The following is a 288,358-nucleotide window of genomic DNA, read 5'->3' as shown; positions in this document are numbered from 1 at the left end:
GGCTCAGCATTTGAAATGCATCAGATATTCAACAGGGGCATACACTCTAAAAAATAAGCTGTAAAAAAACCCAACTTTATTTCTTGGGCAGTTATTCCCAGACAGTGGCTTTTAATATTGGTAACAACAGATGACTAAGTGCTTTTTTTTTTTTACAGAGGAATAATGTAAGCATGAATGTCTGGCAGATACTAAATGCCAAGTAATTTTGGTTACAAACTCAGTCAGCTTAAAAATCACACTTGGAAGAGTTTTTTGCTAAGACGGAAGCCAACTCTACTGTAATGTGGGCTTTAACATACCACTCTCTGCTTGCTTACGCGCTTTCACCCCCACTATCTTAATAATATTAATGAAAATTGTCTGGTTTAAAATAAATGCAAACAGTTCAAAGGGCAACTAAAATTGGGATTAATTCATTAGGACTGGTGAAAATCTTTGCATGTAAACTAGAGCTCCAAGAACTAATCGATAAAATCGATAATAATCGATTATGAAATCGTTGTCAACGAATCTTATTATCGATTAGTTGGTCTGTGCGTGGCAATTTACTCACTACGTTACTTCTGTTCTGAAAACACGCATCGGAGAGTAAATAGTAAAGTTGTGTCCCAAATGACGTACTATACACTTACACTATGCGCTGTATACTCTACCATCTAGTGTATGAATTTTAGAAAGGTAATATTATAGTTATATATACATATATACAATAGTTGTGTAAAGTTTTATTATGCAGTTTATATTTGTAACACTCAGTTTGTAGATTTAATTTAAAATAAATGAAAAACAAAAGGAATGGTACTGAAAGGTGGGGGGGGGGGGGGTTGGGGTGTAGGTAATCAACCAACTAATCGATTATGAAAATAATCATTAGTTGCAACCCTACTTTCAACTGCCAATACATCATTGCGTTACAGGCTGCAGTGAGGACACACACTTTTTATTATTTTTTTTCCTCTCTCTCAGATGTGCCAAAGACAAAGCTGACACAAACACACTGCCCCCTCAAACTTGAACCACCAGCTGAGAGTTGTATTTATTTATTTATTTTTGTGTAAACTATGGCCACACAAGCGCTCAAGGGTGAAATAAACAACAGGAGTCCGTCTCCCGAGTCCTGCTTCACACACACACACACACACACACACACACACACACAGTTCTCCAGTGACCAATGATTAGCTAAATTGCAGATGGATGGATAGATGGATCTTTCATTAGTTATGTTTAATTAACATTAGGGCTGCAACCAATGATTGTTTTCATAATCGATTAGTTGGTCGACTATTGATGATTGATTTATTTATTTCCAATTAATCGATCAATCAGATGGGGGGTGGGATGGGGGGTAAACTTTCAGTATAATTTTTTTCATTTATTTAAAATAAAATCCACAAACTGAATGTAACAAATTTAAACTTCAGACTAAAATTTTACACAACTGTTTCTCCAATTATATAAGACTGAAAAGAACCCAATATACACACACACCAGAATATATATTATTCATTTAGGACTGTAGTTTAAGTCTGTGCTTTTTGTGCATCCATAAAAAATTATTGAAAAACACTTACATATATATATATATATATATAAAATATATAAATACTCATGTGTGTTTGTGTCTATATATATATATATATATATATGGGATGTCACAATACCAAAAATCTAGTAGTCGGTACCGATACCACCAAAAGTACACGATACCAAAGTCGGTGTGGTAAAAAAAAAAAAATTTTTTTAAATGATAAAAAATGTTAAATAAAGTTAAAAAGCAATTTTAATTTTAAAGAGGAAGCCTCGTCTTCCTCTGGCTAATACTGCCAAAAAGAGAGAGGGGGCATAATTTAGTTATCAAACACTGTCTGACAATGACTAATAAAACAGTGCTAAGTGCTAATAACAAGTGCTAAGGTGCACTCCTAAACGTGCACACGCACCCCTTATACTCTGAATGCAAGCATTAGTTTAAATTCACTGATATGGTGGCAGGGCAAAAAGATTTACTAAAAGCATTAACATTTGAATAATTATTAGTGAAAATAGGCTTCGATATACTTCGATACCAAGTCGGTACCAAGATTCTTAAAACGTGACGGTACTTGTTTTTCTGCAGTAGCCTAGGTACGTTGGTGATGAAGGTACCGGGGTTGCAGTTCTTCCGGAACTGAAGGGGGCAGAAAATACGCGCAAGTGTTTTAATCGGTCCACAAGTGGTAAAGAAGAAGAAGAACGCCTACAAGCACACAGGAAAAACTACAGAAGATAGTGACAATTTTAGCTCTGCCCCGACTCGTTGAGAGGCAGAGAGAGAAAAGCTTGTTGAGAGGAAAGGTAGCATCTGTTGCCCGTGTGCAACCGATGCTATCGTTCATTTCAAACAAAGTGAGGAAACACCTGGAATTTGGTGAAACACAGGCCCTATATTACGTTTGCTTGAGGCAGCTGGCATTGTGGCCGTGAAACCCGCTAACGTTATGCTCCATGTAATGTTTGCGATAGTCAGTTAACGATGCTAACGCACTGCAATGTTATAAACTACCTCCTAATGGGCCACCATGCATCACCATTCAGCCCATGACCTGTCAGCAAAATGTACCCTAATGTCACTAATAATTATTGAAATGTTAATGCTTTTAATAAATCTTTTTGGCCTGCCACCATATCAGCGAATTTAAACTAATGCTTGCATTCAGGGTATAAGGGGGTGTGTGCGTGTGTGCGTGCGTGCGCACTTAGGAGTGCACCTTAGCACTTGTAGCCTTCACTGTTTTATTAGTCATTGTCAGACAGTGTTTGATAACTAAAATATATATGCTCTTTTTGCCAGTATTAGCCAGAGGATGTCCACCAGGAGTTTAAATTTTTTTATTTAAACCGCACCGTGGTATTGACTTTGGTATCGAGTATCATGTACTTTTGGTGGTATCGGTACCGAGTACTACATTTTTGGTATCATGACATCCCTAGTACACTGTGCCGCACGCAGACCAACTTTCGATTTTCATAATCGATTATTATCGATTAGTTGTTGCAGCTCCAGTTGAAACACCAACCTTAGATGAATTACTTACCAACAAACCATCTCTAACATCAGGGCATGCATGTTACGACATCCAGAATGTAGAAAAAAAAAAAAATTTGATTTTGCAATTCACTGAACAGAGCAATCCAGCAAATTTCCCCATTGATGAAAAACAAAGCTCTACAATCTGATCTCACGTTTTGTGTGAAATCATGCAAGCCGATTTATCATAAGTGCCAAATTTCAACATGGTTTTAATAATTATTGAGATTGAGACACCACAATTATGAAGACAATTAAAAACTCCTAGGATTACTTTGCAAAAGTGGGTTTAGCATATTATGCAAATTATAACAAACTTAAGTGGGTACAGAAAAATGCTAAAGTTTGCGCAAAAGAATCAACCTAAAATGAATTTTCACTGTACGCCTAATTTTCAAGAGATATGCATGTTTGTGTGTGAACAAACACAACTAGTTCCCCAGTGGCTAATTTGAGTGATACTGCTTTAGATAGTAGTGGGTCCCTACATGAACCTACCATTCAGCTTGAGTGAAGATAGCTGAATGTCAAATGCATGCTGAAATGGGTTTTTTTTTTTTTTTTTTTTAAGTAATTACGTTATCAAAAATCTACTTACAGAATAGCACGTATGTACACCATACGAATTTTCAGTTCTATCAGATTTACAGTTCCTAAGAAAGTGTTAGCTGAACTCCACCCCTATGCATGACCATGCCCCAAACTATGCATATTACCTCAGTATCTTGTAATGTACTTGGTGCTGAAGTTTCGTGTGAGTTCATGAAAGCAATCCTTAATTACAGCTGTTTGATTAAATTAGCCTCTGCCTCATTAGAATTGATTGGCACGAGGCAGCCATATTCTTTAGAAATGCCAAGGTGTTTTTGATAATTATTGTATTATAATAATTACAATAATTATAATTATTCATATGCTCCTGAGTAGTTTGTCACCAAATTTGTGGTTCATGAGATACGGACCAAAAAATTAAAACCTTGCACTATAGCACCACCATTAGGCTGACAAGGCAAATCTAACTTGCCCGAGTAGCAGGAGGGAGTACTACCTGTTGACCAAGTTTAATGTCTCTGCGTGGTCTGCATGATCCATTTTAAGGCATAACAATAACAACAAAGCTGCAAGCAGCATTTTGGGGGGAAAAGGACCCAGACTCAGTGAGCTGCACATTCACAGATACAGTTGTTACCTAAGCAATCACAGGAAAGCAGAGACATAACTTTAGGCAAAGGGATTCAAGAATGATTTGTAGTTCCATACATATGCCAGTCCGTTATTTGAGAATGGTTTTGAATATCAGAGTTCCTTTGATAAATTTTTTTTTTTTTTTTTTTTTTAGACGAGTCTCAGGATGATGTAAGCCAAATTTGGTGAAGATTGGACAAAATTGGGAGGAATGGCAAAAATGGCAGTTAGATGTAAGCATTTTTAGTAGAGATGCACCGATGTATCTGCCAATAATCGGTATCGGCCGATAAAGGTGTAAGGCTGGTGACAAGATATCTGAACCTAGAGAGAACTACTCTCTGAGAACAAACCTCTCCCTTGCAGAATTAATACCTCCATCTGAAATAGCACATCAGGCTCAGTGGAGACTAGGAAATATCTGAACCGGGAGAGAACTACTCTCTGAGGACGGGAACGAACACTCGACCTCTCTCTCGCAGAATTAGCATCTCCATTTGAATTAACACATCATGCTGAGTAGAGACTAGGAAATCGTCACTAAACTGTTTCTTCCTTCCTCTCCTCACACCCTTCTCTCTCTCTCTGTGTCAAGATCACCCTAAACACACCCAAAGTCTATATACATTACATAACATGTTTTAATGCGAATAAGATGTCACCTATACATGTTTACTGTATTATACAAAAGCTCTCAGTGTGACTGGAAAATACGGTCTCATTCCCTCAATAGCGGTTTAAATAAAATGTTACATGCCGTTAAAGGCATACCCTCCCAGGGTCCCTCACTCAAATTACCTCCTGTATGTAAATAAGGTACATCCTTCCACAACCATCAAATTATAATCACAAACAACACCATTTGGTGGACCCACAGAACATCTGGATATTTAGGGGAGAGCTGGCCAAAGATTCGGGGAGTCTGTAGACAGATCTCCCACACGATCACTGTGTGTAGATTTTCCTCTACCAGGTATGTAAGTGTTGTCTCTCTTAGGTTGTATTATGTTTTGGATTAGATTGTAATGTAATGTTGAATGTAATTCTTTCTTATTATTATCAATAGTTGTATTGGATTTGGATGTTTTCATACCTGGTTAATAAATTATTAGACTTGAATATATTCTGATTTATTCTGAAATTATTGTCTCTAGTAGATTATGCTAAGTCCTTGTTACAGCAAATCTGCGACCAGGTTAGTACAGGCTAACAATCTGGCATTAAGTTAAGTGTACTTAGAGTGTACAGGCTCGATAGGAAATTTCCGTTTAGGTCAACATAAAGTTGATCGACCTAGTCTAAACAGGATGATGTCTAAACCTCTGATTACTGTAATATTCTTCTAGCTAATGTGTACATAGGAAACTATGGCATGGTTATATAAAGCTAATTTTACTCAGATATTATTGGTCTATCTTCGTAGATTTTAGTGGTCATGACCTCTGGCTAGAAATAATGTTACCGTAAGTAAGTGTTACTAACTAAGGGAACTAAGAGACCAGGTTAATGACTTGGCTCTAGTTAAGTGTACTTAGTGTGTGCAGGCTCGATATGAAATACCTGTTTAGGACAACATACAGTTGATCGACCAAGTCTAAATAGGGGGAAGTCTAAACCTCTGGTTGTTGTAATCTTTCTCTCGTTAAGGTTCACATAGGAAAACTATGGCATGATTATATAAAGCTAATTTTACTTAGATATTATTGGTCTATCTCTGTAGATTTTAGTGGTCATGACTTCTAACTAGAGATAACGTTACTATAACCAAGTGTTACTAACTAAGGGGACCAAATAAAGTACTATTTTGGAAAGGGTAAGCATGGGGCGGTCGTCTAAATAATATTAGTCCATTACCTCTGGCTGATGACCAAGACTGGCGAGTTTGTGACAATGAGATCCTCGTACATGACCGGCGCAAGACTCGACATGGAATCCGAATGTACGAGCACAGTATAAAGTATAGAATAAATTAGAATTAATCCAGTATATAAGATCAAAAGTATCAAAATACAAATAACTAAGAAATAAATACAACATTGAGGTTTTTACAACTGGAGTCAGATTTAATTTCTGAGAGAGTCATGCAGAATTGGAATGACAAATTTAAATGTATTCACATCACTTCAAAAAGACAGGAACATGTGGGAATCCTTCTACCATGTCATTGGATACTGTCGTTGGACCAGTGAGTGGACCCCTACAAAGGCAAATTTTCCCACTATCACCCATTGACTGATAGTATAAAAACATCAGATGATCAGGGTCGATTATGTCCTGTCAATCAAAAGAGGGCGAGAAAACACATCGATTTCATGCTGTGTGTAAAGATGATGTCTCGTGTGGAGTGACGACGAAACGACAGTTTGTAATCTCTACACTGCTAAAATTTTAAACCGGACGCTGCAGCAGTGAAGCGGGAGTTCTGGCGTTGAATCTAAAAAATTTTTTAGCCGCGCTGCTCGCGCTGAATTAAAGCGCCAGTACACCGTTGAAAGATTTAGATGAAGATGAGTGGACGAAAAAGTATATATATATATATATATATATATATATATATATATATATATATATATATATATATATATATATATATATTGCACAGAAAAATATATTTGTAGAGTCGTATATTTCATATCCGGTTAATGTTAATATATAAAAAAAAAGTTTATTGGTATACAGTGCATCTGCAAAGTATTCACAGTGCTTCACTTTTTCCACATTTTGTTATGTTACAGCCTTATTCCAAAATGGATTAAATTCATTATTTTCCTCAAAATTCTACAAACAATACCCCATAATGACAACGTGAAAGAAGTTTTTTGAAATCTTTGCAAATTTATTAAAAATAAAAAACAACAAAAAAAGCACATGTACATAAGTATTCACAGCCTTTGTCATGACACTCAAAATTGAGCTCAGGTGCATCCTGTTTCCACTGATCAACCTTGAGATGTTTCTACAACTTGACTGGAGTCCACCTGTGGTAAATTCAGTTGATTGGACAGGATTGTATTGAGGCACAGATCTGGGAAAGGGTACAGAAACATTTCTGCAGCATTGAAGGTCCCATTGAGCACAGTGGCCTCCATCATCCGTAAATGGAAGAAGTTTGGAACCAGCAGGACTCTTCCTAGAGTTGGCCGCCTGGCCAAACTGAGCGATCGGGGGAGAAGGGCCTTAATCAGGGAGGTAACCAAAAACCCGATGGTCACTCTGACAGAGCTCCAGCGTGTTTCTGTGGAGAGAGGAGAACCTTCCAGAAGAACAACCATCTCTGCAGCACTCCACCAATCAGGCCTGTATGGTAGAGTGGCCAGACGGAAGCCACTCCTCAGTAAAAGGCACATGACAGCCCACCTGGAGTTTGCCAAAAGGCACCTGAAGGACTCTCAGACCATGAGAAACAAAATTATCTGGTCTGATGAAACAAAGATTGAACTCTTTGGCCTGAATGGCAAGCGTCATGTCTGGTGGAAACCAGGCACCATTCATCACCTGGCCGATACAATCCCTACAGTGAAGCATGGTAGTGGAAGCATCAAGCTTGTAGCATTATACTCATAAAGACTTGAGTCTGTAATTGGTGCCAAAGGTGCTTCAACAAAGTATTGAGCAAAGGCGGTGAATACTTATGTACATGTGCTTTTTTTGTTTTTTTATTTTTAATAAATTTGCAAAGATTTCAAACAAACTTCTTTCATGTTGTCATTATGGGGTACTGTTTGTAGAATTTTGAGGAAAATAATGAATTTAATGGCATTTGCATGTTCTCCCCGTGCTGGGGGGGTTTCCTCCGGGTACTCCGGTTTCCTCCTCCAGTCCAAAGACATGCATGGTAGACTGATTGGCGTGTCTAAAGTGTCCGTAGTGTATGAATGTGTGTGAGATTGTGTGCCCTGAGATGGACTGGCACCCTGTCCAGGGTGTACCCCGCCTTGTGCCCGATGCTCCCTGGTATAGGCTCCAGGTTCCCCGTGACCCTGAAAAGGAGTAAGTGGTAGAAGATGGATGGATAATGAATTTAATCCATTTTGGAATAAAGCTGTAACATAACAAAATTTGGAAAAAGTGAAGCGCTGTGAATACTTTCTGGATGCACTGTGTATGTATGTATGTATGTATGTATGTATGTATGTGTGTGTATTTATATATATTTATTATATTACCAGTTTGATGTTCAGTGATGAAGTATGCTTTTGTTTGTGGTGAGTGAATGCAAGACTAACAGGAGGTTTATTAGAATTCAGTCAATGTTAATATGAATTAATGATATTCAATAAGTTAAGAAATCTTTAAATTCTGAAGATTAAATTATGTGTTAATGTTAATTTGAGTAATGTTTTTTTCTCTTTAAGAGACCAGTGATTGTGAAACAACTTGTTGAAATGGAGAGAATAAAGTTTCCATTTGCATTTCTTTCAGAATTGTGGAATTAATTATTATTAATTTAAAAGAAGGCATAAAAGGCAGAACTATCGGTAACGGCCGATATCACTGAGTAAACTTGGTCATCAGTATCAGCTGAAAAATGTAGTATCGGTGCATCTCTAAGTTTTGGCATGTTATTGTATCTTTTGACCAGTAATTGGCACATCACGTGATTTGTTGCATAGCCTCAGGGCATGGTCCTGAAGATGCCTACAAATACACAGTGGTGCTTGAAAGTGAACCGTTCAGAATTTTCTAGATTTCTGCATAAATATGACCTAAAACAACATCAGATTTTAAGTCCTAAAAGTAGATAAAGAGAACCCAATTTTAAAAATGAGCCAAAAAAAATATTATACTTGGTCACTTATTTATTGATAAATGATCCAATATTACATATTTGTGAGTGGCAAAAGTATGTGAACCTTTGCTTTCAGTAGCTGGCGTGACCTCCTTGTGCAGCAATAACTGAAACTAAACGTTTCCAGTAACTGTTGTTCAGTCCTGCATATCAACTTGGAGGAATTTTAGCCCATTCCTCAGTACAGAACAGCTTCAACTCTGGAAGGTACATCAACTCGTTCACAAACATCGATTGGTTCACGAACGAAACACTACTACTTTCCATAGTCGCTTCAATGCCTCACATACACTTCAATGACTACGTTTACATGGACAGCAGTAATCTAATTATTGACCTTAATCTGATTAAGATAATAATGTGATTAAGGTGTTTACATGAGTCACTTTTAGAATACTCCTGTCACGTTCCCGTTTTACATGTTATAGAACACAATTAGATTAACAGCCCGCGTCATTACGTCACCGCTCCACGCCATCCGACGTCCCTCCAGAATTTCACGTGTCAACATACAGTTCGTCTTCGTTATGGTACTGTATACAGTTTTGGGTGTTTTTATTTAATTTTTTTTTTTACGAACGCTTTAAGTGCAGTTAATTATTTGTCATTCTATACGTGCTAAAAGACAACTGATTGAAGCCGTGGCCTGCGTCCCAAACAGTGTACTTACCGTCTATATAGTAGCCGAGACACATGTATTTTTCCTCAGTACAGGCCTATAGTAGGCAAGTATGCGGTTTGGGACGCAGCCGAACTCTCTTGTTCGCCGTCAAACGTAAAACTGCCATGTGTGATCGTGTCCTGTTGCAAAATGCGGTGAAAACTCACACACGACGTTCATAATGTGATTAAGGTGTTTACATGTCTGTAATACTCGTCCATAATGCGACTAAAACAGGAGTACTCCACCTGTCTTAATTCGATTAGTGCTTACTTCGAGTATGACCTTAATTAGATTAAGGTAATTAAAAATTGCTGTTTACATAGTAGTTTCTTAATCAAAGTATGGTCTTAATCGGGTTAAGAGTGGATTATTGTTGTCCATGTAAATGCAGGTAGTGTTTGACAGCGAAACCAAGAAAGGGATAAACTGTTAAGGTGCCATCATCCTCCATGACAGCTTGTTTGCCAAGTAGCTTTTACATAGCCCAAATAATCGTTACAGCACGTGTGACAACTGATATTTGCATTATATTATTATATGTATAATGTCTATTTAAAGTTGTCCATTGATATTAAAAATGTCGTAATTGTATACGGAATACTGTTCTCTTACATTAGATAACGCAAACATGCAACTGAATTTCATCCAAACTCGATTTCAACTCAAAGTACACCCGTATAAGCAATTTCAAGCTCTTACATATGCGAAGGTGTAAAAAGTTCAACTCTCAACTGCCTTAGGATTTCGTAAGTGTATCATTTCAAACAAGTAATCACTATTCACCCGACAGCGATGTCGGGCGAGGGTTGAATGAAAATTAATGCGACAATGAACATTTACGGAATTAAGTCAACCTATTAACCCTCGAGTTAATCTAGCTTTTAACAATAGGGTGAGTTCTTATACTGCTAGGCATTAACTACAGCTAGCATGCTGAAAGGGCTGGCAAGAGGCTATATTGTACGTTATGCTAAGCCTTGGTTTTTATTCTACCAGCTATGTAATACAATCCACAAAACCCAAAGCCCGCATTTCCTCGCCAAAAAGCTGTGAAAACTAATTTTATAAGGTTGTCCTTGTCAACAACTTAGCTAGCTATATGGTGTTAATTACAGCTATTATAATAAAAATAAAATGTACACAGCTCTTTCAAAACTATTGTTATGTATTTATTTATGCCTACATTAAAATGTTACTCTGGGTAACGTGTCCTTTCTTTTCTACGCAGTCTTCCATAACTACAGCGCACAGTAGCTAGAGTCGCTGAAAGCCTCGGCTGAGCGTGAGGCCTAAGCGGAGATAAGCGGTACAAAACACAGGAGTTCAAATAAGGTAGCCGCAGAGTAACTAGCTGTTACTATGCATGTCTTACCCAGCTATGGTCAGTCTGTGTTTATATGTCGTTTTCCACAGTTAAATCCACTATATCCTCGTCTTCCTTACTTCTTCCTTTTTTCATGCCGTTATCTTGTTCTTCTTCTTCCGAAGCGTTTTGGATAATAGTTGTGCATATCGCCACCTATCAGTTACGAAAAATCGCGTGCTGCCAACAGTCTATACAGAGCTAACTTGGAAAATACTACTACTACTACTACTACTACTACTACTACTAATATTAATAATAATAATAATAAAACCCTTTCTTCACTGTACTTTTATACTATATATGATGACACGTTCCACTGTATCTTCTACTCCATATGTATCACATAGACCAGTGGTTTTCAAAGACCAGGGGGCCCCAGGGGCCTCAACAATTTGGTGTGCCCATCCCTCCCACTAGTATGTTTTCTCCTTCTCACTCTCAGACAACCACACACACAATCAATTCCTAATGTAATGTAAAGATGTAATATGTAATTATTAATAAAAAGGGGGATATATTCAGAAGTCTGTATTTTTAATGTGTTTTAAAGACATCTTGCAAAAGGGGGGCCTCGGTCAAATGTTAATGCCATTTGGGGGACCTTGCCCTGGAAAAGTTTGGGAACCTCTGACATAGACCATCTGTGAGTTCATGTATCAGTTCAATTCAATTCAATTCAATTTTATTTGTATAGCGCTTTTTACAATAGACATTGTCTCAAAGCAGCTTTACAGAAATATCAACATGGTATACAGATATTAAAGGTGCGAATTTATCCCAACTGAGCAAGCCACTGAGTGGCGACGGTGGCAAGGAAAAACTCCCTAAGATGTTTTAAGAGGAAGAAACCTTGAGAGGAACCCGACTCAGAAGGGAACCCATCCTCATCTGGGTAACAACAGATAGTGTGAAAAAGTTCATTATGGATTTATATGAAGTCTGTATGGCCTTAGGAGCAGCCGTAGTCCCAGTCTGGAATTAAAGAAGATTTGAGCTCCATCCAGAGGCAGAAAGGATCTGGATCTCTAGTATCTCCATAAATTCATGTGGGGCTCGGCGAAAGGAGAGAGGGAGAAAAAAGATTATTATGACTGCGAAGTAGTAGAACAGAATCTAGTCAGGGTAGGCTTGAGTAAACAAATACGTTTTAAGCCTAGACTTAAACACTGAGACTGTGTCTGAGTCCCGAACACTAATAGGAAGACTGTTCCATAACTGTGGGGCTCTATAAGAGAAAGCTCTTCCCCCTGCTGTAGCCTTCACTATTCGAGGTACCGTCAAATAGCCTGCATCTTTTGATCTAAGTAGGCGTGGCGGATTATATAAAACCAAAAGGTCGCTTAGATATTGTGGCGCGAGACCATTTAGTGCTTTATAGGTTAATAAAAGTATTTTATAGTTAATGCGAGATTTTACTGGGAGCCAATGCAGTATTGATAATATCGGTGTGATATGGTCGTACCTTCTAGTTCTAGTTAGGACTCTAGCAGCTGCATTCTGGACTAACTGGAGCTTATTTATATTCCTACTGGAACATCCAGACAGTAAGGCATTACAGTAATCTAATCTAGAGGTGACGAATGCATGAACTAGTATTTCCGCATCATGTAGTGACAATATGTTTCTTATTTTAGAAATATTTCTGAGATGAAAGAAGGCTATCCTAGTATTATTATCTACATGAACATCAAATGATAGGCTGGAGTCAATAATCACTCCAAGGTCTTTAACTGCTGCACATGATGAAACAGAAAGACCATCCAGAGTAACCATGTGATCAGAAAGATTACTTCTAGCTACACGTGGGCCTAATAAAAGTATTTCTGTTTTATCAGAATTAAGTAGAAGGAAGTTAGTTAACATCCAATGTCTAATGTCCTTTACACAATCCTCAGCTTTACTAAGCTTCTGTCTGTCCTCTGGCTTCGCTGAAACATACAGGTATATCAGGTATAGACATTTACATTCACAAACAGCTATATAACACACTACATGAAAGGTAATCAGGAAAGGAAAAAGCATAATTGGGGCACTTTAAGTCTTCAAAACACATGTATACTGCGATTCCTCCATGGAAGTAAAGGGACAGTATCTCTGGGTAACATAATTCTTTCAGAAGGGCCACATACGTGTATTTTGCCTTAGGCTCCCACATAATCTAGGTTAGCCCTTGCACACAGTACACACATATGCACACACACGCATGCATGCTAACCCACAAACACTCACTCTCTCTCTCTACACCAGTGCTTCTCAAACTTTTTCAGCGTGAGGCCCCCTTTGTGTAGCGTGCATCACTGTATGCCCCCCTAGAGTCTGCACAGTTTAGTTTTTTTTTCACACTAGGCTCACTCATATTAACTTTCTCAGCTAAGAGTCTACATCCTCTATCTAAAAACGTATCCATTTTAAATAGTCTTAGGTTTTATCAGCGTGTGGCTAACAGTGCTGTACACTAGTATATCAACAGATGTCTGTTTGGTGTGTCTTAGTGTGCTGTGTATAATATATATAATTTATTAATATTTCTCATTTTTATGTACATTATAGTTCAAAGGTTGACAATCCTAACTTACATACAGGTAAAATAATTTTTTTTAAAAATGTTCTAAAGTATCTATAGGGCCCCCGGTAGCCTCTGTCAGCCCCCCAGGATGCCACGGCCCCCAGTTTGAGAACCGGTGCTCTACACACACTTTCTCTTCTGTTCTGTTCCATAGTCTATTCTTTTGTTTTCAGTTGTCTTGTTTAAATGCAGATGCTGACAAGTTTGTGTTGTTAACATGTAAAAATAAAGACGGTCAACTGTTGGGAAAATATTTGTGTTTTGGCGTGTGTGTGAAAGATTTTGTGTTGAAAATGAAAGTTTGTGTGTTATTGTACCTATCATAGGACTAGGATATTCTGCTTCATCTTGAACCCAGGTTTTATATCATATAAACAGAACAGAGAGACTTTCAATGAGAGGTGGGACTTACAATTCTCCATGTAGTCTGAGATTCAGGATTTTCCCTTCATTTTAATCAGATCCGAAGTAACTTACTACTTTAGTAGTCTTCTCCTTGTATACTTTATTACTCTTACTCAAGTAATTCTTAACACTACAGTAGACTAGTTTTACTTGTACTTGAGTAAAATCTTTGGCTACTCTACCCACCTCTGTAAATAAGTAAATAAAAAGAAATGCCCCGCGCATGTCATTTAATAACTTCACAGCACATTTTGTGACGTTTTGAAATAATACATACAATGTAAGTAAAAGTATATTAACTGTTAGAAACAGCATCAACTACCAGAATAAATTATTTATTGGCAACTGAAATATTTTATTTATTTATTTTTTTTAAAAAAATCTGAATAATATTGGAATAATAAAGAAAATCGGCACAAACCTGAGGGACGTATATTAGGCAACTACAAAAAAAAAGTCATAACTTCCGGTTCTTCCTGTTTCTGAAATAATACTTCCGGGTTCAGGTCTATGTTATATTAGCAAGAAACCTCTGCGAAAAACGTAAGTTAACAAGAGTGGTTTGACAATTGAGCATGTTAGTATGTTATTATGCGTATTTGTCGCTTAAATAGCGGCGTTAAACCTGAAATTATCTCATGTCATGTGACAATAACAATGGCTCCAGACACCAGTTTAAGTTTAAAAAGGACACCTTAGTCACGTGTAGTTAGCAGTTTTACTTTTAAATACTTATTCTAATACCAGTGAGCATACCTCACCTGTAGGGGTAAAATCTCCTTTATGAGAACCCATAAGACATGTTGTGTTTTTCCGTGCACACCATTTGCTACTTTTATTACCTACTCAAATTCCCCCTCATACAGTTATAAACTGCTGCACTAGGCAGCAGTTAATAGTGCTATAACCAAAGTTTGTAGAGACATTAATCAAAAATGCGCTGTTGACTTTGGGCTATTGGGAATGTTGCACACCCGTTTAATTTCTAAATTGGCACTTTAATCACTGATACGTAACAATAACATTTTCTGTGCATTTACATGGGCCGAAGAGGTAAAATCACCCACAAGAAATGTCCAATGCTTATCTTTTGGCATGTCAATTTCACATATTCTAATTTTGTCCTTTATGTGTATAAAATGCTATAATATTAGCGGACATCCCGCCTCTCTCCTGGAAGTTCAGGTGTTGTGTAGAAATCGGTGGCTAGGGGTCGCTGTTCAGCAAATGTTCGCACGGGAACTTCAGGCCCGTGCACGTGACCGTGAGCCTGCAGACATTGGTGCAGAGAGCAGACTCTGAAGCGGAATGCCGCGTCAGAGGAGCCGAGCGGTTTTGTAAATAAAAGATGTTTCATGTCTTAGAGAAACACGTCCAAGCTAGATATTGTCACGAGCATCGAAATGCTTGTATAGATAAGAAATAAAACATTAATGCTGCTGTTACGTCTGCTGCTAGATTAATGTTTACAACTATTAATGGTTTCGTTATAAGTATGGTTTACAGTAGCGCTTGTTGTTGTGTATAACATATTCTGATTGTCTGATACATGTAGGCTTATCTCTATTCGTATAGCTCTTTACTGTAATTACCCAGTAATGTTGGAGATCATATAGTTTGTTATTTACAAATGCATATTACTCTGAGTCTCCCTTATATTGATAGCGGCTAGTGATGTGTCGTTCATGAACGATTCGTTCATTTTGAACGAATCTTTAATATGACTCGGGAACAACGAGTTGTCTCAGAGTGATACGTTCACTTTTGACCGCGCATGGGCTGCAACATCCCCATAGGTTCTGTACCGAAAACAGAAATGATTAGTTCACCTTTTGGGGTCTTGGGGTTCGATTTGTTCGTTCTTCTGGTGACCGCCCCATAGGCAATGCACCATGCAATACCGGAAACAGAAATGATTAGTTCACCTCTTGAGTCTTCGGGTTCGAGTCGTTCCTTCATCATGTCACAGCCCCACTGCATTCAGCCTATGGGGCGGTCATGGGATGAACAAACGACTCGAACCCGAAGACTCAAGAGGTGAACTAATCATTTCTTTTTCCTGGGAACAGAACGACTTTGATCAGGAGATGAGGTGAACTAAAAGACTGCATAGCCTGAAGACCCAGCTAAGCAATTAATCAATCATTTCTGTTTTCATAATTCAGCCTTGGCTGCATTAGCCTATAGTTTATTTTTTATTCCAAATGTGATCAACGTTTGCGTAAGTACTAGATGTGTTGGGGAATTTCACATGTAACATTTTAATTATATTGTGCTGAAATGAACAAAATTACTCAAAAAAAGATTTGTTCATTTTGCTGATCGAGATTCAAAGATCCGAGTCAGTAAAATATCTGAACTTCCCATCACTAATAGCGGCTTCCTGACGTCTGCAGATTATATACAATATCCCAGAAATCAGTTTTTTTGAGAGCGAGAGAGAGACACCAGAGAATTTCTAATAATAGACGGGCTCTGGAGAGACACAGGCTGGGTCCGAATATCCTTACTGCCCTACTACACAGTAGGTGAAAAACAGTACGCCAAAGGACTAGTATGTGCAAATTCTCAGTATTCATAAAACGGCAGGTGAGAAATCCCCGGATGAGGTACTGCTTCCGCTGAGAATCTGCAGTATGGAACCACTGGACAATGTGGGTGATTCTCATTTCTTATTTGTGCATCCTCGTTTCCTTCCCTCGCTTCCTTCCCTCGCTTCCTTTCCTTGCATCTTAGCTCTACCCCCTTAGGATGCAAGGATGACATGCGAGGAGACAGGGATTGAAGTAAGTCAAATTAAATATCCTCGCTCTCTCAAGCGTCACTTCAAAGCAATGTTAATTAATGATGGGTATGTCTCAACCAGCTCCCTAGTTCAATAGGTAGTGAATCACTATAAAGGGTATGCATTGATATCACTTTCCCATCGGAACACACCCCCCCCCTCGGCCAGACTGAGTGGCAAAACATCCAGCAAAATGGCTGCTTTTAATAGGGGAAGCTGCGAAAATGCTAGTATAAATAACGATTATCAGCTTAAATTAAAGGCAGTTGGACTCGATAGTGACCCTTACAACTTGCCCAAGAACCTGTGGTCCATGGACATTGGCATGTGGCCAGAAATCGGTTTTCCGACATTTATATATACCTGCTTTAGACGCCAAGGAAATACACTAAGCAAAGCCTGAAGGCATGTAAAAACCTTGATGCTTGGTCCTACTTCAAGGCAGAATTTGTTGGAGAAATTAGTGATAAGAACACAAATATACATTCTGGTTGTATCTGGACAGGTATGTACAAATATTTTTATTTTATTATATAATTTTATTTGGTAAATCGTAAGCTAGCTAGTCCTAGTTTTTTGAAGCTAACACTGCTTCCACTTACTAACATTATATATTTCTATAAAAAAACTATTTGTGAAGGTAAAACACAGTCAGTGAATGAATGAGCCCCATTATTCATCAATGGAAATAGGCAGCGTTTAAAAAGAAATATGTAGCAAATTACTCATCAATGTACAACATGAATACCACATGCCAAAAGAACTTAAACTTCTCTATTTAGTTAAAAAGGACTGAATGGTTTTTTGGTACTCTGTAAAAAGATGGCTCTGAATTCTTGTTTAATCTGTTAGCACAATTGATCGCACAATAGCTTTTTCCCATTTTAGATGCGTTTTTTTCTGTGTTTTCTTGGAATTCATGCTGTATTTTAATGCTGCTGCTCAGTCTTTTGGCCACTCAGTGGGCGTGACCACGGCGAGTTCCGGCTACCGTGACGTCACGTGCATACCCTCTATATCGTGTACACGAGTTGGGGCACTGCTAAGGACCCTGTCTCATTACACATTGGCTGCTTCTGAAATCGCATACTGTGACAGTACAGTACGTACTCCAGTCGATGCAGCACCTACTGCATGGCCATTGAAAGAGTACGCACTAATCAGTATGTGTGTGTAGTATTAATGCAATCCCGGATGTTGGCATTGCCATGTGACCTTCATTGTAATTATAAACACAAAAATCTTAGGGATCACCAGATTAAAGCAACCACACTAATGGCAAAATACACATCAGGAAAGTTAACTGAATTAGCTATTTAATGTGGGCAGTGTTAACAGGCTGAGGTAAATTCATTGCTGTTAGCTTGGCCAGCTAATGTATGATGGAGATCACACAGCAGGTTTCAAACGCTGTGACAACTGTTTTCTTGTTTAAACCTTCAACAAGTTAACAGTTAATTTGGGTATTGTTAAACAAGTCCGGTTTAATACTTAAAAAAGCTGGCATGCTGTCTTTGTCAATTTTTTTTTTCTGGGCTCGTCTGCACCAGTCCCGTTGCATTATGGGATTTTTGACTAGTGTAGTGTACATCAGTTGCATACTGCGAAATCTCACCAAAAGCAGTATGCCATCTGGGTATTTCTTGCCTACTGTTTCTGGCCTACTGAGAATTTGGACATACTACCCCTCTGGCATACTGCTTTTCACCTATTGTGTAGTAGGGTAGTATGCGATTTCGGATGCAGCCATTGGGACACAGTTAACTGCATTTCTGGTGACATGATGTAGGTGACATTTTTATAACGTCACCAAAAATGAAAACGATTAAAATATATAATATTTATATGCCGTATTCAGTAGGTATTGAATTGAATGCAGTAGGTACTGTCACAGTATGCAATTTCAGATGCAGCCAGAGAGGGTGAGCAACAAGAAGCGAGAGTCTAAATAGACCCATCAGTTTTCTCTGTATGCGTGCTTTATAGTCGACCTCTCTCAGGCACTGTTTACACTAGTGGGTTTTCGTTTTAAAACGGCGCTAAGCTAATTGGTGCTTGTGCTTTTGTAGATGGCTGCGCGCACACTGCTTCTCCTTCATCTCGTAGGATATGATGTATACAGTATCTCACAAAAGTGAGTACACCCCTCACATTTTTGTAAATATTTGATTATATCTTTTCATGTGACAACACTGAAGAAATGCCACTTTGCTACACTGTAAAGTAGTGAGTGTACAGCTTGTATAACAGTGTAAATTTGCTGTCCCCTCAAAATAACTCTTCACACAGCATTAATGTCTGAACCGCTGGCAACATAAGTGAGTACACCCCTAAGTGAAAATGTCCAAATTGGGCCCAATTAGCCATTTTCCCTCCCTGGTGTCATGTGACTTGTTAGTGTTAAAAGGTCTCAGGTGTGAATGGGGAGCAGGTGTGTTAAATTTGGTGTCATTGCTCTCACACTCCCTCATACTTGTCACTGGAAGTTCAACATGGCACCTCATGGCAAAGAACTCTCTGAGGATCTGAAAAAAAGAATTGTTGCTCTACATAAAGATGGCCTAGGCTATAAGAAGATTGCCAAGACCCTGACACTGAGCTGCAGCACGGTGGCCAAGACCATACAGCGGTTTAACAGGACAGGTTCCACTCAGAACAGGCCTCGCCATGGTCGACCATAGAAGTTGAGTGCATATGCTCAGCGTCTTATCCAGAGGTTGTCTTTGGGAAATAGACGTATGAGTGCTGCCAGCATTGCTGCAGAGGTTGAAGGGGTGGGGGGGTCAGCCTCTCAGTGCTCAGACCATACGCCGCACACTGCATCAAATTGGTCTGAATGGCTGTCGTCCCAGAAGGAAGCCTCTTCTAAAGATGATGCACAAGAAAGCCCACAAACAGTTTGCTGAAGACAAGCAGACTAAGGACATGGATTACTGGAACCATGTCCTGTGGTCTGATGAGACCAAGATAAACTTATTTGGTTCAGATGGTGTCAAGCGTGTGTGGTGGCAACCAGGTGAGGAGTACAAAGACAAGTGTGTCTTGCCTACAGTCAAGCATGGTGGTGGGAGTGTCATGGTCTGGGGCTGCATGAGTGCTGCTGGCACTGAGGGACAGTGCTACAGTTCATTGAGATACAGTTCATGAATGCCAACATGTACTGCGACATACTGAAGCAGAGCATGATCAGTATGCAGTATTCCAGTATGGTAATGACCTCAAACACACCTCCAAGACAACCACTGCATTGCAGAAGTAGAGGGTGAAGGTGATGGACTGGCCAAGCATGTCTCCAGACCTAAACCCTATTGAGCATCTGTGGGACATCCTCAAACGGAAGGTGGAGGAGCACAAGGTCTCTAACATCCACCAGCTCTGTGATGTCATGGAGGAGTGGAAGAGGACTCCAGTGGCAACTTGTAAAGCTCTGGTGAACTCCATGCCCAAGGGGGTTAAGGCAGTGCTGGAAAATAATGGTGGCCACACAAAATATTGACACTTTGGGCCCAATTTGGACATTTTCACTTAGGGGTATACTCACTTTTGTTGCCAGAGGTTTAGACATTAATGGCTGTGTGTTGAGTTATTTTGAGGGGACAGCAAATTTACACTGTTACACAAGCTGTACACTCACTACTTTACATTGTAGCAAAGTGTCATTTCTTCAGTGTTGTCACATGAAAAGATATAATCAAATATTTACAAAAATGTGAGGGGTGTACTCACTTTTGTGAGATACTGTATATACACTGGGGAATTTTATATAAGATCCTCTCCCTCCAGAATGTTTAATTTTAGCAGCACCACCCATGTTACTATGGCAACCGGTAGTAGGAACGCCTATTGGCAACTTCATAGTACAGCGACTGACGACTTGCAGCAGTAAAACCACTGCATGTATGAACACAGCATAATGGTCATATGATAGGGAATTGACGAATCAGGGAAGGATATGCAATGATCCAGAAGGCCCAATCATGGGGCGAATGTGGGCAGCCACGACTTCGTTTTCAAAAGTCTTTGTTTTGGTCTGTTTACACTGAAACGCTAGCCACAAGTTTCACGGCCACAATGCCAGCTGCCTTAAACAAACATAATATAGGGCCTGTGTTTCAGGTGTTTCGCCAAATTCCAGGTGTTTCCTCGCTTTGTTTGAAATGAAGGATAGCATCGGTTGCACACCAGCAATGCAGCGACGCTACCTTTCGTCGTCTTCTGTAGTTTTTCCCGTGTGCTTGTAGGTGTTCTTCTTCTTCTTCTTTACCACTTATGGACTGACTGAAACACTTGTGCGTATTTGCTGCCACCTTCAGTTCCGGAAGAATTGCAACCCCGGTACCTTCATTACCAACAATATCCACGTTACTGCAGAAAAACAAGTTCCGTCACGTTTTAAGAATGTTGGTACCAACTTGGTACCGAAGTATTGGTTCTTGTGACATCCCTACTCGCTGCTGGTGAAGATTTCTCCACACGGACAACCTAAAGAGGCATGAGATTACTTTGGATGGTTCCACTTAAAAACCAAGAAGATGACTTTGGACTGCAATTGATATGAACACTTTGGCTACTGTAAGAAAAAATTATGAAGTCAAATATCTCAAAAATGTAAAATAAGGATAGCATTTAATGTGACCACTTTCTGTTCTGACAGTATTGATGTCGTTACAGGTGTGACCCCCAAATGGTGAGGTGCTAGAATAGATGCCTTTCTGAATGATAATTACGGTCACATACCCCTTTGTTCAGGGATGGTTCTTGATGTCCCACTGCCGCTCCCATGCTATAACTGATTGAATGTCACTTTAGGTGGTATTACACACCTGTTGCTGAGACTGAGGTGAATTGTCCCTTTGATAATTAAGCCTGTTTCAGGGATGGGCTTTTTCCAACAACTACCTTGGAGTGGAATCTGTTTAGAGGCAGTCTGTAATTTGATGGTTTAGGACTACAATTGCTTTGATAGCTTTACAACTGCAATTACCCAGAACAGTTTTACACTCAAGTCTCCATCAGTGAACAGTTGATAACTTCAACAAAATAGATTTCATGTTAAAACTATAATGAATTTCCTATTTACACAATTGCACTTTTTGACCATGTAGTACACAGTTATAGAAGGGAATTATTTAGAATTGCACTATCCGGTGTTACCCACATGAGGATGGGCTGCCTGTTGAGTCTGGTTCCTCTCAAGGTTTCTTTCTCATATCGTCTCAGGGTGTTTTTCCTTGCTACCTTTGCCTCTTGCTTGCACAGTGGGGATCCATTTATAAATTTAAAATTTATATCCTGTATTTATATATTTCTTTAAAGCTGTGACAATGTACATTGTTAAAAGCGCTATAGAAATAAAATTAATTGAAAATAAATTAGAGTTGCAATAAGTAATCGATAAAATCTATAATAATTGATTATGAAAATCGCTGTCAACTAATCTCATTATCGATTAGTTTGTCTGCACACGGCACGGGGTGCATTTACTCATTGCGTTACTTCAGTTCTGAAAACATGCATCGGAGAGTAAATACTAAAGTTGTGTTCCAAATGACATATTATACACTTACACTATGCACTATGTACTCTACCGTCTACTGTATGAATTTTAGAAAGGTAGTATTGTCTCAAATGGAACACGAGCATTTTTTAATAACCGGAACTATAAGCCGTTTCCCAGTCAGTGGCACATGATCTCATATACACGTAATTACAAAACAATTTCACACAATTGCAATTTCGCCAATTCAAGTATTTTTCCACAAAAAACTCAGCATATTGCATCACAAAAAAAACAACAACAATGCAGCAAAATCAAGCATTTTTGATCACAACAATAACAATAAAACTTCTGAAATCCTGTATGAACTGACAAATGCAGTCTTCATAGGCAAAGCCTAGGGCTCAAACCAGGAGTAGACATTCAGAGCTATTAATTATTTAAATAATCATTTTAACAATGCACATCTGGGCAGAAAGAAACACCTAGAAGTTACATGTTGTATTATTTTCGATATTTATATTTATATATATATATATATATATATATATATATATATATATATATATATATATATAATATATATTTTAAATGGTTGTTATAGGGGATAACAACTGTATGTCACTTTGTGATTTTGTTGGAAGGTATTAGCTATAGGGTTTTAACAACTTTGATTGAACTGTCCTCATATTCCACCAAAAATATGTAGGGGGAAACTAGCAGATCAGCTCAGAAGGGGAAATGTTTGCAAACTTAATATTTCAGTAGCTGATCAACTATTTGTCCAGCTATAAGTTGAAATTAGTGTATTTATTAATACTTCATAAGATATTACCTCCGTGTATACTGGCAATAATATCCTAAAAATAGGGGAAACACTACATTAAGCAGAGGTCGACCAATAGTAGATTTTACAAATAACTACGTTGAGGAAGTACCTGCTGATAACTGATTAATCAACCGATAGTTTTTAATATTGATACTGAATAAAAACATAAACAAGGTAAAATATTGCATAACTTTATTACAACAATAAACAGGACTAACTGTACCATGGAAGTGTACTGTACTGTTTAAAATTAAATAAATATATAGACATTAATATGTGCATCCATTTTCTGTACCGCTTATCCTAAGCAGGGTCATGGGGAGCCTGGAGCCTATCTCAGGGGACTCCAGGCACAAGGCGGGAGACACCATGGACAGGTCCCAATCCACTGCAGGGCACAATCGCACACAGACTCACATACCCATTCACACTACGCGGACAATTTGGAAATGCCAATCAGCCTACAATGCATGTCTTTGGACTGGGGGAGGAAACCGGAGAACCCGGAGGAAACCCTCATAGCACAGGGAGAACATGCAAACTCCTCTCACACAGGGCAGAAGCGGGAATCGAACCCTCAACCCTGGAGGTGCAAGGCAAATGGTATAATAAAATAAAATAAAAAACACGTCAAATAAGACAGCAAAATTTGTCAGACAGTTTTTTTAGCCTCTAGAGGCCACTCTCATACTGTATAATGACGCTGAACCCTTCTCAGCCGTTACCGCAATGGACACAACCGGGAAAAGCTATTGATATAGATTTTTGCTGATAACCAATTGCTGGAACTATTGGTTATCAGTGGCGATTAATCAGCAAAACCGATCAGGGGTTAACTGCATTCTCCTCCTCTGACATCAATTAGTATACTGGTCTCTGAGTTATGTGCTTTGCACTGTCCACAAGGTAATGTTAGAACTTTGGTCACAAATGTTGTAACATGGATGTAATAACATTGAACTTTTAGGGAAGTAAATAACTATCACACACATACCAAACATCACACACTTGCTGTTATCAGTACACTCTAGCCATTAGAATGCATGTTAAATGATCAAAAGCATAATAATGAACTGTAACGCATGATACAAACAAAGCATGACATTAATAGACAACAAGTTTAAAAACCAAGATGCATCATTTTAAGAGTCACTGACCTTTTAGGAGATGTAACTTGATGCATTTGTTAAAAGATGGGTTCTGTTGAATGTGTGAGTGGTGGTGAGAAGATGGGGGACTTTGTAATCCCGGGGGAAGGAACAAAGGTCTCATTCCATAAGGAGCCTGGGATGACTACCCATACCCCCCAACCCCCTTTTGTGAATCTTAGGACATCAGATGTACTGGTGAGGGTCTTTGGGTGTTATCTATTGGGTGAGCCAATTGGTCTTGGCCAATGGCCTAAATCAATAGGTTTGACAGGGGTTTCTGTGGCTGAGAGGGTTCATCACTTGGTCATGGGTATTATCTAACAATTGCACTATTGTTCACAGATCAGCAGAAATTAGGCAGGCAAAATAGTCCGTAATTTGTTTCCAGGTAATTGTGTATATATAATGGCCCTTTTGAACAATATATTGCATATAATTTAAGGTTGAATTACAACCTGTGTGTGTGTGTGAGAGAGAGAGAGAGAGAACTTTTGTCATATTTAACCTTAGCGCTTCTACAAAGTGCTTTACACTGTTTCTCATTCACCCATTCTCTCACACACACACACACACCAATGGCAGCAGCGCTACAATGCCTGCCATCGTGAGCAACTTGGAGTTCAGTGTTCTGCCCAAGTACACTTTGGCATGTGGAGGCATGTGGGCTGGGGATCGAACCATCAACCAGGCGATTAGTGGACTACCTGCTTTACCACCTGAGCCACAGCCACCCCATAAAGTGTTCCATATGTGACAAGAGTTTAGTGTTTTCTTGCTTTGTAGTTATCCAAATTCTTATTCTTTCTGCAATTACATAAGGACAAGAGACATACACCAATTGGACCATGTGAGCGGAGCAGAATGCTGATAATTCCACCAGGGCAGATCACACCTTTCTTAAGATTCCTTCTCTGCTCGCTCAGACCACTCACCGCCGCTTGCTAACATCTGTTAAATTAATCAGTTTAAATTGATTACATTTAAATAAATTAATACAATTAATAAAAGGCACAGCCTGTAACAGAATGTCACCCACAAATATCATAATTATTATCTCTACTACTGTAATTGAGGCATTTATTCAAGCAATGTATTACAAACTGAAACTATACTACAGAGAAATATCATGTCAGAGTGGGATTTGAGCAAACTTTGTTTTACTGGTGAGTGGTACATGAGTGGAGCGTTCAATTTGGCTGTGAGCAATTGAGCGGAGCGCACATGCATTTAGCTGTCACACACTGTTCCACTTTGCTTGCAATCTCTGACTGTATTTATAGAAATTTGGATATTTATTTGGATAATTCTGTGGATATTTATGTAGAATTTCAGTCGTTTCTCTTTGTGATATATTGAATGGGATGTACTAAGTGGGATATATTGAATATAGGGGTGCAAAAAGCATTTTCAAATTATTCATGTGCAATAATCAGCAAATAATCTGTTTATGAATAAATAATGTTGCTTATAAAATAATGCTTATAAAAACTGAATTAATCCTATTTTGCTATGTGTAAGGCTTGGCTTATACTTCTGTTTTAATGTGGATTTGTGTGTTTGCAACACAGAGAGGAGGATTACAGGTAAGTGCGGCACATATATGTGAAAGCTTGTATCCCGTCAGAGAGAACTGTGCTTTGTGCATATTTGTGGTGCTCTACATCAACCGGTCCTGAGGTGAAATGTTGTGATGAGACATGGTGATATTTCTTCTGTGGGTTTTATCAAGAGTTTCAGAGAAAACTGCTTGAAATAGATTTTATTATAACACCTCTCTTTTGTTGTTTAAGGAAATGTCTAGTTGAATATGAAATTCCATGACAATCATTTTTCATAATCAACGTTATTGAGTATTCACAATAATTGTTGCAGTCCTTGGTTCCAACCTCTCTGTCCAGAGCTTATAAACAATTAAAAACTTTTTGTCTATAGTCATGATACTTGTTTTTCACTTATGCTGTCCTTGTAAGATTGAAATACAGGCTTGTTATCTTGGACAGGATGACTTCATTTAGCTGGAATAGGAAGATTGGGGAGAAGGTTTCTAAGGCAGCGGTGCAGCAGTTTGAGGCAGAATCAGCAAAGGTGGAAGATAACATGGAGCTGGAAGGAGTAGATTGGCTGCATGCAATCAAGCGCAGGCGTGAGGTACTGCTGGAGAACTGTGCAGCCAAGAGTAAGAGACTGAAGGATGAGGGAGCACTGTTGGCTGAGCAAAGCAGGTATGTTAATGCAGTGCAACTGCCTGTGTTGTGTTAATTGTCCAAAAGGAGGGTTAACCAAAAATTAAATGAAATATTAGGCATTTTAGGATGTAATAATTATTAAAAAGGATGTATTAGCCTTTACAATTTTTGACCACAAGGTGGTGCTGTCCTGAAACATTTTAAGTACCTTCAGGGAATAGTACCAATTTTCATAACATGTCAAGACGTTGGTCAAAAACAGTATTGTACGACTTAATTCAAAATGGCTGACACCCAAAATGGCCAACATAGTAAAATTTCATATCCTTTTACTCAGTATGCCCCACAAAATCTAAAAAGGCCAGTTTCAGGATTTTAGGATAAACCACTCAGAAGTTTTAAGCAAAAATCTTTTTTTCCATATCTTTCATGATCACTAAATGCCGCTGTTCCAAAACTGCAGGTTCCCTCAAGTTATGATGCCTATGACATATACTCATGTTGGATTGAATCTGCTGAAGTGTTATGGAGATATGACCTCATCCATTTCAGTGTGCTTGTCGTCGAATTCGTTTGCACAATATTCGGTAATGGTCTGACGATGATCTGAGTCACATTTTGTGAAGATCCGATGAAGTGTCAAGGAAGAGTTTAAAAAAAGTAGGTTTTCAGAAAATTAAAAATGGCAGAAAAATTTTGTTTCAAGCCCTTACATTTAAAATGTTATTAGCATAAACATGAGTGCAAATTTCACCTGTTGGTGGTGCTATAGGGTTTGTTTTTGTTATACATTGAAGACGTTTGGGTTTGAGATCAAAAGATGAATATGAGATAATAGATCAGAATTTTAGCTTTTATTTCCTGATTATTTAAATCTAGACGTATTACACAATGTAGAACATGGCACCTTTGGTGGTAGACCACACAATTTTTAGGTGAGCAAATGTTGGTCATTCATGTCCGTCAACAATGTGACTATATCAACATGCAATATTGTTGATGAAAAAAGACAGGACTAAAATGTAGTTTAAAAAAACCAACATTTTTTACCAAAATCGCTCTCAATTTTATCCACAAAAAAGAGGAGAAAAAATATTATAGACTGTTTTTTTTCCACCTGAAAGTGAGCTCCGCACATAAATAGTGAGTTCCGCATATAGTATAAGCATAGTGGGGATATTTTGCACAATGACTTTCCTGTTTGGCCATTATACCTACAGGCTGCAGCCAATGTTAGTCTACATGTTTATTACAAATAGAAACTTGGTCAGTAGTTACATAGCGAGTTACATATGCAATGTTTGTAAAGTGTTTTAGCTGTCATTTATGCAGATTCAAAAGTCTGGGCTTTTTTTTATTGCACTTACACAGGCTATCACTCTTAATAGTCAAAAAAGGCAGGAAAGCAAGAGAAGAGTTTGAAGGGGAGAAAGAGACCGTCACTTGGGCAGGATGAAAAAAACTATATTAAATTACTTTGGACTATCAGGTAAAAAAAGCTAGGAGTGAGAGGGCAGTGGTTTGTGATAATGATAAAATAAGGATGAACAAACTGTGTTTATGTGCCACACATTTAGAGGGCTGCATTGGGAATGGTATCCCGTGGGCCCCATGGGACCAAACACAAATCTCTCTGGAGCAGGTGGTTTTACCTTTGCTGTGGTCCTGGGATTTGGCGCGTAACAAGAATAGAGTCAACAAATGAAGTTGAGAAGAAAATTAAAGTGGCTATTTACTTAACAAAAACAAAGCAAGGCAAGTCTGACATTTGGAAACAATTTTCAGTTGTTACTTAAAAAAATAGAAAAGAATTTAACTTTGTAAGTATTCGTTTACAACAGGCACAAATCTGGCACCTCTGGGTTGATACATACCTGCTCCGTTCTCCAGAGTCAAAGTAAACTCTCATTCCACAATAAAGCCCTTCTTCCTGCTCATATTAAGCAAGAAACTGCAAATAAATGTGTTGCACTTTGCTGTAAAGACATTCGTATGACTTTGTTTCCGGGAAAGGCTTTGTTGACATAGTTCAAAAATTTGTTAATGTAGCTGCTAAATATAGCATATTTGATGTAAGAGATGCTCTGCCACATCCAACTACTGTGTCCAGACATCTTGAGGGAAAAGCACAGGCACTGCAGTTGTCTGTGGCAACGAAGTTAAAGCCCATCATTGAAACGTGCCATCACAACAGATTACCATAAACTTCATTCATATCCAGCACCATTCATTACACAAACAATGACTTTGGTCTCATTTCGAGGGTGTTGTTTGCGGCTCTCTTCGAAAATGGCGTGCCAAAAACAGTAGAGAACATTTGGAACCTGCTATTCCAGCAACTCTGTGCATTTGGAATAGACACATCACTGCTAGTTGGCCTTGTTGTGTTTATCACTGACCGTGGAGCCAACATAGTTGCTGTCCTGTGTGGATACACCAGGCTGAACTGCAATGCACACATCCTGAATGTCATCCTGTCCAGCGTATTTGCCCCAGACGTGTTGGCCAAGCTCTCTGAACTGTTGACCAATGCAAAAAAAATCTGGTAAAATATTTCAAACATTCAGTTCTGCAGAACAGCCTTGAAGACATCCCTCAGGCAATTTATCAAGAATTTACCAATGGAATTCAAATTATCATATGCTAGATTCAATACTGAAACAGCATGAGGAAATTTCTACATTACTGATGACCAATAACCAGTACGAAAGAATTGTACAGCTCAATGAAAATAGTGGTTGCATTTCTCAAGTTATTCAAAGATGCTACTAATGACCTCGAGTCAACTCCACTCCAAGCGTATCACTTGCACTGCCGTGGACTGTCAGACTCATTGAACACTGCCAAGCAACATCATCAAGCCTGTGCTCTCCGAAGTCACTAGTGTGTGTGCCTCACGTCTGGAAGAACTGATGGGCACACATCAGCAACTCCCCTTCACATGATCTACAGGATTGCAATGTTCCTGACTCCTAAAATGCGATTGCTACGGATGTTGTGCCCAGATCCAAGAGATGACACCACCAAAGGTGTATAAATTGAATATTTAAAATAGGCTTTATAGTTTTAATATTATGAATATAGGCTATCTTGTTTGTAGACTTATTTTAAAGTGAACTTATAGCCTATTTATATTTGTGAAAAGTCTAGTACTAAAATAATAAGAGGCCTAAACTTTACTAACATTGCACTTTTTGAAAACAACCAAAGTGCTTTGAAGATACAAAAACAGAAAATACACAGTGCAGTTACAAATTAGAATTAGTTTTATGCAGTCAAGAAATAGATAAGAAACAGATAAGACAATTAATAAAAATCTTAAGAATTGCCAAATGAATAAGAGCATAAAACAAAAGAAAACTCTAATTGTAATAAAAAGTAATACATTTAATTTTTTTCAAAATGATCTAATCCAGAGGTACAAAGGAAATTATCCATAAGATAAGGTTTGACCAGGTTCCGGCCACAGCAGAGGATAAGCCACCACCAACCAAAAAGCAAAGTTGCTCTGACCGATTCACAGACTGGGAAGACAATCTTCCCAGCGCTCTCAAAACTTGCACGTTTTATTTTGAGTATCCCTGCATCTAGTGCGCCATCAGAGAGGGCATTTAGTGTGTGTTGGTAGATCTTGGAAGAGAGATGCACAAACCTAGGCCAAGTGATTCATAGTTTCATCCATTCGTTAAGTATGTTTAATGTTTTTTAGTATTTTTTTTTTCGTGCTATATGTTAATTAGCTACATAAACACCTGTGATATCTGAGATTTTTTTTAATTTCCTATTTATTTAATTAAAATTTTTTTTTATATTTAATTTGTTTAATCTTTATATATTTTATTTTAAGTAATTCAATAATATATTGTTCCTTGTTGGGTTACCAGAGTTTAACTGTTATTGTAAGGGGGGGGTGTGTGTGTGTGTGTGTGTGTGTGTGTGTGTGTGTGTGTGTGTGTGTGTGTGTGGTGTTACGTGTACATTTAAATATGTTTTTACGTTCCGCTAGTTGTGATGTTTTAAAAGTTGATAGAGTTTTATAAGGCTAATAAAAAATTGCCTGTGGTGCTTTACTTTAGCATTATTTTATCTTATGGTCAGTTTAATTAAACAGAGTGTTTTATGTCTGTTATTCTGAACGCTTAGCCCTAACATTTGTGTAAATTTTTCACAATCTCTACAAGCCGTGACCGAATGTTTGCAGGTGTGTGCGGGAATGGAGACAAATATTGCAGGTGTAGTCGGGAGTGGAACACACATTGCGGGAGCGGGAGTAAGAAAACAGTCCTGTGCAGGGTTCTACCACACACAATTCATGAATTATGTCTTAATACTCAAGAAAACATATTGTTTGGAGGAGAGATTAAATAAGTATAAAATTATTATATATTATAATAATAGGTATTTATATTCATATGTTTTATATTATATTTACACATATTTACCCCAAACCAAAAAAAAAAAAAAAGACAAAGAAAAACCTCCCCAACTAGAGTTGCCTTGGTGTATCTCGGCAATTTCCACCACTGGCTCGACTAGACTGACTGAAATGTTAATCAATAATAATCTTATGGCTAAAAATGTCTACAGTTTTCGTTGACTAAAACTAGACTAAAATACTTAGGGTTTTCATTGACTAAGATAAGACTAAAATGCCCAGATGTTTAGTCAAGTAAAACTTAACTTTAAAAAGATATCAGGACTAAATAAAAAAAATAAGAACTGTCAAGGACATTTATCACAGGACTAAGACAAAATAAAAAAAATTGCTGACAAATTAACACTAATATGAACAGACAAGTCTTGAAGTAAATTACAGTAAATAACACTTAATATTAGGTTGCATATACCTTGTTTGCTGTATCAAACTGGCGACCCACTGACATCTACAAACTGTTGCATTCTTCTTTTGTGCTGCTTTTTCAGGCTTGTACCACAGCTTATTTCAGTTGTCGTTGTTTTGTGGGGATTCACACAGTCTTCAGTCTATTCATCAGGAGGTGAAATACATGCTCAAGTAGGTTAAGGTCTGTAGAATGACTTGGTCAGTCTAAAACATTAAATTTTTTCCCCCCTGATGAAGTCCTTTGTTGCCTTGGCAGTGTGTCTTGCTGCATGAAGTTCCTTCCCATTAGGTTGGCTGCATTTCTCTGTAAATTGGCAGACAGCATGTTTCTGTACATTTCTGAATTAATTCTGGTGCTGCCATCATGAATTACATTGTTAATAAAGATTGTGAGCCCATTCCAGAAGCAGCTATGCAAGCCCAAACAATGACACTACAGCCACCCTGCTTGTCATGTTTTGGATCATGAGCAGATCATTTCATTCTCTTTCCCTCACTTTGGTTGCCAAGACCCTGACACTGAGCTGCAGCACGGTGGCCAAGACCATACAGCGGTTTAACAGTACAGGTTCCACTCAGAACAGGCCTCGCCATGGTCGACCAAAGAAGTTGAGTGCATGTGCTCAGCGTCATATCCAGAGGTTGTCTTTGGGAAACAGACGTATGAGTACTGCCAGCATTGCTGCAGAGGTTGAAGGGGTGGGGGGTCAGCCTGTCAGTGCTCAGACCATACGCCGCACACTGCATCAAATTGTTCTGCATGGCTGTTGTCCCAGAAGGAAGCCTCTTCTAAAGATGATGCACAAGAAAGCCCACAAACAGTTTGCTGAAGACAAGCAGACTAAGGACATGGATTACTGGAACAATGTCCTGTGGTCTGATGAGACCAAGATAAACTTATTTGGTTCAGATGGTGTCAAGCGTGTGTGGTGGCAACCAGGTGAGGAGTACAAAGACAAGTGTGTCTTGCCTACAGTCAAGCATGGTGGTGGGAGTGTCATGGTCTGGGGCTGCATGAGTGCTGCCGGCACTGGGGAGCTACAGTTCATCGAGGGAACCATGAATGCCAACATGTACTGTGACATACTGAAGCAGAGCATGATCAGTATGCAGTATTCCAGCATGATAATGACCCCAAACACACCTCCAAGACGACCACTGCCTTGATAAAGAAGCTGAGGGTGAAGGTGATGGACTGGCCAAGCATGTCTCCAGACCTAAACCCTATTGAGCATCTGTGGGGCATCCTCAAACAGAAGGTGGAGGAGCACAAGGTCTCTAACATCCACCAGTTCCGTGATGTCATCATGGAGGAGTGGAAGAGGACTCCAGTGGCAACCTGTGAAGCTCTGGTGAACTCCATGCCCAAGAGGGTTAAGGCAGTGCTGGAATATAACGGTGGCCACACAAAATATTGAAACTTTGGGCCCAATTTGGACATTTTGACTTAGGGGTGTACTCACTTTTGTTGCCAGCGGTTTAGACATTAATGGCTGTGTGTTGAGTTATTTTGAGGGGACAGCAAATTTATACTATTATACAAGCTGTACACTCACTACTTTACATTGTAGCAAAGTGTCATTTTGTCACATGAAAAGATATAATCAAATATTTACAAAAATGTGAGGGGTGTACTCACTTTTGTGAGATACTTTAACAACTGACAGAAGATGAAGCAATGGCTAAAAACTTCAGAGGGGTGGGGGTGCACAACCATAAGCTGTGGATTTTTTTTTTTTGGCGCATATATATATATATATATATATATATATATATATATATATATATATATATATATATATATTTATATATTTATTTATATATATAAAAATGCATTAACAATCATTAGAATCTCCTGAACACTACACATAATTTTTTGCAGCAACTCAAGTGGAATTTGACCCCTCCTATTGTCAAAAAGGCCTCAGAGCTCTCTTGATTAATTAAAGCAAAGCTCATCTGATCAAGATAGAAGGAAGCAGAGCCCTTTTTACTGGTTAAATAAACAGAGTTTTTTAAAAAATCATTCTACCCTAAAACCACAACAGTGTGTATTAGTAGTTACAGTATTCAACAGTTAGTTCCGCTTCATAATTTGATTGGAGAAGCGGCATTCCAAGAGTGCTGATATAACAACACATATACTTTTAACTTTTTTGTATTTGTATATTTTTATTTGTATTTTGTCTGTTTTTTCTACATAAAATTCCAATTCTAGCAAGTCTGTTACTCTGAAACTGTTATTATAATCACTTGTCAGTCAGATTGTGCGTTGCATGCAACACTCTATCCAGCTGCGGAGACTTGGAATTGTGCTGTAGTACTGAATAATGACATGGTTGCCATTAACCGGTGGCCTCGTGCCTAAGTCCAAATCACACTCATGCTGATATTCAGTACAACAGCAACCTTACTTGTGCAACATTGCTTAAATGTTATTTAGACCCATGCAAGTTGTGTTTGTCAGTCATTTCCCCCTTGCACGCACAGAGAAACATTGCCAAATAGCTTTGCATTTACAAATTAACAAAACTAATCTGACATCCAGAAAAATAGGATTTATGTAAGTGAGGCACACCAGTATAATTTGTTATGGGTGTGTGAATTATATGTGCTCACAATTGTATTTTTTTCCACACATGAAGCTGTTTAGAGTCCTAATTTAGAGTAAAGTATCATTTGAGTTGGCCAACATGACATGTGGTGTTGAGGTTCAGAACTTAAATTATGAAAATGTGGTTTCCTTCAGATATTGGGAAGCAGTGAAGAAATGGGACGAGGCCATTCAGCTAACTCCAGAAGAAGCTGTCCTATATGAGATGAAATCACAGGTATGGGTCAGTCAAACATACTTTAAGTATTAAATTTGTTTAGCCAATAGTTTACTGTATGTTTAGTGGTGTCAATGGACTTTAAATCATTCAAACAGGGGCATAATGCTTTTCTTTTTTTTCTTTCTATTTTCATTTTTTCACTTGATCCTCTTTGAAACAGTGCCTATTTATAAAGTTGATACACTCTATCAAATGACACATAAAACTGACATTTTGTAGTAATTTTCACAATTTAAATAAAAAAAAAAACCCAGATCAGTCACATGGAAAAAGTAAGTACACCCCTACATTTATCACACCTTCAAATCCATAAAATTAGAATCAGGTGTTGAAGATTGGGTGTCCGTGATTAGAACCTGCTTATGGAGTGCAGGTTGAACCTGTCTCATTTATACCCCTCTCATATCTAGTGTCTGGTGTTCCCTTTGCTACTGAGGTGTGTGTGGGGTGTCATCATGCCAAGATCTAAAGAGTTCTATAAGGCCTTCAGAAAAGAAAGGTTGTGGATACCTATGAGTCTGGCAAGGGATTTAAAAAGATCCCCTAATTATTTGAAATACATAATTCAGTTGTAAGGAAAATCATCTTCAAGTGGTGCAGATTTCAAACGACTTTCAGTTTGTCCAAGACTGGCCGTCCCAGCAAATTCAGCCCAAGAGCAGACCATCTGATGCAAACAGAAGTCTCCAAGAACCCCCAAATTTTATCACAGGTTCTTGTCTTGCAACTGTTGGTGTCAAAGTGCATACATCTACAATCAGAACGAGATTGCACAAATTTGACCTGCATGGGAGGCATGCCAGTAAAAAGCCTTTGCTGTCTAAAAAGAACTTTAAAGCAAAATTACAGTTTGCCAATGAGTAATATAGGCATAAATACCAGGCCTTTTGGAATAATGTGCTCTGGACAGACGAATCAAAGATAGAGTTGTTTGGCCATAGTAATAGCAGACTTGTTTGGCGCAGACCAAAGATTCCTTTTCAGGAGAAGCACCTCATACCAACTGTGAAGTATAGTCGTTTGAAATGTTATGGTTTGGGGTTGCTTTGATGTCTCAGGGACTGGACAGCTTGCATTCATTGATTCAACTATGACTTCTGCATCATATCAAAGAGTGCTTGAAGATAATGTGAGGCCATCTGTCCAAAAGTTGAAATGATAAAGACCTGATAAAACATGATAAAGATCCTGATAATGATTCATCCATATGTTCCATATCATGACACTCTGCCCTCTCACTCCTAGCTTTTTTACCAGGTGGTCCAAAGTAGTTAAATATAGTTTTTTTTCATCCTGCCCAACTGACTGTCTCTCTCCCTTCAAACTTTTCTGAACCTTTTTGACTATCAATAAAAAATAAGAGTGACAGGCTGTGTCAGTGCAATAAAAAAAATTAGAGTGGTACAGTAAAAGCCCATAGTGGCTTGAGAAACTGCATAAATGACACCTAAAACACTTAACAAACATTACATATCTCTCTATGTAACTATTGACCAATTTTCTATTTGTAATAAAAATGTAGCTAACATAACTGTGGATATTATACTTAGTAAGCTATGATAGTGAAAATTATTTTAGACAAATTAAGGTTTTAAAAATAGATAATTTCAGGTATGTACATGCAGCTTTATCCACATCAGAGCTCCTACTATTGCATCAGTTAAAGTAAGTTTCTGTTCTCTCTCTCTCTCTCTAAAGAAAAGCAAAAGAAAAGCAAACAAACTGCATGAAATTAGGGATGGACTTCATATACAGTGCATCCGGAAAGTATTCACAGTGCTTCACTTTTTCCACATTTTGTTATGTTACAGCCTTATTCCAAAATGGATTAAATTCATTACTTTCCTCAAAATTCTACAAACAATACCCCATAATGACAACATGAAAGAAGTTTGTTTGAAATCTTTGCAAATTTATTAAAAATAAAAAACATAAAAGCACATGTACATAAGTATTCACAGCCTTTGCCATGACACTCAAAATTGAGCTCAGGTGCATCCTGTTTCCACTGATCATCCTTGAGATGTTTCTACAACTTGATTGGAGTCCACCTGTGGAAAATTCAGTTGATTGGACATGATTTGGAAAGGCACACACCTGTCTATATAAGGTCCCACAGTTAACAATGCATGTCAGAGCACAAACCAAGCCATGAAGTCCAAGGAATTGTCTGTAGACCTCCGAGACAGGATTGTATCGAGGCACAGATCTGGGAAAGGGTACAGAAACATTTCTGCAGCATTGAAGGCCCCAATGAGCACAGTGGCCTCCATCATCCGTAAATGGAAGAAGTTTGGAACCACCAGGACTCTTCCTAGAGCTGGCCACCTGGCCAAACTGAGCGATCGGGGGAGAAGGGCCTTAATCAGGGAGGTAACCAAAAACCCGATGGTCACTCTGACAGAGCTCCAGCGTGTTTCTGTGGAGAGAGGAGAACCTTCCAGAAGAACAACCATCTCTGCAGCACTTCACCAATCAGGCCTGTAGGGTAGAGTGGCAAGACGGAAGCGACTCCTCAGTAAAAGGCACATGACAGCCCACCTGGAGTTTGCCAAAGGCACCTGAAGGACTCTCAGACCATGAGAAACAAAATTATCTGGTCTGATGAAACAAAGATTGAACTCTTTGGCCTGAATGGCAAGCGTCATATCTGGAGGAAACCAGGCACCACTCATCACCTGGCTAATTCCATCCCTACAGTGAAGCATGGTGGTGGAAGCATTATGCTGTGGGGATGTTTTTCAGCGGCAGGAACTGGGAGACTAGTCAGGATCGATGGAAAGATGAATGCAGCAATGTACAGAGACATCCTTGATGAAAACCTGCTCCAGAGCACTCTGGATCTCAGACTGGGGCAAAGGTTCATCTTCCAACAGGACAACGACCCTAAGCACACAGCCAAGATAAGAAAAGAGTGGCTACAGGACAACTCTGTGAATGTGCTTGAGTGGCCCAGCCAGAGCCCAGACTTGAACCCGATTGAACATCTCTGGAGAGATCTGAAAATGGCTGTGCATTGACGCTCCCCATCCAACCTGATGGAGCTTGAAAGGTCCTGCAAAGAAGAATGGGAGGAACTGTCCAAAAATAGGTGTGCCAAGCTTGTAGCATCATAATCAAAAAGACTTGAGGCTGTAATTGGTGCCAAAGGTGCTTCAATAAAGTATTGAGCAAAGGCTGTGAATACTTATGTAAATGTTCTTTTTTTGTTTTTTATTTTTAATAAATTTGCAAAGATTTCAAACAAATGTCTTTCACGTTGTCATTATGGGGTACTGTTTGTAGAATTTTGAGGAAAATAATTAATTTAATCCATTTTGGAATAAGGCTGTAACATAAAATGTGGAAAAGGTGAAGTGCTGTGAATACTTTCCGGATGCAGTGTGTGTGTGTGTGTGTGTGTATATATATATATATATATATATATATATATATATAAATAATGTATGTGTGTGCGCGTATATACATGTATAGTATCTATACATTACTTTTTATGGATGCACAAAAAGCACAGAATTCTACAGTCCTAGCAATCCCTAGTTGATTGGTAGAACCTGTCATTCCCCAGGGATTCGTTCAAATACCAGGTTCAATTACATTTTATTGTTGGTGTGACATTTAATTTGACTCTCTGAATTATCTTTTGTTTATTTTATCCATCAATGTGACACATGAACTTAATAAATTTTAAATAAATCCATCAATGAACGATCGTCAGCTTAGCTAACGTGATATTTGTGAATGTATGCGAATAACCAAATTGATTCATTTTAAAACATCTCATTTGGATATATTTTGGTACATTTAACAAAATATATATATATATATATATATATATGTTATTTCAACTTTTTAAAAACTTTCCTATGGACCCCCTGCAATTACACCACTGACCACTAGGGGTCCGAAGCATGTTCGTAACAGAAGTAACGTAATGAGTAAATCTCCCCCGTGCCATGCGCAGACCAACTAATCGATAATGAGATTCACTGACAACGATTTTCATAATTGATTATTATCGATTTTATCGATTAGTTGTTGTAGTTCTAGTTCGCCGCTATCCGTGAAGTGACTGTGGATTTTCTAGGCGTGTGCGCGCTTTGCCTCTCTGATGGCCCAGGACAGTTTGGCCCTCGATGTTCTTAGGGCCGCCTTGTCACCTGCCCTGAAGGCGGAGTCTCGGATCCTCAGCAGTGCATGCACCTCTGCAGTCATCCGCGGCTTCTGGTTGGAGCATGTTGTGATGGTCTTTGAGATGGTGACATCATGAATTCACTTGCTGATGTAGCTGGTCACTGATGCCATGTATTCCTCCAAGTTGGTGGAGTTGCTGTCAGTTGCACCATCCCTGAACATGTACCAGTCAGTGTGCTCAAAACAGTCCTGAAGAGCAGAGATGGCTCCTGCTGGCCAGGTTTTCACCTGCTTCAAAACCGGTTTGGAGTGTCTGACGAGCAGTCTGTATGCTGGGATTAGCATAACAGATATGTGGTCTGAGTAGTTGAGGTGGGGGCGGGGCTCTGCCCTGTACACGCCGGGGATGTTTAATGCAGTTCTATACTGCGTTAAAAATGTTTTAAAAATTTTGCATTCAATATGTGAATAATTTTGCAAATTCCATAATATGAAATTTGTACTCTGGATTTGTATTCTGTTATCATTTGAACTGTGATCGTCTAGGTTCTGACCATACTTCAGGAGGTCTTCCATGCAGTACAGGCAGCTGAGATGGCAGTCAAACTTCGTCCTATGTGGTGGGAGGCATGGCAGACTTTAGGTCGTGCCCAACTAAACCTTGGTGAGGTAGAGCTTGTAAGTACCACTTCTTAGATATTATTATGAACCTACAGTTCAAAAAACACATGACAATCTGTTTTCTGTTACACTGAATCCATTGTGATCCATGGTAGTCTTAACTAGAAATATTTAAAAATTTAAAAGGATAGAAGGCCACAAGACTCAGTATCTTACCGAAAAAAAATTTGATTCGTCCACCTTCATGCTAGGAGGGGTGACCTTGAAGAGTACATAAAATTCCCTGTTGGAATAACATTTTACCCACATGCAGGTGAATTGCCACCCTTACTCATCTGATATTCGGAAGATATTGAGATATTAATGATAATAATAGTGATGATAATAATTAATGAGTAGAACATTTCATTATGAATTAATATCCTCTATGGATGTCACGATACCAAAAATCTTGTAGTTGGTACCAATACCACTAAAAGTACACAATACTCGATACCAAAGTCAATACCACGGTGTGGTATAAAAATTCAATTTAAAGAATGTGATTAAAAACTCTCCTGGAGGACATCCTCCTCTGGCAAAAAGAGAGGGAGAGGGGGATATTTTAGTTATCAAACACTGTCTGACAATGACTAATAAAACAGTGGAGGCTACAAGTGCTAAGGTGCACTCCTAAACACGCACGCACACACACACACCCACCCACACACCCCTTATACTCTGAATGCAAGCATTAGTTTAAATTCACTGATATGGTGGCAGGCCTAAAAGATTTATTAAAACCAGTAACATTTGAATAATTATTAGTGACATTAGACTACATTTTGCTGACAGGTCACGGGTTGAATGGCGATGCATGGTGGCCCATTAGGAGGTAGTTTATAACATTGCAATGTGTTCGCATCATTAACAATTAACTGGTTATCGCAAACATTACATGGAGCATAACGTTAGCTGGCCACAATGCCAGCTGCCTCAAACAAACAATAATATAGGACTGTCTTTCAGGTGCTTTGCCAAATTCCAGGCGTTTCCTCGCTTTGTTTGAAATGAACGATAGCGTCGGTTGAAAACCGTAGTTTTTCCCGTGTGCTTGTAGGCGTTCTTCTTCTTCTTTACTACTTGTGGACAGACTAAAACACTTGCAAGAATTGCAACCTCAGTAACTTCATTACCAACGGTAACTACGCTACTGCAGAAAAACAACTAGATCAATTTGTGAAAATGGGCGTCACCTGACCAAATACTTAACTTGTATCTTTGCAACGCTTTGATTAATCAAAATTCTTTTGATAACTTTTTGTCATGAGGATCTCGGGATGATCAGTTCAAAAAAAGTAGGTTTTTTTAAAAAAAATAGAATGGCAGAATTTTAAACTTCTCTGTGGCTGAAAAACTGATAAACTCATTTGTTGTCACTCGGATAGATTACTGTAATGCCGTTTTAGCCAGAGTGTCTAAATCCACAATCAGTAAACTGCAATATGTACAAAACTGTGCTGCCAGGATCCTGACTGGGACCAGGAAATGTGAACATATTACTCCTGTTTTGGAGTCCTTGCACTGGCTCCCGGTCAGGTTCCGTGTCGATTTTAAGATTATGATGTTGACATACAAGGCAATACATGGCTTGGCTCCTCATTACATATCTGCTTTATTAATTCCATACACCCCAAATCGCAGACTGCGCTCCTCACAGTGTTATCTGTTAACTGTTCCACAAACACACTTAAAATCTTCCTCCTGTACTCAGGGAAGCTCAGATCTGTGGCATTTTTAAAGCTCAACTCAAGACATACTTTTTTAAACTTGCATTTGCCTGTTGATGTTTACTTTTATTATTATTCTTATTGTTATTCTTATTAACTTTTATAATGCTTTATTTTTCTGTGTACTGCTTATTTTGTGTACAATGCTTTGAGAAGCTGCTTTTAAAGGCGCTTTATAAAATAAAGTTTATTATTGTTGTTATTATTATTATTATTATTATTATTATTGTAGATAAACATATAAATGAGATTTCAAATTCAAATCAGTTTTATTAGTATAGGGTTTTTAACAATGGACATTGTCCCAAAGCAACTTTACAGAAATATATCAGTTCAGGATATAGATTTAAAATTTATGAATTTATCCCTAATGAGCAAGCCAGAGGCAATGGTGGCGAGGAAAAACTCCCTGAGATGTGATGAGGAAGAAACCTTGAGAGGAACCAAACTCAAAAGGGAACCCATCCTCATCTGGGTGACATCAGATATTGAAATTATAAATAAATAAATCCCTTCTACAAATGTACAAATGGTGAAATAGTGCAGTTGTGTAACCAGGAAAATTCATTACAGTTTTTACGTGGTCTATTTTGTTGAACTTGTCCACTGTTCACTGATGGAGACTTGAGTACAAAACTATTTTTGGCAATTGCAGTCTTAAATCTATCATAGCAGTTGTAGTCCTAGCCATCATAATATAAATGTTCATATGAATTGAGGTTCAAAGCCATCTTTATGGTTTTTAAGTGGTACGATCCTCAGTAATCTCAATTATCTTTAGGCTGCACCATGTGGGACAATCCTCAGCAGCAGCAAGTGACTTCCAATTGGTGAGAACTCCAACCAGAAGTAGGGCGTCAGGATGGGTCAGGCAGGATTTACACTTGTTAGGGCTTAAAGCAAGGATTAAGAAGAAACAAAAATTTTATTCTATCTCACATAGTTGTTAGTTATAGAGTCATTAGCTAAAACATAAAGTTGCTTATTGTAGGGCCACCCTGTGGCCGACAAAAATCTGTAAAAAAAATAAAAAAATAAATAAATAAATGTTTTCATAAGATGTACCAAGATATTCATTTTCGTAATGGTAGGCCAGTCAGATTTGACGTTATTAGACGCTGAAATTTGATTGGCTGCTGGTGGCCATGTTTTTTTTATTTATGCAAGTCATATTAGAGGATATGTTAGAAAGTCCACCAAAGAAGATATACCAATTTCCAACTTCATTGATGATACTATTGCGGAGTTACAGTGATCTTTTAAGTTGTAGCACCCCCTATGGGCACAATTTAATGAAACTTTGTGAAACTTTGTCCTCCGAATGTCCTGTAGTTTATGTATATCAAGCTTTGTTAAGTTTTGATATTGCTTTCGGAATTTTGTAAAAATGGGAATCTATGGGAATTGACCAATTAATTCATTAATATCTTTGCAACGCTTTGACCAATCAAAATTCTTTCAATAACTTTGAGGCTCTGTGGATCATGCACGTCATGTTTCATGCAAATCAGACTAACGGCCTAGGAGGAGTTAAAAAACCCTTGCCCTTACAGTTCCAGAACGCAAAAATGCTTCTTATAGTGCCACTCGTACTGTGTGTCAATGTGCCTGAGTAGTGGGTAGGATTTCTGACCATCCCACCAAATTTGGTGTCTCTACAACTTAGTCTCTGATGCCCAGACACTTTTAGGGGGAGAAAAAGAATAATAATAATAACTAGATAGGTTAATCAGCGACAAAATTTTGTAATTCTGATCACTCTGAAAAGTCATAGCAAGTTGAGTCAGAACAGGCTGAAGGTCAGTGCCGAGTTTGGTGCATGTAGTGTCATGGAAATTAGACAACACGCGCAGACTCGTCCTCTCAGGTGCAAAAGTTTTATTACAGAGAGAGATGAATACAGGATAGAAGATGAGAGCGCTCTGAAGCACTCATCTCTTACATGCACTATACAAGATAAGGAGTGCTGGACATCTGTGAGTCTCGAAAAGGGAGTTCTATGTGGTTTCAAGGTCTTAGCCAATGTGCAGACACTCAAAGACAAAAACATTTTTGTCTCCAACAGAAGAGAGACGAGAAACATTCTGTGCTAATCTACATGGCATGACCTTACATAGTATCTATCTGCTACTGCAAGTACACATAAAACAAAGAAAGAATAACAAATTCTCTCACATTTCCCCCCTTTTATCATATTAAAATGATAAAATAAGGAAAGAAATTATCATGCTGCATAAACATCAGACGTTCAGACTTATTTTATGGTTCAACTGAACTCATCATAATACAGATATAATAGGAAAAGCATCAGCGTTTGGTCATCAGTCACTGCTCTTACCGATTGGGCAAGACAGTGTTGGAGCAGAGAAAGAATACATGGGAAACAAATGAACAGAAGTAATAAGACTACTATCTCGTAGTCTAAGTAATAAGCACCACCATGGTCGCGTATGGGGCCAGCTACCCAAACAGGTTATATAGTGGGCCCCATGACCGTCTTCCAAGCTCATCGGTGTATAGCTGATGGGTAACCTGCTTCATTTGGTCTAGAGCTGTAGGGATATTACCAAAAGCATCATCATTCGCAGGCACCTAGGTGCAACACTGATCTCCTACCTTAGTGTGAACACCTCCTTCCTTAGCTAGAAGTATATCTAGAGCCATATGGTTCTGTACAGTGGTGAGACGAATAGCTGTTAGTTCTTTCTTGATGCTGCTGATGGCCAATGTAGTGGCATTGGCGAATGTAGCCAGCCTATAGTGGATCACTTCAATTTGATTCCAAAGTTGAGTGATTCCATATTGAAGAAAGAACACATCCCAGAACTTAGCCCCTTTGTCGTTTAGCTGATGTTTTGGGGGTGGGAAACTTTCCTCGGATTTCAACGAGCGCCTGCTTCGTGTCACCTGTGTGGCATAGACCAAGGTGAGGGGATTGCGTAACTGTGCAAAAGTGCAAACGCCATTCCAATTAGAAGGAAGGTAGAAATAGGCCTGCAACCCACATATCCAATACCAGTTGGGCATAAATAATGTCCCCAGCCTTCCGGGGTGGAGGAGGGAGCAGGGTGGTGAATAGCATGAGCAGTTACAGTTATATTCATTAAATATGGTTTGACACGATGAGTCCGGGAGAGCTCCCAAGAGCCTTATCCCTGTGCGATTGAGACAAATTGGGTAGGGTTTTTGTGGCTTGCTTACTGTAATATAGGCTAAAGGGGGTCCAACGTAATGGGAACGCGATTCTTCGGTATCATTGGTATATTCCAGTGACATGAAGAAGAACGATGAGTGGTTGGCTGATAAGCCGCAGTTATTTTCAAAATGTCCTGGTCTCCACCTATTGAGGCTGACACATGCCATCTGAGTGAGGGTGATATTAATCATGTGTTCGAGAGGCCCGAGGAAGAAGGGGCTCTCTACTGAGGATAGTAGAATAATGCATACATAACAGTGTTTGGAGACGTTATGCTGGTGGGCAGTGAGGGTAGCGTACCGTCAGAAGGTGTTATGAGAATATAGGTGGATTCCTATGCCCACCTGAAGCAGTGCGAGGGCGGGTAGACAGCATAGAATAACCATTACGGTTTTGTTCAATGAGGGGGCGCATCACGTTATTAGGATAACACTGTTGGCAATGATTCTTATGACCAACGGCAATGCAGAATGGTTTAAGAGGTGGCCAATATCTGGGCATGTGCCAAGGTTTATTGATTTGTATCTAATCTACAACAATAGTCAGTCAGGGAGCTCTGAGGTTGGCTATGTGAAGTAGCAAACTCTCGTCGTCTTAGTCGCCCCTCCCCCTGGCCACATTGCTAGATAATATGCACCGACAAAATTTAATCCATTTAACCACCATATGTTGCTGTCATAAACATCCTCCGTGAAAACCACATGTTCTGGGTTATTTCTTAACACTCTCGGCACCCACTCATAACTCGTGCTAGTCACCCTTATATCCCTCCACTGCTGCGGGTAGAGTAAGGCCTGTTAACTGTCCACTTATATTAGTGATAGGGCAGGCTACCAAATACCACCTGATTCTTTCAGTTGTAATGTCTTGTGAGACTGGTGTGGTAATATGTACCCGAGTGCAGTGTGTCTTGTGTCTATATGCAGGTCGTCGCTCGTGAGCATTGGTCCTCCTAAAGGCCTCTTGATAGAGAATCACTTTCAAGTCATCCTGTCAAAGTCCCATCTTCTCCAGCTCAGTGCTTGGCTCTGGCACTCTCCTACAGTGGCTGGCATGTACCCACGTGGCTCTCTGGCTGACCTTTACCACGGAGTGAGTGACGAAGAGGATCCGGAATGTCCCCGACCACTGTGGCTTGTTCCAGCTGGTTCTGTGGAAATCCTTAATCACGACCCACTGTCAGGTCGTGCAGCGGGTCTGTTGCTGGTGCTGGAAGTGCTGCCTTTGCCTGTTTATGGATAGAGTGCAGAGCAGAGGACAAGGTTGCACAGTAATTTAACACTGCGTCATCACATGCTGCAGCGTCGGTAAGAGGAGCTGTCACAGGCCCAAACAGTATCTCAAAGGGCCATACTTGCATCTTTCCCTCATGCGCATCTTCATCAAAGCTATGGGAAGAAACGTTGTTCATCCTAGGCCTGTTTCAGAACAGCATTCGCTCAATTTGTTTTTTAGTGTCCCATTTTCTCTCTCTACCGCCCCACCACTAGCTGGATGATATGCACAGTGCTGCTTCAAGTCAATACCCAAATATTCACCCACCTGCTTAAGGGCCGCACTAATGAAAGGTGTGCCGTTATCACTGAAGATTTTAGTGGGGATTCCCCATCTAGGAATTTATTTCCGTAAACAGCGCCTTCACTACTGCATCAGAGTCTTGTTGGGAGGTAGGGAACACTTCCACCCATTTAGAAAACATGTCTACCATTACCAAACCAGAATTTCTTCCCTAGGTGTTCGTTCAGTGATATCCAACTATAGATGGTCAAATGGTTTGTCTGGAGCTGGGTGAGCTGCCTGTTCCACCTTCAAACCTTGACCCACGTTGTGAGTGACACATACTACACACCTGGAACAAAAATTTTGAGAGTAATTAGAGAAGCCCTTAGTGAACCAGTGCTTGGTTATCGCTGCTGTCATTCCCGCTTTTGACACGTGATCTCTTCCATGCGTCAACTTTGTATAATATGGGGACATGCATTTTGGGAGACAAGGGCGACCCTGGGGGCACCGCCAACTCAGTCAACAACAGTGCAGCCTGCTTTGCGCCACGCAGCCTTTTCCTCCACTGTAGCTTGTGCTTGGAGGTCTGAAAGCTGTAGAGAAGGAGTGATTATTTTCTCAGAGGATAGTGCACAGTGTTTTGGGACTGTAGATGCAGCTGCTTGCTTTGCGCAATGTCCGCTCAAGCATTTCCTAGGGAAACAGGGTCTAGTTTTTTATTGTGTGCATCACATCTGCATACTACAATACCCTTGGGGAGGAGGACAGCATCCAACAACTCAGACACTAGATTGTGGTGGGCTATGTGTGTTCCTGAGCTCGTCAGGAAGTTCCTGTGTTTCCAAATTGTCCCACAATCATGCACTACACCAAAGGCATACCTACTGTCTGTGTAAATTGATACAGATTGCCCCTTGGCATACTTATATGCTTCTATGAGGGCATGCAATTCAGCTGCCTGGGCTAAAAGGTTTGAGGGGAGACTTCCTGACACAACATTCTTGTGTGCGGGCACTACTGCATTGCCCACTCGATTTTTACCTGACTCTGGGTCACGTGACGCTGACCCCTCCACAAAGAGGATCAGATCTGGGTTTTCCAATGGAACATCCTTCAGGTCGACTCTAGGAGAGCAGAGTTCGTTAGTCAGTACGACACGTGCATGTGGCTCCCCATCTCCCTCTGTTGGAAGATGAGTAGCAAGGTTAAGGACAGTACATGGTTTTCTAATGACATTTGGCATATCTAGTAGTACAGTGTTATAGCGCAACCACCGCTGGCTAGACAGGTGTGAGGTTTTCTGTTCAAGCAGGAGTAATGACACTTCATGTGGAACCAGGGGGGTCAATTCTGAGTAACCTACCAGGTCTCTGGATGCCACTACAGCTTTCTCGGCCACTGCAACTGCACTGCACACAAGGAGGGAACCCTGCTGCTACAGGGTCTAACTTACCAGAGAAATATGTCACAGGTCTCATTTTATCTCTGTGTTTCTGTAACAAGACTGAGGTCATACAGCCAGATTTCTCATACACAGTCTGCACAAAAGGTTTCTTTGGGTCCGGAAGTCCCTAGGGTGGAGTTGTTTGCAGAGCCTGCTTTAGTTCTACAAAGGCTCTCTCTGCTTCTGGCATCCAGCTTACCTGTGAGTGAGCCGTCATCCCCAGTGGGTGTGCAATATCTCTGATGGGTGCCTCAAGAATGAAGTAATTTGGAATAAAAGTTCTACAGTAGGAGCACATGCCTAAAAAAGATAGAACCTGTTTCTTTGTCAAAGGCATGGGAATCTTCTGAATTGCAGATACTCTGTCAGCTGAGTTTCTTTCCCTTTTCAAAAGTGTCATGACCCAAGAATCTCACTTCTCGCTGCACAAACTGTAATTTTGAGAGACTGGCTTTGTGTCCCTCTTTAGCGAGATGTTGCGGTAATTTAATGGTGTCAGTTTCACACTGTGCCCTGGAGGGGGCGCAAATCATCAGATCATCAACGTACAATACCCATGACATAGATGGGTGAAGGTGTAAGGACGACCATCAAACATTAAGGCAAACACAAACTGGCTTTCTTTGTCCAGAAGAATACTGAAGAATGCATTGTCTATATCTACTACTGAAAACCATTCACTATTTGCTGGAACTCGACTTAATATAGTGTAAGGATTTGGCACATCTGGAGCTCTTTGCTTTACTGCTGCATTAACTGCTTGCAAATCTTGTACAAATCTCCATTCATCAGGCTGTGGGGGATTTCTTGCCTGCAAAGGACCGTGACGTGTTCTTTGTCTGACCCAACTGCATGGTCCAGACTCTAAGGACCTCTATGGCATGATGGGAGTTCAGTATTCTCCAGCACAGTATGGCAACAACTATTGGAATGTGACTCTGTGCCTTTCCCACTGCATGCAATCCACAACACCAGTGGAAGACATCTCTGCCACCGGACCGTGCTGAAAGGCTTGTCTTGGCGTTAGGCTTGAGCCCAGTGAGGAGTGCCAAAGCGCCAGCTCTGCCTGGAGTTCACCAGCAGCTGAAACAGGCACATTGAGTGTGAACTTGAAGCGTCCGTTTAAAAAAAAACAAAAAACAAACAAACAAAAAAAAGATAGAAATTTTAAATAATTTAAAAATCAAATTCTCATACCTCAATTCTCTACCTCATACCAGAAGGGAACTTCTGGCAGAGTTCACATTAGTAAGTATTTTAACTGTTCCACACTTCCATTAAAAAAAAAGCATCCTGGGCCTTGTGTTACATTAAACTCTTATACAGTACATTCAAGAATTTGGGAATCATTTAGTCTTTAACTGTGGAATGTAAATATAAGCTTACCAATCCTCTTTCCAGAGACCTTGGCATTAATTTATAATTGCAGTATATGCTTGTCCAATTTGCTTAGATAACATTTATCAGGGGTCAGCTCATAACAAATAATAGTTAGATTGTTTGTTTAATGATAAATAAGCATTTATTGATCAACACCACATCTCTGTTTGACATTGTTAATTTGCAAAACACCCAACTGAACACTGTACTTCCATATTTGGATAAATATGCACACTAGGGATGTCACGAGAACCTATACCTCGGTACCAACATTCTTAAAACGTGATGGTACTTGTTTTTCTGCAGTATCGTAGGTACCGTTGGTGATGAAGGTACCGAGGTTGCAGTTCTTCTGGAACTGATCGGGGCAACAAATACGCGTAAGTGTTTTAGTCGGTCCACAAGTGGTATTAGAAGAAGAAGAACGCCTACAAGCACACAGGAAAAACTACATAAGACGGCGACAAGTTTAGCGCTGCCCCGACTCATTGAGAGGAAAAGAGAGGAAAGCTTGTCGAAAGGAAAGGTAGCATCGGTTGCCGGTGTGCAACTGATGCTATCGTTCATTTCAAACAAAGCGAGGAAACGCCTGGAATTTGGCAAAGCACCTGAAAGACGGGTCCTATATTATGTTTGTTTGAGGCAGCGGGCATTGTTGCAGTGAAACCAGCTAACGTTATGCTCCATGTAATGTTTGCTATAGCCAGATGTAATGTTAGCGATAGCCAGTTATTTGTTAACGATGCTAACACATTGCAATGTTATAAACTACCTCCTAATGAGCCACCATGCATCACCATTCAGCCCGTGACCTGTCAGCAAAATGTAGCCTAATGTCTCAAATAATTATTCAACTGTTAATGCTTTTAATAAATCTTTTTTGCCTGCCACCATATCAGTGAATTTAAACTAATGCTTGCATTCAGAGTATAAGATGTGTGTGCGCGCTTAGGAGTGCCTTAGCACTTGTTATTAGCACTTAGCACTGTTTTATTACTCATTGTCAGACAGTGTTTGATGACTAAAATCTCTCTCTCTCTCTCTCTCTCTCACCAGTATTAGCCAGAGGAGGATGTCCTCCAGGAGAGTTTTTAATTTTTTGTTTTTTTAAAACCACACTGTGGTATCGACTTTGGTATTGAATATCGTGTACTTTGGGTGGTATCGGTACCGACTACTAGATTTTTGGTATCATGACCCCCTTAATGCACACTATACTTACCTAGGTACTCCCTAAAAATTAAGACTGAGAAATAACCCTTCCCATTATAAATTGACCCAAAAAGCGGAATTGTGAGCAATCTTCAGCATTACATTTGGACTTAAGTTCTAAGTCTAAGGAACATGGATGTTTATACTGTGTATATACACCTTGAAATGTGCACTAAAGATCAGTTTTTGTTCCAATGAGCTAGGCCCACTGTGAGCCAAGATACTGAAGTTTCTATAAACAGCTGTATAACAAAAATTTGTTGTGTGCCATGATACAAAGATGGCCATCATTGTTAAACGAAGTAAAATAAAATAAATAAATAAAGTGGTGATTTTGCAATGCCAATACATAGAGGTAACCACTCAAAAAAAAAAAAAAGTTGAGCAACCTACATTGGACCACTTGAGATTGAATGACCCTATGACAGCCTCATGCCAATCACTCTTTTCTGGCCAAAGATAAATGTACATTTGGTCTGTCAGTAACAGAAATATAAAAAAAATAATAATAATAATAATAATAATAATAAAACAAGAATGCTTATTTAATTGTAGATTCTAATTTATGTTTTTAATTTATGTTATCAAAAATAGCAGATACATCATTTAAAAGCAATTTTTCGTGCTTTGTATATTTAAAAAAAATTATCATAAATGAACTAAAACAGAAAAGGTGTCCTTTATCCTGAAAATGGTGGTTGTCATATGTGGGATGCGGAACAATCCAAAAGCAGGACAAAACTACTCAGCACAACCGCACACCTGAGTCAGTTTGCATGAGCTATTAACTGAGCAGTGTGTGGTGGAGCAATTTCGACCAATGCAACCCGAAATCACTAGTCATTTGCCATGCTCATAAAATTGTTATCCTGCATCCTTGCCATTGCCATGCAGAATCAAATGGCCCTATCAGTGACAAGAATTGTTGAATTATAATGGTCTTGTCTTAAGTCTTGTGTTCTGTATTTAAATAGAGCTGTTACATATTTATATTTCTTAAAATAGATGTACAACGGTGCTAAAAAAAAAAAAATCAAAAAACAAAAAAGCACCTTAAAAAACACCTACACACAAACATATCCAATATAGTCAAATGTGCCAAGTCACAGCAATTTTTGTGCACTAAGCACTAAGAGATTTTCTATAGTTAAGGAGTCTCTCCTTCCATGCTGTTAGAAATACTTCCAAGTTAGTTTGATGCCATTTACATTCGAATTTTCAAGTGGTCTGTTTTAAGGTGCATAGGTGATTGTTATACCAGGGCGCTAGCTTTTTCTCTCTAATTATTTTTCTTTTACATGGAGCTAATTTATCTAGCATGTAGTGCAATTTTGAGTCCAATACAAATGTTAGTATTAAATCAAGAGTGTAACCACCATTACGAGTGGGTCCTATTACATTCTGATTGACCCCTACTGAATCTAGAATGGAGACAACCTCTGTTCTCAGAGGGTCTTCCGGGTTATCAACAATTAATTCTTTGTCTAAAAAAAAAAACAACCAGGTTAGAGATAAAATCTGCAAATTCACAAAGGAATTGAGAATATGGCCCTGGGGGTCTGTAAATCAGTTCGGTCTTTAGCAAGCGTTGTATTCATTTCCTAAACACACCAACAACATAAATTTCAATCTGCTCAAATCTTACTTAGGATTTAGGAGGTGAGGGAGCCTTACTTCTATCATGTGTGCCAACAATGTGGAAACTTTACTATTGAATATGTAGTTGTCAACATTGATATCGTGGAAATGTGATTAAAGCAGATATTTGATGGACAAAGTTACCTTCAGGGTTTTTTTTCCACAATATTTTTATTTTTCACTTCATAACACTTTGAAATACAGCCTTTTACATTCATATACAGTATCTCAGAAAAGTGAGTACACCCCTCACATTTTTGTAAATATTTGATTATATCTTTTCATGCGACAACACTGAAGAAATGACACTTTGCTACAATGTAAAGTAGTGAGTGTACAGCTTGTGTAACAGTGTAAATTTGCTGTCCCCTCAAAATACCTCAACACACAGCCATTAATGTCTAAACCGCTGGCAACAAAAGTGAGTACACCCCTAAGTGAAAATGTCCAAATTGGGCCCAATTAGCCATTTTCCCTCCCTGGTGACATGTGACTTGTTAGTGTTACATGGTCTCAGGTGTGAATGGGGAGCAGGTGTGTTAAATTTGGTGTCATCGCTCTCACACTCTACTGTATATACACTGGTGAATTTTATATAAAATCCTCTCCCTCCAGAATGTTTAATTTTAGCAGCACCACCCATGTTACTATGGCAACCAGTAGTAGGAATGCCTACATTCATTCAAATTCAATACATCCACAAAAAACACAAAAATATATAAACAGGAGGAGCATTCCTGTTCTGAGTGTTGTTTGGTTTTTTCTTTCTTTTTTGTTGGTTTATTTGTTTGTTTGATTTATTTATATGTATGTATGTATGTATGTATGTATGTATGTATGTGTGTGTGTGTGTGTGTGTGTGTATGTATGTGTGTGTGTGTGTGTGTGTATATATATATATATATATATATATATATATATATATATATATATATATATATATATATCTCGAACAAACAAATAAACCAACAAAAAAGAAAGAAAAAACCAAACAACACTCAGAACAAGAATGCTCCTCCTGTTTTAGCTAATGTTAATCTATTCACAATTGACTTTTATAATCGTAATGATTACAAAATGAAACAAGAATATGTTGAAGGATATATCAAGTTTTACAAAGTCGGAACCCGCACTGTCCACAAATATTAGTCATCCACTCCCACATCTGTTAAATCCAAATCCTTAATACAATCAGTGAAAGGGCTCCATATATTTTCAAATATTTGCTGTTTAGCTTTCAATATGTAAGTTATCCTTTCCAATGGAAGGCTCGACAACATTTGTCTTATCCATTGAGTAGTACTTGGTCTGTGAGTCTTTGTCCACAACAGTAAGACACATTTTTTGGCATGAAGCAAGCCGAGGTCTATAAATGCTCCCTCATTTCTACTATAATTATGTTTCTCTGGGTATAAGCCCAACAGAAAAAGCTTAGGGTCCAGTAAAATTTGTTTTGAAATGATCTTCTCCATCATGACTCTTACCTCTTCCCAGAATAATTTAGTCCTTCTGCATTGCCAAATACAATGAAACAATGAAAGTTCTTCTAGCTTCCATACATTTTGTACATATGTCTGGTACGTTTTTATTATATCTATTTAATTCCACCGGTGCTACATATGTCTGCATTAAACATTTATACTGTATAAGTCAGCAACCCATAAAATTCAGATATGATACCCTTTCTCAAATTATCCTTTATCATCCTTTTTTCCATAGATGAATGTGGGGGTCTAGTAAGGGCATTAACTTGATTTGCTTTAATAAAGCTTCTAAGCTGAAGGTATTTGAAAAAATGTTTCCTATTAAGGCTGAACTTACGCCTCAACTCCTCAAAAGACATCATAATATCAGAATCTGTCAGATAAAGATCTTGGATTATTTTAAGTCCCTTAGAATCCCACAGTTTGAACGTACTTTTCCGCTCTTCCTGGAACAAAAAAAACGATTACCCCATATTGGACTATATTGCGATAATGAATGTAGGTCCTTTAAATATTTTTGTACGTCATACCATATTTTTAACATGTGTTTTAAAATTAGGTTTTTAGTTTGTTTCCGTAGTCTTTTTGCTGTGTCAGAGGTAGGGTTAGATTATGAGATTCCATTTCTGTCCAATGTTGAGACTCATTTGTTGAGAAGTAGAACATAACAGACCTCATCTGTGCAGCCCAGTAATACCACAATAAGTTTGGACATTTTAAGCCCCCTCTGTCAAATGGTAAATACAACAAAGACAAACGAAGCCTTGCCCTCCTGTTGTTCCATATAAATCTGACAAACATGGTTTTAATTCTTGAAAACAAATCTGAAGGTGGTGGTAGTGGAATATTTTGAAATAAATAAAGTAGTTTGGGTAGTATATTCATTTTTAAAATACTAATTCTCCTAATTATAGATACTGGTAGTGACATCCATCTATCAATTGACTCATTAATTTCCATCATTAAAGGTTCATAGATAAAAAAATAAAAAATAAAGCTTCAACACCGTTTTCCAGTCCCAAATATTTAAACTGTTCTACAACATTAAAGTGAATTACCTCTGAAATCGGTTTCCCTCCCTCATGTGAATTGAGCAGTAACATAGAAGATTTTGTGTTATTTACCTTATATCCCGAGATAGCACCAAATGTCTTAATTAGCTCTATCACAGCTGGAATTGATTTACTTAAATTTGACATAAATAGAATGACATCGTCAGCATACAAAGATATTCTGTGTTCTGTCTGTCCTACCGCTATTCCATAAAATTGCTGATGTGAACGTATTGCAATTGTGAGCGGTTCAATTGCTAATGTGAACAACAAAGGAGAAAGCTTTAAATGCTTCCCACTTTGTACATGCAGAAGTTTGTGTAGTATTAATTTCAAAGAACTCTTCTATCTGTGTATCTATATATTTCACAAATTCTTCATCTTGTAACCATTTATGATGAAAATGCTAGGTCTTTTGTAAAATTTTTATACAGCATGGAGCGTGATCCGAAATCGTGATAATATTATAGAAGCTGTTATGAATTTTGGGCCATAATTCTGAAGAAATTAAAACATAATCAATTCAAGAATATGTCTTGAATATACTTGAGTAACAAGAATAGGCTTTGGTATGCGGTTCCAATTCTCTCCAAATATCTAACAAATTAAATTCATTGATATAACAAAGAATAGCTGCTCTACACCTATTATGTGATTGATCCACTCTTGTGGATCTATCCATACTGGGATTCAATGTACAATTAAAATCCCCTGCTATCACGTATAGTCCTGCTAATGTCGAGAGAGTAATGTAAACAAAAAAAATTAGGATAGTCTATATTGGGGCCATACAAATTTACCAAGTTTAAGTTTTCTGATAATAGAGAATCTTGGACTATTAAATATCTTCCAAACTTATCTTTAAGCACTTGTTTCACTTGAAGTGGGACTGTTTTATGAATGAGGGTCATAACTCCTCTGGCCTGGGATGAGAATGATGTTGTGTATACACTACCCTGCCATCTCCTCCTTATCTTTGTCCTTTTCTAAAAGGTGTGTTTCTTATAGAAACACAATTTTGGAGTCCATTTCCTTTAATTTATTCATGACTTGTTTAACTTTTCTAAGTTGTTGTAGACCTCTGCAGTTCCAAGAAACAAAATTAAGAGTCACTCCTTGAGACATCTCTAATAGATGATAAAAATATATTACCTTGCAATATGAAAATAAGCTTACAGGGGAGCTTGACTAACCTGGATGCTTGAACCCGCATCCAACACACTGAACATGAGCTACTTCCCTTTTCCCACTTCCGTGAGAACCCCCCTAGAAACATGCTGACTCCCAATATTGCTAATGCCCATTCCACACTTAGTGAGGATCAGTCAAACCACTCTTTATTGTCCTCTAACTGAACACTCGCTGCCACTATCTTATGACAACAGTTAACACTCATTTGCAACATGTGAAATACGTTTGCTTTAAATCTATCCCACATAAAGTACCTGAAACTGGCTTCAGTAATGGCTAGTACACTTTCAGAATGCTGGTTAAACCAAACAGGCTATGGAATAGTGATTTAGTGCCATGTTGCTGTGTGTAAATGTTTTACCGTTTATTTTTAACTCCCGCCAGTGTAATCCTGGATTTTCTTGACAAACTCTCGCGCTTTGCTTTGTGTTTTAAAAGTATAGGTTTGTTCTTTATGTGTTACCAACAGTCTGGCAGGGTGAATCACTCCATGTCGGATCCCCAAGGTGCGCAGCTCCTGGCGGATTGTATCGAATTGTTTCCGCAGTTGGTGTACTCCCGTGGCCAAGTCAGCATAAAACCTTATTTGCTGGTTTTTGTACCGAATGTCTTTTTTAGCCTGTGCAGCTGCAATAACTGCCTGCTTATCCTTGTAGTTTAGAAACCTCGTTATTAGTGTTCTCAGCGGTGACTTGGAGCCCCTCATTGGTCCTATTCTATGTGCTCTTTCAATAATACCTGAGGATTGCAGGGCCACAACATCCAGTACCTCTGGAATCCACTTCTCCAAAAAGGAGCATGAATCCCGTCCCTCGGCACCCTCTGGCAGGCCCACCAGTCTCAAGTTATTTAAGCGGGATCTGGTTTCCAAGTCTAGGAGCTTATGCTCCAAAATCTTACTTTTTGACTCCAACTTGTTTACTGTAGCTTGCAAGTGAGCTACGTCATCCTCCGCACTTGATATCCACAATTCCGCCTGCGACACTCGTTCAGTGGAGTCATTTATCTCCTTCCTCATACTTTCTATCGCCGCTATAAACTCAGTTTTCATGGAGTTTATAGCATCCAGTATTGCATCCGCCTTCACTCCTTCCCTTGTCCCCTTTTTGTTGGCCTCATCCTCTGCCATAACTTCGTCACCTTTCTGTGTCTCATCGCGAGCACTGTAGTTAGTTAACTTCGGCTGTTTTGTCGATTTGCTATTTTCTTTACTTAATTTGCCAGATTTCAACATCGTATTATTCACACCAACACTATCCTACCACGTTTTGTTGCAAATGCGAGTGTTTTCAGTAGGAATTGTAGTAGTCAAGGCAGAGCAGCGTGAGGCACGTCTTCTCAGGTGGCCGCCATAACCGGAACCCATCAAGTTACCTTCAGTTTAACTAACTTCTTTCTGAATGCTGGTTTGTATTCAGACACCTGTCTGTGTTTGTTTCAGGCTGTACGTTCCTTCCAGGTGGCACTGCACCTGAACCCATTAGCATGCTCCTTGTGGGAGGAAGATTTGAGATGGGCGCTGCATCTGCGGGAAGAGAAACGCGCTGTGCAGCAGAAAGCCAGGCAAGATGATCAGACGCAAGGACTTATGGACGAAGCCCCAGAGCTGCAACAAGATTACGGGGACTTTGAGTGTGATGAGGTCATAGCTGCCTGCACAGCCATAGCAGACCGCCAGAAGAGATATGAAGAGTTAAAGAGGAATGTCATTGTGGATGTGCAAGATGCAATGGTAGTCAGGAATTCTGACATAAATGCTTCAAAGTATATTTTGGTTAAAGCAAGAATAATATAAGAAGTGACATTTTGTTGAATTATCTTTATTTTTTAGAGAAGTATGCATAGAGGATAATTTTTTCTTTGGAGTTATTATAGTGTACAAACTGTATTGGATCACTAGTCTCTAAGGGCACTGGCTCAGTTTGAGCCTCGCAGCTTAGTTCACATTCACAAAAATGTCATCTGCAACCCTAAATGCTTGTCATGTTTGGTTAACTTCCTGTATTTGGGTCACTTCAGGGTCAAATCACTTACTCACTACAATCAAACTGTGCTACTGAACTACACCATATCATACAGTCTCAGAATATTTTGTTTTGCATCTGAGTGCAACTGTGTTCTCACCTGCCCAAATGAATATACCAAGAGGTAAAACGCAACAGGGTTCAATTCAAACAAACTAAACACTGCACTGCTTAAATCAGCTCATTCTACCCTGATTCATTAGGCATGTTTGTGTAATGTGATGTATGTATGTGTGTATGTGTGTATATATGTATGTATATATATATATATATATATATATATATATATATATATATATATATAAATATACACACACACACACACACACATATATAAATTAACATTTTGTAGCAATTTACACAATTTCAATTAACCAAAAACAGATCAGTCGCATGGAAAAAGTAAGTACACCCCTACATTTATTACACCTTCAAATCCATATAATTTGAATCAGGTGTTTAACATTGGGTGCAAGTTATCAGAACCTGCTTAGTGAGTGCAGGTGGAACTGAGTCTTATTTATACCCCTCTCATATCAGGTGTCTGGTGTTCCCTTTGCTATTGAGGTGTGTGGTGTCATTATGCCAAGATCTAAAGAGTTCTTTAGATCTTCAGAAAAAAGGTTGTGGATGCCTATGAGTCTGGCAGGGATTTAATTATTTGAAATACATCATTCCACTGGAAGGAAAATAATCTACAAATGGCACAGATTTCAAACAACTGCCAATTTGTCCAAGATTGACCGTCCCAGCAAATTCAGCCCAAGAGCAGACCTCCTGATGCAAAAAGAAGTCTTCAAGAACCCCATTTCATCACAGGATCTGCTAGTAAGTAACTGTTGGTGCCAAAGTGCATGCTTCTATATTAAGAAAGAGATTGCACAAATTTTACCTGCATGGGAGGCATGCCAGGAAAAGCATTTGCAAGACTACAGTTTGCCAGTGAGCATATAAGCAAAGACCAGGCCTTTTTTAGAATAATGTGCTCTGGACAGATGATTCAAAGGTCGAGCTGTTTGGCCTTAATAACAGCAGACATGTTTGGTGCAGATCAAAGACAACTTTTCAGGAGAAGCACCCCATTCCAACTGTGAAGTACGGTGGTGGAAATGTTATGGTTTGGAGTCGCTTTGCTTCATCAGGGACTGGACTGCTTGCACTCATTGATTCAACTATGAATTCAGCATCATATCAAAGAGTGCTTGAAGATAATGTGAGACCATCTGTCTGAAAGTTGAAGTTGAACTAAAAGCGGACCTTTCAACAGGATAATGATCCTAAGCAAATCCACCAAGGAATTTGAAACGGGCAGTTCATGCAGGAAAACACTCAAACATCTTGCAACTGAAAACAAAATTGCATGGAATTGTGGTAAAAAAAAATTCCAGCAAGCGTGGTGGGCAATTATGCAAAAGAAGTTATTTCTTCTAAAGGGGGCAATACTAGCTTCTGAGTTCAAAGAGTGTAAATACTTTTTTTTTTCTACAGAAGAATATCACATCTATTGATATTTCTTTTGAATAAATGATTGTTCAACTATATCAACTTTATTTATAGGGACTGTTTCAAAGATGATCAAATGTTTGGATGTCCAAATATGCAAAAAAAGAAAAAGGTAATAATAATTTCCATGGGGTGTACTTATTTTTTCACATGATTGTATGATGTTTTCTGGCATAAAGTAAAGCACAAAAATTACCTTTTCACACCATGGTGTGCATGTGTATAAATAAAAAATATGACTTTAGATACCATGATGTGTATGTGTGAAGAGACCTTTCAAACCAGGTAATCATTTGTGTGCATCTCATTTTGATACTGGTCAGTGTGAGCCCCACAAAAACAGTTCATTACAGAAAACAAGGCAGTTTTAGTGTTTTTCTTTTTTAAATAAATAATGACTTTTTTTTAATTATTATTATTATTTTATTTTTATCAAATTGATACCTTTTTGTGATTTAGTAATCAAGTAAAACAATATCATGATTTCAGTTGGGTTAATTATGCAGTCTCTGATGCACCTTTTCCACTGACAAAGAGCGAGTGCCCAATCTGGAATCTTACAGCAAGTTTCCACAAACGAAAAGGTGGTTCTGGGCTGTAAAAATGAACTCCGGTCCAGCTTCTTAAATTTGCTGGACTCGAGTTAGGAACCGATCATGTGTGATGCTGGGGGACTAATTGTATTTGTTAGAAAGTCAAGAGGACCACAGAAATATATGACAGTTTTGTTTGGGCTTTTAATCCAAAACAGCTTTAACATGTTCATCTACACTTGTTTTCTGCACAAAAGGAATAGGCAAATGGCCCTCACTTGAAGTGCAAAGAAGACTCGACTGACATTCAATTCCAATGATGCTTGATGTTAGCATGATAACATAACAACTTGATACTCTGAAAAGCATAAAAATATGTAGTATATACAAACATTGGGTAAAAATGTATCATTACAGCAGACCATACTACTGCTATTGATATTTTTTAGTATTGAATGATATATATATAAAATGTATAATGTATACTTTTATTTTTTGGGGTGGAAAGCATTATAAATCCAAAGCAATGACAATAGGGCAATGACAATCCGTCACTTCCGCATTCTCCGATTACACCAGAAGTCTATTTATTTGGGAGATCTTATGTTGCAACGAAAAAAAAAAGGGGGGGGGGCGGTGTTTCAGTAATACTTAATTAAACATTTGACCCAGTATAGTTAAGATAATTTGTTTGTTGAATGATAAAATACAGTTATAATTCATATTTCCCCATGTACACAAGTGTAATATACCATGATTCCAAATATATACGAATGTGCTTCTAGTGAATCTACATCTGCTTTACGATTCGTTTTGGTATAGCCAAAGACCAAGATGGCGCTGCGCGGACTGAGTTGCTGTATCCCATTTGTACTTCGTCAGCATAATTCTCCAAGACTAGCATTATTATTTGCAGCAGTGAAATTGAATTGTTTTACATGCGGAATTGAAGGTGCGTTCTTGCTATTTGTCAACATTAGTCTGAACGCATTTGTTTGTAATTTCCAATGGTGTATTCCTAAAAAAAAAAGTGGTTTACTATCACTGACTACGTTTACATTCAGATCAATATTCAGATATTAATCGGAATTTGGCAATATTTTAATTAGTATTAAGTCATGTAAACGTCGCAGTCTGACTGCCCTATTCAGATTAGGACAATATTCTGATTCCCCAAATTCTAATCCCACCAGGGTATATAACTGTTTTTAATTGGAAATTTGTTGTATGTAAACACCTTATTCAGAAGATATATGCGCATGTTCAGTCCGTCAACCATGTATACAGGAATATTTCGATGCCTGTACGCATATAAACATTCGGAATATGGCTGCCTCTTCCGTGAGCACTTAACTAACCTCTAAAATGCCAATCCCTACATTATTAAAAAACAATAACAAAAAAAAAACTTCCTCTGGCTCTTACACCTCTACTCTGCACACTTTGATTCTCTAGAACTCAATTAAAAGTCTTGTATGGTTACTCTGCTTGATATATTGTTTTGCTTATATTTCCTCACTGTAAGTCACTTTGGATAAAACCATTTGCTAAATGAATAAATGTAAATGTAAATATTACAGTGGCCCAGTAGTGCACAACACAACAAACTGTAAAAAGCAAACACAAGTTAACAACACAACGGAATCAAGCTGCCACACAAAACGGAAATGCTCTGTAGGGCCAGTGTCGGGATGGATATTTCTGATGTTATCCACTGCTGGAGAAATTGTTATGGGCAAAATATCTAGTGGAAATGACCATATTAGCCGATGTCTGATGAAGTGTGTTTAACAGTGCCTTTTTAAAAATTACTATTTTTTACTTAGTTTTTTTCCTTGTTAGTTTTTAATACATGTTGTAGTATAATTGTGTGGATTGTGAAAATGTCATTGCAGAGTTCAGAGAGAACTTGTGCCAGTCGCTGCTGCATTAACAATCAGGCTAAGCTAAACCAAAGACTGAAACAGGAGTGTTGTGAACATTAGCACATTTATAGCAGGATCGTATCTGTCAGCGATGAACTCAGTAACTTTTCATCATCTACAGAAAGAGGACGAACATAGCTGAAGAATTTAAACTTAAAGAACTCCAAAAACTAAGTATGTGTGATCATTTCACTTAGTTGCCATGGCCAGGTTACAGGATCACTTGCGAAGAGATGAGTCCTCTAGAGCAGTGGTTCTCAACCAGGGGGTGGCGAGATTGAAAGGGGCGCAAATTGTTTTCAAGAAAAAAGCACAGACAGGGCATCATTTGGGTACTCTGTGTATTTTATTGCTTTTCAAATAGAATGTGTATAAATGAAAAACCCCACGTTCTCTCTCCCTCTGTATTTTCTTTTCGCTGGGGAGAGGTGGAACTTAGCCCGCCTTTTATCTAGCTGTCAGTGCAGACCAGTGTTGCCAACTTAGCGACATTTCAGACCACTTTAGTGACTTTTAAAAAAAGAAAAAAAAAAGCGCCTAGCGACAAATCTAGTGACTTTCCAAATGTCACCAGTACTGTCCTGCAAGCGTGAGATCTTGATTTCCTGCTGCACTCACACCTCTCTCTGCATCTGCTCTGTTCAGTGAGAGGCTGAGAGCCGGAGATTTAACAATGTCTTGGATAACGAGACGTGCCCTTCGTCCCAATTTGCATAATTCATATGCGAATGTTTTTAGAATGCAAGACGAATGGAATGCAACATTTTTACATGTAAAATAGTACACGTTATTACAGCCTAGTTCTCTTGTTCAAAGCAAATATAGTGTTCAGAAACATCTTTGATCATTCATGTTCCATACCTCTCCGTTATATAGTTTTATAAATGTCATAAAAGTTATTTTAAAAAATCATAAACGTTATGAAAAATAATCAAAAACGTTATCTATCTATCTATCTATCTATCAAAAACATATAATAGATTAGGTGTGTGTGTGTATATATATATATATACACACACACACATATATATATCATTATACCTGGTCTCCTCCAATATGGGGGGCTTTACTTACAAAAGGTTGAGAAACTCTGCTCTATAGGTTTAAAGTGATGCTTCTGGAGCTTTCACTGCAAAGAAAAAGGGAATATGTGCAGAATGAATTATTTTGTTTTAGGAATTAAAACACATATTCAGTGTCTTTTACTTATTTACATTATACTCATATTTCCACTGCTATTAAAATAAATTACATACCGTGTGCGTGTGTACTACATACTGATAACATTTACGTTCATTTTAAATGTTGGAAGCAACATATTAAGTGAAGTAGCTAAACATGTTACAGTAGGTTATCTGAGGTCACGTCTTCACTTCATCCTCTCATTCCTCAGTAAATGAAGGCAGGGAGATGATCATCTTATCCAGCCTGAGCTTTTGAAAGATTGTGCTCTCACATAATTTATTTTCCTTAACATCACACGAATAATTTTTAGTTGATCTAAAACCAGTTTCATACATTAACTTATACAAAGAATCTCTTGTGAGATTCTTTTCCATTGTGTTGTGGCTTGATTCCGTTGTGTTGTAATTTATGTTTGCTTTTTAAATTTTGTTGTGTTGTGCACTGCTGGGCCACCATAGAATATAGACCTTAAATGGAATTTGATGTGTATGTAAATGTTGTCATTGTGATATGTCACAATCTAGCATAAAGCATCATAGCCTATTGGGGCGGTTGTGGCTCAGGTGATAAAGCGGTTTGTCCATTAATCGTAGGGTTGGCAGTTCTATTCCTGGCCCGCACGACTCCACATGCCAAAGTGTCCTTGGGCAAGACACTGAACCTCAAGTTGCTTCCGATGACAAGTTAGCATGACATAACATGACAGCTTGCATGACAGCTCTGCTACCATTGGTGTGTGAGTGTGTATGTGTGAACGGGTGAATGAGACACAGTGTAAAGCACTTTTGATAAAAGCGCTATATAAGTGCGCCATTTAGCCTTTTCACATATTACATGAAGACTGTTACTGCTCAACACCAATTATTTTACTGTTTAAATGTTTTATTGTTTAAATGTAATAAAAGTGGAAATTTAATTAAATCACAATGGACACCAATTAAGGAAAAGCATAAGCCAGTAATTATGCCCCAGTATAGTGCAGGAGACACTATACTGTAAAAACAGCACGGTCTTTCGGATGAGACGTTAAACAGAGGTCCTGACTCTCTGTGGTCATTTACAATCCCAGGACACTTATCGTAAAGAGTAGGGGTGTCCTGGTGTCCTGGCGAAATTCCCCCATTAGTCAGGGCCCCCTAATAATCCCCATCTCTGAATTGGCTACATCACTCTCTCCTCTCCACTAATAGCTGGTGTGTGGTGGGCATTCTGGCACACTATGGCTGCCGTCGCCTTATCCAAGTGGATGCTACACACTAGTGTTGGTTGAGGAGACCCCCCCCCATCCTATATAAAGCGCTTTGAGTGTCTAGAAAAGTGCTATATGAATGTAAGGACTTATTATTATTATTATTATTATTATTATTACAATACCAAGTAGTATCACGATACCATGCAATATTGTGTTAATTCATAAATCAAATCTACAAAATGAACGAAATTTACAGAAATACATAGATATATATGAAAACAGACAAACCAGATTTTCCTCTCAGTGCATTATTTATGAGATTGAGCAACTGGCTGTTGGAAAAACTCAAGAACTATCATACAATTGGCAAGCAACTAATTCAGTGGACCACATATTTAATCTATTGTTCACTAGAGCAATGAAATCATTAGGAATAAGTAACTTAATTTGGAAATGAACTCACGATCAAACCCAGCTAATTTTTAGGGTTCGTACACATGCTTCATAATGAAATTCCAGGAATTTTCAAGCACAATTTTTTTCGTTTTCAAGAACTGTACAAGAGATATTGTCATGTTGGCAGACAACGTAATGAGTATGAAATAGTGTGTAAACATGTCCTATTAAGACTGTCAACCAGCAGTCACTTCCCAGCCATTTCCAAGCTGCTGCTCTGTACTGCTAAAATCCTGATTTATAACCACAACATCCTCTGACAAAAGCACCATACACATAAGTTAAAGGCTGTGCTGTGATTTCGGTTATATTTACATGTAAAATTATCACTCAGAGAGAAAATTAGAAGCGAATTAAAGCTGAATGCAGTGATAAATGGGTCCTCACACCTGGGTGCACGCTGGGGCTGTTCTTCCAGGGGAACCCCATTCCATTTCTTTAGCACTTTTTATCACTTGTATGTTGTTAGGAGTATATCGAGATGTAAAACATGTAATTTCCTGTTGGCAGTAGGTGATGCTGTGACTATAACTGAATATTGGCATGTAGATGTCTTCAGGCCAGGATTCGTATCAAATGTCAAGTTTGGCGGAGATTGAACATAAAACAGTTCTTGGTGCCAACAGGTGGCTCTATGACTCTAACTGAATATTGGTATGTAGATGTCTTCAGGGCAGGACTCTTATGAAGCTTGTGAAGTTTGAAGCAGATTGGACATTGTATGTATGAGTTATAACTTCTTTCTGTTTCATGGCGATACATCAAAATTTGTCAGACTGCCACAGCCATGTCATGCAGTGAAAACTCAAAAGCTTCACAATTGACATCAACAGTGCCTTTATATTAGACTGACCGAATATGATGTTAATCGGATGAAATGTCTAGGAGGAGTTTGTTAATGTACGTGGCCTGGAAATGGCAAAATCTGAGCAAGAATCACAGTGAAATATCAAAATGTCTGACTTCCTGTTGGTTTAAGGATAAGGCTCTAAGAGACTTTTTGTATGTTTTAACATATTACACATATGCCTACTGATTTTCTTACGTGTAGGTGAAACGTAGCACGAGGGCTGTGTCATTGAAATTTTGTAGATTGCTCTGTTGAGCCATTTTGCCACACTTAATTCTGAAACCTGTATCAGGTGTAAATATTCGCCACTTTTGAGGAGTGTGCAAAGTTTCATGAGTTTTGGAGTATGTTTTGGCCTCAAAAATGTGATTAGTCTCATATTGAACCTTGCCAGGACACAACAAACACGCCCTTTTAACGAAAACTCAAAAGCTTCGCAATCTAACATCGGTAAAGCCATCAGATTAGATTGACCAAATATGATGTCGATCCAATGACATCTCTAGGAGGAGTTTGTTAAAGTACTGAGCCTGGAATTCGCTGTTGCCTGTAGGTGGTGCTATGACTGTAACTGAATATTGGCATGTACATGTCTTCAGGCCTGGACTTCTTAATTATTGTCCTGATGGTGGAAATGGGCATTTTCAATGCTTGTGCTATTTTCTTGTAGCCATTTCCCATTTTGTGAAGCTCAACAACTTTTTGCCGCACATCAAAGCTATATTCCTTGGTCTTACCCATTGTTATGAATGACTAAGGGAATTTGGCCTATGTGCTATATTTGGCCTATGTGTTACATTTGGCCATGTGTCATATTTATAACCCTGTGAAACAGGAAGTCATGGTTGAACAATTTCCTGTTCCTAGTCACCCAGGTGTACTAAAATAATTTAAATATCAGTGGGAATATACAAATATTTTTCTCATATGAATTCATGGGGGTTCCAATAATTGTTTCACACCTATATCAAACATAATGTTTTTGGATAAACCTGTGTTGTGTTTGCAATTGTTTGATATCCATGAGAGCAGAGTATTTTTGTGAATTTTGTGGATTGTGTTCACTTTCAAAATGATAGACCCAAGCCAATATTGTTGGATTTTGTTGTTGAGGACATCATTATAATTCTTCCAATCAGACCTGACATTATTGCTTTAAGTTGTATATGATAGCACCACAGTTTTATAGTCAAGAGAATCAGAAATTGCTTACCACAAAGTGTCTTTAAAGTGGCAAAAATAGCAAATGTTTAAGTGGAATTGATTATATTTTGGACAAGTATCAAGCTCACTAGAAACACAAAGCCTCTATGAGGCTAGCTAAAGCTGTGACTTGCCCCAAACATCCTGCTGTGTTCCATGTAGCTTCATGATTTAAGAAAGCTAAGTTAATCAGACGTCTTCAGACTACTGGCCTTTTAACAGAATACCTATGACTTTTATGCTTGACCTGTCACTTTTCTATCAGTGTTTCAACTGGTGTGTTTTCTGATTTTTTGATCAATCAGAAGTTTGAGATTGTTCAACTATTGTTTACAACTGGCCAAATATTTCTGGTTCCAGCCAGGCGCTACCTTTTGTCCGAGGATGTTGTGAGACTGGAAGATTTTCAGAAGAAGAAACTTGCTGTGGCCCAACAAGTGTCTGGATCGAAAGGTTGGTGATGTTACTTAAACGAAATCCCGTCCTATCTTTCAGTCATATAATGTATGCTAGCCAGTAGGCTTGTGTGATATTGATGTTTCCCTGATTGTGATTTTCCATGTAAATTTATTGAGATGAACAATTTAATTGTGAAGAACTGTTAGCCTAAAAAAGACAGGAAAACAAGTATTTTCACTATTTCAGGTTTAAGGAGAGTATAGGAGGGGGAATAATAATAATATTATAAGGGTTTTACTGTGCAGTCGGGAACTATGGCAATTGCGGAAACTTAGCTGGATGGTGAATATTTACGTGATTGCAGTAATGCACAGTAAACAGTTTTTAAAAAAATAATAAAAAACTAGAGATGTATCGGCCAGTAAAGGCTATTTTTCCCGACATCCGATGATCAGGGCCGATTATATCCTTTCAATCAAAAGGGTGGGAAAACACGTCGATTTTGTAAAGAAGATGTCTCTTGTGTGGAATGATGACAAAACTGCAGTTTGTAAGCTCTGTAATCTATGCACTGCTAAAATTTTACACCGGAAGTAGAAGCAGTGAAGCAATTCGGCATCGAGTCTAATAGGCCCCCCCACGGTGCTCGCGCTGAATTAAAGGGCCAGTACACCGCTGAAAGATTTAAATAAAGATGTGTTGAAAAAAGCAGTATATATTGCACAGAAAAATATTTGTAGAGTAGTATATTTCATATGAAGTTAATGTTAATGAGTTAATATCCTCAAAAAAAATTTTTATATTAGGCCTATATATTACCAGTTTGATGTTCAATGATAAAGTAGAAATGCTTTTGTCTGTGGTGAGTGAATGTGAAGCCTAAGAGGATTCTGTTAATATGAATTAATAACTTTCAGTAAGTTAAGAAATCTTAATTTAATCTTCAGAATTTAGTTAATGTGTTAATATTAATTTGAGTAATGTGTTTTCTGTGTATGAGACCAGTTACTGTGAAACAACTTGGTGAAATGGAGAGAATAAAGTTTTTATTTGCATTTATTTCAGAATTGTGGAATTAATTATTATTAATTTAAAAGAAGGCATAAAAGGCAGAAATATCGGTATTGGCCGATATCACTCTGAATAATCGGTTATCGTATCGGCTGAGAAATTTAGTATTGCTGCATCTCTAAAAAAAAAAAAAAAAACCCATAACAGCACATTTCAATATAATCCTTACTAGGGATGTCACGAGAACCGATACTTCGGTACCAAGTCGGTACCAACATTCTTAAAATGTGACGGTACTTGTTTCCTGCAGTAGCATTAATACCATTTGTAACGAAAGTACCGAAAGTACCGAGGTTGCGATTCTTCTGGACCTGATGGGGCAGCAAATACGCGCAAGTGTTTTAGTTGGTCCACAAGTGGTAAAGAAGAGGAATGCCTACAAGCACACGGGGAAAACTCCAGAAGTTTAGCTTAGCTTAACAAGTTTAGCTCTGCCCCAACTTGTTGAGAGGAAAGCTAGTATCGGTCTCCGGTGTGCAGCCGATGCTATCATTCATTTCAAACAAAGCAAGGAAACACCTGGAATTTGGCGAAGCACCTGAAAGACGGTCCTATATTATGTTTGTTTGAGGCAGCTGGCATTGTTGCCGTGTAACCAGTTAACGTTATGCTCCATGTAATTTGTTATTTGTTAACGACCCTAACGCATTGCGATGTTATAAACTACCTTGTAATGGTCCACCATGCATCGCCATTCAGCCCGTGTCCTGTCAGCTAAATGTAGCCTAATGTCACTAACAATTATTCAAATGTTCATGCTTTTAATAAATCTTTTTGGCCTGCCACCATATCAGTGAATTTAAACTAATGCTTGCATTCAGAGTATAAGGTGTGTGTGTGTGTGTGTGTGTGTGTGTGTGTGTGTGTGTGTGTGTGTGTTTGTGCGCGCGTTTAGGAGTGCACCTCCGGACACTCATTGTCAGACAGTGTTTGATAACTAAAATACCCTCCCCCCCTCCCTCCCCATCTCTCCCTCTCTCCCCCTCTTGCTCTCTTTGCCAGTATCAGCCAGAGGAGGATGTCCTCCAGGAGAGTTTTTTATTATTTATTTTTTAAATTTTATTTTTATACCACACCGTGGTATCGACTTTGGTATCGAGTACCGTGTACTTTTGGTGGTATCGGTACCGACTACTAGATTTTTGGTATCGTGACATCCCTAATCCTTATACAAATCAGCTATCTAATGTTCACATGACTGACATTTTCCCTGTTCACAGTGATGATCAGTATAAACAGCATATTGAATCACTTTCTGATTATCATCATTATTAACATTATAAAGTTGTTAGATTTGACTCTTAGTTTTAGGCCTATTTAATTTTTTTGGGTGAAAATCTTTTTTTCTCTTTTGGACAAAATTTGTTGGTGATATCCCTAGTAATAATTATAGTAAACTGTTCAGTATGTTTTTGTCAAATGTTAGCCAAGTCAAACATACACTGATCGATATTATTTGACATTAATGAACTCAAAACAAAACTCAAAACATTTTTCATTTACCTTGACAGAAAACGTGGGAACCCACATGAGCTAAGAACATGTGAGATTTGGGACGGGGTTCCAAGGGGTCCCGGCTTCCAAGAAGTGTCTGTTGACATTAGAAAGTTCAAAACAACTGTGCAATTAATTCCAGATTCACATGTTGTTTGGCTCATATCCTGTTTTAGTGGGGAGAAAAAGACTGCTCTTTTGGTGTATTTTGAGTGATAACTTGCACTAGTGTTCTCCAATGTTTTTGCAGAGCGCCTATGCAAAATTCCTAACGATTGGCAGGTCTGGTAATATAATCGGTGATAAATGCCACTGGATGGCAATGTAATATCCTACAGGGATGATAATGTTGTTATGTTGCACAAGCCTACTAGCCAGTATATTGGAATACTAAAAATCTATGTATAAATCCAGTTCTATTTTTAATCATAATGAAGCAGTATGTTGGGGGTGGTGATGTTCAATTTATTAAATATATTGTATATTTATTATATCTCTAAAATTCTGAATCATTCTTATTGTCTCTCTAAACTCACAGGACATATCTTTAATGCATTAAATCAGAAAATACGAACTAATCAATTGATCTTGAAGGATGAACTGAAGCTGCTTCTCCTTCTCTGCCAATCACCTGAGGATATGGTTATGGCTAGAAATGCTATCTACAGGTAGGTCTAAATTTGTTGTAATTACCTTGTTTGGAACAACTTCCAAGTTTTCAATCCAAAATCCACAAAACATCCTTCTCCATTCAATTTGATGTTTTAATGTAACTGAAATTGGACAGCAAACATGTATGTCAATAGTATAAATAGGAACCAAAATGTCTATCAACATTACACTTCCTAACAGATAATTTGCTACACATTAAATGGCTATTGACTATATAGGTCCTGTAAAGCTTGATATGTTTAGCTCTTGCTGATTTTATGAAGCAGGCCTACTGTTATTCCATAGCTTTACTTGCAGTTCAGCCTGTGGAAGATGTTTTGGAATTGTGTTTCAGAGAACGTTATAACACCTGCTCACTGTATGTTTTTAGTTTTTATGTTTTTTTGTTTGTTTGTTTGTTTTTTTAATGTTTATTTTCTGTGATATTCTATGATGCTATAAAAATTGTAAGAGTTATAGGAAGTACATACAGTATTAACTGTTTATACTTCCTACAGCAGTTACAATTTTTTTGGTTGGATTTGTAATGTCTGAGATATCCCATTGTGAAAGAATAAACAATAATGAACTACAATCACTTCAACTTAAAGTATCCTCATTCTCATGAAATAATTTGCTGGTATATAGAATTACATGGACTTTTCCATATGTTGTCTTAAGGTAACAAGGTCATAGGGAAAAATTAGAAATGATGCACTGCATACAGTTATAGTACTGATTTTCCCCCATCCATTAAAAAAAATTAAGTTTGTATAACGTGTTGAGAAAATCATGACTAGTGGACAGATGGTGCTGCTGTGCACAACTGAATTATAGAGCAACTGCTGCTATATAGACAAATATTTTATTGTCTAGTTTTGAAGAAAAGGTGCAATGAGTTTGTATGAGTCTGTATTATATGAATGGTCAGTAGACAAACAAATCTTCTGCATTGAAAGGCAAGTACAATTGTCCATTTTAGAAAGAGGGCTTAAAAAGCGTAAACACAGTTTCAAATCCTCTGTAGGTTTACCCAAATCCCAGCACTGCAGATTTGTTGGTTTAAAAAGAAAAAGGTTTCATTTTGCTAACTCAACCCTGGATAGGCTGAATCAGGAACATTTTTAAAGCCAGTTGATCCCTGAAATTGTGATCAATTATGGCTAGCAGCAAAGAAAACCTATGTGTGATATTTTTTCAGTATTAGACCAAAATGTGTGTGTTTATTTTCTTTTTGAAGATTACTGGCATGGTCTTATTTGTTACAAAATTAAAAATAGCTAATATTAAGGTAATTTGGCCGCAGCAGCAAAGGAAAGGTAAATGGCTATACAAATTGTGATGCTTAACATTATGATGCAAACTGGAACAGTTCATGAGGGTGTTCTTAAGTGGATGAGCAGCATTGGGTTTCTGCTAAAAGTAGCTCTTGTGCCAAGTTAAATTTTGGTCTCATTAGCCCAAAGAACCTTTTCCACATGTTTGATAAAACTCCAAATGGAATTTTTCAATAATTTCTTTACACCACTTTTCCATAAAGCCCAGCTTTGTAGAGTGTCCAACTATAGTTGTGCTGACTAATGACTAAATTTGACTAATGCCCTATTTTACCTGCTCACTGAATGCGTTACCACCCCCCCCCATTCCGATGTTCCTACCTGAGGTATATTCTTGCTATGTATATATATATAATGGATTTAACTGTGAGGTGATTTGTTTGTCTGTTTGTTTATTTATTTACCCAACTCTTGCCGATATTTTACTAGGCTTTTTTTGATACTTGTTTGGTCTTCAGATTTACAATCATGTGAAAAAAATAAGTACACCCCATGGAAATTGTTGGTTATTTGAACAAGCAAACATTGATCCTCTTTGAAACAGTACCTAAACACAAAAAACAGATCAGTCACATGGAAAAAGTAAGTACACCCCTACATTTATCACAACTTCAAGTTCATCAAATTAGAATCAGGTGGTCAAGATTGGGTGTGTGTGATTAGAACCTGCTTAGGGAGTGCAGGTGGAACCTGTCTTATTTAAACCTCTTACATCTAGTGTCTGGTGTTCCCTTTGCTATTGGAGTGTGTGTTGTGTCACCGTGCCAAGATATAATGAGTTCTGTAAGGCCTTTAGAAAAAAGGCTGTGGATGCCTATGAGTCTGACAAGGTTTTTAAAAAGATCTCCAAATTATTTGAGATGCATCATTCCACTGGCCATCCCAGCAAATTCAGCCAAAGCGCAGACTGTTTGATGCAAAATGAAGTCTCAAAAACCCCCAAATTTCCTGGATCTACTAGTAAGTCTTGCAACTGTTCTTGTCAAAGTGCATGCTTGTACAATCAGAAAGAGATTGCACAAATTTGACCTCCATGTGAGACATGACAGGGAAAAGCTTTTGCTATTTAAGAAGAACGTTAAAGCAAGACTACAGTTAGCCAATGAGCATATAGGCAAAGACCAGGCCTTTTTCTGGACAGACGAATTAAAGATAGGGTTGTCTGGCCACAGTAACAGCAGACATGTTTGGCGCAGACCAAAGAAAGCTTTTACAAGAAAACTGAGTAGTCCAAACTGTAATTTGGTGCATATGTACAAACACAATTCATACTTTCCCCCCTTGAGACTCAAAATCTCATTGCGCCAACCCTCTTGTCCACTGGCCCTCAGCCTGGGATTGGTGAGTGTTCCTAAACCTTCTCCCCAGGCCTATCTTATGGTAAATACAGAGTAGGAGAGGTACCACCTCTCAAGTTTGGTGCTGGAACCCATATTATATGTGGGTGTCAGGCCAACTATATCTAGTCCATACCTTTGAGACACTGGCTCAATTCGAAGGCAGTTTTCATTTCAAGGGTCTTGTCTATCTAAGACCCATTTCATTAAATCTCAAACATGTTACTTGGTGAAATGAATAGACTTTTGACTGTAGTTACAATGTGTTTCCAGCTTTCCTTCACAATATGGTAAGGATAATGGTCAAAAACAACATGGGAAAAAAAAAAACTTTTAAGTTTTATTTGAATAATTTCAAACCCTCCAACCAACACCATGCCCCTGGAATCCAGACATCAACTAAACCCTCTGAAAACCTAAGGAAAACCCTGTAATGATGACTGGATAACTTAAAAACATGGCTGCCAGTAAGCAATCAACTTTCAAGTGGCATCAGGGTTACCAGTGAGCTATAGACACAACTTGAACAGCATGTTCTTCTATGGTCTCTGTTCTATGCAACTTGACAAGAACTGGCCACTGGGGGTGATACTGCAAAGGGAGCTTGGTTTCGACACATGTTAGCTTATAATTATATTTATAAGCTATTTTTATCTAATTGTATTTTAATTGCACAGTCCTGGTGGTGCAGCAGCTTTAATTACACAATCCTTGGATGGTGCTCAGCATGTCCTCTTTTTTTTAACCTTCTTGTAACCTTCTTTTTAAACTTCTTGGGCGGCTGTGGCTTAGGTGGTAGAGCGGGTTGTCCACTAATCGTAGGGTTGGCGGTTCATTTCCCGGCCCACATGCCGAAGTGTCCTTGGGCAATACACTGAACCCCGAGTTGCTCCCGATGGCAAGTTAGCGCCTTGCATGGCAGCTCTGCCACCATTGGTGTGTGAGTGTGTGTGTGAATGGGTGGATGAGACACAGTGTAAAGCGCTTTGGATAAAAGCGCTATATAAATGTGCCATTTACCATATATTTGTAGGATTTCATGCTCATGATCCTTAGCGTTCATGCAGAGTTGTTTTTTTTGATACTTCTAATATTTTCATATTTTACAGGTCTGATGATCGATCTGATGATCATTGTTAACCTGTCGTTGTATTGCTTAATTATTGATATATAATTCAGTGTGTAACTCTGGTTTTCTGATTGCTTCTTCTCTATTAGTATTTCAAATCAAAACATACAAATGGCAGTTATATTTTAATGTCTCTATACAGGTACCATGAAGAAAATTGTAATATGGCATTTGGGGAGTTCAGGTTTGGACCTGTGTTTATGAGGCTGTGTTATGAGCTGGGTCTGGCAGATTTAGCACTCACTACGCTGACTGATCAGGTACTAATATACAAAGTTATATTATACACTAGTACTCAGACTCTAATTTAAAGGAGTTGTTTTTTTTTTTTACATCTCATGCCATCTATGTTTTCATATTTTCTGTTGGTTCTTTAATTCTTCTCCATGGTGGCTTTGCAAATTATATCAGGTGTAATGCATACTGTTGTGGAAATCTACTTATAATTTTGTGTATAATTGTAATTGATCCCAGTTGTACATTGTTAATTTGTTATTTACCATCAAGTTATTTGTATGTCAGTTTTCTTTTATCATCCTTTTCTTTAAGAGGCTAAAAGGATTCTTTCCAGACTGTACATCCTTTAACCTGGCCATAGACCTGCTGTTCAGTAAAGGACACTTTGAAGGTAAGAGTTGCAGCTATTTACGTATTATAAAATATATCAAATGACATGCAAAATTCATTTGTAAAATTCAGTGAAAACTACATCGCAAAAATGTTATTGACATGCATTGACTAAAGTTACAAAAGCTACAGTATAAATTGTTGGCTTAGTATAAACAGTGTAAACAATGGTTCTTACCCAGATGAGGATGGGTTCCCTTCTGAGTCGGGTTCCTCTCAAGGTTTCTTCCTCTTAAAACATCTTAGGGAGTTTTTCCTTGCCACCGTCGCCACTCAGTGGCTTGCTCAGTTGGGATAAATTCGCACCTTTAATATCTGTATACCATGTTGATATTTCTGTAAAGCTGCTTTGAGACAATGTCTATTGTAAAAAGCGCTATACAAATAAAATTGAATTGAATTGAATTGAATTGAATTCTTTTAAATAAAGTACACTGATCAGCCATAATATTAAAACCACTGGCAGGTGAAGTGAATAACATTGATTATCTCGTTACAATGGCATCTGTCATGGGGTGGGATATGTTAGGCAGCCAGTGAACAGTCAGTTCTCGAAGTTGATGTATTGGAAGCAGGAAAAGTGGGCAAGCATAAAGATCTGAGCATCAGTACTGGACTATGGAACAATGGATGAAGGTGACCTGGTGTGATGAATCACGTTTTCTTTTACATCATGTGGATGGCCAGGTGTGCGTGTCACTTACCTAGGGAAGAGCTTGCACAGGATGCACTCTGGGAAGAAGGCAAGCTGGCAGAAGCAGTATGATGCTCTTGGTTGTGTTCTAATGAGGGATCTTGGGTCCGGGCATTGATGTGGATGTTACTTTGACACGTACCACCTACCTAAACATTGTTGCAGACCAGGTACACCCCTTCATGTCAACAGTATTCTCTAAAGGTAATGGCCTCTTTCAGCAGGATCATATATCCTGCCACTCCAAAAAGTGTTCAGGAATTTTTTGAGGAACATGACGAAGAGTTCAAGGTGTTGACTTGGCCTCCAAATTCCCCAGATCTCGCATCTGTGGGATGTGCTGGACAAACAAGTCCAGTCCATGGAGGCCCCACCTCTCAGCTTATAGGAATTAAAGGATCTGCTGCCAATGTCTTGCTGCAAGATGCCTCAGCGCACCTTCAGAGGTCTTGTGGAGTCCATGCTTCGATGGGTCATAATATTAATGTTTTAATGGTATAACTGATCGGTGTATATTTAAATACAGGATATCGGTTTAAAAACAAACAAACATGGAATTGTCCATTTTTGCACTACGACTAGACAGATATTGTCTTCAGCCAAGGAAAACAGCAGTTAATGACAAACATTGTGAGAGCTGTGAGTAAAAACCCAAAAACGACAGTCAGACCTTCACAGGGTAACAGCTGAGAGGATTTGCAATATGACTCTGTAACATGTAAATAAAAACAGAATGCAATGATTTGCAAATCTCATAATCCCATGTTATTCACAATAGAACATTGAAAACATCAAATGTTTAAACTGAGGAAATGTATCATTTTAAGGAAAAAATAAGGTAATTTTGAATTTGATGGCCACAACACATCTCAAAAAAGTTGGGACGGGGGCAGCAAAAGTGTTTTTTTTTTGTTGTTGGTTTTTTTTTTAAACCACCAACAGACCATCACCACTTAAAACTTGTTTTGAATCTTAAAACTTAAAACTGTTTTGTATCCACACTATACAGCACCATTATTAGCATGATGCTACTACTATAGCGGCCAGAATCAATCCCACCCCTTACCATGGTTCATGTCCTACAGTGAGGGAAAAAAGTATTTGATCCCCTGCTGATTTTGTACGTTTGCCCACTGACAAAGAAATGATCAGTCTATAATTTTAATGGTAGTTGTATTTGAACAGTGAGAGACAGAATAACAACAAAAAAATCCAGAAAAACGCATGTCAAAAATTTTATAAATTAATTTGCATTTTAATGAGGGAAAAAAGTATTTGACCCCCTCTCAATCAGAAAGATTTCTGGCTCCCAGGTGTCTTTTATACAGGTAACGAGCTGAGATTAGGAGCACACTCTTAAAGGGAGTGCTCCTAATATCAGTTTGTTACCTGTATAAAAGACACCTGTCCACAGAAGCAATCAATCAGTCATATTCCAAACTCTCCACCATGGCCAAGACCAAAGAGCTCTCCAAGGATGTCAGGGACAAGACTGTAGACCTACACAAGTCTGGAATGGGCTACAAGACCATTGCCAAGCAGCTTGGTGAGAAGGGGACAACAGTTGGTGCAATTATTCGCAAATGGAAGAAGCACAAAAGAACTGTCAATCTCCCTCGGCCTGGGGCTCCATGCAAGATCTCACCTCGTGGAGTTGCATTGATCATGAGAACAGTGAGGAATCAGCCCAGAACTACACGGGAGGATCTTGTCAATGATCTCAAGGCAGCTGGGACCATAGTCACCAAGAAAACAATTGGTAACACACTACGCCGTGAAGGACTGAAATCCTGCAGCGCGCACAAGGTCCGCTGCTCAAGAAAACACATATACATGCCCGTCTGAAGTTTGCCAATGAACATCTGAATGATTCTGAGGACAACTGGGCGAAAGCGTTGAGGTCAGATGAGACCAAAATGGAGCTCTTTGGCATCAACTCCACTCGCCGTGTTTGGAGGAGGAGGAATGCTGCCTATGACCCCTGGAACACCATCCCCACCGTCAAACATGGAGGTGGAAACATTATGCTTTGGGGGTTTTTTTTGCTAAGGGGACAGGACAACTTCACCGCATCAAAGGGACGATGGACGGGGCCATGTACCGTCAAATCTTGGGTGAAAACCTCCTTCCCTCAGACAGGGCATTGAAAATGGGTCGTGGATGGATATTCCAGCATGACAATGACCCAAAACACATGGCCAAGGCAACAAAGGAGTGGCTCAAGAAGAAGCACATTAAGGTCCTGGAGTGACCTAGCCAGTCTCCAGACCTTAATCCCATAGAAAATCTGTGGAGAGAGCTGAAGGTTCGAGTTGCCAAACGTCAGCCTCGAAACCTTAATGATTTGGAGAAGATCTGCAAAGAGGAGTGGGACAAAATCCCTCCTGAGATGTGTGCAAACCTGGTGGCCAACTACAAGAAACGTCTGACCTCTGTGATTGCCAACAAGGGTTTTTAAACCAAGTACTAAGTCATGTTTTGCAGAGGGGTCAAATACTTATTTCCCTCATTAAAATGCAAATCAATTTATAACATTTTTGATGTGCGTTTTTCTGGATTTTTTTGTTGTTATTCTGTCTCTCACTGTTCAAATAAATCTACCATTAAAGTTATAGACTGATCATTTCTTTGTCAGTGGGTAAACATACAAAATCAGCAGGGGATCAAATACTTTTTTCCCTCACTGTATGAGGTACTAAGATAGTATCACAGCAGGTGCCAGATGTTTTTGATGTGGGTAGGTGTTTTTTTGTTGTTGTTGTTATTTTAGTTTTTTTTTCCAAATAGCCCCATGCTATAATCATCCTCCCATGTTTATAACCCTGTACAGAAAATGCTAATGTAAATGTGTCCATGCAGGTGCATTGAAGCTGATCTGGGAGATGAAAGCCCAAGGTGTTGCTTTCAACAAGGACACCTTTACACTGGCATTTGCTACCTGCTACAAGCTAGTATGACATCTGTTTTGTCTTGTATTTAATCTTTTGCTAATTTTGGTCACAAATAATGTGGATTGTGATCTTTGGATGGATGTTTAAAATTGTTATATATATATGTTATATTTTCATAATATATTTACATTTGTAATAGATTTTAATTGAAGCTTTATGAAGGTTTGAAGATTTATGTAAAAATGCAGCTCATATTGTGGCATGCATAGTAAACAGAGTGTGGATTAGTCTATAATTTCCTGTATGATATAACTTATAGAACACCCCTAAGTCATACCAGATCTGCTTGGCCTTGCTGGAGGAAGGTCAGACCAAAGTCAGCTTCATTCCTAGACATGCTTATTGCATTGCAGTTGCATTTGCCCTCAAGCAGGTAAGGCTTTTTCTATGTAATCAACTGTAATATCCTTTTGTAGATCTTATATTACTCAGTGCAAATAAGCAAGGGTATAAGAGTAATTGAGCAATTAGAGGACACCCCAGTTAAAGAGGCAGTTCTATATAGTGGCACACAATCTATCTTCAGACCCTGAAAGAACAAAAGAAAGTATAAAATGAAGCATCCTGTGAACAGCATAACAAATTATTAAAAATGTGCAGATAGAATGTTGCCAGACAAAATGAATTTTTACCATAACAACTGTAGGAGAAGTTAAATGTTATGTTCCTACCTTTCCATGGAGGGTAAAACCATTTTGATTATGCATCTTTCAGGATGATGTTGAGCGAGCGCAGGCTATTTACTCTCAGATCATGAATACAGACAGCAGACTATGCCAAAACCTGAGAGTAAGTCTGTTTGCATATACTATGTGTGAGGAGTACGAGAGACCACTGCAAACTGTTCTTATATATTTTTATGTTGACTGCTTCTAGGTACTTCTGCTGGCCATGGCAGGATCAATGAAAGATGCAGTTTCTGTCCTCACAACAGCCCTGTTGTCCGATAGTTTAGTGTTTGTGAAGAAGCCAGACTTCTGCCAGGAAGTGGTGAGACTAATTAATTGTTGATATCAGTTGATGTTATGAAACAAAATAAAACCACAATAATCGCACCATGAATATCTGCAATTTATCAGCAGGAACAAATGTCACCATTTAATTCTGTAGTACAACCATCATCTATGCCTCTACCATTTGTAATGAAATGGATTTTAAGCATATGGAATAGATCTACAGTACCAGATATACAGTACCAGTCTAACTATTGCTGTTATAATTGTTATTCTTTGCTGTTATCCATTACTATTGTAACTTTCCCAAGAAGTAATGGCTCATAACTGGCATCATAAACATCACTTCTAGCTGTCACTCTATTTCAGATTGATGTGTTGAGAGAGAGAAGTGAAGATGGGCCATTGAGAGTGCAAGTTGAGCATCTGGTTAAGCAGCTGCAGCAGGCAGGTCAGGTGAACCCACAAAGGCTGGACCACTTGCTGTACCACACTCCTACAGGGAAAAAGAAGCTTTTGTCTTTTCTGAAGGAGGGGAACAGGAGGACCAGCAGCCGAAGGACTCTGAGACCACTGCTGTCAGAATGAACACACACACACATTGTGGTCATGGCCACTGCAGAAGTTAAATAAAAATAGTGCACAATACTAATGTATCTGTGCCTTGTATTAAAATCATAATATTTTTTTAGAAGTTTGGGGAAAAATATTCACATGTTGGCTATCCAGAGTGTCCAGAAAACATTTTGAGTTCTTGGCATTTCTGCAGCATAATATTGTGGGACTTGTGAGTAGAAAATTAAATGCAATCTCAAACTGAGAGTATGGTTACTGCCTAAATGTTTTTCCTGTACTCATAGGCTACATTTATTATAGTGTATTTAAGATGTACTTTTGAACAAAAGATTGTGTGTGTGTGTGTGTTTCGCCAGGGCATTCTTACATTTAAAAATAATAAATGCAATAAAGATAAACAACATCTGAATAGTTACATATTTGATATATTACCTGTATTTTGTTTTTGTAAACAGTGAAAGAATTCAAGAATCATTACTTACTTTCAGCAGGTTTGCAAAGCATTTAAACCCTTTCACTTTTGCACCATGAACTTTTAATTAAAATTGAGCATTAATATACACATAATCCATAATGACAAAGCAAAAACATGTTTTTATAAATGTTCTAATTCTTTCCAACTGAAATATTCAGCTAATCAGTGTGCCAGTGTGGGCAAGAACACAACAGGCTCAAGTGTCCTTGGGCCAGACACTGAACCCCAAGTTGCTCCCAACTGGCAAGTTAGCGCCTTGCATGGCAGCTCTGCTACCATTAGTGTGTATGTGAATGAGTGAATGAGACACAGTGTAAAGCGCTTTGGCTAAAAGTTCATTCCTAAAAGCTCATTCCCCCAGACTCCCGCAAAACCATGACCCCATTCCATCATTCATACAGTGGAACCACTGCATGGGTGTTGTGGTCCGAACAGAGAAAAACTAGTACTGGAGAGTGAGGACTGCCCATTTGATGCCCAGACACTCCTCTTCCACAGCGCTGTACTTCATCTCCTGCACAGAGTTTTCTGATGTATAACACCAGGCAGTCCTCCGGTTTAATTTATTTTATTGAAGTTGAAAATTATCCAACCCCTATCACCTATGTGAAAAACTAATTGCCCCCTTAAACTTAAAATCTGGTTGTGCCGCCTTTAGCAGCAATAACTGCAACCGAACGCTTTCAATAACTGGAGATCAGTCTTTCAATTACTTCTAGGACTAGGATTTACTCCCATGCTTTGGATCACTGTCTTGCTGCATAATCCAGTTTCAATTTACGGACTGAAGACCGGACATTCTCCTTTAGGATTTTCTGGTAGAGAGCAGAATTCATGTTTCCCTCAATTATTGCAAGTTGCCCAGGCCCTGAAACAGCAAAGCATCACCACACCATCACACTTCCACCACCATGCTTCACCATAGGTATGATTTTCTTTTTGTGGAATTCTGTTTGTTTTACGCCAGATGTAACGGAACCCCTGTCTTCCAAACAGTTCCACTTTTGACTAATCAGTCCACAGAACATTCTCCCAATAGGTTTGAGGATCATCAAGGTGTGTTTTGGCAAAATTCAGATGAGCCGTAATGTTCTTCTGGGTTAGCAGTGGTTTTCGCCTTGCCACCCTTCCATGGATGCCATTCTTGCACCACTGTGCTTGCACCACTGTGCATTATCTTTTTGATAGTGGAGTCATGAACAGTGACTTTTATTTAGGTCGGAATTCTGGGGAATTAGCAACTGCGGGGACAAATACATTTTCACATAGGCCCAGTTGGTATTGGATAATTTTTTGCTTCAATAAATAATTATCATTTAAAAAGTGTATTTTATGTTTACTCAGGCTGCCTTTATTTTATCTTAGATTTTGTTTCATTTCTGAAACAATTTAATATGAGATATACACAAAAACAGAAGAAATACCTTTTCACAGAACTGAAACTACTCAACACTTTAACTAATGTCTCAAAGGACATTAGTGTTACTGTCACTTTACTTCTCTTTGTCTACATTAGGAAGCTAGTTAGCTACAACAACACACTATTTAGTTTATTAGCTATTTACTGTGGCTAAGCAATGTTGGATGCTAGCTAGCTATCTAGCTATTTAGTTAGGTTTCACACATTAGATCACAGTTGCACAGTTCAGGGAAGTAAAATATAACGGCTAACTCGTCAAAGCTATAATGGCATTAATTGTTGTAAATAAAACTAATCCTGCGTCCCATATAAGTGGCAACTGGGAAGTACATGGACACTTCAACAGAGTTCTGACTTGAATGGAACACAGCAAAGCACTGACGTTAATCAATTAATCTTATTTTTTAAATGAGCATTTTTGTGTTAACTACAATGTTTGGTAGCAGTAAAAAAAACATGAAGAGAAAGGATGAAAGAGACATTCTGTGGTTTCTGACCAAAAAGAAGCCCAGCCTGCCTGTCGCTGACAATGACAGCAGCCAGTGTGAAAAAAAAAAGGAGAGAATGAGGGAGAGTCATGCCTCCCTCAAAAAGAACATTGCTTCCCATCTACAGCTTGCTAAAGATCATGTGGACAAGCCAGAAGGCCATTGGAAAAGTTTTTGTGGACAGATGAGACCAAAATGGAATTTTTGCTTTAAATGAGAAGCATAAGAACCTTATCCCTTCTGCAAACATGGTGGTGGTAGTATCATGGTTTGGGCCTGTTTTGCTGAATCTGAGCCAGGACAGCTTGCCATCACTGATGAAACAATGAATTCTGGAGTATATCAGCTAATTCTAAAGGAAAATGTCTGGACATCTGTCCATGATCTAAATCTGAAGAGAGAGTGGTCATGCAGCAAGACAGCAACCTTAAGCACACAAGTCATTCTACCAAAGAATGGTTAAAAAAAGAATAAAGTTAATGTTTTGGAATGGCAAAGTCAAAGTCCTGACTTTAAACAAATAGAAATGTTGTGGAAGAACCTGGAGCAAGCAGTTCATGTGAGGAAACCCACCAACATCCCAGAGTTGAAGCTGTTTTGTAAATTCCTCCAAGCCGATGTGCAGGACTGATCAACAATTCCTGGAAATGTTTAGTTGCGGTTATTGCTGCACAAGGGTGTCACACTAGTTACTGAAAGTAAAGGTTCACATAAATATTCCACTCACAGATATGTAATATTTGATCATGTTCCTCAATAAATAAATGGGCAAGTATAATATTTTTGTCTCATTTGTTTAATTGGGTTCTCTTTATCTACTTTTAGGACTTTAGGTTATATTTATACAGTGAAATTTATGAAATTGTAGGTTATATTTATACAGCGCATGAAGTGGAAAACAAAGTGCCAGTACTCCCCTTATTCACACGTTGACGTGTTTATCGGCCGGTATGGACTAATCATTACATTCTGAAATTAAAAGATACTAGGAGATATCGCTGATGTTCACAACATAAATTCATTTACTCAAAGGGACAACCATTTGCCAAACTATTAATTTTATAATATATAATAATAATATATAATATAATAATGCAATATCTGTATGATATATATACTATTATTATTATTATTATATTATGTATGTGTGTGTGTTAATCAGAAATTTGTACATGTGTACATGTAAATACCTTATTCAGAAAATCCGCTGAAAGGAGATATATGCGCATGCTCAGACCACAAGGACTTGTGGGTGCTAACAGATGCTTAGCTTTAGGCTAGGTATTTAGGAATGGCAACTCAGGCATACTTACAACAACCCAGTAAACAAGAATATTCCAATGACTGTACACATATAAACATCGTATTCGGAATATGGCTGCAACCTGAACATAGGCCTTAAACGGAATTTGATGTGCATGTAAGCATAGTCATTGTCTGAATCACATGTCCTCTTTATGGCCTTTTGGAGCCAGGCCAACATTATTGCCATTAATGTTACTTAGCATTAATGTATATTACATAATTCATTACATGTAATACATTACATTCATTTATGTTACATAATGATAGACAGGGGCAGACTTAGTGATTTGGGGGCCCCAAAGCAACCAACTTTTTGTCTGACAGGTGTTTTGGCCAGAAAGCAGGGTCGTCATTCATTAACACTTACTATGTGCTGTTTGTGTCTGGGCTGTGTTGTTCGTGGGCTACACTCACTGGCACATTGTCATTTTCCTGGGGTGGGAGAGAAGTAGAACTCATCCCTGTGTCTGGCACGAGAGGGGCTGCTGCAGCTGCTGAGGGAAAAAATTTTGTGTGAAAAAATTGAGACTTTGGGGAGTTTGGCTATGTTCTTTTGTCACTTCTTTTTTTCCTCCTTTTTTCTGCTCTGCTGGGGTAGTTGTGTTTCATTGTTAATATATTTCTTTGCAACTTTAACTTCGACTTCACTTTGCTGCTAATGCGCTACTTGCGCTGTAGCTATACTGACTCTGCTCTAACTTTCTCTATGGGTATGTCTCGACCAGCTACCTAGTTCAGTAGTCAGGGTACTGATCGGGGAATCAGCCATTTTAAGGGCTGTCTGAATTGCAAAATCCTTCCAGTGCACTGGAATGTTCACGCCCTAAAAAATCCCACAAGGCACAACAAACCCAGGGAGCATCAATACTCACTATGTTCCCTTACTGGAAATGATGTCATGTTTTCTGAAGCCTCTCAGCTCGAAAAAAAAATATGGGGGACGTACATCACCAACTTCCAGCTACAAATGTAAGTAGCTTGTTATTGTAGCTCTCAAATGATTACTTATGCTATGATTTTTAGCTTTATTTGACGTTCTATATACAGTTTGAGTCTAATGACTTGTTTAATGATTTTAAAAAATCCACTAGCTTTCCTACGATCTTGCTTGACATATTATGACAGAAACACGTGATTAACAAATTTATATGACGTATAAAACTTAAATAGCCTGTTCACCTCACACCGCCAGGCTTGAGGGTTCGATGCCCACTGCTGCCCTGTGTGTGTGGAGTTTGCATGTTCTCCCCGTGCTGTGGAGGTTTTCTCCAGGTACTCTGGTTTCCTCCCCAGTCCAAAGACATGCATGGTAGACTGATGCATGCCCAATTGTCCGTAGTGTATGTGATTGTGCCCTGCGATGTATTGGCACCCTGTCCAGGGTGTACCCCGCCTTGTGCCCGATACTCCCTGGGATAGGCTCCAGGCTCCCTGCGACTGAAGCATAAGCGGTATAGAAAATGAATGGATAAAACTTAAATATTTTGAAGTTTTTAAATGTTGGTGCCGTTTTACAACGCGAGTACATAGTCATGTCACCAGAAATTCAGATATGAATGTCCCAATGTGTAGTGATCCAGGGTCCTTACCAGTGCCCCAACTCATAAACACGATTGCCCTGTCCCAAATGGCACACTTCACATAGACTTGTGGTCTTGTGGCCTTCAGTTGCATGTCCTCGCAAATTCTACGAGTCTGTAGTTTGTCCCATTTGTGGTTTTAGCGCTTGTGAGGGTTCCCGCGAGCACCCCCTTTGTGCCCTTGATGCTGTCTTTAATGAAGCCTGCACTGCTGCAGGCTCACGGTAGTCCGCTACCCAACAGTCCTTGCGACAGACCAATCAGAAAACAGAGTTTCATTGACACAGGAAGGAGAAGAGGAGTTTTGATTGCAGGTTTTAGTCAACATGACAGAGAAGAGTATTTTTAAGTGTAAATTTTTGTTTTTATAATTAACAATAACTTACAATGTAATTGAACTGTAGCTCAAGCTTTTAGTAATATTTCATTATATAGTTTGAAGATAAAAAATGTGAAATTATATAAAAATTTTAATTAAATTTTAATGGAATTAAAATGGAATGGAACTTCAGGCTTTGACCATTGTCAATGGTTATCAAACAAAATATGATAGAAAAGTGATATTTATGATTTATGTAGGCTTCTGGGTATTTGAAGGGGCCCCCTGATTCCCTGGGGCCCTAAGTGGCCACTTACCTTGCTTACTGGTTAAGTCTGCCCCTGAAAATAGACTAGTATTAACTTTATTTATCTTGAGACTTTAAAAAATATATATATTTTAAAAATATATTTATCTTGAGACTTGTCGAGAGAACAGGAACAGGTGAGTGGCACATAGTGTCCCCTGGATAATGTAGTTTATGTAGAGTATGCATAGCACCTGATATGTAGAAGGCAGAAAATAGTTCTGTTGTGTCGAACCCCGTTTCCCCCAGCCCCACCCTCGCCAAACGTCGAAAAAAACATGCATGCACAAAAAACTCGCCCCGAGATGCTGTGCTCGTACCACTGAGGTACCATGGAAAGTCCTAAGACTCAAAACTAACGTTTTTAATGAAAATTATCTGTAGAATGTTGTATTCCAGAAGTGAAAGGCATATATCATGATTGTCTACTTATATTTTGAAAATGGGGTAACATATCTTATGCTTGTTGTCGCTTTTTAACACAAACACCTACTGTTATTTTTCAGTAAATAATGTTATATTTGTGAGAGAGTTTTCATTTTGAATATTGTAGACTACAGGAAGAAATGTGCTCATTCACAAAAGGCACAATACCTGGACATATTGATCATATTTCTCTTTTTTCCCCCCATAGTACAAGTTGTTGTTTTTTTTTGTTGTTTTTTTTTTAGAAATGCAATTGTTTGATTTGGCCACAGGAGAGCTCTATTGTCCACTTTAGTTCAGCTGTTTAGAGTAAACTAAATCTGATGGTATGCTGTCCCATGAAGTACACTTTCACTACAATTTACTGAGAAAAGGTCAAAAGAAATTGAAGATCAAAACATCATAGCTTTAGCTTTTATCTTTGTTTTAACACCGCCTCCATCATAGCAAATTTGTCCATCATAGCAGGGGGACCACATCCTGACAACTGAGAATGGTACTGTCAGACACTGTTCCCCCTGTGTTCAATAAGAAAGACAGCTCATACAGGTGTCAAATTTATACTGCTGACTTGTTTACGCACAACAGCTAAGTCCTGTGATTTTCAGCCTGCTATCCCTGTTTGTCCATCACCATCATAACAGTGGGAACACCTCCTGACAACTGAGAATGTTAGTCAGATACTGTTCCCCGTGTTTAATGAGAAGGAAAGCTCAGAAAAGTATTACATAGAAAACTTTAAAACATGAAAAAAAACTGTGCATACTTACCTTTTAGAATATACAATACAATTCACTTTAGTTGATATTTTAGTAAATACAAAACTAAATGTCAAAATGGCTAATATTACAAAAACATACGTATATATCTATCTATCTATCTATCTATCTATCTATATATATATATATATATATATATATATATATATATATATATACATATATATATTTATTTATACACACACACATATGTATTTATATAAATACAGATGCCATTTCTTCTCCAAACATGGTGTGTGGTATGATAGCCAAAAGTTACATTTTGCTCTCGTCTGACCAGACTACACTCTCCCAGTATTTCATAGGCTTGTCCAAATGAGTTGTAGCAAACTTTAAACAAGCTTCGACATGCCTTTTCTTTAGTAACGGAGTCTTGCGGGGTGAGTGTGCAGAGGTCATGGTGCTGGAGTGCACTGCTCATTGTTTTCTCTGTGACAATGCTGCCTCCAAGTATTTCTGGAGCTCTTTCTGAGTGGTCCTTGGCTCTTGGGCTACTCTTCTGACAATTCTTCTGACTCCCAGGTCAGAAATCTTGTGGGGAGCTCCTGTGTGTGGCCGGTTGATGACGGAGTGATGTTGCTTCCACTTGCGGATAATGGGCCCAATGGTGCTTACTGGAGGATTCAGAAGTTTTGAAATACATCTATATCCAATTCCATCAATATGTTTTGCAACAATAAGGATGTCTTGGGAGAGCTCTTTACTTTTACCCATCATGAGATGTTTCTTGTGTGAGTCCTTGGTAACAAAAAGCCTTTTTATAGACCATCAATTTACTAACCCAGCTGATATTAATTTGCACAGATGTATAATTACTTTCTAACTACTTACGGATTTCAGCTGCTTCCTTGCCTTACCTTGCCTTGGAGAACTGCTTTTTCTTAGCGTGTTCAATACTTTTTTCCCCCGTGTCATTACACTTTATTACACATAACTTAGGTGGACTTATATGTTGTGAATTCTTTTACATTTGCAGATTTCTTGAGTTAATACTGACGTCTGGTGAAACTTTCATGTGAATAGCCTCCTTGGAAATATATTTACTAAAAAAAATTTTAACGCATCCAATACTTTTCCCCCACTGTAAGAAGCGATTCTAGGGCTAATTTATTTCTATTTATTTCTCATGAGATGTTTGTTGTGTGATACCTTTGTAACGAAAAGCCTTTTCATAGACCATCAATTTACTAATCCAGCTGATATTAACTTGCACAGATAGCAGGTATAATTACTTTCTAACTACTTGAGGATTTCAGCTGGTTCTTTGCTTTACCTTGCCTTGGAGAACATAACTTCATTTATGGACATTAATGTATAAAATGTATAAAATGTGAATTCTTTATATGTTTGGTCCTCTCCTGGTTCAGGTCTTATTTGACCGATCAGTATCAGTTTGTAGATTTAAATGGAGACTTCTCCACGGATACCGAGGTTAAATTTGGTGTTCCAGAAGGTTCTGTTTTAGGCCCACTGCTTTTTATTTTATATATGCTACCTCTAGGTCAAATTATTCGTAAACATGGAATTAGCTTCCACTGTTATGCTGATGATACACAGTTGTATGTTTCAGCAAAGCCAGACGACAGACAGCAGCTTAATAAAGTTGAGGAATGTGTAAAGGACATTAGACGTTGGATGCTAACTAACTTCCTTTTACTTAATTCTGATAAGACAGAAGTACTTGTACTAGGACCACGTGTAGCTAGAAGTAAGCTTTCTGATCACATAGTAACTCTGGATGGACTTTGTTTCATCATGTGCAGCAGTAAAAGAGCTTGGTGTGATTATTGACTCCAGTCTATCATTGGATGCTCATGTAGATAATATCGGTAGGATAGCCTTTTTTCATCTTGGAAATATTTCTAAGATAAGAAATGTATTGTCACTACATGATGCAGAAATATTAGTTCATGCTTTCGTCACCTCTAGACTAGATTACTGTAATGCCTTACTGTCTGGATGTTCCAGTAGGTGCGTAAAGAAACTCCAGTTAGTCCATAATGCAGCTGCTAGAGTCCTAACTAGAACCAGAAGATACGACCACATCACCCCGATCTTATCAACACTGCACTGGCTCCCAGTGAAATCTCGCATTGATTATAAAATACTATTATTAACCTATAAAGCACTAAATGGTCTCACGCCACAGTATCTAAGCGACCTTTTGGTTTTCTATGATCCGTCATGCCTACTTAGATCAAAAGATGCAGGCTATTTGACGGTACCTCGAATAGCGAAGGCTACAGCAGGGGGAAGAGCTTTCTCTCATAGAGCCCCACAGTTATGGAACAGCCTTCCAATTAGTGTTCGGGACTCAGACACAGTCTCAGTGTTTAAGTCTAGGCTTAAAACATATTTGTTTACTCGAGCCTACCCTGACTAGACTTTCTGTTACACTAAGCACAGTCCTAATAATCTTTTCTCTCCCTCTCTCCTTCTGTCGAGCCACACACGATTTTATGGAGATACTAGAGATCCTGATCCTTTCTGCTCTCCGGACCTGCCTGATGCATTTCGGATACCCTACCTCTGGATGGAGCTCTCATCTATTCCAATTCCAGATTGCTGGGACTACGGCTGCTTCTAAGGCCAAACAGACTTCGTATAAATCCATAATTAACTTTTGCACACTATCTGATATTACCCAGATGAGGACGGGTTCCCTTCTGAGTCTGGTTCCTCTCAAGGTTTCTTCCTCTCAACATCTTAGAGAGTTTTTCCTTGCCACCGTCGCCACCGGCTTGCTCAGTTGGGATAAATTTGCACTTTTAAAATCTGTATACCGTATTTATATGTTTCTGTAAAGCTGCTTTGAGACAATGTCTATTGTAAAAAGCACTATACAAATAAAATTGAATTGAATATGTGTGGATTTCTTGAATTAATACCAAAGTCTGGTGAAAATTTCATGTGAATAGCCTCACTGGAAATATTTCCCCCACTGTGTGTGTGTGTGTGTGTGTGTGTGTGTGTGTGTGTGTGTGTCCTTCACTAATATTGCCACCCTTGGTAAATGAGAGCAAAGAAAGCTGTGAAAAATTGTCTTTATTATTTAACCTTTCGATCTTTTGTTTAAAAAATTAACAAACATTCTTAAATGGAGAGGGATTTAAGGGCACAAGTTGCAATTCCAGCTCTCTTGCTCTGCCTTTTCAAAGTCCTTGGTGTCCATGCCCAGGCATTGTTCATGGAACCACCTCTCACATGCATCACACTGGATCTATATAATGACAGGGTGATTTGTTTATTTGCACAACATTTAAAATACAAAAAATAGCAAGAAAACCCCTGCAAGGTCTTATTTAAAGCCGCCAGTTATTTCTTTCTTGTACATATTCGTTAATAAATTATATTTTTTTGTGTGTAGTGTTTACAAGCCCATTAGATTTGTCAGTCAAACACTGTGCAAATATAATTTGAGTCTTTTTACCACGTCCTCTTGCTCCATAACATTTGTATCATTAACTGCATCTCGCTCACCTAACACTTTTATAATTATTAACATTAACCACAAATTGCATAGCTAAACGACTGTGTATCGTTAAGGTCTATATACAATCTAGTGTGCTTTGTTAAACATTTGCATTGTTTTACCCTCTAATAATAATCATCAGCGAAGTCAGATATGCTGAGGATAAATCACCAAATACTAACAGATATTTAGCTAATCACAGCAGACCGACTGCTGATAGAAATGTCAAGGCATACATTGCCACATCAGTCATGGAATAGCCACAATGGAATTAAATGATATCAAATAAAACTCACCCAATTTGCTATTGGAGGCCCAGATCCTGCAGGCTTTGACATGGAACATATTACACAGTTGTTCTCCACATTGAATACTACAATATTAGAACAAATACAGATATTTTGGTAACACCAAAATGAACTGTTTATTGTTAAATACAGTGGTGGGCAAAGGTTTAGCATTCAGTCCATGTCTTGTATTAATTGAACAACTAGGTTCCAGAGCTGTCAGTTTGAATGGCAGTCTGCATTACTTTATTTACTATTTAATAACAAAACTATACATTTATTATTACTAAATGCAGATTGTTAATCAGCCTTTAAAATAGTGCTTTACATACTGTGACAATAACAGTGTGTTTAAACAGCCTGTTAACATCCCCTTCATCACTGAGATCCAATTTATCTATGTATCTATTTCTGTGTGGTTGCTCCTTTTCTTGTTGCAGATCTCATACCTGCAGCCCTTCATGCCTCAGCACAGTCATCTGGTTTATCCAATCCTGCTCTGCCTTTCCTCATGCTTCTCTGCACTGCTCCCCATCTAAACTTCCAGCAACCTTTCTCATTGACCTGCTCACCTACTACACTGACCACATAGTCTACTTTGTATACATCACTGTATGGTGTTAAAATTCCCGAGTTGTTTACAAGCATGTAAATATAGCCTTATTTGTCATGTATTACCAATGGTTGTTAATCCTTGACGATCAGAGGGGCATTTCTGAGAAAAAGGCCAGGGGCTCAAGCACCCAGAGCACCCCACTCTGCATGTGCCTGATACTACCTTTCTATAAAATGTTGATCTTCAGAAGACATTTAATAACTGGTATGAACTATGAGCTTTGCTGCGCGCATAAATGCTCATCATAAACATCTGTTTTGTTTTTTCAGTCAGGCACCTGACTGAATTGTTCAACAAACCTTTTCTTCAAGAATTGTTACACCTTATACAGGTCTGCTGCCTTGTGTGTTTGAGTCATGACTTGAGTCCTGACAAACCTGCATTATTAGTATTCCTACACACTAGAGACCAAAAGTTCCTTTACAAACCTGATGCTTTTACACTCTGGAGAGCCACTGTTTTTCTTGCAAGTGCCATTTCCTTTTTGGATGTCCCAAATCTGATGATTGGATCAACTGGAAAGGCATTCATCACTGCCCTTGCAATCTAACCAAATACAAATATTCAAAATATCACATTTGCTGACTCTTACATAGAGCAGTTGTCTTATGGCACAACTATATTTACCAAAATAACTAATTTGAATTAATGTACTGCAGTATTTGTATTTGATGGCTACATATCTAAATATAATTGCACAGCTAAAAAAGAAAGGGACATAATTTATGGAAGACAACTATGAGCATGTTTAGGTTATTACATTATTTAACTTACCATCACTACAATGACCCCACAGCTACTGCCGTCTTGCTGAATTGGATGGTTCAGAACTCCTCCTTTCCATTTTATGTCCACCCAATCCAATTTACCATGGCATGTTCTTCTCATTTTTAAGTATTCACTGTATGTGATGTATGATGGAAGTTTCAGAACAGAGCAGAAAAAGTTTGTAACATATGATTCAAATTCATAGTTCAAATCATTATTTGATGTTTTAAATATACCCTAATAATCTTAACACAATTTTATTTCCATTCATGATTCCATGACAAAGTAAGTGGTTTTCCATGTTTTTCACCACCATCATGTATTAACTATTAAACAACCATTAAAAAAATTATTTGATATATTTTAATGACTACATAGTGTCAATTTATTACGGTTAAAATAAGCATTGTGTTGATTTGTTGTGAAACAAAAAAAAAAACCCTAAATCTACAATTTCTTTAAGTGCAGTAATAGCTATTGGATTGATAATGAATGCCCTTGAAATATGCCAAGCCCCTGATAGAATGGTCCCTATCACCACCCAGTGGATCCCAGCCAGACTCCCTGCCTCTGTCATGTGGTGAAATGGACATAGGTGGGGCCCTCCTCATCGGAAGGACCGGAAAGATAATTGGTCAGTGCACACTTGGTGCACCAAATAGTCACAGCCATAGAGAATATAATACTGGTGGATTACATGAATAAATACCTGAATTTTTTTTTGCTGCAAGGCTGGATTCAGCTTCCTCTGTGAACCTTTTTGCAGGATCTATCAGAAATACTGTGTGGTTGATAGCTTTGATGTACTTAAAATTTCAAGGAAACAATGTAAAGAAACAAATATTCATTAATGAATTAATGTTTAAAAAATACATGAGATTCTTAATATATAGACAATAAAAATAGTCTACTAACCAGAAACTTCCAGTGGGCATTGTCAATATTTACAAACGAAAATATCACCTGGTAACTGTCAAAGTATAGTGGAGTAAAAGTGTAAAGTTGCATAAAAACTGGTTTACTTATTAGTTCAAATAAATACATGAGAGAGGGGCCTGGGTAGCTCAGTTGGTGTATTCAGCTGACTACCACCTCTGGAATCGTGAGTTTGAGGCCATGTGCTGAGTAAGTCTAGCTAGGCCCCCCTAGCAACCAAACTGGCCCGTTTTCTATGGAGGGGGGAGGAGTCACATGGGCTTACCTTCCCCGTGGACGCGATTAGTGGCCCTCGCTCTCAGTGCGATATGTGGCGCAGTCCACGTGAGAAGATGAGCAGAGCTGGCTGGCTCGGTAGTGGAGTCTTCCATCACCCTGAATACACTCCCTGAATACACCCTGAATACACAACTACTCGCCCTGTGGTGGCGAGTAGTTGTGCCACCACAGGGTGCCTAATAAGTTTGAGGAATTGGATATGTCAAATTGGGAGAAAAAGGGGGGAAAGCATTTTTATAAAAACTGAAAATGCAAACATATATGATCATTCACAGAGAAATGTCTGACAAGCCTGTATACCAATTTTGCAACAGGCACAAAGCCCTAGAGGCAACAATGACCAAGGAATTGCTATTGTTGAAGGTTCTGTTTAATTAATCAGTGATACAGAAGTTGTAAATATATTTATAAAGTGTTACATATCTTAGCTACATTTGTATTGCACAACTATGATATGAATAGTGTCCATCAGAGAACAGAGATTTTTGTTTTTTATTTTTGTAATTATTTTCTTGTCTCTTCTGCACATTCTTCACAATGGACTCAATGCAAATCTCCCAGTTCAGAAAAAAAAGTTCTTCCTGGTGTGTCCTCCAACATCTCTACAGACATGTTTGTGTTCAGTTCAAAGCTGTTTTGACTTTGGCATGATACCACAAACCGCTCATCCTCTATATCATGTTGACGTGAAACTGGACTTTGAAAACAGTGGGTTATTTTCAATAAATATCTGAAGTTACAAAATAACACTGCATACATGACATTTCAGAGGACTTTAATTTTTAAACAAAACATCAGAATGCATAGATATTGAGTGAGTCACATTCTGAGACGGCATACCCTTATTCTGAAGTGAAATCAGTGTGTGGAAACAGAGGGTTTATTTTTAATAAATATCTGAAGTTACAAAATATAACAAAGCGCATGATTTTAGTTTGCAGGCTTTATTTATATATTTATTGAATCTTTATTTATTTATTTATTTATTTTAAAGGGGACCTATTGTGCAAAATTCACTTTTAAATGGTGTTTGAACATAAATCTGTGTCGGCAGAGTGTGTACACAACCACCCTACAATGGTAAAAAATCCACCCACTCCTTTTTTATATTCCCAATAAATCATAAATAGTTTCTCAAAATGAGCCATTTTCATTTTCGCCCTAATGTGACGTCACGTTGGAACAAGCCCTGCCCAGGGACTCTGTCCTATTAGCATAGAGCCTCCAATGAGTGAACTGCACACAGTCCACCATGTTTTTCGTGCTGGAGCAGCTACAGTGAGAAGAAGAATGTCTCAGCTTCGTAAGCTTTGTGTTCTGTTGTTGGCTGTAAGAATAAACATGAGAGTCTTTATGTACTCCCGGCATCAGGGCAACTGAGGATCCAGTGGAGAAGTTTTATTTTTGAAGGAAATGTGCCCAAAAATACTTTAAATCGTTTTACACCAGACTGCTTTGTGAACATGGGTCAATACAAAGCAGGATTTGCTAAAAACTTGATTCTCATGCATGGACCAATACCAACTGTTCGTGATCCAGCTACATATCCAGAAGACGTAAGTATCACACTTTATATTTTGTGAATATTTGCAAATGCCCTTTCCGAATGAGTTTGCTAGCAGATTCCACGGCTCATGCTACCATGGTCTCTGACTGTATTCACGGAGACCAGAGCCATGTTGTCGTTAGAGATGTAACTGAATGAAAATTTAATGTCACGATTATTGTGACCAAAACTATCATGGTTATCAGTATTATCACGGTATTGTTAAAATGTGCTGAATATGTACAAAAAGTACTGATAGACACACTGAAATCATTTAAACAAGTTTTATATTTGACTATAAAGTGATGGACGGTTGTCACTATGCTTGCTGCGATCATTTAGTTCAGTTAGAGAACATGGCGGAAGGCAGTAACAGTGCTCGGGAGATTTTCCCAACCTTCCAAGAGGACCAAATGCTCTGATGCGCATGTACCTTAGGCAGGGTTCATACAAGGTGCCTGAAGTACTTGAATTTGGCTTTTTGAAATCTAAGTACTGGAAGACCTTGAAAATAGCCATTTTTTATTTAGTAGTGTTTAAAAAGTGCTTAAAACAAGACTACAAGAAAATTAAGGATCACAAGAGTGGTTCCGACCGGAAGTCCAACAAGCGGTTTGACCGTCAGACTAATTTGACTAATCTTCACCGTACTTTAGACCACGATAGAAACGCAAACAAAGGTCTGGAGGAACCAAATGGTTCCTTGAAAAAAGTTCCTGGGACTAATTGTTCCATATAATTTCCATGGAAGCACAGCTATAGTTGCCAATGTGGCCAAGAAAACTATTATGCAGGTTGTTTGAACACTCACCCAGCTACTCTCGTTGAAAGACAACTCACTGCACAGAAGGGCCAGGGTGTCCCGGCATCCATTCTAAGGACAAGTAGACAGATAATCCTTAATGATAAAGAAGTTGTATAGGGATATTTTATATTCTGTATATGCCTTGAAAGGAACATCAAGGACAAAGACATGATAACATATTATATATACTGTATATACTAGAGACTTTCAACTACACTCACTATATTACATTACATTTATGGCCCTTATCCAGAGCAACTTACATTTATCTCATTTATACAACTGAGCAGTTGAGGGCCTTGCTCAAGGGCCCATCAGTGGCAGCATTGGGATTTGAACTCACAACCTTCTGATCGGTAGTCCAATATCTTATCCACTGATCAACCACTGCATAACATTTGTAATGTTCAAGGCAGTCATAGTCCCAACTTTAGAAGACAAACACACCTAACATCAATGCAGAGAATTTACTCATCCATGAGGAATCACAGTTGTTAGCTCTAGACATATTAACAGCAAAAGAAGGTGGTGTGTGCAAAGTACTAAATATCACCCATTGTTTTAATACCCTAAATCATAGTCTAATCATCTCTGATTTGACAAATCACGTGTGCTATATTGCACAATTCTGTGATTTTTTTTGCCTCTCTCTGAAAACAGGATAATGTACATTGTAGTGTAAATAAGCCTTTCTCTGGAGACCATCATGTTCAAAATGGGGAAATGTGGTAAAAGATAACAAATGAACATACTGTTCGCTTGAGAAGGCTAAAGATTAAAGGGTACATGGTATTCTTTTACTATCTGCTGTATGTGCATGTAGATTTGTAGTGTACTTCCTGTTTCCAAGTCTCAAGTTTATGAGTGATGTTAAGCTGTACCAGAAAAGAAGGAAGAATGCAACAAGGTAAAGTTGGCATCCTGTAAGGAAAACAACTATTATGGGATGCAGTGAGAAAGACTAAGATGATAAAGAGTATGTTATGTAATCAGGGACAAGACGAAGAAAGGATAAGACATGGGGCGTTATTATGTTAAAACATGATAATCAATGTAATCGGTCACCCAATAAGATGTTGGTTCTTTGTTCTCTACAACATACATAAATCATGAATGTAACCTTAAGGTGAGGTATGATACGGTGTAGTAAGAGTGGCTACCCGGGCTTGTGAGCAATTGCTGTATGAATAAAACATTTGCTTGAGCATATTCAAATGTTGGCCATGGTTTCTCATTTTACAGGTAAATTTCCACCACACCTGTTTTCCCACCATTTTGAGGTGTTTTTTTTTTTAAAAAAAACCTTTAAAAATTTTCAGTGTAACACTTAAAATTACTATGAAGGTGCAAAGTAGCAGTGAAATGCACACAAACCGCAGGTACAGCTCTGCTAGAAATGTGTACAGTATATAGGCCTACCAACAAAAGCTCTGTAAAACTGCCAATCTGTCTTTCTTACATTCTTCATTACACTGCCATCAGAACACAATGATGTCACCATCAATCATAGTATGACTTGACACAGCTGTGATAAAGCAGAAAATAGGACTTTTGTAGCTTTCAGTTGTAATAATATTGAAGTTAGCAATGTAGATTTCTTGAATCTACCATTGGTAAATGCATATTTAAAGAAACATACTCACTAACACAATTTTAACACTTGAGTGCTTTAGAATATATAATGTATTTAAAAATAATAAGGAATTACACTTTTTAAAGAAGTTTTAAAGATCCAGCTTTTAAAATGAGTACAACATTTAATTCACAGTGAAAAAATGCATACAGCAAAACACACAACGGCCCGTCTCGGACTTTCACCTTCAGAGCCATAAGTGTAAGTGTAAGTGTAAGTGTATTGTTAATGTGTTACGTCCCAGAATAACTGCAGCGTTTTTATGGGCCACCGCTCGGGGGCGCTGTCCTTCTTTCAATAATGGACTACACCAAACTACAGCTAGAGGCTATAGGAGACAAGTGAACTCGGGAGGGGGAAGTGGAGTTTTCAGACCGAAGGAAGCAAAGAAACAGAAGAGGGGGGACGAAAAAGAGCTCAAAACGATACAAAAATCAGAGGAGGACGGTGGATAAAGTGCTTTAATTGACAGCGGAGTAAAAAGAAAAGAAAGAAAGACAGGAACGACCTCGCAGGAGAAAGGAAACCAAGATGATAACGCCGCATTTCCTGGAAAATTTCTGGGTAGGTATGTTTTTGTTATAATCGGCGATTCTGTTTTCATTAGTCGTGCTGAATGTCAGTTGTTCAGTTCAAGTCCTTACCATTCCCTAAATCACCTCAGAAAGCCGTATTGCTTGGTCTGTTTTTTGTGGTGTTTTCTTCGGTGTAGAAAGCTTACCGGTAAAACATAGGCGAGGGAAACGTGAGAACCAATTCCCCGTTCACCATGTTACTCTGGTCGGCAAATGTCGTCTCGCGACACCAGGGATTGGGCCTCGGTGAACTCGGACAAACATGACCAACCAACTGGAATCCACCTTTCTGCAAGCGGATTGGCTAACACCGAATGATGTATAACGTTGATGGTTAAATCTGGAAGCTCATTGGATGTCGTTGCTGTTCGTCACACTGGTTTTCTTTTTTCCTCTAGTGATTTCTTCGGTAATTAAATTAAAGTGAGAGGCCGGACATCTAATAGAATATTCATGTTGAATGATTTAATGACTTACTTTTCCTAACCGTGTGATAGTCACCTTTATTTTCCAGCTAAAGTTTTGGAAAGTTAAACATATAAATGTCTATGAATCCTTAACCAGACGTGTCTAACATAAGGCTGAGGGTTAGATTAATGCCAGACGCCACTGTAGATAGAAATATAGAAAATGATAATGGAGGTGACTCACGTCACTAAGTGACTCACTAAGTGAAAATGTTTGCAATAAAAAAAAAAGAGTCGCAGGGAACTTCAACGTCAACATATTCACTTATGTACTCGATGTAAAAAAAAATTGAGTGCCTTGGTTTCCCGAAAAGTGCTACTGTTTTTGTCAACGTATTTCTCGCACATTTTTTCTGCCTTACTGAAAATCAGCTACTTTTATCTGTGTTTCAGGTCAACTGGCCCCTTTTTGATTGAGCTGTTTTGTGGTGTCAAATCACAAATGTTTTAATCTGTGTCCCATAATGTGTCCATTAACATACAGACGTTAATGCTTTTGAGGAACTGAGATGCAAACGTTTCAAAACAGGCAAAAGCAACACACTTTCACAGATCAGAGTCTATAACATGTAGCTGTGTGTCTGTGTGCCCGGTTTTTCATAGACGAGCTGTGCTCTTCTTGATTGCTGCAGTATTAGTTGAATCTTGTTAACACTACCATTAAATGATCATTAAAAACAGCCAAAATACAATGAGGTGTGGGTGAGACCGACGCTCAAAGGATGGGGTAGTTTCAATAAGCTCCTTGTCTTGAAGGACTTCGTAGGACAGCAGCAGTTATGGTCAGCTGTATGCTTGCGATGCAGGACACACTCATACAAGTTCCCACAACATGCAGTCATTTTGGTAATTTAAATTTCCCCTCGCTGTCTCTCTCATACACTTCTGCTAAATTACAAAAATTTAGGAGTATGGTTGAAGTTCAGTGTTTTTTTTTTTTCTTTTTCTTTCTTTCTTTCTTTTTTTTTTTGAGATGGTAACGTTAATGTGGACAAGTAGACATGAGAACTTGAGCTTGTCAATTATGACAGAATTTAGGGACCTAGTGTGAGCCATGACAAATTAATTTACCATCTGATAAACTAAATGTAATATTTTCAGTTAATTTTACAGGCTGTATGCAAAAAAACAACAACCATTAACCTGTTCCACCTTGTAAACAAATACAAAAAACCTCAATGTACAGTCTTTGAAGTCTGCTCCTCTTAAATATATTTAAAGCTACACTGTTAGACATTTTCCACTGTCATGGTTCTGGGCTGAAGCCAGTTCTCAAACCGCTCTGTTTATATTGTGTATATATATGAATACTCTCATATAGAATGGGATTGGGTGAGTTCATTTATCCGCCAGATGCAAAGTGATTTAGTTTAATGGTGTTCATTAGGGATGATCCCATCAGGATTTTTACAGCCGATACTGATTTCTTGTCATCTTGATTGACCGAAACAGATTCAGATACCAATCTTTTTTTGTTTACGCTTTAATCAGAAGGTCCGTCATAAACAGTTAAATGTAAGCTCTCTGCTCATGGTCACTGTTAATTGAATTAAAATAATAGCAATGAAAACTACTGTTGGTTAATTGATAAATAAACAAGCATAAACTATTTCTTTTTAAATATCTTAAACAATAAAGAGTCCTATTAAAAGTAGACTAACACAAAAATGATCCATATTAGGAAAAAGAAGGCTAATAGACTTCTAAGGAAATAGCGAACTAAGCTTAATGTTAAATTGATATTAAATGCAGCCCATAGTAATTAAACATTTAATTTCTCATTTTATTTATATTTGATGAAGTTATTATAATGTCTTTTTATATTTAATGATTTATTTATAACTAAGCACAATTTCTGTCTTTACATTTTATTAGTTTTTTCCATTTGTTTCAGTATTAGATTGGTTTCCCCAGTACAGTGTTGCCATGTCTGCTGATATTGTGTTTTTTTTGGGGATTAAATAAAAACATGCAGACTGGAGTTGATTTTTCTAGTGATATCTGGCATCCGTGAGCTTAAATGAAGTGAATGTGCTGAAGGGATGCACGATTATGGCCAAAATGATCATCGCGATTATTTTGATCAATATTGAGACCACGATTATTAATTGGTTTTAGGGACAACAAATTTTTAGTGCACTTTCAAATTTAAATAAACAGACCACTGTTTTCACTTCCATGTTGTGCTGCATTCCTGCTAATGTACAAATCTTTGCATCATATTAGACTTGTCCTTAAATTGCATCATCACCTAGAAGCAAAATAAAATTGTACCCAAAATATAGGATAAATATGAAAATGAAAATATGCAATCCAATATAACAATATGCAACCAAATGAAAACAATTCAGGCGTATGCAGAAAAGGCAATAACAGTGTGTACAGGAGGAGAGACGCAGCCAAATCACCCAATGGAGTAGCGCAGGGATGATGTAATTTTGTACCGGAACCCAAAAGTTACCATCACACTGGTTCCCTCGACAAAAGCCCAATAGGATTTTCACATAGGCTTTTGGATTATTGCAAAAAATAAGCGCTGTGATCAACAAAGGATTACAATACTAACACGTTTTGTCCATCAAGATAATTTTCACAAATTAACAACTTTTATGCAGTTTGAAGCCTGAATACAATCGGCAGAAATAAAAAGCTAACAGTGTGCTATAAACGAACTACACCACGATCGCTCGACTTCAACGTCACCATCACCAAGCCTCCGACTACTTTTCCAAACTTGATTTAAAACATTTTCCATAATACGGATTTATCATCCACGTTTTTTGGGGGAACTGTGCACAGCACACCTGAACCAGTTTATCTGCAAAGTTTTTTTCCTGTTCAGCGTGATGACGTTTAATGTCCCTGACAACGTGTGTAGTCCCATTTTACCCTAGCTATCTATCCAACTCTAGAAGTATTCATACCTTATCTGTCTGTCTCTCTTTCTTTCTTAAGACTGGACATTACCATCAGATTTCAAACTGACAACTATTTTAAACTTTCAGACAGGCTTTGTCAAGCCAACATCAAAGTTTGTTGTGACGAATTTTACCTATCTTCTTAGTTCCTACTTTTTCCGTATGGACCAGCATACAGTGCATCTGGAAAGTATTCACAGTGCTTCATTTTTCCCACATTTGGTTATGTTACAGCCTTATTCCAAAATGGATTAAATTCATTATTTTCCTCAAAATTCTACAAACAATACCCCATAATGACAACATGAAAGAAGTTTGTTTGAAATCTTTGCAAATTTATTAAAAATAAAAAACAAAATAAGCACATTTACATAAGTATTCACAGCCTTTGTCTGTGCCCCGACGCTCCCCATCCAACCTGATGGAGCTTGAGAGGTCCTGCAAAGAAGAATGGGAGAAACTGCCCAAAAATAGGTGTGCCAAGCTTGTAGCATAATTCTCAAAAAGACCTGAGGCTGTAATTGGTGCCGAAGGTGCTTCAACAAAGTATTGAGTAGGGACGCACTGAAATGAAAATTCTTGTCCGAAGCCGAAACCGAATATAATGAAAAGCTTGGCCGAAAGCCGAAGGCCGAAACCGAACACGTTTTTTTCGCGTTTTTCCCATTTATTTTGCCATTTTTTTCACCATTGCATAAATTAAATAGTCAAAATGTGCTTTTTACTATTTTGTCTTGCTTTTCAAAGAAAAAAATCAACTACAAAAACTACAATTTCAAAATATTTATTTAACACTGAATATTTCTTTTCATTCCAGCAGGCATAGGCTACCAACATGGCACAATATAACTTTAAATAAATAGATTAGTAAAATAAAAATATTTTGATGTGGTCATCTTTGAGCCCCCCTTGAATAGCCTATGTTAGGCCTATAACTGACTGCTGAAAGAATGTAACACTCTGTAGCCTACAACAAAAAGTGCTTTAAAAGGTACATTGACAAGAGTGCAAAAAATGGTTCTATTGGGTTCTATACGGCTGATTATATTGGGGATATATACCGCTCGCGTCCCTGTACACCTCGCGGAGTATTATAGTAGATATAGGATAGTTAGATACGTTGCTAATGTTATGTTCCCTTAAATAAATACGTCTTTACCTGCTTCCGTACTCTACTCCCTTACATCTCGCGACGCGACAGAATACTCCGGAAAAGAAACAAAACAAACGTGCACATGTCCACAGTAAACAATGTCACGGTTGTCAACATCTGTAGAGCATGCGCTCGTGCACGTAGCACGTGCATCCGCGCACCCGCTCATCGCTCCGAGCGCGCTGCCGGAAGTGGAGGTCATGAAATTCGCGCGTCTCACTCTGGCTGCTAGGCTATTTGGCACGTCATCAAACACGTCATTGTTCGGTCAAATTTATTTGGCCTTTTCAATTTTTTTTTGCTATTTTCGGCCGAATAATTTCGGTTGCCGAACATTTGGTGCATCCCTAATATTGAGCAAAGACTCTGAATACTTATGTACATGTGCTTTTTTGTTTTTTATTTTTAATAAATTTGCAAAGATTTCAAACAAACTTCTTTCACGTTGTCATTATGAGGTATTGTTTGTAGAATTTTGAGGAAAATAATGAATTTAATCCATTATGGAATAAGGCTGTAACACAACAAAATGTGGAAAAAGTGAAGCGCTGTGAATACTTTCTGGAGGCACTGTATGTAAGATGAGAGATGTTCCACCTAGGGTTGTCATGAAAATGAAATTTTGAAATAGCAACGGCTTTTAATAAAACTTCTTAAAAAAAAAAAATCTTTTTTTTTACCAGCTATGAAGTATGAATGCTCATTGTTTGTTGAATTAAATGTGAAAAATACAACTAAACATTTTTGTAACAGATGCAACTTAACATTATTAATTAGTTTAATTTAATCAAGCTAATATTAATTACAATTTAGTTCATACCAGTTTAATTTTATTTTGAATAACTATTTGCAGAGTCAGCAGAAACAGCTATTCAAGGCAGAAACTTTAATAATTTGATGTCTGTTCATTGTCATTTTGAACACTTCACTCAAAAGCACAAAAAGGGTACTACACTGTACTTTTAATCACTGGAATCATTTTTACCTTTAGTGCATCTTTTAGTAGAAGATTGATTCCCTTTATGAATCTTAGAGTGCATACACTCACTTAAACAAAACTGAATAAAAGATGGGGAAATCTGCTTATTTCTTTTGTCAATATCTCCTTAATTCACAAACCATCTCATAATTTTACAAATGAGGTACAGTGCAACAAACTATAAAAATACTTATTAAGAATAAATTTTACTCTAGGATTTTTAATAAACTCGTGTGCAGTTGTGTTTGGTAGCATAGTGTCATCAGACTATTGGGTTGTTCAGCTTCCCATAAATGTGTCTTACTGATGTGCAGAATCAAATCCTGCAGCAATGAGCATGGCATCTCACAGCACTCCTTATAAAGTGGATGTTTTGTTTTAAGAGAGGTTGATAAAATGATATGAAACATATTGCTTAGTTAAACTCATGTTCACGAGTTAGGGGTTACTTAATGTTCACGGAAGAGGTGGGTCTTTAGCCGTTTTTTGAAGATAGTGACGGATTCTGCTGTTCCGATTGAGGTTGGAAGTTCATTCCACCACTAAGAGACAGTCATTTTGAAGGATCTGAAAAGGGACCTCATGCCTCACTGAGTAGGCACTACCAGGTGAGTATTGAGGTAGAGGGGTGCTGTTCAAGACAAGGTCTTGTATGTGAGCATCAGGACATTGAATTTGATGCGGGTGGCTACAGGAACCCAGTGGAGGGAGATAAAGAGGTGTGTTACATAGGTCCTTTTGGGCTGGTTGAAAATAAAGCATGCTGTTGCATTCTGAATCATTTGAAGGAGTTAGATGGAGCTGGCTGTGAGGCCCAGGCATAATGCATTGCAGTAGTTCAGTTTTGAGAGCCTGGATTAGTAGCTGTGTGGCCTGGTCTGATTTTTTTGATGTTATACAGAATGAACCTAGGGGACCGTGCAGTTACTGAAACGTGGTCTATAAAGTTCAAGTGGTCATCGAAAGTCACCCCAAGGTTTCTGGCTGTCCTGGTTGGCTTGAATGTTGTAGAGCCTGGCTGAACAGTGAGGTTGTGGTTGATTGAGGGGCAGGCAGGGATGATGAGAAACTTTGTTTTTGCCAAGTTGAGCTTAAGGTGGAGTTCCTTCATCCAGTCTGAGATGTCAGACAGGCAGAGATGCATGCTGAGATGGATGGGTCTTCAGGCTGGAAGGACAAATAGAGCTGGGTGTCATCAGCATAGAAATACGAGAATCCACGAGACTCGTTCACCTTCCCCAGGGCTGTGATAGTGGCAGCTTTTTACCACCGTGGTGAGCGGTGGTGAGGGAGTGCAATTTATGTCACTATATAATATAATATAATATAGTATAATATAATATAATATATAATATAATATAATATAATATATAGGCTTAAATGAAATAAATAATAATAATATTAAAAATAAATATAAAATATTAAACCTAAATATAAAAAAATAATGAGGCTTTATTTGAGCACTTACGTCAGTGAAACAACTCAATACAGCTTTGTACTGAGTTGTTGTCTCATGTTGTGTCCTGTTGTTGCAATGAGAAATAGCCTGAGGGTGCTGTGGGATACCGTATTGTGATTGACCTGCAATGGGAGAACGAGAAGTGGATAATAAAGAGATGGAGTGAAACACAGTTGCATGTTTCTCTCTTGTTAGGCACGAATCCAAAATGTTCCCAGATCGCTGATGTAACATTTGGTTTGCCAACCAGATCCATCGCAGTAGCAGAACCCGAAGTGAAACTGCAGAATTCACCTGACTGGATTTTGCTGCGCTCAAACAAACCCGCGCCAAACTAACAGACAACACCATATAAGGCGTTTGATTATGATTATATAGTTTGTGTATTAGTATAAAATCTCCTGCTATATGGTAGGCTATAAATACAAATTAATATCGCAACTGTATTATTATAATTATAATAATAATAATTATTATTATGATTACTCTTATATACAAAATTGTAATAATGCCCACTCAAACAGAAACATTAACATTCCGTGTGACGTGACACTACCGCTGGTGGTATTGATAAATTTGAATCAGTAGACCAGTAGAAAAAAAGTTTGAATTTAACCACTGTATTTTTAATTTACCTACTTTATTAAGGTGAACAACAAATAATTTTAGTTTTAACAGTCAAAAACAAAATAGAATTTAAACAAATATCTTCTCTTTTACCTTATATGAAGATTAAATAAATAAGTGTTAAAGAAACTGTTAAAATTAATAAATATAACATTACAAATTGTGTGCAATGTAAATGTAGAACAATCAAGGCAAACTTTAAGGGATTTTATCTTATTTAGCACAGAATGGGAATCCTGGGGCTCTGGTTTGTGCTCAGCCTGTTAGCATAGTTAGCCTAGCCTCGTATAAAACTTCCACGTTAACACTTAATTCCGGATAACACCTTGCTGAGGTCCGCATCTGACGAGTCGAGCTCCTGCTTTGAGAACATTGTCCTCCCCAGAGCCGACATTTTAACAGAAAACACAAAGAGCGTCAAAATGTCACATTTCTTCCTCGCACGCTGTTCAGAGTCGCACGCACTGTACATGTGTGGAGCGCTACGCATGCACACTACAAGTCTCTCGCAGCTTGTTTCGCCGTATTTGATCGGGATGGGATTTTTTCTTTGCAAAGCTTACACACAATAGTGTTCTGATGTGGATCAGACAAAAAGAAGCAAAAAAAAAACTGCCATGCTGGTAGCTGACACCACAATCTCCTCGGCAGGCACTGAACTCATTTTTGCATGTGTTTGTGTGTTCTGATGTCACATGGCGGTGGCGCAGCCAAACCCCCCCAGATACGCCACTTGTTATTGGCTGTTTGCTTGTCACACTCCTTTATCAAGGCATGTGATAGGCTGTTTATGATCCAGGGATGGCACACGATTGAGGGTTGTTCATGCAACCAAACTTCATGTCTGTTTACATTTTATCGAGTGTTATACCAAACATTTTTTTCTATCGTTACCGATAAAGGTGTACCGTCGATAAATATACCGTTTTTATCGCCCAGCCCTAGGCATCAGTCTCAAAGAGGGGAGAAGGAGGACAGTTGAGAGTTACATGGAGGAGGAGCATAAACAATTAATAATAATAATAATAATAAAAAAAGGATAAATGAAGGATGCCTGCCCCCTTACAGCTTCCAGGATAATGCTCTAGTTTCATATACATCACAAATGATTTGGCTTGAGAATAGAGAATACACTCTCCAAGTATTGGAACGGCAAGGTCAATAAAATTTACTTTATTGCTTTCTATCTTTATTTTTTTCACTGAAGACATTTGGGTTTGAAATCAAATGATGAAAATGAGTTGATGGATCAGAATTTTTAATATCATTTCCTGATATTTACATCTAGATGTGTTAAACAACTTGGAACATGGCACTTTTTGTTTGAACCCAGTCTCCTGATGCTGTTTGTTGTTTGTGATCATGTTAAGGCCTGTTCACACCGGGACAATTTTTCAGCACGTTTAAACGGTATGTTTAATGGCCCGTGCCTAAATCAGTGGCTGTCAACGGGAGTGTTCACACCCACGAGTAAAACAAAGTTTATTTTTTGGGGTTTTTTTTTGTCTCTCTCTTTTTTTTTTTTTTTTGCCGCACCGCATTAAGAACTGGCCGACCAATGAGGCCAACTTTTGTTCATGTGCGTAGAGCCACTGAGGTTACATAAAAAACACGATTTGCTGGTGCTCAAGCACAAAACAATCCATTCTGACATCATCTTCTGATATTTCATACAATTGCAATTATTTGTGAAATTAACAGTAAGCTGGCCAATTTCAATTACTTGTCTCAATGCTCTCTCCATTTTACAAAGATTTGAGGACATGTGGGATGCAAAAGGTTCACAATTTGCTCTTGTAACACGCTTCAAAGCCGGACAAGGAGGAGGCAGGAACTGGCTGACCATAAATGTAAAGTTTAATAATCAACAGAATTCAAACATAACATAAAACACACAAACGTAAGCAAAACATAAAGCACACATGTGCCTTTCTCCTCCTCTGGTGCTTCCAACTGCTCCTTTATCACTCTCGCCCACTGATTATACAACTCATTATGTGTGGAGGAATGGTTTCCGATCCCTTGCCAATGTATTCTCCAACCTCATCAGGCATTATAGGAGAAGACTCAGAGCTGTTATCATGGCAAAGGGATATAGCACAAAGTATTGACTAAAAGTGTGCTAATCATTGTGGCACACATATCTTTAACAAAGATTTTTTTTTGGATAAACCTGTTTTGTTTGCAATTGTTTGATATCCATGAGAGTAGAGTATTTTTTAAACAAAAGAACGATAGGTTAAACAATAAAAGTTTTTCACAACCTTCTTTGCTCATATTTACCTAGCGTGCCAATATTAGTGGAGGGCACTGTACAGGGTGTCCCAGGTGACTATGTGTACCAGTACTATGTTGTTTGTGCCTTTGTCAGTGGATGTTCGTGGACATCCACTTCTCAGTTGGTGTGCAACACTTCCAGTCTTTTTGAATTTATTAATAAGTTTGTCAACAGTGTTGTGTGTGCTGTGTTTGTCACATTTCCTGTTAAAGTCCATTGCAACCTTGCGACAGTTTCCCAATCCAGCCATGAGAATGATTTCAATATGTTCTTTTGTCAAAGGCATTCTTAAAGGCTATCTGAATATATATATATATAATATAAACTCAGTAAAAAATACATATGTTTAAAATCTAATAGTAGATTACTAGAATACTACAATAATACTATAATAATAAATATATTGTTCAAAATTAGACAGAAAATGTATTTCGGACACTCAAGCCGATTTGCACAAAGAAGGCCACTCTATTCTCCAAAAAAAAAACCACCCAAAATATTTCTTCCTCCAGAGTTTGTTGTAAAAATGTTCAAAAGTAAAGGGCTTATGAATGAAAACGGACAATGTCCACGCATACCTGTGAACACAAACAAGAAAAACAGGCCAGAAACAACAGTGGGAATGGCTTGAGACATCAATGAGAATTAACAGATACCAGTACACTAGTGCACAAACTATTTGAAACCGGATCAACGAGTATGGTTACGCACAGTGAGCAATGTGGCAGAAACCATTCATCAGCCTCAAGAATAAGAAACTAAGCGCGAAATTAGCAAAAGAACATCAGAATAAGAATACTTTTATTCACCATATACATTTACATGTATTCAGATGTACATGTCACGTGATACATTCAACACACATCTCAGACAACACAACCCAGTTAACATCCTAATATACAAATATTGCACCTTAAGTGGAAACGGTAGGCTCAGTTGTAAATTAATTACAGTGAAGGTAAAAATAGCAGCTGGATGCAGTTTATGGTGCATTAAATGGAGTGGAACAATTGCGATATATAATAAATAATAGCAACGAGAGAGACTGATCAGCCATAACTTTAAAACCACCTGCCTCATATTGTGTAGGTCCCCCTTGTGCAACCAAAACAGCTCTGACACGTTGAGGCATGGACTCCACAAGACCTCTGATGGTATGCTGTGGTATCTGGCACTAAGACGTTAGCAGCAGATACTTTGAGTCCTGTAAGTTGTGAGGTGGGGAATCCATGGATTGGACTTGTTTGTCCAGCACATCTTGTTTGATCCTATTGAGATCTTAGGAATTTGGAGGCCAAGCAAACACCTTGAACTCTTTGTCATGTTCTTCAAACCATTCCTGAACATTTGTTGCAGTGTTGCAGGGTATATTATCCTGCTGAAAGAGGCCACTGCCATTAGGGAATGCCGTTGCTATGAATGGGTGTACTTGGTCTACAACAATGTTTAGGTGGGTGGTACGTGTCAAAGTAACATCCACATAAATGCCAGGACTCAAGGTTTCCCAGCACATCATTGCCCAGAGCATCACACTGCCTCTGCCGGCTTGCCTTCTTTCCATAGTGCATCCTGGTGCCATCTCTTCCCCGGGTAAGCAACACACATGCACACTGTCCACATGATGTAAAATTAAAATGTGATTCATCAGAACAGGCCACCTTCTTCCATTGATCCATGGTCCAGTTCTGGTGCTCGTGTGGCCATTGTATGTTTTTTGGCAGTGGACAGGGGTCACTCTGACTGGTCTGCGGCTGTGCAGCATTGTACACAGCAAGCTGCAATTCCCTATGTGTTCTGACACATTTCTGTCATGGCTAGAACGTAGGGCTGCAACTAACGATTATTTTCATAATCGATTAGTTGGCCGATTATTTTCCCGATTAATCAGACGGGGGGTGTGGCTTTCAGTACAATTTTTTCGTTTATTTAAAATAAAATCCACAAACTGAGTGTAGCTCCATCCACTGAACCTGATCTGGCGCTCCCTTTGTAGTGAGGTCAGTCAGACGGCTGAAAAAATAGGTACAACTTTTCAAAAATAGCCAGCCAGACCCAGGAACTGCCTGACCCCTTTTTTGGTCTTGGATCTTGGGCAGGCCGCAATCATAGCTGTCCTATCAATTTGAGGATGCACCTGCCCATGGCCCAAGTGCAAGCCCAGATAATGTACTTCCACCTGTCCAATTGCACACTTATTTGCATTTGCTGTGAGTCTTATCTGTTTCAAGGATCTCAGGACAGCTCTCAGATGTTGTAAATGCTTTATGCATATGCATTGTACAAAGCATCCAAAGCATATGCATTGTGCAGCCGGAGTATTCTGTCCATGAGACGCTGAACCATTGCTGTCCCAAACAAATCAAACAGAAGGGTGACATATTGGTGTAACCTAAACAGAGTAGAAAAGGTGTGAATAAAATGTTGAATAAAAGTGAGCAGCACCTAACTGATCAAGGAGTTCATCAATGCATGGCATTGGGTATGCGTCAAATTTAGACACCATGTTGACTTTTCTAAAGTTCACATAGAACTGGACCGACCCGTCAGTCGTGAGCACCAAAAGCACAGGACTGCTCCAGTCACTGTGACACTCTTTGATTAAGCATATCCTTGAGTTCATACCATCACACCTGGGGGAGTCTCAGTGTGGTATTCTGTAAGGTTTGGGAGTATTGGGTAAAGGCGAAAACACGTCAGAAATTTCCACTTGCAACATGGCAACCTATGCTCTCTGGGATGGTTTATTAAAGGTACCTCCGGTCCCAGCTCTTCTCTCTCTGGACAATGAAACCGGAAGAGAGAAAGAGAATCAATGGGTTTTTTGAATGGGATTTTCGGTAAAAGACTGAAATAAGGTCTGTCGTGTACACAAGCTCAAAATATTTTCACGTTTTATTCTACGACATAAAATACACCAGTTTTACCCCACTCGTGTTTTTTAAAGCTTTTACATGTATTGAAAAAGGCGGTTGCTAACATGTTGCTAAGTGAGACTACAGATGTTGTCAGGGACATTAAACATCATCACGCCAAAGAGGAAAAAACTTTGCAAACAAACTTGCCAGGTATGCTGTGCACAATTCCCTCCTAAAAAATGTGGATGAAGATTCATCCACAGAGTAAATCCCTATTATGGAAAAAGGTTTTTAAATAAAGTTTGGAAAAGTAGTCAGAAGCTTGGTGATGGTGACGTTGAAGTTGAGCGACTGTGGTAGTATTTGTTTATAGCATACGTTTAGCTTTTTATTTCTGGCGACTGTATTTAGGCTTCAGACTTCAAAAAAGTTGTGTTCATTTGTGAAAATTATCTTGATGGACAAAACGTGTTAATATTGTAAACTTTTGTTGATCACAGCGCTTATTTTTTGCAATAATCCAAAAGCCTATGGGAAAATCCTATTGGGTTTTTGTCGAGGGAACCAGTGTGATGGTAACTTCCGGGTTCCGGTACAAAATGACGTCATCCCTGCTCCTCCCTATTGGGTGATTTCGGTACAATTTTATTTATATTTTGCTTATACGAGATGATGCACTTTAAGGATCAGTCTAATTTGATGCAAAGATTCGTACATTAGCAGGAATGTAGCACAACATGGAGCTGAAAGCAGTGGTCTGTTTATTTAAATGTGAAAGTGCACTAAAAATATGTTGTCCCTAAAATCAATGAATAATCGTGATAAATAATCGTTATCTCAATATTGATCAAAATAATCGTGATTATCAATTTGGCCATAATCGTGCAGCCCTACTGGAAACCAGGTTTCAGGGATCACCCCCTTGGGGGAGGAGTTGCAGAGCCCGTTTATCCTCCAGCCACTCACATGCAACTGCCTCACACTCAAAAAGCTCAATGAAGGCCTCTGAATTGTCAGTGTAGGCCATCTTACATAGTGGAATGGTGGCAGGGGACACAAATGGGAAAAGTCACATTTGGAAGTCACATGATGTTGCTGAGGATGGCCCCACATGGTGCAGCCTAAAGATCATTGAGATTACTGAGGATTTTACTACTTAATAACCATAAGATGGCTTTGGACCTCAATTCATATGAACAGTTATGCTATCATGCCTAGGACTGCAATTGCCCCGAACAGTTTTGCACTCAACTCTCCATCAGTGAACAGTGGATTCAGTGGAAACAGACTTCATGTAAAAACTGTAATGAATTTTCCCGGTTACACAATTACACTATTTGACCATGTAGTATTAGCACATTTATAGAAGGGATTTACTTATTTATAATCGCATTATCCGTTGTTACCCAGATGAGGATGGATTCCCTTTTGAGTGTGGTTCCTCTCAAGGTTTCTTCCTCATACCATCTTAGGGAGTTTTTCCTTGCCACAGTCGCCTCTGGCTTGCTCATTAGGGATAAATTCATACATTTAAAATTTATATGCTGAATTTATATATTTCTATAAAGCTGCTTTGGGACAATGTTCATTGATAAATATACAAATAAAACTGAATTGAATGGAATGGGTGGGCTCACCGGCTCTCTGCCTGCTGCTCAGCAAGAGCTTGTTATGGCAGTTACTGAAAGCACAAATAAGTAGACTGACGGTGATAATACACAGGTGAGGATCATCATGTGTTACCTGCTGGTACAGCCCACCTCCTCTCCATCTGAAGCTGACACTTTTCCACATTGCCACTGCCACACATTTTAATTCTGATCCTTAATGAACACTATTTAGTATCCAAATGCTTTTTAGTCTAATGTTAAGCTGCATATCTATTATTGTCATATTTGTAAACAAAAATCATAATTTTTTTTGGGAGATGTTTTGCTTGAAAAGTGTGCTTGAGGTATCTTTGTTTAAAATAAATGCCTCCTGGTTTGACATTGTTCTTATGCAGTGAAATTCACACATTTGTAAGTGTGGCTTAAGTCCCCAAATATGGTTTGGGACCACTGTAGCTGTTATATTGTCAGTATAGCGGTGGATGCTAACACCAGGTTTACAAGGATATATACAGATGCATCTCAAAAAAATGTAATATCATGGAAAAGTTAATTTTTTTTCTGTAATTTAATTCAAAAAGTGGAACTTTTATGCAGCTGTTATGTTGTCAATATAGCAGTAAAAAGGTCAGCATAACAAAAAAGGCTTCAAATATTTCACTTTATGTGTAATGAATCTAGAATATATCAAAGTTCCACTTTTTTGATTCAGTTACAGAAGAAAGTAAATTTTTCCACGGTATTCTAATTTTTTGAGATGCAGCTGTACATGGAAATATATGCCAGGTGCAAAATAAATACAATGGGCCATCAATCAGCAGATTATCATTTGCGTATTTGCAGGGAAGAGAAAAGAAACAAACAATGCTATTTATATAGAAAGCAACACTGAAAGAATTAAATGGATCACTTAGAATATATGTTTGCAGTACAGTGTTGTCAAAAAATAGTCACAACATAATAAATGAGACTTGATGTTCTCATCAATTTTGAACTAGAATATGGCCTGACTTGAGGCTTTAGCTCCACTGGGATGCTGCTGATTCATTAAAGTTGCATACTAATATATAAAATTTATTTATTTATTCATTCATTTATTCATTAATTGCCGCATTGATGCAGAAATTCATGCAAAAGGTGCCCAGACCAAGTATTGAGTACATAAATTAACATACTTTTCAGAAGGTTGACATTTCTGTATTAAAAATTCTTTATTCTAATATTGTGAGATACTGGATTTTTGATTTCCATGAGCTGTAAGCCATAAGCATCAAGATTAAAACAAAAAAAGGCTTGAAATATTTCACTTTGTGTAATGAATCTAGAATTCCACTTTTTTAATTAAATTACCGGGCGGGGGGGTGAACTTTTCCATGATATTGTAATTTTTTTAGATGCACCTGTAGTTAGCATATATAGGTAAAACAGTCATATGAAGAGATATAATCAAATATTTACAAAAATGTGAGGGGTGTACTCACTTTTGTGAGATACTGTATATATTTAAATATATCAGAATTTCAGCTTTCATTTCCTGATATTTACATCTAGATGTGTTAAACAACTTGGCACCTTCTCTTTGAACTCAGTCTCCTGATGCTGTTTGTTTTTTGTGATCATGATACATTTTATGTATCATATACATACGTTTTATGATTACAACACCGGGAATATTTCTATGCTGAAAGCCGAGGTGCCGCTCAAACAGATGCTATAAACTCTTTTGTAAACTGAACAAAGATGGCTAAATGTGTCTGCGACACTCTTGTGTGTTTGAATGGGAATGAGGAAATGGGAGGTAGGTTTGGGATAACTCAAAAGGGCTCTTTATTTCTTCTTCCTGGGAGCGCTTTTTGAATCTGAATCACACACACACACAAACACACACACACAGTTCCGCTGTACTCTTGCTGCCCGTGTCTGTGTCATGCCCTCCTTTTATCTACAGAAGTTCTGGAACCAAGTTTGACCTCTATCAAAGTAATGAAAAGGCTAAAGTATGGAGAAAGTAGGGATCTGCTCATGATCCAAAACATACAAGCTCATTGCCCAAGCACAGGGGGTGGTAGTGTCATGACTTGGGCTTGCATGGGTGCTTCTGGAATGGGCTCACTACTTTTTATTGATGATGTAACTCATGATTGTAGGAGAAGAATAAATTCAGATGTCAACAGAAACATTCTGTCTGCCAATTTACAGAGAAATGCATCCTATCTAATTGGGATGAACTACAGCAAGAAAAATTACCAAAAATCCACTGCCAACACAACAAAGGACAGGGTTAAGAAGTGGAAGGTTTTAGACTATTCAAGGCAATCACCAGACCTTAACCGAAGCATGAATTTCACTTTCTGAAGAGGAAGTGAGACTGAAGGAAGACCTGGACCTGCAAGCCTGGAAAAGCATCACAAAAGAAGAATGCAACAGTTTGGCGATATCAGTGGGTTGCTGGATTGATACATTTATTGCAAGCAAGGGATATGCAACCAAATATAACGTTATTTACTTTCATTTGCTTAAGACTATCTGTTCCAATACTTCTCCCCACTTAATCGCTGGGGGGGGGGTCTGAAACCAAAGGTGCCATTTTCTAAGCTGTTTAACACATCTAGATGTAAATATCAGGAAATGAAAGATGAAATTCTGATCGATAGTCTTATATTCATCTTTTAATCTCAAACACAAATGTTTTTAGTGTATAGCCAAAATAAAATGAATTGAAATTGAATTATTCCTGTTTAACTGTGTTACTGTATTAGAAAAGAATATAGCATTATTTTGTTGTCTTGCAAGGTGGAGAGATATGCTGTTATACTGTATATATGTATTTGGAATACTGCCAATTTAGTCAAACAGCATTTCCATTATGACTTTCAAGTGTCTGCTGTGAGGTGTATCATTATACCAGGGTGCTTGTTCCCCCCACAACCTCACAAGGGTACATTATTTAGAGGGTAGTGAAACAGTTGGTACGTTTACATGGACAAAAATAATCCGATATTAACCCAATTAAGACAACACTCTGATTAAGAAACTACCATTTAAACAGCGATTGATGATGACCTTAATCCAGCTAAAGTCATACTCGAACTAAACACAAATTGGATTAAGACGTGGAGTTTTAGTCGCATTATCGGCGTGCATTATAGACATGTACACACCTTAATCATACTATTAATGTTGTGTGGGAGTTTTCACTATTCGCACATATAGCATGACAAATAATTAACTGCACTTGAAGCTATCGTAAAATTAAAAATGAAACACCCAAAACTGTATGTTGATACGTGAAATTCTGTAGGGAATGTCGGACTGCGTGGCATGGGGACATAATGACGTATGCGATTTGTCACGATCTCGCCAGCAGAGGGCGCTGTGGCGATGACGTGCACGAGCTGCTGGAGAGCACGTGTTCGTGCTTGAAGTGCGCATGGACGCTAAGACTGTGTTCACAATGGACATGTGCACTTGTTTTGGTTCCTGTCCTGTCCCCGCCCGGTTCAGTTATTTGCGGAGGTGCGAGGGTGTGTTGTGAAATGTTACCAGATGTCAGCAATTAAGGTAAATGTGACTGGTTATTTAAACCCCTCGCATTGCTGCACACAACGGGCAGTATTAGCGTAGCGTAGAGCACAATAGAGTAATGACAGATTAAAGGAAAGACGGAATGTATAATGGTGCCAGGCAGTAATATGTCCATGCTCTGTCTAGTTTCCTGTTCCTAGTTTCATGCTATAGTTTAAAGAGTGTTCATGCCAGGGTTAAATGAGTGTTCATGCCAGGGTTAAATGAGTGTTCGTGCCAGGGTTAAATGAGTGTTCGTGCCAGGGTTAAATGAGTGTTCGTGCCAGGGTTAAATGAGTGTTCGTGCCAGGGTTAAATGAGTGTTCGTGCCATGGTTAAATGAGTGTTTGTGCCATAGTTAAATGAGTGTTCGTGCCGTGGTTAAATGAGTGTTTGTGCCGTGGTTAAATGAGTGTTCGTGCCATAGTTCAAAGAGTGTTCATGCCTCAGTTCCACGAGTGTTCATGCCTCAGTTCCACGAGTGTTCATGCCTCAGTTCCACGAGTGTTCATGCCTCAGTTCCACGAGTGTTCATGCCTCAGTTCCACGAGTGTTCATGCCTCAGTTCCACGAGTGTTCATGCCTTAGTTTAACGAGTGTTCATGCCTTAGTTTAACGAGTGTTCATGCCTTAGTTCAACGAGTGTTTCATGCCTGAGTTAAATGGAGTGTTTAATGCCTGAGTGAAACCGGTGTTTCATGTCATAGTTGTGTTCTAAGTTTAGTGCTTTATGCCTCAATCCTAGTTAAAGGATAAATGTTTAAGTTTCATGTGCTTTGCTTAAATAGTGTAAATAAAAACGTTACTCCTGCGCTTACTTCCTGCTTGAGTTGTGTTTCGTAACACAATTAATCGATCTATGTCCTATAACATGTAAAACGGTAACATGAAAGGAATATTCTAAAAGCAACTCATATAAACACCTTAATCACAATATTGTCTTAATCAGAATAAAGTCAATAATTAGATTATTGCTGTCCATGTAAACGTAGTCATTGACTTTAAGCATACCATCACCTGATTAAGTTCTGTAGGGTCATCGGGGTGACTCATTCAGAGTTTTGGAGATATATTTTGGAGATTTTCTGTAAAGTGGGATAGTAGCCAACATGACTATATGATACAGTAGCGTGGCAAAGTGCACGTGTTATGATTAATATACATTTTAAATCAAATCAGGCAGTGATCAGAGAGAATGAGTGGGTCCCCTTATATTCTGATTGACAACAATTACTGCTACAGGTTCACTGGAAAGGCTGCAAAGTTTTGTAGAAATACAGAATGTGAATTCATGACCTAAAATCTGAATTACCCACCCCTACATGTACTTGTGTCTTGCAGGTTAAAATAGACACTCCATATGTAGCAAACAAGGGACAGGGCTCCAAATTCATCATTTAAAGCTGCTGATAGTATTAAATAATTTTTTTAAAAATATCTAGACAGAACCTTTCCAATTTTTTACATCACCAAAACAGTTGAAAGAAATATGCTGTTTCTGCACTACAGCAAGGACATGTGGCTAACATCTGAATAAATATTCATTAATTTGGTATCGTACATGTATTATACGTGTAAGCGCTATGATCTCGTTTAACTTGCATTAAATTGAGGCGTGCACAAGAGGAAGAAGAATGCATTCTTTTCAAAACTTTTATCAACCAATTCTCATCCATCACCTCTTGCTCTGACTCCTACCTATTCTTGGTTCAGGAGAGATTATCAATGTAACGAAACATGATAATATTATAGAATACTTTTGACTCCCTTTAGGTTAGATGACCTACAAAAAAATCTCTCCCTTGATATCTCAGAGGGAAATGAAGGAAAAAGGGATTGTATACAGTGCTGAACTTGGAAAGTAATAAAACAAATTATTGTGAGAGAGATCAAATTTAAAACAATGTCGTAAAGCTTTAAAAGGTGTTTCCATCATAAATATCTTTCAAATTTCTAATTCCAAGTCTGTCCCAAAGAGTAAATGTTTAGTCTAGCTTTGAAAGTGTAAATAAAAGATTTTTACATGAAGGATTCAATGTTGAGGCTGCATGAAATTGAGACTGCATCCAAATCTTTACAGTGGACAAAACTAAGGTGTTTGTAGTATAACATGCAATGGAAAATGGGAGAAAGAAAAAAAATGAGCTAGCAGAGAATGACGAGAGCGATTCTAAAATACACTACTTGGTATCTGGACAATGGAGACAAAAACCGAAAAAGACTGTGAAATATAAACATAAACTTAGGAACTTATTTGTTTTTACCCTTAGAACTCTAACCAGTAAGGAAAGAGGGAGACTGTTCACCATTGTATTCATTTTGTCAATCAATGGGGCCAAAGTTGCAACCTGAATAGAAGACATTGAAAGAATAATGTTTATGCACAAGTACTTAAATCCTCGAAGGAATGGTGGAAGATCAAAAGGAATACTTGACTTAACTAATCATGGGGATGTGGTATTAAGTTGAAAGCAATAACTTAACTAAACAATAACTAAAAAAACTTCTTTTTTTTTTCCTAAATGCATTGAACTACTGGAATTGAGTATGGGGAGGACTAACATATAACAGAAGAGTGTCAGCATAAAAGGAAACTACATTCTCGACACCGCAACAAAAGATAACATTTAATTATTCAATTTATCTTTAAGGGCAATGCACAGGGACTCCAATGCCAAGGCAAAAAGCAATGGCAATAATGGGGACTCCTGTCAACTGGGCTGATACAATGGAAGAAAGTTGACTAGATGGAGTTATTTAAGACATGGGCTTGCAGAGATGTATAAAGTAATTTGGTCCAAGAAATTAAAGTGTTACAAAATTAAACAGGTCAACAAATATGTTCTACCAAACAAAGATTAATTAATCACCTCTAAAAGGAGGGGAGCCAACTTCACATAACTTTTTATTGAACTCTCCCAAACCCATCCAGCCCAGGGGGTTGCAGTTTTTCATATTGCTGGGAGCTTCAGAATTTCTTGAAAGGTATTGAGTTCAGTATTGAAATCAGCTAGATATTCAGGTGTGTACAGAGAAGAATAGAAACTTTTTAAAAATGTTTTGGGGTTGTGATTAGGTTAGCAGAGTTATCCTTTATCCGTTATTTTGGAAGTTGATGGGCTAAAAAAAAAGTTAGACTTTTGGTTATCAGTATCAAGATAGGTAACAAAATCTAAAAACTCCCTGTTAGTAAAAAAAAAAAAAAGTAGTCAATATTGGAATGAGACTTCAGAATGACCTAGAATGCTCTCTCTGTCTCTCTTAGGGACCTCTTCCATAAAAAGAGATAAAGATTGAGCCATCTTTGAAGTGGAACATAATTTAAAATCTGGCAGATCAAGTACAGGGTTAAGTGAAACATTTTTGTTTCTGTTTAGCTTTAGGGTACATTCATCTTCAGTAATCACTTTATCCTGGTCAGGGTCATGTGGATCTGGAGCCTATCCCTAAAGCAATGGGAGGCAAGAATATCCTGGATGGGATGCCAGACCAGCTCAGGGCACCATGCACACATGTTCCCTCACTCTCTCACCTGGGGCATTTTAGCACATAACTACATAACTGAAACAGGAAAAAAAAGATGTTTGGACTGTAAATTATTTGAGTTGATACAGTACATATAAGAATAAATATTTAGGGCTAAACTTTAACAATACTTTTGTTATTTATCATGAATAAATAAAGGAAGTGCTGATTTATTGCATGTCTCCTTCATGTGTTAATTGTGTTACCAGGTGTCAGAAACTTACCCAGTAATTGGAGGCTTATGGCAGGCTTTCTTAAAATGCTGATAAGGGCAGTACAAATAATGTAACTGGTCACTAGCACAAAAGATATTTGCTGTTATTCTTTCAAAATTATACTTCCAGGATTTTTCTAAGTTGTTAATTTATTATCCATCTCTCTGTCTCTCTCTCTCTATCGCTTTCTCTCTCTCTCTCTCTCTCTCTCTCTCTCTCTCTCTCTCTCTCTCTCTCTATGTTGCAGGGTGATAAAAATAATGGATTCGATGTCCTCTACCATAACATGAAACATGGCCATATATCCAGCAAGGAACTTGCAGACTTCATTAGAGAAAGGTAATTTTTATTTATATATGTATATACACAGAGTTGGGTGTAATGCGTTACTGTAATCTAATTACTTTTTCTGATAACACAGTTATTTAACGCATTACATTTTAAATTGATGGAATTTCATTACATTTACTGATATCAATAAAATGATGTTACTTGCATTACAAATTTATTGTTAAGAAAACACTATTAAGTAAAATGTATTTTTAAATGAATCACGTTTTGCCCCGAAGATTTTTTCTTTAGCCCCGAATAGTTCTCCACTTGGAGTGATTTGTCAATACGTAACTGAACTTCAGTAAAAGAAGTAATTTTATATCTTCAGTGAACGAAGGCGAGACCAATCAGACAGGGTTTACAGGAAAATATGTGGAAATACTTGTGTCTTATTGGCTGACAGGTTTCACTTCTGCCAAATCCTAGCTCACAATCAGTATGAGGAAAAATGGATATACGCTGATTCTTTTTTTTTAACCAGTAAAGGGATTGAAACTGAAACAGTAACATCCTCTGATGCTGAGCAGGAAAACGAGGTGTGTAAAAGTCTATATGAGTTACAGTTTATGTGAACATGATCTGAGCAGAGCATAAGGAAAGATAATGTACATTGCATGGCACTGTAGGCACTAAACACAGACAATGATAGCCGTGTCTCCTCTTGGCTAACGACACCAAACTACCCTAGTTAGAAAAGTTTTATGTTTTATAGGTCTGGTAGTCCTTCAAATAGTAACAGCACCCGAGGCAAGTTTTATGACAAATCCAACTTTTTCTGATCATGTCATACATTGACGTGCGCAAAAATTACTGAAAGAACTATGAGTTTCACTTTGTAATGTATTTTTGTAGGTTTGATATGTTTTGAAAGTAATGTGAAAGTAATTAGTAATCTGATTACTTTTTACATGCAACAATCTGTAATGTAATCAGATTACAATTTTAACGTAGTAACTAGTAATCTGTAGTGGGTTACTTTTTTGAGTAATTTGCCCAACGTGTGTGTGTGTGTGTGTGTGTGTGTGTACACACAAAGTCGGAAGTTTACATACACTCATGAACATGAATGTCATGGCAATATTGGGCTTTCAGTAATTTCTTTGAACTGTTCTTTTTCTGGGGCAGAATGATTGTACAGCATACATCTTTAATAAAAACCAAAAAACAAGAATTTGGTTCACAAGTTTTCATTTATTTGGGGTTTTCTGTAGTCAACACAAGGTCAAAAATATACATACAACACACCTAATATTTAGTTGAATGTTCCTTAGCAAGTTTCACCTTGAGGAGACGCTTTTGGTAGCCATCAGCCAGCTTCTGGCAGAATCCTGGGTGGATATTTGACCACTTTTCTTGGCAGAATTGGTAACGTTCAATGACATTTGTTGGTTTCCTGGCCCTGACTCGACTTTTAGGCACAGTCCACAAATTTTCGATAGGGTTGAGATGAGGAAGGCCATTCCAAAAGCTTAATGTTAGCCTCCTTGAAGCATTCCACAACCAGCTTTGATGTGTGTTTTGGCTCATTGTCTTGCTGGAACACCCACTTGTGTCCAAGTTTCAACCGTCTGGCTGATGGATTGAGATTATGCTGAATAATTCTAAGGTAGTCCTCCTTATTCATTATTCCATCCACTACTGTCAGCAAAACAGCCCCAGAGCGTTATGCTACCACCACCATGCTTAACAGTTGGTACAGTGTTCTTTACCCCTCCAAACATACCTCTGGTCATTGTGGCCAAACAACTCAATCTTTTTCTCATCTGACCATAAAACCTTTCTCCAGAAGGCTTTTTCTTTGTTCATATGGTCAGCCGCAAACTTTACAAGGGCTTGAAGGTGTCGATTTTGGAGCACGGGCTTCTTTCTTGGACCACAGTCTTTCAGTCCATGGCGATGTAAAACTCGCTTGACTGTCGACATTGACACTGATGTTCCAGCAGCTTCCAGTTCATGGCAGGCCTGTGCCTTGGTGGATCCTGGGCTTTTCCTGACCGTCTGAACCAATTTCCTCTCAGCCGAGGGTTACCGACTGGGTCTTCTTCCAGACCTTGGCAAAGTGGCTACACTTCCCAATAACTTGTACTTGTGTACAATAGTTTGAACTGATTATCTTGGAATCTGCAATTGTTTAGAAATGGCTCCAAGAGACATTCCTGACTTGCACTGTTGTGCGTTGGTCAATCCAATGAGTGCTGTCAAACAAACCCTTTTTATGTTGGCACAGAGAAGGTGCCAGCTGTAGTCCATCATGATCACTAACAGGAAATTAAGAGGCCTTGGTTTTGGCAAATTAAAGGACATTTTGGAACTTTCAGCACCATTGAATTAATAATCTAAGTGTTTGTGTATATATATTTTTGACCCTGTGTTGATTACAGAAAACCCCAAATTAATTAAAACTTGTGAACTAATTTTTTTTTTTAATTAAAGATGTATGTTGTACAATCATTCTGCCGCAGAAAAAGAAAAGTTCAAAGAAATTATTGAAAGCCTAATATTGCCATGACAATGGGCTTTGACTAGGCCATTCCATAACCCTCAATTTCTTCTTTTTGAACCCTTCCTTGGTGGATTTGCTTAGGATCATTATACTTATCCATTATCGATCATTATTGATAATTATCCTGTTGAAAGGTCCACTTTCGGTTCAACTTCAACTTTCGGACAGATGGCCTCACGTTATCTCCAAACAAGCTTTGATATGATGCCGAATTCATAGTTGAATCTCTGTCCAGTCCATGAGGCAGTGAAGCAACCCCAAACCATAACATTTCCACCACCGTGCTTCACAGTTGGTATGAAGTGCTTCTGCTGAAAAGCTGTCTTTGGTCTGCGCCAAACATGTCTGCTGTTACTGTGTCCAAACAACTCTATCTTTGATTCATCTGTCCAGAGCACATTATTCCAAAAGGCCTGGTCTTTGCCTATATACTCATTGGCAAACTAGTCTTGCAAAGACTTTTTCCAGGCACGCCTCCCATGCAGGTCAAATTTCTGATTGTAGATGCATGCACTTTGACACCAACAGAGGGGGGGACCCCTGGTGATCAGTGGTGTAATTGCAGGGAGTCTGTGGTAAAGTTTTAAAAAATTGTTTAAATTATATATATATATATATATATATATATATATATATATATATATATATATATATATATTTGTTAAATGTATCAAAATATATTCAAATGAGATGTTCAAGTTTGCGTTGACGAATAAAATAACAAAAGATAATTCAGAGTCAAATTAAATGTCATTCCAACAATAAATTATAAAAAATAAAATCTTGAAATGTTTTGATTCAGTTTTAAATGTCCAATATTAATATTATTAATGTTAAATATTAATAAAATAAAGCAATATATATAGAAATGACTGTTTAATATATAGCCTATAAAAACCAGAAGTATAATCCACTTCCTAGTCAGTGACGCATGATGTCATGCGCACACAATGTGATGCCGCTAGCTTTAGCAGACACCCAGAGTCACCGACAATGACTTTCTTCAGTTTACTGTTTGTCAACGTTACCTTTTATTCCCAACATGACCCCAGTCACCATCAGACGGAGTAATCGTCAAGTGACTGAGGAAGAAAGTGTGCGACCTCCAAGTCCTCTAAGGCAGGGGGACATTTTATATTAAACACACTGAAGAAGATCAAACCTTACAAAGCAGAGTTTGTGTAGCAGGGAAGCACGACTGTGGTGCACGAGCACAAACTTATGTTTATATCCAAAATGCTCCACTGTGTTAAAGGGGATGGAGAAACTGGTGTGAGTTTCTTAAAAGGTTTAGTTTAATTCCAGTTTATTCAATTCAATTTTTTCAATTCAATTTTATTTCTATAGCACTTTTTACAATAGACATTGTCTCAAAGCAGCTTTACAAAAATATCAGCATGGTATACAGATATTAAAAGTGCTAATTTATCCCAACTGAGCAAGCTGGTGGTGACGGTGGCAAGGAAAAACTCCCTAAGATGTTAAGAGGAAGAAACCTTGAGAGGAACCAGACTCCGAAGGGAACCCATCCTCATCTGGGTAGCAACAGATAGTGTGAAAAAGTTTATTATGGTTTTATATGAAGTCCGTTTGGCCTTAGAAGCAGCCATATTCCCAAAAATCTGGAATTGGAGTAGATGAGAGCTCCATCCAGAGGTAGGACATCTGAAATGGATAAGGTAGGTCCGGAGAGCAGAAAGGATCAGGATCTCTAGTATCTCCATAAAATCGTGTGTGGCTCGACAGAAGGAGAGAGGGAGAGAAAAGATTATTAGGACTGTTTATTGTCATTATATGGCTCTATTGACGCCGATATCATGAGTCGTGCGAATGCAGGGTGGCTGAAATGGAGAAGTTTAATAGGAGTGCTCTGTGACAGAAGAATGCCAGTGCAAATCAAAGGCAAGATTTATAAGTCCGCTGTGAGACCTGCTTTAACATACGGTGCTGAATGCTGGCCACTTAAAAAACAGCAGACAAAAAAGCTAAGTGTAAATGAAATGAGAATGCTAAGATGGAGTGGCACTCCTAGATAAGGTTCCAAACCAATATATCATGGGCAGTTGTAAAGTCAGAGCACTACCTGAAAAATTGACTGAAGCACGCCTACGATGGTACGGACATGTGATGAGAAAACCAGAATACCACATGACCAGAAAAGTGCTGGAGCTTGGTACAGGAAAGAGAAGCCGTGGAAGACCCCGCCTAACATGGATGGATGTTATAAATAAAGACCTCGCCAGAGACAATATAGACCCAAAGACGACCCAGAACAGAGCAATCTGGAGACAAAAGATTAGGAGAGCCGACCCCAAGTAGATATGGGAAAAGCCGGACAAAGAAAAGTTTGTGGATTATATTTGAAATAAACAATTGTACTGAAAGTTTGCCGCCCCCCCCATCCGATTAATCTAAAAAATAGCCGGCCAACTAATCGATTATGAAAACAATCGTTAGTTGCAGCCCTAATACATACATACATACATACATACAAACAGTGGGGGAAATAAGTATTGAACGCGTCAAAAATTTTTCAGTAAATATATTTCTGATGAGTCTATTCGCATGACATTTTCACCAGACATCAGTATTAATTAATTAATCCGTATCAAGAAATCTGGATATAAAGAATTCACAACATTAAAGTGCATAAATAAAGTTATGTGTAATAAAGTGGAATGGCACAGGACAAATGTATTGAATATGCTAAGAAAAAGCAGTTCTCCAAGGTAAGGCAAGGAACCAGCTGAAATCCATAAGTAATTATACCCCTATCTGTGCAAATTAATATCAGCTGGGTTAGTAAATTGATGGTCTATGAAAAGGCTTTTCATTACCAAGGTGTCACACAAGAAACATCTCATGATGGGTAAAAGCAAAGAGCTCTCCCAAGACCTTCGCAACCTTATTGTTGCAAAACATTTTGATGGAATCGTATATAGACGTATTTCAAAAACTTCTGAATCGTCCAGTTAGCACTATTGGGGCCATTATACGCAAGTGGAAGCAACATCACTCCGTCATGAACCGGCCATGCACAGGAGCTGCTCACAAGTTTTCTGACCAGGGAGTCAGAAGAATAGTCAGAAGAGTAGCTCAAGAGCCAAGGACCTCTCGGAAAGAGCTCCATAAACACATGGAGGCAGCAGGTAACATAGTCACAGAGAACACAATAGGCAATGCACTCCACTGCTCATGCTCACCCCGCAAAGTTTGCTACAACTCATTTGTACAAGGCTATGAAATACTGGGAGAGTGTAGTCTGGTCGATGAGAGCAAAGTTGAACTTTTTGGCTGTCGTTACTACACACCATGTTTGGAGAAGAAATGGCACAGCACATCACCCTTAAAACACTGTTCCAACAGTGATGTTTGGAGGTGGAAGCATCATGGTGTGGGGTTGTTTTTCATCGCATGGTACTGGCAGACTTCATGTACGGAACAATGAATGGAGCCCTTTACCGGGAGATTCTTGAGAAGAATCTGCTGCCATCCACCAGGATGAAGATGAGACGTGGATGGACCTCCAGCAGGACAATGATCCAAAGCATATAGCAAAGGAAACTCTTAATTGGTTTCAGAGAAAAAAAAATTAAGGCATTAGAATGGCCCAGTCAATCACCTGACTTCATATAATTATACAAGATTTAAAAACAATATGTTAGAAAATGGGCCAAAATCACATCTGAATACTGTTGCTGGTTAATGTCGTCATACAGGAAGCATTATAAACAAAGGCTTCTCCACTAAATATTAGATAAATTTCAGTTAGCGTGTTCAATACTTTTTTCCTGTCATTCCTCTTTTTTACACATAGCTTCATTTATGGACTTTAATGTTTGGATTTTTTTTTTATATGTGTGGATTTCTTGAGTTAATACTGATGTCTGGTGAAAATTTCTTGTGAATAGCCTTATTGGAAATCTATTTACTGAAAAAAATGTTGATGCGTTCAATTCTTAGTTCCCCGACTATATGTGCGAACCATGGCTTCAGCAGTCAATGAAACCAAGGAGATGTCAAGAAAATCCTATAGAAATAGCTTTTTTATTTCGGGTTAATCAAAATAATTTAATTGACATCTGTATGATAATTACTTTGAACATGAGATTTAATGTGATTGGTTCATTCTGAACACTGCCACATCCCCAAAGATAAAAGGCTGTGCACACCTATGCAACACGTTTATTGTAACTTTATTTTTCCTGTTTTTCCCTGATATGTTTCTGATCGTTTTTCACTTAATTTTTAGACATTGTAATTTCACATTTAGGGTCGAAAAAGTTCTGACATGATTTATCTAGGTTTAATTTTTTTCATCACAAAAACCTGCCATTTAACAGGGTGTGTAGACTTTTTATATCCATTGTATTATTGCCTAATTGAGAATTGAAGTATTCTTGAACTGAGGCAGGGTTTATGTGTGTCAAACCAGACAGGATTTTTTTTTGTACACATTGCAATTTAATGTCTATGTATGTTGTGCTTATGCTTATTTGCTTCTCATTTTGTTCTGTCCAGCATTGTCTTGTAAAACAATTAAGATTTATGGCCCCACCCATTTGGACATTTTGATAGTTCAAAATATTTCTTTTTTAAAAACTTTTTTCCTTATACACAAAATTCAATGTTTCATTTTAAAATTAAAAGTTTAAAGTAAGGTTTTGAATTGTATCACACTTTATGCTTTCTTACAACCACATAAATAAGAAATTTGAATTGGTTATCTGTGACAGGACCTCCCTTGCTGTGTATCACCCATGTGTGGTCCTGCATTGTGTCCATTCTATGTATCTGTTAGCATCTCAGAGCAGAGGGTGTTCAGCCTATTTTGGCAAAAATCAAGAGCTGTGTAATTAACTAATTGTCTGAACTGCTAAACCAACATTTGTACACTATTCAACTGCAAGGAAGTAGAGTCCAGGTAGGTGTAAACAATTGTGTTGATATTATCATGGGCTCAAAAATCATGATTTCGAATTTTCAGGTGTATTATGAAACTAATATCTTTCCCCAAGGATTTTTGTTTACTTTGAAATCAATTTGGTATAAATTCAGCCAGGAGTGACTGTAAATATGATGTGTCTGCAGGGCTACAATTGAGGAGACATACTCCAGAGCAATGACCAAACTGACCAAGACTGCTGGCAACTTCTCTCAGTTGGGGTATGTGTTTCATTTCTAAAGCATGTACTCAAATGTGTAACACAATGCCATTAACTGTATGTATCTGTTTAGTGCTCAAAATATTTGTATCTGTTGCTGTATTTGATTTAAACCACAGGTTTGCAAAGATTTTGTGTGCGTGTATATGATTTTTTTTATGCTAACCCTGCCACTATGCCCTGGAAACACTAGAAACCCCCCCAAAAAAACAGGAATACTGGAAAAGGAAGACATTTTCATCCACAAATTATAACAATAAATAGTAATTTGCAGAACAATTCTTTATTCAACTCCTCAACCTGTAGAACTTTCTGGCAAGCTTTCTTTCTTCTTTCCACTGTTACTGAGTATGCAAGCTAATTTTTTCAAAGCAGTGATGTCTTTCTCAAATTGAGAAGCTGTTATTTACGCTACAGTTGACAGTAGCCATTTAGTACAATTTTACCAGATTTACTACGGCTTTTAGGTTTGTTACATTCCAGAAAGATCTGAAAGGCTCACTGGACACACTTTTAGAATCTGTTATAAAACTGGGATGCACTCTCAGAATGTCTGTAAGTCAAAATGGGATTCCTTAAGCACCATTCCATTATAATGCCCATATGATTTTACTAGAACATTTTTTTCATAACAGTAGAGAATTAAAATTTAAGAAGGATTAAAAACACATGCAATGTACACTCATCATTCCACTTTATTAGGAAGACCTGTATACCTGCACATTCATATCTAATCAGTCAATCATGTGGTAGCAGCACAATGCATAAAATCATGCAGATACAGGTCAAGAGCGTCAGTTAATTCTGGGTAAACCCTAGGGACTGTTTGTGAAAATCCCAGGAGATCAGCAGTTTCTGAAATACTCAAACCAGCTGGCACTAACAACCATACCACAGTTTAAGTCACAGAGGTCACATTCTTGCCCATTCTGATGTTTGATGTGAACATTAACTGAAGCTCTTGACCTGTATCTGCATGATTTTATGCTTTATGCTGCTGCCACATGCTTGGCAGATTAGATATTGCAAAAATGAGCAGGTGTTCCTATTAAAGTGGATATTATATATTTGGGCATCCCTGGTGGGTAAGCGAGTAAAAGATGCTGATTTCCAAAAGTCTTATAGAGTAAAGATTTCTTTAATATTTTAAGCAAAGTTACTTATTTATTTTGAACTTTTAGTTTCAAACTTCTAGTTTCAAAATAACAAAAAAGGAAAAGGGCCTGAAGCAAATGTTTGGGCACCCTGCATGGTCAATATTTCGTATTTGGCAATTTGGCAAGTGTCACAGCTTGTAAGTGCATTTTGTAGCCAGCTAAGAGTCTTTCAATTCTTGTTTGGGGGACTTTAACCTATTCTTCCCTGCAAAAGGCTTCTAGTTCTGTGAGATTCTTGGGCTGTCTTGTATGCTATGCTCTTTGAGGTCTATCCACAGATTTTCTATGATGTTTAGGTCAGGGACTGTGAGCGCCATACCAAAACCTTCAGCTTGCACCTCTTGAGGTAGTCCATTGTGGATTTTGAGGTGTGTTTAGGATAGGGATGTCACGATACCAAAAATCTAGTAGTCGGTACCGATACCACCAAAAGTACTCGATACCAAAGTCGATACCACGTTGTGGTTTTAAAAAAATAAAAATACAAATTTGTTTTAAGTAAAATTAAAAACTCCTGGAGGACATCCTCCTCTGGCTAATACTGGCAAAAAGAGAGAGAGAGTGAGGGGGAGGGGGGGATTTTAGTTATCAAACACGGTCTGTCAATGACTAATAAAACAGTGCAAAGTGCTAATAACAAGTGCTAAGGTGCACTCCTAAACACGCAAATGCGCACACACACACCTTATACTCTGAATGCATGAGTTTAAATTCACTGATATGGTGGCATGCCAAAAAAGATTTATTAAAAGCATTAACATTTGAATAATTATTAGTGACATTAGGCTACATTTTGCTGACAGGACACGGGCTGAATGGCGATGCACAGTGGCCCATTCGGAGGTAGTTTATAACATTGCAATGCGTTAGCGCCGTTAACAAATAACTGGTTATCGCAAACATTACTTGTAGCATAACGTTAGCTGGTTTCACGGCCACAATGCCAGCTGCCTCAAACAAACATTATATAGGGCCTGTGTTTCAGGTGCTCCGCTAAATTCCAAGTGTTTCCTTGCTTTGTTTGAAATGAATGATAAGATAATTTCATCTATGCAAGTGTAACTGTATGTTACTATGGTTGCAATTGTTTATAGTCAGCGCATAAATTTAGAACGGTGATTAAACTGATTGAAACTACAGTCACATGAAAAAATAAGTACATCCCATGATTTTTTTATTTTTTTTTTGGACAAGCAAACATTTGATCTTCTTTGAACAGTGCCTATTAATAAATAATAATAAATACACTTGATCAAATGACACATAAAATTGACATTTTGTAGAATTTTCACAATTTAAATTAACAAAAAACAGATCAGTCACATCGAAAAAGTAAGTACACCCTACTACATTTATCACACCTTCAAATCCATAAAATTAGAATCCGGTGTTCAAGATTGGGTGCAAGTGATTAGAATCTGCAGGTGGAACCGGTCTTATTATTCCCCTCTCATATCTAGTGTCTGGTGTTCCCTTTGATATTGAGGTGTGTGATGTCATTATGCCAAGAACTAAAAAGTTCTGTAAGGCCTTCAAAAAAAAAAGGTTGTGGATACCTATGAGTCTGGCAAAAAATTAAAAAAGATCTCCAAATTATTTGAAATACATCATTCCACTGTAAGGAAAATCATCTACAAATGGCACAGATTTCAAACAACTGCTAATTTTTGGTTTTGTTCAAGTATATTAACTTTACTAATAGGCACTGTTTCAAAGATGATCAAATGTTTGCTTGTCCCAAATATGTCTCAAAAAGCCAACAATTTCCATTGGGTGAGGCGGCTGTGGCTTAGGTGGTAGAGCGGGTTGTCCACTAATTGTAGGGTTGGTGGTTCGATTCCTGGCCCACATGACTCCACATGCCGAAGTGTCCTTGGGCAGGACACTAAACCCCAGGTTGCTCCCGATGGCAAGTTAGCACCTTGCATGGCAGCTCTGCTACCGTGAGTGTGTGAGTGAATGGGTGAATGAGACACAGTGTAAAGCGCTTTGGATGAAAGTGTTATATAAGTGCGCCATTTACTATTTTTATTTACTAGGGCAGGGGTGCCCAATAAGTCGATCGCAAAGGAAGTGCAGGTAGATCGCCATTCACAAAAAAAATAGATGTTAGCGTTGACGTACAGGGCAGCCAGTCTGAGATCTCGTCTTTTCTCTCACCACGCGTGTGCGATCAAACGCGCCAGCTACTGCTAAAGGCTCGCGAGCGAAATCACTGAGTTAACTTTCCAATTTATTCCTACTGAAGAAAGGGTACAAAATGAGTGAGGTAGCGGGATCAAGCAAGAAACCGAAGACTTATCACTCCCATGTGGAATGGGAGGATGATTTTTTTTTTTCACGATGTCATATTCGTGGTGTGTTTGTCTGATCTGCCAAGCTACCATTGCTATTCCGAAAAAGGGAAATGTGGAGCGGCACTTTAGGACTGTTCATAAAAACTAGGACACTGACTTCCCTCCGAAAAGCGAGCTGAGAAAGAGGAAGGTGAAGGAACTAAAACCACAGTTGTCCGGACAGCAGTCATTTTTCTCACGACTGACTTCAAATGCTAAGGCAGCCACCGAAGCATCATTCCGGGTGAGTCACTCCATCATTAAACACAAGAAGTCATTCCAAGACGGAGAGATGATAAAAGAGGCATTCGTAGACGCAGCTGACTCGTTGTTTCGGGACTTTAGAAACAAAACCGAAATATTATCTTCAATCAAAGCTCTCCAGCTATCAAGAAGTACAGTTACACGGCGCTGTGAAGTCATGGCCGAGGATTTGACACAACAGCTTTGGAAGGACATCACAGATTGCGAGTGTTTCTCACTGCAATCGGATGAGTCTACGGACGTAAGTGATACAGCCCAATTGTGCGTTTTTATTCGGATGGTGTTTACAGATATGACTGCAAAAGAAGAGCTGTTAACAATACTGCCCATGAAAGAACACACGCGGGGAGACTACATTTTTCAGTCTTTTAAAGACTTCATTGACAAAACCCAGCTCCCAGTGTGCAAATTGATATCAGTCACCACGGACGGTGCGCCCGCAATGGTTGGCAGCGCAAATGGATTCGTTGTCAAATGCAGGGAAGACGATGCTTTCCCTGACTTCCTTAATTACCACTGTATAATACACCAACAAGCATTATGTGCAAAAATGCTAAACATGAAAGAGATAATGGATGTGGCAACAAAGATCGCCTGTTCTATACGTGCTAGATCACTTCAAAGACCGCTGTTCCGTGCGCATCTGGAGAAGGCAGACTGCGACCAATCTGAGCTCCTGCTCTCATCTAACTGACGTGAGATGGCTTAGTAGGGGTAAATTCCTGCAGAGATTTCGAGAGCTCTGTCCGAAGATAAGGGAGTTTCTTTTTGAGGTTAAACATGCAGAATGCACCCAACTCAATGATGATCAGTGGCTGCTGGACTTGGCATTTTTAACCGATCTGACCAACATGTTAAATGAGCTTAATTTGGAGCTGCAAGGAAAAGACAAAACCGTGGTCAATATGATCAGCTCAGTTAATGCCTTTAAACGGAAAACTTATGTCCTCAAAGCTACAGCGCCATGATTTTGGGAACTTCCAAAACCTCGCGTCAGAGCTGAAGACGCAGCGGAAGGCTTGTTCGCAATTTAACATTGCATGCTACACAGAGCAGATTGACAGCTGTCGGTCAGAGTTTGACAGACGCTTTCAAGACTTTGCTTTACTGGAGCCAGTCGCTACATTCATGTGCTACCCATTTAGGGACAATGTTGAGGTTGATTCACTTGCATCGAAAATTGCAACGCTGTTTCACCTGAACTCGTCTGAAGTGGAGGATGAGATTTTGAAACTACAGACTGACATTTAGCTGAAGTCCAGAGCTCATGGACAGTTTTGGAACTTACTCACAGGGGAAAGGTACCCAAACATGAGGAAATGTGCAACCTCCTTGACTGCATTATTTGGCTCTACTTATTTATGTGAGTCAGCCTTTTCCCACATGAAGATTATTAAGGCCAAATAACGTTCCACAATGACTGATCATCATTTGGAAGCCTGTTTGAGGCTGGCTACCAGCAGCTACTGTCCGGACTGTGCAACCCTGGCTGATTCTATTCAGTGCAAGTCATCAGAGAAAGGTAATGACCAAAAATGTACTCCATTGTAGTGTGCCATAAGGGCTCATGCAGTTATGCAAGGTACATGAACATATATTGTGTGTGTATATATATTTGAAGTATACTCAGTATATATAAATAAATATATGTTTCACATTTTTAGTGTAGGTAGATCTCTTTGAATGGTCATGTTAAAAGTAGCTCGCAAGTCAAAAAAGTGTGGGCACTCCTGTACTAGGGTGTACTTATTTTTTCACAGGACTGTATCTGCATTTAGCGGTTTGAACGCACACCTTCCATCCAATCAGAATTGAGTATTCAGACAGACAGTGGTATATAAATCATGTGGTTTTAGAATTTTCTATATATCTGCATATATATGACCTAAAACATCATCAGATTTTCATACAAGTCCTACAAGTAGACAAAAAGGACCCAGTTGAGTCAAATGAGTCAAAAATATTATACTTGGTAATTTATTTATTGAGGAAAATGATCCAATATGACATATCTGTGAGTGGCAGAAGTATGTGACTCCCTAGGATTAGCAGTTAATTTGAAGGTGAAGTTAGAGTCTGGTATTTTCAATTAATGGGATGACAGTCGGGTGTGAGTAAGCACCCTGTTTTATTTAAAGAACAGGTATCTGTCGAAGTCTGATCTTCACAACACATGTTTGTGGAAGTATATCATGGCAATAACAAATGAGATTTTCTGAGGACCTCAGAAAAAGTGTAGTTGATCATCAGACTGGAAAAGGTTACAAAACCAGCTCTAAAAAATCTGGACTTTTTTTGAACCACAGGCAAACAGATTACAAGCTGAGGAAATTCAAGACCACTGTTACTCTCCCCAGGAGTGGTCAACCAACAAAGATCACTCCAAGTGCTAGACATGTCCACGAGGTCACAAAGGAACCCAGGGTAACTTCTAAGCAACTAAAAGCCTCTCTAACATTAGCTAATGTTAATCTTCATGAGTCCACCATCAGGAGAACACTATGGTGTGCATTGCAGGGTTGCGAGGAAAAGTAACTGTTCTCCAAAAAGAACATTGCTACCTGTCTGCAGTTTGCTAAATATTATGTAGACAAGCCAGAAGGCTAATGGAAAAAATTTGTGGATGGAGGAGATCAAAATAGAACTTTTTGGTTTAAACAAGAAACGTTGTCTTTGGAGAAAGGAAAATGATGCATTCCAGCATAAGAACCTTATGCGACCTGTAAAACAAGGTGGTATCATGGGTTCGGCCTGGTTTGCTGCATCTGGGCCTGGACGGCTTGCCATCATTGATGAAACAATTAATTCTGAATAATATCAGCAAATTCTGATTCTAAGTGTCAGGACATCTGTGCATGAACTGAAACTCAAGAGAAAGTGGGTCATGCAGCCAGTCCATGACCCTAAGCACAAGTCATTCTACTAAAGAACGGTTAAAGAAGAATAAAATTTATATTTTGGATTGGCCAAGTCAAGGTCCTAATCTTAATTCAATATAAATGTTGTGGAAGGCTCTGAAGCAAGCAGTTCATGTGAGGAAGCCCACCAACATCCCAGAGTTGAAACTGTTTATACTGAGGAATTGGCTAAAATTCCCCCAAGCCAATATCCAGGATTAATCAACAGTTTATTTGCAGTTATTGCTGCACAAGGAGGTCACACAAGATACTGAAAGAAAAGATTCACATACTTTTGCCACTCACAGATATGTAATATTGGATCATTGTCCTCAATAAATAAAAGACCAATTTTTTTTTTCTCATTTGTTTAATTGGGTTCTCTTTATCTACTTTTAGGACTTCCTAAAATTCGATGTTGTTTTAGGTCATATTTATGCTGAAATGTAGAGAATGGTTCACAAACTTTCAACCACCACTGTATACACACGTTCATTTTTTAACTTCAACTCCACTATACTTTGGTAGACAACAAAAATAACAATAGCTTTGTCAATGTCCAGACCTGACTGTATATATAGAATAATATGCTGGACCTGACTGTATATATAGAATAATATGTTTAAGGAAACTAATTAATTTTTAAGAATCTGTCACAGTGAACATTGTTGTTGTGTGGTTGTTTTTTTTTTTGTTTGTTTTTTTAGCTAGCTAACATTTCTGGCTAATTTATTTATAGTGTGTTTGTCAATTTGGTGGATTTTAGTCTTTTTCAAACCCTGTCTGCTGGATATAAGGCAAAAGCAGGGCCTGGTCATTTTTCACTCAGGTTTTTCTTGCTCTGTTTCTCTATCTAACAATTATTAGCTGGCTAGGTCTCTAATGTTTGTGTGATGTGCTTTAGAACCACACAATTGCAGAAAGTATTGTGTCAAGTGAGGACAGGCATACTATAGTACAGGGGGTGGTGGCATTCTGGTGAAAGAGTTATGACGCATTTCTTTATGTTAAATTAGGATAGGAAAACCAACATCTTCACCCACAATGCTAATTAAACATGAGCATTAAGAGCTTAAATAATTCCTATAATTACTCATGATTTGCCCTGTGTTATGTATTGTTTGTTGTATATGTGGAGATTCTTGCTTGTAAGTAGATTTTAAATGTGATGACTTTAAAAATCCACCTCTCCTACAGGACATTTGCTCCAGTATGGGATGTATTTAAGGTGTCAACAGAAAAGCTGGCTGTCTGTCATATGGACCTGGTGCGCAAATTGCAAGACCTCATCAAGGAGGTGCAGAAATATGCAGAGGAACAAACCAAAGCCCATAAGAAGGTACTGCTGCTGCTTCTCCGATGCTCAGCTGTTGCGCTAATTTTGTCATTAGCAGTGTACCAACAAACCAATTTTGTACATCAAAAACCTACCATTATACGTCTGTATTTTGAATCAGCAGTGGTATATACATTAAACAGACTGGGCAAGTCAGGTCCTAAATCCTAGAGAGATTGACACCTGCGAAGTGGTACAATTTCCTAGTAAATATTGAACATGAATTGTTGGTCTTAAGTATCAACAATTCCATTCCATTTTATTTATACATAATTGTCAGAAAGAAGCTTTACAGAAATCTGGGCAGGTATGAATAAAGTCACTCAGAATAAAATCTTGATCTTAAAAGGCAAAACATGGAAATAAATAAATATTTTACTCCAACATTTATGCCTAAGTATAAGAGCAATATACAAAATTCTTTAGCCATAAAACAACTCTTGATTGGGTGAGTATTTAGAAGTCTTTCACATTTTAAGAGTAGCAACAGTTGGCAGCAGTGAGACTGCACTCAAAAAGATGTGTTGCGATTAATGTAAAATTACATATTACATTACAGTATACTTTAATGTAATATGTAATAGGTGTGATATGTATCCATATTTAATCAGATTTAACTAGCAATAAAATCTCCAATAACATGGGAACAATGCAGTAATTGCTTATTGTGGCACAAATATTTCTGATGTCCTGTTGTTTTTTACACCTGAATAAACGCTTAAGTCAAATGCAAAAGGTGGAAGGATAAAATCTCGAGACACGATCTTCACAGTATATGGGAGTGTAGTTGGAGTTCTGTTCCAGCCCTGTTCCACAACTTGCAATTCTAACAAGACATACATTATTATAACAATAATACAGGACATACGTCAGCGTACATAGCATGGATGTCATTGGACAGCTTAGTAACAAGACATGCCATCAGTTTAATACATATACAATCAAGAGGATACCCAACATTAATAGTCCAAAACAGACCATAATCTTGTTTATCCACTACCATGATGTTCCAAACATACCTTCAAACCATGTCCCATCATTTCTAGTCATAACCTCAAGTTGGATCAGTTGGATATCCAAGAATATCAGTAGTGTTATATTAACATGTATCTCAGTGCGGTTCTCTCCACAAGTCAGAATATATGTATTCACTACATTGGGGTGATGTGTATGATTTTACATGTTAAAAAAAACTGATGTTCCAGAGTCTCTGGTTCACATGTTTGTATTAGATCCTATTGTGTAGTCCCTAGGATTAGGACATACACAGTGATGTGTTTGTGGTTGTGAGTCAGGTGGGTTGACAAAGCGATCATTATATTGCTGCATGGCTGGAAACAGATAACGGCCATTAAACTGAGCGGGGGAGTTCAGTATATATGGTCTAATCCCAAAACCACCATGTGCCGGTTGGGGCTTTTAGATAGCACAATTGATACCCAGCAAGTTTGAGGATTGGAGGCATTCAGATACATTTCTCACCCCTTTATCTGGCCAATTCAATTCAATTTTATTTGTATAGTGCTTTTTACAATAGACATTGTCTCAAAGCAGCTTTACAGAAATATCAACACGGTATACAGATATTAAAAGTGCGAATTTATCCCAACTGAGCAAGCCGGTGGCGACGGTGGCAAGGAAAAACTCTCTAAGATGTTAAGAGGAAGAAACCTTGAGAGGAACCAGACTCAGAAGGGAACCCATCCTCATCTGGGTAACAACAGATAGTGTGAAAAAGTTAATTATGGATTTATATGAAGTCCATTTGGCCTTAGAAGCAGCCGTAGTCTCAGCAATTTGGAATTGGAGTAGATGAGAGCTCCATCCAGAGGTAGGACATCCGAAATGGATCAGGCAGGTCTGGAGAGCAGAAAGGATCAGGATCTCTAGTATCTCCATAAAATCGTGTGTGGCTCGACAGAAGGAGAGAGGGAGAGAAAAGATTATTAGGACTGTGCTTAACGTAACGGAAAGTCTGGTCAGGGTAGGCTTGAGTAAACAAATACGTTTTAAGCCTGGACTTAAACACTGAGACTGTGTCTGAGTCCCGAACACTAATTGGAAGGCTGTTCCATAACTGTGGGGTTCTATAAGAGAAAGCTCTTCCCCCTGCTGTAGCCTTCGCTATTCGAGGTACCGTCAAATAGCCTGCATCTTTTGATCTAAGTAGGCGTGGCGGATCATAGAAAACCAAAAAGTCGCTTAGATACTGTGGCGCGAGACCATTTAGTGCTTTATAGGTTAATAATAGTATTTTATAATCAATGCGAGATTTCACTGGGAGCCAGTGCAGTGTTGATAAGATTGGGGTGATGTAGTCATATCTTCTGGTTCTAGTTAGGACTCTAGCAGCTGCATTATGGACTAACTGGAGTTTGTTTATGCACCTACTGGAACATCCAGACAGTAAGGCATTACAGTAATCTAGTCTAGAGGTGACAAATGCATGAACTAATATTTCTGCATCATGTAGTGACAATATATTTCTTATCTTAGAAATATTTCCGAGATGAAAGAAGGCTATCCTAGTAATATTATCTACATGAGCATCAAATGATAGGCTGGAGTCAATAATCAAACCAAGGTCTTTTACTGCTGCACATGATGAAACAAAGACCATCCAGAGTAACTATGTGATCAGAAAGCTTACTTCTAGCTACACGTGGTCCTAGTACAAGTACTTCTGTCTTATCAGAATTAAGTAAAAGGAAGTTAGTTAGCATCCAACGTCTAATGTCCTTTATACAATCCTCAACTTTACTAAGCTGCTGTCTGTTGTCTGGCTTCGCTGAAACATACAACTGTGTATCATCAGCATAACAGTGGAAGCTAATTCCATGTTTACGAATAATTTGACCTAGATGTAGCATATATAAAATAAAAAGCAGTGGGCCTAAAACAGAACCTTGCGAAACACCAAATTTAACCTCGGTATGCGTGAAGTCTCCATTTACATCTACAAACTGATAACAATCAGTCAAATAGGACCTGACCCAGGAGAGGACTGTTCCCATAATGCCAACAACATTTTCTAATCTATCAAGGAGAATAGTATGATCTATAGTATCAAAAGCTGCACTAAGGTCAAGTAACACAAGCAGCGAGATACAACCCTGATCAGAGGCCAGTATTAGGTAATTTACTACTTTAACTAATGCTGTCTCTGTGCTATGATGAGGTCTAAATCCTTACTTTTACATTTCATGAATGTTGTTCCTATGCAAGTATGAGCATAACTGCTGTGCTGCAACCTTTTCTAAGATCTTGGAGATAAAGGGGATATTTGATATAGGTCTATAGCTGGACAGTTGAGAGGGGTCAAGGTCAGGTTTTTTAATCAGGGTTTTAATAACTGCTAATTTAAGTGATTTAGGTACATAGCCAGTGCTAAGGGAAGAATTGATTCTATTTAAAAGTGGTTCAATTACTCCAGGACAAATCTGTTTAAAGAAACATATACGTACAGGATCTAGTATGCAAGTTGATGAATTCGCTGAAGAGATTATTGAAGCTAATTCGGTCTCTCTATGGGGAGTAAAACATTCTAAACTTTGATCTGATGTTGCTATATTTTTGTCTATAGGGTTAGTTATAATACTGTCTGTTTTTAATTTAATAGCCTGAATTTCACATCTAATATTTTCAATCTTACCTATGAAAAATTTCATGAAATCTTCACTGCTATGTAATGATTGAAAATTACATATTTGAAAATTACGATGCCATTTCCCACCTACAATATTGACATGTGTTGCCAGCTTGATAATACCCTTACACCCAGTGCTTGAAGTGAGGAAAAAAATGCCAGTACTCCTCTCATTCACATGTTGGCATGTGTATCAGCCGGTATTGGCTAATCATTAAGTATTACAGTGAATAAAAGATACTAGGAGATATCACTGATGTTCAGAACATAAATTTATTTATTCAAAAGGACAACCATATGCCAAACTATTAATTTTATGATATAGAATAATAATATATAATAATTTAATAATGCAATATCTGTACTTTACCTTAATAATATAAGAATGCAATATCTGTATGATACTGTATACTATTAGTTTTATTATTATTATTTTATGTACGTTTGTGTTAATCACATATTTGTTGCATGCAAATTCAGAAAATCCGCTGAAAGGAGATATATGCGCATTCTCAGTCTACAAGGAATTGTGGGTACTAACAGATGCTTAGCTGTAGGCTAGGTATTTAGGAATGGAAACTCAGGCATACTTACATCAACCATGTATACAGGAGTATTCCAATGATTGTACGCATATAAAGTATTTGGAATATGGCTGCAACCCAAATATAGGCCTTAAATGGAATTTGTTGTGCATGTAAACGTAGTCATTGTCACCTACTCAAGTAGTGCACCCTGGGTAATGTAATCTATGTAGGGTTATTATGAATTGCCCAGATCCTGATATGGAGAATGCAGAAAAGAGTACCGGCAGTTTGTAAGAAGTGTTGGTACACAAGAAAAATGTAGAAGTGCCAGTACTTCATTCCAGTGAGTACCAGCCCACTTCGAGCACTGGCTGGCAGTAATCAGGTCTGGTTGTGTCTAGTCCAGTTGAACCCCATTATGAATGCAGTTTCATAGATGTGGAGAATTAGTAACTATGGGGGCAAATACATTTTCACACAGGCCCAGTTAGTATTGGATAACATTTTTTGCTTTAATAAATAGCATTATCATTTAAAACCGTCTGGGTTACGCATGTAACCCTGTTCCCTGAGAAGGAAACGAGACGTTGCGTTTAGCATGACACTGTGGGAGCGCCTCTTGCGCGCAACCGGCATCTGAAGCTTGTGTAAAATCATACCTGTTTATAGGCCTGCCATGATCAGGTGACGTGGCAATTAAGCGTGTCGCATGATATAAATATGGCACCTGTGAACCGCGCCATCAGCCTCTATTATCTGAAGCGAAGACGCAATTCACAGGCCTTCCCTGGTGTGACAAAGCTACGCAACGTCTCGTTCCCTTCTCAGGGAACAGGGTTACATGCGTAACCCAGACGTTCCCTTTCAAAGGGAACTTCAACGTTGCGTTTAGCATAACACTATGAGAACGAGAATACCCACTCTATCATACCAAGGGTACGGCCTGTTCAAAAAGATCCAAGCCTGAGGGTCACTGCAAGACACTCGAGCCCGGGGTGGAATGAATATCCAGGCTGTAATAACGAATGAATGTGTGTGGCGTAGACCACCCTGCAGCAGCACACACATCCTGTAAGGATACCCCTTTGGACAAAGCCTTCGCAGAGGCGACCACCCTAGTGGAATGAGCCCTTATGCCCAGAGGCGTAGCGAGACCGCGTGCCCCATAAGCAATAGAGATTGCTTCCACTATCCAATTAGAGATGCGGTGCTTTGACACAGCATCACCTCTACTGTCGCCGCCAAAGCAGACCAGCAGCCGCTCCAACTTGCGCCACTGGCCGGAGTGGTGGACGTAAGTACAGAGAGCCATTACTGGACACAGCCGGTGCATTCTCTTGTTCCGGTGTGGGGAATGGAGCGGCATAGGATACAGGAAGGACTTGGCTAATCCAGGGGCAAAGTCAAGGCAGGAACGGGCAACAGAGAGAGCTTGTAGATCTCCTACTCGCTTGAGAGATGTCAGGGCCAGCAGAAGAGCTACCTTTAGAGTCAGAAGCTTCTCAAAGACTGACTCTAAGGGCTCAAATGGGGCCCCTGACAGACCTTCCAGGACCACAGAAAGGTCCCAGGAAAGTATGCGTGGCCTGCAGATGGGCCTCAGCCACCTGACACCACGCATAAATCTCGAAGTTAGAGGATGTTGCCCCACAGAGGCTCCATCAACAGGGGTGTGGCTGGCCGAAATGGCGGTCACGTAAACCCTGATTGTAGAAGGAGCCCACCCCGCTGAGAAATGTTCTTGTAAGAACTCCAGGACTGTAGCTATTGCGCAGTTCACTGGGTCTACAGTGGATCTCTGCGGATGGGAATCTCCCAAGGAGCGCCATCTAGCAGGGATATTATCTCTGAGAACTATATTTGAGCTGGCCAATAAGGTGCTACTAGCAGCAGACATAGACTGTCTTGGCGAACTCCAGCTAGAACTTGTGGGAGCAGAGCGATGTGGGGGCAAGCGTACAGATGTGACCTCGGCCACATGTGCACCATGGCGTACAGCCCTAATTGAGTGGGAGGAGTGAGGGCGAACCACAGCAGGCCGTGTGTTGTCTCCTCGGAGGCAAACACATGCAGTCCCACTTGGCCAAACCTCGCCATATGAACTCCACCACTTGTGGAGGGAGCCACCAATTCCTGGGCCTCAGCCCCTGCCTTAACAGGATGTCTGCCCCATATTCCCAGAACGTAGGTTGCACTCACTGACAAACTTTCCTTCTGTCCAGAGAAGAATTAGTTGCACCTGCCTGAACAGGGGGCACGGACATAATCCTCCCTGGTGGTAAATATATGAGACCACCGGTGTATTGTCTGTAAACACATGGTGACCTCTCAAGTGAGGAAGAAGGAATTTCAGTGCTAGAAATATGGCCCACATTTCTAGGCAATTTATATGCCGCTCCAGATGAGGGCCGCACCAGAGACCGTGAGCAGGACAGCTGTCTAAGACCGCGCTCCAGCCCGTGAGGGAGGTGTCTGTCATTACCGTCTTGCGCTAAGGCGACACCCCTTGAATGTGACCCAAGGCTAGAAACCGGGGACACTCAAATTCTCAGAGCACGTAGGCATCGCCACGTGACGCTGATTATTCTCAGAGGTTTCGTCCTTGGATGAAACCCCCAACTTCTCAGCGGTCTCTTGTGCAATAGGCCCATAAGCGCCAATAGTCTCCCAAGATCCAGCTTTATCTTGCTCAGTGTTGATAGGATTGACCCTACGCATGTTGGGGATAGAAACGCCCTCATTGTAGTAGAATCCTTATAACCCTTAGAAAAGTTGTCCACTGCACTGGGGAAAGCATACTTTTGTGAGGTTCAACCTGAGCCCCAAGCTCTTCATGTGGGCGAGAACATCATCTCGATGATGAACCGCCAGTTCCCTGGATCGTGCTAGAATTAAAAAGTCGTCCAGGTAGTTTAGTACACGGATGCCCTGGAGTCACAATGGAGCCAGAGTGACATCCATGCACTTTGTGAAGGTGCAAGGGGATAAAGCTAGCGATATTTCTATGTGGAAGTATGCACCTTTTTAGATCTATCGTCACAAACCAGTCCTCAAACTGAATCTGTGGAACGATAAGTTTGGGCGTTGCATCTTGAACCTGTATGTCCGAAGAGTTGATGACGCAGAACTAAAACTGGCCGCATACTCCTATTTTTTGCGGACCAGGAAATAACGGCTGTAAAAACCTCCCTCAGGGAACGGGGTACATGTTCTATGGCCCCTTTTTCCAAGAGGGATCTTACTTCCTGCACTAACGTCGGGCTCTGGTCTGTGCTGACTACTGTGGTGAGCACACCTCTGAAACGGGGGGTCGAGCTATAAACTGGACCCGGTAACCCTTTTCTATGGTAGACAGAACCTATGGAGACACATTTGGCAGTAGTTTCCACGCTGCCAGATGGTCTTTTAGTGACATTAACTATTCCACATTCTATTGGAGGGAAAGCATCAGATTTTCGTTGCCCTGTGACAGCTCGTTGACCCGAGAACACTGAAAACTTGGGACCGCTTTGGCTAGGGTAGGCCCTACAGTAGCACTGGGGGCTAACTGCCCTAACAACCTCATGTCCCCTGATACGTCCCTCCACGGCCCCTCAGGACCGCTCTTCTTTGCCTGCTTGGCCTTTATGACCATTTTCAGATCAGGCCAAATAACAGGCCACGACTGTGGTCGCCCGGTTCCCCTGGCTGTCTGCGGGGTTTGGCAGGCTGCCATACTCGCCTTCTCGGTCTCCCTCACACTAGTGCTTGCCCGGGCTCCACACCTGGATGCCCAGGTGAGCTCGAGACAACAGGGAAGGAACTGGCTGAATGCCGCCATATGTCGAGCTCACTCAGCAGGTCTGCTTGGTAGGCCTGCAGCACTGTCATTGTCTGCAGTGTCCCACAAGCAAGACTACTACCACACAGGCCTTGCCCACCAATGCCACGGTGGCTTGGATGGCAAAGCCAGCCCCCCTAATTACCTGCCGTTGATGCAAGCGCCTCCTCCACCTTCAGCATAGCTAAATAGCCATGCCGTTCATTCCCCACAATGGCTGAATAATCCAAAATTGTGGGGTTATAAATAAGGCTTATGCATGGTTTTCCCCCAGAAGCCTGATATTTTGTCATGCACTTCTGGAAGAAAGGGGAGTTTCTGCAGTGTGAGGGATTTACTACCACAGGGGAGAAAAAGGGTCATCCAGCCTTAGAAATCACTTCAAGCAGCTCTTTATATGTTGCTCTCAGTTTTTAGCACATCCTTCTGGCTCCTTGGAGTCAGAGAGGAATTATTACTATTATTTTTGCTTTGTTTTTTTTTTCCCTCCCCTATTTGGCTTTCCATAGTGGAAGGAGGAGTTGCGACATGAGCTTCAAAATCCAGCGGAGAGCCGAACCCGGAAGACAGAGCAAGAGAGAGAGCAGAGCTCCGGCTCCTCTTCCAGATCCCCCGAACCTGAGATGGCTAGCTGCCTCGCCAGCGGCCGGCCCAGATCCGCGAGGCTCTGAAACCCAACTCACTTCGGCTTCAGAGAAGAGCGTGAGTCGCGAGCCAAGCTGCTTAATGTAGGCATTACCATGCACAGCCTCTCGAGGCTGCCATCGCATGCTACATGCCTAGACACTTCACCCAGAAAGTGTGCACTATTCCCCGTGATGAAACAGGAGCAAGTGTAACACACTTCCTGAATTCTCTCACTCATATTTTTCTCTCTCGCCCATTCCTTTTTTTTCTTCTCTCTCTCCCTTTTTTTTTTTTTATAAAGGGATACAAAAGTTCTGAGATTTGAGAAAAGATAGTGAGGAAATGAAGTGCCTTTTTGTTTCTTTACACAACAACTTACATGTAGTCTTTTGCTCAAGACAATAAAGGCTGATGGCGCGGTTCACAGGTGCCATATTTATATCACACGACGTGCTTAATTGCCACGTCACCTGATCATGGCAGGCCTATAAATAGGCATGATTTTACACAAGCTTCAGATGCCGGTCATGCTTGAGAGGCGCTCCCATAGTGTTATGCTAAACGCAACGTTGAAGTTCCCTTCTCAGGGAACTGTATTTTCTGTTTACTCAGGTTGCTTTTGTTTTATCTTAGACCTTCTTTTCATTTCTGTAAATTTATGAGATGTACAAAAAAAAAGAGATATCTCATATTTTTTTCACAGCACTGTATAGCCCAATTTCACTAATCACGATCCATATATTACACTTCAAATTAGCAGGACAAATCTGTGGGCAGTTATCATTAATAAAAGAACACTTTTATTTGCAAACCAGCAAACTCAACCAGACCGTGACACTTTTCTGGAGCCTCCATGAACTAGCAACAGAACAAGAGCTGTTGTTTAGCATCAACAAGCCAAGAAAAATCTTTTTTACACTTGTCATTGTTTTTATAAATTTCCTTTTCATTTCTCTCTCAATTTCATTTGGCAATGTTGGTTTCTTCCAAAATAACAAAAACTGCGCAAAAGGTATACTGACAACAGTCATCATCTTAAGATATGTGTGCGAGAGCACAATTATGTGCAAAAGAACACATTCTGGTTACACTGAAGAGCACATTGTACACGTTATCTTTGGAATCTAATGGAGTATTAGCTTTCTAAAAAAACATAACATAGAACAAGAGCCAAAATAACAAAAACTGCACAAAAGGTATACTGACAACAGTCATCCTCTTAAGGTGTGTGTGCGAGAATAAGTGAGCAAAATTATATGACCGAGTACATTGTTTTTGCAACTGTGTTGTCCAACCTTGACATGCTCTTACCTTTCCTCTCACTGTGGAAGCGAATGCAGGTGTTGCTTCATTCCCGAGTTTTTCACGAACACAGAAAAGAACGTTTGATTTGATTCTCTCACAAGTGGTCCACATTTTTACCAATCCAGTAATGCTGCAGGCGGGACATACAGAAGTCTTGGTTGGTTGTACACGATGCATCATCCACATTTCAAGCAATCCAATAACTCTGTGGGTGGGATATTGGGCCAAACTACAGACGTTTTTTTATTTAGGTCCTCTGGCAGATAAACTGCCCCAAATCATTAAATAGCTACTACCATATTTAACTGTGGGCATGAGGTACTTTTTCCATATGGCTACCTTTAGCGCCAGAACCACCTCTGGTGTTTATTGCCAAAAAGCTCTATTTTGGTTTCATCTGACCATAGAACCCGATCACATTTGAAGTTTGAATAGTGTCGGGCAAAATGAAGACACTTGAGTTTGTTTTTGGATGTGAGTAGAGGCTTTATTTCTTGAATCCCTTCCAAACAATTTGTGGTGATGTAGGTGACTTTGGATTGTAGATTTGAAGACTTTTTGACCCCAAGATGCAATAACTTCTGCAATTCTTCAGCTGTGATCCTTGGAGATTTTTTGGCCAATTATCCTCTTCACAGTGCATTGAAACAATATAGACACACATCCTCTTCCAGGTTGATTCATAACATTTCCAGTTGACTGGAACTTCTTAATTATTGCCCTGATGGTGGAAATTTTCTTCCCATTCCCATTTTGTGAAGCTCAACAACCTTTTGCTGCACATCACAGCTGCATTCCTTGGTTCCACTGTTATGAATGACTAAGGGAATTTGGCCTATATGTTACCTCATATTTATACCCCTGTTAAACAGGAAGTCATGGTTGAAAAAATTCCTGTTCCTAGTTACCAGGTGTCCTAAAAAATTTAAAATATCAATGGGAATCTATTTTTCAGCTGAATTTCATATGTTTCTATGTGTGTAGCCTTAACTGTTCACAGCAACCAAGTAGTAACACCCTAGCATTCAATAGCATAGGACCATTTTAGCATTCTAACATTATTACTTTTAAACTTTTATTATTATTTTAATTTTCAACATTTTAACATTTACATATTATAAACGTTTAACCTTTCCATGCTTAACTGTTACACATTTTTAACATTTAGCAGTTTTTTAAAAAGGGGGGAACAAAGGACAAGTTAGCGGTTAGTAACTTGTCCTTTGCTCCCCCCTTTAAAAAATCTGCAATCTGGGGGGCGCTGTCGAGCGGGCAATGGAGTAGGTCGAGTTTAGTTTGGGCTCCCGTCGAACTTCTGTTTTTTTAAAGTTAATAAGTGTTTTTCATAGTTAAATGCTAGCAAACCCTGTTTCGAACATATTTTCGTAAGTTTAATATACATATATTTGCGTGAAGATGGCGGCAACTTTGCAGAAATATAACTTCACAGAGTCTACCAAATCTAGGCCCAGCACCGCCTCGTCCGTAAGTTCTGCTGCCTCTCCATGCTCAGAGCTCCCGCCCCGGCAGAGCAGCCAAGAGATGGACACTGAGATCTTGAAGACGGATATCCTCCTTTCACTAAGGTGAAAGGAGGATATCCGTCTTCAAGATCTCAGTGTCCATCTCTTGGCTACTCTGCCGGGGCGGGAGCTCTGAGGCTGACATTGCTGCAGTGATAAAAACTGAGCTGAAAAGTGCACTTGCTGAAGGTTTCGACTTTCTTAAGAATGAGTTGCAAGCGGTGAAAGCAGAAATACAGAACAATACGGCAGCAATTCACTCTGAAATCGACCAGATGAAAGCTACAATTAAAGAGGTGGAAGGTGGGCTAACGACCTGTTTGGACGAAGTGGCAGTCTTACAGACTACGGTGAATGACGTGGCAGTAGAGGTGACTGGACTCAGAAATAAGTATGAGGACATGGAGGGGAGACTGAGGAGATGTAACATCAGAATTCTGGGGGTGGCGGAAGCAAATGGATCCAGCTCTACAACATCGGTCTTGGAACTACTGAGAGACATACTGCAGTTGGATAGAGATGTGCTTGTGGACCGCTCTCATAGAAGCCTGGGTCCTGTGAGGAAGGATGGTAAACCACACGCCATCATAGCCAAACTCTACTACCAGGACTGCGTTGAGGTACTGAGCCCGGCGCACTCTCGAGCCCCGCTCTGGTGTAACGGTGAGACGATTGATATTTTTCCGGATTATACCACGAGTGTCGCTAAGGCCAGGGCGGCCTTCAACGAGGTCAGGAAGTTGATCCGTAACCGGCAGGGAGTTCGGTATGGCATCCAGTTTCCAGCCCGTCTCCGCATCACGTTCAACGGAGAGGAAAAGGAGTTCATAGATGCAAGCAAAGCGATGAGCTACGTCAAGAAGAATATCATTACTACTGTAGAGGGCTGAGTGAGTAACATTGCCCTGGCTATTTCATCGTCTCTGAACTTTGACTGGATGATAACAGTTTGATCAGACTTTTACTGTAATAAGGTGGATGATCAACACCGCTGTCTTATTTTCTGTTATATACGTTATGATAGGGTGTATGCTTCTACACTGTGATAGGACGCGCTTTTTTTTTTTTGAGTTTAATTTTCATACCAGGGGTTCGTTGGTAGCTTGAGCAGTAGGCTCTATAGAGTTCCTGCACACAAGCACTGAATGTGCGGATTTGTTTTGGGAGGGTACAGTGAGCACCCTGTTCCTGTGGGTGCTGTGGGGGGTTGGGTTGGTGGTGGGGTTATGGGGAGGGTGTTCCAGACTTTGTCGTTTATTGTGTTTAATTTGCCAGACATCTTTATTGTGGCCCAACTGCTGTAGAGCTCAGATATCTGACCTCTTATTTTTTTCTCATTATGACGGACTTCAGTATTCCCAGAGGGTCGGATGGTAGTATGGTTAATTTCGTGAGCTGGAATGTTAAGGCACTTAATCATCCTTTAAAGTGAAAGAAGGTATTTACACATCTGAAACGGCTTAATGTAAATATTGCATTTCTTCAGGAGACACATCTGCGGTCATCAGACCATTCTAGATTGGGAGGGGAGTGGGCAGGACAGATATTTAATTCAAATTTCCATTCGAAGGCTAGGGGGCAATATATTAATTGATAGAAATACACCATTTTCGATGACAAGTGTGGAAGCTGACCCCGCTGGGCGCTATGTTATTGTCGTAGGGCGAATTGATATTTTTCCGGTCATTTTGGCCAATGTTTATGCACCAAACTGGGAAGATTCAATGTTTTTCACAAATCTTTTTTCTGCCTACCGAATATGCCATCGCATTACCTTATCCTCGGTGGTGACATGAACTGTACACTTTCCCCTGTGTTGGATTGTAGCTCACCCAGATTCTCCTCCCTGTCTGGGACGGCACGTTCTATCCAGCTCTTCCTCGAATTGTACGGAGTGGTGGATGTGTGGCGTTTTCGCAACCTTGCTTCCAGGAGTTAGTCCTTTTTCTCCTCAGTTCATAATACATATTCCCGTATAGACTATTTCTTTTTGGACAAAAGAATGCTTCCCCTCATAGCCAGATGTGATTGTGGACCCATAGTTATTTCAGATCACTGCCACTTGACTATGAGAATGCGCATCCCGGATACGCAATCCAATTACCGCCCTTGGAGACTCAATCCTCTGCTTTTGTCGGATGATGTTTTTACTAGTTTTATTGCATTTGAAATTTCATTCTTTTTGGATATTAATCAAACACCTGGAATGTCCTCCTTGATGATTTGGGAGTTGCTGAAGGCGTATTTACGAGGTCGGGTCATCTCATACTTTGCTAACCAGAGGAGAGTGAGCACTGCTCGACTTAAAGAACTGGTGGAAGAGATTCTTGAACTGGACAGGGCACATAGCCAACTACCTTCTGCAGGTTCTATGAAGAGGCGTTTGTCACTGCAGACAGAGTTTGACCTTTCATCGACGAAACAGGCTGAGCATCTTATCTCCAAATCACGATACGGGTTTTATGAGCACGGGGAAAAGGCTGGACGGATTCTCGCTCACCAGCTAAGACAGAGAACTGCTAATCTGACCATCTCTGAAATATATGACGAGCAGGGCTCAAAATGTACAGATAATCATAAAATTAACTCCAGTTTTCAAGCTTTTTATATGTCACTATACAGCTCCAGCCCATCTGTAGACCCTTCTGTATTGGAGGACTTTTTTAAGACCCTGCATGTTCCGTCCTTAGATCCAGGGGAGGCCGCAGGGTTGGAGGAGGACCTCTCGGTTGGGGAGATAGCATCAGTGATTGGCTCTATGCAAAGTGGCAAGTCCCCAGGACCAGATTATTATCCAACCGATTTCTATAAAAAGTTTTCAAGGCAACTCTCCCCTTTTCTATTGTCGGTTTTCAAGGAGTCGTTCTCCTTGAGAGCCCTGCCATCTACTATGCATGAAGTAGTTATCTCCTTAGTCCTTAAGAAAGACAAGAACCCTCTTGAATGCAGCTCTTACCGTCCAATTTCTTTACTAAATACCGATGTTAAAATCCTTGCTAAAACTTTGACACGTCGCTTGGAAGGGGTTCTTCCATCCATAATATCGCTGGACCAAGATATTGAGTGGTGGGACCCCCTGCCTCTCTCCCTGGGGGGCAGAATCAATACTATAAAGATGAATGTGCTGGCTAAATTTTTATGTTTTCTAGTGTTTCTTACAAAATCCTTCTTTTCAAAACTGAACAATCAGATATCCTTTATCTGGAGCAAAAAGCCACCACGGATCAAAAGGCATATATTGCAGAGACCTCGAGCGAAGGGAGGGATGGCATTCCCAAACTTCATGTACTACTACTGGGCAGCTAATATAAGATCACTGTTGTACTAGATGGGGGAGAGTGTGGCAGCCCCTGGATGGACAATTATGGAAGGGGCGTCCATTGTGTCCACCTCCCTGGCGACCCTACTGTGTGCTAAATTACCATTCGCACAACCTTTGTCTAGCTTTACCTCTAATCCAGTTGTTGTATACTCAATCAAAATTTGGAATCAGATTAGAAGATCTTTCTCTCTTGGGGACTTGTCACTCATGGGGCCAATTGCAAATAATCATCTGTTTATCCCATCTTTGTTGGATAAGACTTTCGTTACTTGGTCTAGAAAGGGGGCTGTCTTACTGTCTGATCTCTATGTTGATGGTGTTTTTGTCTCATTTGAGCAGCTAATGCAAAAATATGACATTTCCAGATTGCATTTTTATAAATATTTGCAGCTTAGAAGCTTTGTGGCCTTAAATTCAGACACCTTCCCATTGTGCCCTTCCAATTCACTGTTGGATGCAATTTTTAAATGCAAACTGGGCAGGAAGCAGACAATAAGGGTTATCTATGACCTACTCGGCATGCCTGATTTGTCGTCCCTAGATCTCCTTAAGAATAAATGGGAGACGGACTTAGGTGAATCAATTTCGGATAATGATTGGTGTAAAGTAATCCAGGGGATTTTCTCCTCCTCCATATGTCTCAGACATGCAGTTGTCCAATTTAAAATTGTTCACCAAAGCTAGACTCTCGAAGATTAATTCCGACATAGATCCCACACCTGATCGATGCAGACAGGCTCCAGCCACTCTGTTGCATATGTTCTGGGCACGTCCAAAGCTGTACACGTTCTGGCAATCTGTATTTGAAACTTTCACTAAGATATTAGGAAGAGTAGTACAGCCATCCCCTCTTATTGCGATGTTTGGGGTGACCCCGGAGAATACTCCTTTAAGATGGTGTGAGATCAGCATGATGTCCTTCTGCACTCTCCTGACCAGGAGATTAATATTGTTTAGATGGAAGGATCCTGCTCCACCGGTGTATAGTCATTGGGTCAGGGAAGTCATGTGTCATCTTAAGTTGGAAAAGATTAGATACACTGTAAGGGGAGCGACTGGGAAATTTTACAGCATCTGGCAACCTTTTCTGTTCTTTGTCAGAGACATGGATGCTGACAGTATTATGTGATCATTATCTATAATCTTATTTCTTTTGCTGTTTTCTTTTCTGTGATGGTCTGGCTTTATAATATGTAATATGTATGTTCTATGTCTAACACTGGATTGGGGGGTGGGGGGTTTGTTCTGTTTGTTTGGTTTGTGTTGTATGTTTAATTTGAAAAATGCTAATAAAGAAACCTTGATCAAAAAAAAAATCTGCACTTACAATGGTGCTTTCACTTCTATTCTGTGCACTTTGCTCCTCTAGATCTCCATTAAAAATCTTGGATGGTAGCACTACTTGTATTGTTCTCTGCTTGATATATCGCTTTGCTTGTATTTCCTCTTTTGTAGTCGCTTTGGATAAAAACATCTGCTGAATGAATAAATGTAAATTTAAATAAATACTGCCCTTACTGCTGCTAATTGCCCCCAAACCCAAAAGTAATTCATACCCTTACTGTTAATTGCTCCAAAATACCAAAATAAATACCTCTTCACTGTAATGGCCTCAAAAACAACAATCTGCTCATTAATTTTCTCAAAAGCCAAAAAAATTAATACCCCATGATGTCTAACTGTCCCAAACCTGAATTTAAATTCAGCTTCACAAGAAGGTACATCAGCAACAATCTGAGTAGGCAGTACGTTGTGTAGTATAGCATTTGCAGTCTTTGTAACAAAAAATTTAAGAAAGCAGGATTGATTGCAGATAGCATTGATGGTAGAAAATAGAAACCTTGGTTTGTAACAGGTTTTTTTTTTCTCAATAATATCTGAGAAACATTTATTCCTTGCAGCTCTCACGGCTTTCTGAAAGTTACATAGAGCGTCCCTGAGAATTTCATAGGAAACCTGCAATTTATCTTTCTTCCATATCCGTTTCACTCTCCTACAGATCTGTCTGGGGGAGTGGATGGTATATATATTTAGTCTTCAGTGGGGCAACTGAGTCTAAAATATTTGAGCAGGTTGCTTTGAACAAGGTAAGATGGTCCTCAGAGTTTAAGTGATGCAGAGGGGATTCCAGGGATAATGTTTAGTAAGCATCTGTGAACGCTGCAGAGAACTCCCCATGAGTAGCAGGGCAAATAATCAGAGACCGACTAAATAAGGGGCATGGTGTAGCAATTTGAATGGGAAGGTGGACAATAAAAGTAACAGGCTTATGATCAGAGAGATAGAAATCACAGATATCAATATCAGTAACAGGTAGGCCATGAGATAAATCTGGGTCTAATGTATGGCTTTGTATAAGTGTAGGACCTTTCACTAGTTTTTCAGTTAAACTAATGAATAAGATTTAGGAACTCCTTGGATAATGGGTAAGAATTACAACACACATGAATGTTAAAATCACAAAATAGTAAAAGTCTGTCATAGTCTGGGACAATTTCCTAAAAAAAAAATCCACAAATTCATCAACAAAGTTCCTGATAGATTTTGGTGTACGATTTACCACAGCCACAACCATAGAGTTTGTAGAGTTTAATAAAAACATTTGCAGTTCACTACTATGGTAATGCTCAGGAAGCAGGGTGCTAAAGTGAAACTTATTCTTAAAAATTGTTCATACTGTTCATAGTAGCAATTGAAATTAAGGTACATTTAATTAACTACTGAAACTAACATTTTGACCCAGGTCACAGAGATCAACTGCTAAGTATTGAACTGGGGTAACCTCTAAAAAATAATCATGTTCTCATAAACTCTATATCAGACAAAGGAGGAAGTGGCACCCACGCTGGAGGCTGTTCAGAACATCCAGAGTGTGTCTCAGGCATTGCAAAAAAGTAAAGAATACTACAACAGCAAGACTGTGGAACAGGAACGCATGCGCAAAGAGGGTTCCACTCAGAGAGACCTTGATAAGGTATACACACATACTCTCAAGTGCTATATCTAAGTAGCTACCATATGACAGGTTATAGACTTTGATGAATGATAACTTGGATGTGCTTGGATATAAAGACAAGATGGCTGCATGTCTTCTCCCATATACACTTTTAACAGAAAATAAAAATGGTAAAATTAGCATCTTCTCAGATACAGACCTTGACAATAATGAGAACAAATAAAATGTCTGTTGTGTGTGGTCAGGCTGGGCTGAAGGTTAAGAAAGCCAGAGAAGCATACAAGTCCTATGTGGAGAAATATGCCAGCACAAAGACTGAATTTGAGCAAAAAATGGCCGAGACAGCACAGGTATGTATGTTTGTGTAATGGCTGTGGTTTTTGTGTTTTTTCCTCAGTAATGGGATCAATGGGGCCTTTTGTATTGGAACCATATAACTTGATTTGATATAAAAATCAGACACACGTACGCTGAAAAAGCTTACAACATGTGCTTCGCTTCTCTTCTCACACCACCTGTTAATTTTGTGTGTGTGTGTGTGTGTGTGTGTGTGAGAAAACAGAAGTTTCAGGACATTGAAGAAAGCCATATTGTGCAAATGAAGGAGATTATCCAGTCATATTCTCACTTGATTGAAGAGACACACAAACAGATTGGAGAGGTGAGTACACACAGACTCCGACACAGTAGTATTGTAGTCTGTTTGATTACTGCTGTTAACTAAGACATATATTATACACCAGAGGTATTCAAACCCTTTCCCCATGAGACCCACTTCCCAGTTTTTTTTGGAGAACTTGTGGCCCGCGTCTACGGAGCCCTTAAGGGGACATAGTGATGGGAAAAAATCTGAGATATATTTCAGTGCTTTCGCATTGTCTCGCAATTTTTTGCATTCGCTCGCAAAACTTTTGCATTCCCCAAGAAACTTCATTTGCTCGCAATTTTTATGTGCACTCTCGCAAAGATATTTGCGTTCTTGCAAAACTTTTGCAATCTCCCATCGTTGAGTTTGTACAAACAGTATTACCGGTGTTCTGGAGAATTCAGTTCCCCTGTTTCCCCTTCGGCACGCATGTGTGAAATCATGATGTTTTCTCCTGTTGCTGCGTTGAGAGGATAGTGTATGCTTTATCATGATGTGTGCTAGTTTATAACGTTACTATTTTTATTTTCATCAGTGTATGGTAAATTTTACGTTGTTAGTTTCAGTCTGTTTTCAGAGTGTCTGTATGGCAGCTAGAATTAACACGTTAGGTTTAATTAACTATTGTATCTCAATTAAGACTGTAAATGGATATTTCTTCATGGGTATTCTCTTGTTTGGACAGTAGTTCATGTCATTGTTTTTATTTTATTATTTTGTGTGAGTGTGTCTGTGTATCGTTTTTGTCACACAACCTGAAGTTTTATGTATATATACATATATGTGTATGTGTGTGTATATATATATATAAAATATGTATATGTGTATATATATATATATATATATATATATATATGTATGTATGTATGTATGTATGTGTGTGTGTGTGTGTGTGTGTGTGTGTGTGTGTGTGTGTGTGTGTGTGTTGTAACTCAAGAAATCCAGGAATATAAAGAGTTCACAACATTAAAGTCCATAAATTAAGTTGTGTGTAATAAAGTGGAATGACACAGGAAAAAAGTATTGGACACGCTAACTGAAATTTATTTAATACTTAGTGGGGAAGTCTTTGTTTGTAATGACAGCTTCAAGATGCTTCCTGTATGAAGAAATTAATCGGCCGCAGTATTCAGATGTGATTTTGGCCCATTCTTCTAAACATATTGTCTTTAAATCTTGTTTAGTTGGATTCACGTCAGGTTATTGAGTGGGCCATTCTAATGCCTTGATTTTTTTTCTCTGAAACCAATTGAGAGTTTCCTTTGCTGTATGCTTTGGATCGCTGACCTGCTGGAAGTCCACCCACGTCTCATCTTCATCATCCTGGTGGATGGCAGCAGATTCTTCTCAAGAATCTCCCGGTAAAGGGCTCCATTCATCGTTCCTTCAATAGTCTGCTAGTACCATGCGATGAAAAGCCCCACACCATGATGCTTCCACCTCCAAACTTCATTGCTGGTATAGTGTCTTTAGGGTGATGTGCAGTACCATTTTTTCACCAAACATGGTGTGTAGTATGACCGACGAAAAGTAAAATTTTGCTCTCATCTGACCAGAGTACACTCTCCCAGTATTTCATAGGCTTGTCCAAATGAGTTGTAGCAAACTTTAAACGAGCTTCGACATGCCTTTTCTTTAGTAATGGAGTCTTGCAGGGTGAGCGTGCATAGAGCCCATAGCACTGGAGTGCATTGCAAATTGTTTTCTCTGTGACGATGGCACCTGCTGCCTCCATGTGTTTCTGAAGCTCTTTCCGAGAGGTCCTTGGCTCTTGAGGTTGTTGGTCTACTGCTCAGAAGGTCGTGAGTTCAAACACCAGCTGCCAAGCTGCCATTTTTGGGCCCTTGAGCAAGGCCCTTAACCTCAATTCCTCAGATGTATGAATGAGATAAATGTAAGTCGTTCTGGATAAGGGCATCTGCCAGTACTATAAATGTAATGTATAAATGTCAATCTTGTGAGGAGCTCCTGTGTGTGACCGGTTGATGACGGAGTAATGTTGCTTCCGCTTGCGGATAATGGCCCCGATGTTGCTTACTGGAAGATTCAGAAGTTTTTGAAATACGTTTGTATCCGATTCTATCAGTATGTTTTGCAACAATAAGGTTGCGAATGTCTTGGGAGAGCTCTTTGCTTTTACCCATCATGAGATGTTTCTTGTGTGACACCTTGGTAACGAAAAGACCATCAATTTACTAACCCAGTTGATATTAATTTGCACATATAGGAGGTATAATTACTTATGGATTTCAGGTGGTTCCTTGCCTTACCTTGCCTTGGAGAACTGCTTTTTCTTAGCGTGTCCAATACTTTTTTCCTGTGTCATTCCACTTTATTACACATTACACGTATTACACATTACACTTTATTTATGAACTTTAATGTTGTGAATTCTTTATATTTCCGGATTTCTTGAGTTAATATTGATGTCTGGTGAAAATTTCATGTGAATAACCTCATAGGAAATATGTTGACGCGTCCAATATTTATTTCCCCCACTGTGTGTGTTTATATGTATGTATGTATGTATGTATGTATACATATACATATAATTTGTAAAATCCAAGTAAGCTTTACAGATCTTTATTGGAAAGGGTTTAAACAATGTTTGTCATGCTTGTTCAATGAACCATAAACAATTATTACCTGTGGAAACAGGAACAGTCCTTTAGACATTAAAGGTAACAGGCGGTAGGCAATTAAGATCACAGTTACAAAAAACCTAGGACACTAAAGAGACCTTTCTACTAGGCATGAGTACTGCAGATGTGGCCAGAACAATAAACTGCCATGTAAGATGCCAGTATTTCATAGGCTTACATTACAGACATTGCCTAAGATGTTGCAGGGAGACAGGAAGGACAGCTGATCGTCCTTGCAGTAGAAAATCACGTGTAACCATGTGTCCCCCCAGACGTGATCGAGAACTTGCAAATGCCTTGGTGGAAGAGTGAGGTAACATCTCACAGCAAGAACTCACAAATCTGGTGTAGTCCATGAGGATGAGATGCACTGCAGTATTTAAAGCAGCTGGTGGATACTGACTGTTCCTTTTGACATTGAGTCCCCTTTGTTCAGGGACTCATTATTCAATTTCTGTTCGTGTTTGTGAAATGTCTGTGAAACTTGTTCAGTTTATAGTGTCAGTTGTTGAATCTTTTTATGTTAATACAAATATTTACACATATTAAATTTACAGAACATTTTTTTTTTTTTTGCTGAGTGTGTGTGTGTGTGTGTGTGTGTGTGTATGTATATATATATATATATATATATATATATATATATATATATATATATAAAATAAGAATTTATGCATTATTTTTATGGATACTAAAAATGCACTGATAATTAAACTACAGTCCTAAATTAATAATAAAATCTCACGTTCACTCCACCTTGTTGGTTCTGTCACTCGCTGGCTTTAGGCATATTATTTTACTTATGTTTACTTTGATTTTACCGTTTTCATTTGACATTACAGATCTTACTTGCGCTACACTGTTTAGCACCGCGTCTACATTGCGAGTGAGGAGCAACACCGCCTTGTTACTAATAGATCACTTTCATTATAATAAATGACAGAATTGACCCTGCAAGCATGCAAATACAGCATATAATGACAATAAACTTGAATTAAACTAAACCTTTTAAGCAACTCACACCAGTTTCCTTAACCCCTTGAACATTGGAGCATTTTGAATTTAAACTTAAGTTTGTGCTCATGCATCACTGTCATGCTTCCATGATACACAAGCTCCACTTTGTAAAGTTTGCATGTTACAGTCTTCTTCGCAGCATTTAATATAAAAAGCTCCCCTGCCTTAGAGGACTTTGGGGTCGCACACTTTTTTCTGCTGTTACTTGACTATTACCCCACCATCTGATGGTGACTGAGGTCATGTTGGGCATAAACGGTAACGTTGACATAAAATTCATTGTCGTTTAGTATTCTGCTAAAGCTAGCGGCAGCACATTATGTGCATTTGACATCATGACGACATTCACAATAGAACATAGAAAACATATCAAATATTTGAACCCCAACTCCAAAAAATTACTGACCTGTTGCCAAATTAACCTAATTAGTTGCAAAATGCTCCTCCAGTTGTTTCTTTTTAGTAACACTTACTTTTCCAGCCCTTTGTTGCCCCGTCTCAATTTTTTTTGAGACGTGTTACAGCCATAAAATTAAAAATTACCTTTTTTTTTCTTCAAATGGTACATTTACTCAGTTTAAACATTTGATAAAATTTTTCTATGATCTATTGTGAATAACATATGGGATTATGAGGTTTGCAGATCATTGCATTTTGTTTTTATTTACATTTTAGACAGTGTCCCAACATTTGGGAATGTTTGGAATTAGGGTTGTACTTCCGGTTAGTTAAAAAAGCTAGTGTTCCATTTGAGATGATACTAAAGGGGGTAATTAGCTTTTCACATTGGTGATAGGTGTTGGGTAACTTTTTTTTAACTTAACACACAGTTGTTGTTTTTTTTTTTAGACAGAATAATAAAATAAAAAAAAAAAAATATATATATATATATATATATATATATATATATATATATATATATATATAGGGCAAACGGATGTGTTCAAACAACTAAAGTTGTTTTAGTCTGAAGTAAGTATGGTCAGTTCATGGATTTTATTTAAAATAAACATCAGATTAATTGATTAATCAAAAATAATCAGCTGGGTAATCAATTATGAAAATAGTCGTTAGTTGCAGCCCTACATCGCTGTAGTATTTTAGTCGTACACTAGTTGGAATATACTGTGGAAGCTAATTTCCAAGGGTGACAGTGTAATCCGTTTCCTCCATTTCTTAATTATAAAAGTATATGGATGAAACTTGTGGAGTTCAGAGGAAACAGAGATATTGATTATCATAATCACTGTATTATTTCAAAGCCATTTTAGTTGTAATATACTGTAATATTTGTGGGGGAACCTAATTTCTACCAGTACCAGGTAATCCAGTTCTCTCTGTGGTCTAGTGTGAAAGAATGAAATATTGATGAAATAAAACCACTTTACTAGGTGTACTTCTCAAGTGTAAAGCCTAGTGTGTAATTGAGATGAGTAACCAACAATAATAAGACACACTACTTATTGCGCCATTTTATATATATATATATATATATATATATATATATATATATATATATATATATATATATATAATATAATTTGTATTTGCAACAAAACTTCAAGTTGTGTGACAAAAATGAGACACACACACAAAAGTGAAATACTGTTTGAACGAGAATGCCCCTGTAGAACTAGGCTGTTAGTTTTAATTGTGATATAATGGTTAATTAATTATTGTTGTTACACAGAGATCCTGAAAACAGGACGAAAGCTAAAATTATAGAAGTATATTTAATGACAGAGCAATGGAACCTCTTGCAACAATCCAGTCCATACTTTAAAGTATATATTTAATTGCAAGCTATCTAACAAACAATGTGAAATTCACCTTACACTGATGAAAAGAAAAATAATAACTCTTAACTAACACATGCAATGATAAAGCATACATTAATACAGCAACAGGTACAGTCCTACTGAAACTATTGAGACCATGATTTTATGACAAACTGTTCAGAAGTTATAAGCAAAAATGTGCTTTTTTCATATCGCGTGACCACTAGGTGGTGCTATTTAAAAACACTGCAGCTAACCCCTGGGCCTAATGCTGATGACACATACCAAGTTTCGTCACAATCCCTCAAAGTGTTACGGATATATACCTTCATGTCCATTTTGGCATGCTCACCATGAAATTCATTGAAGCGCCATTCGAATACAGTATGGTTTATCAAAATTTTTTGTTGTAATTGTCTCTAGATGATGTAGGCAAATTTTCGTGCAAATCGGACAAACGGCTTAGGACGAGTTTGAAAAAGTAGGTTTTTCAGAAAAATAAAAATGGCAGAAAAATTTTCATGGCATGATATCATATGGTGCAGTTTAATCACCATGAGACAAGGAATCAGAGGAAAATATTATTTTGTTTTTAGGACTCCTGGTTCAAAAGTTATTAACATAAAAGTGAGTGCAATTTTGGACAGTTGGTGGCATGAGTTAAACCTGAGTTAGAGACTCTAAATTGTGTATAGTGTATTGACACATCAGACTGTCCCCTGTCTGGGTGCCAAATTTCATAACTTTCCCACAAGCAGTTCTATGGGCTGCCATAGACTCGATCGGAAGAAGAAGAAGAAAACTAACAAAAACAATAGGGGACTTTGCACCTCCGGGGCTTGACCCCTAATAATAATAATAATAAGTACACTAACGATTACAAGAGGTACATATGCACTGGCCTCTAATAATAAGAATACTAACGATTACAAGAGGTGCCTACACACCTTCTGTGCTTGGTCCCTAATAATGTGGAAATATTAAATTATGTACCTGAACATATAGAACATAGATTTTAATTATTTAGTGAAATAAGACAAGAATGTGAGGCTATCATGGGCAAGGACTCACCAAAACTGGATAGTTGAAGACCCAGTGATTTATTTATGTATTTATTTATTTTAATTTTCAACTTCCTAGTTTGGTTGAGCCATAATACCTGTTCTTGACTGACAGGGGAGGAACCCAATGTGTGGTCTTCTACTGCTGTAGCGCACCCATCACAAGGTTCGATGCTTTTTGCATGCTGGGAGGCTTTTCTGCTCACCACGGTTGTAAAAGTTGATTATTTGAGTTACTATGTCCTTCCTGGCAGATCTGACCTCTATTATCAACAAGGCAGAACTTTCACTCACTCATTGTTTTTTGTAGAGCTGCTCTGTTTCTGTTATGAAAACAGGCAGCGGAGAGTACAGACCAAAGTTATGTAACAAATGGCATACTATGGTAAATGGTCCACTTATATAGCGCATTTAACCTTAGCGGTTCCACAAAGAGCTTTACACTGTTTTTCATTCACCCATTTACACAAACACTCATTCAAGGTTCTAGCCTGTCATCGGGAGCAGCTTGGGGTTTAGTGTCTTGCCCAAGGATAATTTGGCATGTGGACTCATGTGGGCCAGGGATTGAACTGCCAACCCTGCGATTAGTGGACAACCCGCTCTACTGCCTTGCATTATGCACGTACACTATGCACTATGTAATCTACTATCTAGTGTATGAATTTTAGACGGGTAGTATTGTCTTAAATGGAACACTAGCAATTTATTTCTAACGAAGTATAAGCCGTTTCCCAATTGATTGCACATGATGTCAAACGCACGTAATGCGACACAAGATTAATTTCTTCAGTTTACTGTTAGTCAAGGTTACCTTTTATGCACAACATGACCTCAGTCACCATCAGACAGAGGCATATTTGTCAAGTGACAGTGGAAAAAGGTGTGCGACCCAAGTCCTCTAAGACATGGGAGTGTTTTATATTAAATGCCACAAAGAAGATTGTAACCTGCGAACTTTACAAAGTGGAGCTTGTGTAGCACAGAAACACGACAGTGCTGCACAAGCACAAACTTAAGTTTCTATCCAACATGCTCCATTGTGTGCAAGGGGTTGGTAAAATGTAGACATGGTGATAAACAGTGGTAGCACAATTAAGATCTGTAATATGTACAGGTGCATCTAAACAAATTTGAATATCGTGGAAAAGTTAATTTTTTTTCTGTAATTTAATTCAAAAAGTGGAACTTTCATATGTTGTAGTTTCATTATACTTTTTCAAGCATTTTTTTTGTTTTAATCTTGATGATTATGGTTTACAGGTCATAGAAATTATACATATTATATGAAATATATGAAGGTTTCAGTTTTTTCCATGATATTCTAACTTTTCCATGATAGTCTAATATTTTGAGATACACCTGTGTGTTTTAATACTTGGTCACAAATCCTTTGCAGCCAGTGACTGCCTGAAGTCTATAGAACCCATAGACATCACCAGATGTTTCTCCCCTAGTGTTGCCTTTATTGCAGGTGTCTTCAGTTCCTTCTTGTTCTTGGAGCATTTTGCCTTTAGTTTTTGCTTCGGCTATTGAAATGCATGCTCCAATGGATTCAGGTCAGATGATTGACTTGGCCATTGTAGAACATTCTACTTCTTTGTCTTAAGTTAATTGTTCTTAACCAATTGTTCTCCGGTTTCATTCAGTGGATTGCAGAAGCAACATACTAATTGTTCTTTGATTTAATTATTAGGGGGCCAAGCACCAAAGGTGCATAGGCACCCTACTGCTATTCTACTTTTTCTTCTTCTACTACTTCTTTTTCTTCTTCCTTTTTCTTTTTCTCCTTCTGTCTAGGGTGTATATGGTAGCTCATAAGACCATCTGTTAAAAGTTGTGAAATTTGGCACACTGTCTGGGTAGGTCACTGACTGGTTCTAAGGAACATTCTGACCAAACTTGGACCAATTGCTGCCAACACTCTAGTGCCACCAGTGGGTCAAATTTGGGTACGTTTATGGGCATAACATTTGTGTCAAAATTTAAAAGACGGGCATCCCTGGATTCCATCGGTCAAGATAAGTTCAACGCACCCTGCCTAATAATTTTTTCACTACTCGTCCTACAAATTTTGTCCAATCATCACCAAATGTGCCACACGTCATCTTCAGTAAGCCTCACAAAAGGTATTAAAATTAATTTTGAATACTCCAAATGGTTTGTCCGTAATGGGCCAATGAATCTTGCAGCGCAGTTGCCAAACAGGATGTGAGGCTGTATCTCAGCAACAATTTTGCGCACTGACACAAAATGTGGTAGGCAACTTCAGGACTATGACCTAAGGTTATGCAACACATTTTATGCCAGCACCACCTACTGGTCAAAAGTTACAATAACATGCTATAAATGCTTACATCAAACTGCCATTTTGCTGCTACTCCTCCAGATTTTGTCCAATTTTCAATAAATTTGGCTCACATTATCTTGAGACCTGTCTAAACTTGCACAAAGTAGGGAAAAAAGGCCCAGGCTGATGAGGACAAAACTAGATGTTTTTAAATGGCAAGAAGAAAAAAAAGTCAAGTCAGAGCAGTAGCAACCACGACCACAGGTCAAAGTAGCAACAGACAACACCACAAGTCACCACAGTAAACCTTAGCAAGAAATGTTTTCAGGCAAATATTTTCTTCATTTGCCAAAATGACAGACTGCAGGAACACAACACCTCTTGCTTAACATCTGGTCAGATTTGTTTATGTAGCTCAGTGGTTCTTAACCTGGGGGGCTTCCGGGGAGAAATCGGAAGGGGGCGCAGATTGTAGCGACTTTTTGGACAAACCTTAGCAACTTTCCAAATGTCACCAGTAGGGATGTCACGATACCAAAAATCTAGTAGTCGGTACCGATACCACCAAAAGTACATGATACTCGATACCAAAGTCGATACCACGGTGTGGTATAAAATGAAAAAAATCAAATAAAAAAACTCTCCTGGAGGACATCCTCCTCTGGCTGATACTGGCAAAGAGACAGAGAGAGAGAGAGAGAGAGAGAGAGAGAGAGAGAGAGAGGGTGGAGGGTGGGGGGGGGAGTGGGGGTATTTTAGTTATCAAACACTGTCTGATAATGAGTGGACGTGCACTCCTAAACATGCGCACGCACACACACACACACACATACACACACACACACACACACACACACACACACACACCTCTTATACTCTGAATGCAAGCATTAGTTTAAATTCACTGATATGGTGGCAGACCAAAATGATTTATTAAAAGCATTAACATTTGAATAATTGTAAGTGACATTAGGCTACATTTATCTGACAGGACACGGGCTGAATGGCGATGCATGGTGGACCATTAGGAGGTAGTTTATAACATTGCAATGCATTAGCGTCTTTAACAAATAACTGGCTATCGCTAACATTACATGGAGCATAACGTTAGCTGGTTAACGTCACGGCTACAATGCAGCTGCCTCAAACAAACATAATATAGGACTGTCTTTCAGGTGCTTCACCAAATTCCAGGTGTTTCCTCGCTTTGTTTGAAATGAACGATAGCATCGGTTGCACACCGGAAATCGATACTAGCTTTCCTCTCAACGAGTCGGGGCGGAGCTAAACTTGTTTAGCTAAGCTAATCTTCTGTAGTTTTTCCTGTGTGCTTGTAGGCGTTCCTCTTCTTCTTCACCACTTGTGGACTGACTAAAACACTTACGCGTATTTGCCGCCCCCTTCAGGTTCGGTAGAATCGCAACCTCAGTACTTCGGTACAATCGGTACAAACAGAAATACAGAAAAACAAGCACCGTCATGTTTTAAGAATGTTGGTACCGACTTGGTACCGAAGTATCGGTTCTCGTGACATCCCTAGTCACCAGTATTGTCCTGCAAGCGTGAGGTCTTGATTTCCCACTGCACTCACACCTCTCTCTGCATCTGCTCTGTTCAATGAGTGGCTGAGAGCCGGAGATTTAACAATGTCATGACTAAGAAGATGTGCCCTTCATCCCAATTTGCATAATTCGTATGCGAATGTTTTTAGAATGTACGATGAATGAAATGCTACATGTTTTACATTTAAAATAGTCCACATTATTACAGCCTAGTTCTCTTGTTCAAAGTAGTTATAGTGTTCAGAAACATTTTTGATAATTCATGTTCCATACCTGTCCGTTATATAGTTTTATAAAAGTCATGTTATTAAAAAAAATCATAAAAGTTATAAAAAGCTATGTCTATCTATCTATCTATCTATCTATCAAAAACAGATTATAGATTAGGTTTTATATAAATAAATTTTATGTAGAATAGATGATCGTTATACCTGGTCTCCTCCAATATGGGGGGGGGGGGGGAGCGGGCGTGCAACATGATAGGAGAGGTTTGGAGGGGCTTAAGTTACAAAAGCTTGAGAATCTCTGATATAGCCCAATATCACTAATCACAATCCAACATAATTGTGTGTATGTGTGTGTGTGTGGTTATTTGGTGATGAAGGCATCTCTGGTAAGAAAGTGACATTGGGAAATGCTATGTTTTTTTATGTTATCCCTTTTAAAAATGCTGTTACCCATTACGTAAGGGATGTCTACTCTAATCTTTTTTGGAGCCTCCATGCACCAGCAGCAGAGCTGTTTGTTTTAGCATCGACAGTTAGCCAAGGAAATCCTTTTTCCACTCGCCGTTGTATCTATAAACTTTCCCTTTCATGTCTCCCTTAATTCCATTTGGCAATGTTGCTTCTTTCATTTCTTCCTTGCGGGCTTGTTTGGGGTTTTGGTTGAGCACTTCAAAATACAGCTTCAAAAGCCTAAAATAAATACAAAGGTATATTGTAATTGCCCCAAAACCAAATATAATTGTGTGTGACTTCTAATTGGTTCAGATATAAATATTCCTCTGCCTACCTTTGCCCCAATACCTAAATGTCTTTTAAAAAAAACAAACACACATGTACATTGGAAAAGGCTCAAACCTGAATTTTAGTATGCAAGCCCAAATATTATCAATACCAATCTATAGTTTAGTTTTTATTACTATTATTAATTATATATACACAACAAAATATTAAGTGTTATGTACTTTAATTTACTTTAAGACTACCTGTTCCAATACTTTTACTCATCTAAATAATGTGTGGTCTTCTACCAAAGGTACCATATTATTTAACACATCTATGTAAATATCCAGAAATGAAAGGTGAAATTTTGATCTGTCGTCTCATCGTTTATCATTTTATCTCAAACCCAAATATCTTCACTGTACAGTGGTGCTTGAAAGTTTGTGAACCCTTTAGAATTTCTATGTAGCTGCATATGACCTAAAACATCAGGCTTTCAGACAAGTCCTAAAAGTAGCCAACGAGTTCGCAATTAAACAAATGAGACAAAAATATTGTACTTGGTCATTTATTTATTGAGGAAAATGATTCAATATTACATAACTGTGAGTGGCAAATGTATGTTAACCTTTTGCTTTCAGTATCTGGTGTGACTATTTTGTGCAGTGATAATTTTAACGAAACATTTCTGGGAATTGTTGATCAGTCCTGCACATAAGCTTGGTGTTACGAAACCGGAGGTGAGGCAGAAGCAGGTGCAGATCAACGTCTTTATTTTCAAAACAGCAGTCAAAATACAGGACACGTGGTCTACAATGGACAAGATTAACGAGGTTAAACATAAAACTGAAGTCAAGGCATGAAACGAGAGCAGGACACGAAAATAAGACCGCTTAGCATGCGTAACGTATTCATCATTACATTTAGTTGTACGAATAATACTGCGCGAAGTACAAAGTAACACGAGGGTTTTAAATAGCAAACATAATCAAGCTGGAACACAGACAGCTGGGGTAAATAAAGACACACCCTCGAATATCAATCAATGCTTAAACAGAAGGAGGACCAAAACCAAAACAAATACACGTGTCCATATGCCACAATTCAGTCTCGTGCACGCGCGCTCTCTACAGCCGCTTGTGCATGTCGACGCTGCAGTGCCATCTGCCGGCGGGAGCGTAACACTTGGAGGAATTTTAGCCCATTCCTCAGTACAGAACAGCTTCAACTCTGGGATGTTGGTGGGTTTCCTCACATGAACTGCTTGCTTCAGGTCCTTCCACAACTTTTCTATTGGTTTAAGGTCAGGACTTTGCCTTGGCCATTCCAAAAAATTTTTAAACTTTTTTCTAACCATTTTTGTGGGCTAAGGGTCGTTTTGCTACATGACCAACTTTCTCTCGAGTTTCAGATCACGGACAGATGTCCTGACATCCTCTAGAATTTGCTGGTGTAATTCAGAATTCATTGTTCCTTCAATGATTACATGCCTTCCAGATGGAACCAAAGCAGGCCCATGTTTCACAGATAGGATAAGGTTCTTATACTGGAATGCACTTTTTTTCTTACTCCAAACATAACACTTCTCATTTAAACCAAAAATTCTATTTTGGTCTCATTCCTCCACAAAACTTTTCTTTCCATTGGATTTCTGGCTTGTCCATACAATCGTTAGCAAACTGCAGATGGGCAGCAATGTTCTTTTTGGAGAGCAGTGACTTTCTCCTCGCAGTCCTATCATGCACACCATTGTTGTTCAGTGTTCTCCTGATGGTGGACTCATGAACATTAATATTAGCCAATGTGAGAAAGGCCTTTAGTTGCTTAGAAGTTACCCTGGGTTCCTTTGTGACCTCGTGGACTATTACACATCTTGCTCTTGGAGTGATCTTTGTTGGTCAACCACTCCTGGGGAGGGTAACAATGATCATGGATTTCCTCCATTTGTACACAATCTATCTGACTGTGGATTGGTGGAGTCCAAAATCTTTTGTGATGGTTTACTAACCGTTTCCAGCCTGATGAACGTCAACAACTTTTTATTGAGGTCCTCAGAAATCTCCTTTGTTCATGCCATGATGCACTTCTATTGTATTGTAAAGATCAGACTTTGATAGATCCCTGTTCTTTAATTAAAACACGGTGCTCACTCACACCTGATTGTCATCCCATTGATTAAAAACACCTGACTCTAATTTCACTTTCAAATGAACTGCTAATCCTAGAGATTTACATACTTTTGCCACTCATAGATATGTAATATTGGAAATCTGATGAAGTTTTAGCTCATATTTAAAGCTCAAAAATTCAATTACCACTGTATAGCAAAAACAAAACAATTGGCCTTGCCGTTCCAAGACTTTCAAAGGGGACTGTACATATCAATGTTCATTAGATATTTCCTGTTTGGCTTGCCACAGCTGCATGGCAAAAAGTATGTGGACAACTGACCACCACACCACACTTATGTGGACATCCCATTCAAAAACCTTGGCCATTAATATGGAGTTTATTTTGTCCCCCTTAGTTGGCAGAGGCATAGCCAGGATATCATTTCAGGACGGTTGAGAAAAAAAAATCTGCCAGATCTAAAAAAAAAAAAAAAAAAAAAGTTGTGGCCTTCAAGAGCCCACAAAAAAGCTTATGTGGCCTAGGCAGAATTTAAGGTTGACATCCCAGGTTTAGAGGCTGGCACAGTGTTAAAGTGGGTAGCATTTCTTATCTCATAGCTCCAGGGTCCCCATTTTAATCCTGAGCCTGGGCTACGGTTTGTGCTGTGTTTCACGTGTTCTTCCCACATCCAAAATTGAAATGTGAATGAATAAATGAAAATTTACTATGTACCTATTTAATGTCTAACTATAATCTCCATTTCCAGGTGCAGAAAGAGTTTGTGAATAACATGGAGAACACGTCTGTGGAAGGTCTATTACAGAAACTGGCCGAGAGCAAAGGGACCGGCAGAGAAAGGCCAGGTAACAAGATGCGCGCGCGCGCGCGCGCGCACACACACACACACACACACTCTTTCTTTCAAACATGGGTGCAACGAACCAATACCACAAGAAATTATCTGCTTTTTCATTTACATTTTAGGATTAGTTAGTAGTATATTTATGTAACAAACTTTAAAGAGGGGCAAGGAGGATGTGGGAACCGGCTGAACATAAACATAAAGTTTAATAATCAGCAAAACTCAAACATAATGTAAAACACACAAACGTGAGCCAAACATAAAGCACGCATGCATCTATCTCTCTCTTCCTCTGGCAATTCCAGCCACTCCTTTATCTCTCTCTCCTGCTGATTAGATCAAATTAGTGCCAGGTGTGCATCCTCACAGCCTGGCTTCTCCCTCCTCCTCATCACACTCAGGCCCCAAACCTGACGTAAACCCCCTCCTCCCCTTCCGGCTATGCTTCCTTCGTCTGGCCATCCCCTTTGCCTGTGAGAGAGAGGAGAGTCAAGGAAGGGGAAGAGGGGAGAGAGAAGAAGCAAGCCGGAGAGAGCCAGAGAGAAAGCATGGAAAGAGAGAAAAAAAGTAGTTCTGTGGACCCCAGACATGCTGTTATTTAGTCCTCAGCCTGTTGGGAAGTGATCCCCCATGACGCCGGCACTGGACTTCCGAGCAGGTGGCTGTAGTTTCTTCCCTTTTTCGGCAAATGGCAACCGCACTTCCGCCTCCCTGATGGATGACTATAGCTCCTCCCCTTTTCAGGCAGGCGGCAGCCACATCTCTGCATCCCTGGCAGACGGCAGCGGGTCCTCCATCCCCTGGTGGATGGCAACCGCTCCTCCCCTTTCAGGTGGACTGCAGCGGTTCCTCCACCTTCTGGCAGATGGCAGCGACTCCTCCATCCTCCCAGGCAATTGGTCCAGCACCACTGCCTCTCCTCCTACCCGGGTTTCGGCACCATTGTAACAAACTTCACAATGGGCAAAGAGGAGGCAGGAACTGGCTAAACGTAAACATAACCTTTAATCATAAACAGAACTCAAATGTAACAGAAGCACAAGCAGAACACAAAGTTTACTCTCTTTTCACTTGTAGATGATTTTCCTTACAGTGGAATGATGTATTTCAAATAATTTGGAGATCTTTTTAAATCCCTTGCCAGACTTATAGGCATCCACAACCTTTTTTTCTGAAGATCTAGAGAACTCTTTAGATCTTGGCATGATGACACCACATACCTCAATAACAAAGGGAACACCAGACATTAGATATGAGAAGGGTATAAATAAGACAGGTTCCACCTGCACTCCCTAACCAGGTTCTGATCACTGGCACCCAATAATGAACACCTGATTCTAATTATATGGATTTGAAGATGTGATAAATCTGGGTTTTGTTTTGTTAATTTAAATTATGAAAATTGCTACAAAATGTTAATTTTATGTGTCATTTGATAGTGTATCAACTTTATTAATAGGCACTGTTTCAGAGAGGATCAACTGTTTGTCCTAATATGTACAAAAAAAAAAAATCCAACATGACCATGTTGCCATGGGGTGTACTTATTTTTTCATATGACTGTATGGCATTGCCTTGATGAAAAATTAGTTTACAATCAAGTCTTAACCTCCTACCAGAATTATAGGCACTGCATTTTGTTTCTTGTCAGGAACTAATTCTATGATCTTTTGCTTCTGACTATCCTCCTCATTGTGGGGTGGGGTGGGGGGGGGGTCCAAAAAAATTATTTTGGCGGAAATTTATCTTGTGGTGATATGACGTGTAAAATGTAGCGTGTGATTGGCTGTTAAACTGTTGGGTCTGGGGTTGCGAGTTTTGGCGATGTGGCTTTTGCTAAGCAAGAGAGTGTAGTGAGTTATGTCACTGATGAGTGCTCAGTAAAGTTAAGACTGTGAGTTTACTCCATTGACTGCTCCATCTATCATGACATGGTGTCAGAAGCATTAGTTCCTAGCGTACTTCTCTGACATGTGATGATGAAAGGAAATGTTGAAGTTTCAGTCACCTGTAATGAATGAGGCTGCCCCACATTCATCCACCTACCAGAGGGAGCCCTCGTTTGAATACTAACCAAGGACATGTGCCTCATGCTCACTTCCAGTTTGCTACATATATAAACATGCCATTTCCACATTCACCATTGCGAAGTATTGATAGTTCACCTGCATTACTGAGCCGTTTACCATTGCCTGCTGTTTTTACTTCATTTTATGACCTTTTGCCTGTTTTTTGGAATTACAGATTCTTTGGATTATCCTTTGTTTTGTTTGCCAGGTTGATCTGTCTTTTGGTTACTGAACTATAACTGCCTGCAAATAGACTACATCTCACTGCCTGTTGATTTGAATTGATTGTTTGTGTATTTCAATAAACTTCCTGCACATGGATCCTAACACTGTCTCCATGGCCTGTTCGTCACAGAATACTTTGCCTACCGTGGATCCAGCGGTCTGCCTACCGCAGATCCAGCGGTCTGCCTACCGCGAATCCAGCGTTGCACACCAATGCAGTGTGTTAAAGGGCTATCAAGACCTACGAGTCACTAATGAACATTTAACCCACTACATGCACTCACTGCTGGCTCATCTCGCTAAACCTGTAAGCTTGGCACTTCCGGACAACTTCAATGGGTCTGCTGAGAAATGCCGGGGCTTTTTGGATCAGTGTATGATTTATTTCTCCAGCCACCACAAATTGTATAGACAACTTTTTGTACAAAAAGTGTGCTTTCATGATGTCTTTGCTTACTGGAAAAGTGTTTGACTTGGCCTCCGCTGTCTGGGATAAAGATTCTAACCTCCAAACCTTGTTCGATTACTTTGCACAACAGATCCGTGAGGTGTTTGAATATCCAGCAGGAGGTCAAGATGTTTCTATCTAGCTGCTGAATTTATGCCAGGGCCATCGATCATGGTAGATTATGTAATGCAGTTTAGGATGCTAGTGGCTCAAAGTGGGTGGAATGATATGGCGTGAAGGCTGTTTTTCCTGAGGGCCTGAACCACAAAATCAAGACTGAACACATATGTAAGGGGGAGGAATCGAATCTCTCAGAGTTAATACCAATGGCAGACAAGATGGACAATCTGCTTCAAAATGGTCCACGACCCAGGACTCGCACCACCCTGCAGTCGTCAGTTTCAACACCAGCGCACACATTCCCGGACTTATCTGAACCCATGCAGATTGCATATGCTCGGGTCTCCATGGAAAAACGCCAGCACCGCCAAATAGAAAAACTCTGCTACTACTGTGGTAAACCAGACCACCTTGATGCTTCCTATCCACACAAGAAATCTAGCCCACCAGAGTCAGGGTTACTGAGTAGCACGAACTTTGTATCCTCCACTCACCACAGTTTTTCTTTGACCATAGAAGTTTCCATTAATGAGAACTACAAATGTGTTACAGCATTAGTGGATTCTGGAGCTTCAGTCAATCTCGTTCACCACGATCTGGTACAGGAACTGAAAATACCAACCACAAAATGCATCCCTGCCATCCATGTCACCACTGTCAACAACACTCCCATTGGTTCCAGCATAACACAAGAAACTGTTCTGGTAACCCTTAAGATTGGATTACTTCATGATGAACACCTCTCTATGTGACATTAACTCTCCCAAACATGCTATCTTCTTGGGGCAACCATCGTTGGCGATTCACGATCCGTCAATCTCCTGGAACCAAGGTGAGATCATGCAGTGGTCAAATTTGTCAGGAACATTGTCTTCATGTCACTGTTGACCTCCCATGTCTAACCACCAGCATAGAAATCCCCACTGTCCAAAACCCCAAAACCAAGATCCCTGCTGAGTATGAGGAGTTTACCGAAGTCTTCCGTAAAACCAAATCCATATCAGTCACCAGGATGTAGGGATGGATATCACAAAGGTCACTGTGGTCACAGAATGGCCTAGGCCAAGCACCATGAAAGAACTGCAACGATTCCTAGGTTTCGCTAACTTCTATCGTTGCTTTATACACAACTACAGCACCATTGCAGCCCCACTCACATCACTACTTAAGGGCAATCCCTCCAAGTTACCATGGAATAACGTAGCCAACCATACCTTCCTCTCCCTCAAATCCAGCTTCACAATGGCTCCCATCCTCAAACACCCAGATCCCAATCTCCCCTTCATCATTGAAGTTGGCGCCTCAGATTTTGGCATAGGAGCAGTCCTATCCCAGCGTCATGGCACCCCAGGCAAACTCTACTATGATGTGGCAGACAAGGAACTGTTATTTATGAAGGTGGCATTAGAGGAGTGGCGTCACTGGTTAGAAGGGGCAGTTCATCCATTTCAAGTCATCACGGACCATAAAAACCTTGAATACATCAAGGCAGCTAAAAGACTGAACCCACGCCAAGCCCGCTGGTCATTGTTCTTTACCAGATTCAATTTCACTGTCACTTACCGACCTGGTAGCAAGAATAGCAAAGCAGATGCACTTTCACACAGGCACAATCCTCCCCATATACAAGCTCACCCTGAATGCATATTCCACCATCAGTCATCATTGCACCCATCAGCTGGGATATCATGGTAGAAATACAAAGAGCACAAAAAGATGAACCTTCACCACCCAACTGCCCCCCTACTAAGCACTATGTTCCTGAGGCTCTACTTCTCAGAACCTTCAGTGGATCCACAATTCATTGAGCACATGACACCCTGGTATTACGAGAACAATCACACTGGTACAGAACTCATTCTGGTGGCCCACTCTCATTTCCGATGTGACTCACTGTGTGAAAGCTTATCCAACATGTGCTCAGTCCAAGACACCCAGACAACTGCCAGCAGGTTTGCTTCAGCCTCTGCCAATACCCCAAAGACCATGGTCCTCCCTGTCCATAGATTTTTTCAAACGCAACCTGCCAAACTCGAATGGATTGACCTCGATTCTGGTAATCATTGACCGCTTTTCAAAATCATGCCAATTTGTTCCTCTCAAAGGTTTACCCACTGCAATTTAAACTGTTAACACTTCACATCCAGGGTGTGGCAGGCATTCATGTATAGTTGGACATCAACGTGAGTCTCCCCACTCACCCACAAGTCAATGGACAAGTGGTACATTTTAAACAGGAAATTGGCAGATACCTACGGACCTACTGCAGCCAGGAGCAGAACAAATGGAGTGATTTCCTGCCATGGGCTGAATATGCACAGAAATCCCTCATTCATTCCTCTACAGGGCTTACTCCCTTCCAATGCATGCTGGGCTACCAAACCCCCAATGTTCCCTTGGTCAGGAGAACCATCTGCGTTTGCAGTGATGAACGATTGGATAAGGAGGAGTGAGAGGGTGTGGGCCAGTTCTCACATCAGGTTACAGTGAGCAGTTCGAGCACAATGCAGCCAAGCCTGAATGACGGAGACATCCCCACCCCGAGTATTAGCCAGGACAGAGGGTCTGGTTGTCTACAAGGGATCCAAACCGTAGAACACCAGGAGGCATTCATGGGGGGGGTGTCCAAACCGTAGAACACCAGGAGGCATTCATGGGGGGGGGGTGGATGGGTTCTGTAATGAATGAGGCTGCCCCATAATATCCACCTACCAGAGGGAGCCCTTACCTGAATACTAACCATGGACATGTGCCTCACACTCACTTCCTGTTTGCTACATACAGTGGCAAGAAAAAGTATGTGAACCTTTTGGAATTTCATGGTTTTCTGCATAAATTTGTCATAAAATGTGATCTGATCTTCATCTAAGTCAAGGTTATTGACAAATATAATGTGTCTAAAATAATAACACAAAATAAATTCTATACCACATGTCTTTATTGAACACACTCATTCAACATTCAAAATGGCAGTGGAAAAAGTAAGTGAACCCTTATAATTAATAACTGGTTGACCCCACCCCGACAGCAATAGCCTCAACCAGGCGCTTCCTGTAGCTGTGGATCAGACCTGCACATCGTTCAGGAGGAATTTTAGCCCATTCTTTCTGGCAGAACTGCTTTAGCTCTGTCATATTCTTTGGATGTCTCATGTATATGGCTCTCTTCAAGCCATTCCATAGCATCTCTATTGGGTTGAGGTCTGGGCTCTGACTTGGCCATTCCAAAAGGTGGAATTTTGTTTTTTTGAAGCCATTCTATTGTGGAGTTGCTCCGGTGTTTTGGGTCGTTGTCCTGTTACATCACCCAACTTCTACACAGTTTCAGCTGATGTACAGACATTCTCACATTATCCTGAAGAATTGTCTGATATACTTGGGAATACATCTTCCCCTCAATGATTGCATGCTGGGCAGGCCCTGATGCAGCAAAGCAGGCCCAAATCATGATGTTTCCTCCACCATACTTTACGGTTGGGATGATGTATTCATGATATGCCGTGCCCTTTCTACGCCAGATGTAGTGCTGTGTGGTTTTTCCAAATAGTTCAATCTTAGTTTCATCAGTCCACAAAAAATTTTGCCAATACCGCTGTGGAATGGCGGTGGAATGTGCGCAGGAGGCGATGTGGCGGGGTGCACGGATTGAGACAGGAGCGCCACTTTCTCCGTTAGAGCAGCGAGAAACCTGCTCTTGTTGCATATTTATAGCTCGATTCTGTTCGTAAATTAACTGATGCCATTCCGGGGCGCCCGCTACTTCCATAGTCAGGCGAAGTAATCTGTTACGATACCTGAGGCGGAAGCAAGCGCAGGCGATAAGGATGCTGGAAGGTGAGGATCAGGCTGAAGGCGAACTTGTAAAACAGGCAGAGGTCAGGCGATCGGGCGAACAGACAATACTAGGCAGGGCAGGGAATCGTAGTCAAAACACGAGGCAGTAAATCAGAGAACCAGGAAAATCCAATGATGACGGCTTGGTGAACGACAGAGACGAGACTGCTGAGCGTTTACTTCGCGAGTAAACATTGTTCTCAGCATGACTTAACAACTGTGTGTGTGTGTGATTGAGTGCAGGTGTCCGTGATCAGAACTCCGGAAAATGCGAGCGTGTGCGTGTATGGGAAGTATAGTCCTCGTCAGCCATGTTTGTAGTTCATGCTGCACTCTGGGAGTTCGCAGCGACGTGACACGTGCGATGTTTATTTTATACAGTTTTTCCTGTTGAATTAAGTTGACTTAATTTTGTCACCAGATCACTTTTGTCAACAATGAAAATAAATTATTCCAGCTAGAATGGAGTGACAAACAATAATTTTATCAGCCAGGTCTTTATGCAAACTTGTAATATATAATAATAAAAGGACCGGAATTATAATAACATAAGAAACAACTGTGCAGTAACATCTTATTTTACAGTACTGTTATGTTTAGTTGTTTTGAAAGAACAAAACATTGCATTAGTCAACCCTAGATGATTTCCCCATGTGGTTCATTGAAGCTGAAGTCATGTATATGGGCTGTGTGTATGTGTGTGTTGTGTACAGGGAATCTTGAGGTACATATACAACATCCAGGCCTGGGCTCGTGTTTTGACAGCGGAATTAATTGTGACTTTAAAACCTTTTGTGCCAACAAAAATTCTGCTGTTCATTTAAGCAATATCACATGAGCAAGAGTGCTGTTGTGTGGGTGTACTCTAGTACACTGCTTTTATATGCTAGTTCTGTAGATAAAAAAATAAATATTGATTAAATTACATTTCAGACTCCATATGTCCAAATGTTTTGTGTACTTTTGCTCCATCAACAAAAATATATAGCTCCCAAAGAAGCCACAGCTGGGTAGAGCATTGTGTGTTGCCATTGGAGTTGTTACCTTTGATTAACAAAAAAAACTTCCAACAAACAAAGACTGACCGTCCCTTAGAGTCCTAATTCTTTGAGAACTGGGGGCTTACTTGTGGGTGCTCTCTTGATCTGCATACCTTACTGTTGGCTTGTGCCCCCTCTAGGCTAAGGGGGGCTAAGATTATAGTGTTGCATTTTGCACAGCCTACTCAATCAGTTGCTTTTTACTGAACATGTCTTAAATAAGGATTTTCTATTGTACAATCCCCCTTTAAAAAAAAAAAATCCATCTAGCTGAAACTACTGTATCATTAGACTTGTAATAGGTAAGCTTACAAAAAATATTACAATATTAAAAGTTTTGATCTTGTCTCATTTTCAATTTATACTTGGCATTTCCTTTGCTACAACTATTAGTGCCTGTCCTTCAATGAAGTGCTTGAACTCAGTGCAAGACAATTTGAAGTTCAGTTTGACTCTGAGCTTAGACATAGCTGACAATCAGTTTCTTTTATGGGACCACACATGCTCCATATGACTGAACACTCGCTCAGCATAGGCATTTCTGACTGGTAGTCAATAAAAATTTTTGCACTGACTTTGTTGACACAGTCAGTGGACCAGTAGTGTGGTCACGGCATATGCCAATGTAGGCATCAATTCGGCTACAGTAATTTTATTCTCCTCAGTTGAATCTTTCTTGCCCATAAATGTGGAAAATGCCACCATTTTGCGTTTAAATTGAGGTAGGCTTTGGTGCTTTTTAGATGCTGCATGCACATCCAAAGCGGTTCTTTCCTCTTCCTTCACACACATTTTTGATAGGCTTATGCTGTATGTAGCCGAATGCTTATTATAGCCGAATGATTGTTATATAATATGGCTCATGCTGCTGTCACAGTGATGACACTTCTGATACCCTGATGAAATCTGTGTGTAGAAAAACTTTTTAACAAGGAAATTCTCAATGTGTCCTGTTCATTAGCATTTTCTGCTCGATGGGTGAGCTGTTAAACTGGCTGTGTGCCAGACACGCAAACATAGTGCATACAATTCTTAATATAGTTTAATGCTGTAGACATTTTCTGAGAAGGCCACATAAATAAAACAAAATACCTAGTATTATTTTATAAAGACTTAATTCTACAGTAGGAAGGTTTAATAAGGTAGGACAAATCGTTAGAACACAAGTTGTCACCATTCTTCATTTATTGTGATTTTGTTTGCCTAGCTACTAATAGTTTGGACTATATATGTTGCAGTCAGTGAGAACATACAGAGAAGCTGTCCTCCTGTGGTAATCATTCTCCACTGCAGTTATAATGGATTACTTGTGACTCGCCTATTCTCAGGGGAAACTGTTAACTCTACTGCACTTTTACTGTATCTGTGTGATATCAGCTGCAATATGTGCTTAGCCTTTTCACGATTGGTAAAAAAAACAAAAAACAAGTGCCCAAGGCACTAATTTCAGGTCCAGTAGTCTGCCCCATCTTTACTCTTAGTTACAGAAGCTGGCCTATTTTATTTTATTATTAATTTAATTATTTATAATATATAATAAAATAATTTAAATTTAATCTTAATGCTTTTCCTTTTGACAAAAGGTTTTGGTGAAAAAAAACCTTATGTATTAGGCTACTGTAGCTGTCGTCTGTACAGTACTGTAGTCAGCCAGGGAGTGGAGTCATCCTCATAATCTTTGTTGTCTGTTAGAAACAAAAAACAGGAGTCAGCATAGCCATATTTGGAGAACATGCTCACCTGGCTGTCTCGGAGACCACCTTTTATGATCTGCCATAATCTCCCGGAGGGTACTCATTCTCTCACAGCACTCATTCTCTTCCAGCCATGTGTAATTCTGCTGCCCTGCCTTATAACCCCATGCTGTCCAAAACACCGGGGGTGCTGAAGGGGAGCTGTCCCTTCAGCACCATTTCAAGCGGCCGTGTGAGGAGCGATAATTGGTTGATGTGTGCAGGCTGTAGCTCCGCCGTCACAGTATCCCCCCTCCCCCCAGCTCCGAGTGTACCGTTGCTAGGTGTTGGGCCCACAGGGTGTGTTTCATGATAGCCCATTGGCGTTTCCGTGTTGGGCTTCTCCTTGGTGTACTACCTGGAATGAGAAGTCCTGCAATTAAATCCATCACGTTACCCTGGCATTGGTGTCCTTGGCCTTGGCCATCCACTGCAGCTGCACTGGAAGCCTGCGGTTCCACATATAATAAATGGATCCATGATATCAGCCCATCCCCAAAGCCGAACCTAGAAATTAGAGAGTTATTAATAAAAAAGTAATCAATGAGAGAAAAAGATTTATGTACGTGAGAAAAAAAAAAAGAAAATTTTCTCACTGTGGGGTTAAAATACCTCCATGGATCAACGTAACCATTCTGAACCATAAACTCAGAGAATACCTTTGCCATTGCAGAGGGAGCCTTTGCAACAGTGCTAGATTTGTCCAAAACCGGGTCAATAACACAGTTAAATCTCCCCCAAATATCAAGAGATGCGTGTTCAAAGCAGGAATTTTTGATAACAAATTCTGAGCAAAAGGAGCACTATCAAAATTCGGGGCATATACATTCACCAAAACTACTGGCGTTTGTGAAATTTTCCCTTCCACAATCACATATCTACCATTTACATCAGAAATAACGTTATCAAAAGAAAAGGGCACAGTCTTACTTATCAAAATAGAAACTCCCCTGGACCTGGAATCAAAATTGGAGTGGAACATATGCGATGTCCAGCGAGCTTGGAGTCTGCATTGATCCCTGAGACGGAGATGAGTTTCCTGAAGAAATGCAACGTCAAGTTTTTGTAGTTTTAAATGTGTCAAAACCTGGGATCTTTTAATGGGACCATTCAGACCTTTCACATTCCAACTTAGGAATCTGAATGAGCTTCGGGTATTTTCCATCAACTTAGATTAGTACAGAATGGAGTACAGAGAGGTTGATATCAATAAGGAAAGGGGGGAAGAAAAAAAAAAAAGGAGAAAAACCCACAACAAAACAACACCACCCCACCACCCCACCCCCTCCACCACCCCCTGACCATCAATTATCTTCTCTCCATTCCCAAACAGTGGAGGCAGAACCCTACAACACTGGAACATCCGATGCTTGTGAACCGTACCTATTCTTGTTGTGTGAAGTCACTCCCGAGCAAAAAAAAAACAAAACACAGTCATTATGTATCACAGGCAACCTGTAGGTTTACATGGAAACTGATATAGTTGTCCACACCCGCATAGTTTTACAGTCCCATTACAGGTATTAATAAATTGGTTAACTGTTATGTAGACAGATTAAGATGGAGGATACCGTTCATTAAACCATCGTTGCGCTTTTTGGGGACAGTCGAATTGTAGCGTCTCATCACCGAGGTCTATCCGAAGGCGAGCATGGTATCTGAGAGAAGACCGCACATTTCTCTCACGCAAGCTGTTTCTCACCGCAGCGAAGGCCGCTCTCCTCTTAGCGACGCTGGAGCTGAAGTCAGGAAATATGAAGACCTTACGGCTCTGATGGAAAAGTTTCCCAATTCCTGCATCAAACAACTTTTTCTCTGTCGTGAAAGTAGTGAAACCGCAGAATCATCACTCTGGACCTCTGATTCTCTCGCTGCTCCTCCGAGGGTACGGGGCCAATGCGGTGCGCTCTATCCAGCAATGGAGCAGTCAGAAAGATTTCTGATCCGAGCACATCCTGGAAAAATTTAGACATAAATGTTACCAGATCGCTTCCTTCTTCTTGTTCCGGAATACCGATGACCCGGAGATTGCAGCACCGCGAGCAAGACTCTAAATCCTCAACTTTCTCGGTGAGTTGTTTGTTAGCCGAAGTTAGCTTCAGTACCGTCTGTTCCAGTGCTACAATGCGGTCACTGTAATCGTTCAGGTGCTGGTCAAGCTTGTCAATACGCCGTCCTTGTGATTCAATGCCTGATTTAAAACTCTCAAACGACACAACAACTGGGGCCAGAGCGGAGTCAATAGCTGCTTTCACTTGTACTGCGATGGTAGATATTAGCTCCGCTATTAAAGTGTTGCGGAGATTTTCCAAATCCAGCGGTAGCTTGTCACCATGACTCGTCGTGCTCGGTAAAGATTTAGGTTTCCGTAGTCTTTCAGAAGCCATAATTCCTTTCTGGTTATAGTCGTAGACCGAGTAATTGAAAGGGAGCGCACCAAATGCCTTAGAAAAGATTCTAGTTGCCTGAAAAGTACAATTAAAAGATAAAATGCTCGGGAGCTCACTCCACTCGTGCCTTCTCACTTATATGCTCAGCCGGAAGTCTCCAAGATTGCACAAAGTTGACCTGCATGTGAGGTGTGCCAGATAAAAGCCTTTGCAATACTACAGTTTGCCAATGAGCATATAGGCAAAGACTAGGCCTTTTGGAATATTGTGTTCTGGACAGACAAATCAAAGATAGAGTTGTTTGGGCACAGTAACAGCAGACATGTCTGGTGCAGACCAAAGACAGCTTTTCAAGAGAATCACCTTATACCAACTGTGAAGCATGTGCTAGAAATGTTATGGTTTGTGGTTGCTTTGCTGCCTCAGGGACAGTGTGCATTCATTGATTTAACTATGAATTCTGCATCATATCAAAGAGTGCTTGAAGATAATGTGAGGTCATCTGTCCAAAAGTTGAAGTTGAACTGAAAGTGGATAATGATCCTAAGCACACTAGCAAATCCACCAAGCAATTGCTCAAAAAGAAGAAATGGAGGGTTATGGAATGGCCTAGTCAAAGCCTGGAATTGAATGCCATTTGAAATGGGCGGTACATGTGAGAAAACTCTCAAATATCTTACATTTATTAATTTAGCAGACACTTTTATCCAAAGCGATTTACAAATGAGGAAATACAAGCAAAACAGTAATTCAAGCGGAGAACAATATAAGTAGTGCTGCCATGAAAGATTTATAATTGAGTTCTAGAGAAGCAAAGTGTGCACAGAGTAGAGGTGTCAGAGCTAGAGTTTATTTTTATTTTTTATTTTTATAAATAACGTGGCATTTTTAGGGTTTAGTTAAGTGCTCACGGAAGAGGTGGATCTTTTAACTGTTTTTTTTTTTAAATAGTGACAGATTCTGCGGTCTGGATTAAGGTTGGAAGTTCATTCCACCACTGAGGGACAGTTAGTGTGAAGGTTCTGGAAAGGGACCTTGAGCCACGCTGAGTGGGCACTATTAAGCGTTGGTCGTTAATTGATCGCAGATTGCGTATGGGACTATAAGCCTTAAGGAGAGTGTTGAGGTAGGGTGGTGCTGTTCCAGACAAGATCTGGTAAGTGAGCATCAGGGCCTTGAATTTGATACGGGCAGCTACAGGATGCCAGTGGAGGGAGATGAAGAGAGGCGTGACATGTGTCCTTTTGGGCTGGTTGAAGACGAGGCGTGCTGCTGCATTCTGAATCATTTGAAGGGTTTTGATGGAGCTGGCTGGGAGGCCCGAGAGAAGTGCATTGCAGTAGTCCAGTTTTGAGATGACAAGAGCCTGGACTAGTAGCTGTGAAGCCTGTTCGGTGAGAGAGGGTCTGCTTTTCTTGCAACTGAAAGAATATTGCATGGAAGAGTGGTCAGAAATTCCAGAAAGCTGACATTAGAAACTAGTGGAAGATTATGCAAAATGCCTAAAAGAAGTTATTTCTGCTAAAACGGGCAATACTAGCTTCTGAGGCCAAGGTTGTACTTACTTTTTCCACAGAAGAATATGACATCTGTTGATATTTCTGTTGAAAGATTTAGAAAGCTAATTTTCCTTGTGGTTTTGTTCAGGTATATCAATTTTATTAACAGACACTGTTTCAAAGATGATCAAATGTTTGCTTGTCCAAATATGTATATAAATAAAAGCCAACCGTTTCAATGGGGTGTACTTATTTTTTCACATGACTATAGATTAAATTGATTGATTAAAAATGGATTCTTAGTTTCATTACACTAAATACAATTTTAATAAAAGGTATTATGGATGCAAGTTGGCTAAATAATGCAATATTTTAAAAGGATAACTTGCAACTGTATACTGTTTATTTATTGTGATTTTAAAAAGTTGTGTTTTATGTTTTTTTGCACTTTAGAATTAATTTTCTAGCTAGATAGATGTACAGTTGTCTGTGTTTAAATTAGTCAATCATTGTGGGTATTTTTGAACTGTGTGAGTTTTATATGCTATGATTTCATGTGCTATAATTCTGAACTGCATTGCCACAACCAAATGCATTCCAAAATTGCACCACCTAATTATTTTCTTTTTGCTGTGTTTGCTTACAGGGCACATTGACTTTGAGGAATGCAATGTTTCTCTTACTACAGAAGGTATGTGACATTTATGGGTAAAAAGGTTAAATTTGTGGTCTTTTTGTGGTTAATTAGCTTAATCTCACACTGAAAAAAATAATATTCATGATTTAGCCATAGCATTTAAGATTTTTTGTCCCCTTGCTACAGAAATACAGGAGACACCTGAAAACTGAGCTTTTCTGCTTTATCCACTAAAGCACAAATAAAATTTATTCTGTGCAAAAAGCAGTTCATTGAAAGGAAAGGGCATGGTTAGTTACTTCTGCTCCATGCTGGTTTATCTAAATGACATTTGACCTGCGATGCAAACCTAGCTTGTTTGAGCCAATAGAATACTGTTTTTTCTCTTTAGACAATAACAAATATCTGCCTGTTAGGATTTTATTGTTCTGCCTTTAATTAAGGGTTTTCAATGGGATGGCCATGTCAAAAAGATTGATTGTGTGGATATTTTTTGTGTTGGTTTGGAAAATGATGATTTGGATCATTGGCTGCTGGAAGATAAAACCATGACCCAGTTGTAGCTTCTTGGCAGAGGCAGCCATATTTTTAATAAAACTCTCCTGGTGCTTCTTGGACTCCATAATGCCATGTATCCTTTAGAAAATCAATTCTGGCCCGAACGGAGCCCTGTAATTTATGGACCATAAATATATTTCACCAAAATAGTGTAGAAACAGATTCAATTGTATTTTTTTTTCTAATCTTGCCTAAGCTATTTATCTGCAAAGATCATGTGGAATAAGGTGCCAGTTTAACAAACAGAATAAAAAAAAGTCAGTTTGCCTATAGATGTCTAAAACCTTGCTTGCTAAGTGCAGTCTCATCACACAGTGAATGCTATACATTGATCAAGTTGTTGAATAGCTGCGTCGAAACAGTGAAACATAATTAAGCCTAATCAATCAAATTTGTTTTGATGCCAGCTATGAAAATGTTTGTGATGCTCCTGCATTGTTAGATCTTCAATTAAAAAGAGATCTACTAATGCAAATTAATTTGAAACTACTCTTATAGAATTTTAACTTAGCCTAACATGATCTATATATATATATATATATATATATATATATATATATATATACATACACACACACAGTATCTCACAGAAGTGAGTACACCCTTCACATTTTTGTAAATATTTGATTATATCTTTTCATGTGACAACACCTGAAGAAATGACACTGTGTTACAATGTAATGTAGTGAGTGTACAGCTTGTATAACAGTGTAAATTTGCTGTCCCCTCAAAATGACTAAACACACAGCCATTAATGTCTAAACTTCTGGCAACAAAAGTGAGTACACCCCTAAGTGAAAATGTCCAAATTGGGCCCAAAGTGTCAGTATTTTGTGTTTTCCAGCACTGCCTTAACCCTCTTGGGCATGGAGTTCACTAGAGCTTCACAGGTTGCCACTGGAGTCCTCTTCCACTCCTCCATGATGACATCACAGAGCTGGTTGATGTTAGAGACCTTGTGCTCCTCCACCTTACGTTTGAGGATGCCCCACAGACACTCAATAGGGTTTAGGTCTAGAGACATGCTTGGCCAGTCCATCACCTTCACCCTCAGCTTCTTTAGCAAGGCAGTGGTCGTCATCATGCTGGAATACTGCCCTGCGGCCCAGTCTCTGAAGGGAGGGGATCATGCACTGCTTCAGTATGTCACAGTACATGTTGGCGTTCATGGTTCCCTCAATGAACTGTAGCTCCCCAGTGCTGGAAGCACTCCTGCAGCCCCAGACCATGACACTCCCACCACCATGCTTGACTGTAGGCAAGACACACTTGTCTTTGTACTCCTCACCTGGTTGCCGCCATACACGCTTAACACCATCTGAACCAAATAAGTTTATCTTGGTCTCATCAGACCACAGGACATGGTTCCAGTAATCCATGTCCTTAATCTGCTTGTCTTCACCAAACTGGTTTCGGGCTTTCTTGTGCATCATCTTTAGAAGAGGCTTCCTTCTGGGACGACAGCCATGCAGACCAATTTGTTGCAGTGTGCGGCATATGGACTGAGCACTGACAGGCTGACCCCCCACCCCTTCAAACTCTGCAGCAATGCTGGCAGCACTCATATGTCTGTTTCCTAGACACAACCTCTGGATATGACGCTGAGCACGTGCACTCAACATCTTTGGTCGACCATGGCGAGGCCTGTCCTGAGTGGAACCTGTCGTGTTAAACCACTGAATGGTCTTGACCACCATGCTGCAGCTCAGTGTCAGGGTCTTGGCAATCTTCTTATAGCCTAGGCCATCTTTAGGTAGAGCAACAATTCTTTTTTTCAGATCCTCAGAGAGTTCTTTGCCATGAGGTGCCATGTTGAACTTCCAGTGACCAGTATGAGGGAGTGTGAGAGTGATGACACCAAATTTAACACACCTACTCCATATTCACACCTGAGACCTTGTAACACTAACAAGTCACATGACACCGAGGAGGGAAAATGGCTAATTGGGTGCAATTTGGACATTTTCACTTAGGGGTGTACTCACTTTTGTTGCCAGCAGTTTAGACATTAATGGCTGTGTGTTGTGTTATTTGGAGGGAACAGCAAATTTACACTGTTATACAAGCTGTACACTCACTACTTTACATTGTAGCAAAGTGTCATTTCTTCAGTGTTGTCACATGAAAAGATATAATCAAATCTTTACAAAAATGTGAGGCGTGTACTCACTTTTGTGAGATACTGTATAAATCATTACAAAATACTCTTTAGTTTATCAACAGCACTAAGATACTTCATGTGTGTGTGGGTGTGTGTATATATATACTTTGATCCTGCCACGAATTCCCTTGTGTGTGGCATTTAAAACTAAATATCTAACCTAACTCTCTACTGATGACAGCAAAGATTTTTTTTTTATATATGGGGAAGACTCATGGAATTAATCAATGATTTTTTCAGCACTGAGATAAGAGTCAGGGAAGGTCAACAATGAGGTTCCTGTGTGAATGTTGTGGCTGTATTTAGCCCCTCTTGTTTGGGGGTGCCTTCACAGTGTATGGGTCGGTGTCTTTTACAATCATGTTTACTGATAAAATATAATTTTTTTATAAAGCAACACAAGCAGAGAGTGCTACATGGGTGTCTATATATAGCCACTGGTGCTCATTGGACAAACTGGAGGTAAACATCAAATTATAAAGACGATATACTCCAAGGCACTCATGTGGTGAAGTAAAAAGCCTTTAATTAACCGGCCTAAATCATTAAAAACAATTTAAAGTGTAGATCTACACGTTTCAGCACGTTCGCCTCACACCTCCAGGGTCCGGGGTTCGATTCCCGCTGGGGCCATGTGTGTGCGGAGTTTGCATGTTCTCTCCGTGCTGCGGGGGTTTCCTCCGGGTACTCCGGTTTCCTCCCCCAGTCCAAAGACATGCATGGTAGGCTGATTGGTGTGTCGAAAGTGTCCGTAGTGTATGAATGGGTGTTTGAGTGTGTATGTGAGTGTGCCCTGCGATGGACTGGCACCCTGTCCAGGGTGTACCCCGCCTTGTGCCCGATGCTCCCTGGGATAGGCTCCAGGTTCCCCTGCGACCCTGAAGAAGGAATAAGCGGTAGAAGATGGATGGATGGATGGATGGATCTACACGTTTCGGCTACACAGCCTTCTTCAGGATACATATAAATTCTTCAAACAAGTCTTCTTAAGCTTCAAGTAATTATTGGATCATCAAAGACAGCTGGTCGATCTGTGGGAGTGGCTATAACTAGCCTCTTAATACAAAGCATAGCAACACAAAACTCATCTCATACATATGCATATACACACATCACAATATGAATATAAAAATATGACATAATTTTTATTTTTACACAGCCATCCATGAGGACATTGGGATCGTGTTTCTGTAGCTCAGTACTACCTGTCGACATGTAAATGTAATTTATTTATTTATTATTATAATTTTGGCCATATACAGAAATAACTAAAATTCTACCCAGGCCACGTCAGCATTTTTGTGAGACCCTAAAGGGCCGTAATCTAAGGCTATTCATTTTTTTAAACGTATTTAACAAATTATTAAATTTGATTAGCACCAATAACCAAAGCTCTGAAATTATAATAGGATATTTCTAAGAAAACTCAATCAAACAGAAAAAGAAACTATTTAAATATATGCACTATTAGATGATAGCATTTATTCTACTGATTAAATATTTTTTTTAATGGTTGCATTGATTTGTTTAATTACATTTAATTGGCCATTGCCTGCTATGGTGACATACAGGATTGACTAATTGGGATCATGCATTTTCACATTTCTGTTTGAAAATTACAAGTGCATCTCAAAAAATTTTAATATCGTGGAAACTTAATTTTTTTTCCGTAATTTAATTTAAAAAGTGGAACTTTCATATATTTTGGATTCATTACACATAAAGTGAAATATTTCAAGCCTTTTTTTGTTTTAATCTTGATTGTGGCTTTCAGCTCATGGAAATTAAAAATCCAGTATCTGAAAATATTAGATTAAAGAATTTATAATGCAGACATGTTAAGTTACTTGGTCGGGGCTCCTTTTGCACAAATTACTGCATCAGTGCAGAGTGGCATGGAGGCAATCAGCCTGTGGCACTGCTGAGGTGTTAGGGAAGCCCAGGTTGCTTTGATAGTGGCCTTCAGCTCATCTGTATTGTTGGGTCTGGTGTCTCTCATTTTCCTCTTGACAATACATGTCAGTACAACAGTCAAGCAAGTTAGCTGGTCAATCAAGCACAGTAATACCATGGTCAGATACTAGTAGTTTTGGCACTGTGGGCAGGTGCCAAGTCCTGCTGGAAAAGGAAATCAGCATCTCCATAAATCTTGTCAGCAGATGGAAGCATGAAGTGCTCTAAAATCTCCTGGTAGATGCTGCAATGACTCTTGAATTGAGAAAACAAAGTGGACCAACAACAGCAGAAGACATGGCACCCCAAATGATCACCGACTGGAAACTTCCCACTGGACAACTTGGATTCTGTGCCTCTCCACTCTTCCTCCAGTCTCTGGGACCTTGATTTCCAAATGAAATGCAAAATTTACTTTCATCTGAAAATTTATTGTGGTTGTGTGTACTGAACCAGTCTGAGAGATTAAAGACTCAGGAAACCTTTGCAGGTCTTTTGAATTAATTAGCTGATTATAGGTTTTCTCCAGTTGACATTTCTCTACTATAAATTCTTTATTGTAATATTTTGAGATACTGGATTTTTATTTCCATGAGCTGTAAGCTGCAATCATCAATAATGATAATGAGTCTTTATTAATCACATATACATTTCAGCACAGTGAAATTCCTTTCTTCGCATACCCCAGCATGTTAGGAAGTTGGGGTCAGAGCGCAGGGTCAGCTGTGATACAGCGCCCCTGGAGCACAGAGGGTTAAGGGCCTTGCTCGAGGGCCCAACAGTGGCAGCCTGGCAGCGCAGGGACTTGAACCCCTGACCTTCCGATCAGTAACCCAGAGCCTTAACTGCTATGCCCCCACTGCAAAAAGCACTTGAAATATTTCACTTTATGTGTAATGAATCTAGAATATATGAAAGTTCCACTTTTTGAATTAAATTATGGGAAAAAATTTAATTTTCCACTATATTCTAATTTTTTCAGATGCACCTGTACAAGAAAGATGTAGCATAGACATATGAGAGCCACTGAGGTAGCCTGCTGGAGGTTTACTACATTAAGAGGAAAAGTATATTAACAAGATGTAAGGTGTATTTTTCCCCTGTTATGAACACAGAATTTTAATTATTTTCAGTGGAACTGTTATAAAGGTATTTTATGGCAATCTCATTAATATGGTAAGGTGGTTTGAAGGAAGATTGCACCTTAAAACGATCATGTGTTTTTAGTTTTTTTTATACATTGCCTCACCACACCGAACATAATTCTTTAGAACATATGGCTGAATTATTTTAGATTTGAGCATGATTTGATTTTGGTCTTGATTTTGACACATTAGAGATTAGAGTGTTTCACTGCCAAATACAAGTATACAGGAGAATGAAATAACATTCTCCAAGGCCTTGGTGCAACATTACAGAAGTCACAGACAGCAGTGTACACAATCAACAATACAGTGCAAAAATTAAGGGACAGAAAATGGCAGTACACAATATACAGTACAAGGAATACAATTATGAGGACAAAACAAATACGAACAAAGGGGACAACACAATAAATACAACACAAGACATTAACTACAGCACACAGCATAGTGATGTGGTGTGTGGTGATTATCACCACGAAAAGCATAGATGCCCCTGAGTTATACAAATGAAATGACTCAAGCAGTAACTGACAAGTAATACTGGTGTAGTTGGGCAGTACATATAGTGACATTCCTGAGTAGGCATATGTGAGATAGGTGTAGCATTGACAGGGAAGAAGAATAGGGGATAGGGTGGTTAGTAGTTAAAGTGGGTAGTGTGTGGTGGAGGTGTGTCCATTAATTCAGAGGGAGGTGGTTAGCAGATGGCTTATTATTGAGGGTCGTGATAGCTTGTGGAAAGAAGCTGTTCCAGAATCTGGTGGAATTCGCCTAGACACTTTGGTATATCACAAAGAGTTTATAGGATGGATATGCAGGGTCAGCCACTATTCTGGTGGCTATACATCCTTTGTTTTATAATGAGCAGGTTTGTTTTGTAATGAGCAGGTGTACAGGTGTTCTTGTTAAAGTCACCAGTGAGAGTTTGTGTGTATACAGTCCCCTTTGAAACTATTGGAATGGCCAGGCCAATTCATTTGTTTGTGCTATACCTCAAATACATTTGGGTTTGAGATCAAAAGATCGATATGAGACAAGAGTTTAGGATTTCAGCTAGTTCCTGGTATTTACATCTAAGTGTGTTTAAACAACATAAAACATAGAACCTTTTGTATCAGACCATCCAATTAGACGAGCAAAAGTATAGGAACAGATAATTGTTGACGGAAAGTAAACAAAATTTTTTTTTTTTTAAAACACTTAATATTTGGTTGCATATCTCTTGCTTGCAATAGCTGCATGTCATTGACATCACCAAACTAGTTTCTTTTTGCAGGCTATTTCCGCAGCCTCTTTCAGTTGATGTTTGTTTAGGGTGGTTTCTCCCTTCAGTGTCCTCTTCAGGAGGTGAAATGCATGCTCAGTTGGTTTAAGGTCTGGTGATTGACTTGGCCAGTCTAAAACATTCCACTTTTTCCCCCAATAAAGTCCTTTGATGAGTTGGCAGTGTGTTTTGGATCATTGTCTTGTTGCATAGAGAATGATCATCCCAATTAATTTGGATGCATTTCTCTCTTACTCAGAAGATTCCTGTAAACTTCTGAATTCATTCTGCTGTTACCATCACGAGTTACATCATCAATAAAAAATAGTGATCCCATTCCAGAAGCAGCCATACAAGCCTAAGCCATAATACTACCTCCACCATGTTTCAGATATGAGCTTGTATGTTTTGGATCATGAGCAGATCCTTTCTATCCCTTTGCTTGAGGTTAACCTTTACTCCAGAACTTTTGTGGAATTTTTGTGTTTCGTTTTCATCTCTGTATTTCTTTGTGAATTCCAATCTGGCTTTCTGGTTCTTACTGTATGTGAGTGGTTTGCATCTTGTGGTATGGCCTCTATATTTCTGATCTTGAAGTCTTCTTCAAATGGTGGATTGTGATACCTTCACCCCTACCCTGTGGAGATTGTTGTTGATGTCACTGACTGTTGTTTTGGGGTTTTTCTTCACAGCTCTCACAGTGTTTACATTATCAACTGCTGTTATCTTTGGCAACCCCATTTGGTGTCTGTTGCTCAGTACACCAGTGGCTTCTTTGTTTTTCAGGACATTCCAAATTTTTGTATCGGCTATGCCCAGTGTTTGTGCAGTGCCTCTGATTGGTTTTCCTTCTTTTCTTAACTTCAAAATGGCTTGCTTTTCTCTCATAGACAGCTCTCTGATGTTCATTTTGGCTTATCCTTTTTAACAACAAATACAGTCTTCACAGGTGAAACTGAAGGCAAAAACCAAGAGTAGATGTTCAGAGCTATGTATTGTTTAAACAGTCAATCTTACAGGACACACCTGGGTAACAACAAAACACCTGTCAGTCACATGTTACAGTATTTTTGCTCTCCTAAAAATTGTGTGGTCTGATACAACTGTGCTATGTTCTATGTCGTTTAACACATCTACATATAAATACCAGGAAATAAAAGCTGAAATTCTACACACGTATTTGATATCAAACAATGAATTTGAGACAATAGATCAGAATTTCAGCTTTTTATTTTCTGATGTTTACATTTGAATGTGTTGAACAACATAGAACATTTGGTGGCAGACCACCCAATTTTTATGTGAGCAAAAGTATAGGAACAGATATTCTTAAAGAAAATATCACTTTTATATATAATATTATATATAAGAGAGCACTCTCATCTGCATACATATGTGTCATCATAGGATAAAGGTGTTCAGCTGGAATCATTTTGTATTGATTTGCAATGATCCTTACCTCTGAGGAGACACGTGGAATTAAACCACACCAACAAAACGTCTTATACAGCATAACAGAGGCACCTTTTTCCTTTATTTTGTCACCCATCTGTTTGTGTATATTGTTGTTTGTCAGAAGGTGTCTTGAAATTGCACTGCATGACATCACTAAATTTGTGTATCTAGGTGCTAAATCTAGAAAGAGGAAGGCCTTTGCCATTCCAGGGCGAAGAAAAGACAAGGATACAGATTCCACGTAAATGAGAACTACTCTTTTTTTGCTGTGTATTGCAGTCTATTACCTCCCAAAATAATTTATTGCATTTTTTAATTTAATAGTTTGGCTATATGAATTTACTGTTTTTGTTTTATGTAATACTAGAATTCATTTATTGTTTAAGTGATTTGTAATTATAATTACTTTTTCTTTTAACTCAGTGAATCTACAGAAGTCGAAAATACTGTGAGTATTCCTTTTTTTTTTTTCTTTTTCAGATATTTGTGAAGCAGGGCCTAAATTCTACTGACTGTTTTGAGTGGTTTCCTTTGCCATTTTGTATTAACATCTACACTTAATTAAAACATTTCAGGTTGTAAAAGATAAAATGTGTAAATGTGGGGCTATGAGTAATATAAAATGAATAAATACAGAGAAAAAATAAAACATTAGAACAAATTTAGAGGAATGGTGCATGTAGTAGACTTTTCCTTAAAAATTTATATCAGCTCAATTTTTTTTTTTAGATATTAAGCTGAACAATTCTTGTAATGTACGACTGCATGAATTTAAACAGAATTTTACATTCTTATATTTTGTACAGAACACAGCCAATGGAGCTCCCTCAGATATCTATGGACCCATAGATTTTCAAAATGCTGTAAGTTATGAGCAATTGTTGCAAAATTGTCTATATAATAATAAATTAAATATGTGTGGGAGGAAAAAAAGTAACTAATATAGTGTTTAACCTGCACTCTTTTGTCCTAGAATGTGCCTCAGGTGGATGAAGAGGGTTTCTGTATCAGACCGGAATTCAGTGAAAACGATATCCTTTATCCATGGTTGTCTGCCAAATTAGCTTGTCTACTTAGTTTTAAAATTATACTGATTTGGTCATACTGATTACTTATAGTTACAGTCTCCTCCAAAAATAATTGGAAAGGCAAGGCCAATTAATTTGTTTGCTATACACCAAAGAAATTTAGGTTTGAGATCAAAAGATGGATATGATACGAGAGTTTAGGACTTCAACTTTTATTTCCTGGTATTTACACCTAGATGTGTTAAACAATATAAAACTGAACATTTTTCATCAGACCACCCAATTTTTAAGCGAGCAAAAGTATAGGAACAGATAAATCTTCAAGTAAATTAAAGTAAATAACACTTAATATTTGCTTGTAACATTTAATTTTGGAATGTATGTGTGTTAATATGTTATTGTGACGCTTTTCCATTAGCGGATATATAGGACTATAAGGGAGTAGTTCAAAATATGTTACAGCCTTGAAAACATTCAGTTTTGTGGAATCAGTCTGAAGCTTTATCTAGGAAACATGCATGTTTCTGTTACTTTTAGCTTCTAAAAAGTGTACTGTATGTGTCACTTAATATGTAATTATTTGTTTGTTGTTAATTATTTGTGTCTACATGCATTCATGGAGCACTTTATTAGGAACACTATGATAACAAGTGTAGGGCATCCCTTTGCCCTGAGTTCTTAATGGCATGGATTCCAAACAAAAATGGATTCATGAAATGTTGGAAACATTCCTTTGACATTATGGTCCATGTTGACATCATTGCATCACACAATTCCTGCAGATTTTTCAGGTGCATTTTGCTTTTTGGGATTCAGATCCAGTAACTGGGAAGTCCACTGAAGAACATGTTCATGAAACCGGTTTATGACGACTTTTGTTTTGTGACATGGTGCATTATCATGCTGCATGTAGCCATTAAAAGATGGGTAAATTGTGGTCATGTAGGGATGCACATGGTTAGCAACAATACTCAGATAGGCTGTGACATTCAATTGCTAATTGATTCGTATTAACGGGCCCAAATATGCTGAGCAACCATTCCCCACATCATTACACCACCTACACCTGCCTGGACTATTGACACAAGGCAGGTTGGATCCATGGATTCATGCTGTTGGTGCCATATTCTGACCCTACCATCTGAGTGCCCCAGGAGAAAGCAAGATTCATCACACCAGGCTACATTTTTCCAGTCTTCAACTGTACAGTTTTAGTGAGCCTGTGCCCACTGCAGCCTCAGCTATCTGTTCTTTGCTGACAGAAGTTTAACTTGATGTGGTCTTTTGCTTTAGACCATCCACCTCAAGGTTCATTGTCTGTTATCAGGTACACCTAGGTCACCTTTGGTTATGCTCTCCCCTCTGAAAGTATTGGAACAGCAAGGCCAATTCTATTTTTTTTTCGCTATATATTGATGACATGTGGGTTTGAGATCAAAAGATGAATGAGATAATAGATCAGAATTTAAGCTTTCATTTGTTGATATTTACATCTAGATGTGTTAAACAACTTAAAAATTGGCACCTTTAGTGGTAGATCACCCAATTTGTGTGCAGAAGAATAGGATAGTCTTGTAGTAAATAACACTTGATATTTAGTTATAATACTTAATTATTTTAATACTAATACTGTAATACTTAATATTTGTTTGCATATACCTTGCTTGCAATAATTGCATCAAACTTGTGACCCACTTACCAAACTGTTGCATTTTTCTTTTGTGTTGCTTTGCCAGGCTTGTACTACAACTTCTTTCAGTTGTTGTGTGTTTTGTGGGGGTTTTTCCCTTCAGTCTAGTCTTCAGGAAGTGAAGTGCATGCTCAGCTGGGTTAAGGTCTGGTGATTGACATTGGCCAGTCTAAAACCTTCCACTTTTTCCTCCTGATGAAGTCCTTTGTTGTGTCACTCTAATGAGTGGTTGGCATCTTGTGGTATGGCCTCTATATTTCTGTACTTGAAGTCTTCTTCGAATGGTGGATTGTGATGCATCTGATACATACATGTGATACATCTACCCTGTGAAAGTTGTTGGTGATATCACTGACTGCTGTTTTCATGGTCGACCTGTTCCATGTCTGGTTGTTAGTACACCAGTGGTTTCTTACTTTTTCGGGACATTCCAAATTGTTATATTGGTTATGCCTAATGCTTGTGCAATGGCTCTGATAGATTTTCCCTCTTTACTCATGGCTTGCTTTTCTCCCATAGACAGCTCTCTGGTCTTCATGTTGGTTAGTCCTGTTTAACAACAAATGCAGACATTCAGAGCTATTGATTCTTTAAAGTTTAAACAATCAGTTTACACAGGGGACACCTTGCCAGCAAGAAACACCTATCAGTCACATGTTTCGTATTTTTGATCACTTGAAAAAGTGTGTGGATTCAAACAAAAGGTGCCATGTTCTAAGTTGTTTAACATATCTAAATGATCTAGATGAGGAAATGAAATCTGAAATTCACCTTTTCATCTATTGATTTCTAACCCAAATGTCTTAATTGTATAGTGAAAACAATAGAATTGCTTTTGTTGTTCAGATACTTTCAGAAGGGACTGTACATTAGTGGACAGGGACCATCACTGACCAGATAATACTGGGTAGTGGATCATTGTCAGGACTGCAGACACACTGACATGGTGGCATGCTTTGTGGGTGTTGAGATGCAGCAGTGTTGATGGGATTTTTAAACACCTCATTGTTTCTCCACCAACCAAAAATATAAACATCTGTTCTGTTGAAGCTCTGATGAATGGCTAAAAAATTATTAACACAAATCGTGCATATAAAAATGAGCTAAGGTTTCTAACTGTACACATACATGCTGGAGTAACAAGGTAAATGTGTCTAATAAAGTGACCAGTAAGTGTCCACTGTGCTTATAGCAATGCTGCTCTTCCTGGTAAACTTGTACTTACTAAAATGCTACTACAAGTTTGGTGTCACTGTTGTGCAAAAAATGGGTCACCACCCAAATAATATCTGACCAGCCAAACTATTTGTACCTAATAAACAGGCACTATATACACAAACATATATCCGGCATGATTCCTTAATGATTCCATCTACATACCAAAGAAAACAACTCTTCATCCAGTGATTCAGATGAAGAAGATGAGCGCAGAAAATTTCATGTGGAAATCAAACCCGTGCAACCCAATAGTGGCACACAGCAGCACAAAGCAACCATTGACGAGCTGAAGGCTTCAATTGGAAACATAACCCTTTCCCCCTCTGCTACAGTAAGACATACACACATGCACACATGCACAGAAATACAGGAGTATGTAAAAACAAACATGGGTAGTTACAGGTATGAACCACAAAGAAAAACATACATCACGTGTAGCTTCCATTCATCCCATTATTGACCGTTCAGCCCCACTCCACTCTCTTTCACTCATACTCTCCCTCATCATCTCTATGGCCCTCCATCCTCTGTTGACTTTACTGCCAATAGAGGGCAGTACATTACTATTATCTCTCTTCATACTACCACCTGATAAGTAGCTCTTAGAAATGTACTTACAAAGTTTTCATGCCTGATGTTATAGATGTGGTTTGACATCATGAGTTTTTTGTAGTAATAGAGGTTTCCCTTTTACTCACAGCATATATAGTCATGTGATAAAATAAGTACACCCCAGGGAAATTGTTGTCTGTTTTAACATATTTGGACAAGCAAACATTTGATCATCTTTGAAACAGTACCTATTAATAAAGCTGATGTAATTGAACAAAACCACCAGGAAAAATAGCTTTTTCAATCACTTATTCAACAGAAATATTAATAGATGTGATATTCTATGGAAAAAGTAAGTAAACCCTTGGCATCAGAAGCTAGTATTGCCACCTTCATGTAGGCGTTTTGCCTAATTGTCCACCAGGCTTGTTGGAATTTTTGACCACTTTTCCATGCAATATTCTTTCAGTTGCAAGATGTTTGAGGGTTTTCTTGCATGTACTACCTGTTTCAAACCCAACCACAGCATTTCAATGTCAAATCTGGGCTTCGACTAGGCCATTTCATAACCCTCCATTTCTTCTTTTTGAGCCATTCCTTGCAGGATTTGCTAGCGTGTTTAGGATCATTATCCTGTTGAAAGGTCCACTTTCGGTTCAATTTAAACTTTCGTACAGATGGCCTCACATTATCTTCAAGAACTCTTTGATGTGATGGAGAATTCATAGTTGTATCAATGAATGCGAGCTGTCCAGTCTGTGAGAAAGTGAAGCAACCCTAAGCCATAATATTTCCACCATAGGTTCTTCACAGTTGGTATGAGGTGCTTCTCCTGAAAAGCTGTGTTTGGTCAGCGCAAAACATGTCTGCTGTTACTGTGGCCAAACAACTCCTGTCTTTGATTTGTCTGTCCAGAGCACATTATTCCAAAACACCTGGTCTTTGCTCAATTTACTCACTGACAAACACTGTAGTTTTTTCCTGGTACACCTTCCATGGAAGTCAAATTTGTGCAGTCTCTTTCTGATTGTAGAAGCATGCACTTTGCAAGACTTACTAGCAGGTCCTGCAATGAATTTTTGATAGATGTGAGAGGTATAAATGAGACAGGTTCCACCTGCACTCCCTAAGCAGGTTCTAATCACTGGCACCTAATCTTGAACACCTGATTCTAATTTTATGGATTTGAAGGTGTGATAAATGTAGGGGTGTACTTACTTTTTCCATGTGTCTAATATGTTTTTTTGTGCATTTAAATTGTGAAAATTACTAGAGAATGTCAATTGTATGTGTCATTTGGTAGAGTGTATCAACTTTATTAATAGACACTCAGTGTGTTTACATGGACAACAATAATCCAATATTAACCTGATTAAGACAATACTCTGACTAAGAAGCTACCATGTAAACAGCAATTTTTAATTACCTTAATCTGATTAAGGTCATACTCGAAGTAAATACAAATCGAATTAAGACATGTGGAGTATTCCTGTTTTAGTCGCATTATCTACGTGTATTACAGACATGTACACACTTTAATCACATTATTAACGTCATGTGAGAGTTTTCACCACATTTTGTGACAGGACACGATCACACACGGCAGTGCTCAACTGTTTTACAGCAAACAAGAGAGCTGGGCTGCATCCGAAACCGTGTACTTACCTACTATAGGCCTATAGTAGGCAAAGTGCATGTATCTCGGCTACTATATAGTAGGTAAGTACGCGGTTTGGGACGCAGCCCACGGCTTCAAGCGGTCGACTATTTGCAAGTACAGCATGACAAATAATTAACCGCACTTGAAGTGTTCGTACAAATTTTAAATAAAAACACCCAAAACTGTATATATGGTACCATAACGAAGACAAACTGTATGTCGATACCTGAAATTCTAGAGGGAATGTAATGACGTGTGCTGTTAATCGATCTCTGTTCTATAACATGTACAACAGGAACATGAAAGGAGTATTCTAAAAGTGACTCATGTAAAGTCTCATGAAAAACCTTAATCAAAATATTGTCTTACTCAGAATAAGGTCAATAATTAGATTAATGCTGTCCATGTAAACGTAGTCACTGTTTCAAAGAGGATAAAAGGTTTGCTTGTCCAAATATGTGAAAATAAATAAACACAAACCATTTCCATGGGGTGTACTTATTTTTTCACATGACTGTATGTAGACATTTGTAATGAAAAATGCTAATGAAAACAAAGAGGAGTGATTTGTAAATGTACTTTGACTTGTATTTAAACAACAATTGTATAAAGACAAGGTATTTGATGTTTTACCTAATTAACTGCATAGTTTTTTGAAGGTAAATTTGAAATCGATGCATGTAAGATGTTCCAAAAAAGTGGGACAGGGGCAATTTAGGACTAATAGTGATGTGACAAGTTGAAATAAGAAGGTGATGTGAAATAGGTGAGGCAATCGTCTAATCATAGTATATAAGGAGCCTCTAAAAATGGCCTAGTCCTTCAACAGCAAGGATGGGCCGAGGTATGCCAATCTGCCAACAGTCAGTGTCAGTGAATAATCCAACATTTTGAGAACAACATTCCCCAAAGACAAATCGGTAGGATTTTGGGCATTTCACCTTCTACAGTGCACAATGTAATTAAAAGATTCAAGGAATCCGGTCAAATCTCGGTGTGTAAAGGCCAAGGCCGAAAACCACTTCTGAATACATATGATATTCGATCCCTCAGACTTCAATGTCTTAAAAACCATCATGGGTATGTAATGGATATCCTGACATGGGCTCGGTAATACTTTGGTAAACCTTTGTCAGATAACACCATTTGCCACTGCATCCACAGGTGCAAGTTAAGGCTTTACTATGCAAAGCAGAAGCCATACATCAACACTGTCCAGAAGTGTTCATCTGTGAGGGAACCATTAATTCAGAAAGATATGTACACATTTTGGAGCAACATATGCTGCCATCCAGAGCATGACAACTCCAATCCACATTCTGCCTGGATTACAAGCGCATGGTTGCGTAAGCAGAGCGTGGGTGTTAGCATGGCTTGCCTGCAGTCCTGACCTGTCTCTGATTGAAAATGTGTGGCACATTATGAAGTGCAAAATAAGGCAACGAAGGCCCTGTGCAGTTGAAGAAATACATAACGGATGAATGGGGGAAAATTCCACTTGCTAAACTTAACCAACTGGTGTCTTCAGTGTCCAAACGCTTAATAAGTGTTATTTAAAAAAAGGTGATGTTACACAGTGGTAAACAGTCGACTTTCCCAACTTTTTTGGAATGTGTTGCAGTAATCAGATTTGGAAATGAGTGTATATTTTCACAAATAAATTTAATTCACAAAGTAAAACATCAAATAATGTGTTAATAATGTGTTTTCCATATAGTACAGGGTCATTTGAATTTTCAATTTTTTTTTTTTTTTTTTGCATTTTCCATACTTTTTCAGAATTGGGGTTATAAATAAGATATGGTATCCAATCCAACTACAGTTCCCTCTCTTCTTATTTTTAGGTTTTTATGTATATTAAAGCATTTAAATTTTCCTCTCACACGCTTTTACTCCTTTAGAATAGCAAATGAATGCATATGTCTCCTCTTCACATGTATCTAGGTGCATATGTATTCAGTAAGCTTGTTTAGACACGGCTATTTTTGTTTGAGACCTTCCCTGCTTACTGTGTTTGCTGTATACAGTAAACACTAACATGCATCTTGCAGGGGTCAACTTTTTCTTTTTGCCAACCTAAAGTATTGGTTTTGTTCATGTCCTAAATGCCTAAATGTCCTGTTGCCTTTTACACCAAAATAACACTTCTGTCAAATGCAAAGGGTGGAAGGCTAAATATAAAGACAGGATCTTAGAAGAAGCCTTTATTTGTCAAATAAAGCACAGTGCAATTCTTTTCTTCGCATATCCCAGTTTGTTAGGAAGTTGGGGTCAGATCGCAGGGTCAGCCATGATATGGAGCAGAGAAGGTTAAGGGCTCAAGGGCCCAACAGTGGCAGATTGGAGGTGCTAGGGTTTGAAACCCAACCTTCTGATCAGTAACCCAGAGCCTTAACCAATGAACCACCACTGCTCCTTCACAGTAGATGGATGTGGAGAAATACAGGAGTGTAGTGAGAGTTTGGTTTCGGCCTTGTCACGCAATTTGTCTCTCTTCCCATGTAACTAAATGTGTGAAAGCCTACCCAATATAAAGTCCAATTCCAATTATTGGAAGGCCTTTTTTTTTGCTATACATTGAAGACATTTCAGTTTGAGAACAAAAGATGAATGAGTTGATAAATCAGAATTTAATTTTTCATTTCCTGATACATTTCACATCTAGATGTGTTAAGCAACTTAGAACATGGCACCTTTTTTGTTTGAACGCAGCCATTTTTCAACTGATCAAAAATATAGGAACATGTGATTGACAGGTGTTTTTTGTTGCCCAAGTGTACCCTGTTAGATTGATTGATTGAACAATTAATAGCTTTGAATATCTGCTCTTGGTTTGAGTCCTTGTTTCCACATGTAAAGACTGCATTTGCTATTAAAAAGGATAAAACAACATAAAGATCATAGAGCTGTCTATGGAAGAAAAGCCATTTTGAAGCAGTTGAGGCAGAAACATTGTGAAAGCTGGGAAGAAAAATGTTCAATGGAAATATTTGCTGGGAGCTTTCAAGAGAGGACAACATTATCAGCTGTGGTGACTGCCCATCCAGTCATTCCTTCTCTACAGATAAGTGTCTTGTAGTGGGACTGTGCTCATTTTCTCATCTTCCTCCCTTAGGCGCTGCACAAATTCACAGCAGTCATGCTTGTCATGATCCATAGGTTCAGGGTCAGAGAGCTTAATGGCAATGTTGCTTGCAGGTGCTTTCTCAGTGATCAGAGTCAATGTTTCATATCCATTTTTATCTTTTTATCACCTGAAATGCTTCCTTGGCTTCTTCTGTCCAAGTTAATGTTTCACTGGATTTTGGGTCAACTTTAAGTAGGTGGTAGAGTGGTGTGGAGTGAAATGCGTATTCAACCCAGTGTCGGTTGAACCCAGAAAAGAAAGCTTTCACCTATGTAGAGAGTGGAGTGTTTTGACTCGCAGTGCTTTACTCATGTAGCATCTCTGTGTCTTGGTGTCAGCTTTTGTCCCAGATACACCACTTCCTGTTTGACCAGTTAAGCTTTTCTCCTGCTGGCTTTGTGTCCCTTTCTTGCAAGGAAGACCAAAAGTGTTTGAACATACTTTTTGTTTTGTTCCTCTGTTCCTGAAGCAACCAATAGGTCATCAACATATTGCAAGGTCTTGTAGCTGAGACAGTTTATGATCTCCATTAAATGTTTCCTCAATGCCTGATGGTACAGAGTTGGAGAGTTATGTAGCCCTTGTAGCAGGTGTGTCCAGATATATTGCACTTACTGACTTTTTCTGAATGCCATTCACTTCGAGCTCACTGACGATGGCCAGCACCCCTTTTTTGACTTCTGAGTTGATGGGGTACTGTCCTGAAAATGGAGGTGCATTGACTTTGAGCTTAACTGTTTCCATTTGAAGAAGTTCTGTTTCATTCTTAGATTTAGTCCAGATTAGATGATCATGGAACACAGGAGCTTCTGTTTCCACATTTCTGCGCTACAATGAGGGTCGTTTGTTCTTTGGGAAATCAATGGATTCAGCAATGTCAATTAGCAATGTCCATTTCTCAAACATTACCAATGACTTTGCCTTGCAAAAAATGGGTATGCGTTGTGCTGGGACCAATGATCAGGGGAAGTGAGTCAGTCTTTGGGATTGAAAATTGTGTGCCATCAGCTTCTGTGGATAGAATTGTTTCTTCAGTCAGAGGAAATGCATATATATTGTCCACAGTGGTTATCTGTGCCCCACGTGCACAAGAAAGTAAAATTGTGTTTCTTGAATACCCACTAGAACTGTTAAATACAAGCCATCTTCTTTTTGTTTGAGGGCAGCAGAGATAGATTACAATGAGGGGTGTTCTAAAAATTTGGCTGTTGAGAAGTTGGCCTAGAGTCCAGTAGGTGGCACTGAGTGCCTTCAGGAAGAGACTGGAAGTGCTCCACCATATTGTCAGCAGGGGGCACACTGGCTGCAGCACAGCTTTCAGCTGCTTTCTTTTCCCTGCATTCTCTGGCCAGGCTCTTTGCAGCATTGGCAGGTTCCAGCTCTCCTCTATGTTTTTTCCACTTTCGATTGCTATTTCCTTCATCCTCATCTCGTGGCTGCGAGGCAGATACTAGCATGACTCGGTACTTCCCCTTCTCAGCTGCTTCTACTTGTAGTGCAGCCAGACAAATTTGAAAGTTCATTGTGCTCGTTCTGAGTTTGAGCAGCTACTTTTTACCTTGAAGAACAGATTTTCTGATAGGGTCATCTAGATACATGCTGATCAGAGGGATAAGTGAGGAGCCGTCTCTCATCCATTAACATACTGTGTTCCCTAAAACACTTTTTCAGTCTCTGTCTGTAATCTTCAACGGACTCATTTAGTTTCTGTGAACAGGCTCTACCCAGTTCCTACAGGGTACCCAGTTTCATTCTGTCCTCTGGTTTTGCCCCAGCAAAAATACTTCATAAATATCTCTCACATCCATATTGTATACTTTGTACACTTTCCAGGCTGTTCTTCTGGCACAACTGTGGTTATGGCTCATTCCATCCAGCAGGTCATCAGGTCATCCAGATTGATCCAGGCTCACAGGCACCATAAATTTGTCTTTTACACCAGAATAACAAATGCAAAAGGGTGAAAGGACAAACCTGGAGACAGGATCTTCACCATAGATTAATTTCCTTTGCAAGTTCTTCAGATGGAGAATTACGGGAGAGTTTGGTTTCGGCGTTGTCACACAACTTCTCCCTTCCTGCCTAACTAAATGTGTGAAAGCCTACCCAACATTTAACAAGTATATAACCAATACATAACAATCGGCATAAAGAGAATAAAACATATTTTAAGCATAAGAGAAAGGAAAGTAAATTCAAAGAATTCCACACTAAATGCTAGTATTAACTTATGAAATATTTACATGTCAGCCAAAAGATCTGTATTCACTGACTACGTTTACATGGACAGCAGTAATCTAATTATTGACCTTACTCTGAGTAAGATAATAATGTGATTAAGGTGTTTACATGAGTCGCTTTTAGAATACTCCTGTCATGTTCCCGTTTTACATGTTTTAGAACATAATTAGATTAACAGCCCGCGTCATTACGTCACCGCGCCACGCCATCCGACGTCCCTCCAGAATTTCACGTATCAACATACAGTTCGTCTTCGTTATGGTACCGTATACGGTTTTGGGTGTTTTTATTAATTTTTTTTTACGAACGCTTTAAGTGCAGTTAATTATTTGTCATGCTATACGTGCTAATAGACAACTGCTTGAAGCGGTGGGTGTGTCCCAAATCGCATAGTTACCGTCTATATAGTAGCTGAGATACATGTATTTTTCCCCACTACAGGCCTATAGTAGGAAAGTATGCGATTTGGGACACAGCCGAACTCTCTTGTTCGCCGTAAAACGTAAAACTGCTGTGTGTGATCGTGTCCTGTCGCAAAATGCGGTGAAAACTCCAACACGACGTTCATAATGTGATTAAGGTGTTTACATGTCACTACTACACGTCCATAATGCGACTAAAACAGGAGTACTCCACCTGTCTTAATTAGATTATTGCTTACTTCGATTATGACCTTAATTAGATTAAGGTAAGTAAAAATTGCTGTTTACATGGTAGTTTCTTAATTAGAGTATGGTCTTAATCGGATTAAGAGTGGATTATTGTTGTCCATGTAAACGCAGCTACTGTTTCTCTTCTGTTTGGCTCTCATTTTAACTGTTCCAGAGTTGTTGTGAATTATTGGGAATTTTTTTCTTTCCATTCTTCATTTCACTCATATTCTCCATTGAACCCATTTGTCACTCAGAGCTTCTGAGATTGGATCAGGTGTTTTTTTCTGTGTGTGTCCATGCCCACAGCTTTCTTATGTGGTTTAACACCTTAGTTTTTATTTTTTTATAACTGTTTCTGTTTTGTTGACATTTTTTTAAGCTGTAATATGAATTATACTTTCTATACCGTCAGACAGATGAGTAGGGTTATTATATTGCAGTTGATTGTTTAGCAGTCCTTTCATTTAATCTGTGTTTTTGCACCACTGATAAACTGAATATATTTGGATTTGTTTGTATCAGAATGTTATAGTTATATTTTATTCGATTTTTGGTCTTATTATCACAAGGTTTAGATACATAATATTTTTTTACTTTTTGGGGACATTTGACTTTTACAGCAACAAAGCAAAAAAATTACAAAACAGCATCTTTATTTAAAACCAGTGTGAAAAGGTTTCCTCTTGCTGACTGAGGTTAAATTTAGGATTATGTTAAGGTGTAACAGAAGCCTCTCACAAGCATAATAAGACAAACGTGTTTGTGTGTGTTTTCTCTTGGACAACACAATACTTCATGTCCTTTGTTATTTTCATAACTCTTTATTTCTCTCATCAATTAATGTCTTTTCATTTCCAGGTCCACATGAGGAGGAACCAGTCCAGTGAGTAGTCTTTTTTTCCTGCTCCCATCATTCCACTATCACTACTCTAAAAGTTTGACTTTGGAAAGCGTGCACCATTTTTATTTCTCTTTCATTTTCATTCATTTTCTTGGCATCTCCTTCATTTCTCTTGCAAGCCTTCCAGAGCTAGCTCATCCCATGAGAAAATAAATTCCACCCAATGAACCCATGAACAAGATAGATGAACAAGATTAATTACATAATTATATGTTTGCTAAATTTTTTTGTAGTACACATTAGTTTCTTGTGTAACTGTGGTTCTGTGAACCGAAGATAACTGCCAAGGGTAGTGAGAATGATCAGGATACCTTTTTGTGCACATACAGTTACAGTTACATTTATATAGTGCTTTTCTAGACAATCAAAGCACTTTACATAGTATGGAAGGTGGCGGGGGGGGGGGGTACTCCTCAACCACCACTAGTGTGTAGCATCCACCTGGATGATGCAACGGAAGCCATAGTGCACCAGAACGCCCACCACACACTAGCTATTAGTGGACAGGAGAGAGTGATGTAGCCAATTCAGAGATGGGGATTATTAGGCGGACATGATAGAGAAGGGCCAATGGGGGAATTTCACCAGTACACAGTGAGGACCACAGAGAGTCAGGATCTCGGTTTAACTGTGCTGTTTTTACAGTATAGTGTCCCAGTCACTATACTGGGGCATTAGGCTCCAGACAGACCACAGGGTGAGCACCCCCTGCTTGCCACACTAATACCACTTCCAGCAGCACCCTTAGTTTTCCCCAGGAGGTCTCCGATCCAGGTACTGGCCAGGTTCAACCCTGCTTAGATTCAGTGGGAAACCAGGCGAGAACTGCAGGGAGATATGGCTCTGGCTTATAGGCATTCATGCTGACATCTTCCAGCAAAGTCAGGAAGTGTTTTTTGACATATTATTTGCAATAAATTCCTCTGTCATGCAGGCTTTTCCCCCTGGAACTACTTGCTGATTTAGCACTAGTTATGAATGAAAAGAAACTCTGGTGGTAATAAGGAGTTTATAGAAACACTTGTAACTTGCATTCTATTTCACCCCTCCTAACTGCCAGGGGTAGTGAGAATCACCTTAATTGGACTATATCTGTAAACCTGTTCATAAATGATAGACATGCTGAAAGAACTGGGATGGTAAACTTGTCGAGTTGGGTGATGCCCAGGTAGCAGCAGCACATTTCTAAGTAATGCCACACACTTCTAAGTAATCTATCCCCCGTGATAGATGAACAATCGGACGCCGCCATTCTGTCTAGTAATACTGTAGGTTGCATACTTGGCATAACAATGTGTTCATGGAATGCTACAAGGTCAGTTGATTGGTTTACAAAATTGTGTGATATGACTTTGGGTAGAAAACCCAGATTTAGCCACAGAGTCACCCAAGAATCACTTGGCCATTTGTCAAGCAAGGCAAGCTTATTACCAAAGCATGCCATTTTCCCACACTTTTTGCTGATCTGAGTGCTAGCAAAAAGGCCATTTTTACAGACACCCATTTCAGTTGAGGGCCCTAAGAGAGACAAGCATAAGGTAGAGATCCCATGCCAGGCTCATGGGGAATCATTGTACATGGCTTCACCAGGGAGAACCACAATGCTTTGACTTGACATTGGTGCAGAGTTCCAACTGTGCCTTAGAAATTCTGTACCATACAGCTTCCTTGCCAGTGAAAAAGGGGCATTACTCCCAATTGGACTTGGTCTCCAGAAAGCTAAAACATGTTCTCCTCTAATATATCTCAAAAACACCCATTTTGGACCCATGAGCATAGTCTTCCCATGCAGAGAAGGATTTTTCATTTATTCTTGGTGTTGTTAAATGAATCTACTTAGTTGTTGATCTACTAGATGTTACCTTCATAACAAGCTGTTTGCTAAGGTTGAACTATAGTAGTTCTTCCCAAAAATATCCTACAAAATGCAGCTGTTGAATTTCACCAAACATCTTTATTGCTACATTTGGAATCATGTAGTAATAAAGATGTTTGGTGAAGTTCAACAGCTGCATTTTGTAGGATACTTTTGGGAATAACTACTATAGTTCAACCTTAGCAAACAGCTTGTTATGGAAGTAACATCTAGTATATCAACAACTAAGTAGATTAATTAGTTGGTCAAAAATGTTTGTTTTTTTTTGTAGTTTTTAGGCAGTTGAAGATTGGAAAGACACTATTACACCATTCAGTCTTTTTGGATATAAGAGTCTATCAACATGGCACATCTTGACTTGGCAATATTGTCCCACTCTTTCTTGCAAAAACATTCTAGATCTCTCAAATTGTAAGGGCATCTCCTGTGCACAGCCTGCTTCAGGTCACCCCATAGATTTTAGGTTGTATTCATGTCTGGGCTCTGGCTAGATCATTCAAAATCACTGATCAAAATTCCTTTATTAATTTGGGTGCATTCTTTGGGTTGCCATGCTCCCTTTTCAATTCCTTTTCATCTTCAGCTTACTACAAAACCTGAAGGTTTTGCACTATAATCGACTGAAATTTGTTGCTATTCATGATTCCCACCACCCTGATAAAAGCCCCAGTTCTGCCTGAAGAAACACAACCATGCTGCACCATGGGTATGGTGTTCTTCTGGTGACATGCTTTATTACCTTTAATACCTTTTGGAATGATGGGATTATTATAACTTTTGGAATTGGTCTCATCAGACCATAACACATTTTGCCACATGGTTTGGAGTGATTTAGTTGGGCTTGATGTTTTTTTGTGAGAAAAGGGTTCCGTCTACCCACCCTACCCCATAAGCGAGACAAGTAAATAATACGAGAGATTGTTGTCACATGCTCTGTAATTGGTACTTGTTAGATATTCCTGCAGCTTTCCAACCTCCCTGGTAAGTTTTTTTTCTTGTGTTATGACCCGGGCCACAACATACAATAAAATAAAGAAAAGGGTTGGCGAGACCAGGATTGTGGCTGCTTTGTTTTATTTTCACCTTTTCATATATATATAATATATATATAGTGGTTTCACTTCAGAAGCCAAAATAATAAACAAAGATACCCTCTAACTGTACACAAAGAAAACTTTAAGAACAGAAAAGAAAAATACACCTTCTTCCCTCACTCCCAACTAACTCAAAACCAGGAGAAAACAAATCAACATAAATGGTGCCGACTTCCTACACTTCCAAATTCAGTGCACTAAACAGTGCACTATCTACACAGGTGACTATTAGTGTGTTAATTTACAAAATAATATGTACATGTATACACAAGTGTACCACCCAGTTCATAACGGGGCAGCGCATAAACAATGTCAAAGACAGGCAGAACGTCATACACAGGTGAAATCAACACACGAAAAGCACTTCTCACTACACACAAAGCAACGGCAATGATCTGCCCCAGGATGGAGACTGACGAGGCTTAAGTACACCTCTGGAAATGTGCAGCCATCCAATCCTCTCGCACAGGGCCGGCGCAGGCGTGGACAAGATGTGATCATCCAGTAACAAGCTGGAACATGATGCGTACAGTAGGTGGGGCCTAGAGAAGGGGGAGGAGACAAAAGAAACCCGTTCCACCACCGACATAGACACACAAATGGCACATAGAGCAAATAGAAACACATTGGAGAACGTAACACTTCTCCTTTTGTAAATTTTGGAGGGACTTCCTGTTCTTGGTAATGTTACTGTGGTGCTCCATTTTCTCCACTTGTTGATGATGGCCTTCACATTGTTCCCTGGTACATATAATGTCTTGGAAGTTTTTTTGTACCCCTCTCCTGATCAATTCCTTTCGACAGTGAGACCCTGTACAGTCTTTGTCAGCTCTTTGCAGATCATGGCTTCAGCAGTCAGATGAAACCAAGATGTCAAGAAAATCCTACAGAAACAGCTGGTCTTTATATTGGGTTAATCAGAATAATTGCATTGATGACAGCTGTATGATAATTACTTTTGAACTTGAGATTGAATGTGATTAGGTCATTCCTGAACACGGCCACATCCCCAATAATAAAAGGGTGTGCACATTTATGCAGCACGGTTATTTTAACTTTTTTATTTTTTCTATTTTTTCCCTAAAATGTTTCTGATTGTTTTTCACTTACTTTTTATAAGTAGTTTTTAAGTTGTTGTTTAAAAAAAAATAATTTTTATATTTCACATTGAGGGTGGGAAAAGTTCTGACATGATTTATCTTGGTTTAATGTTTTTCATCACAAAAACTTGCCATTTTAACAGGGGTGCGTAGACTTTTTATATCCACTGTAAGTGGTTTAAAAAACAAAACTGCAAGTGGTTTTGGGTTTATGGTGTTAGATGTTTGTGCAATAAATATTTCATGGAGTGAATGGAGCGTTACAGATTCCTACTGTAGTTTATACCACACTTTGTTTGCAGTAGACCCTGAAACCTTTTGTACAGTTAAAAAGAATTTACTTAAAAAGAATTTACTTAATGAAACATTTGTTTTCTGTCTCATATTTTGATTAAAATGTATGTGGCTTAGAGCAGTGGTTCCCAAACTTTTCCAGGGCAAGGCCCCCCAGATGGCATTAACATTTGACCGAGGCCCCCCTTTTGCAAGATATCGTTAAAACACATTAAAAATACAGACTTCTGAATACATCCCCCCTTTTTTTTTATTAATAATTACATCTTGCATCTTTACATTACATTACATTCGGAATTGATTGTGTGTGTGTGTGTGTGTGTGGTTGTCTGAGAGTGAGAAAGAGAAAATCATGTATTTATTTATTTTTCCCACCAAATTGTTGAGGCCTCCCCGGCGGCCCCCACTTTGAAAACCACTGGCTTAGAGGACTTGAAGTGGACAGCTGGGAGGAAATTTTGTTGCTCCTATTAACTAGACTGCATTCTCTCCCTCAGGTGATGAGTTGGGAAGGTCCAGAACACAGCAAGCGTCATATACGGAGTAAGGGTATATCACATTTAAAATGGACAGGAATAAGATTTGTTGACTTATTTTGTCTTATTCAAGCTTCAAGCAGTTTCCTATAATAGTGTAAGCGAACAGGAAGGGACTCTATCACTTATTGAATTATTTTTTGATTGCTATTTGTACAGCACATAATCATCTCTTATGAGAGTAGCTAGAGGAGGAAATTCCAGTGTTTCTAATCACCAACTTCTTCTATTGATTAGTAGACTGACCAGCAATGACCTGCTATCTCTGGATCCATTTGGCCCCAATCTCTCTGGTGCCACTTCCACTGTGTCCTCCTCTGCAGGTAACACTGCGTTTGTTTTATTATGTTTGTTTTCTGATACTAGTAACAATATTATTAATTTAAAAATGCAGCACTTTTAAAACAGGTTTACAAAGCACTATACACACTGAATAAAACAATAATCAAATAAAAAGTTATGTAATAAAAAGAAAAAATTAAGATGACAACAAAAGACAATTAAAAGATGGTAGAGAGGTCAATGATGTGACCTCACACCTCTTGTACATCCCGTACACTAGGCTTACCACTGTGAGCCAACAGTGAGATGCCCCAAATTAAATGCATGGTGTTCATGCCAATTCCATCCTTACGAAGGAGACCACTGTTTACCACTTTACTATTTTACCACTGTGTAACCGTTAGTGAGGCTTTCTATTCAATACTTTTGCTGAAAGAATAATAGTGTGAGAAAAAAAGAATAAAGTAAAGTAACAAATGTACAAATAAAATTTGACTTAAGAATAAAATACAATAAAATATGACAATAAATATTAATATAGAATTATCAAATTCAATATTGACTAAGTGTGTCTTGAGTTTCTAAGAGTGTCAATCAACCTCTGGATTGACAGGACAAAGTCAACATGTAGGACTAAGGGACCATCTCTGAAATGTCAAGTATTAGTGATGTGCAGAGGAACGTCAAGCTCTAAGGGGTTGTACTTCATTTAGCTTTGTACTCATGCACTAGGTTTTTTATGTAGCTTAAAACCAGACACAGTCAGGTGTTAACAGATGGGAGAGATAGGATATTCATAATAATAATTGCTGTTTGCCACAAGTCCCTACAAAGTCAGGAATATCCTGTTTTTGCCCTCACTTCAAGAGTGCACAGGCTTATAACCCTATTGCAATATATGGTAACTCATTCAATATTTTCCTGCATCTTGCAGACTATAGGAAGTCTGTCTTAATGCTGACCTTATGCATTATTGATACTGTGCCCATGCTGGTGAAAAGGTCTTGGCTTTCCCCTTTCTCATCATTTACCTCTAGAAAGTTTGCTCAAGCTACTATTGTCACAAAAACCCTCGAAGCAGCACTGCTGTTGTAGCTGGAGTTTCTCAAAATACTTTCACCATCTCATAGACCCTAGGTTACAGTTATCCAGTGTTCTTTTATTATTCTTCTGTTTATTTTGTATACAGTCCCTTCCAAAAATTATTTGAACAGCACAGCCAGTTCTTTTGTTTTTGCTATACACTGAATACATTTAGGTTTGAAATCAAAATGTGAATGAGACAATAGATCAGAATTTCAGCTTTCATTTTCTGATATGTGTTAAACAATTTAGAGCTTGGTACCACTGGTGGCAGACCACCCAGATTTTTGGTAACCAAAGGTAAAGGAACAGATAGTCTTAAAGTAAATAGCACTTAATATTGATTGTTGCTTTCTTCTTTTGTGATGATCTATCCATGTTCCACTCACTCTCTCAACCTTTCCTGCATTTTGCATTTGTCCCTGCATTTGTCCCTGTATTTCACATAAATTTAGGACAGTCCAAGCTGTTGACCTTGACTGTAGTGATGATGCAGAATTCCTCCATCTAGTAACTGCAAGCTTTAATTTCTGGCTATAGGTCATCTGTGGCAGTAGGTCATGGATAGTATAAGTACGTAACCAATTGCTTTGTGTGTATATGGTATACATTATTAATTGTTAAATATGTTATTTAGACAACATAGAAGTGCTAGTTAGATTGTTAACATGACCAACATGTTTTCAGAGGGCAGTGTAAATGAGCACACATATCTCAAGAATCACCCATCCAGGGCTGTTCCTAAGGTAGAGCTGAGCAGTCTTACTATTGCACTCTGGTTTATGGCTATATAATTATTATCCACAATTAACTGCCATCTATGGTGGTTCGAGGAGCCTGTGTGACAGGCAAATGCCCTCACCTTTCTTCCAGTCTTTACATTCAAATCTGCTTTTTCCATTGCTTGTTCCTCCCTCCTCTATAATCACAGATGAGCTTTTCATTACCGTCCCCCCATCTCCACCCAGAGCCATGAGCACTTCTCCAATCCTTCTCAAAAATCCAGGGGATGCTGTGACCCACAATACTCCACTCAGCAATCCAAACACTGGTATCAATCTACTTTCTTCCTGGACTCAGAACCAGTTGGTGGCTTTTGTGCCTTTTGGTGGGCTAACCTGTACTAACCAGGAAAGACCTCGGTCAGTGCCCATTTACCAGCATCCCAAACCCCCAACCAGCAAAGCTGCAGATCCCTTTATTAGCATGGGCCAGAAGAAGGAAAGCCCCCTATCTGGGATGGAGGACCATGCCATGACACCCACAGCTGGCCATATGCAGGATGGTAATGCAGAAGAATAATTATGCCAAGCATGCCATCATTTCAGAGCACAAAATAATGCTTTGTATGACTATAGTAATTTAACATGGGTTAATGAAACTGTGTTGTTTATAGCATATTGTGTTTACATAATTTTTAATGCATTAAAAAGTTGTATGCATATGTTTATTATTTTATAGTCAGCAGTTTTTAATCCAGTGGTTCTCATGAGTAGTACACTCCTTTCTCTTGCTGAGTTTGGCTGTAATGCCTAAACTTGATTATTCATGCTATCGATAGAAAGAAATTAAGATGAAAGAAAGATTAACTGAACTTGCTAAAAAAGTAATTAATTATCGTTTGATTACTTAATTGATTGCATAATTGATTGATTCATTGATTGATTGATTACTACTACTACTACTACTCCTACTACTACTACTAATAATAATAATAGAATTTTGAAATGATTTTACAAAGATGAGCAAAGCCATTTTGGGTGTTAACTGTAACTGGCTGATAATTTTATAGGAGCAAAAATAGTCCTTCTAATTTGATTAAATATTTCAATGTTTTTTTTATTATATCTGTTATATTTTTTAATATTATAATTTGTTTTATTTCTTTTTACATTTAGTTCTGTATTATTATTTTTTTAAATACTCCAGTTAAGTTCTAAAAAATGTTAAGCTGTAAAAAAAGAAATTTTGCCTTTTAATGTTGCATGTTCTGGTTAGACCTATTTGCCAATTTCACTGGTTGATTGTGACCAATGACTATATATATGGGTGGACTCAAAACAGTGGTTAAAAGTGAACCCAAAATGTCTCTGAGGTCTCTCGTGGCTGGCTGTAGGACAGTTTTAACCCTGCCCATTCCTTTGTAATTGAATGGAGCATATGCCAAATTTACATTTTAAGTTGCAGCCCCACAAATAATTTTTGGGAATAATTTTCCAAGTTCAGTTGGCCTTGATATCTTCCCCAATATTTTCTTTATGAAAAGTGCATTTTATAGATGTTGTTTTATGATAATTAAAAGGGCATGGTTAATGAGGTGATTGGCAGTTTGGGACATGACAGTCAAGTCTCATGAATACGCAGGCACTTTTCAACATGCACCTGAAGCTCTTGACAGTTCTGTAGTAAAGCCATGTCTTGTTATTTGATAAACTGTTCTGTCAGACCCTCAGCAGGAGTTCTTTGCAATTTTTCTGGTATGTTGATCATTTCCATTCAGATGGGTAACTTACTGCAGGTGTCAGAGCTAGATGGAAATCATGGAGTGCAGCAATTTTTTTCCCTCAAAAAAAAGAAAAAGAATGTGTTGAGTGTAAATATTGACTGCTGTTTTCCAGTATATTTTCAGTTGGTACATTACATTAGCTACTTAAATTTACCTTACTTTGATTAACATGATGGATTAGACAATGTCAGCTAGCTAGCAAATAGTAACTCTGTCAGTTATGACTCAAGTGATAAAAAAAAATCCTGATAAGAGTGAAATTAATATACATAAGGTCTATACAGGCCCATAAGTATTTGGACAGAGACACAATTTTTGTCATTTTCTCTGTACACCATCACAATGGATGTGAAATGAAACAATCAAAATGTGAATGAAGTGTAGACTTTTAGCTTTATTTCAAGGGTTTTAACAAAAATATTATTAATACAGTCATTTGTTACAGAGTCCCTCCATTTTCACAGGCTCAAAATTAATTGGACAAACTAACATAATCATAAATATTATGTTATATTATATTTGTAATATTATATTTTTATGCCCATGCCATAACACTCCCGCCACATGTTTGACAGTTAATGTGGTATGCTTTGATCATGAGCCCTTCCTTTCCTTCTCCATACTCTTCTCTTCCTATCATTCTCGTACAAGTTAATCTTGCATCAAAACTGGTCAGGCTTTTTATTTATTTTTTTTTTAAAGATTTGTTTAAGCAAAGTCTAATCTGGCCTTTCTGTTCTTGAGTGTTACCAGTGATTTGCATCTTGAGGTAAACTATATTTACATTCATGAAAGCATCTCTTGATTTTAGACTTTAACAATGATACACCTACCTCCTCCAGAGTGTTCTTGACTTGGCTAGATGTTGTGAAGGGGTTTTTCTTCAACAAGGAAAGAATTCTGTGAGCATCCACTTTAGTTGTCTTCTGTGGTTTTACAGATCTTTTGGTGTTGCTAAGCTCACCACTGCATTCCTTTTTAAGAATGTACCAAATTGTTTCTGCTATCTCTCTGATAGGTCTGTTTTGGGTTTTTTTCAGCCTAATGATGGCCTCCTTCACTTGCATCGACACCTCTTTGGACCATATTGAGAGTTCCCATGAACCAAATGCAAATTCAACGCTTGGAATCAACTCCAGACCTTTTATCTCCTTAATTTGTCATGAAGTAACAAGGAAACAGGCCACACCTGGCCACAAAAGTGCTTGTCAATAGTCCAATTACTTTTGTGCCTGTGAAAATGGAGGACTCTGCAAAAAATGGCTATAATTCCTAAACGGTTAATGCAATATTTTTGTTAAACCCCTTGAATTAAAGCTGCAATAACATCTTGATTGCTTCATTTCAAATCTATAGTGGTGGTATACAGAGACAAATTTAAGAAAATTGTGTCATTGTCAAATACTTATGGGCCCGACTGTACATGTGCAAATTATACAACTATGAAGTTGCAGATGTGCTGTTCCACCGGCTGTATCTACTGTGCATGCTCTTGTTCCAAGGTCTCTTCTGGGCAGGCTCTGGTTCCAGCTTTTTCCAGCTGCACAAATTCAGTCAAAGATTACTTTAATTTCGACCGAAAAAGTCTTCAAATTCGCACAATGGTCTAATTTATCAAGCTGGATACAAATGGATTTTATTCTTAAATCATTTGTAAAAGCATTTACACAAGAAAATCCTGTAAATTCGGAAAATCTTTTGCATCCTACTCATACTCCTGAGTGTGTGTGTAAATCTACGGATATGAATACTAACTAATGTAAGCACTGATTGGCTCATATAATTTGCAATGAGTTACGGTGCTTTTATATACGGATTACACTGTCAAGTTAACATTGCCTATTTATTTTAATTACAAATACAAATTTAATATTTTTATTGGCATTAAAGAAATTTTAAATATAAAAAATTAAGGTAGCAAGTAAACCTAAATCCATTGTAAGAAAAATAAGACTACTCCTTCAAGTAAGAAGAAATGCTGCCTTATAAAAGTATGGCAAACCATATTGTAAACCGAGGCAGTACAAATGGCAGAACTGATATTACTGGAAGAGTTAGCACATGCTGTGCATTAGAATGAATGGATATTTATGGTAAACTGTTTTGTTTTTGTTTTTTTTCCCCAGAGGATGAAAGCTGGCTCACAAATCAGTTCTGCTGACAAAATGATCCTGTGTCATTCCTATGCATGTCCAAAGGTGTCTGAAATAAACGGGAGAAATTAAGCCATCCATTTAATTGACATAGCAAACTTTTTCCACCTTTTTGCAGTGATTGGCTGATAAATTCTTCTTTAAATTATTTTTAGTAATCATTTTGTGTGTTCCGCTCTTTGAGTTTCAGCTTTTATGGAGTTTTGTAGGCATAACTAAATACAAATCAGCTGGTAATTTATGGGTGATTGCCATTTATCAACATACATGCATGAATACAAAGAAAATTTGAATTTCCAAAACTTTTACACACAACTTTATTAAAATGATTGATAAATGAGGCCCGTTGGGAGTAAATGCCACTATGTTGTCCACTCAAACATACAACCATTGGTTGTGACTCATATACTTTGCTGCATGCTTGTGTAATGTTTTCAGATGTGTTTTAAAGTATTGGCTGTTTTCTAGCCCACTCCAACAGTGAAACTCATAGCTTATCATTTTATAATATTTTACTTTGTTCCACACAGTTCCTCCCTCTAACAGACCCACAACCCCTCTGGGTACAGCAGCAATAGTTCCTCCTCCTCGACCCTTGTCCCGGCCCAAACTGCCTGCAGGCAAACTGACTGGCATCAATGAGATTGTGAGTACATTTCTAGTTTTATTTGATTATGTGCTGTTATTTTACCATCTTCAAATATCAGCAATGAAAAAAAAATTAAGCTAAACTTTAAATATACAATCTTTATCAAATATTTGAATGGTTATAGAATCATTTTATTGCCCCCTTGATAAAACTCTGCATGAAAATACACCACTGTGGTCATTACAAATTAATTATTACTTGACTTAATATATTGGTGGATTAATGGATTATTTATTGTGTTCGGAGAACTGGTCTGTTAATTAAGTATTATATTTAATGTATTATTATTCTTTTTTTTAGATAATTAAGTTGTTTACCTGTTGTTTTATTTCAAACTAAAGGCACGGCCCTTCAGCCCTTCTATAGCAACCAGCTCTAGTCCTTTGCCTACTGCACCTCTAGCACGAGCCGAAAGCTCCTCCTCTCTGAGCTCTAGCACCTCACTGAGCGCGAGTAACACACCCACAATCGGTGAGAAATCCATACCCACTCATTCTCTGGCAATATGCATCTATCATAAAATCGAACTGGAGGAAAGGAATGCAACCTCACACGTTGTTAATCATCAAATTATTTTACCCATTCGTTTGATTATACATCCTTTTACAACATTCTCTCTCTGTGGGTTTTGTCATTGCTTTTCTTTTGATTTCTGGTTTGGATTTCATCTTTTTCATTGATGCTGTAAGAGGATGATGTGTTTGTGGCGAAACTGCCCACGTTTGAGAAGAGGTGTGAAACTCCAGCAGGTAACATGCCTTATGCGGCAAACTGGAAAAGGGTTTTTTTTTGTTTGTTTGTTTTAACTTACAAACTAACTCCATTGACTCCTCATTGGTCAGCCGTTTCATGTGACCTGTACTAAATTCAGTGATCACCATCTTAACTACAAAATTCCACTTCTTTTCATTGATTGTCTGTGCTATGTTTAGCACATTTCTTGGGTTTGAGCATGATATTGAATGCCATACAATTTGTGTTTTTTTTCCCTATATATGTATTTTTTCAATGTCTTTTTTCCCTTTCCCCTCTACCTTCCTTGCTCCTAGGGACATCTCGTGGCCCCAGCCCAGTCACATTAGCATCCCAGGATTCACTTCCCATAGCTGTTGCTTTCACAGAGTCAGTTAATGCCTACTTCAAAGGAGCTGATCCCAACAAGTGAGTTCTTGTGTTTGAGGTGTAATCTGTACTCTACACATAACAAATGGCTGTTGTTGCATAAGAGCATATGTGTGACATGGTGGCTATGACAGCCTGGATCTGCTGCTCAACTAATAGTACATCATTCTTCTGTACTTCTTTATCAAGTCAAAAAAGTCTGAGTTTATTGAATGCAGTATAGATAATGAAAATATTGTCTGATTTAACAGAGAGACATATTTGGAGAAGAGACTTAACCATATTTTAATCCTATTGAATCATTATGCATTTACTTTTAGCTATTAAATAAAGTATACTTCTATACCAGAGCTAGACAATGTGAAAAATAAATATGAGGAAAGCATCCTTGGCTATTGCTTTTGGTGAAGCACCAGTTAATGAGGTTTGCCTTTTCAAATATTCTCTGTATTTGTTCACCTGGCTAGCTCTTAAATAAGTAAAAAGATAGCTTGTGTTTCCATCCTTTGCAACATGTTGTCTATACGGCATGAATATTATTCTCTTCAGTATAATGTTTTTTGTTTTGTTTTGTTTTTAAAGCATGCTGACACTATAGACTACCAGGGATAGCTTATTTTATTTTGTCATAAATATGAACATTGACCAAAACATTGTGAAATATTGTTGTATTTGGGGTTGGAATGTCAAATGGACCCCAGTACACACATGATTAGGTTTAAGTTAATTTTGTTTTCTTACTAGCACACTTTTTAAAATCACTACTGTTAATCTACAATACAAGAGTAACATTGTTTTCAATAACTTAAAATAAGTTATAAAGAGGTAGTGCTAAACATACTTGGTCCTGTTAATCATGAAGTTATCAATGTGGGGTGAACAATTTATTTTAGTAGAATTTAGGTTTGCCAATATCAACAAAAATGACATAATGGGCATCATGTTTTTTTAATCATGGGCAGCATTATGTTTTTTCCAATGTCTTGGTTATGTATAGTGCCCTCCACTGATATTGGCACCCTTGGTAAATATGAGTAAAGGCTGGGAAAAATAGTTTTTTGTTTAACCTTTTAATCTTTTGTTAAAAAAATTTACAAAAATGGATATCAAATAATTGCAAACACAACACAGGTTTATATAAAAAAAACTTTCTTAAATATAGGTGTGCAACAATTATTGTCACCCCTATGAATTAATATGATAAAAATATATTTGAAGTATACCTGGGTGACTAGGAACAGGAAATTGTTCAACCATGACTTCCTGTTTCATAGGGGTATAAATATGAGGTAACACATAGGCCAAATTCCCTTAGTCATTCATAACAATGGGTAAGATGAACGAATATAGCTGTGATGTGCGATAAAAGGTTGTTGAGCTTCACAAAATGGGAAGTGGCTACAAGAAAATAGCACAAGCATTGAAAATGCCCAATTCCACCATCAGGGCAATAATTAAGAATTTCCAGTCAACTGGAAATGTTATGAATCAACCTGGAAGAGGACATGTTTCTATATTGTATCAAAGGCACTGTGAAGAGGACGGTACGAGTGACCAAAAAATCTCCAAGGATCACAGCTGGAGAATTGCAGAAGTTAGTTGGGCCTTGGGGTCAGAAAATCTCCAACACTACAATCCAAAGCCTCTACTCTCATCCAAAAACAAACTCGTGCATCTTCAGTTTGCCAGACACTAATGGAACCTCAAATGGGAGTGGGTTTTATGGTCAGATGAAACCAAAATAGAGCCTTTTGACAATAAACACCAGAGCTGGTTTTGGCGCACACAGAGAGGTAGCCGTATGGAAAAGTACCTCATGTCCACGGTTAAATATGTTTTTCTGCCAGAGGATCTGGACATTTTATTAGGATACATGGCATCATGGACTATCAAATATCAACAGATATTAAATGAAAAACTGACTGCCTCTGCCAGAAAGCTTAAAATGGGCCGTGGTTGGATCTTCTAGCAGGACAGTGATCAGAAATATACAGCAAAATCAACACAAAAATGGTGTACTGACCACAAAATATAGGTCCTGCCATTGACATCCCAGTCCCCTGATTTGAAACCCATAGAAAACCTGTGGGGTGAACTGAAGAGGAGAGTCCACCAGTGTGGACTCTTGCCATGTATTCTCCAACCTTGTCAGGCATTATAGGAGAAGACTCAGAGCTGTTATCTTGGCAAAGGGAGGTAGCACAAAGTATTGACTGTAATTGTTGCACACCTATATTTAACAACTCTCTCGTTCTCTCTCTCTCTCTCTCTCTCTCTATATATATATATAGAGAGAGAGAGAGAGAGAGAGAGAGATAATGTTTTGATGGACCTGTGTTTTGTTTGCGATTGTTTGATATCCATGAGAGTAGAGTATTTTTGTGAATTTTTTGCACAAAGGTTAAACAATAAAATTTTTCACAGCTTTCTTTGCTCATATTTACCAAGGTGACAATATTAACTCTGAAAATACGCTTACACCAATGTAGTGCTACCGGCATTATCAACTCTGAAGTTCTTTTTTGCTGTGATGTAATACTAATTTGGTCTGTCACCGCAGGTGCTGCCACAGTGACCTATGAAATTGTTAGTTGTAGTAAGTGTATGTCACAAATACTTTCATACTTTTGCAGTGAGCATTTTTAATATGCGATAGAAAATATCATTGATGAAGGTACGGCACAATGTATACCTTTATGTGAATCACCACCTGTATATCTCAAATGAGGTATACCAAATGAGTATTATACTGTACACAGTGTTAAGAGTCCTAACAGCCTAAATTAAAGCCTAAACAGCATTTAATACAATTTATGTTGGTTTAGTCTAGGACTGAGCAGTGTCCTCTTTTTTAGGTGCATAGTGAAGATCACAGGAGACATGACACTTTCCTTTCCCAGTGGCATCATTAAGATCTTTACATCCAGTCACTCACCAGCTGTACTCAGCTTCAGACTCAGAAACACTAGCAAACTGGAGCAGATTCTACCAAACCAGCATCTTCTACATAGGTGCGTTTGCATATGCTCTCATGCTTAACTAATGGACACCAGAATGATTTTTGTCCCATTTTCTCGCCAGTTTGGGTGTATATGAGCTCACAGACATCCACAACTGGCTAGTGCTGCTCTGATTGACAGGAGAGAACAATGGCATTCCTCCCACCCAGAGAGCACAGACAGTTTTGGATGACTGTGGCATTGTTGGGATTTGAACTTATGATCTCCTGATGATGGGTCATTTCTGTTGCACCACTTGGAAGCCAGAATGAGTTTTACTGATCATGTACAGCCCCAATTCCAAAAAAGTTGGGGTGCTGTGTAAAATTTAAGTAAAAGGAAATAAAAACAGAATGCAATGATTTGTAAATCTCATAAACCCGTATGTTATTCACAATAGAACATAGAAAACATATCAAATGTTTAAACTGAGGAAATGTACCATTTTAAGAAAAAAAAATAAGGTAATTTTGAATTTGATGGTCACAACACCTCTCAAAAACATTGGGACGGGACACAAAAGGCTGGAAAAGTAAGTGTTACTAAAAAGAAACAGTTGGAGGAACATTTTACAACTAATTAGGTTAATTGACAACAGAGTCTCTCAGAAGTAAAGATGGGATGGAATCTGGATGGAAGCATATGTTGCTCTAAAACCTGTATATACCTTTCAGCATTGATGGTGCCTTTCCAAATGTGCAAGCAGCCCATTCCATAGGGACTAATGCACCCCCATACCATCAGAGTATGGTATGCAGGCTTTTGAACTGAGTGCTGATAAAAAGCCGGATGGTCCCTCTCCTCCTTAGTCCTCTTTAGTTTGGAGGACGTGGCATCCATGGTTTCCAAAAATAATTTTTGGCGTTTCTGGATCATGTTCACATATGGCTTCTTCTGTACATGATATAACTTTAACCAGTGTTTGTGGATGGCACGGTGAACTGTGTTCAGAGACAATGAGTTCTGGAGGTGTTTCTGAGCCCATGCAGTGATTTCCATTACAGAATCATGCCTGTTTTTAATGCAGTGCTGCCTGAGGACCCGAAGATCACAGGCATGCAATATTAATTTTCACCCTTGTCCGTTGTGCACAGAGATTTCTCTAGATTCTCTGAATCTTTTGACGATATTATGTACTGTAGATGATGAGATATTCATAGTCTTTGCAATTTTATGTTGAGGAACATTATTCTGAAATTGTTCCACAAATTGTAGATGCAGTTTTTCGCAGATTGGTGAACCTCTGCCTATCTTTACTTCTGAAAGACTCTCTAAGATACTCTTTTTATACCCAGTCATGTCACTGAGCTGTTGCCAGTTAACCTCCAGCTGTTTCTTTTTAGTAACACTTACTTTTCCAGCCTATTGTTGCCCCGTCCCCTTTTTTGAAATGTCTTGCGACCATCAAATTCATAATTACCTTATTTTTTTCTTAAAATGGTACATTTACTCAGTTTAAACATTTGATATGTTTTCTAAGTTCTATAATGTTCTAATCCCCAACTTTTTTGGAATTGGGGTTGTAAAGGCCTGGGAAGGCACATCCTTGTGTTTTCAAAAATGTGAATATGACGAGCAACATTTGGAAAATACTTGGCTGTTTATGATTAGTGCCAATAAAACAAAATTAATAATAATACAGTTCTTATAGGATTTTCACAAACAATATGTGTGAACAGTTTTTTTGACAGCTTCTTACTCACCTTTCAGTCACCTACAGTCACTTACTCACCTACAGTCAGTTCCATAAATATGGATATAAATAAGTTCTTATTTTAGCTCTATATGAGCTCAACACATGCTTTTGTTTTTAATTTGAAGGTATTTACATCCAAATCAGGTGAAGTGTAGGAGTTGCAGCACTTTTTTAATTAATAAAAGCATAGGTTGATAGGATTGAAGCAGTGTGTGAAGCAATCCATCATAAGGCTGAAAAATCAAAACAAACCCTTGACCGAGATAGCAACCACAAGTGTGGCCAAATCAAATGTTTGATACATTTGATACATTCTTAAAAAGAAAGAAAGCATTGGTGATTTCAGGAACACCAAAAGGCCCGGAAGACTACGGGAAAACAACTGTGCTGAATGGCAGAAGAATTCTTTCTCTGGTGAAGAAAACAAAAACTTTTACAATATCTGGCCAGATCAAGAACACCCTCCAGTACATAAGTGTATCTGTCACGATGTCAACAATAAAGAGAAGACTTGGAGTAAATACAGAATTTTTTACCACACAATGTAGACCATTGGTAAGCCTCAAAACAGGAAAACCATATTAGAGCCAAGAAAATCTAAAATAGTCTGTCAGTTCTGGAACAACATCCTATGGACAAATGAGACAACTTATATCAGAATGATGATAAGAAAAGAATATGAAAAAGAAAGGGAACTGTTGATCCAAATCAGCATGTACATGTATGGCTGCCAATGGAAATGGATCAATTTGTATTTATTGATGCTGTGACTGCTGACAAAAGCAGCAGGATGAATTATGAAGTTTATAGGGCTATATTATCTGCTATGATACAGCCAAATGCTTTAAAATGCATTAGATGGTACTTCACACTTCAGATGGACAATGACCCAAAGCATATTAGTTTATACTAGATTAGATTAAATGCAACTTTGTCACAGTGCAGAGTCAATGAAATGCACTTAGCATCTAACTAGAAGTGCAAATAGCAATATGTCTATGTATATACAGTCATGTGAAAAAATAAGTACATCTGAATAGTTGGCTTTTTTGACATATTTGTACAAGCAAACATTTGATCATCTTTGAAACAGTGACGATTAATAAAGTTGATATACTTGAACAAAACTACAAAGAACATTAGCTTTTTCAGTCATTTATTCAACAGAATAAACAGGGCTTTCTTGCATGTACTGCCCATTTCAATCCAGGCTTTCAATAGGCCATTTCATAACCCTCCATTTCCTCTTTTTGAGCCATTCCTTGGTGGATTTGCTAGTCTGCTTAGGATCATTATACTGTTGAAAGGTTCACTTTTGGTTCAACTTCAACTTTCAGACAGATCACACTATCTTCAAGCACTCTTTGTAGAATTCATAGTTGAATCAATGAATGCAAGCTGTCCAGTCCCTGAGGCAGTGAAGCAACCCCAAACGATAACATTTCCATAAACGTGCTTCACAGTTGGTATGAGGTGCTTCTCCTGAAAAGCTGTCTTTTGTCTGCGCCAAACATGTCTGCTGTCTGCCGTCTGCCAAACAACTCTACCTTTAAATCATCTGTCCAGAGCACATTATTCCAAAAGGCCTGGTCTTTGCTTATATGCTCATTAGCAAACTGTAGTGGTGGGGCGGCTGTGGCTCAGGTGGTAGACTAATCCACTAATCGCAAGGTTGGCGGTTCGATTCCCGGCCCATGTGACTCCACATGCCAGCGTGTCCTTTGGCAAGACACTGAACCCCAAGTTGCTCCCGATGGCAAGTTAGCACCTTGCATGGCAGCTCTGCTACCATTGGTGTGTGAGTGTGTGTGTGAATGGGTGAATGAGACACAATGTATAGCGCTGTGGATAAAAGCGCTATATAAGTGCGCCATTTACCATTTAGTCTTACAAAGGCTTTTTCCTGGCACGCCTCCCATGCAGGTCAAATTTGTGCAATCTCTTTCTGATTGTAGAAGCATGCACTTTGCCACCAACAGTTGCAAGACTTACTAGCAGATCATGTGATGAAAATTTGGGGTTCTTTGAGACTTCTTTTTGCATCAGACAGTCTGCTCTTGGGCTGAATTTGCTGTGATGTCCAGTCCTCGACAAATTGGCAGTCATTTGAAATCTGCACCATTTGTAGATTTTTCGTACAGTGGAAAGATGTAGTTCAAATAATTTGGAGATCTTTTTAAATTTTTTGCCAGACTCATAGGCATCCACAACCTTTTTTTTTCTGAAGTCCTTATAGAACTCTTTAGATCTTGGCATGATGACACCATACACCTCAATATCAAAGGGAACACCAGACACTAGATGTGAGAGGTTTAATTAAGACAGGCTCCACCTGCACTCCCTGAACAGGTTCTAATCACTAATTTTGAACACCTGATTCACATTTTATGGATTTGAAGGTGTGATAAATGTATGGGTGTACTTTTCCATGTGACTGATCTGTTTTTGTTCATTTAAATTGTGAAAATTACTACAAAATGTCAATTTAATGTCATTTGATAGAGTGTGTCATCTTTATTAATAGGCACTGTTTCAAAGAGGATCAAATGTTTGCTTGTCCAAATATGTCAAAAAACTATACTCAGCAAAAAAGAAACGTACTCTCACATTTAACTGCTTTTATTTCCAGCAAATTTATTAACATGTTTGTATTAACATAAAAATATTCAACAACTGAGACTATAAACTGAACTAGTTGCACAGATATTTGATGAACAGAAATGGAATAATGAGTCCCTGAACAAAGGGGTCTCAATGTCAAAAGTAGCAGTCAGTATGTGGTGTGTCCACCAGCTGCTTTAAGTTCTACAGTGCATCTCATCCATAACATCTGTGAGATGTTACCCCACTCTTCCACCAAGGCATTTGCAAGTTCTCGATCACGTCTGGGGGGACACATGGTTATGTGTAATTTTCCACTGCAAAGCAGCTGTCCTGCCTGTCTCCCTGTAGCATTATCTTAGGCGTCTTACATTACAGACATTGCAGTTTATTGTTCTGGCCACATCTGCAGTACTCATGCCTACCTGCAGCAGGCCTATGGCATGTTCACGCAGGTGAGCAGGCACCATAGGCATCTTTCTTCTGTTCAGAGTCAGTAGAAAGGTCTCTTTAGTGTCCTAAGTTATTGTAACTGTGACCTTAATTGTCTACCACCTGTAAATTGTTAGTGTTTTAAGGACTGTTCATAATTGTTTATGGTTCAATGTTTCATGAACAAGCATGAAAAACATTGTTGAAACTTTTTCCAATAAAGATCTGTAAAGCTTATTTCGGTTTTTCAAAATTATCTTTAAAATACAGTCTTCTGAATTTTTTTTTTTTTTTTTGCTGGAGTATATTTCCATGGGGGGTACCTATTTTTCACATGACTATCTAGCTATCTAATATATATATACAGACATTATCGAGTCAATAAAAACATTTTAGATTTTCAAACATTAGTTTTCCTGCACAAAATTAACTGTTACAGAAGAATGTTTATATGTCAGTAAAGAAAGCACCATATTATATAAAGAGACCACTTTTCAGACAACAAACATAGTGAAGGCTGTTGGGTTTTGCTGCAAAAATAAGAAGCAAGTGCGACAGTCAAAATCTCCAGAAGAACTGTGGCTGGTTCTGCAAGATGCTCAATAAAACGTACAGGTAATTTCCTTATAGAACTGCAGAAATTGTACCGGAGACTACAATGATTATTTATTTTAAAGCAAAGGGCCGTTAGACCAAATATTCACTCTGTTTCATTTATTACTGTTTACTGCTCTTTGTAGTATTTTTTTAAATGTAGAAACATTTAATTTAATTATTTTTGAAAGCATCTTTGCTCTGCGATGTGACAAGTTGAAATAAGAAGGTGATGTGAAACAGGTGAGGCAGTCGTCTGATCATAGTATATAAGAAGCCTCCAAAAAAGGCCTAGCCCTTCAAGAGCAAGGATGGGTCGAGGCTCGCCAATCTGCCAACAGATGCGTCAGTGAATAATCCAACTCTTTAAGAACAACATTCCCAAAAGACAAATTGGTAGGATTTGGGGCATTTCACCTTCTACAGTGGACAATATAATTCAGTATAAAAAATTCAAGAGTTCTTGTCAAATCTGGGTGTGTAAAGGGCTGTCAGCTTCAGGTCCAAAAGTCTGCATCTGTCATGGTATGGGGTGTGTCAGTGCCCATGGCATGGGTAACTTGCACATCTGTGAGGGCACCATTAAATCAGAAATATATGTACACATTTTGGAGCAACATATGCTGACATCCAGAGCAGGACAACGCCAAACCACATTCTGCCTGGATTACAAGCACATGGTAGTGTAAGCAGAGAGTGTGGGTTCTAGCTTGGCCTGCCTGCAGTCCTGACCTGTCTTCAATTGAGAATGTGTGGCGCATTATGAAGCGCAAAAGGCCCTGTACAGTTGCCTATCTGAAGAAATGCATAATGGATGAATGGGGGAAAATTCCACATGCTGAACTTAACCAACTGATGTCTTCAGCGCCCAAACGCTTAATAAGTGTTATTAAAAGAAAAGGTGATGTTACACAGTGGTAAACAGTCGACTATCCCAACTTTTTTGGAGTTTGTTACAGTCATCAGATTTGCAATTAGTGTATATTTTCAAAAATACATAAAATTCATAAAGTAAAACATCAAATAATGTGTTTTCAATATAGTAAAGGGTGAATTGAATTTTAAAATGACTCTTTTTGTTTGTTTTTTTTGCATTTTCTATACTCTCCCAGCTATTTCAGAATTGGGGTTGTACTTATTACCCTCCGTAAGCAGCGTTTGTGATGACTGTCTTTGATATAAGGTAGCTGGACACTGGTTATATATTGGGCAGTTTTCACAACCCACTGGAAGGCCTTCTGGTCTGAGACAGTGCAGTTGCCGTACCACACTGTGATGCAATTTGTTAACACGCTTTCAATAATGCAGCGGTAAAAGTTCAGAAGAATCAGGGGGGATAAGTGGGATTTCCTTAGTTTCCTAAGGAAGTAAAGGTGCTATTGCACCTTTTTGATCTGGGTGGATGTGTTGAGTGCCCAGGAAAGTTTCTCAGAGATACGGACAATCAGGAACTTAAAACTGGTCACATGCTCCACCTCAACCCCATCAATGGGAGTGTGTGTGGCCCCTCCTTGTACTCCAGTGGTTCACAGTAAGCTGTTTGGTCTTCTGGGTGTTGACTGCAAGATTGTAGTTGGCATACCATGCTGTCAGGTGATGACCCTCTTCCTTGTAGGCCGTCTCATCATTGTCACTAATCAAGCCTAAAACCGTGGTGTCATCTTCAAACTTGATTATTGAGTTAGAGCCATACACGTATGCAGTCATGGGTGAAGAAGGAGTTGAGGATTGGGCTCAGCACACAACCCTGTGGTACGACAGTGTTCAGAATGAGGGTGGGGGAGTTGTGGTTGTAAAGCCTAACAGACTGTGGTCTGTTAGTAAGAAAATACAAGATCCAAATGCAGAGGGAGGTGCCGAGATTAGTGAGCTTGGAGATCAGCTTGGATGGGATGACAGTGCTGAAGGCAGAGCTGAAATCAATGAATAGCATCCTGAAATAGGTGTTGCTATTGTCCAAGTGAATCAGGGCAGAGTGGAGAGCTGAGGTGATGCCGTCCTCAGTTGACCTGTTGGGTCTGTAGGCGAACTGATATAGGTCCAGTGTTGGGGGTAGGCATGTTTTCAGGTGAGAGAGGACCAGCCTCTCAAAACACTTGGCAATGATGGGAGTGAGAGCGACAGGGAGGCAGCAGCAGCATGGTACTGGTACAGTGGTGTCTGTCTTGAAGCAATATTTTGATAGAAATCCAAGACTTTTTTTAAGGCAAAGAAGTGAAATGTTTTGCAATGGCCAAGTTAGTCACCTGATCTAAATGCAATTGAGCATGCATTTCACTTGCTGTGAGGCAAAATGCACCAAGAACAAGCAGGAACCGAAGACAGCTGCATTAACAGCCTGGCAGAGCATCAGCTGGGGGAAAACGGTGTCTGGTGATATCCAGACTTCAGGCTGTCATTGACCGCAAACAATTTATAACCAAGTATTAAAAATGACAATTTAATCTGATTTAGTTTGTCCAATTACTTATGGTACTTTAAAAATGGGGGACTATATGTGAAAAGTGCTGTAATACCTAATTTGTTCATCTGATTTGTATGTAAATACCCATAAATAAAGGCTGAAAGTCTGCACTTTGAACTCAAATCCATTATTTAATTTCTAATATACTGTGGTAGGCAGCTAAAAATAACAATAACTTTGTTAATGTCAAATATTAACAATATGGACCTGACCATATTTATCTCTCTCACACATGTTCACTGTTTCTCTCCTTTTTTTTTTTAACCTTTAAACTTTTAACCTTTAATGTGCTCTGGTTTGTATGTAGATGAGTCCAGGAATTAGACTGGAATTTATTAGGCACATGCTTTGAGGAGGGTGCTTTGTTTCATGCTGCAGCAGTGACACACACCCAAAAGTTAACTATTAAAATTATTCACTGTTTACTGTACGTGTGTTTTACCAAAACTGGAGCTTTTAATAAAGAAATAAATAAAAGAGCCAAAAGGTCTCCTTTTTTGTTATTGAGGTTAGGGTTAGATTTAGGTGTAGCATAATAATTAGGTTAATGGAATGTCCTCAAATTGATAGTAAGACAAATGTGTGTTATGTGCGTGTTTCATGTAGTGACTCCTCCAAGAATGACACAAACACTAAAGATTTCTGGATGAATATGCCTGCGCTGATGGCATATCTCAGGAAGGCCTCAGAACAGAATCCAACATCATCTTACTACAATGTGGACATCCTCAAATACCAGGTATGTACCGGGTCCTGTATTGTGCATTAGATCAATATTGTGTCTGTTCTGAAATTATGAATCCTACACAGTGCACAGCAGTACTGCCCATGGCAGACAATTGTAATATCTAAGTGAAGTTTCTAACTGAAGTGAAATGAAAAGTATTTTTACTTCAAACCGCTCTTTAAAACTGTGCTCAAAACTTTGTTTCCAAGATTCTTTGCAATATATTGTAACTTGTATCCGTCCATTATCACTTGTGAAAATCTCTTGTCATTCATCTCCCTTAGGTGTGTTCTAATGGGATTCAGTCAACGCCGCTAAACCTGGCAGTGTACTGGAAGTGTGCACAAAACACTACAGACCTGCGGGTGGATTACCACTACAACCCAGAGGCTATGCAACCGCCTGGACCACTCTGCAGTGTTCAGGTCCTTGTACCTGTCAGCGGTTGCGTCACCAACATGCACTCACTCCCCAGCGCCATCTGGTGAGGCACAGGAACACACCAAATCTTACATCCCAATTAATAAGATAATATTTCTCATCTTTCTCTTTCTCTATTAATCACTCACTGGCTAATAGAGGGTGGAAATATAAAAGAAACGCAAAATATATATTAAGATTTTTAGTCTGGGTCATTGATATGTCTAGTAGTACCAAGTCAAAGTGACTGGTCATGTGTTATAAATTCTTCACATCCCATCTGAGTTGTTTCATTCCATTCTGACAGATAAAGGCCTTTATGTGAGTGGGGAAAACACCTTTGAGATTGTATAAATCTAGCCAAATTGATTTCCTAATAAAATATAATTTTTTTGGTTCCAGGAATCCAGACCAAAGTAAGTCATTATGGAAGCTGAATGACATCTCTGAGAAGTCTGAAAATGAAGGTATGGACATAGGCTATGAAGTAAAATCACAAAAACCCATTTTATTTGAAAGAAAATTCAGTGTTTATGTAGCTTAGCAATCATGTGCTTACTTTATATATGCACCATATAAAGTTAAGCAATAAAATTACTGTTTAAAATGGTTATAATATACGGGGTGCTTTTCTAAATATCTGTACAAGTATGACCTAAAACAACATTAGATTTTCACAGAAGTCCTAACAGTAGATAAAGAGAACCCAGATAAACAAATGAGAATAATATTATACTTGGTCATTTATTTATTGAGGAAAATAATCCAATATTGCATAACTGAGAGGGGCAAAATTATGTGAACCTTTGTTTTCAATATCTGGTGTGACCCCTTTGTGCAGCAATAGTGCAACTAAACATTTGCAGTAACTGTTAATCAGTACTCAGGGCTCTACGGTAACAATTGTTTTTAGGAGGACTTGTGCTCCTAATTACAAAAATTTAGGAGCACTATTGAAATGTATTTATTTATTTATTTATTTTAGAGATGGTAACGTTAATGTGCCACAATAAGACACAAGTAGGCATGAGAAGTCTTGAGCTTGTCAATTGTGACAGAATTTAGGAACACTGTCTGAGCCATGACAAATTAATTTACCTTCAAAACATGAAAACTGGAGTTTACTTTTCTAGAGATATCTGGCAACCGTGAGTTTAAATGGAATGAATGCGCAGTCTATTAGAGTTGGTGAAGAGAGTGAAGGGAGAGCGGCAGCATACTATATGTTTGCAGACTGAACAGTTGCTGCTCTTGATTATGATTGGTGAGGAATTATTTAATTAAAAAAATTTTGAATTACACCCCCACCTTGTAGCATTAGCATTATTATTAATTTACTGGCACCCAATGCCACTGTGGCTACACGAGCATGTAGGTTCAGGTCATTCTGGATGATCAATAAAATATTGCAGTTTGTGAAATTGGCAAGTTGAGAAACGCAGATGATGTACAGTGTTACTCTTGTCATCATAATGGCTTCTTTGTAGTATTTGCACACTTGTTCGGTTGACTGAGTTGATGAAAAGTAGTGCAGAAGTAACTGTTGCATGGTGTAGATACATTTTGAAGTTGTAGTTATTGTATTATACGACTTCTAACAGTTCACTCGCACCGGTGCACCTATATATTTTTTCATAGTCACACAAAGTACATTTCAGTCACAAATGCGAGTGAAATGGTCACACTGTAGAGCCCTGGTACTGCACATTGGCTTGGAGAAATTTTAGCCTATACCTCAGTACAGAACAGTTTCAAATCTGGGATGTTAGTGGATTTCCTCACATAAACTGCTTGCTTCAGGTCTTTCCACAACATTTCTATTGAATTAATGTCAGGGCTTTGAATTGACCATTCCAAAACATTGACTTCATTCTTCTTTAACCATTTTTGGTAGAATGACTTGCATGCTTAGGGTGTTGTCTTGCTGCATGACCCACGGACAGATGTCCTGACATTTTCCTTTAGAATTCGCTGGTATAATTCAGAATTCATTTTTCCATCAATGATGGCAAGTCGTCCTGGCCCAGATGCAGCAAAACAGGCCCAAACCATGATACTACCACCAACATGTTTCACAGATAGTATAAGTTTTCTTATGATGGAATGCAGTGTTTTCTTTTCTCCAAACATAACACTTCTTATTTAAACCAGAAAGTTCCATTTTGGTCTCATCCATCCACAAAACATTTTTCCAATAGCCCTCTGTCTTGTCCACATGATCTTTCTGCAGATGGGAAACAGTGCTCTTTTTGAAGAGCAGTGGTTTTCTCCTTACAATCCTGCCATGCACACCATTATTGTTCAGGATTCCCCTTATAGTGGACACATGAACATTAACATTAGCCAATGTGACCTTGAGGCCTTTAGTTGCTTAGAAGTTACCCTGGGTTCCTTTTAATCTGTCTGACTGTGGATTGGTGGAGTCCAAACTCTTTAGAGATGGTTTTGTAACCATTTTGTTGTGAAGATCAGACTTTGATAGATCCCTGTTTTTTTAAATAAAACAAGGTGCTCACTCACACCTGATCGGTCATCTCACTGACCGAAAATTCTAATTAACTGCTAATGCTAGCGTTTCACATACTTTTTCCACTCACAGATATGTAATATTGGATCATTTTCTTCAATAAATAAATGACCATGTATAATATTTTTGTCTCATTTGTTTAACTGGGTTCTCTTTATCTACTTTTAGGACTTCTGATAATATTTTATGTCATATTTATGCAGAAATGTAGAATATTCAAAGGAGTTCACAAACTTTCAAGCACCACTGTAAAACATAACCTTAATTAAAAAAAAATGATTTTGGAGTCACCTCTTCATGTATTAGATAATGATTTGTTTGGGGTGTGTGTGTCAGGTTCTGGCTCTCTGAGGGCAAAGTTTGAGCTCTCTGATGGCCCATCAATCCCAGCCACTCTGGCTGTTCAGTTCTTTAGTGAGGGTAGTACTCTCTCTGGAGTAGAAATGGAACTGGTCGGATCTGGATATCGACTCTCCCTCAATAAGAAGAGATTAGTCTCTGGTAAGACTATACATTTATAAGACCAAGTCTTCATTTAAAATGGTTTAAGGCAGGTTTAGTCATTGTTCTGCCACTCCCTCAAATCTCCACAGTGGCATGCAATGTGCACACATTAACAGAAGAGTACTGTATTAGATGCTATGAGTGTGTAATATTAGTAAAAATACAATTTTCTGCATTCATTCTATTTATATAATAAATGGCAAGGTTTTTTTTGTGTGTGGGTATGTTTCAGGGCGATATATGGCAGATTGCTGAGATGTCAAACCAGAGGCACATTTGATCAAACTATTGAAATATTAAAGGATTGCTTTTCTTTGTCATTTTATTCCATCTTCTCTCTTCATGGCGGAGGTTAATGGAAGGTGAAACAAAAGGGCTGTCATGCTGATGGCTCCTCTTATGCCTTTAAATATTCTCATCATTTTGAACTATCCTTCCATCAAACCAAATGCACATTTTTGTTGAAGAAAGAACTTTTTACTACACTTTTTTTTTAAACTCATGTAGCACTGAGAATCAAACACTGTCTAAAAAACTAATAAAGAAAACCAATAAGGAATGTCCAAATACTGAAGAATAAGAAAATGAAAAGTACTAAACTGATATTTTAGACTTTTATATAGTGTGTTTTCATGTATAGATAAATTTTTACATATAGAAAATATCCATTTGTATAGACGTTAAACTCTTATTTGTATAAACATCTTTAAGTCCTGATCATTAAAAAAGAGGGTCAAGGAGGGACAAAAATGCCTCAGGAAATGTTGAACACTTACATTCTGTCCAAAAAGCTACACCTCCAGGACAGGCCTTAGTTAGGCCAAATTTTATAGTTGCATAAAATCAGTGGAGCATTATTAATTGTCCCCTGGATTCTGCGTAATCTAGACTTCACATTCTATTGGTGTACTTTTGACAAACATGCCCTTAGGTATTACCCACACAGTGGCTAAAATTTCATATCTCTCAATAGTTTTTATTTCTCAAAGTAACTGTGCAATGAAGGTATAAGCTATTAAATGGATCAGTAATGTGATGTATGTTTAGTTTATGTTTAGTTTAATTTCAATGTTAAGAATTCTGGTCAGTTTTTTGATAAATTTCAACAAAAAAAAGAAAACCAAAAATTTGGAAAACTGCCCTTAGTGCCTATTTTCTAAACAAACTTGTTGATTTCTTTCTCTACAAGCTTATCTTTGTGCCAGTTCCTTTTTTTTTTTTTTTTTTTTTTTTTACTGGGACACTGAAGGGAAAGTACTCCTAAATGATAACTTTAAATGAACCCCTTTCTTTAAAAAAGTGTTGGTAATTCGGGGGGGGGGGCTAAATGCTAATATGGTGTGGTGTATTTTGAATATGGCGCCCCTTACATAGGATGTTTCCAGCTTTAAAGGTGACATATCCAAAACAGACAACTTTGTACATTTTAAGATTGATTTCAATCTCCCCACACATTTTGATCTTTAGTTTTGAATTCCTATCTTCTTCATGGTCTCTGTGTTTTAATATTTTATAATATACAGCATATGATGTCTTGCCCTCAAAATACAGAACTGATGAGCTGATTCCCTTTTAAGCAGATGAATGTGTTCTTGCTAAACTTTATGTTTGGATATTTGCTGTAGTTGAGCAATCCTCCTTGTAATGAATTACTAAATGACTGGGCCCTAAATGACCCAAATATTTCAGTATACACAAAGGCACAGAGAAATTACAGTGGAAATTATCGTGAATTCCCCCCCCCCCCCCCCCCCCCAATTTTTTTTCATTAATGAATTATTTTGATATAATAATACAGTAATATTTTACTATAGCATTAAATTATATATTAATATAGTACCAACATTCCAGCAATTTCATTATTTTCTACCATTTTCTACTTGGAATACCTGCTTGTTTCTTATAGACACAGGGCAGTCTAGCTTAACTGTTGCATGTCTAAGTAACTAACCATTCAAAACTGCTAAACAGAAGTGCTTTAAGGGGCTATACACAGTGTTTGTTTTTCTTTCCTTTTCTTTTTTCTTTTTTTAAATAATGGCCAAGTGCCTCATATTTTTCTCTTAAGGGTCAATTATCTTAAGGGCTACTTTAACCAGTGGGAAGATGGAGATAGACCCTAAATAATACAGTGGAATGTTTGATATGTACTAAAACGTTAAATGTGTAATGTGTAAATGTGTAACATTCTAGGAAAGTTTTAGGTTTTAACAGCAATATAATTTTCCACAGGATCAATTTTTATGACGTAACTAAGCAGAGTTTTTAAATTCCTAATTTTTACTGTTTTATTGGAAATTTATAAGATGTATGTAATTGTATTGAAAAAATACTAAAATGGCATTGGGCATTTAGTGTGGAGGCAGATGTCAACCAGTGGACATTAGAGTCAAAACTAAACTGTGTGACACTTTTTCTGTCCAGTAAAACTACATGACATAAATGTCTAATTGTGCATTTTAGCAAGCTGGTTCTTGCTGCCTCTACAACCATCAGATAAATGTGTGAATTTTGAATCTTCTCAAATCTTGTCTCTTGCTCCTTTTGCTCTCAAGTTCATGAATGTGTTAAATGGTCTGTGTAAATGATTTTTCACAATATTTTTACAAATTTACCACTTTTTTTCTCATGATTTCAATGTCTGTAATAAATGTGTAATATATAAATGTATACAAATATAAAAAAAAATATCACAGTAGTTATGTTTGATTTATTTTCTTTAAACAAAAAAAAATTAGAATCATAAATTAGAATTAGAACATGGATTATTGTAATGGATATTAAATATAAGCTGCTTTATATTTTCTTGGTGATACACAAAACACAATTTAGCAGAAGCTATGCACAATTTACTTATGCAAGGTAATTTATAAGCAGAAAACTCTTTGAGTCTAAAGTTTGAGCTTGACTTAATCTGCGTTTCTTCCATGTCCTGATATTACCAGCCCATGCAGAATGTTGTTTACTTCTAGAAGAATCACCAAACATAGGCAAAAAATGGACCTTGTTAGCGTGAGCCATGACAGTACAGTTATCCTCTGATGATAGTTCAAGTGAAACAATTACCTAGTAACTTCATCTGATTAGAATATCAAAACCCTTCAGCAGAATGTAACTCTTAAATGTGACAGTTGGTGTATATTATTACTGAATTCTTTTCTGTTGTTCAGAGAAAGAAAGGGTATGAAATAGTGAACAGATGATTTGGAACAAGTAGCTTAATATCAAGTGCTATACTCTGCATCTAGATTTGATTATTTCTACTGGTGAACAAAAGGAATGAATTAAGATCTTAAAATTAATCAAGTTTTACATTAAATTAGAATCTAAGTACATCAAGTTTGGAATTTCTTTTTAAGTTTGTTATTCAGGTGTACATGCATTTGTCTCTCTAAACTATATTTGAAAACCAAAACCCCTACCAATAGGTGACACACATGCTCTGTGAATACAGTTTAAAAAAAAAAAAAATCATCCCTTTTGCAAACTGTGTAAAACCAGGTACCTTTGTTTATGATTTGGGATTGCCCTCATGTCGCTCAATTTTGGAGAAATGTAGCATCCAAGTTATCTGATCTGTTTTCTAATGCAGTGCTTGCAACCTTACCTGTATTGATTTTGAATGATTTCTCAGCACTTAGCATTTCTAAACTCAAAATGCGATTTGTAAACACCATTGTGAGTACAATACAATGTGTAATTGTGCCAACAAAACTACATGGAGTATCTTAGTGCTGTTGATAAACTAAAGAGTATTTTGTAATGATTTATACAGTATCTCACAAAAGTAAATACACCTCTCACATTTTTGTAAATATTTGATAATATGTTTTAATGTGACAACACTGAAGAAATGACACTTTGCTACAATGTAAAGTAGTGAGTGTACAGCTTGTGTAACAGTGTAAATTTGCTGTGCCCTCAAATTAACTCAACACAGCCATTAATGTCTAAACCGCTGGCAACAAAAGTGAGTACACCCCTAAGTGAAAATGTCCAAATTGGGCCCAAAGTGTCAATATTTTGTGTGGCCACCATTATTTTCCAGCACTGCCTTTACCCTCTTGGGCATGGAGTTCACCAGAGCTTCACAGGTTGCCACTGGAGTCCTCTTCCACTCCTCCATGAGGACATCACGGAGCTGGTGGATGTTAGAGACCTTGTGCTCCTCCACCTTCCGTTTGAGGATGTCCCACAGATGCTCAATAGGGTTTAGTCCATCACCTTCACCCTCAGCTTCTTTAGCAAGGCTGTGGTCATCTTGGAGTTGTGTTTGGGGTCATCATCATGCTGGAATACTGCCCTGCGGCCCAGTCTCCGAAGGGAGGGGACCATCCTCTGCTTCAGTATGTCAAAGTACATGATGGCATTCATGGATCCGTCAATGAACTGTAGCTCCCCAGTGCCGGCAGCACTCATGCAGCCCCAGACGATCACACTCCCACCACCATGCTTGACTGTAGGCGAGACACACTTATCTTTGTACTCCTCACCTGGTTGCGCCAAACATGCTTGACATCATCTGAACCAAATAAGTTTATCTTGGTCTCATCAGACCACAGGACATGGTTCCAGTAATCCATGTCCTTAGTCTGCTTGTCTTCAGCAAACTGTTTGCGGGCTTTCTTGTGCATCATCTTTAGAAGAGGCTTCCTTCTGGGACAACAGCAATGCAGACCAATTTGATGCAGTGTGCGGCGTATGGTCTGAGCACTGACAGGCTGACCCCCACCCCTTCAACCTCTGCAGCAATGCTGGCAGCACTCATACGTCTATTTCCCAAAGACAACCTCTGGATATGATGCTGAGCACGTGCACTCAACTTCTTTGGTCGACCATGGCGAGGCCTGTTCTGAGTGGAACCTGTACTGTTAAACCGCTTTATGGTCTTGGCCACCGTGCTGCAGCTCAGTGTCAGGGTCTTGGCAATCTTCTTATAGCCTAGGCCATCTTTATGTAGAGCAACAATTCTTTTTTCAGATCCTCAGAGAGTTCTTTGCCATGAGGTGCCATGTTGAATTTCCAGTGACTGGTGAGTGGGAGTGTGAGTGGGAGTGTGAGAGCACTGACACCAAATTGAACACGCCTGCTCCGCATTCACACCTGAGAACTTGTAACACTAACAAGTCACATGACACCGGGGAGGGAAAATAGCTAATTGGGCCCAATTTGGACATTTTCCCTTTGGGGTGTACTCACTTTTGTTGCCAGCGGTTTAGACATTAATGGCTGTGTGTTGAGTTATTTTGAGGGGACAGCAAATTTACACTGTTATACAAGCTGTACACTCACTACTTTACATTGTAGCAAAGTGTCATTTCTTCAGTGTTGTCGCATGAAAAGATATAATCAAATATTTACAAAAATGTGAGGGGTGTACTCACTTTTGTGGGATACTGTATCTTCCCCTTCCCCACCATCAGCCCTGGCATTCTGTGTCTTCGCAATCCGTATGCATATCTGTTTGTGTGTATACAGGGCCCTCCACTTATATTGGCACCCTTGGTAAATATGAGCAAAGAAGTCTGTGAATTTTTGTCTTTATTGTTTAACTTTTTGATCTTTTGTTTAAAAAAAATCACAAAAATACTCTGCTCTCATGGATATCAAACAATTGCAAACAAAACACAGGTTTATAAAAAAAAAAGTGTTAAATATAGGTGTGCAACAATTATTGGCAACCCTATGAATTCATATGAGAAAAATATATTTGAAGTAATTGATGGATAGATGGTTAATTCACTCATGATGGACGGCCACTGTTTAACGAAGCGTGTTAACAGAAGCTATTTGTCAGATAATGTCTGACTGGGTGGGGATGAATAGACCTTTATCACAGTGGAACTGATTACCGGAAGCGCTCGTCAAAGCAGTGTATCGATTCTTCCGGTTTTGCTCACAGAAGAATGGCGTCGAGACATCAGATGATATCATCTTTATTGACATTGCCAAAATTGGGACAAGAAGATGTGGTTCGCTTGGTGAAGAAACATACCAAAGTGAAAAGGGATACAAGTTGTTCTTCAAACAGTTTATTTTTAACTACAATGGTAAGTAAATTGCCATGGCAACGTATTGTGGTTGCTAGTTAGCTATCCTGTTAGCTTCTCCTTATTACTACCAGAGAGGTTTTACTACGAACCAACACTGACGTAGCCTAAATAAAGCAACTTCTACAACAGTTTGCCAATTTGCAGAATTTGGGCAGATAAATTGTATGTCTGCAGTAAGCTGTTTCCATTCAGTTTGTGCAGTCTACAACGTAAGATTTGCTAAGGTAAAGCTAAGTTCACAGTACACGACTTTCAGCATCGGCAAATCGCTGTGCTGTTCACACTACATGACTTACTGTCTTGTAAGCGGAAGTCATGAAGTCGTTGTGGTGTTCACACTACATGATTGCTTGGCAAAAGGGGGTCACACATTATACGATCTGACAACCACTCTGTCACCTGATGACTCTATCTGGTGTCCAAACTACGTTTTGTCATGAAAACGCACGCAAGAAGTGACACTGACTACGTTTACATGGACAGCAGTGATCTAATTATTGACCTTAATCTGAATAAGACAATATTGTGATTAAGGTGTTTACATGAGTCGCATTTAGAATACTCCTTTCATGTTCCCGTTTTACATGTTATAGAACATAGTTCGATTAATGGCACACGTCATTACGTCGCCACGCCGTCCGACGTTCCCTCCAGAATTTCACATATCAACATACAGTTCGTCTTCGTTATGGTACTGTATACAATTTTGGGTGTTTTTATTTTTAATTTTTACGAAAGCTTCAAGTAATTATTTGTCATGCTGTATGTGCAAATAGACAACTGTTTGAAGCCGAGGGCTGCGTCCCAAACCGCATACTTGCCTACTATATAGTAGCTGAGATACATGTATTTCTCCTACTATATAGCAGGTAAGTATGTGGTTTGGGACGCAGCCGTGCTCTCTTGTTTACCATTAAATGGTTGAGCACTGCCGTGTGTGTCCTGTCGCAAAATGCAGTGAAAACTGCCACATGACGTTAATAGTGTGATTAAGATGTGTACGTGTCTGTAATGCACGTCGATAATGCGACTAAAACAGGAATACTCCGTGTCTTAATTCGATTTGTGTTTACTTTGAGTATGACTTTAATCGGATTAAGGTAATAAAAAAAATTTTGTTTACATGGCAGTTTCTTAATCAAAGTATTGTCTTAATCGGGTTAATATTGGATTATTGTTGTCCATGTAAACGTACTGACTGATATATGACACGAAAACCACGTGCAAAACAGGAGCTGTTTATTTGAAGACAGACGTAGGACAGCAACAAGCAGGGTGAGCTGTTTCTGCAATGATTTGTGCTGAAGAAACCCCAAAAAGTAAAAGACAAAGAAAGTGTGTGAAAGAATGTATTAGCACACACAGGTAGCAGGGACTGTGTGCTGGTGATGTGTCGTTCATGAACAATTTGTTCATTTTGGATGAATCTTTAATATGACTTGGGAACATTAATTAATCATTTGTTTCTCATAATTCAGCCTTGGTTGCATTAGTCTATAGTTTTTTTTTATTATTATTCCAAATGTGATCAACGTTTGAGTAAGTACTAGATATGTTGGAGAATTTAACATGTAACAATTTAATTGTATTCTGCTGAAAAGAACGAAATGACTCAAAAAAAGATTCGTTCATTTTGCTGAACAAGATTCAAAGATCCGAGTCAGTAAAATAATCCGAACTTCCCATCACTAGTGTGTGTTACAGAGAGAGATGGAGGTGAGTAAATATGTTTGTACAGCTTCTCCCCTTTATGCTTCTGCCACAGGTTTTGCGGGTTTCCCTTCCTCTCGGTGACCTCACCCCATGCCTTGCTCTCTCATTGGCTGTAGCTCATCACTACAATCACTGCCAGTGACGACACTTTTCACACCACAGGATGTGGAGTCGCCCGACAGCTCCAGACATTTAGCATACCAAATATCTGTGTGGGGTCGCCGCTGCCTCGGTGACGTGTCGTTGAGTAGTTCACACATAACGACGAGTTGCCGCCGATCAAAGGGTTTTTCTCGGCGAGCTCAGCGACTTGCAAATCAGGCTTAAAATCGTGTAGTGTGAACTAGGCTTAAGCTTGTCATGTCATGTTATCAATCCATTGTAACCAAGCCTAACTTTTTAACTTTCAGCAGGATACGTTTTAAGTTAGCAGTTGCCAGTAGGCTGTGATAACCTCCCTCCTTGTTTTGCATGCAGTGTCTGATATAGTGAATGGCTAGGTAGTAGTACAGGCAAGTTGCTACCGAAAGAAAGAGGAGCCCCATATACTACAGATTGCATGATGTTCGGAAACATACTCTAGTCCTTACTGATTGAAACATCAACATTCTTTAAATATATTTTGTGCGCTCTTGTGTTCAGCATTTCGTGTTGTACCTTGTTCAGTTCATCCGGTACAAAGACTTCATGGGCTGGATTAGCGAGGTCACCATGAACGTCAACCCCAAGGTGTGTACTAGTCCGGTCGAAACGGTCTTTACCCCAATTGTTCCAAACAAATTGGCAAGGTGCAGCACCGGATTTTAATCTCTTCCTTCCACTCTTTGAGATGTAAACATCCTCAGTTTTGAAATGCGTAATGCACACAAACGTACTCCTGCGCATTATTTTAAAAGAAGGACCTTCATTCCGCCTTATCAGTCTCACCCATGCTTTTCTCAATTCTTGTTGTGTCGGGAAATCATGAAAACTGGGATAAGGGTGTCATTGTTAAGAATTAGAGCAGCCGGGTACGCTGCAGTGACACCGACGAGAGGATTCAGCCATTAGTTTTGACTCACTGCAATGGCACTGCTTTGCTTTCCGGAAATAGGACGTGTGATAAAGGCGTATCATGGCAATGAACTACAAGCAGACGACTAGTAAAATTCTCTAGTTACCTCATAACGCTTCAGCGGATTAAGGCGCCTGCCCTGCCCGGTTTGTTCAGTCCAGCCCAGTGGAGTGCAAAGCCTGCCCCCCAGCTGATTTCACTGGTCAACTCAAGCAAGCAGTCACCTAAGAAGGTTGGTTATCTTTGCATACTATCTTTGTGGCACCAAAGAGTTGTTATCAGGCAATTATTTTATGACTTTTAATATACACCTTGGAAAAAAAATACCAAGGTCTGGAATTCAGTGACCTCAATGGTGGATACGGCCATGGTCTGAACCTGAGATTGACTCCTCACCAGCCTGAGTACAAGACATAGTACTAGTCTCAGTTCAGAACAATTGAGAAATTTTAAACGTCATAGTATGTTTGATTACTGACATTGCTTGGTGCTGCTGTACTGTAGTTTACTGTCAGTAACATTAGTGCTAACTTGCTAGGTGGTTAACTCAGCAGTCAATTGAAGTCAACCTTCTTGGTTGGACATATCGATTATCTAATTGCACCGCAAGGAATAAGGTGTGAGGATTCTTCCAGAGGATCTAGGAGTGAGGATACACAGGTGTATCCTATGCGGAAGTGTTTCTTGTCGATAAACCTGACGCATGTATAAATTCCCCTCCTCCTATACATCTGTCACAATCTCAAACAAAAAGTACTTTGATGATGTGATGTAATTTTGTGTGAAATATAATTAAATAATAATATGCTTAGGAGTGCAAGGAGTATTAATATGCAAGGAGTATTGTAATTTATTGATCCTTGCATGTTTGAATATGCAAAGCTGCACAAAAGTTTCAATACATTATGCATTGTTCATTAATTCATTGTTGAATAACCCAGACATAATTTCACATAATATCAGTGCACTTAGGTTTATTAAGAATGTTGTTATTAACCAAGCTCCAACAACATAACAGCAGAGCCCTGAAGCACAGTGAGGTAGTCCAGCTGAGCACAGTCATCATTAATTGACATGGCTTTAAAGTGACGCTTGAGAGAGCAAGGATATTCCATTTGACAGAATGGGTTTTAAAAAAGCGGTTTAAGTGATTTTGACTGTGGGATGATTGTTGGTACCAGATGGGCTGGACTTAGTATTTCTTTAAGTGTGGGGTTTTATTCTTGTTCCTCTATAGTTCATGTATACATTGGAACAAAATTACTTTTCTTCAGGACCATGGTGCAACAGAACAGAACACAACACTACATAAAGTGCAGTACACAACCATGTGAGATGAGTGCAAAACAATAAAAACACAGAACAAATCAAACACAGGACAGTAAATACAAAGGACAATAAATACATAGAACATGGGCTGTAAACTGTAAGTTATTGTGTAATGTAGCATAAGCATAAGTAAAGCAGCAATATTGGCAGCAAAAATGAGTTCCACAATATAAAGTGACTGATGCAGCTATGTAAAGTGCGGTGCGCAGTGGTACTGAGTCTTACTGGCTTAGGTGTTTTACTAGGCCAGGTGAGCGTTTGGAGGCAGCAGGGTGTTGAGTAATCTGACTGCCCCAGGGAAGAAACTGTTACGGAGTCTGCTGGTGGTGGCATGAATGCTCCTTTGTGTACCTTTTGCCCAATGGCAGGAGGGTGAATAATAAATGAGAGGGGTCGTCAACAATACTGGTGGCTTTTTGAGTATGCGGCAGTTGTTGAAAGAGGTGTCGATGGTGGGTAGAGAGACTCCGATAATCTTTTCAGCTAATCTCACAATTCGCTGTAGGGTCTTGCGAGCAGACGCTGGTGAGCCAGCTGGTCAGGACGCTCTTTCCTGTCCCTCTGTAGAAGGAGGTGAGGATGGGAGGGGAAAGTTTGGCTCTCTTCAGCCTCAGCAGGATGTGGAGGCGTTCTGGACCTTCTTGACTAGGCAGGTGGTGTTGAGAGTCCAGGAGAGGTCCTCAGTCATGTGGCACTTTTGACCCTCTCTACAGTCATTCCCTTGATGTGAAGTGGTGAGTGAGTTGGGTTCTCCTGAAGTCGACAATCATCTCTTTACGCTTATCAACATTAAGAGATAAATTGTTGTCTGCACCATTCTGCGAGCTGGTTCACCTCCTCCCTGTACACTGGCTCATCAATTTTGCTGATGAGGGCCACAACTGTAGTATCATCAGCAAACCTGATGTGTTTAGAACTGAACTTTGCAGAACAGTCATGGGTCAGCAGGGTAAACAGCAAACAGCAGTAGACTTGCCCTGGGGCAAGTAGCACACAGCCCTGGGTGGAGCCGATGTTCAGTGTGGTGCTGCTGGAGGTGGAGTTGCCTATCCTGACAGACTGGGGTCTCCTAGTCAGAAAGTCCAGGAGCCAGTTGCAGAGGGAGGTTAACCCAGCAGGCTCAGTTTTGTTGCCAGTTGTTGTGGGATGATTGTTTGAATGCTGAACTTAAGTTTATGAACAGCATCCTTGTAATTTTCCTTTTTATCTAGATGGGTCAGAGACAGATGGATGGTATCAGATATGGCATCCTCTTTTGAGCAATTGGGATGGTATGCATACTGAAATGGGTCCAATATGGTGGGAAGACTGCTCTTTGTGTGTTTTAATACTAACTGCTTGAAGCACTTTATAAGGATAGGTGTGAGTGCAGCAGGCCAATAGTCATTCAGGCAGGACACAAATGACTTCTTTGGCACAGTAATGATTGTGATCATCTTGAAGCACACAGGGAGAACTGTTTGGCTCAGGAAAATGTAGATGTCGTCTGTGAGGACATCTGCAATCTGATCAACACATTCCCCTGAGCACCCAGCCAGGTATGTTGTCAGGACCTGCAGCTTGCTGTGGGTTAACTCTGGACAGAGTTTTCCTGATGTCTACTGCAAGCAGACTAAGTACATGGTTGGTAGGAGTTGGGGTGGTCTTCCTCGCTGACATGTTGTTCTGTGCTTTGAACCATGCATAGAAATTATTCAGTGCATCTGGGAGTGAGGCATCATTATCACAGACAGGTGGTGTAACTTTGTAGTCTGTGATGGCCTGAAAGCCTTAACACGTATGCCTTGTTTCCTTGGTGTTTATGAAGTGACTGGATTCTTACTGCATAGTTGCGCTTTGCCTCTCTGATAGACTGGGACAGATTTGCCCTTGCTGTGCGGAGGGCTGCCTTATCATCAGACCTGAAGGCAGTGTCTCGGGTTTTCAATAGTGAGAGCACTTCTTCAGTCATCCACGGTTTCTGGTTTGCATGTGTGGTGATGGCCTTGAAGGAAGTTACATCACCTATGCACTTGCTGATGTAGCTAGTCACTGATGCTGTGTATTCTTCAAAGTCTGTGTTGTTGTGGTGTGCTTAAAACAGTCCTGAAGTGCTGAGATATCTCCCTCAGACCAGGTTCTCACCTGTTTCAGAACCGATTTGGCACACTGGTGGTCTGTATGCTGGGATTAGCATAACAGAGATGTGCTCTGAGACCTGAGGTGGGGGCAGGGTGCACTGCTGTTCATCCCAGCTGATTCATGACCATGTCAGGATCTTGTGATCTCCCTGGACAACTCTCTGATCCCTCTGGTTACTGCATGCAACCTTGGGGTAACCATGGACAATCAACTGTCCTTTTCATCTCATATTGCTAATTTGACACGCTCATGTCAATTTCTCCTTTACATCAGAAGGATTCTTCCATTTCTATCCATACAGGCCACTCAGGTGCTGGTTCAGTCTCTTGTCATTTTGAGACTTTTTTCAACATTTTTTGACTACTGCAACTCAGACTTTGCAGGTCTGCCTCTGAGCGCTATTCGACCTCTGTAACTGAACAAGAATGCAGCTGCTTGACTTCTTATCAACCTTCCTAAGTTCTCCAACACCACCCCATTGCTACACTCCCTCCACTGGCTTCCTGTAGCTGCCCGCATCAGATTTAAAACTCTGATGCTTGCATACAAAGCCAAAATTGACCAGCACCCACTTACCTCAAATCACTTATCACACCCCGCACTGCACCACGCTCCCTCCAAACCTCTAGCACCGCTAGACTGGTGCCACCATCTCTCAGGGTACAAGGAAGACATGCATCAAGACTCTTCTCTGTTCTGCCACCTAGGTGGAGACAATGAAAAATCCATCAGGGTGCACTGTCTGTAAGTTACTGATAGACCTGTAGAGTTCACTTAGTGCTTCCCTAGTGTTAGTGCCAGGTGGAATGCACACCTTGACAATGAGCATGGTGGTAAAATCTCTGGGCAGGTAATATGGTTTGCATTTCACAGTCATAAATTCCACCAGCTATGAACAGTAGCTTGAAACCACAGTGGCATTTCTGCACCATTTGTTGTTTATGTAAACACACAGACCACCATCATGAGTCTTACCGGACAGTGATACTATCATGTTGGCGTGATGTGAGGTTAGCCCGGCTAGCTGAATGTCTGTGTCTGGAATGCTGTCACTGAGCTATGTTTCTGTAAATATGAAAACACAGCAGCCCCTGATTTCACACTGAGTAATTAGCTGTAGACTGAGTAAAATCCAGTTTAATTTCAAGAAAGCGAACTTTGGAGAGGAGAACGGATGGTAAAGCCAGATGGCTAGGGTTAGCCTTTAGCCTAGCACAGATGCCAGCTCGCTTTCTGTGCTTCCGCTGCCTCGCACACCGTTTCCAGCAGCCTCTTTTTTGGCCAGCAGCATCAGGCAATATCGCAGTCCCAGGGCCTGGTTCGCACAGCAACCTGAGATGCAGAAAAACATCTCATAATGCACAATATGTGGAACCTTAAGGCCAGTAGGCTACAACAACAGAAGATCATTTCAGGTTCCACTTCTGTCAGCCAAGAACAGAAAGCTGAGGCTGCCGTGGGCACAGCCTCACCAAAACTGGACAGCAAGACTGAAAAAAAACCCATAGCCTGGTCTGATGAATCTTGATTTCTGCTAAGGCACACAGATGGTAGGGTCCAGATTTGGCACCAACATCATGAATCCATGGACTAGGGCTGTAACAACTAATCGATAAAATCGATAATAATCGATAATTAAAATAATTTACAATGAATTTAATTATCGATTAGATGGGTCTGTGACATCACTGTGGATACCCCCCCCCGTCACTAACGGAGTGGTTGATTACTATTAATAGGTAATCAACCAGGATCTGTCTGCGATTTGACACTTCGATGATACTGTCAAATACGGCATAAACAGTTAAGTTGATTGTTCAGGGTAGAGGCTGTCTAAAACGTGCTTCTAGTCTAATATTTCCAGATTTTATAAGCGATATGTGCTGACTCGTCTTCGTCCGGTGTGAGGTTAAAAGCATAAAGGGTATAACTGTCAATAGATAGAGGCTGATTTTTAAGATGCTTTCCAGAAGCCAGCGCTAACTGGTAAAATTTATGCACTGCAGAACCACTTCCATGTTCAGGCTGCAGAAGCTTTGCAGGGTGCTGCTGCCCATCCAGATAAATGGCAAAAAATTCTAGGTCGTAGTTCGTAAATGCAAACAGATATTTATTATAGGAGCCTGTAAACGCATCATGATCAACCATAGCCAGAACCACAGATTTTGGTAGAGTTCCTAAGAATAAGTTTTCTTGATTACAAACACATGAGCCTGCAGGAATTGAGAAGTTTTTCACACATACTCTGTCGATGGGGTACTTGGCAGGCGTTGAGAGCAACGCTTGTGCGTGCCTCAGTCTCGCACCTGGTGATACAGACACTTTTTTCACAAACAGCGATGCTGACACGATGTTTAGTTTATAGGCTGCAGCCTCACTCCGCATCAAGCAGAACTCACCTTTAGCTCTAGTCATGCGAATTTTAATGCCCTTACCATTAAGCATTAGTTTTTCTTGAAAGAATATGTTGCTGTGAACGGGTGCTAGAAGTTCAACCACATTACTGGCGTTGGTAAAGGCAGCTTGTTTTGTCAAACCTCTATTACTACCAGCTGGGTCCGTTACATCCATGTGGCCAACCGTGTCTTTGTAAAAGAGCCCCGCGGAGAAAAGCGTTTCAAGAGCATCTTTACCATCATTGGTAAGACACTCTATTATGCAATGATAGGGATATGTGTTGGAACTCTGTGATATGAGACGGTCTCCAAGCGACACGTCCATTTGTGAAAATATTGTAGCACTATTGTAAATATTGTAGTTAATAAGTATGTACCGTCTGCATTAGTGATTTTGATGTAAAAAAAAAAGTGTGTTTAGGTCTACATAATCCTCTCCACTCAAAACAGTAAAAAACTCCAGAGGTGAAGAGTCCGATATCGCTGATAATGGTGGTACTTCTATATAAGTATTTTTTCAATAATGGTTTGAGTCAACGGCACTGTGAATAGATCCAGTTCAGTTTTTAAGCATTCTTCTGACATGATGTGTAGTAAAGACTAAAATATTAAGGTCTAAAATATTGTTTTAATGCAGGTCTTTGGTCTTTTTGATATAGAGCTGTTTGCTGTCTTCTTGTGTTTGCGTTTTACAACTGACGATTTCTTGGTGTTATGTTTTCTTTTCTTCATCGTTTGGCCACTCCTCTGAAACCCTGGCGGAGTAGATGCGCTTCTGCGAGCCATCACCATTAGTCCGGATCCGTCTTGAGTAGTAGTAGTGTTAATAATAATAATAACAATAATAATAATAATAATAAGTGTATGCAATAATGTGTTGCTAACAACATCGCTTAGTATGTTTTTTGAGATGATTTAAGATGTGGCTTGGCTATGCTAAAACCACATTTTAGCAACGGAATAGTCATTCTAAAGAGCCCTCTAAACATACCCCCTAACCCAGATCCATACATAACACCACCCCCTGCATAGCCGGGGAGTCTGTTCCCTGCTTGATTCTGGTAATACACTACATAACACAGAGGGTCTTTTTGGTGATTGTTGAAATATACCATATTTTAAACAAATTGTTTCACAGGTCTAAAGTGTAGCTTGATGCACACCTTCCCGTAACTGAAATGTATGTCTCGATTTTGCTTGTCTTTCACTTGTATTGTTATCTCGGTGATGGACGATTTATTAACCGATACATAATGTGGCGTGTCGTATCTATCACTAACAATCTTGTTATTCTCACCCTCTATATGTACACACCTTAGCAGAGGTACATAGAAATCACCCACGGTCTGGTATTCGATGATATCTGTATAGATGAACATGCTGTAAAACCCTGCATTAATGTCAGCCTGATATGGCGTATACTTCTCACTTCAGTTTCAATAGGTACCCCTGGTTTTAGTCCTAAAATATTAGCCAACTTTCCATAAAATGTCAGCGACGTCTTCGGAGGACCTTTCAGAAACACTTTGTTTTTAACATGATCATAACCTAGACTCACACGCTGTGTCAGGATTGCGTTGATCTCCCTGATAAAAAAACAACGTCGTCATTTATAAAGGATACAAATTCTTCATTGAGCAGTACCTGTTTGATTATGAAGGTAAGCATTTTTGTATTGTCCAGCTCAGCTAATGTTAGCGGAGGAGTTGGGTTAACAGTAGTTGTTAGCTCCCTCCTCTGCAAATAGTCTTTTAAGTCCTTATTGCTGATTAATTAATACAGACCCCAAACTCTTGTTGCAATCGTGTTTCCATATTACTGATGCTAGCTATAGATTGTTTTGTTAGATAAAAGTCAGTAATGTATTACCTTAGCTTAGGATCTTAGTGGGTTTAAAGCAAAATAAATAAATAAATAAAATAATAATGAAACACTCACTTTTTGTTGCAATCGAGCAAAATCCCAGTGTAGCTCCTGTCTTGGGTGAAGTGTCCAGCTCATCTCTGCTTCGGCGCCCAGAAATGAGCAGCACCAAGCCGGACATTTCACCCAGAAAAAACAGAGGCCACGGCCAAAGTGTATATATGTGTGTGTGTGTGTTTCCCTACTGTTTCTAATGTGATTATGAGCTACCTGAAAATGTCTCAGCATAGGGTAGTCCATATATATATATATATATATATATATATATATATATATATATATATATATATATAATATACCTTTTGTATACATGTTTGTTTATATTTATTTATTTTCACTAATTGTAGCACCATCTGGGGCCTGTACCAGGAAGCCCATTTAGGTGGCTAGCCAGGAAATTTCAGTATAGTTTGTGCCAACACTGGGTTTTAGGTATCATGAAAGTGGCCCGGCATTCCACCTTAGATTCATCAATCCACAGAGCATTCTCCCAAAAGGTTTGAGGATCATCAAGGTGTGTTTTGGCAAAATTCTTTTGGGTTAGCAGTGGTTTTTGCCTCACCATGAAATGAGAAAAAGACTGAAGCAATCCTTTTTGGTCTTTGATCTTCCCCTACAATAAAGTAATTTAAATCGTCCCTTAAAACTTATTTCTTCTCTCAGGCTTATCTGTAATCTGCCCTGTCTAGTTGCGTATTCTCTGGCCTTAGTTATATCTGGTTTGTTTCTTATAGTAATTATTTGTTTATATATTTATTTTAATTATATTTTATGCTCTGTATTAATGTATATCTTATTAAGCATGATTTGCAGCACTTTGGTCAACACTTGTGTTGTTTTAAATAAATTTGACTTTGGCCACACTTCCATGGATGCCATTTTTGTCCAGTGTCTTTCTGATAGTGGAGTCATGAAGAGTGACCTTTGTTGATGCAAGAGATGCCTGTAGGTCCTTTGACATTGTCCTTGGCTCTTTTGTGACTTGCTGGATGAGCAGTTGCTGTGCTTTGGAGAAATTTTGGAAGGTCAACTTCTGGGAAGGTTTACTACAGTGTAGAGTTTTTCCATTTGGAGATAATGGCTTTCACTGTGGCCCTTGAGTCACAGAGCCTTTGAAATAGCTTTGTAACACTTCCCAGACAGTTGGCATTTGATAACATTTTTGCTTCAATAAATAACTATCATTTAATAACTGAACTTTGTTTACTCAGGTTGCTTTTGTTATATCTTAGAATTTGTTTTAGTTTAGTTTTAGTTTCTGTCTGTCTTATCTCCAAATAGACTCTGTGCTGCATGCATTTTAATACTGCACATAGTTTTAGTTAAATAGTGTAAAATGTTTATACAGATGAGTCCATAAGCATTCAGACAGTGACACATTTTTTAATAAATTTGCCTCTGTACACCACCACAATGGATTTGAAATGAAGCCATTAAGATGGGATTCAAGTGTAGATTTAATTCAAGGTGTTTAACAAAAAATATGATGTTAGCCGTTTAGGAATTACATCAATTTTTATATAGTCCCTCCATTTTCCCAAAAGTAATTGTACAAACTAATATAATTCAAAATATAAGGATTATTTTTACTACTTGGACACAAATCCTTTGTAGTCAATGACTGCCTGAAGTCTGGAATCCATGGACATTAACAAATGCTGAGTTTCCTTAGTTGAGATTCTTTGCTAGACCTTTACTGCAGCGGCATTCAGTTGCTGCTTGTTTATTGGTCTTTCTGTCTTCAGTTTTGTCTTCAGTGAGTGAAAAGCAATTGGGTTGAGATCAGGTGAGTGACGTTTAAGAAAATTCCATTTCTTTGACTTAAGAAGCTCTTGGGTTGCTTGGGTTGTTTTTGGTCATTATCCATCTGTACTGTCAAACACTGTCCTATTGGTTTTGCAGCATTTGACTGAGTCTGAACAGAACGTATAGATCTATACCCTTCAGGATTAATCCTGCTACTTCTACCAGTGGTCACATCAGTAAACACCAGTGATCCAGTTCTACTGGCAGCCATAGATGCTCATGCCATAAGACTTCCTCTACCATGTTTGGTCATGAGCCCTTCCTTTCCTTCTCCATACTCTTCTCTTCCCATCATTTTAGTTCAAATTATTCTTGGTTTCATCTGTCCAAATAATTGTATTCCAGAACTGGGAAGGCTTTTAAAAAAATGTTTTAAATATGTTTTCTAGAAAAGACTGATCATCTTTTAAAAAAATAAATAAATAAATAAAAAACCTGAAACCTCTGCATTTACATTCCTGAAGGCATCTCTTGATTGTAGACTTTGATTATTATATGCTTATCTCCTCAAGAGTGTACTTGACTTGGCTAGATGGTGTGAAGGGATTTTTCTTCACCAAGGAAAGAATTGTGTGATCATCCACTTAAGTTGTCTTCTGTGGTCTTCCAGGCCTTTTGTTGTTGCTGAGTTCACCAGTGTATTCCTTCTTTTTAAGAATGTACCAAATTGTTTCTGCTATCTCTCTGCTAGGTCTGTTTTTTTGTTTTTTTTTCCACTTGCATCAACACCTCTTTGGACCACATATTGAGAGTTCCCATGAACAGCTACCAAATGCAAATTCACAAAAAACACTTGGAATTATCTCCAGACCTTTTATCTCCTTAACATCCGAAACAGGCCATACCTGGCCATGAAACGGCTTATCAGGCAGTTGTCCAATTACTTTTGAGCCTGTGAAGATGGAGTGACCATGTAAAAAATGGCTGTAATTCCTAAACAATTGCAATATTTTTGTTAAACCACTTGAATTAAAGCTAAAGGTCAATCACATCTGGACTGCTTTATATCAAATCCATTGTGGTGGTGTACAGAGACAAAATTACAAAAAATGTGTCACTGTCTTGTAAGCATGCTGTTTCAAAACTCTAAATAGTGGGCCGGAAGAGAAGGGGCAAATGGATTTCTTGTTTGCAGCCAAGTAAAGTGGAGGGAGATGGCTTTGTTGTTTATGGAAAACATGTGAAATCAATCAATTCTTAATTATTCTCCAGCTGTTCCATTTTCATTCACAGTCCCCTCACAGGTAATGCCACCCAGAGAGGGAGTTCCAGTCACACTCACTTTCATAACACTTTATTAATCTATATGGGTGGCTTTAATCATTCATATTACACTCCCACATACATATGCAAGCACCCCCCTTCCTCCACAGAAACACTAATCACTTGCATATGCGAGTGCACAGTCACACTGTGCACACTGAATGTAGACAGACACAGACAAGCCAGCTTGTCTATGATATGGCTGACGGTAAACCCCCCTGAGCAGTGAGATCAAGGAAGTACTTCTCAAACAATGTAGACCAGTGGTTCTCAAACTGGGGACCGTGGCCCCCTGGGGGGGGCGGCGCATAGATATTCTAGAACATGTAAAAAACAATTCATTTTACCTGTATGCAAGTCGGGATTGTGAACCTTTACACTATGATGAATATAAAAATGAGAAATATTAATAAAACAAATCAATTATACAAGCACAGACCAAAGACGTAAGACACACACCAAACAGAGACATCCGTTGATATACTAGTGTACAGTACTGTTAGCCACATGCTGCTAAACCTAAGACTATTTAAAATGGATAAGTTTTCAGATGGAAGACGTAGTCTCTTATCTGAGATAATTAATACAGAAGAGCCTAGTGTGAAAAAAACAAAATTGCGTAAATGTTATGACTCTAGGGGGCCCCAAAGGGATGCACCCTACACAAGGGGTGGCTCACGCTGAAAAAGTTTGTGAACCGCTGCTGTGGACAATTAAAGTGAATTTACATAAAGATATGCAGATTTCCCTCCAATCTTATTTGGTGATTACTAAAGAGGGACACTACTGAGCATATAGGTGGTATGTTTAAATGATTATATGTATATGACTGATGTGTGTCTGACTCTGATGGCAAAACTACCATAAGATCCTGGACTCAAACTCCACTCTCATTCCCTGCAGCAGACTACGAAAGTGGCTTGTGTGAAATGTCCCCTCTCCACACTTTGGAGGTTAGTTCTTTCTCAGCTCCAGCAGGTGTTTGAACCATTTAGCTCAGCTCCCCCAGTGTGATTGGCCATGTGCACTGTGAATAAATGTCTGGTATATTAAACTGTAAATAATCTGTTTATTCAATGTGTAGATTAAATAAAAGTTATTTTAGTTGGTTAAGAGTTATTGCTGTCATTACTGTGCAGGATTAATATGAACATTGCAAGTCACTGCCGCACTCAGGAAACACAACCTTTTCACCACAGTGCTAGACCAGGAAGACCATATTACACTGTGATAATGGGGAACATCAGAACAGAGACACAGATGATTGTCTTGTTATAGTTTTGTTTACAGTAAAAATGTAAATAAGGACCAGATAGCAAAATATTAAGTAGATCCTTTCTTTCTATTCTTGCTGTTGTTCATCCTTTCTCTTTGAAGTATTCCTTTGATTTAGATTAGCCCCTAGAGTGAAGTGTTTACTTTCTGAGATTTCAGTTAATGCTAAAGTGGAACAAGCTACAATAAAACTAACAGGTCTTGTTCTGAATGTCCCATGCATTTTATATTGACTACATATTTATGGCAATAGTCTTGTGGTTATCCTGTATTTCTGATGGAGAGATCATGCCTCTGACTTTAGTAAAGTAGAGAGGGTATAAGACTGGTGCCAAGATGTCTGAACCTAGAGAGAACTACTCTCTGAGGACAAAGGACTACTTCGAGAACGAACACTCAATCTTTCTCCCACAGAATTAGCATCCACACCTGAGATAGCACATCATGCTGAGTGGAGCCTGGAAGATCCTCACTTCCTCTCTCCCCACACCTTTCTCCCTATTGAGGTCACCTCAGAAATTAGCATCTCCATCGGAGTCAGCCTGGAAGATCCTCACTTCCTCTCTCTCCACACCCTTCTCTTTCTCTGTGTCAAGATCACCTTAAACACACCCAAGGTCTATATACATTGCATAACATGTTTTAATGCGAAGAAGATATCGACTATACATGTTTACTATATGATACAAAAGGTCTCAGTGCGACTGGAAAATATGGTCTCATTCCCTCCACAGCAGTTCAAATAAAAATATTACATGCTGTTAAAGGCATACCCTCCCAGGGTCCCTCACTCAAATTACCTCCTGTATGTAAATAAGGTACATCCTTCCACAGACATGAAATTATAATCACAAACAGCACCTTTTGCTTAGATATTATTGGCCTATCTCTGTAGATTTTAGTGGTCATGACCTCTGAGTAGAGATAACATTACTATAACTAAGTGTTACTATGGGACTAAATAAAGTACTATTTAGAAAAGGGTAAGCATGGGGCGGTCATCTAAATAGTGTTAGTCCATTAACTCTGGCTAATGACCAAGACTGGCGTATTAAGGGGGTTAAGACAGTGCTGGAAAATAATGGTGGCCACACAAAATATTGACACTTTGGGCCCAATTTGGACATTTTCACTTAGGGGTGTATTCACTTTTGTTGCTAGCGGTTTAGATATTAATTGCTGTGTGTTGAGTTATTTTGAGGGACAGAAAATTTCCACTGTTATACAAGCTGTACACTCACTACTTTACATTGTAGCAAAGTGTCATTTCTTCAGTGTTGTCACATTAAAAGATATAATCAAATGTTTTTAAAAATGTGAGGGGTGTACTCACTTTTGTGAGATAAGGTGTGTGTGTGTGTGTGTATATATATATATATATGTTATACAGCTATTTGTGGAAACTTTAATATTTCGGCCCAGGATGGTCTTAGCTCCTTGGTATAAAAACTGAGCTCTAGAACATATTACAAGCAGTGGTTTCCCTAAATTCAACTGAAATTGCAACTTATAATAATTTCTCCAGTTTCAAAATTATTCACTCCCCTACATAGAATCCCTCACAACAGCACAAATATTCAAAACAAGTGTTGTCTCAAGCACACCTGATGCAACTACTCAAAGGCTTCATTAGTTGCACCAAGTGTGCTTGAGTTAGAACACATGAAATACCTGAACTGGCTAGGGGTAGAAAATGTATGAAATACATGGACGGGGCAGAAAAAGGAAGCTATCGGTGGCTGTAACCAGATTTATGAGAAGGCAGGTTGTGAAAAACCCTTGACTGACTGCAAAAGACCTGCAGCAAGACTTGGTGGCAACAGGCACTGAGGTTTCAGTGAGCACAGTAAGGCGCATACTAATTGCAGAACGCAGGTTTCCATACCAGAACTCCAAGATGTACACCACTACTGACAAAAAGCACAAGAAAATTCGGCTCAAAATCATATATAAATAAGCCACAGAAGTTTTGGGATTCTGTTTTGTGGAGCGATGAAACAAAACTTTTTGGCACGATGGATCAGCGGTATGTCTGGAGAAAGAAGAATGAAGAAAGAACACTGTGTCCACAGTCAAGCATGGTGGTGGCTCGGTGATGCTCTGGGGCTGCTTTGCATCCTTTGGCACTGGAAACCTGCAACATGTGGAAGGCAAGATGGATTCATTAACGTATCAAGAAATCTTAAGAGAAAACGTCATGCCATTTGTGAGGAAGCTGCAGCTTGGGCATCATTGGACCTTCCAACAGGACAATGATCTCAAGCATACCTCAAATTCCACCAAGGCTTGGTTGCAGAAGATGTCCTGCAAGATCCTGCCAGAAGCTATGCATCTTGTTTGCAGCAGGTCATAACAGCAAAAGGGTGCTCTACAAAAGTACTAAAGACACCTACCATGGAGGGGTTGAATAATTTTGAGACTGGAAAAAATCATTATAAGTTGCATTTTCAGTTGAGTTCAGTTGAACCGCTTGATGCAATCATAGTGTTGAACTATTTCAATTGCTTTTGTTTGATTTGTTCATTGCAAACAGCTGAAAGTCTGTAAATTTTGACAATAAACCTGATTTGCAATGGGGGTTGAATAATTTTGATTGCAACTGTATACATGGTATGCTTACTTTTTCCACCAGGGCTGTTTGCATATAATGACTTCTAAGGAGGCATATTAGTGAATCCCCTCAGTATACCCACTTGTTTTGCTGCTTCAGAAGTCCCTTATCTACTTTTATGTTAGCATCCCCTTTTAACGGTATCACATTTCTATTTGAATTCCATCGTTCACCACCCCTGACAACAGCCGTCATTGTTGTCATTGACTGAAGACATTGTCCCACTGAAGCAGTCAGGTAAAATGAATAAAAGGGCTTGAAGTGCTCACCGGTATGTAGTAGCAGGAGTGATTCTCTTCTTTCCCTCTTCTGCTCGAGACAGTTTTTCAATTCAATTCAATTCAATTTTATTTGTATAGCGCTTTTTACAATAGACATTGTCTCAAAGCAGCTTTACAGAAATATCAACATGGTATACAGATATTAAAGGTGCGAATTTATCCCAACTGAGCAAGCCACTGAGTGGCGACGGTGGCAAGGAAAAACTCCCTAAGATGTTTTAAGAGGAAGAAACCTTGAGAGGAACCCGACTTAGAAGGGAACCCATCCTCATCTGGGTAACAACAGATAGTGTGAAAAAGTTCATTATGGATTTATATGAAGTCTGTATGGCCTTAGGAGCAGCCGTAGTCCCAGCAGTCTGGAATTAAAGAAGATTTGAGCTCCATCCAGAGGCAGAAAGGATCTGGATCTCTAGTATCTCCATAAATTCATGTGGGGCTCGGCGAAAGGAGAGAGGGAGAAAAAAGATTATTATGACTTGGAAGTAGTAGAACAGAATCTAGTCAGGGTAGGCTTGAGTAAACAAATACGTTTTAAGCCTAGACTTAAACACTGAGACTGTGTCTGAGTCCCGAACACTAATAGGAAGACTGTTCCATAACTGTGGGGCTCTATAAGAGAAAGCTCTTCCCCCTGCTGTAGCCTTCACTATTCGAGGTACCGTCAAATAGCCTGCATCTTTTGATCTAAGTAGGCGTGGCGGATTATATAAAACCAAAAGGTCGCTTAGATATTGTGGCGCGAGACCATTTAGTGCTTTATAGGTTAATAAAAGTATTTTATAGTTAATGCGAGATTTTACTGGGAGCCAATGCAGTATTGATAATATCGGTGTGATATGGTCGTACCTTCTAGTTCTAGTTAGGACTCTAGCAGCTGCATTCTGGACTAACTGGAGCTTATTTATATTCCTACTGGAACATCCAGACAGTAAGGCATTACAGTAATCTAATCTAGAGGTGACGAATGCATGAACTAGTATTTCCGCATCATGTAGTGACAATATGTTTCTTATTTTAGAAATATTTTGACACTGAACTTGCAGATTCACTTTTTCCCTTGCGCTGCTTTAATTATGATCCATTGGTTTATGGTAAACCACTTTTTTTTAGGGAAGGGTTCAAGTCTCGGTCTTATTTTTTTTAGGGGGTACCTAGGCATGTATAGTGTGCATGCAGAACATTTCAGGTTTGAAACTTCACTTTTATTTTATGGGGGTGAGAATGTGAAATTTTTGAACATTTTTAATCTAAGCATAACAAAAAAAAATAAAATTATATATATATGTATATATATATATATATATATATATATATATATATATATATATATATATATATATATATATATATATATATATATATATATAATGTGTATGTATGTATACTGGATACTGGAAGCATCAAAGGTTTCTTCAAATCGGCAGAGTTTAGTTCCAACCTCCAAATTTACCTGCCGGTAATTTTCTAGTAATCCTGAAGACCTGTATTGGACCCCTTGAGATGGAATGACCCTATACATGAAGGTTAGGGGGCAGACAATCAGAAGTTATTTTGGTTTCAAATGTGTATTCATACACATATGGTCCTTGTTTTGCCTATATACCCTGAAATCTCACGGACGACCTATGACACAGCTTGCTGAGACTGCCATGATTTTGGCATCCTTGTTCCAAGTTCAGTTTGACCCCAGAGATCAAAGGGCACAGCCACAGAGCAGCAAATTAACCCAATGTGTCAAACTTTGCATGACACCATTTTCAGACAGAGTTTCAATGGCAAATCTTTTAACTTTCATAGATTCCTCATATTAGTTACTTATAACTTGATTATTTATTTTTAGGGCTTCTCTTTCCTCTTTTATTTTCTCTCTATTCTTTTTCTTTCTTTAATTTTTATGATGCATGAAAAATCTCTCCTTGGATAATTATTTGTACTCTAATTTGGTTCTCTCACTATTGCTTTTTCTGTTCATTACTACTATCCCTTCTCTTACTTTATCCATCCCACTTTTTAACCTGCTTTTAATTTTTCCATGTTGTTTAAAGATGTTTCACTTCAGCTGTCACAAATTATGTTTGCCTGCCCAGCTATCAAAACGGTGTTGTGTTTTTCTCTTTTGACCTAGAGAGGGAGGGGTGGGGGGTGGTGTAGGGTTAGGGTTAGAGAAGGAGAGAAAAAAGGAGGGAGGCTTTAATGGCCATGTTTGGAAACAAGCAGTTATGTCTAATTATTGTTTTTCTTTTCAGTTTCCCTGTTCTGATGGAGGTCCCAGCCATACTAACAGGCTATAAGCTGTCCTTTTCAAGGAGGCCCACTGGGCCCAGTGCTGCAGCTCGTCCCTGGGACTGATGGACTTTCATCTTAATGTGTATCTGGGACTGATTCAAACTCAGAGCGATGGGTAAATTAACGCTAAAGCCCCAGCTTTCAATGGGCTCAGCTAAGAGATTATACTGTTTATGGCAGGTCTTGTATATGCATTTGGCTTTTAAAAGAAACTTCTCCTGCCACCAGCAGTGGGAATGCCCCTTTACTACTTTTCTAGCCTACTCTTTCTTTTGGTTTTGTATTTTCTTGGTGAAGCAGACTATGAATATATTTAAAGCCAGAATGTTATGGTCTTTCTATCTCTAACAGTTACAAGGCACTGAAGTGTTTGAAGTATTTATCATTTATATAGCATGGCAATGTTAATAAACTATTAAGTAGGGTTAGGAAACCCAAAAAGAAAAAAAATGACCAAAAAGTGAGACAAAAAAATAGGAAAACTATAACTATAGAAAAGAATAACAATATGAATATACTGTAAATCTTTCATGTAGAGATTATTTAGTTCAAACTTTATACCCAGACAACAAATGTATACTATACCACATTAAGGACACTACAGAGCCAGGTCTGTGTCTTTTCAAACAATGGTACAATACCAAAACTGATCAGTTTTATTTATCTGCATCAAAACAGATTTAGAACCAGCCTGGGTTAACAAATAATACTGTTATATCTGAAGCTAAGCTGGTATACAGGGCCCAAAGGTGACACCTGGTTCAGAAGTCAATATTAATACTATATATAGAGTCAATACTAATAGAAGTCAGCACTAATTAAATACAAAATTATGGCTATACCGGTCGATTATTTGTTTTTGATTCTGGCATGGCTAAAGCGAGTGACATACTTCTGTTTGGGAGGAGAAAAGCATTGATGTATGTGGTTTGTCCAGTTTCGTCTGGAATGCGTCCCAGACCACCTCCTGATGTGGTTTGAGCGATCGGATTTAAATCCGTCTAGAATGCGTTTCCGAAGGCATTTACACTTGGTCTTTTCACAATCGGATAGCAATCCGATCAGAGAAAACAGGCCCACAGATTTGATAAACAGAAATGCATTAATGAGTCCCTGAACAAAGCGGGGGCATCAATATCAAAAGTAGCAGTCAGTATCTGGTGTGGCCACCAGCTGCTTTAAATACTACAGTGCACTTCATCCTCATGGACTGCACCAGATTTGTCAGTCTTGCTGTGAGATGTTACCTCACTCTTCCACCAAGGCATCACATCTGGGGGGTTACATGTAATTTTCCAAGAATGATCAGCTGTTCTTCCTGTCTCCATGTAACACTGTCTTAGGCATCTCACATTACAGACAATGCCGTTTGTTGCTCTGGACACATCTGCAGTACTCATGTCTCCCTGCAGAAGGCCTATGGCCTTTTCACGCAGGTAGGCAGGCACCTTAGGCATCTTTCTTTTGATGTATTTCAGAGTTAGCAGAAAGGTCTCTTTAGTGTCCTAAGTTATAGTATCTGTGACCTTTATTGTCTACTGCCTGTAAACTGTTAATGTTTTAAGGACTGTTCTACAGGTGCATGTGCAATAATTGTTTATGGCTCAGTGAACAAGCATGGAAAACATTGTTTAAAACCTTTCCAATAAACATCCGTAAAGCTTATTTGGGTTTTACAAAATTATCTTTAAAATACAGACTCCTGATAAAGGAATGTTTCTTTTTTTGCTGAGTATATTTGTATGCTGTAGAATTAAGATTTCCCTTAACTGGAATTAAAGAGGAAATCTGTTCCAGCATGACAATGCACCTCAGAAAGGTGCATAAAGACATGGTTTGCCAAGGTTGGAGGGGAAGAACTCGAGTGGCCTGAAACCTGACCTAAGCCCCACTGAACACCTATGGAATGAACTGGAATGCTGACTGCATCCCAATTCCCCTCACTTGACATCAGTGTCCGACCTCACTAATGCTTGTAAGGCTGAATAGGCATATCCCCACAGCCAAAGATGTGCTATCCTTGTTTGATATGCCTGGTGTCCACGATCACATGGTTACAGCAGATATAGAGTATGTATTTTTCTCAGTTTTCATGTCGAGCCATTTTCTTTGCCATTAATGTTTTCTGTAACTTGGATCCATATTTTAAACTTTTCAGGTGCTGTTGCATTTTTTATTGGGATACATCCAACCATCCATCCATCCATCCATGTTCTATACCGCTTATCCTTCCTTCAGGGTCACGGGGAAACCTGGAGCCTATCCCAGGGAGCATTGGACACCCTGGACAGAGTGCCAATCCATCGCAGGGCACACTCACCCATGCATTCGCACACCCATTCATACACTACGGACACTTTGGACATGCCAATCAGCCTACCATGCATGTCTTTGGACTGGGGGAGGAAACCGGAGTACCCGAGGAAACCCCCGCAGCACTGGGAGAACATGCAAACTCTGCAGACACAGGGCCATGGTGGGATATTGGGATACATGTGAGTCAAAATAACTTTGACTTTTACTTCTGAGAAAATCTTTTTTTGCCATTTACTCATCACTGTAATACTGTGAGCTGTGCCGTACATGTGCCTGGTTATTTACAGATGATTGGCATTCAAAAACATATGCATGCAAGTACGAAGAAAATCAGGGTTTCCAAAACTATTTTTGTTTTTGTTTTTTTGTTCAGTTTAGACTATGCAAACAATTACAACTTTACTCAAAATTTATGAATAAGGCACAATGTGTGCATCAATGGATGGACTATGACTTGCTACTTAGAAAAACATTATTGTATTTTCAATTTCAAACAATATACCTGTTACTGGTTTACCAAATAGTGCTCAGTGTACCATATCTTGATCATTATACTATAAATCTTTGTGATAAACAGTTTGAGAAAATTTCATTTCCTGTTGTATTTTTTAGCTTTGTGAATGGTCTAGATGAGTTTGAGTTTGTATGCATGTTTTTGTATAATTTAATGATTTCTGTCATCAGGACAAATTGGAAGAGATTAACACCACTATATTACAAGGAATAATCTGAGTATGCCTCTGACCCCTTCAATGACTCTTTCACCAGCCCAACATTTCACCACCCCTTCTCTGTCTGCCTGAGTATACTCAGGAGATTTTTTTTAGATTGTTGCAGCCAATAGTGCTGTGAAAACGTATTTGAATTCTTCTGTATTTTTTGTGTACATCTCATACTAAATAGTTTTAGATCTTCAAATGAAATACAGCATAAAACAAAGGCAACCTGAGTAAACACACAATACAGTTTTTATTTTTAAATTCTTTTTTTTGAAGCAAAAAAAAGTTGCTGGCACCAATGTGAAATGTTAATTGCCAACTTACACTTAAAATTTGTTTGTGCAATGTTTAGCAACAATAACAGCAACCAAATGCTTCCGATAACTGGAGGTAATTCTTTCACTTACTTTTAGGGTTAGGACTTACTCCTATGCTTTGGATCATTGTCTTGCTGCATAATCCAGTTGCGCTTGAGTTTCAACTTAGGGAATTCATGTTTCCCTCAATTATTGCAAGTTTCCCAGGCCCTGAAGCAGCTAAGCATCCCCACACCTCACAATGCCACTAACATGCTTGACCATAGGTATGATGTACTATTTGAAGAATTTGGTGTTTGGTTTATGCAAGATGTAAGGGGACACCTGTCTTACAAACAGTTCCACTTTCAACTCATCAATACACAGAACATTCCCCCGAAAGGTTTGAGGATCATCAAGGTGTGTTTTGGAAAAATTCAGACAGGCCTTATTGTTATTCTGGGTTAGCAGTGGTTTTCACCTTGCATGGATGGCATTTTTACGTAGTGTCTTTCTGATAGTGGAGTCATGAACCTTTTTTGATGCAAGAGAGGCTTGTAATTCCTTTGATGTTGTCCTTGGCTCTTTTGTGACTTGCTGGTTGATTAGTTGCTGTGCTCTTGGAGGAATTTTGGAAGGTCGGCCACATCTGGGAAGGTTCAATACAGTGCTGAGTTTTTCCATTTGGAGATAATGGCTCTCACTGTGGTACTTTTGGAGTCCCAGAGCATTTGAAATAGCTTTGTAACCCTTCCCAGACCGATGTATTTCAATCACCTTCTTCCTCATCATTTCTGGAATTTCTTTCAATTTTGGCATAGTGTGTTGCTGGGTAAGACCTTTTAACCAACTTTTCTGTTGAAAAAGTTCTATTTAAGTGTTGATTTGACTGAACAGGGCTGGCAGTAATCAGGCCTGATTACTGGTTGCTGATTACAGGCCTGAGCCTGGTTGCATCTAGTCCTGCTGAGCCCCATTATTAATGCAGTTTCATAGATTTGGGGAATTAGTAACTATGGGGGCAAATACATTTTCAAACATGCTCAGTTGGTTTTGGATAACTTTTTTCCTTCAACAAATAACATTATCATTTAAAAACTGTATTTTGTGTTTACTCAGGTTGCCTCTGTTGTATCTTAGCTTTTGTTTTCATTTCTGAAACAATTTAGTATGATATACACACAAAAACAGAAGAAATCAGGATGGGGGCAAACACTTTTTCACAGCACTGTACAATAAGGCCTTTTTCACTTTGTCTCTTTGTGTGAACATTGCTGTTAAAGTGGGTGTCACATCTGTTAAGGATTTCCCCTCGCTCCGGCGCCCAGCGCACTCAACTGCCAGAAGCGCTTCTGGGTTTTTCAGTGACCTTGACTTTGTTTACTTTCTACACGTGTGTTTTGTTATGGTTTATGTCTCATCTCTGCCCGTGTTATGTTATTGGATGTCTCCCTCATGTGTCATTATTATTCATAGCTGTTACATATGATTTCATTAAGTATTAAACCAATTGTGTGTCTTTGTTCAATGCAAAGTATTGTGAGTGTTTGTCCTGTACTAAGCCTTTTGATCCTCATGTTCATTTCTTGGTTTTCAACTTCCAGTTATATTTTTTGAGCCTGGCGAATCCCAAGCCTGACAAGAGGCAGTGGCTAAAGTTGTCCCGGTTCTTCGGCCCAGCCCACTGGTGGGTGGTACTGTTATGAGGAGCGAGCCTGTTCTGCCATTCCCCACCTATTAAGGAGCAGACTGACAGGGCTGCCTCCACAGCCCAGCTCCAATCTCAGGCCAATCTTGCAACCTCATTTATAGAGGACCAGCCTGAGACCCAAGAGGTGGTCTTCCATGCAGAGCTCCAGCCAGAGGTCAACATGGCAATCTCATCTCAAGAGCTCCAGCCAGAGCCCCATGAGGCGGTCTCTCCTGTAGAACTCCTGCTGAAGGTCAACATGGCAGCCTGAGCTCTCCTGAGCATCTCCTGAGCCCTAGTGTGAGAACTGTGAAGTGGTCTATCCAGCTAGGTTCTTGCTAGGCCAAGTTCCAGTCGGAGGACAACGAGACAGCTTCCCAAACCAGGTTCCTGTCTGCGGCAGACGAGACAGCCTCCCATGCTAGGTTCCTGTCTGAGACAGACGAGACAGCCTCCCATGCCAGGTTCCTGTCTGGGACAGACGAGACAGCCTCCCACACCATGTTCCTGTCTGAGGCCGATGACAAGGCCAACCAAGCACTGCTCATGCCTGAGGCCTGAGCATAAGCTAATTTGCATCTCAAGTCCCTAGAATGGCTTTTCTTAAAAAAAACAAACTGATAGGATAAAGCTTTTAGCTAATGTGGCATATCATTTATGCCTGCCTGCCTGCCTGCCCGCCTGCCCGCCCGCCCGCCTGCCCGCCCGCACCTATTTTAAGGATACGTCCAACCCTGGCAACATGAGTAACTAATTAAAATAAACATTTCTTAAATTTAAATATGTGTACCGCGCTGGTTTAAACCAGCACTTTACCATCATTGTAAAAGACTTTATATCACATACTACTTTAAACTCATTTGGCAACATGTTCCACAGTTGGGAGCCCTTTACAGAAAAGGCTCAACGACATGGCCAACCAAGCTCAGCTCACGCCAGAGTCTGATGGGATGGCCCACCAAGCTCAGCTCACGCCTGAGACCAACAAAAAGGCCTACCAAGTTCTGCTCATCCCTGAAGCTGTCAACACAGCTTCCCAAGCCTGCTTCCTGCCTAACGACCCCGGCGAGCCTGCCCGAGCCTCCTGTCTGCTCCTCAGCTCCTCGAGGAACCAGCTAACAATGCCTGCCTCGGGACCTGGGGGGGTTGTGTGGACATTTTGCCCAGAGGGCCGGGCCCTTGGGGGGTCATATCAGTCAAGGATTTCACCTCGCTCCGGCACTCAGCGTGCTCAACTGTAGTACTGTCACATACTAAGCCTTTTGATTCTCATTTTTGTTTCATGGTTTGATCTTGTCATCGTTTCTTGATTCATGTCCAAGCCCAGTTTATGCCCATTTGCCGATCACCTGACTCACTTGTTTTTGACCACAATTTTGCCTTAGGTTTTTTGGATTTATCTGCCTCGCTCTCTTCAATAAAGCTCTTAACTGCACTTGCATCTGTCTGTAAAACTCATTACATGACAGTGGTGCTCTTTTTGATATGCTGTCTTTATCTGTCTAATTACACTAGATGATATTGTCTGTGTAAATGACTGAACAGCTTTTCTCAATTTCTGAACATTGTACTTATGATTACTACTTCCTAAAAAAAACAACAATTAGCTAAAGTATTTTGTATATACTTAAAAAAAAGCTTTATGTATAATTTCCTTCTTCTTAAATGAGTGTACTTTTATTAATAAACACCCCTTAATAATTCAGATTTACTACATCTGACTTGTCCCATATGTCATTGGACGATGGGCAAAAGCTGTAGCAACTAGTTAGTAGCCATTTTCACAGACATTTATAACTCTTTGAGCACCTCAACAGTCCCCACTTCCTTTTAAAATACTAGAATAATATATGTTCCCAAAAAAATCAAGATGGACTCAATCCAGTGGTACTTACTTCAATTATAATGAAGTACTTTGAAATGCTGGTACTGAATCTATTAAGGATAGCATTCCAAACAATCTAGACACCCTACTATTCGCCTGCCATCACAACAGGTGCACTGAACATGCCACGTGCAAGGGATATGGCATCTTCAGTGGACCTGTAGTGATGGTAAAGTGAGATGGGGCCATTTGGCCAAATGGTGGGGCTATAGTATAAGTGTTTGAATTTGGAATGTCTCACGAACCATGAGGCCTACAAAAAAAAATTCCACTATCACTTCCAACAAACAAAAAAGCCGCAAGAACCATTTAACTCCACCCATTTAGATTTTTTTTTTTGCTAATTTGCATAATATGCTAAACATACAGTACTTTGCAAACTAGGCCTAGGAATTTTTTCTATCCATTTTCACAAATTTGGTGTCATACTACTCAGGAGAATGTGAAACTCAATAATTTTCAAAAATATGTTGACATTTTTAAACAATGTGGCTACAATATGTCAATTAATTCTATTGAGGTGGAGCCTAATTTACTCAAACAGCTGTAACTCAGGATTGCTTGCATGGATTTGCACGAAACTGTAAATAAATATACAGGACATACAAAAGGGGCAGAGCTAATGTCAGATAACTGTTTCTCAGGAACCATAAGAAAATACTGAGCTGCAATTTGGGATGCTGTATGGCTGTGCTAATCTGGAAGTGGATTTTTGATGATCTAATAACTTTAAAAAAAACATGGTGGCCAATCAGATTTCAGCAGTCATTTGACAGGTTTACCACTGAGCAAACATCATGAAACTTGGATGGTAGGTTCAGGTAGGGACCCACTACTATCTGTTGCAATCTCACTCAAATTGGTCACTGGGTGCCCTATTCATGTTTGCAGACACAAAAACAAGTATATCTCTTGGAAAGATGTACAGATCTACAGTATATATATATATATATATATATATATATATATATATATATATATATATATATATATATATATAATGTTATATATATATATATATAATGTATATATATATATAATGTTTGTTTACTTGCTCAAATTCTTTTGGACCATCTGGCTCCACCCACTTAAATTTGTGATAATTTGCACATTATGCAATCACTTCTAAGCACTTCTAATCGTTTCTAATTTACTCAAAAAAAAGTATCACTTGAAAATCATATATAGGACAAGATTCTAAGGTCATCTCTGCAGTTTGGGGCATGGTCTTACATAGGGGTATGGCTCTGATAATCTATAATTTATGCATCACTGTATTGCATAAAAACATGTCTGCCAATCAGCATACAGCATGCATTTTACACAACTATGACTGAGCTGTCATCACAAAACTTGAGTATGTTCATGTATACTCTTTTGATTCTTCTATGTATCTTTGTAAGAACTGGCCACTGGGGGTGCTATTTGTGAAGAGTGATTGTACTATGCAAATATCTGCTTTCAGCTATTATTATTATTATTATTATTATTATTAAAATGGGTACAAGCACCGAAGGTGATGGAACCCTATTATTGTTGTTAGGACTTGTCTTTGTTATTATTTTTCTGCCTTAAAATGAATCATGTAGACCAAACCTTAAGTTGTAGAGACATGAATCTTGGTCAACAGGTAATACTCACTCCCTCTACTCAGGGAGTAAGATGAGCCAGATTGACCTAATGATGGCACTATAGCACTGGGTTTTATGTTTGTCGTCCATATCTCATGAACCACTACAAACAAAGTCCTGCAAACAAAATTATTTTGCCCACTGATTCCTTGGATTCTCACAAACAAAAAAGCCTCAAGAACCATTTAAGTCCATCCACTTAAATATTCTTGATATCCAAATATTCAGGAGAGTGTGTTTCTCAATAATTATCAAAAACACGTTGACATTTGTAAGCATTATGGCTATCATACATCAATCAGTTCTAAGGAGGCAGGTGTTTGATGAACCTTGAAAGGCATACACACAGGACAAGATTCTGAGGTTATATGAATAGTTAGGGGTGTGGTCATAAACAAGGGGTGGAACTAAGCTTGTCTTGTTTCTCAGGAACTATGAACCAAGTCAGATGAAGCAGAAATTTGGTATGCTGCATCTATAGCCGGATTCACACTCTGCAGTTTTGGCTATGATTTTGTCATCTGAAACAAATTTTGAGAATCCTAGAAGATTCATATAATCCTAGGCTAAAATCTGTAGTCTTTGATCACTAATTTGACATGTTCCCCGGCAGATGATTAATGGCCGTTGTGATAAAATTTTTTCCTCTGATTAAATTCTGGCAGTGTCAGAAGATTTGAGGCACAGTCCTGTGGTGTGGCATCTCCTACGACGACTGTCAAATCAGGAACCAATAGGAGCGCAGAACCTGATGATTTAGTGCGACAACAACAAACCACCACAGGGAAAATGTTGAAAAGGGTCAGGTGGACGGTATAGCAAGAAGAGAAACTTATTGAGTTATGGAGGGAAAATGAGTGTTTATATGACATGTCCTCACCGCTGTATCATGACGGGGCTAAAAAGGAAGTGGCTTGGAGTGAGATAGCTCCCGGAATACAAATTTCAGGTGAGCTACTTCGTTCTAAAACATGACTGTTCCGTTTAACAACTACCACTGATTCAATTTTCAAATGATAATATATTTTGTCTGACTTTTATTGATGTTTCACTTTCTTTCCTTTAATGGAAATTAATCATTTACGTTGTTTTGTAGCAGTGTACAAACACAGTGTTTAGCAGTGTACAAACACGTGCATCATCGCTGTGCACCCAGTTTTCCAAATTGTTGCACCCCAAACCAAGTAGAAGTAGGACATAAGAGCTCACGTCTAGAAAGAACTGGATTCTCAGGTATTTTGATTTTCTCAGGTCTCACGTGCAGCCTCGCCATGGTGTCAGTACACTTAATCTACGTCAAGCATAATCTGCATATTATAAATATATTGTCCTTATTATTAGCCTAATTGGTAGCATGTATAAAGCTGTTTTCTTATTAGACCATTATTTTCATAATTTGTTGTACTAAATCAAACTTTTTAAACCACAAATATTGTGTTATTGTAGTATTTGGTTTCAGATGCCTGCACATTAGTGATTTGTCTTTTTGAGTCTTTTAGAGAGGATAAGCACAGAGAACCAGTCAATGAATATTATTTGCAGTTTTTGATTAATATTAATAATTATTTTAGTAAAAATGAGCCCTAATACATTTTAAGATGTATTGCATAATCTTATATTCATTGTGTTTTGTGATTACAATAGTAATTTTCTCATAGTTTCTCTTTGTTCTTAATCTAGCTGGATGAAATGAATGACAGAAGAGCCACAAAGCTGAGAGAGGAGGACAAGTTGGAGAGGGAGAATGTGGACATCCTTAAGCAAATTGCTAGTAGTATCTTTAGCAACACTGAAGATTCTGATGACATTTTTGGCAAACAAGTAGCCAGCGAAACATGTCTTATCAAAAATATTGCAGAGAAAATGCAGGCTAGGTGAGCAATAATGAGAGTTTTATATGAAGCACAAGATAAGTTTATGTCTGCACAGTGTAGGGAGCAAGTACCTTATCCTCCAGGCCCTCCTACTCAGCCTACATATTCCTACTTTGTGGAGCATGCAGCTCCACATCAGCCACTCTTTCAGGTTTCTACTTGCCAACAGCCCCCTCCATCAACAGTTGCTCATTGTACCTTATACTCAGGGAGGAGATATAAAGTTGGTGCATGGCTATCCACAGGGTCTAGCACTAAATTCATATAACTAGTAGTTTACACAACTACTAGTCCAGGCTCTTGTTATCTCAAAACTGGACTACTGCAACTCACTACTCTTGGGCCTCCCAGCTAGCTCTATCAAACCCCTTCAAATGATTCAGAATGCAGCAGTATGCCTCGTCTTCAATCAGCCCAAAAGAACTCACGCCACACCCCTCTTCATCTCCCTCCACTGGCTTCCTGTAGCTGCCCGCATCAAATTCAAGGCCTTAATGCTCACATACAAGACCTTGTCTGGAACAGCACCCTCCTACCTCAATTCTCTCCTGAAGGCTTGCGTTCCCTCACGCAATCTGCGATCAATCAACAACCGACGCTTAGTAGTTCCTACTCAGCGTGGCTCAAGGTCCCTTTCAAGAACATTCAAACTAACTGTTCCTCAGTGGTGGAATGAACTTCCAACCTCAATCCGGATAGCAGAATCTGTCACCATCTTCAAGAAACAGCTAAAGACCCACCTCTTCCATGAACACCTAACCAACCCATGAAAAACAAAAACCAAAAAAAAAAAAAACCTACTCTGCGTACTTTGCTTCTTCTGGAACTCAGTTAATGGATCTTATATGGTAGCACTACTTGTATTGTTCTCTGCTTGATATCGCTTTGCTTGTATTTTCTCATTTGTAAGTCACTTTGGATAAAAGCGTCTGCTAAACGAATAAATGTAAATATAAATATAACTGTTTCACAGGCCGTGAGTCCAATTGAGCAAAAACCTGTAATGCATCATTGTGTTAATCTGTGAGTCAAATACTGTTGACTAGGTTACTTCAAAAGCATGGCCACCATCAGCCAATGAGCTTGCAGCATACACTTCACAGTGTTGGCATTCAGCTACCGTCACAAAATAGCATGTTCATCTATGGTTGCTTTAGTGTTGAGAACTAGCCTCCTGTGTTGCGAGCTGCACATGGTGCTTGGCCCCCACAGATAGCCGCTTATGGCTATATTTCTTCTTCTTCTTCTTATTATTATTATTATTATAGAATTGAATTATGCAGACCAAACTGTAAGTCATATGAATGTGGAATGCAACAGTGGTGGGCAGTGGTGGCTTAGCGGTTAGGGCTCTGGGTTACTGATCGGAAGGTCTGGGGTTCAAGCCAAGCCTTGCCTTGGCACTGCCAAGCTGCCACTGTTGGGCCCTTGAGCAAGGCCCTTAACCCTCTCTGCTCCAGGGGTGCCATATCATGGCTGACCCTGCATTCTGACCCCAGCTTCCTGACAGGCTGGGGTATGCGAAGAAAACAATTTCACTGTGCTCTACTGTATATGTGACCAATAAAGACTCATTAACATTCAACAGGTAATACTCCATGCCCCTACTCTATGATTTTTTACATTTATTTTACATTTTTACTATTTGTTTACAGTGATGGCCATCGTTAATGGTTCATGCATTATATTAAAATGCATGCTTCATTAAAAATTCACTATTGTGTATCCATTGTATATGCAATGAAATGTCTGGGGAAACATGCTTTAAAAGAGGACTTACAAATATCAGTCTTAAACATATCTATATCTTAAACATATCTATATAGAAGAAACACACTTAGCTACTGACTAAACTCCAAATTGTAAAGTGTATTTTACTTTGTTTTGCTAATACAAGTTAAGGGAGTGATTGTGTATATCTTGGTACACTTAATTCTGCTACCTTTATCTGACTAGAAAATTCTAACAAGTATAGTACATTTGCTTATAGTGAATGAATACAAAATAACCAATAAAAAGTCTAGCTTCCATTAAAAAATGCATTCAAAATGTAAATTCATGCTTGAGAAATTAGTCTAAAGCTGTCATCTGTATAAAATGGAGTATCATGTGACTCTAATGATTGACAGTTGTGCAGGTGTTCTGAGTTCTCAAAAAATTGGGAAGTGGGGCTTATGGGGAAGAAGAATAACTCTAATTTGAATACCTTTGCACTAGAGATTAATTATGCAAAAATGGAATGTTGAAAAAAAAAAGTTAGCAGCTGGGATAAATAGTAGAAGCATGTGTCATGAGTGAAGTGTCTTCTTTCAAGATGACAGCACATTTTGTACCAGAAGCTTTATTAAGAAATGCTTTGCGTTTTGTTCAACATTTTGTCCCATGCTAATGCTCATATTTGCCAAAATGGTGACAAAACTGTGTAGTACATTTATAAATTGTGGAAGTAATTTGATTAAGGTTAAAATGATCAGGAATGTGTTTCAGAGATACCAGGTAAACTAAAACTGGTCATCTAAATTGTGTTTAATTATAATATTCCACAGGGAATGTTTGGTATTAATTTAATCCATATTTAATGGTGAACACTGTGGTGATATCAGAAATATCATATAGGTTTAGGAGACAACATTTATATATGTTGCAATATGTGCTCTTAAAAGGAAAATGTAACCCAGAAAAAATTCTGCATGGTTATATTTGCACAGATCAATGACTTAATAATAATAATAATAATAATAATAATAATAATAATAATAATAGTCACAGACCAAGTGCACTCTTTTTGAATGCATCCTAAACGATTAAGGACACAATAATAATAATAATCCACAGGTTGTGCATTTTCCGAAGAATACAGTGATCGGAGCTTAAAAATTTAGTCACTATGGTGTTGCAGACACAATTATACATGTTAAGATGCTATTTACATATACCAAGTCATTAGGGATTACATAAAGGCCTAGCTAACCTTCCATCTCCCATATACCATACTTGTCCTATCAATAGATAGGACCTACTTTGGAGCCCACAACATCACAGGCTTCTCACTGGGAGTACCTCATCAAGCTATAAAAAAAACAATATAACTTAAATATGAACACTAATAAAAAGGTCCTGAGGAGTGCTAGTTTCCACTTGTGACTGCGGTATACAATACTGGCCACCAGCAAACGTTTCATCTTGCACCTGCTGAGTATAAAAAAAAACCAAAACAAAACAAAAAAAAACAAACACAGTAGAATACAAAACATAATGAGACTTCAAACAATTTCATATTTAAAATACATTAGTTGAAGATAAGTGAAAAAAAAAAATTTGCCTTTTGGTTACATTTTAACTTATTAGACCAGCAAAGCTACTTTTGGCACATATTGTATAAAGCTATAAAAACTATTTTCTTGCCTGAACTAGGAATGCAGACTTTTGCTGCTGATCATCTCCAGAGGTAAGATCAGATTCCAGATGATGACTTTCTTCATCTAATATACTTATCACCTGAAACCAGCCCACATCACAATTAATCCTAAAAGTATAATTAACTCATTTATTAAGTAATTAAGTAACTGAAAGTGATTAAAAAAACTAAAGCCAGGCTGAACAGCATAAATGTGTAGAAAGTAAAGGTTTTGCTAAACAAAGATAAACATAAAACTATATGTATTTCTAGAAAAAAAAAAAAGTCATTAAATTTTAAAGTAACTGTCCTGGTATAAGGTTTCATGTTAAAAGACAGTGTGGAGACCCAGTGTCTTTGCAAACACTAAAGAGTACAACATACATTGTGGACACTTAACGTTTACTATGTTAAAAAATACATATAAAAAGCAGCTTCATACCCATGTACACTAGTAAACCCATTTGCTAGATTAACCACACATTTAAAATACTGTAATATAAGGACAGATTGCAGAACAGAAAAATGGGCAGAAAACTGATAACCTGAGCTTTTTTTAAAATGCTTTGCAGGATCCTGGATTCAGCTAAAGTTCAAGTTACAAGCCTGTGTTGGTAGCAAGGGTTACAAGATTGGACACACAAAGATAGCATAGGGTGGACAGTGAATGCATTTCACAAAGCAAGCCACTACACCTTTACAGAAGTATAGCTGTTGGGTACAGCTGTTGGGTCAGCAGGCCAAGAGCAGTAAACTGAACACAGTGAAAGATTGCTAGAAGTAATTTAGGTATTGTAGAAGCTGGTCCCAAGAGAGAGAGAGAGAAACACAAATGGAGGGTCCCTACTACTAGCATAACACTATGTGAAATGGAGCTGTTGAAGAGCAACAGAGAGAGAAATAGCTTCGGTGCAGCAGTGTTGAGGAGGTGGAGGCAATAAGATTAGTATTCGTAGACTTAAAGCACAGTGAAAGTGCAGCGTTACAGCTGCAAAAAATTAGCATTAGTAAAAAAAAAGAGCATAGTTGAAGTACAAGACAGTGGCAAGGTCAGACACATCCCTCAGCATCATTAATTGGGCACTAGAAAAGTAGTAGTTGGAGTAAATTAAATTAGGATTAACAGTTAAACAATGTAACTAAGGTGCAGCAACACACTGGTGTCGCTGCTGAGTAGTTAGATGAGAGGGAATATTGTAGCAGTGCTGACATGGATCTGAAAATGAAAAATTTACAGCACATAAAACCAGGACTATGACACGCATAACACAGACCAGTCACCACGTTGCAGTGAAGCAGTGGCTGAGAAGGTAGGAGAGAGGGCATCTTGCAACAGTATTGAGGCAGCCCTGGTAAAAGTACATGAAATTAGGTTTGGAAAATACATAGCACAGCTGGGGTGCAGCTTTGAGATAGATGGGTCAAATGAGCATAGTCTGCAAGAGAGAATCTCAAGAGGTTAGCAAATGCATAGCCTGGTTGAGGTGTGGCATCTCTAAGTGTTGTCATGGCTGAAGTATATCAGGTAGGTGAGTAAAGTCCACATGAGAAAAGCAGAAAGTGTTAGTATATGCATCGCAAGTTTAAGGAGAAGCACTGCATGAAAGGTCATAACTGAGGTATATGAGAACAGAAAGCACTCCTTTGCCTACAGTGGCAGAATACATTGTGCAGATGTAGCATTTACTGTTTGGAAAACTGCTTTAATTCATGCATGTAATTACCTTGATGTGGGAAGCAGATTTGTGTTGTGAATGTTGGGTGCACTGGGTATCATCTACAGAGGTACCACCTGACTCCAGACGATCAATGTCTGCATCCATTCCACACTTTGTCACCTGAAACAATAACGGTCACTATTAAATATAAAAGTACAGGGTAAATCCTGTTACACAAACAGCATGTGAGCAGTGCCATATAGTGACTGACTGGCACTCTTCTAAGCACCCCTAGACACTGTACTCTACAAGTTCAGAATATCAATTTATTCTTCAACCACAATGTTATGTAATGGAAGTTATGCTGTAAAAATACATAGATTCACTATTTGGTATCTAATTATCCACGATTACTACAAGAAGTAACATTCTTACTTTACTCCTCCATGGACAATCAGCATCTGCATAATTATATGTGATCTCCTCTCCAGGTGTTATGTCTCTTAAAGCAAAAAGATCATTCCTTGCAGCATCAATACTGAATTTGAACAAAATAGAAGACATTTATTTAGTGACCAACAAAAATAAGATCTTTAAAAAATAATCATATTTTAATTGTATAGTTGTAGAATTAAAACCCACAACAAAACCAAACATTAAATATTGTCACAGTGACGATGTTGTTAATTACAACAACTATTAATAAGAAGAAGATTATCCACAGTTTCCTTCTTCCTCTTTTAAGTAATGACAATTCTTCTAAACTCTACAGAATGTGTCTATAGGTCACACCTGATCATGCATTTTGAGTTAAGAAACATGGCATTTTGTTAAATAGAAATAGTAGTGAACTAAAGAATGACTACAAAACAGTATAGCTGTCCTGTGTAAAACAGATGAGGATATGTGAGGCAAATAGAGCTGGATAATCGAAATGCTACTGGATATAAAGGTAATGTCTGACCCGCGATTCCGGTGAGCTGCGCATCAGAAACGCAGCACAGAAGTTCAGGACTTTAAGTGGCACTGTGTTGTGTTTACGATGCACCGTGCTGCGTTTATGATGCGCAGCTCACCAGAATCACGCGTCAGACGAAAGCGGATACACATTTAACAAAAATCAAACAAACAAAAAACACTAAAAAGGCAAATGATAAAAGCTATTAAAATCGTTTTTCTGATAATGGACAATATTATTGTTAAACGCGATTCAGAACCGAGGTGGATCACACACTAAACTGTGAGCAGGTCTTTAAATATGGCGTCGGCGCTATTTTTTTTTTATATAAATATCTAAAATAAATATGCCCAGATTTTTCCGTGCAAGACGAAGTCGAAAATAAATCCTTTCAAGTTGCTGTGGTAAATTCGTTGTCTTCTTTTACTTTTCAGAGAGTCGATTAGGTCTCTCTATTCAAGAATGACTCACAAACTTTGAGTGCCTGCTAATTCAACTAACTCCACCTGTATCTCATTAAACTGAGCTATTCAACAACATACTACCTCATTGACTCAAAGCTCCAGTGATTGCTTGCTGTTTCAACCAATCAGAGTTCATCAAGTTCTTCCGTTTCAACCAATCGGAGTTCAGCATTGCTATGTACGTAATCAAGTGGGTGAGCACAATTGTTTTTACAGTCTTTGGCCTGTCTTGAGGTAGCCCCATACACACTTTTATCGAGTAAATGTCAATGTTGAGGACTAATGAGATTTTTGGTAGGGGGGTTCAACTCGATAAAATAAACATGCTGCAATGCTTAATATTGTGGGAACTCGATTTTAGGTCCCCACAATCCCATAACACCTTGTTGGTGTGTAATCAGGCCGATGTCCCCATATTGATAGGATTGCGAACACACACACACCCCCCTTGGTTTGTATGGGAGTCATTCTTCCTTTATTCCCACCGACTCATTCTCAGGAACTTAATTAACATATAGTTCCTAATCAGATGGGGGTCCATCCTGCCACAAAACATACAGTTACATTTCCCATTTGGTATCTTGGTCACATACATTTCAAAGAGGCTAAGGGGTATAAGCGGATATGCTTGGTATAACCCAAGAGGTTGGCTTGTAACAGTAGTGGGCTGGTACCATCATAGAAAAAGGCTCTTTACCATCAGAGATGTTTTAACATTACGTATCCTATGTCCGTGATGCTGACCATCAACTTTGTAAGTTCTCTTTGTTTCTGTTTTCTGTATGTTGTTCATTTGTGTTTGTACCATAAACCCATTCATTATTTCTATCTCTAAATACTCAGTGGTTCTTCTGATAGAAAGTATGTTGCATTAAAAGTGCATGACTTTATTTATATGGTTATTAGAAATAGTTTCTTAAGCTAAAGTTATAGTACGTTAAACACGTTTAAAGTCAAACTCTTACAAGCTTAAAGAAAAGGCTATTACTTGCACGTTTAAACAGAACCTCTGACAAGTAGAATAAGAAAGGTCTTGGCTTGCACATTGATAGAAACCTCTGAGCTAACGACATAATAGTTTTATTAAGAAGCTATATAAAAGCCTCTGACGTAGAAAAGTAAATTTAATGAAAGCTTTACTTGAAGCTGCTTTAGAGTAAATACTATTAGAATACTGAGATTTTATAGTTACTTCTAGCACAAATTAGAAGATTGTCTTTGGAGTCAGATAAATAAGTTAACTGTTATTAATTGGAGTCAGATAATTAATTAAATTGAGTCAGATATTTAAATTGTAAATTAAAACGCGCATTTCCTTCGGCTGCACCTTTTTCCGTCTTTGGTTATAGGAGATCACTGGCCTAAGTAAGTAACATTTAATATTTTAGCCCTACAACTGGTTCAGTTCTTATAGGCTGCCCTGGCTTTTCAGTGGAAAATCACCAATATCACTGCAATTTAAATGTATCCTGAACTTAATCTCTTGAAACTGGCCCTTAATCAATTTTAGCTATGTACAACAGTTTATCCCCAGAGACATAGTGAAGCCAGGCTTTTGGTTTAGAAGCTCTGTCCACAGTGGATCTTTTGCATTTGTTCAGCTTTACTGAAAGCAATTACAAAGTAGACATGGGAATGGTTGGGGAAATCATTATGTCCAATGGGGAGTTAGAACTCACACAAACAGTGATATACTAAGATTTGCATCAGAACCAAATTAGTGATGAGTGTGTATCTGCTCTCAAGACACACGGCTGGTATGTTTTTTGGAAAGAGCTCAAGAAGAAGAAGAGTCTGTGTAATTTGGTGACATGGGAGGCCCCTGGTGTTCCGTTATCTGAGGACCACACATCCAAATCAAGCCTGGACAAACAGAAGAGCTGATGGCTGTAATATGCAGCAGATGGAGAAAGTGAGAGAAGAGGACAGAAAGAAAGACAACATCAGCATGGATCCACAAAGCTGGTGGTCATTTGGTTGTTTTTCTCTCCCATTAGCCACCTGGGCCCACAGCCTGGACCAGGGCTTGGGTTACATTTCCATTGCTTTGAAATAGCAAAATCTCCCCCCCCCCCCCCCTTTCTTATTGACTGCGTCGACATTTTTTTCATTAAATATATTTCACATGTATATGTATGTTACACACATGTATGTTATTCACATGAAATTTTCAGCAGACTTTGATATTAACTCAAGAAATCCATACATATAAAGAAATCCAAACATTCGAGTCCATAAATTAAGTTATGTGTAATAAAGTGGAATGACACAGGAAAAAACTATTGAACATACTAACTAAAATTTATGTAATACTTAGTGGAGAAGCCTTTGTTTGTAATGACAGCTTCAAGACGCTTCCTGTATGAAGAAATTAATCGGCCGCAGTATTCAGATGTGATTTTGGCCCATTCTTCTAAACATATTGTCTTTAAATCGTGTTCAATTATCTTGTTCAAAAATAATAAATTCTTCCCTTAGCACTGGCTATGTACCTAAATCATTTAAACTAGCAGTTATCAAACCCATGATTAAAAAACCTGACCTTGACCCCTGTCAACTGTCCAACTATAGGCCAATATCAAATCTCCCCTTTATCTCTAAGATATTACAAAATGTTGTAGCACAACAGCTATGCTCATATCTACATAGGAATAACATTCATGAAATATATCAGTCAGGATTTAGGCCTCATCATAGTACAGAGACAGCTGGTTAAAGTGGTAAACGACCTATTCTGGCCTCTGATCAGGGTTGTCTCCTTGCTTGTGTTACTTGACCTTAGTGCAGCTTTTAATACTATTTTGATCACACTATTCTCCTTGGTAGACTAGAAAACATTGGCAGTAAGGGAATGGCCCTCTCCTGGCTCAGGTCTTATTAGAAAGATCGCTATCAGTTCATAGATATAAATGGCAATTTCTCCACGCATACCGAGGAAAAGTTTGGTGTTCCACAAAGTTCTGTTTCAGGCCAACTGCTTTTTTCTTTATATATGCTACCTCTGGGCCAAAATTATTCATAAACATGGACTTAGCTTCCACTGTCATGCTGATGATACACAGTTGTATGTTTCAGCAAAGCCAGACAACAGACAACAGCTTAATAAAGCTGAGGAATGTGTAAAGGACATAAGACACTGGATGTTTATTAACTACCTTCTACTTAATTCTGACAAGACAGAAGTACTTGTACTAGGACCACGTGCAGCTAGAAGTAAGCTTACTGATTACATAGTAACTCTGGATGGCCTTTCTGTTTCATCATGTGCAGCAGTAAAAGACCTTGGTGTGATTATTAACCCCAGTCTTTCATTTGACACTCATGTAGATAATATTACTAGGATAGCCTTCTTTCATCTCAGAAATATTGCTAAGATAAAACATATAATGTCACTACATTATGCAGAAAAATTAGTTCATGCTTTCATCACCTCTAGGCTAGATTACTGTAATGCCTTACTGTCTGGATGTTCCAGTAGGAGCATAAACAAGCTCCAGTTAGTCCAGAATGCAGCTGCAAGAGTCCTTACTAGAACCAGAAAGTATGACCACATCACCCCTAGCTTATCCACACTGCATTGGCTCCCAGTAAAATTTTTCAATGATTATAAAATACTACTATTGACCTATGAAGCACTGAATGGTCTCACACTACAGTACCTGAGTGAACTTTTGGGCTTTTTTGATCAGCCACACCTACTTAGACCAAAAGGTGCAGGTTATATGTTGGTACAAAGCCACACAGTTATGGAACAGCCTTCCAATTAGTGTTTGGGACTCAGATACAGTCTCAATGTTTAAGTCCAGGCTGAAAACATATTTGTTTACTCAAGCTTACCACGAATAGACTTTCTTTTACTGCAGCCTGGAGATTGCTGAGGATGTTGTTACCCAGATGAGGATGGTTTCCCTTCTGAGTCTGGTTCCTCTCAAGGTTTCTTCTTCATATCATCTTAGGGAGTTTTTCCTTGCCAGCGTCGCCACCGGCTTGCACAATGGGGATAAATTCACACACTTAAAATCTGTATCCTGTGTTTATATGTTTCTGTAAAGCTGCTTTGAGACAATGTCCATTGTTAGAAGCGCTATACAAATAAAATTGAATTGAGTTGAATTCAATTGGATTCAAGTCAGGTGATTGACTGGGCCTTTCTAACACATTGATTTTTTTTTACTCTGAAACCACTTGAGAGTTTCCTTTGCTGTATGCTTTGGATCATTGTCCTGTTGGAAGGTCTACCCACATCTCAACTTCATTATCCTGGTGAATGGCAACAGATTCTTGCGATGAAAACAACCCCACACCATGATGCTTCCACCTCCAAACTTCACTGTTGGTATAGTGCTTTTAGGGTGATGTGCAGTGCCATTTCTTTTCCAAACATGGTGTGTAGTATAACAGCCAAAAAGTAAAATTTTGCTCTCATCTGACCAGACTACATTCTCCCAGTATTTCATAGGCTTGTCCAAATGAGTTGTAGTAAACTTTAAATGAGTTTCGACGTGCCTTTTCTTTAGTAATGGAGTCTTATAGGGTGAGCGTGCATAGAGGCCATGGCAGTGGAGTGCATTGCCTATTGTGTTCTCTATGACGATGGTACCTGCTGCCTCCAAGTGTTTCTGGAGCTCTTTCCGAGTGGTCCTTGGATCTTGGGTTACTCTTCTGACATTCCTCTGACTCCCTGGTCAGAAATCTTGCGAGGAGCTCCTGTGCATGGCCGGTTGATGATGGAGTGATGTTGCTTCCACTTGCAGATAATGGCCCCAATGGTGCTTACTGGAAGATTCAGAACTTTTAAAATACATCCTTACCTTATATGAATATATATATATGAATATATATACACATATACATATATTAATATGAATATACAATACAAGCAAATATTTGATCATCTTTGAAACAGTGCTTATTAATGAATGTGATATACTTGAAGGAAAATAATCTTTTTCAATCATTTATTCAACAGAAATATCAATAGATGTGATATTCTTCTGTGGAAAAAGTTTAACCACTCTTCCATGCAATATTCTTTCAGTAGAAAGATGTTTGAGGGTCTTCTTGCATGTACTGCTCCCCCCACAACATTTTAATGGGATTCAAATCCGGGCTTTGACTAGGCCATTCCTTAAACCTCCATTTCTTCTTTTTGAACCATTCCTTTGTGTATTTGCTAGTGTGCTTAGGATAATTATCCTATTATTATGTCCACTTTTTGTTCAACTTCAACTTTTGGACAGATGGCCTCACATTATCTTCAAGCACTCTTTGATATGATACAGAATTCATAGTTGAATCAGTGAATGCTACCCCAAATTATAACATTTCCACCACTACCGTGCTTCACAGTTGGTATGAGGTGCTTCTCTTGAAATATTGTCTTTGGTCGCACCAAACATGTCTGCTGTTACAGTGGCCAAACAACTCCATCTTTGATTCATCTGTCCAGAGCACATTATTCCAAAAGACCTGGTCTTTGCATATATGCTCATTGGCAAACTGTATTCTCGCAAAAGTTTTTTCCTGGCACACCTCCCATGCAGGTCAAATTTGTGCAATCTCTTTCTGATTGTAGAAGCATGCACTTTGACACCAACAGTTGCAAGACTTTCTAGCAGATGCTGTGATGACATTTTGGGGTTCTTGGAGACTTTTTATGCATCAGACGGTCTGCTGTTGGGCTAAATTTGCTGGGACGGACAGTCCTGGACAAATTGGTAGTCGTCCGAAATGATGTATTTCAAATTATTTGGAGATCTTTTTAAATCCCCTGCCAGACTCATAGGCATCAACAACCTTTTTTCTGAAGGCCTTACAGGACTCTTTAGATCTTGGCATGATTCAATTCAGTTCAGTTTTATTTGTATATGTTACACTTTTAAGAATGATGTGACATCTATCCTTGGTACAACACATTTATTTCTGCAATAAACATGAAAAATACAGGTTAAATCAGGAATGCTCACCATAGCGTATACACACGAACTCACTCATCACTTACTGCAGTGTTTTTCAACCTTTTTTGAGCCACGGCACATTTTTTACATTGGAAAAATCTTGCAGCACACTACCAACCAAAAATGTTACAAAATGACACTCTGTAGCCTAATACAGTATATATAATTACAATATAGTTTCTCAATTTATTTATACTCAGTCAGTGTGAAACCTGGTCCTGTTTAGATGAACACAAAGCCAAAATCCTGGCAGGAATTGAAGAAATACACACACAAAGCTCTTCTTCAACAGCTCTCAGTCTCTCTCTGTTTTTAGTTTTTATGGCAGTTAGGCTTGAAAAGCTAAGTTCACACAGATATCTTGTGGAAAATGGGAGCAATGTCAAAACAGCTTTGTTGGCCAGAATGGGGAACTCCTTGGCAGCAGTCAACCAAAAACTGTCCAAAGGAAGATCAGCAAATCTTAGCTTTAAACCACGATCTTGTTTTAGTTCAGTTAGTTCCTCCTGCTCTTGTAAAGTCATGTTCTTTCCAACAACTGATGCTGCGCTGTATGGGTCCCTAACCCAGTCAAGTCATTCAGAGGAGGTTGAAGAGTACTACTCAAGAGTTTTGAAATGTTCACCTATTACCTCGCACAGTGCAGCAGTGTGATCTTGCCGTTTCTCTGTGAGTGGGAACATCTCAAGGTTGGCACTTTGCACATGTTGTTGCCAGAGGTGCACCTTTAAACAGAATCTATTTATTTTATCTGTGCTTCTAAGCAGGTTTTCGGCCTTGCATCCGTGTGTTCAGTTTATTCAGATGATGAAATATATCTGCCAGGTATGCCAGCTTTGCACATCACTCATCAGTTGCAAACAGATTTGAGTAATCGGACCTCTCATTTGTCAGAAACACTTTAAGTTCCTCCCGCAGCTCATACACAGGGGCCAGCACCTTGCCGCACGACAACCATCAGACTGCCGTATGGAGTAATAAGGCTTTATGCTCTGCTCCCATTTCCTCACACAAAGATGATAATATACGACTTTTCAAAGGTCGTGTCTCTACAAAGTTCACTATGCGCACAACATCATCCAACACAGGAACTAGTTCTGCTGGTAAAGTCTTTGCAACAAGGGCCTCATGGTGCAAAAAACAGTGTGTAACAATAAGAGCTGGGTTTCTTTCCTTCACTCTGCTAACGAAGCCTTTGGTGCGCCCGACCATGGCTGCAGCTCCATCAGTGCAAACAATTGTGCAATTTTCCCACATAAGTCCTCCCTGGTCAAGATATTTCGATGTGACCCGAAAAATTTCCTCTCCTGTTGTTTTTTCTGGCAGTGCCTTGCAAAATAGGAAGTTTTCTCTAATAGCACCTCCATCCACAAAACGCATATTCTCCAAGAGCTGAGAATGTCCACTAATATCCGTAGACTCATCAAGTTGCAACGCAAATTTCCTACTGATGCATATCTTTTCCAAAACATGACTTTCGATGTCAGTAGACATGTCATAAATACGTCTGGCAATTGTGTTATCTGAGTGCTCAGGGAGTCTTTCTGTGGCTGAAGAGTCTCTGCTGGTGACTGACCAAGGGGTAGGAATCACAGGACAACAGAAGATGTCTGTGAACCACTCTGTCCCTTCCTTTACCATTTTCTGGGCCGATCTCATAAATGGGGCTGCCATCAGCTTTTCATCTGTGGCCAGTAGGACCGTTCTCGAATAAGATCAAGCATCCTTTCGACCCCCAAGTGACCCATGTCCTGATGTAGCTCTTTGAAGACCAGCTGATGATAAGCTTTGGGGACCAGCAGTTGTTCTCGACTGGAAGTTCTAAGGCGCAGAACACCATCTTGGCCCACATGAATCTTTAACCACTATTTCAGCAGTATAGCTACAGCAGGGTTCTCTGCTCTCATTTCAGTTCTACTCAGCCTGACTTATACTAGGGGACTCTTGACAGGACTTCATCCTCTTTCTGAGCTTTGTGGATTTGATCTGAACTGAGAGGCTGGCTGGTCTTACCGTCCTTCACCAGGCTCAAGGCACTGACATGGATCACCCCGGCACCCTGACAAGGGTCTCTCCTCTCCACTGTGACTCTTTCCCTAGATGCACTGATTACCTCTGGACTGGCCTCAGCAGTACAGCTGTTCATGTAGTCCTTCATGTCCACCGGCATCCACGACAACCCATCCGCATCTGAGTTGTTCTTGCCTGGGAAAGACAGTATGGTAAAGTTATAATTGGCCAACTCCGCCACCTACCTGTGTCCTGTGGTGTTGAGTTTTGCCATTGTGAGCACATATGTCAGCAGGCTGTTGTCCATATATACCACAAACGATGGAGCGTTGTACAGGTAGTCCCGGAAATGTTCAGAGATGGCCCACTTCAACGCCAAAAACTGTAGTTTCCCGGAATGCAGGTGGTACTTCTTCTCTGATATACTCAGGGTGCAAGAGCCATAGGCCATCACTCTCATTCTCCCATGCTGGGTATAACACAGCACCCAGGATAACTTTGTATGCATCACAATCTAACACAAATGGCTGGGCGAAGTCAGGATATGAGCGCATCTATCAGCTGATTCAATACTTCCTGGTGGGAGCTGGTCCACTGGGCTTGTGTGATGGTAAGTGATTTTTATTTTTATTCCTGCTTTCCTGGGCCTCTACATGGTCAGGTCTGGAGTGTGATTTTTGGGGTTTGGTACGGTGAGTAAGTTATACAGTGAGTGGGCCACGCCGGAGAAGTTAGGGATGAAGAGTCTCAAATATTAGAGAAATCTGATCATCTGGCACACCTCACCCACAGTAGCGCGTGTCTTCCCCTTTAGAGCCCTCACCGGTGCATTTCTGTGGGGTCCATTGTGTAACCCTCTCCTGTCACCAACCTGCCAAGAAACCTCACACTCATATTTAAATAGTTCACTTTTTTCAGAGTCAACTTCACACCATGCTCCCAAAAATGCTGGAGTCTGCCATGCTGGAGTCACCATGCTCCTTGAAACTCTGCGGGTACTGAGCTCAAACCAAAGGGTATACACACCCATTCGTAGCACTCCCAGGGTGTGATGAAAGCTGTGAGAGGACGGCTCTTCTCATCCAGATAACCCTGGTGGTGCACTGTACCCTGTTCTAAGACTGAAAATTATGAGCTCCTACCCAATGCATCTGACATTTCCTGAATCTTCAGTATCAGATGGCGGTCAGGGACTGACTGAGTTCTCTGAAGTCGACACAAAGACCACCATCCTTCTTGTGGATACACACATATGAATATGAATAAGGGGATCGGGAGGGTGTGATCCATCCTCTTCTCAGTAGATCCTGCAGATACTCCTTAACTTCATTGTGAAGAGGCTTGGGACGGATATGTAGGTCTTTTGCACCGGGCTGGTATCATGGAGGGTGATATGCATCTTAGGAGATGGTATGCAGCCCACATCATCACTGACATAGGCAAAGGCCTCACATTTCTCCCGCAACACTCTTCTTATCAGTTCCTGCTGTTCCTCTGGCAGGTCGGGGAGATACTCAGGGAGGTCCCATGAGGTTGATCTTCTTACATGTTTGTTATCCGGCTGTAGTGTGCTACTTGCCTTGTTGGACTTGAACTCTGTGCTGTCCTTCATTTCAGCTGTCATCTTACATTTACATTTATTCATTTAGCAGATGCTTTTATCCAAAACGACTTACAAATGAGAAAATACAAGCAAAGCGATATCAAGCAGAGAACAACACAAGTAGTGCTACCATACAAGATCCATTAATTGAGTTCCAGAAGAAGCAAAGTGCACAGAGTAGAGGTGTAAGTGCCAGAGTAAGGTTTTTTAAATGTATTTATTTTAATTTTTTATGGGTTGGTTAGGTGTTCACAGAAGTGGTGGGTCTTTACCTGTTTCTTGAAGATGATGACAGATTCAGCGGTCCGGATTAAGGTTGGACGTTCATTCCACCACTGAGGAACAGTTAGTTTGAAGGTTCTTGAAAGGGACCTTGAGCCACACTGAGTAGGTACTACTAAGCGTCGGTCGTTGATTGATCGCAGATTGCGTGAGGGAACGTAAGCCTTCAGGAGAGAGTTGAGGTAGGAGGGTGCTGTTCCAGACAAGGTCTTGGTGGTGAGCATCAAGGCCTTGAATTTGATGCGGGCGGCTACAGGAAGCCAGTGTAGGGAGATGAAGAGGAGTGTGACATGGGTTCTTTTGGGCTGGTTGAAGACGAGCCATGCTGCTGCATTCTGAATCATTTGAAGGGGTTTGATAGAGCTGGCTCTGAGGCCAGAGAGTAGTGAGTTGCAGTAGTCCAGTTTTGAGATAACAAGAGCCTGGACTAGTAATTATGTAGCTTGTTCGGTGAGGTAAGGTCTGATTTTCTTGATGTTGTACAGGATGAACCTACAGGACTGTGCAGTTGTTGAGATGTGGTTTGTAAGAGTCAAGCTGTCATCAAGTGTGGTTGAGCCGAGCTGTATAGTGAATCTCATCTCAATCTCTTTAGTCTGACTAGGTACTAAATATACTGTCTTGATAGGTACCAAGTGTCCAATCACTCTATGATGGTCCAAGCAGATGGTGCACTCAGTGGTATTGGTCACTGCTATGGCTATGTATGGCACTTACCCTTTCCGGAATCTGCACCAGTACATCAGTGTAGACCATGCCTTCTGGTGGGGGGTTGAGCATGCCATGTGAAAAGAATATGTGTTGGCTCGGGAATTCACATGCTCTTACATAGACAGTGGTGACTTGGCTAGCTGGTAAGGGCACTCTCTTTCTGCCTGTATGAACCACAGCAGTTTCTAAATCTGAATCACCGCTCTGCATCAACTTGACCACTTAATGAGCAGTTCTCACTGTTATGGTGAAGGCTTTCCTCACTTTGTGTGCCAGCTGCTTTCTTCCACCTTTAGTCTTTCCTTCGTTTCTGTTCATGATGGCTTCAATGACGTTGTAGCTGATGATGGGGTTACTGGCAACTGCTGGGTCAATCAACACTAGTATTGGCACCTGTAGGTCATTTATCATGGTGGGGTCACTGTCTAGTCTGAAGCAGACTTCAATCCAGCTGATATATGGGATGAGTGTGTCATTAGCAGCAAGAACTGTCAGTGTTTCTTCCTCCAACAACTCTGATATGGGCCTGACAATGGCGTGGGGAAGGTGGTTCAGTAGCCAGGGGTCATTCACTATGCTGGACTGTGCTCCGGGGGGCCCTCAGGACTGGGTGATTGTCCATAACACAGTCCACCATACATCTGCTTCCTACAAGGTTTATCAACTGTGGCTGTTGTTGAGGGGGAAGGTAGTTAACCACACTTACAACTTATGAAGCTGAAGACTGCTGGCCCCACCACAGTAGTCCCTGCCTGTTTCCTGAAGTGGCTCTGCACCCACATGAGAAGTGGCCCTCCTGCCCACAGTTAAAACAGTGCAAACAGTTCTCACCCATCCCCCCTTCCTTGCACTTTTTGCAGCCGTTCAATCTCTGCTTTAGTCGAAGAGGGCAGGCACTTACCTCCATTACAGCCAGAAATATTTGCTTCATTTCCTTGCAAAGTTCTTCCAACATCTGCTGCATGTTCATGCTGTCAGGCTTAATCTCATTTCCCTTTACTGTTTTGATCGCCACTGTTGAGATGGACTCCTTAAGTTTAGAAGGGCTCTAGGGAGGTGTGAATTTTACCTGAGAGTCTGATTGGAGTTCCTGCACTTTGGGAGTTTTACCAGCAGTGGACATTTTCTGCTTCTCTTGTCTCTCACTTTCAACTTTGCTGCCTCATCTGTTATGCTCACATTGCTGAGGTAGGGTAGGATTTGGAACTTCACTGAATCACTTAACACTCCAGTTTATATTGAGCAGAGGAACTTGTGCTGAATGACAGCTCTGCTGTGCTATGCATCTGTGTCCTCATTTGCTGCTTTCAATAACAGCTTCCCTTTAAGCTCAGTTGCATGGAATACAAAGTTTGGGACAGTCTCTTTGGGCTCTTGAGAAATGTTAAGCAGATGGTGGTAAAGTTCTGTGGAGCTGTCTACCATAATGTGGCCTTTCAGAATGGTGAGGAGTGCACTGAGGGTCAGTCCACGCTTGATCCCTAACATGTCTCTCAAAGGCAGCCTAAGACTGCCAGCCCTGATTTCAGGTTCCACCAGTTCATTCTGTGATCGCCTTTTTTCTATTCCCATGTCAATCTGGTGGACTAAACTCAGATACGACAGTTTATCCCTCTGACCACTCTCTCCAATTTGCCCGCAGATTTTAAACTCCCTTTGCAATTTTACCTCAGGCAATGGGTGAGTTGGCTCTAATCGGCTCTTGAGTGGGGAATCTGTAGTCTTTAGAAGAGAGGTGTGTGGTGAAAAATATCTCTCCAGTCCTTCCTTTGGAGCTGGTTCCCCTGATGGGTATTCTAGTTGCTGCAAGCCTTTTATAATTGACCAATTGGTGTGTGAGTAGGCGGGAGTTACAGAGAGGAGTTAAAGCAATGCAAATATTGCAGTATTGGACCATAAAGACATCATAATGAAACTAAAGCCGAATCTCTGACATTTTATTAAATTTAGAAATCCTGGCCGGACACTTTTTTAAGGTCTGAAAAAGAGGACATGTCCAGGAAAAAGAGGATGTATGATCAGCCTAACAAAAGCATTTCAGAGAACAATTTGTGTTAATTTCTACCAAATTTATTTGCGCAACATTTATTTCTGCATGCTCCAGGAGGATGCTCATGTGAACCACGACTGGCAAGAGAGAACCAGAACTATAATCAAGCAGCTGTCTATACTGTATTGTGTTATGTCAAAAGATTAATTTCTTTGGTTTTAAATGTAAAAAATTACATCCTGATAGTATTCCCTTTTTTTTTTTTTTTTTTTTTTTTTTACAAAATGTACCTGTAATCTGATTACTTTGAAATAGTTTTTTGATGTAACTGTAACAGATTATAGTTAACAGTTTTTTGTATCCTGATTACGTAATGCTGTTACATGTATTCTGTTACTCCCCATGCCTGCATATAGTAGATGATGGGTTCCCTAGAGTCTGGTTCCTCTCAAGGTTTCTTCCTCCTGTAGTTTCAGAATTTTACTTACGATGTTGTCTTTGGCTCAGCCATTGGAAATCAAAATCTACATCTGGAAATCTGTAAATCTGTAAATCTGCTTTGTGACTGACTAGTTTTAAAAGCTATATAAATAAAATGTAATTAAATTGAATTTATTTGAATTGTGGGTGTCCATGAGGGTTTCCTGCCACCTCCCAAAACATTCCAGTAGGTTTATTAACTAATCTAAACTGCTGCTAGCAATGAACGTGTGTATTCATGGTACTTGTGATAGACTGGCATCCCACATAGGGTGTATTCCCACTTCATGCCCAGTGTTCCTGGTAGAGGCTCCTAATCCACTGTCACCCTGACCACCTGCCATTAATAAACAGTAATGTTTGATTTTCAGCAATCCTCAAAAACATCTGAAAAGCTGTTCAAGAGATTTTTGGGGAAGAAGAAAGCACCATCATTGAGCTTTCTCTGTGGCCAGACCAAGATTTTGGAGTTGTGTACCATTAGAAATTAGAGTGGTGCCCTCCCTACAGATTTTTAAATCACTTCTTAAAACTTATCTTTTTTCCTTGGCTTTTAATTGATGTATCTATTTATTTATTTCCTTGTATTCTAGCATTATTTTATTGTGTCTACTGTAAAGCACTTTGGTCAGTCTCGGGCTGTTTTTAAATGTACTATATATATATATATATATATATATATATATATATATATATATATATATATATATATATAATGAACTTGAAATTAATTGCCATTAATCAGATAGGTGAGGATGTCTTGACACATGTCTCTGAACAGCCCTGCAAAAGGCAATGTTTTAAGTTGGTTAACATATCTAGATGTAAATATGAGGAAATTCTCTGAAATTCTGAAATTCTGATTGGTCATCTCATATTCATCTCATATTCATCGGTCATCTCATATTCATCTGATCTCAAACCCAAATATTTCATTGTATAGCAAAAAAAAAAAAAATTGGCCTTGTTGTTCCAATACTTTCAGAAGAGACTGTATTTACAAACTCAAAATATTTTTAAAAGGTGAACAGGTTTGTAATACACTATTGTCATAGTTTGAAATCATAATTAGTTTCATAATAATTCAGTAAGATAAGATTTATTTAGTTCAGCTTGAAAATTAGGTTATGAGTATTAGAAGATTGTGAATAACAAAGGGCAGTTTTTTATGTGGGAATTTGGGCATAGTTATCTTAAATAATATCATTCTGTGGACAATCTCTACAAGTGACAGAACATATTGTGAATGTCTTGACCAGTGATTAATCAAGAGTAACATTCAATCACCATCCACTTTATTACAAACACCTGTACATTCATGCAGTTATCTTATCAGCCACTCATATGGGAGGAGGGCAATGCAAAAAACAAACAAAAAAATCATGCAGATATAGGCCAAGAGCTTCAGGTATTGTTCATATCAAACATCAGAATGAAGAAAAAGTGTGATTGATTGTGGTATGGATGTTGGTACAAAATTGGCTTGTTTTGGATATTTCAGAAACTACAGAGTTTACACAGAATGGTGTGAAAAACAAAAACATTGCCAGAAAGTATAGTAACTGAAATAAACACTCTTGGCTGACAGGAGTGGAACCTGACATGGTCTTCTACTGTTGTAGCCCATCCACCTCAAGTTTTGATGTTTTGTGCATTCTGAGATGCTTCTCTGCTCACCATGGTTGTAAAGAGCGCTTATTTGAGTTACTATAGACCTCCTGTCTGCTCAAACCAGTCTGGTCATTCTCCTCTGATCTCTCTCATCAAGATGTTTCACCATACAGACCCTCTGCTCACAAGCTGTTTGTTGTTTTTTTGCACCATTCTGTGTAAACTCTTGAGACTGCTGTGTGTGAAAATCTCAGGAGATCAGCAGT

General features: G+C 38.9%; 4 protein-coding genes across 9 annotated transcripts in view; 3 read left to right on the top strand and 1 right to left on the bottom strand.

Annotated features, from left to right (window-relative positions):
• The window catches only part of mvb12ba (multivesicular body subunit 12Ba), a 90,115-nt gene extending 78,900 nt beyond the window's left edge, over positions 1-11,215 (bottom strand). For both annotated transcript variants that reach the window (XM_053618409.1, XM_053618410.1), the window contains exon 1: positions 11,084-11,215. The gene's annotated coding sequence lies outside the window, so the exon portion shown is untranslated. The remainder of the gene's footprint in view (positions 1-11,083) is intronic.
• Positions 11,216-14,523: 3,308 nt separating this feature from the next.
• On the top strand, positions 14,524-57,054 carry ttc33 (tetratricopeptide repeat domain 33). The gene is made up of 5 exons (XM_053618411.1): positions 14,524-14,591; positions 26,311-26,532; positions 34,089-34,170; positions 38,854-38,985; positions 56,239-57,054. The coding sequence occupies exons 2-5, from the start codon at positions 26,312-26,314 to the stop codon at positions 56,590-56,592; spliced, it is 789 nt and encodes a 262-aa protein (XP_053474386.1). The 5' UTR covers positions 14,524-14,591; position 26,311; the 3' UTR covers positions 56,593-57,054.
• A 2,632-nt stretch (positions 57,055-59,686) lies between these two features.
• Positions 59,687-79,581, top strand: ptcd2 (pentatricopeptide repeat domain 2). Its single transcript, XM_053618328.1, has 10 exons — positions 59,687-59,809; positions 66,029-66,121; positions 69,171-69,300; positions 73,229-73,346; positions 73,636-73,714; positions 77,267-77,358; positions 77,618-77,731; positions 78,073-78,147; positions 78,235-78,348; positions 78,681-79,581. Exons 1-10 carry the CDS (start codon positions 59,692-59,694, stop codon positions 78,897-78,899), a joined length of 1,152 nt encoding a protein of 383 aa, XP_053474303.1. The 5' UTR covers positions 59,687-59,691; the 3' UTR covers positions 78,900-79,581.
• Positions 79,582-96,625: 17,044 nt separating this feature from the next.
• Positions 96,626-233,156, top strand: fcho2 (FCH and mu domain containing endocytic adaptor 2). 5 transcript variants are annotated; one of them, XM_053618396.1, is made up of 28 exons: positions 96,626-96,892; positions 118,801-118,892; positions 126,481-126,555; positions 134,406-134,547; positions 152,136-152,288; positions 152,516-152,620; positions 152,833-152,931; positions 167,092-167,188; positions 181,191-181,235; positions 189,889-189,958; positions 190,141-190,165; positions 190,524-190,580; positions 190,691-190,751; positions 193,815-193,984; positions 202,745-202,769; positions 207,649-207,694; positions 207,928-208,010; positions 209,984-210,337; positions 214,242-214,357; positions 214,702-214,831; positions 215,050-215,109; positions 215,410-215,521; positions 218,338-218,493; positions 226,875-227,007; positions 227,280-227,479; positions 227,818-227,882; positions 230,279-230,443; positions 230,679-233,152. In XM_053618396.1, exons 1-28 carry the CDS (start codon positions 96,860-96,862, stop codon positions 230,699-230,701), a joined length of 2,892 nt encoding a protein of 963 aa, XP_053474371.1. In that variant the 5' UTR covers positions 96,626-96,859; the 3' UTR covers positions 230,702-233,152. The 5 variants fall into 5 exon arrangements, with proteins under 5 accessions (XP_053474371.1, XP_053474370.1, XP_053474372.1 ...); XM_053618395.1 differs by having other exon boundaries at positions 207,925-208,010; XM_053618397.1 differs by lacking the exon at positions 215,050-215,109 and having other exon boundaries at positions 207,925-208,010.
• Positions 233,157-288,358: the final 55,202 nt, after the last annotated feature.

This window comes from Ictalurus furcatus, chromosome 28 (assembly GCF_023375685.1).
Source record: "Ictalurus furcatus strain D&B chromosome 28, Billie_1.0, whole genome shotgun sequence".
Taxonomy (NCBI): domain Eukaryota; kingdom Metazoa; phylum Chordata; class Actinopteri; order Siluriformes; family Ictaluridae; genus Ictalurus; species Ictalurus furcatus.
Note: the sequence above shows the minus strand (reverse complement) of the source record. Positions and strands in the feature narration are given on the sequence as shown.

What these genes read in the sequence shown, in the direction of transcription:
- ttc33 (XM_053618411.1), top strand. Translation starts at nt 26,312, where the DNA reads ATGACTTCATTTAGCTGGAATAGGAAGATTGGGGAGAAGGTTTCTAAG. An exon ending in CTGTTGGCTGAGCAAAGCAG is followed by an intron (nt 26,533 to 34,088) that starts GTATGTTAATGC and finishes GGTTTCCTTCAG; the next exon opens with ATATTGGGAAGCAGTGAAGA. An exon ending in TATATGAGATGAAATCACAG is followed by an intron (nt 34,171 to 38,853) that starts GTATGGGTCAGT and finishes GTGATCGTCTAG; the next exon opens with GTTCTGACCATACTTCAGGA.
- ptcd2 (XM_053618328.1), top strand. Translation starts at nt 59,692, where the DNA reads ATGGCGCTGCGCGGACTGAGTTGCTGTATCCCATTTGTACTTCGTCAG. An exon ending in TCACTACGCTGACTGATCAG is followed by an intron (nt 73,347 to 73,635) that starts GTACTAATATAC and finishes CTTTTCTTTAAG; the next exon opens with AGGCTAAAAGGATTCTTTCC. An exon ending in CAGTAAAGGACACTTTGAAG is followed by an intron (nt 73,715 to 77,266) that starts GTAAGAGTTGCA and finishes GTGTCCATGCAG; the next exon opens with GTGCATTGAAGCTGATCTGG.
- fcho2 (XM_053618395.1), top strand. Translation starts at nt 96,860, where the DNA reads ATGATAACGCCGCATTTCCTGGAAAATTTCTGG. An exon ending in CTCAGAGAGACCTTGATAAG is followed by an intron (nt 152,289 to 152,515) that starts GTATACACACAT and finishes GTGTGTGGTCAG; the next exon opens with GCTGGGCTGAAGGTTAAGAA. An exon ending in TCACTCCCCAGCGCCATCTG is followed by an intron (nt 227,480 to 227,817) that starts GTGAGGCACAGG and finishes TTTTGGTTCCAG; the next exon opens with GAATCCAGACCAAAGTAAGT.